The sequence below is a fragment of the Siniperca chuatsi genome, linkage group LG15, assembly GCF_020085105.1.
Source record: "Siniperca chuatsi isolate FFG_IHB_CAS linkage group LG15, ASM2008510v1, whole genome shotgun sequence".
Taxonomy (NCBI): Eukaryota; Metazoa; Chordata; class Actinopteri; order Centrarchiformes; family Sinipercidae; genus Siniperca; species Siniperca chuatsi.
Window position 1 is genome coordinate 23,733,003 of NC_058056.1, and position 272,675 is coordinate 24,005,677.

The 272,675-nt window shown below is 38.4% G+C and overlaps 17 protein-coding genes and 1 non-coding gene across 34 annotated transcripts; 11 read left to right on the forward strand and 7 right to left on the reverse strand.

The window, feature by feature from the left end:
* Positions 1–1,500: 1,500 nt before the first annotated feature.
* galnt16 (UDP-N-acetyl-alpha-D-galactosamine:polypeptide N-acetylgalactosaminyltransferase 16) lies at positions 1,501–42,378 on the reverse strand. Its single transcript, XM_044166775.1, is given in 16 exon segments — positions 1,501–2,390; positions 6,217–6,333; positions 7,266–7,392; positions 8,647–8,730; positions 9,693–9,785; positions 10,873–10,999; positions 11,928–12,031; positions 12,987–13,071; positions 13,478–13,565; positions 20,018–20,139; positions 25,460–25,525; positions 29,564–29,631; positions 29,723–29,821; positions 31,089–31,209; positions 31,212–31,269; positions 41,986–42,378. Coding segments are annotated over 16 exon segments (1,704 nt in total). The 5' UTR covers positions 42,187–42,378; the 3' UTR covers positions 1,501–2,246.
* An 11,095-nt stretch (positions 42,379–53,473) lies between these two features.
* Positions 53,474–83,108, reverse strand: vps39 (VPS39 subunit of HOPS complex). Of its 2 annotated transcripts, none has more exons than XM_044166552.1 (24): positions 82,468–83,108; positions 82,124–82,189; positions 81,933–81,997; positions 81,357–81,399; positions 81,066–81,160; positions 79,741–79,839; positions 79,535–79,627; positions 78,531–78,714; positions 75,809–75,929; positions 74,850–74,970; positions 74,404–74,530; positions 73,646–73,788; positions 73,291–73,431; positions 71,901–72,042; positions 68,747–68,833; positions 67,022–67,095; positions 66,502–66,718; positions 64,793–64,921; positions 64,305–64,407; positions 63,875–63,920; positions 62,656–62,805; positions 59,213–59,347; positions 57,194–57,285; positions 53,474–56,933 (listed from the first exon to the last, which is right to left on the reverse strand). In XM_044166552.1, exons 1-24 carry the CDS (start codon positions 82,538–82,540, stop codon positions 56,852–56,854), a joined length of 2,628 nt encoding a protein of 875 aa, XP_044022487.1. In that variant the 5' UTR covers positions 82,541–83,108; the 3' UTR covers positions 53,474–56,851. The 2 variants fall into 2 exon arrangements, with proteins under 2 accessions (XP_044022487.1, XP_044022486.1); XM_044166551.1 differs by having other exon boundaries at positions 74,404–74,533.
* A 651-nt stretch (positions 83,109–83,759) lies between these two features.
* On the reverse strand, positions 83,760–98,572 carry LOC122861779 (transmembrane protein 87A-like). The gene is made up of 20 exons (XM_044166656.1): positions 98,413–98,572; positions 96,437–96,494; positions 95,612–95,709; positions 94,242–94,358; positions 94,014–94,061; positions 93,844–93,885; positions 92,586–92,712; positions 92,365–92,426; positions 91,992–92,175; positions 91,781–91,880; positions 91,478–91,571; positions 90,042–90,113; positions 89,803–89,911; positions 88,304–88,362; positions 88,029–88,132; positions 87,846–87,922; positions 86,596–86,660; positions 86,440–86,492; positions 86,054–86,084; positions 83,760–85,902 (listed from the first exon to the last, which is right to left on the reverse strand). The coding sequence occupies exons 1-20, from the start codon at positions 98,521–98,523 to the stop codon at positions 85,861–85,863; spliced, it is 1,653 nt and encodes a 550-aa protein (XP_044022591.1). The 5' UTR covers positions 98,524–98,572; the 3' UTR covers positions 83,760–85,860.
* A 23-nt stretch (positions 98,573–98,595) lies between these two features.
* Positions 98,596–111,087, forward strand: ganc (glucosidase, alpha; neutral C). 8 transcript variants are annotated; one of them, XM_044166647.1, is made up of 25 exons: positions 98,596–98,668; positions 100,371–100,433; positions 100,604–100,706; positions 101,183–101,310; positions 101,686–101,862; positions 101,956–101,977; positions 102,084–102,153; positions 102,974–103,070; positions 103,226–103,409; positions 103,782–103,926; positions 104,344–104,579; positions 104,679–104,805; positions 105,107–105,186; positions 106,218–106,361; positions 106,486–106,582; positions 106,670–106,771; positions 107,027–107,210; positions 107,721–107,789; positions 108,068–108,132; positions 108,224–108,300; positions 108,395–108,469; positions 108,713–108,826; positions 109,471–109,583; positions 109,774–109,877; positions 110,389–111,087. In XM_044166647.1, the coding sequence occupies exons 3-25, from the start codon at positions 100,626–100,628 to the stop codon at positions 110,496–110,498; spliced, it is 2,601 nt and encodes an 866-aa protein (XP_044022582.1). In that variant the 5' UTR covers positions 98,596–98,668; positions 100,371–100,433; positions 100,604–100,625; the 3' UTR covers positions 110,499–111,087. The 8 variants fall into 8 exon arrangements, 6 of the variants coding, with proteins under 6 accessions (XP_044022582.1, XP_044022579.1, XP_044022580.1 ...); XM_044166644.1 differs by lacking the exon at positions 98,596–98,668 and adding an exon at positions 99,779–99,989; XM_044166645.1 differs by lacking the exon at positions 98,596–98,668 and adding an exon at positions 99,779–99,989 and having other exon boundaries at positions 107,027–107,201.
* Positions 111,088–111,918: 831 nt separating this feature from the next.
* Positions 111,919–127,810, forward strand: capn3a (calpain 3a, (p94)). 4 transcript variants are annotated; one of them, XM_044166650.1, is made up of 21 exons: positions 111,919–112,811; positions 113,261–113,330; positions 114,542–114,660; positions 114,914–115,047; positions 115,619–115,787; positions 116,213–116,296; positions 117,119–117,213; positions 117,420–117,497; positions 117,901–118,061; positions 118,691–118,860; positions 119,241–119,252; positions 119,424–119,632; positions 121,255–121,291; positions 121,784–121,861; positions 122,009–122,066; positions 123,095–123,168; positions 123,666–123,734; positions 123,933–124,011; positions 124,765–124,905; positions 125,706–125,764; positions 126,729–127,810. In XM_044166650.1, exons 1-21 carry the CDS (start codon positions 112,560–112,562, stop codon positions 126,753–126,755), a joined length of 2,175 nt encoding a protein of 724 aa, XP_044022585.1. In that variant the 5' UTR covers positions 111,919–112,559; the 3' UTR covers positions 126,756–127,810. The 4 variants fall into 4 exon arrangements, with proteins under 4 accessions (XP_044022585.1, XP_044022586.1, XP_044022587.1 ...); XM_044166651.1 differs by having other exon boundaries at positions 111,928–112,811; positions 123,095–123,159; XM_044166652.1 differs by having other exon boundaries at positions 111,932–112,811; positions 124,789–124,905.
* A 160-nt stretch (positions 127,811–127,970) lies between these two features.
* On the reverse strand, positions 127,971–147,988 carry znf106a (zinc finger protein 106a). 2 transcript variants are annotated; one of them, XM_044166642.1, is made up of 22 exons: positions 147,860–147,988; positions 145,472–145,554; positions 144,835–144,896; positions 143,056–143,250; positions 140,046–141,959; positions 139,474–139,945; positions 138,788–138,857; positions 138,472–138,626; positions 138,021–138,081; positions 137,416–137,730; positions 136,110–136,941; positions 135,479–135,528; positions 134,148–134,293; positions 133,887–134,021; positions 133,361–133,477; positions 132,594–132,785; positions 132,016–132,078; positions 131,698–131,817; positions 131,458–131,529; positions 131,041–131,112; positions 129,725–129,871; positions 127,971–129,608 (listed from the first exon to the last, which is right to left on the reverse strand). In XM_044166642.1, the coding sequence occupies exons 2-22, from the start codon at positions 145,523–145,525 to the stop codon at positions 129,552–129,554; spliced, it is 5,301 nt and encodes a 1,766-aa protein (XP_044022577.1). In that variant the 5' UTR covers positions 145,526–145,554; positions 147,860–147,988; the 3' UTR covers positions 127,971–129,551. The 2 variants fall into 2 exon arrangements, with proteins under 2 accessions (XP_044022577.1, XP_044022578.1); XM_044166643.1 differs by having other exon boundaries at positions 145,472–145,525; positions 147,860–147,957.
* Positions 147,989–148,368: 380 nt separating this feature from the next.
* pacc1 (proton activated chloride channel 1) lies at positions 148,369–155,840 on the reverse strand. Its single transcript, XM_044166658.1, has 8 exons — positions 155,417–155,840; positions 152,897–153,002; positions 152,362–152,571; positions 150,902–151,056; positions 150,559–150,701; positions 150,082–150,223; positions 149,445–149,552; positions 148,369–149,352 (listed from the first exon to the last, which is right to left on the reverse strand). The coding sequence occupies exons 1-8, from the start codon at positions 155,450–155,452 to the stop codon at positions 149,191–149,193; spliced, it is 1,062 nt and encodes a 353-aa protein (XP_044022593.1). The 5' UTR covers positions 155,453–155,840; the 3' UTR covers positions 148,369–149,190.
* Positions 155,841–157,432: 1,592 nt separating this feature from the next.
* On the forward strand, positions 157,433–160,699 carry nenf (neudesin neurotrophic factor). The gene is made up of 5 exons (XM_044166659.1): positions 157,433–157,739; positions 157,851–158,148; positions 158,287–158,347; positions 158,630–158,733; positions 159,924–160,699. Exons 2-5 carry the CDS (start codon positions 158,008–158,010, stop codon positions 160,098–160,100), a joined length of 483 nt encoding a protein of 160 aa, XP_044022594.1. The 5' UTR covers positions 157,433–157,739; positions 157,851–158,007; the 3' UTR covers positions 160,101–160,699.
* Positions 160,700–160,836: 137 nt separating this feature from the next.
* ezra (ezrin a) lies at positions 160,837–177,152 on the forward strand. Its single transcript, XM_044166654.1, has 13 exons — positions 160,837–161,185; positions 163,020–163,103; positions 164,896–164,991; positions 165,986–166,260; positions 168,049–168,132; positions 169,260–169,406; positions 169,777–169,873; positions 170,523–170,686; positions 170,834–170,964; positions 172,414–172,574; positions 173,147–173,239; positions 174,217–174,471; positions 175,513–177,152. Exons 1-13 carry the CDS (start codon positions 161,174–161,176, stop codon positions 175,675–175,677), a joined length of 1,764 nt encoding a protein of 587 aa, XP_044022589.1. The 5' UTR covers positions 160,837–161,173; the 3' UTR covers positions 175,678–177,152.
* Positions 177,153–177,269: 117 nt separating this feature from the next.
* Positions 177,270–186,822, forward strand: kcnk3b (potassium channel, subfamily K, member 3b). The gene is made up of 2 exons (XM_044166657.1): positions 177,270–178,061; positions 179,732–186,822. The coding sequence occupies exons 1-2, from the start codon at positions 177,779–177,781 to the stop codon at positions 180,622–180,624; spliced, it is 1,176 nt and encodes a 391-aa protein (XP_044022592.1). The 5' UTR covers positions 177,270–177,778; the 3' UTR covers positions 180,625–186,822.
* Positions 186,823–189,539: 2,717 nt separating this feature from the next.
* Positions 189,540–195,349, forward strand: marc1 (mitochondrial amidoxime reducing component 1). 2 transcript variants are annotated; one of them, XM_044166665.1, is made up of 7 exons: positions 189,540–190,086; positions 191,584–191,754; positions 192,569–192,731; positions 193,027–193,167; positions 193,511–193,572; positions 193,839–193,910; positions 194,711–195,349. In XM_044166665.1, the coding sequence occupies exons 1-7, from the start codon at positions 189,806–189,808 to the stop codon at positions 194,835–194,837; spliced, it is 1,017 nt and encodes a 338-aa protein (XP_044022600.1). In that variant the 5' UTR covers positions 189,540–189,805; the 3' UTR covers positions 194,838–195,349. The 2 variants fall into 2 exon arrangements, with proteins under 2 accessions (XP_044022600.1, XP_044022599.1); XM_044166664.1 differs by having other exon boundaries at positions 189,545–190,086; positions 193,024–193,167.
* A 3,461-nt stretch (positions 195,350–198,810) lies between these two features.
* hhipl2 (HHIP-like 2) lies at positions 198,811–209,486 on the reverse strand. The gene is made up of 9 exons (XM_044166660.1): positions 207,269–209,486; positions 205,778–206,430; positions 204,308–204,451; positions 203,342–203,673; positions 203,050–203,176; positions 202,008–202,153; positions 201,848–201,929; positions 200,421–200,503; positions 198,811–199,848 (listed from the first exon to the last, which is right to left on the reverse strand). Exons 1-9 carry the CDS (start codon positions 207,626–207,628, stop codon positions 199,265–199,267), a joined length of 2,511 nt encoding a protein of 836 aa, XP_044022595.1. The 5' UTR covers positions 207,629–209,486; the 3' UTR covers positions 198,811–199,264.
* Positions 209,487–209,660: 174 nt separating this feature from the next.
* On the forward strand, positions 209,661–219,733 carry wdr32 (WD repeat domain 32). The gene is made up of 7 exons (XM_044166663.1): positions 209,661–210,331; positions 211,839–211,952; positions 212,247–212,444; positions 212,966–213,168; positions 213,699–213,779; positions 213,888–214,033; positions 215,297–219,733. The coding sequence occupies exons 1-7, from the start codon at positions 209,865–209,867 to the stop codon at positions 215,666–215,668; spliced, it is 1,581 nt and encodes a 526-aa protein (XP_044022598.1). The 5' UTR covers positions 209,661–209,864; the 3' UTR covers positions 215,669–219,733.
* Positions 219,734–221,120: 1,387 nt separating this feature from the next.
* On the reverse strand, positions 221,121–233,774 carry cpxm1a (carboxypeptidase X (M14 family), member 1a). The gene is made up of 13 exons (XM_044166661.1): positions 233,427–233,774; positions 231,741–231,850; positions 230,256–230,395; positions 229,877–229,961; positions 228,552–228,702; positions 228,260–228,348; positions 227,963–228,086; positions 226,916–227,112; positions 225,824–226,003; positions 223,804–224,098; positions 222,998–223,137; positions 222,711–222,813; positions 221,121–222,179 (listed from the first exon to the last, which is right to left on the reverse strand). Exons 1-13 carry the CDS (start codon positions 233,728–233,730, stop codon positions 221,842–221,844), a joined length of 2,256 nt encoding a protein of 751 aa, XP_044022596.1. The 5' UTR covers positions 233,731–233,774; the 3' UTR covers positions 221,121–221,841.
* trnae-uuc lies at positions 231,290–231,361 on the forward strand. Its single transcript has one exon. It is a non-coding gene; the product is annotated as a tRNA-Glu (tRNA).
* A 3,617-nt stretch (positions 233,775–237,391) lies between the features above and the next one.
* On the forward strand, positions 237,392–250,102 carry zmp:0000000662 (RING finger protein 145). Its single transcript, XM_044166832.1, has 11 exons — positions 237,392–237,685; positions 237,884–238,157; positions 239,536–239,644; positions 240,339–240,430; positions 241,022–241,263; positions 242,138–242,313; positions 242,431–242,571; positions 244,053–244,235; positions 244,383–244,530; positions 245,850–246,206; positions 247,605–250,102. The coding sequence occupies exons 2-11, from the start codon at positions 237,989–237,991 to the stop codon at positions 248,433–248,435; spliced, it is 2,448 nt and encodes an 815-aa protein (XP_044022767.1). The 5' UTR covers positions 237,392–237,685; positions 237,884–237,988; the 3' UTR covers positions 248,436–250,102.
* Positions 250,103–250,418: 316 nt separating this feature from the next.
* Positions 250,419–257,095, forward strand: LOC122861848 (ubiquitin-conjugating enzyme E2 D2-like). Of its 2 annotated transcripts, XM_044166834.1 has the most exons (8): positions 250,419–250,890; positions 252,050–252,113; positions 252,756–252,787; positions 252,997–253,074; positions 253,544–253,649; positions 254,271–254,364; positions 254,584–254,633; positions 255,977–256,065. In XM_044166834.1, the coding sequence occupies exons 1-7, from the start codon at positions 250,867–250,869 to the stop codon at positions 254,630–254,632; spliced, it is 447 nt and encodes a 148-aa protein (XP_044022769.1). In that variant the 5' UTR covers positions 250,419–250,866; the 3' UTR covers position 254,633; positions 255,977–256,065. The 2 variants fall into 2 exon arrangements, with proteins under 2 accessions (XP_044022769.1, XP_044022770.1); XM_044166835.1 differs by lacking the exon at positions 254,584–254,633 and having other exon boundaries at positions 255,977–257,095.
* A 1,052-nt stretch (positions 257,096–258,147) lies between these two features.
* Positions 258,148–271,817, forward strand: manba (mannosidase, beta A, lysosomal). Of its 3 annotated transcripts, none has more exons than XM_044166829.1 (17): positions 258,148–258,537; positions 260,547–260,641; positions 260,719–260,824; positions 260,935–261,108; positions 261,769–261,892; positions 262,580–262,749; positions 263,080–263,190; positions 263,858–264,009; positions 264,244–264,361; positions 265,246–265,332; positions 265,935–266,102; positions 266,281–266,499; positions 266,827–266,991; positions 268,103–268,247; positions 268,454–268,596; positions 269,586–269,873; positions 270,317–271,817. In XM_044166829.1, exons 1-17 carry the CDS (start codon positions 258,322–258,324, stop codon positions 270,539–270,541), a joined length of 2,706 nt encoding a protein of 901 aa, XP_044022764.1. In that variant the 5' UTR covers positions 258,148–258,321; the 3' UTR covers positions 270,542–271,817. The 3 variants fall into 3 exon arrangements, with proteins under 3 accessions (XP_044022764.1, XP_044022765.1, XP_044022766.1); XM_044166830.1 differs by having other exon boundaries at positions 269,589–269,873; XM_044166831.1 differs by having other exon boundaries at positions 258,150–258,537; positions 269,616–269,873.
* Positions 271,818–272,675: the final 858 nt, after the last annotated feature.

Below are 272,675 nucleotides of genomic sequence, written 5' to 3' on the forward strand. Positions count from 1 at the left end.
GCCCCCTTGTGGGCGCCATGTGTAACTTCAGTAACGTGCCCTTACACACACACACCGGTGTTTTCACTTACTGTGCTTAATTAGACTTCATCACGTTTCCACTTCTTCACTGATTTTGTCACTTCATCATATGTTCCTCTGCTTTCATGTGACATGTTTGAAATTGTCAGTGGTGGAAGAAGTAGTTCTACTTAAGTAATAGTACCAACACAACAATGTAGAAATATCCATTACAAGTAAGAGTCCTGTATTCAAAATTATACTTGAGTAGAAGAAAAGTATGAACAAAATGTACTTCATGTAGCAAAATCAAAAGTATTCATTATGCAGAATGACCCATTTAAGAATAATATATATTATATAACTGGATTGCGTAAGCATCACTTTAATGTTGCAGCTGGTAAAGGTGGAGCTAATTTTAACTACTTTATATACTGCTGGGTAGCTTAATCTATAACAAACACATCAGAATGGATCTGTTGATTCTATTTTGCATTGATAACTTGAATCTGCAAAGTAACTAAATAAATGTAGTGGATAAGATTAATAAAGCAGCATAAAATGGAAATACTCAAGTGAAGTACACGTACCTAAAAATTGTACTTAAGTGCAGTACTTGAGTAAATGTACTTACTTAATATTTAGTATGCTAACATGTTTACACTTAGTATGTTGTCTAGCATGCTAACATGCCCACACTAGGAAGTCGAAGAGATGATGGCTGATACATTAACTAAATTAATGGGAATGGGCCGGTATATATACTGCAAGGCTAATGAGGACGTGGCAACAGGTGTGCAGGTGGGCAGGGCAGGTCAGGTGACGAAATGGAGGGAACACAGGGGTTACTGCAGGGCAGCAGGGAGTGGCAGGATCTGAAATGACTGGAGAGTTAGTATTTGGCAAGAGAGGAGAGCAGATAGAAAATGTGGAACTAGAATCAGGTTGACGTTGTGACAATTAAAAAGTACTGTGGAACCTAACAGGTTTAGTAACTGGTTTTAGAGTTATCCTGCCATGAACTTAAGTTTAGGACAACTGAAAATTTTGACTTGTTGGTAGCACTGAATGAAAAGTCAGCGAATAACCAAATCATTAGGATTCATCCTCTGCAGACCTTCAACGTTTGTGCCAAATTTCACGGCAGTTCATTTAATAGATGTTGAAATTTTTCACTCTGGCCCCAAGTGTAGGACCAACAGACAAACCTACTGGCACTACCAGCAAACATAACATTTGCTTTATTACATGTTTGAAATACTTATTGAAGCTGTGTCATATCTATAATGAATTATAAATTCAGGACATTTCTACTGTCAACACATATTTGCAATATAAAATGACACAAATGTCAAAAGTATCTTTTGTTGTTTAAAATGAAGTTTGATGCTCAGATGATACTGTGTTGTAGAAAGACTCCTCTTTGCTATATTATTGTAGCTCAAACAAGACCAAACAGCACAATATTCCAACTTATTTTGCAAATAACTACAGCAATAATTCCTTTGTTACCACATTTTATTTTTCAAACAACATATAGAGTACTTTACACAAAAACCAAGCCATTATCTGCTTCAAATATTTACATAAAATCTATTGTAGAGAGACAGAAAAAAAAAAACATTCTTTGGGTGTGACCATGCAAAACAATAAATAATGTTCCTGATGGCGCTTTGCATGGTGCTTTCAAGACTGCTATTCATCAATAAAAAAAATCTCAGATTTTAGTTGGCTATACATGAAGCTGTCCTGGTCCGTCATCAGAAACACCTCAACCTAATACTAGCCAACAAGACAGGCAGTGACTTTTACTCAGAGTAGGTCAGGTGCACCTCAACACATTTGCTACAGTACAGTATGCATTCATTTGTTTTTAGGCAATCCTCACTACTCCAATTTTAAGCAAACTGTTGACCAGGATAGATACAGAAATTAAAAAGTGAGATGTGCAACAGTTTTCAGTGAAAAGCTTAGATTATGTAGAAGAATGGCAGCATCCTCGAGGGATGAAGCACTGTACACAAAAGACCTCAGATGTTTTGCTCAACAAGGCCTTAAAATGTTTTCAGCGACGCTGTTGTCACCAAGACACAATGATAAGGAGCTTGAAGTTCACATCACAAAAGTACAGTTCTCACTCCTTTCATCCCTCAACAGACAGTGTGACAGATGTGATCCCCTGAGTCCTTCTGCAGGCCGGGTCTAGAATCTGCTCCTCTCCTCCCTCTCCCCCCGTCTGCTGTGGCTCAGGTGATAATTTGTGGCTCCCAGGACTGGCTGGCCATCTGGGGGCGACACTGTGTGATGACCGGAGGGCCTGTCGGGGTCTGACTGTCCAGGCAGAGGCCACTGACCATGTGCTGCAGAGCCGTGCCTTTTGGCTTCCACTTCTGCAGAGAGAGAAAAAACTAAAGATGAAAAGACCTGATTTCATCTCTGCCAATTACTTTTATAGAAAGCGTAGATGTCCTTCGACATTCTCTGGTTTGTATTACTCTGCTACTCATAAATTATGTGTATCAGCACAGAAGGTTCAAGTTAGTAGTGAGTAATGGACTGAGTCAGACCTGGATTAACAGTAATCACATGAATGATTGACTTGCTGAACTCAGCGGAAAAATCATAGTATAGCCAGCTGTAGTGCACAGCAGCCTGCCATCCCACAAGAGAAAAAACAATTTGTTTTAGCTGATTAAATGTTCTATACACCATTTGTTACTGAGTTTACTTTACTTTTCCTTTTCATACTCCTTTATACTTCACCTCCACTACATTTCAGAGGGAAATATTGTACTTTTTACTCCACTACATTTATTTGACAGTTTTAGTTATTAGTGACTTTACAAAGTAAGAAGATTAATTTTAGATACAAAAGTTTAGTTGAGTTTATAAAAAATGATGCACTAAACTACCCAACAGTATATAAAATAGTTAAAATTAGAGCCACCTCGACCAACTTACACATTATCATCAGTAGTAATTATCAAATAATATAATACATAACACTCACAGAGGCTTTATGTGTACCTTCACTTTTTACTTTTACTTTTAATTTGTGTATGTAGGTGTAAGTGTGTCTGTATTATAGCCGACTGATACTCAAATCAGTTTGGCATTTCTGTACTGCAAATTCTTGTTACTTATTGGCCTACATATACACACTGATACTAATATATCTGTAATAAGCTAATATATAATATCCAAAATATCAGCCTGGCCTATTTATCAGCCTAGCTGTATTTTGTATATATGTATGTAAATATTTGTGTGAACATATCATTATATCTTATATAATAGTTTTATTTGTAATATGCAAACAAATAATTTAATTAATTATTACTTATTTTTACACTCTTTATTAGGTACAGCTAAGTAAAACTAATGTAGCCTAATGCAACAGCCATGAAATAAATCCTGCATGAAGGTTAATATATTTTAGAGAGATGCTGATTCAACTTTATGATCATTTTGGCTGTAGATTGTGCTGCTGTTAAATTGTATTGCATTATACAGAGAGGTGTTTCTGTTTTTTACTCTACCCTCACTGATATAAATTGGTTGGACATAATGTTAGAAACACTTCTCAGTATGATGCAACATAATTCAACAGCACCACAAACTGCAGCCTCCAAAATGACCATAAAGTTGAATCCTCTCTAAAACGGGTCCAAACAACAATGGAACATTATAACCTTCATGGAAGTAGGATTTATTTCAGGACTGCTCTTTAACTTTTAGCTAAATGTATCTAATAAACTGGCAACTGAGTGTATATTGCAGTATAATTACTTGTACGGTAACAATGTACAGAGGTACATTTGACTGTAGGCTAAAGCTTAGAGGAGACAGCTCATTACCAAAAGGCCACAGGCTCATATCATCACCCAAGCTGGAAAAAATGGTGTTGTATTTCTTTTTTATTGCTGTACTTTCTCCTAATATTTATTTATGGTTATCATTAAATCACTTAACACTCCTTCGCCCTTTCCACAAATCACTCACAGGATACTCTGATGGGAGGAATTCAAATGTAAAGTTCATTAAGGGAGCCAGATTAACTCCAATTCTTACTTACAAATACGTCATGTTGTAATTTTGTATTGTAACATGATTTCCACTGAGTAACAAGTCAGCTGGATTTCTTCGCTATAAATCTAATATTCTTTTCAACAGAGAGACTCCCCAGGGTCCAGTCTAGCATACCTGTTCTTGTTATTTGCAGCCTCTTTTGTTTATTATTCATTTGATTGCTTTCTTTTAATCGTGCAATATTTGCAGTATTTGTTTCAATTTGCCTTTTGTTTCTTCACTTTATTGTAACACACTTTGAACTACACCCCCTGTATGAAAGGTGCTATATAAACATACTTTTATTATTATTATTATTATTATTATTATTATTATTATTATTATTATTATTATCATCATAGTCACTAAGTGCCGGAGCAATTTCAACAAGAAACTTGAGACTGAAGTAAAGAGGTTGAGAAAGTGTGTTCCCCTTAAACAGGCTGTCTATAAATCACCAGGTCTAAGTGGTTTGTTTATTAGCTTGTTGATTAAATAGTTAGAGCTGAACTTCAGGCAACAGCAGAGAATGAGAGTGCCAAGCACAGATTTTTCTGGGGCCATGTGGAGGCTTATCAAAGTCTGGAGGTGAATAGGGGGTTTAATCTTAAAATCCCAGAGGAGGGAGAGTAGGTCTGTGTATACCTATGTGTGTCACATATTGTAAGCATGTTGTACTGTTACATGTGCCTGCCCTGTGCGTGTTTGTGAAACAAAGAAAAGGATGAAATGAAATGTCAGAGTGAAAACATCAACAGTTTAGTAACAATGATTAGTACATTGAGTGTGTTTAACTACAGTTTACATTTTTTTAATGCAGATATAGACACCAACATATTTGTGATACAGTTTCTAAAACCCAACATTTTGAGCCAGTTTTCTGTGTCTTGAAAGTTGCCTAATTCATGCCAAAAGATCTTGGAGTATTTCATTAAATTTATTTTTATTGGACAAGCTTCTAAAGCAGCCTTTAGACCAGCATTGGACATAATCTCTCCAGTGAAACCCAAACTAATGAAATTCTTTCAGGATTAAATGTACGAATTTATACATAAAAAAAACTGAAATTTTCAATAAAACTTTAATGCTGAGAAAATAAAATGGTGCAAAATTGTTCCAGACCATTTTTATGCAGCAGTGATCAGGGAAACGCCTCTGTCATATTGGTGATGGATGACATGACTGAAAAATATCCAATAATGAATAACAGCCCAGGATCAGACATATCAGTCAGTAAACTCACAACATCATTCTAACCCAAGTTCTGCTTTAATGTCGAAATATGCCTACATATTTACATTATTAAATAAGGTGCCACTATCACTTGTTGCTCCAGGAGTTAATCACTTCAATACTCTTTCATTTAGAGAGCAAAGTAATGTTTTCCTTTCTCTAAGAATAAACACTCAGGACAAAGAGGCCAAATGTCTCCCACAAAACTGGTTGCTTGTTGATGGGCAGGCTCCCAAAGAACTCTCAAAGGATTGTGATGGACCTACAGAGAGATGAGAGGATGGCCTGGCAAGAGTCCCGCACACTCATACACATGGTTCCAGTTAATGACTCCCTCTTGGATGTCATGAATCAACCGTGCAGCCAACGAGAGTCCACATGGGATGTGAGTGCTCAACATTCACAAAGGGGAGAACTAGGAAGGAACAGGGTGGGGTCTGAAGTTATGGGAGCGCTTGTTCTACTGCATCTATAAAATCAACTGCTCTGCCTTTGGCATGAGCTGCATCAGTGCATTAAGGCCACTCAGATCGTCTGAGCCTCCTGGCATCATCAGCAGACGGGCTGCGTAGCATCTGTTCTGGAACCACCTCTTAGCTCAAAATCTTTCATGTCTGAGTTCACCAATGTGAGTGGCACATTAAGGACAAACGAGCAGCTTGATTCCAAAATGAGATATCCATTTGGAAAAACTGAGACCTACTTTTAAAATGACTGATAGTGCAAGATTAAAGCAAATTCCAAGTTTCTTTTGTTAACCCTTAGTTAACACAATAACTTAGCAGAATAGCTTGTTTATAAAAGAAATTAAATTAGACTTTTTATGGCACTCTTTAAATGTATTGTGGAAAAAATGTTCAAAATGTAACTGAAATGTACTGTATTTTGAAAGGCTAATGAACAATTTCTTCTTACCTGTCTGGGCTCTTTTGTACTGCAGGGCTCCATCTTGACCTTTGACCCTGCTGTGAAGGCTGAAATGGCCAGGCAGAGGTCCTGCTGCCGGATCAGTGGCTCTATTAGTTCCCATCTCTGCAAAACACAGAAAAACTGTGGTGGCTGCTATCGTCTCAGTGAAAAACATAGAGTTTGGGTTCATGTGATTTACAGGAACCTTTGGTTTAATTTATTCTTTTATAATGTACAAGTTTCCATCTATATGCTACTAATTCAAAAGGTTACAACTGTGCACAAGGCATTTAACCTTATTGAAACCTGGTTTAAAGAGATGCAGTGTGAAATCAAGGAACTTGGGCTGGGTTTACTTCCTGAAAAGGGAAAAACTGTTCCAAGTTTTTCTCACATTTACTGGCTTGAACCACATTTCCTTGTCGGCAACATAACCACAGGTTGCACAGGATACAAACATTACACACAATAATAACTGTGATGTCCAGCTGAGTTGGTATGCATCATGATAAATATAATGGTAAAATCGTAACAGTGATTAGTGTGACTAAACTTAAATTAAGGCTTGGCATGTAGTTCCTCATGTGATGATTGATAACATGAGTTTATCAGCTCTGTAACCAGGCAACAACAATGTTTTTTTATTTAGGCTACAGAACAGGAGACTGAAGGATCTTGGCATTAACATGTTAATATATGTAAGTTTTACAAAATGAAGGTAAGAGCCATTTATGTCACCATACTTTATGATAATTTGTCAGCTAAATCACAGAATACATTTTTACTATATTATATAAGTCATACAGTCATTAAATTTTGTACACATCCAAGCATCTATGTAATTGTTCACATTTGACATCATCACTATTGCTTGGGCCCTTTGCACAGAATCTGAGCTCTTACGTAGTCCATGTGCCTGCTATATACTCAAACCAGTGCATTAATTATTAATATGCCCTTACACCAGTGTCATCAGGTCAAATTCCTGCACATTTTCATATTTTCTGGTAATAATTCAGACTTCAGAAGTCTCCCCCTAGTGGCAGAGTCCTAACCTGCGACTGCGGCCTGATGGCGCCGATGCCCCTGCACTCTGCCAGGCCAAGGGTGTCTGTCCCACGGGTCTCCAGACACAAACCGCCTTGTTTCAGCACACTGGACACAGCTTCCTGCTCAGGGACCCTGAGGGAACCATTGACAGAGAGAAGTGGGGCCAATGAAAGGTCTTATTACAACAATGAAGAACAGATGGATTGAATTGACTGGTCGCCCTCCTGAGTAGAATCGCACCACAAGTAATGCGCCTTTTTACAACACATATTCATAAAAATATACAATTACTATTCGAGAGACCACTGTTATTTGGAAGCATGACATAAAGCAGATAAGCCAGAGAGGTGGGGGCTGAGCTTTAAGAAACAAGCTAGTGGGATACACACTGTGACCCCACTCAGAGTTTCCCATCCAAATCAGATATATTTAGATCATTGGCTCTGAACTTCGGGGTCATGACATCCCAAGGAGTTGCAAGATTATTAAGAGCTTAGGAAAAAGAAATTCCTACTGCATTCATTATTGTGTCTTTTCTTTCTCTAAACATGCTTTTTTTCTTTTGAAATGAAATCACGACTGAAAATCATTTCTGCCTCACTGCAGCCTCTTGGCCTCCTTAAATAATCAATCAAAAGAAACACAGGAAAACACATTTTTCACATGAAATATTTTCCATTTGTTGGTTTTTAATGGTGTTTGGAAGGAAGGTTTGGCCCTCTTTGGTGTTGCATAACAGACAGCACAACATGAATTTTAACAATTTTATAATGGCCACAGGTCAGGCATAAAAGTCATCCAAAAATTTCAGGATAACATGCATACAAACCGTATACCTTGCAATCGAAAATGTGTTTTGCTTATTGTTACTTCACTTAGATTTTTGACCTTCACTGTGCAGAGTTTGACACTAGAAGGATGTTTCTACATTCATCTGCACACCTTAAATCTCAGTTTAAGACGCGTACGTATGAGCGTGATTTTGTGAATTTGTAAACCAATCGTGGTTCAGTATGCAGCCTACATAAGTGTGATGTGGAAACTTGAAGCCTCCAGGTCACATACACTGAGAATGGACGTTATAGTGACGTAGGAGACATCTTGTGTCCAGCAGTTAAACTTTTGAAATGAAAAATATTTGCATATTCACAAATTCTGGATTTTTCAATGGGAATTTTTAACAAGATAATTAAACTTATGTTGTGGAAAAAACATATCAGACACAACTAATTATTATACATTTATTATTAGTAATATTATTTATTATCTATGTATTTTATATATCTTAAAATATGTCTGCAGGGGAAGCTTTGTAAGATAGTATGAATTAAACTGAGCTGCTATCACTATCATTCATGTTTAACAGGTTGTGTGTGAGTGTCGCACCTCAGCTCAGGATAGACGTTCTCCATATACCAGCGGAAAGGTTTGCAGTTCAACTTCCGCCGCAGTGTCAGACGGTCTGCAATGCTACAAAAAGAAAACACATAAGGATGTAGGGACACAGAGAGATCAAGTAGAGAGGAGAAAATAGAAAAGGGAAGGAGGAGAGGAGAATGAGAGACACAGTAAGAGAGATCAGTGAGCATCTTGCTGATCTTGATGCAAAGAACTCAGCTGACCCTACAGACTCAACTAATGGGGATCTTATTAATAGTGTTGAACCAGCAATAACTCTTTTCTGCTAATACCAGAGAGGGCTTTCTGTTATAATCTACAAACACAGCACTGAGTGCTCTCTTGTGTTTCTCTGGCGCTGGGCCTCTTATACAAATAGAGATGAAACTATTAGTCCGATAATTGATGAGTCAATCAACATAAAATTCATTGGCAACAATTTTGCTAATCAGTTTATAATTTCAGTAATTTTTTCAAATAAAAATGTCAATCCTTCTCTGGTTCCAGCTTCTCAAATGTGAGGTTTTGCTGCTTTTCTTTTGTTATATATGATAGTAAACTGAATATCTTTGGGTTTTGGACTGATGATTGGATAAAACAAGGAATTGAAGATGCCCCCTTGGGCTCTCGGAAGTTATAATAGGCATTTCTCACAAGTTTCTGATATTTTATAGACAAAACGATGAACTGATTAATCAAGAATGTGTCCTTAAAGAGAGTGCACATAAGAAAATGGTGAAATAAAGAGATCTCGCTTACTAGCTCTATTATTTATATTAAGAGTTTGTACGGGAACCAATTGTTTGTTATTAAAATTCTAAGCATGGTTAGAACGACTCTTTTACCACATTGATTGCTTGACTGAAGCATTAAAGACTGTGCATAAAAGATGGTATCTGAGATTTACAATAAAAACATTGAGAAGAGACAAAATCAGTGAATCTCTAACCTGAATGAAACATAACCAAACCTGTATGTGAGCTGCTGTCTGTACTGTACGGTGAGAGAAGAGCGTGACAGTGTAATGGACATACCTGCCAAAGGCCTTGCCCTGGGCTGACGGCCTTGCAGAGTAGTAGTACTGTTTATACTCGTCCATCCACACCTCAGCAGCCCGGCGGGTGTTCCTGCATGGACACAGACACAACACCTGCTCAGACGCAGTAATGACAGTGCTGCTGGCATCCTAATGACAGTGTCCCACGCAGGAGCATTCAGACACAAACATCTCCATCAGGAATTTCATCTTCCTTAAATTCTCTGTGTATTTGCAAGTGAAGACAAATTGGGACAGTTTGGGACCAGTCCGACTTGTTTAAGGAATTCAGCAGCAGTATCTTTTAGACAAGATATTTATACAAAACTACAGCTGTATTTCCAGCTTTAGTTGCTGATATGTACAGTATACTGGTGGTAAATCTTGTCTGTGTTTAGGAAGTGATGAAATAAAGGCCCTAATGCAGAGGTTCCCAACATCGTTTACACTGTTTTTATTACAATTATATTGTTGGGGAGCAGCCAAAAAACAGAAATTTAACATCATTTGCTGGTTACTTATTAAATTAGAATACAAATAGACCTCTAAGAAACACTTGGGTAGTGTTGGCCTGACACAGATCTCATATACTGCTGAATGCTGAAAGGTGCTGGTTGCCTTGCATACTAACAACCAACTGTAAAAATAAGTATACTGTTCTTGGGGGCAAAAACTAAATCTCAGATTACAACTTCAAAGAAATTACAGCAAAAATAGCCTATAAAGTTTCATTATTATTCAGTTTTTGTTGCTTAATCATATTGTTTCCTTGCAGCATGGTAGAAAAGGTCCAGGCCCAAGAGTTGGAAATCTCTGCTTTAGTCTATCCAGAGAAAGCTGGATCCTGGTCACTAAGAACAACTTCAAGATGAGAATTGAGTAGTTCACTATTTTTATGTTATGTGATGTCTGGGTGAAGACGTTGTGCAAACTTTTTAAAAATTCAGTTTCTTGCTTACTCATCTCTCACTGCCACTTGAGTCGAAACATGTGAAAAGTGTGAAGTTTGCCTGGTGAAGCACTTAACGTCACACTGAACTGTGCTGAATCATGTGACACTTAAGATTTTAAGGCCGACTAAAAGATTAACCTTCTAGCAAGTTGGTAATTTGTTTTGCAGTGTAATAATACTGTGCAGCAGACAGGATCTCAGGCTTCTAACAGATCAACGCACTCACTTAATGTAGGTGAGAGCATTGCCTTCTGGGAAGTCGTACGGGTGTCGTTTCCTGAACACATGACCCACGCGGCTGCAGGGAAGAATCTCCAGGCTTCCTCCGCACATCCACACCCGGAAAGAAAGCTCTGCAGGAGTACAGACACAGAGGATGAGGTCAAGTTGTCTCAAGTGGTGTCTGTCTGTCTGTCTGTCTGTCTATCCATCTATAAATTACACTGCTGTGCTGCATCATCCAAATATTGGCCTGGCCATTTTCACCTGCTACATTCTTTATGCAGCAGATTGCTATAAGCTGTAAATCAGCAGAATGAAAGCTGTTGTAGTGGACAATTTAATGCCCTGCTGCCTTGCAAATTCCAAGGACACAATTGACATTTCGGAGAGCGGGCTGCTGGACTTGTGCAGCACCCAAAAGCATCTGCGTTTGTCCAGAGCCAATATATACAAAAAAAAATTAAGACATTAAAACGTCCCGTTGCATCACTTGAATTTGAATTTTTCATTGTTATTTATGTGTTTAGTTTCCAAATAAACACAACAGTCAGTAAGAAGAATAAACGTTCTTTTCTTCATTCATTTTTGTTCCAAACTAGTGATATTTATCCAAGGTAAAATCCATTATACCTCATTGATTTACCTTTTAAAATCAGTGACTTGTTGGATGTTTAAGTTCAGCTAAATATACTGTAGGGATTTGGTTTAATAATTAAATTCAGTATGCTTTTTATTTTGTAAAGTAAGTGCATAATCTCCTATCCACCTACTTCTCCTCTTCTGGAAACCTCTAGGAAAGTCCACATATCAAAATGTAAACATCTTTTAGAAAAGGAAAGTTTAAGAAAATGAAATGAAATCCTACTTTCTGGCTCTTTTAGGAACATTTACTGTAAATCAGCTTATTGAACATACATAGAGTAGAAGTATTGCCAGTAGGGCAGTAAAGCTTGGTTTTGTGCATTTAAAGGCATTCTGAGTAGGATACATGTGGAGGATGATTAATAAAAAGTCATTATTCTGATTCAAGTAAACGTTACAAATCATCAGTGAGCTCACCAAAGTTCTCCCCTCCCCAGATGTCCATGTGGGTGTCATACTGGCCCAGGTGGTTGAACCAGCTCTTGTCCATGACAAAAATCCCACCAGCAATGACGGGAGTCCTGCAGAGTAGGGAGGAAAGGAGTCACTTACATTTTCTACACTTACTGTAACTCACACTCTTATTCAGAAAGACTCACTAATGGGGGGAGATCTTCAATCCCAAAAATTGTCAAACTAATTTCAGATTGGCCATTTTTAGAGTTTGGAAAGGTTTTAGAAGCCTGGAGATGGAATTATGATGATGATTTCTAATTCTGCAGAGAAGATTGTCATACTTCAATATAAATGCAACAGCAAGAGAAATAGTGAGTTAGGCAAGGGTGCAACTCCACAGGCCGGCGACAGGCCTTCTATGTGTTCACTGTTTTGTGCTAATTTAATTGAACATTTGTTTGTGAAAATCTACTAAAGCACACTACCAACTGACAAAATAAAGGCCTTAAGGTGGGTCCTGCTTTATTGCCTGATCTTGAGGTTTTGTAGAGGGTCTTTGTGTCAAAATTCAGTTTTAGACCTTAATATTTCAGTTTTGTGCTAACATGTAGTGTATTCCTAAATTAATTTGTATTTAACCACTCTGCAAACTGGGAACCAGGTAATAGTTCAGCGTAGCAAAAACAAACATAGTGCCCCTGTGGCACTCTAGCAGGTTAATCCTGCCATGGGCAAGAAATATCACAAATGTTCCTACAAGACAGAAAATAAGAGATGGCAGAAAAGGTTTTATATTGTTAAACGAGAAGTACTCCTATAACTAACTTTAGTGAGAGCATAATTTGAACTTTTTGTAGTCTAGGATCTAGTGAAGAATATCTAGGAAGATGAATATCTTTTTTGTATTTTAGCATGTGTCAGTATGTTTTTGCTTACATCCTTTGTACTTTGATATTAATGCATATCCATAATATTTCATACATATAAATAATATATGTTTATGATGAATTATTCAGGTTAGGAATCAATACTATGGCGCTATGGATCCCTACACTATGATAACAAGCTTTGTAGACACACCTGATTGCCTGTGTGGGGTCGCTCCTCGCCATTTTCTGCTCGATGGGAATCTGCTCCCATTTGAAGTGGAGACTCCAGTCAAATCCTAAAGTGAAAGAGTGCAAAAATTGAGACTAAAAGTCAGTCCAGCAGTTAAATTTACAACCACTTTGTCTAGACATCAGTTCTAAAGCAGCCAAGAAGACAGATAGTATCCTGCTCATTTTGGCTGAACTAACTTTCATGATTTCACCTTCTAAATGGGCCGACTCTTCATACCGATCATAGCATCAAGTCCTTGCAGCAAATATTTTTAAAAACTCACTTCTGTTGAATGAAAACTTTGTATCGTCACAAACTTTACTTCCAGATGAACTCTAATCCATTTAGGAATTTCTATCATGGATTTTGAATTGGCCTGGCTGGGATTGTGAGGTCATATAATGAGGGTTTTGCGAAACAGGGGTTTTCCTTGACTGCAGCTGTGTGTTATCAGCTGTTACTGTGCAGACCTCCTCTCAAGTCAGCCGAGGCAGCCAAGTAGGCAAAGTTATCCAGGCTGATGACGTCAATGATGGGGCTGACCACTCGCGTATGGTCCTGCATGGGAGGAGAAGGACAGACAGACAAATCATCATTGAGACAATAATTAGAAGTGATTGAACATTTTATACTTGAACTCTTTAACAATATTTATATGCCGTTTTTAACTGCTCTGCAATGATGGGAGTCACAACAGGTTTAAGTCAGTGTCTTTAAATATGTTTTACACATTATAATCCTTTAAGTCACAGAGGTGATGTGGTGGAAAGATTGTTAACAACAAACAGTCACATTTATCTAAGATAGCAGTTCCAGCTACAGTAATTATTTTTATGTTAACCAGATTGTCGGTTAAATAGCTCGACAGCTTTGTGTTTCTGAATCATTGGGATGGTAACTTAAAGCTCTTTTTAATAACAGATAAATTGCAGAGTAGGGATTTCTGCCACAACTTCAATTACTACCAAGGTGCATGGAGAGGGGAAATAGTCTAAAGAGGTCAAAACTCTTTTATAAGAGGAATGAACTAATCCTGTGGCAAGACATTTCAGTGAAATGAAGCATCGCATTTCATCTTTGTTTCTCTGAGGCATACAAGTGATTAAGCGCTGCCAAGGAAATGTCTATTTTCCCAGAAAAAAAGAGAGAAGTATTTTGGATTATTTTTATCTCAGAAGATTATTCCCAAGAGGCATGAAAATGGAGATCTCAATTGAACAGTGTTTTATGAGTTCTCAAATGTTTATCCGTAACACATCCGTAATTTAGCCCCCCTAATGAGCATTAATAAGCAATATGTAAACACTTAAGACGTGTTGATGACACATTATAATGTAGTTGTAAAGAAATGCAAAGGCATTTATGACTAACTGTCAACAACTGTAACTCCTCTTATGATGCATCTGCAACTGGTGTTTAAACAGATTATTTGATATCACAACATAACATAGTTTGTAGTTTGTACAAATCTGTTTATACACAGTTACTGATGCTTCATAAGTTAGAAAACATTAACCAAGAGTTTATATACTGCTTATCAATGCCAAACTGGGGGGGGGTTAAAATAAAAAGTTACTGTACCTATTTATCTGCTTAAGTTATTAATTTTGTGTGCTTTGATTATGTTTCTCAGTGCTTGGTTCTCTTTTTATCTCTTTGTAATGAGCTGTATGATGACCCTGATGAAGGCCACAAACTGAAACTCGTTGGTCTCACAATAAAGTTGTTCTTAATACTACAAGTGTTGCTGGAGTTTTGACTTCTTCCCAATAACAGATCAATCAACCCAACATTCTAGAAATCTTATTCAGTCAGTGTAGCCTTAAAAAAGTGCAATATCACATACTCAGTCCTCCTGCTGTTTTTGCATTGGATGAGGATGATAATAAATTGGAATTTCTGACCTCATCAAAAGATGTTAGAAAAGGTGCCACAGGCTGTCTAAAGTCTGTGCAACTGAAGCTTTTTCTTGAACAATGTCTCAATCAGACAAGAATCTTCCTCAGAATCAAGTGAAAGTTCAGCAAAGTAATTATCGATTAATCGATATATATCACTGTAATGAATATCAAATATCAGATCGTGCTCTGGGGGCAGTGAATTAGTCGCCCACTGGAATATGTGACTAAAGGCAGTTTAATAATTATTTAATTGCCTGCTTTTTGATTAGAAGTGAACTAGAACAGTACACTGTACAAATACATGTATGCTCAAAGTGGACCTTAACTCGTCCCTTTTTTTGAGTTTGTAAGTTTATAGTGTTATATTATGGAAAATTAGAATAAAAACTGAAAACCAGCCATTTAATGCTTAGATTGTTCAGCACATAAGCACCTCTGAATGTGCCAAACCTCCCCATTCTTCCCACAGTTCATAGTGAACATGAATTCATGACAAATAAACTCTGAACCGTTAAACTACTTCCTGATGGAGAAGTAACATGAACCATAAAGTAAACACGGTGGAGAAGAGAACTGTTGATTGTGTGTGTGTTTGTATGCGAGTGTCGTTTGCATCTGTCTGAGAATGCGTGTCTGTGCCAACACTGCTGTTTGCCCATAAGGCATCTATGTGTGTGTGTGTGTGTGTGTGTGTTCATGTAGTCGAACAGTTTAGCATCGGGACAATCCAAAGGACTGTTTCTAATTAGAGCTGTCCCCCTCTTTGCTCAGAGATTGAACCCATCGTTAACTTTGTGTTCATTGCACCAAAGAGTGTGGGGGAAGAGCAAGTGTGAAATGCCACTCTGCCAGAGAGCAATTTGGAAAGTGATGCTCTCAACAGCTTTAAGCAATAGACATTTATTGGGCTTTTAATGAGCCTCTGTGATTTGGTAATGCATGAAGAGGCTGCACTTCCAAAATGGATGTCACTGATCTCTCAATATCGCTACCCTCTTTTCCTCTTTTTGTTCTCTCTTTCTGTGTCTGAATTTATTATGGTGTCAGAGTGCTGTGATTTTGTCTCTTACATCTGGCTGCTTTTAATGTAGCTGATACAGGTATTTAAGCTTATTCGTGTGCTACTGTCTGTCAATTTGTGGAAAAGTGGATTGATTTACATGATGAAGTGAAAAAAGAGAAAACAGAGAACTGAAAAACGAACTTTAGAATAGAATAAAAAGCTCTATCCTCCATAACTGGAGATGTGTTTTGTGCACGCTGAATTTCACAGTTTCCAAATGCCATTTGACGTGTGGTGATCTCTATTCCTTCGCTTTATCGCACAGAAAACACACTGTCCAGCTTGGGTTAAAGATCAAGAGCCAGACTTACAGGTACATGCTTATTGCTCATACACAGTGTGGAGATATTTTGTTGTTTGTGATACAGATTTGACTTTTTACTTAACAGAAACATGGCAGAAGTATTCTCTGTGTTTATATCTAAATGCATATTATCTTGAGTGATTAAGAATGAAATCTGGTCAAACAATACAATAAATTTAAAATGTAACTGCAAGTGATAAGCCTACTAACTAGCGTAGCTATAGGCATTGGCATTAGTACAATTTTGAGGTATTTGTACTATACTCTGGTAGTACTACTCTACTTTATATTTCTACTTCACTACATTTCAGGGTGAAATACATTATCTGACAACTGTAGTTACTAGTTACTTTAAAGATTGATATTTTACTATATTTACACAATATAAGAAAAGCTCATAAATATGATGTTTTGCTTTGTATATAAAGTAGTTGAATTTAGCTCCACCTCGACCAGAGACAACATTAGAATACTGCTTATACTTATATAATAATAATGATTTAATAATATAATATAACAGTGACAGGGGCCATTGTGCCATCATAATGAGTAAAAATTTTTAATGCAGATATTTTACTTGTAACAGAATAGTTACATTGTGGTACTGCTACTTTAACTTAAGTAAATGATCTGAATACTTCTTCCACCACTAACCAGCTAACCTAGAAAATGTCATGGCTATGGTTGATTTTTTTTCATTGGATTTCATACTAATGTCACTCTAAATAACATTTTGGCACCAGCTTTCACTTTATCAATAAGACAGTTTCCGCCTCAAGAGCAGTTGTGCTTCTGAGAAACGTCTCTTAGCTAAAATGCTAATTGTTCATGGTCTATTAGACAAATGGTTCCCATCCTGGGGTCAGGTCCCAAGATAAATATGAGGGGGCTGCAGGGTTGCACAAAGATTAACAGGACGGGAAAGAAGAAAAAAACATATTTTCTGCTACACAAAGTTAGGTTTATTTTTTTTAACAGTTTTTTTAACTTAATTTTTTTAACTGGCAGTTGGTGAAGTAGCTTCAATTTATGGAGTCACAAGCCAAAAAGGTCGGGGGCCACTGCATTAGTTATGGTCAGTGAATACAAACAAGGAAAAAAAGGGATAGGGGCATCATACAACCAGTGATGATAGATTATGAGCTACTTGTTAAGTGTATAACTGCTGTATCAAAAGTCCTTCAGCACATTATAATTATTCTCCATGGTCTAAAAAAGATAATGACTTTTAAGAAATTAAGTCACCCAAGAGGTATGAAATGTCACGACCAACCTGGTCAGAAAATGAACGCGCTGGAGAGAGTGCATGTGAAAGGTTATACCTTTCACTGAAATTATATCTCTCTAATCCCCCATCATTTGTGAGTGGAGAGCTCATTATTGGTACTTCATCACTAATTAAATTTAAGCAGTTTCAATTACTGCTCTAAATTATCAAATGAAAAGCGTAGTTATGTTGCATTAAAGGACATACTAGACGGTGATCCTTCATCAGTATTCCAGCTCTCAGAGGCCTTTATGAACCCGGGACTGTGGTCTCAGGGAGACTAATGAATCCAGGACGGGGTGTAGCTGGACCGAGGAACTGGTGAATTATTGCTGAGCCCGGCGCTCTCATGAATGCCAGACTAAAAGATTGTAATGCAAGCTGGATGAGTCACAGCTGCCCGGAGCCAAGGATGAGTGTACGGAAACACAAACACGATGTGCATGCACTCACAATGTGTAGAGTCTTCTGAATAAAACATTGAGGGGTTTTGTAAGAGATTTGAATATGAGTTTTGTTGCATGCAGAGTTTTTGAATTAATGTGTTTTAGTTTGGTTATTGTCTGGTGTACTTTCTGAACAAACATCAGATGTTTGTCCTTCTGCAAAGAATTGTTTACTTTTTCTGCAGTAAATAGACACTTAATCTTCTTTAAAATAGGAATTGTTCAACATTTTTTTGAGCTATACTGGCTTTCTTTGTGAGAGTTAGATGAGGAGATCGTTACCACTATCACGTCTGTACGGTAAATATGAAGCTAGTCAGGAGACAGTTAGCTTAGCTTAGCATAAAGACCGGAAACTAGGGGAAACAGCTAGCCTGGCTCTGTTCAAGAGTAACAAAATAGAGCAGCACATCCAGAGCTTACTAATTAACATCTCATTATTTTTGCACTTCAGCTTTTGTACAGATGAAACACCTGAGATATAATGTATTAACTTGTGAGCTTTAAAGGTGCTGGTAGGGGGATTTTGTTACCCTCAGACAGAGTCAGGCTAGCTGTTTCCCCATGCTTCTTCAAACATGAGTGGTATCAATCTTCTCATCTAACTCACGGCATGAAAGTGAATAAACGTATTTCCCAAAATGTCGAACTATTCTTTTATTTAAATGTTGTGTCTAGTATTTTCCGTGCATTGACAGGACTGGAGAAGCATTTGGAGGAAGAGAGGAGAAAAATTAGATAAGATTAGATAATGTGCTTGTTAATAAAGTTGTTTTTGTAATAGAGTCTTATGAATAAATAGCATAGTGAGTCGAGGTCGTTGAGACAGATGCAGCACTTCTTTAAAACCAATGGAGTGGATGAAAAAATGAGGCACACTAAAGGCAGCTCTGTCTGATTGTCAGACTTTAGTGGGAGCACACATGAAAGGAGAAGTAATTACTGAGAAAAATCTGAAATGAAACAGCTCCTCCTGCAGAGTCAGTGGGAATGTTTGCCTGTGATTGGGGATGACAGCAGATTTGGGGAGCAGCTGTGCTGGTTAGAGCCCAGTCACAGGTTCGTAATGTCAGGGGAGGGAGGAGACAGTCAGCAAACAGCCTATTACTCATTAGTGAGGGATAAAGGTCTCTTTCCACAGTTACACCTCTCCTTATCATAATACCAGACTCTCATGTCTCAGTAAGTGCACACGCTCATCTCAGACTCTTACGTGTCTCTAAATCACATATTTACATGCTGAGCGCACTTTGCTTGCATGACTTTGTGAAACTGATACAGAAAAGCAGACTTGGACAGAAACAGTGAGGGCTCAAAGCCAAAAGGTTCACATGTAAATGCCAGTGAAATTAAAAATGACAGAGCAAAAATTCCCTTGATAATGAAGAGTGGCTGGTTTTGCATTTCATCCTGTTCACATTTTCGTTTTGAATTGCGAAACATTCATGTGTGGATGTGATGGTAGTGTCCCTGGTGGGCTGCATAATTTAATTTGTAGGATGCGTTGAATGGGAAGAATCTTCCCACTGCATTGAAAGAAGACTGTTTTTGATCAGAAAAGAACCCAGCATGCAGCCTGAAGCAAGAGCAAATGCTATGCTGTCACCATGCACAACACAAACCACTGCAGCAACACAAAACAGATCAACTAATATGATGAAACACTTGAGAATCAAGTGGAAAACGGATTGGTTGGGAAAATGGCCCCATACGCTTTCCAGCAGAAACAAAGTGGAGTGTGACATCTATCTGGTGTAGTATGACCTTAATCTTAGCCGAACAAATTAAGTGTTTATTTAACAATATGCAATGCCAACTTATTACATCACAGCCAATAAAATCTAATCTGAAAAGGAGCAAAATCCCCTGAAGCGTTACATCACAGAGGCAAAAAAAAGTTGCACCTCCAAAATGCATGTGTATGATCGTGTGTGTGTGTGTACGTGTGCGTGCGTGTGTGAGCTGCATGTATTAAGTGTCTAATTGGAGAGTGCGAATGACGGCAGACTGTGAGCCTGTGGGTCTGTACCTCCTTGACTCTCTGGATCATCGGCTGCAGCCAATCAGCGTTGACCTCGCAGTGGCTGTCCAAGAAGGTCAAGATGGAGGCAGAGGCCGTGTTGGCTCCTCGCACACGTGATCGGATCAGACCTGAGGGAGGCACAGGGAAGAAATGACACTGAAGTCTGAAACCGTTCAAATATCTACACTTTGATTAAATTGGATGCTGCTTCACTGCAAGTAGGGATGTTGTAAAGGGACTGCTCGCATTAAACTAAAGCACATTGTGGGTCACTATTCAAGATGCACTCCACTGATTTAACATGTTGTAGTCAATTTACTTGTCACAATGAATACTCCTCTGCCTGTTAACAGTAGTATCATATCTTCTGTGGCTCTGTAGGAGCTTTGAATTTGAGAAAATCACTGACTGTCTTAAACTGAGATGGAGATGATCATTCACTCTTTTATTTCATTTCGTCTATTGCAACTCCCTCTTCACCTGCCTTAGCAAAACACTGTACTGCTTACATATGGTCCAAAATGCTGCAGCTACTCTACTGACCAAGTCCTCTAAGGTCTCATGTGACACAGATGCAGACCGGCTCCTCATCAAATTCAAAATTCAATTCAAGGTTCTTGTGATTATTTATCGAGCTCTGCATGGTGAGGCAAATGAATCCCTTATTGAATCTTTAATTCACAATCTCTATTGAATAGTCTCTTTCTGACACTACAGGCATCTGCAAAGACAGAAATGTTCTAAAAGTATGGATACACCAAAGTCAACAAAACAACTGCCAGATGCAACATTAGCGGGAGGGAACTCACAACAAGTCCATCGTGTTAAAGTAAGAACTTGAGGCATTTTTGATAACTCAAGTGCTACCACCGGTGTTACCGCCTATATCAGTGCAACAACCATTTCGCCTTCAGGCAATGTTAAGTTCATTGTGCATGCAGAGAAATCTGCAATTTATTTAGTTGATAATTGCTGAATGATAAAGTAGAATAAATATTATTTCCACTGTGTTGTTTTAACTGCTGTAGCTCATCCCCCCAGTGGGGGTCAGCAAAAGGAAAAATGAGTCAGGACAGGGTTAATGAACATCTCAGAGCAGTGACAAAATACCGTATGTGGTGAAGCCCTCCACCCTTTCAGCACAGTATCACATCTAAACAAAAAACAGGACATATTTCTTTAACAAAGCGATGTCTTCATTCCCCACCAAACAGACTACTTAATGTAATAAGATTCAATAAGAGATTCAAAAGGATTCTGATTCGATTAGTCGATTCAGAACTGGATTCAGATTCAATAAAAAAGTTATTTCTGATGTTCTGCTCTTGAAAGGTGCTATATAAATAAACGTACGGCTCAATTGACATTGCTTGAATTATCTCATCTTCGGCACAGAGACCTCAAATTTATAACAGAAACCCTTTTTACAAAGTAGTTGCAAGAGTTTGAAAATCAAAAAGTCAGGGAGGGTCAAACAAAAGATTGACGTTATCATTAATGTAGGATGTTTTTTAGTATTTGGCTCATATTAGGAACTACAATTTGGAATATTTCAACCTCTGCTGCATCAATTATTGACCATTCTTTTTATAAACTGTTCCTTGTAATTCCCCAACTTTATGGAAGTCCAATACTAAATGACTGGAGTCTGCTTTAAAGGAAAAAAACACTCCTACCAAGTGTTGATTAATGCACCCACTCTCCCTGCCTTGCCTTGTCTACTTTATTTTAATTTTATTTGTTGTTATGTTGTTTTCTAACAATGACTTGCAACAGCTACAAGTGAACAGGTGTGAACTTCAGGTATGGATTGCAGGTGGAGAGAATGATTGCAAAAGGGAAAAGAGTTTTTCCAGATGGCTGCATTGCATTCTGGTCTACTGAGGCAACTAGTGACAGAAAAATGTGTCTCTCTGCCTCTACAATGGATTTCTCCATATTTTATTATTGAATATCATTGCAAAACAGAAAGAATATGTTGATCTTTGATTACAAGTGATTCACAGCATGTTTACAAGTGATGTTTTTAAATGGCTAAAGGCTTTTCTGCTGTCAAACTCCATTTAAACTGCATCCAAAAGGTCTTCACAGGTCACATTGTCTCTGTTTCATCAGCTATCTGCCTGCAAGAATTAGAAACAAACAAACAGCACAGTAGTACATCTCCAGTTTTTTTAAACAGTATCAATTTTCCTTTTAAGTTCTGAACAATTTGAAGACCTTTGCTCATTAAATAGTTGTTTTTTTTCTTCAGGAGGGAATTGTCTGTGTTTCTGAGATATTTACATTTGACTTTTAGGTGGAAAAGCTTCTACGGAAAAAACAGCCTTTTGAAATGAAACCGGTTAATTGGATTGGTCTGAAGTAGTTACCAGAATGTGTCTCGCCTTTTGCCCAGTTTTTAACAGTTTTAAATTGCTTGTAAAAAAAAAAAAAAAGGTGTTAAATTGGAGCTGAGAGTAAAATCAATTTTAAAGGACACCTTGCTAAGAACAGAATTGCTACAGGCAAGAGAGGAATGGGAATGAAGGTGTCGTTCTCATCAAAAGCGTGTCTGCAATCACAGTAATTTGCATTTAACACAGGGAACTGTGGTGGAGGTTAATTGTCTTCTACAGTTAATTAAACAGATGCATCTCATCATCTGAAGAGTTTTATTCTAAAGTCTAAGATCATTAAAATAACAGAAACTTGTGAAATAGTTTGAAAAGATAATTGTGCTTTTTAAAAAGAGTACAAAAAGCAGTCCTGGAGTCTAACATTCAGCTGATTATTTGTAGCTGTTAAATTAATCTATATTAAACTTGATGCTTGATGAGGAAGTTATATTTCTCAGAATAATTTAAAGGATTCATTTAGCCCCCCCTCCCCTCACTTGAACATCTCACAGCATCAGCAGGGATGAAAAGGAAAGATTTATTTGTGCTGTATAGAAGTCATAGGGAAGGAGAGATTATTGTCTACGTCTTTTTTAAAACAAATTCCTCAGAGATGCACTTTGTAACGAGGCAGTTCTGTCTCAGGAGCCTTAAATAACAAGCACATGCAGTACGAAGCTGAACAGAATAAATAGGATTCAACAGAAACTGGTATGAAGAAGCTTGGCTCAGTGCTGCTCAGTGCAGTTTGGTAGTACATTGTTTTTACAAACAGACTACTAAAACATTTGCCAAAGTGCCTTTTTCTGAACCTTTACTTAAAGGATGAGGCATTGCAACATTAAACATTTTTTGTTATTGGCAAAAAATCCCATGAAAAGACCAAAACCAACAATGTGTTAGTCTGTCTCACAATACTTTCTCACTTTCCTGCCGTATCTGTGGCTCTCAGCTCCAAGCCCATTGATTCTTACTGAATATAAATCTTTAAAAACAGGCCAGGAATACAGAGTTTTATTTTAAGAAAAGACTCAGCAATCTCCCAAAACAACTGGGAACTGTAGTTTTTAGCAAATGTTACTCATCACGGAGAAAATAGGGCATTTGTTAGAGCTGCAGATTTGGTTCGCTAGCGACTATTTAAAAACATTTAGAAGACTTTAGAGATTGCCAACAAACATATTAAAATACAATTATTTGAGAATAACTAATCTTTTAAAACTAAAATTAACAATTTAATTTAAAAAAAAAGCAAAAAAAAATCATTTAAATACCAGGATACACCAGGGCAAGATTAAAAAGGTGAGCTGCAAGCTGTTTCTTAGAGGAGTTTACAGATGTCGCATGTCCGATTTTTATTGGCGGTCTATACCACACTTCTCATCTATAACAAGAAAAGCCTAATCATGCTTGTTTGTTGTAACTGTGGATACATTTAATGCTCCAGTGCTTGATGACCTCAGGCGAGGAGAAAGTCAATGATGCCTGAAGGTGTGAAACCATTAAGAGCTGTGTAGTAGGAATGAAATCTTAAAATCAATTCTTAATATCACAGGGACAAGGACTGTTCTCTTTTACAGTAAGTGTGTTGATAAAATCTCTGTATTTCTTGGGTCATCCAGTTAAAACAATATTAATTATTGTTCATTTTTACCTCACAAAAGCTAACAGAAAGATTTAGATTACTTTCATGGTTTATTCTGTGACATGGATTTGGAGACTCTTTTAAAGTAAACTTGAGCTCACTCTGGCTCGCGTACCTCGGATGCCAGTTGGGAACTGCTGGCCTAAATCCAATATGCTTATGTTTTGTCAGCATGTGGTTCGTAAACCCAAACAAAGTATTTCGGCTCCAGTGAGAGCAGCAACACAGGCAGCAATCTGAGTACGAGGGATTACTGTTAGACATCCAAACAAATCAGTAACACAGGTTCTTGACTTGGCTTGGTTTTTTGTTTGGCTGAACTTTCTTGTTTTGTAGGTTGAGGATTTAATCTAATTCAGGGATTAATTTAATTAAATTCAGAAACTTGTGGGTGATGACTCAAACAATGCAAAACATTTTGTGTTTTTGCATACGAGGAAGAAATGGAAAAAAAAAATGTCACATACTTTGTAGAGTTGATATCCAAATTTATTTCTCATGTCAGGTTTGTGCACCTGTCCACAGGAAGTGACAAATCCAAATGTACTATATCGCTACTGTACTTCTACTATACTTGATAGAAATACATACCAGCCGCTTTTTGGATTGTATGCATTTCTATCTTTGTTTTTTCTCATTTTCTTTGGTGGGAGCTGTACCTCTGTGTCAGTAATGTAGACTTTGGTTGTTTTGTGTTGATTAAGTCTTTGATATATCAGCTACAGTCTGGCTAAGTTATTTTTTCTCACTGGTTGTGCTGAAAATATTAGACAACTGATTGACTGACAGAAAAATTAATCTATTAACTATTTTGGTAATCGATTTTATAGTCATTTATCTGGTTATCTCTGGTTCCACCTTGTGTGACGATTTGCTGCTTTTCTCTTTTTTATTTTATTGAAAATTTAATATTTTGGGGTTTGTTCAGACAGAATGGGTAATTTGAAGATGTTACCTTGGGCTCTTAGAACTTGTGATGGGTATTTTTAAACTATTTTATTCACATTTTACTGAGTAAACTATTAATTGATCAAGTGATTGTTAGTTACAGCCCAGTTTTCTTTGGTAACTGCACTGTATTCTGTATTACTTTGTCTATTTTTTGGGTCTATTTTTATTTTACTTTAATTGATCTAATTAATGATTGATTTTATTTTCCTCCTCATTGTGTTTTTAAATGTAGTTCTAATGCATTATGTATTGTAAAGCGGTTTGAGTTGCCTCTGTGTTTAAAAGGTGCTGTACTAATAAACTTGTTTATTAACTTGTTCATTTTTCTTTATTTAAGATACTATGAGTAGCAGTTATGCTTTCATGCTGGATTGCTTAGAAAACAAACAACACACAGCACCTTTTAGCCCAGTCTCTTTTCCATTAAACCAATTTGCATCCACCCCACCTTCCCCCCCGTCCCTCCACGCTCACCCTCTCTCCTGTCGTTCCTCAGGCAGCGCACTTTGGGGATCTGAGAGAGCAGCTGGCAGTCCTCAGCTGGAGGAGGAAAGCAGAGGAGATTGGATGTTATGGTGGAAGCAGAACACACACAGAGAAAAACATTCACACTCTGTCATTCACACACCCACAAACACACACATACATGGATTTTTAGTGCACTTAAGCACACACAAACACAGTCACACAAGGAGATGGTTACACAGATGCACACCCTCAGTAAAGGCCACTTTTACCACAGTATGACGTAAACACATCACATTCAAACACTACATCTGTCAGTGCTCCATCACATTCCTGCAAATAATCAGAAACACCAAAAGCACACAGTTCAAAGTGACTGAGTGTGCAAACAAAACAGCTTCATTTCGCTGGATAATTCAATTCAAAATCCTTTTTCCATAAACAAATCGAGCGAGCAGCTCATTCCCATCATCCACTCCCTTTATATACATGAGCAATCTCTGGCGCAGACTTTTTGTTGATGCCTACGAACGGACATCATTACAAACACAGGTATGTACACACACACACACACACACTTGAGAGGATTAGCATTAGCAGCAGAGAGTGAGTGTGATCTTGCTAAGGGGTTGTGGGTAGATCATGCAGACCCCCTCCCCAGCAGCAACACAGCCTTATGCTGACAGAAACAAACATGACAAGTTGTAATCCTCCTTGATTAAATTTGCTATGTGTACAAAACTGTTTGTTTGCATTTAAGCGTCAAAGTGTCATATCACAGGAGATGTGTGTGTAAGAGTAATACTGTATTAGTGCTTTAGTTTTGCTCGTAAGGAAGAGAAAGCTGGTGTGTGTGTGTTTGTGTGTGTACTTGTACTTGCTACATAGTGAGGACTGAAACACGTTTTCTACCTGCAGAGTGAGGACATTTTTGGAAAGTGAGGACATTTTGGCCGATCCTCACAACTTCAAAGGGGTGTTTGAAGGTTAAGACTTGGTTTTAAGGGTTAGGTTAGAATTAGACTATGGTTAGGGTAAGGGTTAGGGTTAGGCATTTAGTTGTGATGGTTAAGGTTAGGGTAAGGGGCTAGAGAATGCATTATGTCAATGACGGTCCTCACAAAGATAGAAGTACAAGGATGTGTGTGTGTGTGGAGTGAAGAGGAGGGGGGCTTTAACCACTGAAGAAGGGCAGAAAGTCACAGATCACACCCACGGAACAGATGTTGTACACTTTTAGCCAGATTGTGTGCGTGTGCATGTGTGTGTATGTGTGTGCGCACTTACGTGCATTATACAGTTACATGCACACAACTGCGTACTCTGCTCCACTTGTATCCATGTTTTGAATATGGCCACGCAGGACTAAATGAAGTATAATTTAAAATGCCAGACTACATACATTAATTTACAAATTTAAGTTTTTTGTCGATGGGAGCTCCTGTCCCATAATGCAGTGCACAATGGAAATAAAAGAGCTTCTTATTGAAATAGAAAATTAGCATTAGTGATCTAAAGTTGGAGTTTGACTGATGTAATCCGTGCCACAACGTGCATGATTTCCTGTCAGTACAACACCGCAAAGGCCTTTAATTTATTGTACGCTAACTGCCAAAATAGTGCACGGTTAACAACAGCACAAAGTGTTTACTGGGGGTGTTTTCTTGTCTCGACATTATTGGAGTCACATGCTGTCGTCTGGACTCGCAGTAAAGATCACTGTCCTTGATTGAGGACGGCGTCCTTATGATTAAGGCAAGTCTTAATAGGATTACACTCAGGCAGGATGATCCCTCCCCCTGCTGCTGAACGACATCATCTTCCACCACCTCCTCCACCCGTCTGCCTGCCAGGTCACATCTACTGACCTATCAGCTCACACTCTCACTGCCTCAGCTGACTGCCTGTCTAAGTCCCTGGCTTAAATATATTTATTTATTTAACTATTTTGTCTTGCTAGTTATTTGAAAACAATAAAATAGTTGGGTGAATATGTCTGAATATACATGAATATTCTAAAAATGCGGGCACTTCAAAAGAGGATAACAGAAAACAAATACATTACAAAATCTATTGTATTAGGCTGGTCTAAAAATTCAGACATTGCAAAACATGAGCAAATACAAAAGTTCAGTGAGAAAATACATGTTTGTTTTTGTAATTTGGGTGAACTGACCCTTTTAGTTTCTCAACACTAAGATGTGCTGGATGTGAGTGTCTGTGATTGTTGCTCATACAGAAGAAGACGTATGCTAAAAAAAGCTGAAAGATAGAAGTTGAGAGTGGGAAACACATTCCTGACCTTTGTACAAAAACAAAGACACCTGTGTGTTTAAGTGTTTGTCTGCTCTGACAGTATTGCAGTATCGTAAAATAAGTAAGGTCGTAAAATCAATGATTTACTGTGAAAATAAGCCATATTAAAAATCAGACTTTGAAATGATTTATAAAGAATTTAATTTTGTGTGGGTGGTATCTGTTTCTGTATCTTTATATACAATCCATTGATTAGTCACATTACTTAAAAGTAGAGCTTGTACCTCAGTGTGTGTGCGATCTGAAAGAAAAAAAATCCATGTTCATTTAACATCATGTAGTGATTTGGGGTTTTAGAGAAAATGCTCAACCCCCTGCCTTTAAACCACAACTTAAATGGCAGTTTTACTTTGCTTTTCTTAGTGGGGATTACTGAGACTTTTAACAAAACACAGCATTAGAAAGTGGCAACACATGGAGACCACAGAGAAGAGCTGGAGGAAATATAACAGTCGCCTAATGGGAGGCTTATTGGTTCACAGGCAGACTCAGTCAAAAGTAAAAGCCACAAACCAGAACCAAAGTGTGTTTGTAACGGTTTCACATCATAATTAATGCTAAAAATTTTAATCCAAAACAGGGAGGAGGTTATAAGTCTTGCTCAAGGACAACAGAAAGTTATGAGACTGTTTCCGCTCTGACCCCATGGTACTGCCAGTTTAATGTGGGTGCAGGTAGACTGGCTGCAGCAGAGGGAGAATAAACAAGGCATTAGTAAGCTAATAGAGCTCCCGCTGCTACTGCCGCTGAGACACTACTGTTTAGATGTCTGGCCAGCTCTGACACCTCTGAGTGTGTCTCCGTGTGTGTGTGTGTGTGTGTGTACAGAGCGCATGTGTGCAGTGAGTACACAGTGAATGTAGGTCGCTGTGCTGTTCCCACAGAGAGAAGATGCATGTGGTGGTAATTACTGTGGACAGTGTGAAGCATGAGCTCATTTAATTTTTCTACCTAATGCTGACATGGGGGAATAATTACTGGTTATCCTCTAATTCTACAGTCCTGGTCAGCTACATAAAAACATAACCTGCAGTTTCTAGTGCTATTAGCTGATTTGTTTTCTAAATGTCAAGGTCATTTAAAATTTTGCTTTTACATAAAAACTAAGCAGTTTCTCACGATGGTAGCAGCTCCTGCTCATTTCTGCTATTGCTGTGTTGTTAATGTATTTTTATCCCTCAGCAGCATCACTGATCAGTTACATAAAAAGTGAGCAAATCCTCAGGATGCTCTCACCCACGATTCAATTTCTGATTTTCTGTGATATCAGACGCCAGTGTGACACATGTTCAAAGCCACTCCTGTCTCTTGACATTAACCTGCCACCTACATTTTCCTTTTATTTGGCTTACTCGTTTGCTGGAACATTCCTTTGACATTTGCATCACACATTTTCATAGCAGATGGCAGAATGAAAAGAGCTTAACACCTTGCACCCATGGCTGCAGCCAGGATTTTAAAAATACAGAAGTCATGGGTCCAGATTCCCTCAGTGCCCCAACTCCTGAGGGAAATATCTGGATCTTTATCTGCTAAATGCTCCACTATGTTCACCTGCTAGTCTCTAACTTTCTCTGTTTGCTGTTCAGTGCTAAGCAGGTTGTGTACTGTGGGTTTTTCTTAAGCATTTTTTTCGCTGAAAACATGATTGTGCTTGTATTTTAACTGTGAATAAACTGAAACTGAAACTCTTCCTCAAATTCCCAGAAACAATGCAGATGACAAAACCTTAGTGTGCTCAATGGCAGCTCCACCATAACCATATCTTTCATCAGCAATTAAAAAGCAGAAACTCACGGTCAGAGCTGAAGTCGTCTATCAAGATTATTTCTTGAATCAGAGGTGGAGGACTTCGCATCAGGACACTGGGAGGAGAAAAAGAGAGATGGAGATCAGAAAGCAAAACTCAATGTCATTTTCCTGTCTCATCGGGCCATTTGTGTCCGACCTCATTACCTTTTGATGGTGCGAAGGAGAGTGGAGCGAGCCTCATTGTGGAAAGTGATGATGATACTCGTGGAGGGAAGGTCTGTGTCATAATTCAGAGATGCACACCTACAGAAAGAAGAGTTTATTACACAGTAAAAGCAAGTTTAACTTCTTTCTCTTTAGAAATTGCTTTCTTTTGAATTGCCTCAGATATTTGGCACACAGTGAAAGAAATATCCTGTCCTTGAACACACACATATACTGGGCAGCATTTTGGGCAGCTGTGATTAGCAGCGGTGCCCTGTGGAGTCGCCTCAGCATTGTTGCCGTAGTGACATGGAAATATCTGGTTGCCAGGCAACAATTGCATCCTTTAACATGCAACCTGTTGGAAGCTTTAAGCCCAGGTCAGAAGACATGAAGATGAAATATCACACACTACTGATTCTGTTACTGTAAACCAATTCACTGTTTGTTTACAGCAACAAAATAACAAAAGAATTGTTTATTTGTTTCTTGCTTCATAGAAGAAAAGTTAAGGCTACAAAAAATAAACACAGAGGAATCATTATCACAAGGTGACACAGATGAAGTTTGTATGAAGCCTCCATTTGCTTACTTTATAACTGCATACTGTATGTAGATTCATCAAGACCTGTTGCCATTTTATATTAGATTCATTTGTGTAAATAATGAATAAAATCCAACAGCAGCTTATCAAAAGAAGAGAAACTGGAATTGGGGATCTTAGTGATGCAGCATACAAGATCTAGACAAAATAATGTTTTTGAAACATCTATGTGTGCAGTTTTTATGTGATTGGAGCATCTTTCAAATCATTCTGTTGGCATAAGTTTTTGTTTATAGAAGGATTAGGCAGTACTGGTGAAAACTGGTCACAATAGCAAACAGTATCATTATAACTGCCTGTAACTGCTTTAATTGAGTTTTTACATTGTTTTTTTGTCTATTATTCTGTTTTGCTTATGACTCCCTGATATTATTATTTTATTTCTCAGTATTAACTCTAAAAGAGCATGCACACTCAGCCAATCTATCCTGCCTTTATAAATACAGTAAGTAGCAGTGCTTGCAATAAATCACTTAAGTCACTTAAAGCAAACAATAATAGTCACTTAAAAATTGTAAATCTTTGTAAGTTTATCAGGTAGTGTTTTTTAATCATATATGGTTATCATAATATGAAATTATTTGGAGCAACTCCATCCACTAAGGAAGCCCACAAGATGTAGTTGAAAGCTTCGGAAACAACAACAAAGTAACCTCCAACCTCCAGCAACTTCCAATCCATGTGCAGCTCAAGCAAGAGTACTCTATTAGTAATTGGTAATCTACTTGTGCAGATCAAAGCAGAGGCGTTAACACTGCTCACCTGTAATGTCGGGTGTCTCTGATGGCTCGCTCGCTGCCCAGTCGGTCGCTCTCCTGCAGGTTGAAGGCGTGGTCTCTGTACGGGTCGTCTCCCGGCTTCAGCTGCTTCCCGGCCAGGTAGGCTTCTCATCGAGGCCGCCCAGCAGCTGGTTCTGCTGCTCTGCCCGCGGGGGCTGGGTCACCTGCAGAGGACACGACAAGGTGTGTTTACATGTTCACATCAGCCAGAAAAACAAGGATAAACTTTAAATCAACATCTAAGTAAAATAAAATCAAGTCAAATATGTTGTTCATAAAAATAGACAGCATTTCATTTTCTAAATTCCACTGAAGGTTTTGAATAAATTTCACAGACCTTTTGGCCAAAAATCTTTCTCAGTATATAAACGACAAACTAAACCTTTGACTGAGGTAGAAGCAGAAATATTGTTCAAACATGATGTTTGATGAAACTGTTGTGCTACATGTTTGCTACATGTAGCTACGGCCTATGCTTGAGACTGAAAGTTCATTTTTGATTTTGGAAACAGCAGTTGACGAAACAATCTCACCACAAGGTCCCTGTAGTAGCTGTTCTGGAGTTTTTGATCACATCCCATGATCTTCCTCAGCAAATGGAGTTTGCCCACTTGTCATGAAATTGTAAGTCTTCAAATTTCCATTTTTCTGAACACAACAGGAAATTCTCATCCATGTTGGCTTAAAAATTGAGATTGAGGCTTATACTGTATATTTTAATAGGACTGCATCTAATGATTATTTTCATCATTGATTAATCTCTTGATTTTTTTTTTATGAAACGTTTGGGCTATAAAAAGTCAGAAAATAGTGAGAAATGCCCATCAGATTTTCCAAGAGCCCAAGGTGACGTCTTCAAAGTGCTTGTTTTGTTTGACTAACAATCCAAAACCTAAAGAACTGCAGACTGTGAGATGTGGTTGAAAGCCCTGGAAAAAGATAGTAAGTGGACCTTGAGTTAAGATTTTTTTTGCCAAACTGCTGAAGCTGAAACAATTAATTGATTAGTCAATTGAGCAAAAATTAATCTGCAACTATGATAATTGATTAATCTTTCAAGTCATTTTTAAAGTAAAAATGTAATACACTCTCTGGTTCCAGCTTCTCAAACAGGATATTTAGTTGCTTTTCTTTGTTTTATACTTTCTTATTCTTTGGGGGGGTTGGACGTTTTATTGGACCAAACAAGCAATGTGAAGATGTCACCTTCGACTCTGGGAACTTGTGATGGGCATTGTCACTATTTTCTGACAATTTGGGGTTCAGTGTCTTGTCCAACGACATTTTAACATGTGGACAGGAGGAGCTGGGAATCGAAAAAACCAACCTTGAGAATAATGGACGACTCGCTCTACCTTCTGCAGCAACAGCAGATTAACCAATAAACTGTTCCACCTCTTTATTCAGGCAATGTCTGAAAAGTCTGTGGTGCTGTATTGCAATCCTGCTGCAACGCTGCTCATCTGAGAATTAAACCTTGCTCTTATATTGCACTCACTTTTACGCAAGTCTGAAGAAAAGTATCAGCCAAATGATTAAAATGTAAATGTTACTTTCTTATTCAGGTCACCATGTCAGTGCTAACACTGCACGATGGGAGGTCACTCATCAAATCAGAATACACAGTCTATAAATCCTCAGTAATTAATGGGTTTCCCCTCGCAAAGAGCTTTGACATTCGCTGGAACAGGTGAGTCGGAGGTTTAAACAGCCAATGAATACATAAAAGCAGATGAGGAAATAGCCCTCATTACAGAGAAGCAACAGCTGGACAGATGGGAAAGAGAAAATTAAAAGAAAGGTTGAAGCTTTGTCCTGTGCTGCTTTATTAAAGGTTGGTGTAGCTGGAGGATTTAGAAAAAGCTCCTGACAAGGTTCAGGCGAGAGTGACCTCATTTTCTGTCTCTCCAGAGAGGCAGCCAGAAAGTTTCAAGGATTCACACACAAACATGTCCGCAGTACAAAGCTACAGAGAAAGTACTGTAGATGAATTTTGATACCATTGTGTTATCTTCACAGACTAAAGCTCTAAAAACCCACTGCACACAACAAAAACAACAGACAAACAAAGCTAGCGTCTGGAAGGTGGACCAGGTGGAGCGTTTAGCAGGTAAAGAGTCAGATGTTTCCCTCAGAAGTTGGCAGTGGTGGAATGTAACTAAGTACATTTAGTCAAGTACAAATTTGAGGTACTTGTACTTTACGTGACTATTTTTCTTACATTTCATGGTTCAAGCTTCACAAATGTGAAGATTTGCTGCTTTTCCTTTTAATTATTTTAATTTATTTTTAATAATATTGAGGTTTGGACTGTTGGTTGAACAAAACAAGCATTGTGAAGGTTGGGCTCTGGGAAATCATGATGCCATTTCTCATTATTTTCAGAATTTTTACAAACTAAACAATCGATTAATTGAGAAAATAATCAGCAGATTAATCCATAGTGAAAATAATCATTAGTTGCAGTCCTATACAAAATAGTTAATACTTTATACATTTTCCTGATTATACTTATATCGTTTTACTTAGTGTGGTATTACTTTCAAGTACTTTTACTTAAGTAAAGGATCTGAATATTTCCTCTACCACTGGGGGTTGGTGGAGTGCAAAACAGAGCTAAAAGAGAGTGAATATTGGACTTGATTTAATCAGGTAGCCAGAAACACAACTCCAAATGAATGCTAATGTTACTCTGTGTCTGTTAGATGCTTGGAGTGGCCCAGAAATCAGTTTACATTGGCCTGGTGAGTAGCTGACAACAAACATTTACTGTCTATTTCTGCGGTGAGGAGGTTAAGAGATGCTTTTGTTCATGAACAAAAAGGCTATTTTATCTCAGTGTTAGCAAACGTAAAACACAAGCTAGTAACGTTAACGTTAGATACATTAGCTCCTGCACTTTAACCTGAGCTCTTTGGGCTCATTAACACAAACTTCCTACCAAGATGGCGACGACCAATTTCTCACAGCTGGGCAGAAACAATGGACTTAGGTTGTAAAAGGTATGGCCAAACGTAAGCTAATATATATTGTTCATACCTTATATATAATATAACAGGTATAAACGAGATAGCCTAACAACGGCATAGCAACAGACTACCCATAATGCAACACTTTCTTAATGTGACAGGCACACAAAGCCCACCTGTATTGACCATGCCCCCTTTTTTCTTGGTCCTCTCTAGATGGTAACCCTGGAAACTCTGGTGAAATTTAGGTTTAGACAATAAAACTACTTTTTTTAGGTTTAGGAATGTGCTGTGTGTAATAGTGAAACTAACAATATATTATATATTGAAATCTTTAAACATAAACTTAAAACCTACCTCTTCAGCCTGGCTTTTGATTAGGAATGGTTTATAGACATTATTTATTTTATTCACTTGTTTTATTGTATTTATGCTGTAAAATGTTATTCTATTTTATTTTATCTGCTATGTTATTATTAATAATATTATGTTTTTTATCCCTCTTATCGATTGTATTTGTTTTTATTTTGTTTTGTCTTTTTAATATATTTTATCTAGTTTTTAGTTAGCTTTTATCTAATTATTTTATTATTGTAGCTTTTAAATCTATTTTATTGTATTTCATTGTCATTATTTTTATCTTTGTTTTGTCTGTGAAGCACTCTGAACTGCACTAACCTGCTATACAAATAAAGTTTGATCGATTGATTGATATAAGAAATATTGTATTAGCACAAGTTTTGAATGGCCCCACTCACGCAACTTCTGTTATGATATCATATTGTTATAAACACATAATAAAACACAAATACCAACACATCCAGACCGGTCACCATGACTAATATAACAGTAACATGGCCAGTTGATCCCAGTGCTGTGTGGGAGAACTGATCTAATTAGTGCCGCTATGTAAATAGCGATCGATGTTTGTCAGACTGCTGTAGAAGAAAGTCTCTCATTTTTTCCAGCTCTGACAGTCCTTCATGCTGTATGTTATATTATAAAACTGGTCAGATATTTGCTAAAATTCTTATTGTACTGTATGATAGGTGCTAGAGAAATAAAATTAACATACTTACTCACCAACACCCTGCGCCAACCGTTTTAACAGCAGCTGCTTGTTCTAACGTTTAAGGTCTGAATATGAATTGGGAATATAACATATGAAGAAGAACTACACTGTCACAATTCAATTCAATGCACTTTTAAAATAAGGCTTTTTATCTGGTTATTTTATGCTGCATTGTAAAGCACTTTTTAATCTTGTTTTGGAATGTGCACATATAAAGTTTATTATAAACACAATTATATAATTATTATTTTACTGTATTTACTTAACTTTATTTAAAATAAAAAAGGGAACTGTATAAATAGAGTTGCTACAGTTCCTGTGCGGCTTTGGTTGAATTAACCAACGGATCAATTATACTGTTCTCTACCTCATCTAATATAACATGCATTTATACATAAGGTTGGCACAAACATCTTCATGGCGTCATTCTATGTGTCTGTAAGTCTCTGCATACTGCCTACAGTTAAACCCAAAGAGAAAGGCTAAGACATCAGTTGAGAGCATGTGAAGTCATCTAAGCGTGTTTCCCTGAGTATATAATTTTCAACATTGTCGACGCACTTCTCTGTTGTCCATCAAATCATCTGTAAAATGATGACCAAGATGTTACTTACTTCAAGAGCATCTCCACTTAAGTACAATTAAGAAATACAATCCTCTCTACATCTAATTACTAATTAGATGAGAGAGATGTCTAACTACTCTTCCGCATGCAAAAATTGCTTAATTATAATGTTTAATTACCAAAAACACAACTCACTCACAGCAGAACTCTACATTAGTTAGTTACATCGGTTACATGAAAAGAATGAGATACAGCTCCTCCGAATCTAACTTATGTGTATGTATATCACACGTATGGTGTGAAAGGCAATACCCCAGTTTTCTGAGCTGATTTTCAGGCACTCCTCTAACACTCATTCAGTTTCAAGAAACACACAAACATGTTGGAATTAAGACTATAACTATGATTTCTTTTAGAGCAGAGATGCACATTTCTGTGCTCCTTTTAAAGCCATTTTCATTATCATATGTGAAGATCAACCATTAACTTGTTTATTAGCATTTTCCAAATCAGCTACAGGCCTATATTTATATTTATATTACTGCTATGCATTTAAGCAGTTTTTTCTGACAGGAACCAAGAGCACTAAGATGACAGAGTCCGGCCATTAAGTAGAAAGCCTTTAACACAAGTGGCAAGAAGAGGAAGTGTTTGATAAGTATATGTGATTAGTTCCTCTCATCTAGCTTCACATCATCGTCAACAGTAAACACAGTGAAACAAGTCATTTCTTCCACCATAACCTAAATTTCATTGGAGCCACTCACACCAGCAATATTAGATGGCAAAGAGGTTTTACTGTTATTCATAGTTAAGACCTCTTTCCAAACACTTGTATCTTACATCCCTTGGTAATCCGCAAGTATCATCATAGCTAAATATTAAAAGCTACAAAAATGGTACTCTGAGGATAATAAGACAAAAATAACAGAAGGCACTTCGAGGCTCGGTCCACTGAATTAAATATGAAGCTCGTCTGGAAGATGAACATGTCTGCTGTCTCTTTCAAGCCGAGTTATAAGACTCAGCAAATCACATACAAGTCAAATCTGCCTGATGGGCTTAAGATGAAGCGCTGCTGTGGCTCTGAGTCTGTGATCACAGATGACGGTGTCCCACAGAGGACACGCAGCATATTGATCATGTTGTGGTGATGAGTTGGGTTTGAGTCCTATTCATGATCTATTTACATGTCATCCAAGCAAGGAACTACTTTGTTCTTCTTCATCAATCCAGCTGGTTATTGTTTTTCCTAAAAACATGTTTTTGCTAATTTACCAGCCACAAATGTACAGACTTAATATGTCATGCCATAGTTACTGTATTACTGTTTGCAAGGTTTTCAATGTTCTGTTTTTTTGTTTGGCAAACCAAAAGCTAACAGGGATTCATATGACACAAACGCGTAAACAAGTTAAATTATAAAACTGTATTACATGTAGGCCTATGTTGTATGTTATGGTAACAGTACATTTCAAAAGTATTGAAACTTCAAAAATATTGACGAACACTCCTCAACAGCTCAAAACTGAAATTATATATTTTTAGGATTCTCTTTTACAACAAACTAAACTTCAAACCATTTTGTTTCAGTGGTTCCAAACCATTTTTGCTTGTGACTCCTTATTACAAGGCCATGCCTACTTGTGACCTCCCATCACAGTTCAATCAAAGGGTGATTTTCTTTTCTCAGACTGTTTCATTTGAATATTTTTTATGGGCCTGAAGAAATAAAACATTCCAGCATTTCACAATAAAAAGGCAAAGATTAGAGAGCAGAAATTCAGCAGAAATGATCTGGCTACAACTTAGATTCATCTCAGGTCCCCTTGTGGAGGTCCCGCCGCCCTGGTTGGGAACCATGGTTTTATCTGACTATCAACAAGTTATCTCAAAAACTTTTGAACATATTTTCTTGGAATTTGGCAGACAGTTAAGCTATGAGCTAAAGATTACTAGATGTTGGTAGTGATCTGGATGAAGATTTCCATTGAAGAATATTACTTTATCTATATTCAGCGGTGAAAAGAAAGTATTGTGCAATTGTGAAGAATGTGTACTTTCCTTTAGTATTTCTATTTGATGCTACTTTACTTCTACTTTTACACTATTTCTTTTTTATTCTACTACATTTATGTGACATCTGTTGTTACTGGTTACATGTGAAATATAGGATCACTTTATAAAATATGATGAATTGTTATAAATTTAACTACCCAACAGTATTTACAGTTAAACATAGCTCCCCCTTGACCAGCGTTAAAACACGGCTCACACGTTAATGCATTAATTATGATAATATGTAACAGTATATCACTCTAAAGGGGCCATTCTAAGATATATAAAGCTAGATAAACAAAGATGAACTTAGATATGAGTAGTTTAAGAACATTTTGATGACAATACTTTGTGAGTACTTGTTTATAACTTGCACTGTCATTTTTATTTCCCTGTTTTATCTGTTTTATTCTATTTTCACTTATTTTTATATTCTATTTTATTTTACTCTTTTAAATCCTATTTGAATGTGTTTTTTTATGTTGTCTTGAGTTTCTTTTCTTAATGCATAATGTATGTAAAGCACTACTTGTTGAAAGGTGTTATACAAAAAAATTGCCTAAATGCAGGACTTTCTGGAGTATGTTTACATTGTGATATTGCTACTTGTACTTATGTTAAAGGATATGAATAATTCTTCCACCACTTATTCTATTTTCCAAACTAATGGACATGGAGGCTTGATGCCAAAGAAATATTATTTATATATATTATTATTATATTATATTATTTATTTATATTATTATTATTTATTATAATATATTTGAAGATGAAAAACAAAATGTAAAAACAGACTTAAATCAAAGCTTAAATGACAAAAAGGGATGATGTCTTTGGGTACCAGAACCTTCCCAAACTGTGCAGATTTAATGGAGTTTTAATACCTTCAAGTTTTGTATGTATTACTGTAATGGAAAATGTAGCTAATCCTAGTTCAGGCAAGATTGTTAACAGCACATTTAACCCAGTTCTCTTGTGAAGTGTTTATATGGTCGCATGTCAAATCAAAAAATTGTTGCCGAGTTAGTCAGAAAAAAGTACCAAATGGTCTAAAGTCTGAGCACTTAAACCAGCAGTCACAGCCTACGATCTGAGTACTGACAACTACTTAATATAAAATAATAGATAAGTTGTATAACCTTTATGGTAAGTTGTATTTGTGCTGGAAAAACTTGACCACACATATGAAAACACGTGGGAGTGGTAACATCAAGTAAAAGCTGAGGATAATGACAAACTGATTAGCTGGATGTGGATCTGAGGTCAGATGTTTACAACATGTCCAGTGCTGATGCTGAGAGCCATGACAGCAGATGTGCAGGTCAGAGAGACTGCTGATTACTGCGAATGTTACAATAAAGAGTTAGACTGACAACAGTGTTCACACACACTCATGTTACTGTAGAAAGAGACTGAAAAGTGGTGCTGGGAAATTAGACCACTCAGCAGAGGAAATGAAGAGAAAAAAGTGGAGCCAGTGCAAACAGATTTCACAGATGATGTCATTAGTGAATCAAATGCTGCTAATGAACGGGTTTAGGAGAAAAGAGAAGAGCAAGAGAGGGGGGAGAAAATGGGGAGGGAGGAAAGGATATAAGGAAAGCAATGAATGAAAAAATAAAAAGAGAGAGAAGGGAGGGAGGGAGGGACAAAACAATAAAAGAAAGAAAGTAAGCAATGATGTAAGAAAGAAAGAAAAGGAAATAATGAAGGAAGGGACAAAGGAGGGAAAGAAAGACAGAAATAAGAAGGGAGGACAGAAGGAAAAAGAAGAAAGAATAAAGGAAAGACAGAATGATGAAATAAAGAAAGAGAAAATGAGGAAAGAGAGAAGGATTGACAGAATGAAAAATGGAAAAAGAATATTAATAGAAGGAAGGAGAGAACGACAGAGGATAGAGGATAAAATAAAGACAAAAAGGAGGGAAGGAAGGAAGAAGAGAATAAAAGAAAGGGAAAGAATGAGGGAAGGACAGTAAGAACGAATGAAGGAAAGAAAGACCCCTTCAGTGGAGCCCTTCTTTCTGTACCAGCCTCCTCTTGTTGAACTGTAGGACCCTGTGATGCCGAGCTGGCAGCCTGTGAGCTCCAGGTCAGATTACCAGAACAAACTACAGGAACTGAGGAAATCTCAGTTTGGTGAGAAAGGTGAACGACCCTGCCGGGCAACTCCAAAGTGTACAGTTCAAAGAACGATCTGATTAGAAGTTTGTGGTTCATCAGCAGTTTACAGCATCGGCCTGTAAACAGTTCTGGAGAGATGATATATGTCTCTTTTTACTACAATCAGATACTCCGATTATTCAAAGTGCTTCCATATTTGTTTGCAGGCATCTTCTGATCATCACCATATTCTTGGCCTGCATTCATACACTGATGCAAACCACAGTTTCCTCTTTTTTTATACATGAGGAGACTGCTTAAAAACGCGTGCAAGCATGAATGCCACAACAGCTCCACTGTTTGGCATTTGCCCTTAAATGATTAAATCTTGTGAACAGGGTTTTAATGATTCTGCTGCTGCCGGAGTGAAACATCCTGACATGTTGGCACACATCCTCGGCCACAGCTGAGACAATTTTATTGGGTTAGTAAATTGTGAAAGAGGCTCCAGTGTGCTGTATTTCCTCAACAGCCCCTGTCTCCTAAAAATACAATTGGATATACATGTTTAATTGATTTGTCTGTCAGCTTGGTTGTGGAGAGGTGGATCGCAGTAATTCAGCAAAGAACTGATTTATGTTTTCACCCTAAAAATCTCATTTTCTCATAGAACTGTAACTGGAGTTACACTTTTACATTCAATGAATCTCTCTGTCTCACAGATTATGAATATGAGGATTTGATGCTTTGTTTGTCACATATGACAACAAACTTATCATACATTTCAGTTTTGTACCAATGGATGAATAAAACAAGCACATTGCCTTGACCTGTGGGACCTTATAACAGGCTTTTTTCACTATTTTCTGACATTTCATAGACAAAATGATTAATTGATGAATCAAGAAAATGATCAGCAGATGAATTGTTAATCAAATATAATCATTAGTTGCAGCCGTAGTTTATGCTAAGGCTCCAACTAACTATTATTTTCATTATCAGTTATTCTGTTAATACAGTCAATTTACCGTTTAGATTCATTTCGTTTCCAAAGCCTGAGTGACATCTTCATATTGCTTGTTTTGTCCGACCAACTGTCCAAAACTCAAACATATTCACTGACAGTGATATAAAACAGCTGAAAAGCAGCTGGAAACACACCAAAAATGGCATTCTTGCTTGTTAAAGGCCTTTAATTACTGTTGATCAATTGTTTGCCTATAGACAAATCAATTATGTGCAGCATTAGAGTCATATTCACGTTGTCCCTGGTTAAAGGACTAAAAGCACAAGCTACAGGTCTTGTATGTTTTTACACTTAATGCATCAGTAAACCCTGCAGCCAAGTAGACGAGATCTCCTAATCTGAGCTGGCATGGACCCAGCTACAGTCCCAGCATACACTGTTCAGACTGTGTTGCAACCTGGAGAGGTTACTGCACGCCAAGCCTGACGACCACCACACCTTCAGTTACAGTATTTACCAGAGGTTATTTTCTCTTCTCCGCCCTGGCGCAGGCAACAGCAGGCGAATACAGACCTGACCTGACTGAAATAGGCATTGAATGACAGACTTAAGTGCAGGGCCGATAGAGCAAAAGATGCCTCCTCTTGTGCCCTGTCCGAGCTGAAAGCCCTTGTTTTTCACCTCACATGTACAATCCAAGAAAGGTCTCAGCATAATATGGTTTACGGGGCGTTTGCGCACGACGCACAGGACTTATGGAAAGCCTCTTACGTGTACTTGAGATTCTCTCAGGCTCGGGGAATTCACGGAAAACATCGACAAACATTGGCAGGCAGCTGATTCTACAGTCTGTAGAATAATGCTAATGGTATGGCTGCACGGGAGGAGGTTGGAGATGGTTATGATGCGTGTTAAAGCCACACATGTCCGTCAAAGCAACATATTCCTGCTGTGACACCCAGCTGTGCATTGTCACCACCACCTCCACCACCACCATCCTCATCACCCCAGGTTTCACACACACACATGCACATCAACATGCAGCACACACTCTCCTGCAGCTCGGCGCCTCCAGCGACAGCGCCGTGCGCAGCGCCGCTCTCCTTTCCCCTTTCTCTTTACCCCCCCACAGCCGCGCTCACTCACTATCAGCGGGATGGTCCTGTCGTCCCGGTGGATCTCCAGTCGACCGGAGACCACCTTCTGCCCATGGCCCCTGCCGCGGGTCTGCGATGCCGACGACGACGGCGACGACTGGGGCTTGTTGTCCTGCCACAGGTAATAAAACGTCCCCAAGATCCACGCAACGGTCAGAATCGCGATGGCGTTGGCCCGTATCCTGCGCATGGTGAGCCCATATGGAGGGCTCCGGAGGCGAGCCCGGCTGGTTCAGGACCGTCCTCGGCAGAAGGTGCAGCCTCCCCGCTGGTGATGGGTTGAGTCGCAGCAGACAGACAGTCTCTATCTCTCCTCGAACAGGCTCTTCGCTGCCTCTCTGCTGGGATTTGCGCACTGAAAGAGCCACGGTCCTAGCGCCGAGTCATATCACCCCCTACACACACACACACACACACACAAATTTACACACTTACACATCATCCATCCACTGGCTACAATGAGGAGAGGAGGTCCAAGCTGCATCTAGCAGCTGAGGGCCTAATTTCAGCCACATATAGATGCAGATCGAGGGGGAGGACTGTCGAAACCACCAAATTTTAGGAATTTTTACTTGTAAAATCATTGAATCGATCATCAGCATAGTTCATTTTCTGTCATCGACTTATCAATTATTAGACTAATTGTTGCAGCTGTAGAACAGAGGTTCCCATATACCAATGGATATGTGTGATTTGTTGTTTTTTAAAGGGTCCGTTCACATAAATTACAAAAAATCTTGTTTCTCACTTACTTGAAGTACTGTCGTATCCAAGCACATATTTTTGGTTTGGTTTTATTTGCCCGGTTTTTGACATATCTGTTTCTGAGATTTCTGCTTCCACTTCATTACAATGGAAGTGAATGGAATTTAATTTGTGGGGCTCAACGTTTTCAAAAATGACATGTAAAAATTCAACAGCAGCATCTTCCACCAGAAACAGTGTTACCCTGGACAATCCTCGGGCCTCAATTTTAATAGGAACTATTTCATTTGTATATAGTAGTTTCAAAGAAAACTGAAATTAAACTCTGGAAAAATTTAACTAAATCAACCTGCATGGCTAGATATCACTATAGGTAAATGAGAAAATATGTTAATTTCAGTGAACTGACCATTTAATTTCTTCCATACTGCTCCCCCTCCAGCCAGAATCAAAATGAGATCTGCACCTTTACTGCAACATATTTATCCCCACTGTATAAGAAGACTCATTATTCTGCCTATGCATTTTAAATTATACATTTAAATGAAGAGCCTGCAGCTCACACAGAGCAAATTAAGCAATGCAGCTGAATTGATCATGATGGAAAAAGAGGCGATTGCAGTCTTTGAACACCAGCATCATGAATATTCAACTCCTCCTGAGTTAATTCTGGATTTGCACAGATGACCTCGGCACCTATGACTTATTCAGTGTACGAATAAATCAGTAGTGTAAAAAAAAAAGTCAGAATACATTACACTGAGAGGACCCCTCTCCAAAATCCATAACGGCCTTTAAACCGCTGCACAAACCAGCAATGAAACCAGAGCAGAGCAATAATACCCCAGAGGCATAACAGAGCTGAGGAGGCTGAAATATTTTCATCTTATTCCTTCTCTGTTAGAAGAAACATAAAAACAGCCCACAGTATGAGCTCATCCAACCCCACCTTACAGCAATATATTGTGTGTGTGCAAGGCATCCACACAGCTGGGCCCACCACCACAACATCAGGATTTAGGAATGCCAAGTTTTCCCTCATCAGAAACATAAGCATAAAGAAACCTAATGCAGAGTCAGCGGGGGAGAGGCAACACTGAGTACAATGAAATCAATAGATGAAGCGAAAATCCATCTGCAGCTGTACGCTGTTATGTCATTCGTCTGTGATGCATTCAAGCAATTATTTTGTGATGAAACATGGTAACTTTAATTGGTTTCTATGTAAGTTTGCATTTAAATTGCCTTGTGCTTTTATTTCTCCTACATTTAGGTTTTTCTAACAGAAAACCACTCCTTGCTGGGCCTTGCGGTCCTGTTCAGTGCTATTTCCTAACCAGGCAGTGATGTTCCCTGTCAGGACGCTCTCGATGGTGACGTTCAGGAGTAGGTTGTTGTCCTGACACCACCGGGTCAGGTCCTCTACTTCCTTCAGGTAGACCTTTTCATTGTTATCTGGCCCACCACGGCTGTGTCGTCAGCAAACTTGAAAACTTACAGCAGGGGGCTCAAGACGCAGCCCTGGGGTGCTCCAGAGGTGTGCCCTTGACTTCCTGACGGGCAGGTGGTGAGGGTGGGTGGACGGACATAAATATGTATTCTTTGTGTTTGAATGTGTATGGTATATTGTATTGTGTTTTGTATTTTGTATTGTTTCACCCTGGTAGAGCTGTGTTTTCGTATTCACTTTGTATTTGTTAAAACAGTTTTAATAAATAAAAATGTATTGTGGCTGCTTTCCATGTTGAAATTGTTCTCTATGTTTCTTCTATGATTAATTATTGAATGTTGGTGCAAAAGGTTGATTAGACAGAAGCTTTGTCTCTTTGATTCAGACAGTTGCTTGTAAAATAAAAGGAGAAATTTAGCCAAAAGAAAACGTGGAAGAAAATCAAAAAGTATGTACAGTACAATGTAGTAAGCTGTAGAATGTAAGTAGTAGTTGAAAATGTGGCTATGGGACAATGGATGTGAGATATGTAGTAATAAGGGACATGATAATAATGCAGAACAAAATGTGAATATGGACATTGTAAAGGACAATAGGATAAAAAAAATATCCTCAGATATATGGAGGTGACGTGTACAATAGAAAAACTGACATTTACTATTGATGTTTTAGACTGCTGAAAATTTCCTTTTATATCAAACTCCCTGGTTGCTAAAAACATTGATGTGATATTTTGTTGCCCATATTACACCAGTTATCTTCAGGAATAAGAATAACACAACAGCAAGCTACAGAAATGAAGGGTGCATCACCAATAACAATGTTGAATTATTGCAGGCTGGATTTTATATCAAACAAATCTGTCAAGTCATCTGTTTGTGCCTCTTTTCTTCTTCAGTTAATTTAATTGCCACATATAAATGCACTTAGTAAAAATCAAAGAGTCTAACAAGCTGCAGGAAGAGGTCTATCTGTGGTCTATACTGTGCCTGCTGTCTCTCTGAAGCCTTGCACTTGGAGGTTAATCTCATTATACATGTAAGCTACTATTCCCTCTCTTCCATCCCGTCATGGAGAGACCCGTCAGCATACGAGATCTGCCCTACATCCAGCTTGTGTATATGGAGAGGGAAGGTCACAGGGGTCAGAGCCACATCTGGCTCAAGGCTGGGTGATATTTGTCTTCATTCGTACGGACAGGGCTGCGCCTCTCACGGCGCTGCTGTCACTATTATCTTTGGGAAAGACAATGATGCCCCAAAGCAGGGAGGAAAAGCCTCTGCACATTCAGACAAGGGAAGGATAAAAGCACACAGCAGTTATGGTGAGGTGTTGGTACTGGCAGCTCTGTGGGGAATACTGCACTCTCACAGCCTGTGGACCTGACAACCCAGCCCTTTGGTGGTTTGGTTATGTCAAGATTACTGGGTGCAGAGAGGAAACAAGGGCTGCATGTAGAGTTTCCAGCAGGGTCAGTAAGCCACTCATGTCAACAATCCCTCTCCTAAGACTCATGGAAAGACAAAGCTCCACATTCCCATGTCGGCAGTGAAAAAAAGGAAAAAATGGGAGACTTTCCAAAGTCAAATATACTGGGTGGGAACTAGGACTAAAAAGTTGGCCTGTTTTTTAACCAAAAATCAGCACACTAATCACACACACACAAAACAAAAAATAGAATTAAGGCTGAAAAAACGGAGTAATAAGATTATTTAATTTTCTTGAAGAAATTGACATATTTAGCTTTAAAATACGCCCCCCTTTTATAAAGAGGAACTAATGCATCTGTTAATGTTAATAAATCATTAACTACTTCTTTACAGATCAATTATTAGAACAAGTTATAAATTATAAGATCAAGAATAAGAACAACTTTTGAGTTGCCAGGTTGTAAAAAAAATTCTCAGACTGTTGAGTCATTAATAGTCTGTTGGCTTATTAGAAAGTTATCACAAAGTTATTGTATATGTTATTAAGTAATTAATAAAGAGTACTAAACATCAAGTCTGCAGTTGTAAATGTTAATAAGTTGTAGATAGCATGTTCTCAATGATAATGCTAACATGCTGATGTTTACTATGTTCGCCATCTTAGTTTAGCATGTTGGCATGCTAACATTTGCTAATTAGCAGTAAGCAGAGCTGCGATAATAAATAAACCAAAGTACTGGTTTATTTAAAAATTATGACCTGATGATTGCGTTAGATGAAAAGTTAAAGTATCCCCAGAGTTGTTAACAATTCATCCGGATGGGGACCAAATGTCATGGCAATCCATCCAGTAGTTGTGGAGAGGTTTCACCTAAATCCTCAAATGTCAACCTCATGGTGGCGCTAGATGAAAAGTCATACGATCACCAAAGACAGTAGGGTTCATCCTCTGGGAACCATGGATGTCTGTATAAAATTTAATGGCAATGCATTTAATAGTTGTTGAGATATTTCATTCAGGACTAAAGTGGTAGACTGACCGACAGACCAACATTGCTATTCCTAGAGCTACTCCACTAGCATAGCTAAAAATTAGATGACAAGTAGGTCTCAATTCTCCTATCAAATGTATAAAAACTTAAAGAAGAAAAATTAAACCATGAAAATAAAGGTATTAAAGCCAAAGAAGGACTCAACCACAAACTACAGATACTACTAATTGCCCATTTTTAAAAGCAGGATTTACGTATTTGCACATAAATGGACACTCTATGTAACTGGTCAAACAGTTATCAGGAGTGTGTGGGGGTGTGTGAACTCTCTCTTGCATCCTTGAACAAAAATCTCAACCAGCTCAAGGGTTTCTGTTCTGATCAGGACTTTTGTCCTTTTTGTCTTTGAGGATGTCAAAGGATAAGAGAATTTTCCTACAGGAATTTACACAAGTGTTGTGTTATGATTGTGTAAAAGCACAAATCCTGAAGCAGAAAGTAAGATGGTATTTTCTTGTGTGTGTATGTGTGTGTGTGTGTGTGTGTGTGTGTGTGTGTGTGTGTGTGTGTGTGTGTGTTTTCTGCAGCCTTTTAGTTCCGGCGAGAATCACTGCTGGCATTTCAGACAACTATGCCAAAATGGTGAATCCAGAAAAAGCAAACAAAGACACACACAGAAATTCCAGTATCCACACACACACACACACACACACACACACACACACAAAACATGCACTTTCTTGCTTCCAAAAAGACCAAAACAGATAGATTATTATCACCAGTGATTATGCATGTTTGCACAAAGATCTTCCAGAAAGATGAGAAGAAAAACACACAGAGGTCTTGTGTGTAAATGCACACACACACACACACACACACACACACAATCCCGTAAGCCTCTATGGAATTCCACTACGATAATAGTGGAAACTCAGCCAATCGCCTTTCGGCTGTAACCAGTGATCATCAAGCTCTGCAATGTGCAAGTTCAGTCTTGTGTGTGTGTTGCGTGTGTGTGCGACGTGTTATGCAAACATCGAGTGTCAGAGAGCAGACACACACAGCGAGCAGGAATTTATCCGAGCTTCTGTCGTGATGTGGAGGTAACGAGCGCAGGTTTCCCATGCTGCTTCACTGCAGGCCAGAGTGGACTGTAGCTTTAGTGAGTCAACTCTGGATAACTTAAGTCTTTTTACATCAGACCATGTTCCAGATTTAAAGTCACACTTCATCCAGAATCTATCTTTTGAGTATGAAGCACTCCCTGTAGGCTTGAGAAGGGGCTGTAAAACTTTGTAGTTCTCTCACTGACAAGAGATTGTAAACTTACAGTGGATTCGATGATGAAAAGTTTTCACTGCAGGAAAAAAAGAATCCATAGAAACTTCACAAACCACTCTTTTCCACTATCCATCTGTATGCTCAGTTTGTTGCAAACAAACACAGCTGTGGGGCAAGTCACAAGTCTTCATAAGCAAACTGCAAGTTAAGATGTATTTCTTTTATATCTCTGAATGCTGACCATTAAAATGGCACAGCATCTACTGTGTGCTACGTGTTTGAATAATTGAATATTCATGGTTTGGGGCTTTGCAAGGTCTGCTTTGTGCTGTCTTGTTTGTTAGTTATTTTTCCATGGATTTTACTCAAAGGCATATATATCCTCAGGTCAAAACATGACCTGAGGATATTTGCATTCAAGTCTCAAGGCAAGTCGAGTCTTAAAGGAATAGTTTGACATTTTGGGAAACACGCTTATTTGCTCTCTTATTTGCTGAGAAAATCAATACCTCTCTCTTATCTGTTGGTTAAATATGAAGCTACAGCTAGGCGTTTCTTAGCTTAGCTTAGCATAAAGACTGGAAACAGGGCGATACAGCTAGCCTGGCTCTGTCCAAAGGTAATAACCTACCAGCATCTCTAAAGCTCGTTAGTTTAATCTGTACAAAAACCGAAGTGTAAAAACCAGAGTTATGGTTTTACAGGGGGGTTATGTGCCAGAATATTTCATGGACGGGCGCAATATGTCCTGCTAATAAGTAAGCTTTAGAGGTGCTGTTACTCCCAATTTGCAGTCTTTATGCTAAGCTAGGCTAATTAGCTGATGGCTTCATATTTAAGGGACAGTGGTATCGATCTTCTCATCTTACTTGTCAAGAAAGAAAAAAGGCGCATTTCCAAAAATGTCAAACTGTTCCTTCTGGCTCGAGCCCAGGTCTCCTTGGTCCAATGCTCATAGTTTGACAAAAGCTCATAAAATGTTTTATGATTCATAGATATGTCTGAAAAAGATCTATAAATTGTCAACTTTTTAAGAGGCTTGCAGAAACAGACTTGTTTCAGCTTAATTAAAATCCTTTGTAGCTACACTAGCAGCATGGCTCTAGGGATGGCGATGTTGGTTTGTCGGTTCCACCACTTTAGTCCTGATGGAAATATCTCCACAATTATTGGATGGATTCATCGTAGAAAAAGTTTCAGTCGTAGTTGTAATCTGGACACTGTTTTCCATCCGGAAGTCATTCTCAATTGTAAAAAATGGTCTGAGAACTTAGAATTTAAGCTACTCTGTGTTGCTTAAGCCCTGCCCTCAGGGAAGAGTCTTCCTGAGTGTCTGTTGTTTACCCTACCCTTATCCTTTGTTTCCATGATGGCCCAGTAATCAGGCCTATTGTTTTCTGGCTGCACCTCCCTCAACACTGTTAAGTCCCTGATTAGCATATGATTGGCTTGACCATGGTGATAATACACTGTGGTAGATCGTTGGCAAGTTGAATCTCAGACCACCATTTCTATTTAAAGAGGGGTTTTCTTTTTTCACAAACAATGGCTTCTTTGACTCCTCTTTCAAACCAACTCTTCTCTCTACTTAGAATCTTCACCTCACTGTCTTCAAATGAGCTTTTAGATGCAAATGCACGGCGCTCTACAATCCAGAGTTAGCGTGTCGTCTGTGCTGATAGTCTTTTGCAAAGTGGTTGTTTAGTCTCACCTATGTACCGTTCTTTGCAGTTTTCCTCACTGCATTGAATTGAATAAACTACATTGCTCTGTTTTTGTGTGGGCATCTTGTCCTTAGGATGAACGAGTTTAGTCTTAAAGTGTTGGTGCCTGGTTTAAAGAAAACAGGAACATCATGCTGTCTAAAGATCCTTTGTAGTTTTTCAGACAGTCCAGATACATAAGGGATGGAGACACCGTTCCTTCTTGGTTCTGTTTCCCTTTTGTCCTGTTTTTTGGCTCTTTTAACTTTGTTGAGAGCCCAAGTAGGATAACCACAGGCTGAGAGAGCATTCTGGACATTCCTGTACTCTTTCTTCTTACCCTCTGGGCCGGTGGGTACTTCTTGGGCTCTATGTTACTCTTCCCTGAGGGCAGGGCTTAAGCACACAGAGTAGCTTAAATTTCTGAGTTCTCAGACCTTTTCCACAATTGAGAATGACTTCCGGATGGGAGCCGAAACGTCTTGATTCTGAAAACAGTGTCCAGATGACTACGACTGAAACCTTTTCTACAATGGAACAATCCTGGACGAATGAGGGACTACACCGTCTTATTGGATGGATTACCATGACATTTTGTACAGACATTCGTGGTCCCCAGAGGATGAATCCTACTGACATTGATGATCCCATGACTTTTCCTCTAGTTCCAGTATGAGGTTGATATTTGTAATTTTGAGTGAAATGTTTCAGCAACTATATTAATCCATCCAATTATAATAATATTGGATGGATTGGCATTAAATTTGATACAGACATTCATGTCTCCCTCAGGATGAATTGTAATAACTTTGGTGATCCTCTGACTTTCCATCTAGTGCCATCATCAGGTCGAAATATTAATTTGTCCAATACTTTTAATGACAAAATACCTGCAAAACTAATGACATTCCCATCAAACTCAGCTGTACTTTGGGTTTAGTGCTAATAAGCAAATGTTAGCAGGCTAACATTTTAGTTTAGTGGAGTGGAGATAACAATAGATGGAAGCTGGTTTGTTGAGGCTATTGGGGCTTAGAAAATTGGCATCTTTGTCTCTTCTATTATAGATTTGATCTCTGTGTGATTGTTGAACGTTGGTGTTTGTGAAAGAAGTTTTTGGTTGTTAATTCTGAGGAACTTAAATCTGACATATAGCCTCTATGTTGCGGATCTTTGATACCAAACAGTGTATCTGTGCTGGAAATAACTCAATATAACCTTCCATCTTCTACTGCTGGTCAGTTACCAGCAAGAAAAAATAAAAAAAATCACGCTTAACACAAATAGACCCATGAAAACTTAAACCACTTCACTCCCAGTTTTTTGTCTTAGGCTGGGTTCTCTCTTTAAGTTCCCATACCACCTACTATCCTTAAATAAGTACAACTGTTTTCTTAATCAGTCATTTTGTAAGAGCAGCTTACAGCTTTTTTCCAAGTGATGTCTGATGGAACAAAGCATCATTTGTGGTTTGTTTTATGCAAGTCATACCAGATGGGTGGAGCAACAGGATACAGACACTAGTGAGCAGGAAAGTACACTAACCTGATGTGCAGATATTGTCAAACTCTGCCACTAACTCTTGTGTCCTGTTTCAAACCCCACTTATCACTCACCGGAGCTGACACACACAAACCAACAAATGAAAGAACAAATATTTAGATTTTTTGATTCTCTTTGTAACACACAGGAGTGTGTTACAAAGAGGTGTGTGCTCTCACCTCTCAGCCTTCTCTGTCAAGATGGAGACAAAGCTGAAGGTTCACAATACAAGGTAGATTGTTGTCGCCAAAAGGGACAACACATCCGCCGCCAGACTGCCAGAGGTGAGCCGACAGGGCCAATTAGCAGCCACCGAAGACCATGTTGTCACAAGGCACATGAGGGATTAGGAGAGAAGAAAAGAGGCAGCTACAGTGTTTACACACATACTAAACACATATCTCTAAAATAATAAAATGCTGGGAAGATAATCACATCTTGGTAAGATAAGATACAAAATGCACGTGAAGACATTTTTCATAATCTGATGACAAATGAGAGAAATAGATTCCTGGGGAATATATATTTTTTTATGACTCAAAGCTCTTACTTTCTATGAAATGGGTATTAATACCCCACTTCTACCCCTGCTGTGCCTTGGCAGGCAGCAGCTGTGAGTGTGTGTGTGTTTTATAATAAGTCTGTGATTGTATAAGCCACAGTCAGCAAAGAATATGTTTCTAAAATCCACAAATTGTGAAAATCAGTGTTGAGACTGCACGCTAGCATCTCTGTGAAGCTGCACTTAGGCACAGTGGTGCTTTAATATATCTGCAACATGATAACATGTTGATATTTAGCAGTTATAATGTTTACTAAGTTCATCATCTTAGTTTAGTGTTACCCTGACAACATTTCCTAAGCTCACAGTACAGCTGTGTCTAATGGGTATGTCCATTTTGTGTTTGGTGTATGTAAGGTCATTTTTATGTATTATTTAGAGCTATTTCCAGTGCAGCTACACTGGAGTTTAATATCAGAGATGTACAACATCTAGTGTAAATGTCAAGTTTGGTCATAAAACAAAGTATTGGACAAACTGAAAATTTGACTTGATGATGGCACTAGATGAAAGTCAGGGGGATAAAAAAAGTGATTAACATTCATCCTGAGGGGTGCATGAATGTCTGAATCAAATTTTGTGCCAATCCATCCAGTAGATGTTGAGATATTTCAACTCAAAGCCACAAATGTGAACCTCATGTTGGAGCCAGAGGAAAAGACAGCAGATCACCAAAGTTGTTAGGATTCATCGTCTGGGAACTATGACTGTCTGGACCATATTTTGTGCCAATCAATCCAGAGATATTTCACTTGAATAGTGAAAACGTTTACCTGCTGGTGGCACTAGAGGAAAAGTCAGGGGATCGCCAAAGTCATTAGGATTCATCCTTTGGGAACAATGAATGTCTGTACAAAATTTCATGGCATAGTTGTTGAGATGTTTCAGTCTGGACCAGTGTGGTGAACCAACAGACCAACATTGCTATCCATGGAGCCAGGCCTCTAGCATAGCCAAAAAACAAACAAAACAAAAACAGATGGAAGTTTCAGCGTCTTAAAATCACCGTCATCATCATCGTCATAATTTGCTCAGTATTTACACAAAGGAGTTTTCCACAAAAACTGAGGAGGTATTTTCTGCCAGCTTTGCAGAACATAAAGCTGAGGTGGGCTGGGTTGAACTGGGCAAACTGCTGGCCTCACAGCTTCCAACTGGAACATCTTTTCCATTTGCACACTGGTGCACCATTCCAAGACATTACAGCATCCCAGTAAAACACACACACACTCATTCACACACACATTCAAATAAATAGAGCTACAATAATTTGGAGCATGATGAATTATTCAGTGTTTCTCTCAGTCTCATGGACACTGCTTTTTCAAAGTCACAGGGGACCTTCTTACGATCACGTTGGAGCTCTCCATATGCTCCAGTGATGCGTCTACCAGCCAAACATATTCTGCTGGTTTGGGCTGATTTCTCAGGCTGGGTCCTGTCTCCCTGCCCAGACAAGGGAGTCATCAGGATCCATCCGAAGCCCCGATGTAGAAAGTAGTTGGCAGACTTCACAATGAGGGTGTGTGACTAAATGCGTTGCTGAGCAGTCGGGCTGTTGTGATTCTGTTACTCCAGCTGGCTCGGCTCAGTTTAGGAAGTCCAGGACAAGTAACAGTGTGGGTATTCTATGGTGCCTCAGCCCCCGAGGATAATGGGCCTATATGGGAAAAGGACTTCCAGATGAGAGATGGGGATGCTGACTGTCCATGAATATATACTGTAAGTGACGTATAGCCACTCTTCTTCATGTCTGGGAAGAGGAAGAGGAAGTGCTTTAATCTAAAATGTCACACACATATAACAAAAAAATATTGCTCAATACCTTTAATACCTTTAATGCACAGCCTTTAAAGATACCTGTAAGGTGTATTTTATTTCTGACAGTGTGTATTGCTTTAATTGGCTCATTTATATAAAAATAAAAATCGAAGAAGAAATAGAAAGAATAAAACAAATAGTCAAAATTATGATGCTAAGTCAAAACTGTTAGTAAGTCAGCAGTAAAATGGTAGTAGCAGTAATAGTAGTAGTAAAAAGTTGTAACATTTTGACCAAGACAAAATAAAGATAAAATTAGGAGACTATACAAAATGTTGCATATGTTAAAATTATTAGTAAGTAATGTTTACTTACTAGTAAAAAATAATTGCTTTAAAATGTAGATACTGTCACTTTTATAATACTCTTTTTAATTTACAATTTCATCATTATCATAATTTTGACTTAAACAATCATGACTTAGTATAGTAGTATACTTATAAATGTATACACTAAGTCACAGTTGTGAGATATTAAATCAAAATTTGGATTAAAGGTCATGTGGCATCTAGCGGTGAAGTTGCACTTTGCAACCATTTGAATACCGCTCACATCAACCTCCCCTTCCAAGCGTGTAGGAGAAACTACGATTCTTATTTTTAGGCGATTATACACTAATTAAAACATACCTATAAATATTATATTCCATTTCTGCCAACAGCTCCTCCTAAATGTTACACACTGGACCTTTAAGTCGAAATTAGGATATTCTAAATCATGAGAATATCTTGTGAAATAAAAATTTTGATTTACCTGAGTCAATATTTTTAAATAACTAATGAATAATTAATATTTCATAGATATGAATTATCATTAACTAATTTTACTTAATCATAATTTTGACTTAAATTCTTTATTTGTATTTAGCATTTATAATATATTTGTGTTAGTATTACATCATTTGACTTAGTGTCTCATTATTTTGACTTTTTGTATTTTTGATTAACAATCTCACAATTTTGACATATCTTTCGATTGACTTTATTTATTTACTAATTTTTCACCTGGCGTTGATGGACTTTGGTACATTTTTCCGTACAATTATTTTAGAAATTTCAATGTATATTTTCACACTGCCCACATTATTTTTGGGGTTTCATGAATGTTCAACTTAAAGAGGAATCACACTGGCATCAATTAAATTAAAATGTAAGCAGGAATAAGATATTAACACCTAACCAGTAAATACCAGCAGCACCAGTGTGAACATCCGCTACACAGTGTGGTATCACACAGACAAACATGAGTGGAAATGTTTGATTATTACTTATTAAAGCCAGACAAACAGATCGGTCGCTGCTCAGAATCAAATAACTTCAATGAGAATTGTGTCATTAACACTCAGTCTTTATACAGTATACACAGTGGTACAAATGCTCCCACTAAAAAAAAAAAAAAAAAAACAACAACAACCCAAAAACGTCAGAAACAGTCTTAGCAGAGAATGTGTGCAAACCTTTAAGAGCAGAAGAGGATGAGTGGGTATTTAAAGGAGCAGAAGATGCAGATAATGCTACAACTTGTGAAAGTTCACTTAAAAAAACCTAGACTTAGTGGTTAAAAAGTTCGAGTCATGTAAGACAACTGTCCAGAGTGTCACTGAGCAATAACACTATGGACCTCAACTCATTCTAAAAACATACATTCATTGCTTGTATTTAATTTTCAATAAACTGTGAGTCCTGCTTCTAGAATTACCTCCCAGGCGGACGGTAAACAGACACATTTTATAACAATATTGCTAGAAAATGCACAGATCAATCATACTTTCCAAGTCAATCACATTACTTCCAGTTCTTATCATGCAGACGTGTTATTTGACAATAAATTAACAGGACATCCATCCACTTTTAAAGTGCTGTACTTTTGTGATCTGTCTTAGAGCGAGACAATATAACTTTTGAAAGAAGCATTTTGCTGCTACAGCCTGAATTGATCTGGTATGACCAGTAGCTTATGGTGGCTAACGTTAGCAAACCTGACTTGCTACTGTAACACTCCTTGTGACAGTGATGTAGGGCTGCAACTAATGATGATGTTCATTATCAATTAATCTGCTGTTTATTTTCTATATTAATCGTTTAGTCTATAAAATGTTAAAAACAATAGCGAAAAAGGCCATTTACAATTTCTCCAAGCCCACAGTGATGTCTTCAATTTGCCTGTTTTATCCAATCAACAGTCCAAAACCCAAAGGGATTCAATTTACTGTCATATATGACAAAGAAAAGCAGCAAATCCTCACATTTGAGAAGCTAGATAGCTATAGAGAAACCAGTGAATTTGGGCATTTTTGCTTGAAAAAGTACTGAAACGATGAATTGACTATCAAAATAGTTGCACACTTGGCTGCTGTTCAAAAGTTGCATAGTCTCACTTTAAATGAGTTCTACTTCATAAACTTTTAATGTCTGGGAAAGAAAAAACTAAAAATGAATACAAAGAAGACAGACGACAACTTCAAAAAATACATTAAAGAGAGGATGTCTGGTAGCAATCATTCACAAACTGTAAAGACAGTAAATAAGGAAAAGAACATAGCGATGAATAATGTTAGTTGGAGAAGCCGCCTCAAATGTTTAAATAAAATACAAAAATGTCAAACACACAGTGAGATGAATACTATTTTGCTTAGTCAGTACCAGCACATGCTAACAAAAAATCATGACAGACATCTGACCTCTCTGTAAATACAATCTTCAGAGTCACAAAAGGCATTTAACAGTACTCCTGCAGAGCGTATATGGCATATGAAGCAGTGTTTGAGGCTTAGACAGTGTTACAGGAAGGGTGGGAGACAGTGAGAGGCAAGAAGAGAGAGAAAAGATGAAAAAAAAACGCTGACCAAAGCTTGTAATCACCTCCTGGTGAGAACGAGCACTAACTTCTGTTGTTACAGCTCCTCTTCCGCTTGGCGTCTGTCAGTAGCGCCCATTTCTTCCGAGGCAACATGTAGGGCTGTGAATCCCTTCTAGGGTTACAGTGACACATGCTTTTCAAATGTCAGAGTCTACCTCCCTCTTTCTCTTCATTTCTCCCCTCCTGTTCAGCGACCCCGGACATTCCTCCTGGTACTTCATGCACAGAGAGAAAGAAAGTCGTAAGCCTTTCGAGAGGACGTCCTGTTCTGCTCAGCGGGTAAAGCATGACAACAACTGTGCCCAAGGTTAACTCAGGTTAAAAAATGTCTGCACTTGTAGTTCTGTAAGGTGCTTTGGATACAAGCATCCAATTCTACAGCCTGGCAATTCAATCGAGCACTTCCAACCTTCTGATGCATTTCTAGGTCAAAGATGTCCGAGCATTGAAATCCACAGAGAGGGAGGGGGGGATTATTTATTAGTAAACAGTCGTTTTCAGGTGCAGCTGTTACTGCTCAGTGGGACACACGTTTCGGTCTTTGCAGCAGAAATAATGCACAACCACGCCGTTGGGATACCTGGCAAACGCACTGAAAGAGAAAAACAAACAAATAGAGAATGTTTTACTGTTGGTGGGATTATTACTCACTGCATCATAGCAGATAAACAAGAGTTGAATTTAAATTTATAAGAGCAAACTAAAAATGAACAGGGTATGAAATGAACAGCCACTCAGGGCATTAAATTGTGTTTAAGTTAATAAAACTGCAACTGCAGACACACAATAAAAAGCTGATAAAAAGAGATAAGATAAAAGATAGATATAAATCCTACACTGAGAGACAGTTACCTGTTTCCTATTTTCTTCTTGCAGACTCTGCAGGTCTTTTCTTCGGTAATGACACATTTAACCTGCTGGTGGAAGATGCGCTCCTCCTGCACCTGAAAAACAGAGAACATGCTAGATGAGCAGAGGCAGACAGCTCAGTAAATCAGCTTTAACATCTTGTTTCTGAGGCAGAGTTACCGCTATGCTTATAGATTATAAGGTACAAAACCTAAACCTAAAACTCTTTGTCAACCCTCACTTCAACACAAACATTCAAAAATACATCATGACAAGCTGAGGACAAAATATCGTGAAACTCCCTCCTCATTAGTTCTAAGCAGTCACTGCGTTTCTGCACTGTCAGAGTCACCTGTTAATCAAACACTGTGGGCTCTAGACCGGTACTTCCCAACCTGGGGGTCTGAGCCCCCACAATGGAGTCTCAAAATGACTCTAAGGGGTTGAGAGATTATTCCAGGAAAAGAAAATAAGAAAAAACCTGCTGCAACACAAACATTGTTTATTTTTGGGACTTTCCTCCAATATTTGCTTTTTTTTCTTGCAAAATACTGCATACATTTACCTCTACAGGCCAAGCCCAACTGAAAGTAATCTTAATTTAGTCATTCTAAAAATATGTGTTTTTTTTATTGTTAATAGTTTTATATTATTAAAAAGGAAAGAAAAAGGGTCTTTGGGGAAATATCAGAAATACTCATTAAGAAAAACTAAACAACCGGAGCCAAATGACATTTGCAGGTACATTTATATGCTGTTCAATGTGCTGCAGCTGAGCAGCTAATTAGCTATCTAACCTGCAAACTGACATTAGCAGTGCAGTTTTCCCCCGGTGAATGTTTGTTTGGTCGGTCGCTTGTTCAACAAGCTAAGATGCAGAACAAGACGTGTGTTCATGTTTGTAAGTTAGATTAGAAGGAGACTTTAGCAGGAAATCTAAAGTAGGTTGTTGTTCAAAGTCTATGGCTCTTGTGTTGTGTAGCTGGCTGCTGTCTGGCTGTTAGTCAGTGGGACTGTCTGCCTGTGATAGAACATTGACGTTACTGCAAATTACTTATGCAAAGGTTTTATTGGCTGCATGGAAACAAGTTCTCCATCTACGTAGACAAAGAACTAACAGTTTCTGATTTTCTTTCTCAAAGGAGAACAGAGGACATGTGATTCACAGAGCAGTTATGTATGCTGAAGCAGATAATTTAATTTCAGTAGGAATCAAATAAAATAATCCGACAAGGAAAAATCAATCTTCAATTGAACTGCTCTCAACTAATAGACATGCAACCTGTGACCAGGGGCAGTAAAGTAGACACTACTGCTTTGTATTAAAGGTGTCACCCCTGCACTCGGCAACTGCGACAACATCTTTGATTTTCTGTCGATGAGTTTATGTAAATGGTGCTCTTTTATCTGTTCTGCAAAGGTGGCTGTCACTGAGATAGAACAACTCATCAGATGGGTACAGGTAGAACCACTACTGTGCTACATTACCTGGAAATTACGTGACATACAGCACATTTAACATAATACAGTATGTATAAGACATGAGTTACAAACTTTGACTTGACCTGAATTTATCCACATTGTTCCAGGTTCAAATCTTCAACTTCTTCTCTAATTGTTGACATTTGAATGGCCATATGGTTCTAAAAATTTGTCCTTCAACATGAGGACTTTGGTTTAAGCTCCGTGTGTCACACATGCACACATCTATCATGCTTGAAGTGTCCTTGAAAAATAACTGAATCTCTCTCTCTCAGATGAAGGGAAGCAGTTTTGTAGCTGACCCTGCTCTCTGACCTCACCAGAGGGAAGCCTATAAACATACTATTACTCTGTGGGGACCAATATGGTATCACATTATTTTTTAAGAAAGAGGACAGGGGCCCTGATTCCTTGTCAAAAGAAAATAATCAATTCTCACCAATCCCACATGAAACCACATTTTCTTAAGGAAGGGTTTTTCTTTGACTTTAGATGTTACAACTGAAATTTTAATCTAATTTACTCTTCTCCAGGACTCACCCTGAGGAACTCAGCCTGCAGCAGACTCTTCAGCACCTGGTTGCAGCGTTTCCTCTGCGCCTTCTCCTCCAGGACGCTCTCCAGGAAGACCCGGATCTCTCTGATCTGGGTGTTTGCTGGGAGCAGATTCATGGCCTGAGAAAGACAAAAACATTGGCTTGTTAAACACTGGTGACCAGACATTATTAGTTTAAAAAAAAACATTACAACTCATTCATTAAGAGAGGGAACACTGTGGATTGGATGGAGTAAATGTCTCCTTTCAGAAGTAAATTACACTAATTTTAAAAGTATAATTGATCAAAATGAGCATCTTCTCTAGCAGTGGTGGTAATCTTCATGTTGTGGTAAAACAATTGCTGAACTGAATTCAGAGGGAACAGTGATAAAGACTACTAATTTCCACATTCATTAGACTTATAATTCAAAAAATAAACACAACTCATTAATCATTCCAAAGTGATAATATTAAATTAAATTGCTCCCTCTAGGAAAAAGAATTTGCTGTACGACTTCTTAGACTGCTGTTATATGACATCCTGAACTTTGTCAACTGCATCTTCTTCTTTACCTTTAGAAATCAAAATATCTCTATATGTCTAGTGTGTGTGTTTCTCTGTGAGACTAAATATTAAAATATTAAAAACTATTTAAAAACAAAAATGTACTTAAAAGACAAGTTATAGCAATAGGCAGTTTGTGTAATACGCCGAATAATATGCATTAGTTAGATTTTGTGACAGCCTACCATATCACCACCAGCAGTTACTATTTTCCTTTTTGAGAGCACCAACAATGTCTATACTACATCAAGATAAAAACATCTGTAAGCCTTCAGTCATGTTTTGTGGAGGTTTAGCAGAACAAGTAGCAGGATCAACCTGCAGCAACCTCGCTTTGTTACTGGAAGGCTTCAAAGATTCGTCTGTTGGGGAAATTTATAAAATTCCTCTTCATCAATATCTATTGTGCTGAAGTGCTGTTGAACAAGGAGCTTGACCTTGTTGCTCATGTGGGGGCCTCTCAGTAGCCAACAGAAAAAAACTGAGGTAGTGCTGGGCACCTGCTACCTACTTTGGAGGTCCCACTTGTTCCAAACTCCTTGTAAACTAACTTACTTTTGAGACAAGAATTTGTGCTGAAACGATTAGTCAATCAACAGAAAAGTAATTGGCAACAATTTTGATAATTAAAGAATGATTTAAGCCATTTATCAAGCATACATTAGCTGTTTCCAGGTTCTCAAATGTAATGCTGCTTTTCCCTGTTTATCATTAAAATATGGAATATCTTTGGGTGTTGGACTGTCAGTCAGACAAACCAACAATGTGAAGAATATCACCCTGAGCTCTGGAAACTTGTGTTTTTCACTATTTTCATACATTCTATAAACTAAATGATTAATTGATTATTCAAGAAAATATATTGTCTAACTGATATGGAAAATAATCTTAAATCGCAGCTCTAGACAAGAAATTGTTCAAAAAAGCATACAAAAAAAACTGCATCATGTTGAAAGTCTTGTCAGCCTTATGCTCTCTTGGCGAGGCAGAGTCTGGGAGCAAGGCCAGGGGAAATTAAAGCAGGGTGCCATTAGAGTCAGTGAGGGAGCGCAGGGAGGCACAATGGCACAGAAAGACAAGATGGAGAGCTCCTGGATTTGGGATCTAAACCTAAACATTCATATAAACCTGCAGTGTTCCCCTTGAGAGACTCTTAATATGACATGTCTGTGGTCGGACACAGACCAGTGGTGCCTTTCACACACAATCACATCCTTTTTAAATCACAGATACAACAGAGTCTGTTATGGTGCATTTTACAACGAGAATATAACTCAGAATAGAACTTGCTCGTTTTTTTTGCAGTGGTGAAAGAAGTACTCAGATCTTTTACTTAAGTAAAAGTAGCAATAACCACAGTGTAGAAATACAAAGTACAGAAGTATTAGCATCAAAATATACTTAAAATACCAAAAGTAAAAGTAAACATTATGCAGTATGGCCCATTTCAGAATAATGTGTATTATATTATTAGAATATAATTAGTGACGCATTCATATGTAAGAATCTTTAATGTTGCAGCTAGTAAAGGTGGAGCAAATTTTAAGTACTTTATATACGTATATCTATAATGATACATCATAATTTATTAGTTTATTGTATATTTTGTATTAATCTGAATCTGCACAGTAAGTAGAAACTATAGCTGTCAGTTGAATGTAGTGCAGTAAAAAGTACAATATTTGCCTCCCAATTGTAGTGGAGTAGAAGTATAAAGTAGCATAAAATGGAAATACTCAAGTAAAGTACAAGTACCTCAAAATTGTACTTAAGCACAGGACTTGAGAAAATGTACTTTGTTACATTCCACCACTGTTTTTTTGTATTAAAATATTTCAGTGACACAGTGGAGGCGTTTCAAAGACTGGGCCTCTGTTCATTTGTGATAAGATATGGAAAGAAAGAATATACAATCTGCTGAGTGAATGTTTTCTCCTCGACGTGGACTGTGTGGAAAGATTTTTTGCAGCTGGAGTTGGATTGTTTCGAAAAATACCGAACCAAACATCTTTATAAAGAATTCTTTTAAGGAATATCGTCTTTACTAGACAGCAGTCGGTGGATTGTGACATAAAGATTTGACAAGCAAAATAGGTCATGAGCTAGTTTTGAACATAACAGCTTTTATTCAATTAACTCTTTGCTATTTTGGTTCTGTGTTCAGGTATATGAAAGGAATTTCATCAAAGATATTCCCATTGCAACGCAGACACCTCTCAAGGGAGATCAGCACCCTGGTGGAAATCTTTTTTTGGTTCGCTGGATCTTTTCTATCACAAAGGCGGCAGCTTGATCACCCCCGACAGTGCAAACCCCTCTCATCTCGCTCTAAAAACAAACTAAATCAAATCTTTAAACGAGCTGTGTTCAGTTCAGTTGCTGCTTTAATTTCACACCAAATGCCAAATGACTAATTTTGTGTGAGCGCGTCATTGTTAATCATGTTATTCTATCTCATTTTAATCCAGCCTAAACAAACCGACTCTTATCAGTTTCACTTTCGCGGCCACGTCTTGTGTGTCTGAATTAGCAATGATCACTAAATCTGTGAGATGGCAAGGAGTCAATTTATAATAATAAAGCCCTGGGTTGAATTGGAAGCTAATTCTTGCTTTCTGATTTAATGAGCAGTTTGAAGTATCAGATGGAGTTTGCCACGTAGGAAAGTTTAATTTAAGTGCATGAATTTTATGCACGTCAGAAGTACTTTTCTGTGACTGACAGCTTACTTGACATTGATACAGTCTTAATGCAGTAAACATAGGTTATACTCCAAGGAGATAAAAATAGAATTATTTGTGAGTATCACCAGATTGGAGATTGTTCTTAAGTCATCCTGGTGAGGAATGTGAATGAGAGTGCTACTCTGTCGTTGTTTACCTTGGTGGTGTTGAGTTTGCTGTGGTGCAGCTCCAGGACATGTAGGGCCGCCTGGAGGTTGGCCTGAGGCTCTGACAGCTCCATCTTGATGGGCCCCAGGCAGTGGACGTCAGGAGGTGACAGGTACATTCGTAGCAAAGACAGATAAACCTGAAGGGAAGAAAGACAGCTGTTAATATTTTGCTTAGTCCACATTTGATCTGAATAAAAAATTTGTCACTGAGATACACAGGGCTGCAAAATATCATGTATAAAACTATAAGGTCCTTCACAGAATAAAAAAACAGGTTTAATGAATTAAAACAGTAAGTAAGATAAAATAAGATATAATATTTGCCATGTTATGGCAAGAAATTGGTTTCATTAAAATATATGAAGAATATAAAAGAAGTTAGAGAAAGCTACGTGACTAAAAACATGCAGAAATAGTGTGACATTATAGATTATAGATCAAAAAAACAAGATATAACATGTTAATAACTGAACTTTAAGTATGCTAGTAGGTTGATTTTGTTACCTTCGGACAGAGCCGGGCTAGCTATTTCCAGTCTTTGTGCTAAGCTAAGCTAAGCGTCTGCTGGCTGTAGCTTCATACTTAATGTGCAGATATGAGAGTGACATAAGTCTTCTCATCAAAAAAGCGATTAAGCTTATTTCCTAAAATGTCAAACTATTCCTTTAAAATCAGCCTATAATAATGGGTTTAATATTGACTGTAGACTTTACACACAGGCATCCAATATTTAGTGTCCAAACAGGGACCTTATTTCTTTCTGATCTTTACAGGAACACCAATGATTTCATTGGGTTTCCCCTCCAATCCAATGCTTATTCATTCATTTTCAGTACTTTAATATTGGTCTTGTTTGGTCGCAGAGTCAAGCAACATTGTATTCACATAACAGACAATGTCAGCTGTCATTTCTGAGATATTAGGTTTTTTGTAGAACTGGCAATGTGCCTGTCAGAGGGTGCTTGAGCCATAAATAATCCATTATATTTGTATAGCAATTTCTGCAGACACAAAAGCACTTAACAGAAGGCAGCAGAGCGTACAAAATGAAAAAAGTGGTCATAAAAAAAACAAACAAACACAACACAGCTATAAGAAAATCCAAGTGGACACAACAGGACAAGGCAAAGAAACATTTTTTTTCTGAAAAATTAACAAATCGGGAACAAGACATATCAAAATGAAATTACATTAAAAGCTACTTACATCTTTATTCCCTTCGACCAAACTGTTGTAATGCCCGTGACAGTATCTGTAGAGCACACAGAGAAAATAATGAGCAAAGATAAAACGTGAAAATTCTGCTTATTTCTATGATGTTGACCAATTGACCTTATTTGAACAACATGCTCACAGCACTGTAACAAGATAATCAGGATGGCACAATTAAGTCACATGATCGGTTTCAGTTGTTTTTAAATCAAATTATCCTTGCAGAACAAGCTTGCACTTAAATATGATTTCAGGGCAGAAACCAACTTACTACTTTCACATATTTATATGTTTTAGACTCCTTTACAGTCAGACGTTAATTGCTCATCATTAGTCAAATTAGCTACTGGAGTTAGCAAACATTAGGCTGATGGCTGGAGTTAATTTCCCACCCAGTTATGTAGGTGTCTGCAGGAGTACTCACTCTTCAGCCATGCGGGTGTCTTTCAGGATGTGCACATAGATGAAAAGCGCCTGCTCGTGTTTACCCATCCGACCCAGAAGCAGAGCCCGTTCCTCCAGCAGGCCTTGGAGATGGAAAACAAGGTCAGAAGGTGCAAGTTTCACCCTTCAGCTTAAACATATATAACTTCGCCAAAACATTCCTCTACAGCTGAGAACATATGTAAATGAGGTAATGGGAAATATTCAAAATACTATATTTTTCTTAGGCACATGTTACGTATATCCTGATATTAAAATCTGTGGTTTACTTTAAATTTCTGAGATGTATCAAAAACAACTAATTTCCATCCATACCCAAGGTATATATGCTGAAGACATTATTTTCACATTATCACAAAGGAAGTGGAATGTCAGCTTCTTTAGAAACAAAACCCACATCCTTGTTTGTATTTGTCAAGCAACCAGAAGTGATGTCTTGTTTGTCCACTGTGTAAACCCAGTTCTTACCATCAAAGGGGAAGTCACTGATCAGTCTGGCTGGTTCATAGCTGGTAGAAATATCCAGGAAAGACAGCAGCTTGTTCCTGAACTCTCCCAGATCACCTTCCTCCTTCCCCGCAGCAACAGCTGGAACTCCTACAACAGCACAGAGGTTTTAATTATAGAGTCTAGAGCTGCAAAGATTGGTCGATGAATTAATTAGTTGATCGACAGAACATTCATCTGCAAAAATTTTGATAATCAACTATTGATCAGCCAAAATAAGCAAAATCACCTTTGACTATGGGAAATTATGAAGGGCATTTTTCACAATTTTCTGACATTTTATAGACCAAACGTTTAATCAAGTAATTGAGAATGTGATTGGCAGATAACTTGATAATGGAAATAATCTAGGTTACAACCCTAATAGTATCAATGATCAAGTACATCCAGTGTTTCAAACTTTCATCCTTGATTTAAAAGGTACCCTAAGGAGTTTTGAACCAAGAGTAGCGCTATGGATGAATGTTTTTATCCTGTTTTGTCTGTATTTGTTCACATTCTGCCAATGGTTTCACACTATTCCACTGATTGACAGTTCGTGGTGGTAACACGCCAACAAAGGCAGTGAAGAAGACGACTGCTGGAAGGCAAATATGGATGTAAACATTGCAGGTTTTCAGATATTTATTTTGCAAATGTTTTATGAGGAAGAAAATGCACTCAGCACGTTTGTTAGACCTCAAGGATACACACAATGGGTTTAGGTAAGAAACACTGAATGTAAACATAACTTTTTAGTTTTTCTTTTTGCAAGAAAGCTCCAGAAGAAAACTCAACAGGGCACATTTGAGGTGAACCTGAAAATAGTTAACATTTTTATTGATACAGTAATTATAAATAATGTATATAAAACTGTAAACTGTACAGTTGCTGTTGAAACAGGCTTGGACCGGATGCTATAATGCTGAACGAATCCCAATAATCTCAGTGAAACAATATCTTAATATTACAGGCTGTGTCCTGCAATATGCTTCAAAACAATGAAGCTATAGGCTGCCACGAGGACCGATTTATTTATTTTATTAGTTTATTTCTCAGACAGAGTGCACATTAATGAGCATCCCTGCAAGTGTAGTCATGTTGGCTGAGAGGTTCATTTCAATACACGGTCCCTAGATGATCATTAAAAGGCACAAACAGAGAGAGATGGATGGACTTCATAATAAGTCCTGACACAAGCTTTATTTGCAAAGCAATGAGAGAAAACTATCTGGATGATTAACAAAGGCAAACTTAACCCATATGCAGTGATGCAATCACATGCAAATCCTATGAATTAGAATTACGTTCTTTTGGCATTAAGTTAATTTTCAGAAATGAGGGTTTTGTTAAGAAGATATTAAAGCCCAAGGGCCACGTTGCCCTGCAGCTCTGACACAACAATTACACATTTCCATTTAAAGCATTCCCTTTACTTTCTAGCTTTGCTTGAGGTAGAAATCACTGAATGTTAAGTATCTGTCAGTATTTTTATTTACATATCTTTATCAGGATGAAAATAAAAAATAAGCCCTTAATTTTTTGTTGAAACATCTAAAAACATTACTTCCATCATTTTCATAGTTTTTAAAGTGGTAAAAATGAGTTACTGTAAAACTTTTCATGACTTTTTAAAGGGCCCACAGATACTGTGAAATTAAATTAACCTTCAAGTTTTCTCTTGCTCGTACCTTCTGGCAGTGTGCTGAGGTACTTTTTCATGAGGCCTTGAACCCTCTCCAGGTAGAGCTGGATCAGCACATTGTGAAACTCCGGGCCCTTATCGTCCCAGACATAAATGATGTGCTCCAAATATGGGATGGCGAGCTCCTTAAAGCCCTCCTTCAGGAAGTTCAGCACCTTGTCTCTGGGCAAAGTCTCCACCTCTGTCAGGTCCTCGGTGAATATCTGGACAGGAGGAGAGATTTTTAATCCTACAGAGAGCTTTCTTCATGGCAAGTGGACATAAAATATAGTTAGACTTTATAAAGAAAGGTGTATTGTCATTTTTCTGCTCTTAGTGCTGACTGTCATTATGATAAATGGAGGTTTTGTGAATTAAAAAGGTACAAAAAAAAAAAAAAGAATGAGCATCCATCTACAACCAAACAGCAATAAATACAAAAAAGTAAAACAATTTACAACATTCATGTGCATATAGAATAAAACAAATAACTGAACCCTTATTTAACTGAAATCGCTGTGTCCCACCTTCAGGCCATCATCAGGACAGATCTTCAACACCCAGGGAGAAAACTCAAAGATTATTCCCAAATTCTCCACTCCTGTGTGTGGGGGATTACAATAGATAAGTAAGTTTAACTTCACCAAGGAAGCTCAGAGAAAAACAAGTCAGGACGGAAACACAGCACATGATCAAGCCCATAATCAGCCATCAGTTCCAGAAAACGCCCTTTCAAGGTGATACATGCAGCACTTTATGATCAATAACTGATTACAACAATGATTTAGAGTTATTGGCACAGCTAGTGCTGGGGAATATGGCTGAATCCATATTCATATCTTGCAATTGCAATATTTATCACAATGCATTATTTGCTTCTTGCGGTAAACGCTTATTTTTCTGAAACACAAAAGAGACCAATGCGGTAGAGCTGCAACAACTATTAACAACTATTTTGATAATATTTTATATCAATAATTAATAAGTCATTTTTTCAGGGAAAAAAAAGTCAGACAAAAAAGACAAAAGATGTCATCTTGGACTCTGGGAAACTGTCATTTTTTTCAGACAGCATCAAACGATAAATTCAAATTCAAAATTATGAAAATAATCAGTAAATTAATTTTTAATGAAAATATGTGTTAGTTGCAGCCCTACAAAGCAGTGTAGTGTATAGCAGTGTAGTAGTGTATAAATATAGTGGTAGATCAACATTTAAATTAAACAAACAGAATATTCCAAAATATAACAAGCAAGAACGTGTTGTTGTCGTCCTCGACCTGAAAAAAAGACCCGGTGTTGTCCACATGTTGAAAACGTATTTGTGGTAGATCTGCCAAAAACAGACTCTTAAGGGTTGTTTGTACTGTTATTCCACAACCATTATTTCAGTTATAATGGCATTTTTTATAATTTTTTTGATGTGTCATTGGTTGTAGTTGGTAGAAAGCAGCAAAATTGTGCTGTGCCATCAAACAGATGATTTTGTTAGTCACTGCCCCCAAAAAAATGAGATAATTGTTGTAATTACTTTACTGCCCACCGCCAAGCATTGCTACCATTACCAAACTAAACCGCTGCCAAGGAGGTTGAAAGCCTCCACACAGCGTTTGATATTTTTTGCCACTAGGGTTTTATTTTCAATTTTCTGAGTTGTTCTTGAGTTTAACCACATTTTGGGAAACAGGTGAAAGGCTGATGGGAAGAAACAAAAGCAAAATCACTCCCAACATGTTTTTCCTTCAATTTAAAAAAATAACATCCTCTTTGTGACCAAATGCAACGCTTTTTAGGAAAAGTGGATAAAACTATAACAAAACATAGGCACTAACAATACAACTGGTATCAAAAAATCATCTCCATCATGGGCTACAAGAGAGAGTGTAATTACCTAATTATTATACCACAGTGTCACAATTAATATAAAACGGATACATTTAACAAAAACACAAAAAGCACCTTTAACTGCCAAGTACACCAGCAAGTACAGGAATTTTTCTTGGCATCACTGATACACAGATATAAACGAGTTACACAGTAAATACTGACACACATGGTACAAAAACCTCTCATTTAGTCGGTGCCAGACATTTGAAAGACTGCAGACCATACATTTCATCCAACATCCACAATCAATCAGGGTGAATGTTTTCTCAGAGGCTTTCCCAAAATCACTCCAACAAATTAAACATATAAAGCAGAGATGACAACTTCTAAGCTAAAACAGACTTGAGTTGTCCGGTGATCCTTACCCAGTCTTTGGAGGTACTGCACTGTTCGTTCGTGGCCCTTCAGTGGAGAGTTGGCCTTGGTGGACTGGTCCAGCAGCACCTGCAGAGCTGCGAGAGGGCAGACGGAGTGAAGAAAAGTGAAGGGAGGCGAGTGAGAGGGGAGCAAAAGCAAATGTGAGATTAGTCTGAGTGATGGCAGGTAGCAAGCTGTCATCTACTCGGTGTGCACTGCATTACATAATTCCTCTGTCAAACAGAAACTGGATGAAGCACATGTGGTGTTAATTGGTGGACGGGAGCAGCTGGTTTGAATTGGCAGAAATAAAGAGGGGCAGACTTGAACAGCATGACATCACAATCGCAAATTTCAGCAGACCGATTAAAACCAGCCGCGCTCACAGCGAGAACAGCCCAGAATCTGCCGCAGAACACTGCCAGAAACCAAATGACATTAAGACAGCTCTGATCTACAAAGATGACGAGTCGACCACATGCAGGAAACCTCCTCTGAGATAAACTGTGTAGCCTGACAGAGCTGTGCCCAGAATACAGCTTTGATACAAGCACATAACTGGTATCTATTGAATTTAAACATAATGGAACAATTCAGCTTACAATGGCTCTTGCATTTGAACTGGGAGGTAATGAGGAGGCTGCTGACAAAGGCCGACGTAGGTCTGGCATCAAGTGATCCATTATTTAAATACGAAACCCCAAATTCAAGTGAAAGTGGGAACAGATGTTTCATTGTGTTTTACTGTTATGTATTCAGTTGTCATACTGAGGTCTGCAACAAATAAACCACATTCTGACAAATTAAACTGAACTCTGATATCAGTCATTATCTGGTTGATTGACTTATCTGTTGTCTGTGGCTTGATAATAAATTTCCCACTTCAAAAGAACTAATTATCACATCAGAAATTTCCTTGTAAAGTGATCCTCCAAATTGAATTTGCCTATATCATATTATTAAATATGATTGCTGATGCATTAACATGTATGCAGCATATCAATGTCTTAGCTACTCCATATGTATATATTTAATATTATTTATATTAATGCATCATATGTTATAAGTTGATCATATCTTTAAATGTAAAAACTTAGTTTGAAAAGTAACTAGTAACTGCAGCTGTCATGTAATAAATGTAGTGGAGTAAAAAGTACAATATTTCTCTCTGAAATGTAGTGGAGTAGAAGTATGAAGTAGCATAAAATTGAAATACTCAAGTTAAGTACAAGTACCTCAATATTGTACTTAAGTACAGCAGTTGAGTTTATGTACTTTCTACCGCTGACCAATTCTTTTAAACATGATTTAACATTTTGATATTTAGAGAGACAAGACCTCGCTTTAACCAAGAGAACAAAATTCATACAGAGAAAAATGCACTTGTATCTAGCATTGTACATACTAAATACTAAATGTTACATGACACTGATTTGACTTTCCTCACAGAGGGACTTCAACAAGCCATTGTTCAAGCTTTGTTTCTTGATTAAAAACAATATTGAGAATTCATTAGAAAACTCAAGAATAAACCTGTTTTCTATTCCCAGCATTTTGAAAAGAATATGTTTGTTTACCAATGAGTTAAAATAATTAGAGGGAAACCTTGCAGCATTTCAGCTTTTTATTGCAGAATAAATCTGCTCTAATTCAAGCAACAAGGCAGTGATCACTATTAGGCTTTTCACTAATAAGAAAACCACCACTGATATTCCTTTCCTCGCATACTGAATAAGATTACATTAATAAGGGTTTATTAGTGTATGTTGGAGTTTACCAGGTTGGTCAGTTTGGATCTGTGTTCAATTAAAGTCAGTGCAGATTTCTTTAGAATAATCTCAGATTTCAGTTAACTCGTCCAAATGAAAGAGTAAACTGAAAGAAACTCAGAGAGAAAAAATCTGTTTAATGACACCCCTGTGAACCCAGTTTACAGTGTATGTACATACATGTCTCGACGTGACTCACGAAATGTATATTAGATATTTAGAAATTCTTGTGCATATAATACATACATGCTTTTATGTATGATAAATTTACCATTTGACTAATTTATGTTATTGAATGTTAACTTATACTGTGGGTTTATCCACTTCTGTTTAATGTATGTTCTTGTTACTCACTCTCTGGCTTGTGCAGCTAAAAATGGCTATTACCCATTCATGCAAAAAACAAAAAAAAGCATTTGTGAACTTGCACTTGATCTCAACAGAGCGAAATATCTGCCAGTTTTCCAGGGGAGCCATCAACAGCTGAAGGAGGTGTATAAATCCCCACCATTTCAAATGAATTATTACGCCCCAAATCAGACATAATAATACAGAATTCAAACTGTTTTTGCAGAGAAGCACAGCTCAGTATAAATAAACAAATATGGAATTGGAATTAATACCATGCTTTTGAGACAGAGCTGGATGAAAAGTAAAAATCACTTTGTAAATAAACTGTCCTCTTGAAGTAAGGCAGATCACTTATTTTGTTTGTGTCAAGAAAATGCACGAAATATGCACCTAATATTTTGATTAGCATTAAATACAAATAGCATACAAACTGCAAAAAAACTATTTTACAATACAGACGCAAATGTTGATATAAAAACATCAACAGTTTTCAGATCATTATCTTTAGCTCACAGGACCTGCCAAAAAACTATAAGGTTTAACATTTTTAGATACTGCTGCAAATCACTGGCTATTTAGGAATGAAAAGAGTAATGCCTGCGCAATGACTCCAAACCACAATCTAAATAGCATAAAATGAAAACGTGCTAAAAAAAACATTAATCCCAAAGAGTAGGAGAGGAGTTCAGAGATGAAAATACATGAAATATATTAAAAATATATAAATAACACAGTTGTAAAGTTGTAAGTTCGACCTGACGAAGATCCGGCTGGGATCAATACGTTGTCCATTTCAATAAATCTGTGGTTTGAAGTCACTGTGTGGGCGTTACTCTTTTCATCGATGTAATTTACCAATAGCCCTGCATCTACATGTCATGTGCATATAATTAAACTCTGATTCCCATAATTATACACAGCTCCATTCTGCAGATGAGACTTAAAGATTTATCAGGATTTACGATGAAATACTACATAAAACATCGTGATCAGATCATCAGGTTTGCAGAACAGGTGACTGACCAAGTAAGCAGACCCTCACCTTTCTGGTGCAGGCCCTTCTTCTCATAGAGAATAATGAGCTCGCTGTACTTATGGGCCTTCTTCAGGACGTACTCGCTCTCCTCGATGTGGCAGTGGTTGTTTTCCAGACGAAGGAGGGGGGACACCATGGCCACGTTGGTCTAAACGGGGGATAAGAGCAGACAAAACATGAACACCACACATTTCTAAACTTTAATTCATTCACCCCTTTAAAGCTCAGGTTGTGTTTCACCCAAAGACTACAAGCAGGTAACTTCACTGATTAGTTCAACCTCTCTGCTTCACAGTGTGTTTATCATTTAAGTAATCTGGTGCAGATGCATGGCACTCCAAAGCTCACAGTTGTCTTAGAGGATCTCCAGTCACCTGTAGGTTATCCCTCCAGCGTGATCTGGGTCTGCCCTAGGAGTTCCTCTGATTAAATACTGCTTATTATACCTCCAAAGTGAAGCACCTGGTGGCATTTTTCCTGGATGCCCACATAATCTGGCTTGTCTAAACGATGACGAGCAGCAGAAAGACTTTGAAGTCGAACTAGACTGTTTTGCTTCTCACACAAAGCCTGCCTTCCTGTGGAGAAACTTACTTTGGCTGCATATATCTGTGATCTCATTCCAACACAAGTTCCTTTTTTTTTCCCTCTCTCTTTTTTTTAAACCATAGATGAGGTTTGACTGGTAAATCGAAGGTTTTGCTTTTGCTTACTTCCCTGAATCAAATTCTAGACCCACATAACTGAAGCTACTACACCAAGATGAGAGTCAAACTCACACAACTTTTAGCTGTGGCTCAGTTTTTGTTACTTCAAAGTCAATCTACCAATGAGCTACATAACACAGAACCCATTTGGCTACATGTGAGGTAATGTTAACTGCCTAGTGTTGCTGCCAATTTCTATGAGTGTTTGGAATTACTTTCTTGTGATATCATACTGTTTGGCTGTAAGTGGACGGTAAGAGCTGATATAATTTTCATCATGAAATATAAACATTTGAATTTGGTTCACTGACAACTGCAGGGTGGTTGTTAATCAAAATGTATGACATTAGTGACATTAAGGAAAAGAGAAAGAAACAGCTTAAGATTCAAAAAAGTCTGTTTGTTCTAATAAAATGTGTTTCATTTCAAAATTAAAAATCCATTGTATGGAACAAAGGTGACACACACTGACAAAATGACAGCATAAAAGAAAAACAGGACAGTAGATCACTTTTGGTTGACTAAAGAGCGGCACACTGTACAGAGTGTATGCTGAATATTCTGTTGCACATTGTTATCAATATCAAGTAATAATTAATGTTCAAAAGTGGCAGTTTGGACTGAAAATACACCATTTGCTGAATCACAACATGCATGAAAAAAGAAAAGGAAGATAGTCTGGGCCTTACATGTAGGTAACATTTCAGCAGGGTGGTATCAATGATCTGCAGGAGTTTTTTGCGGCTTTTAATAGTAGGCGTGCCCTCCATGAGTGGAGACGTTGTAGAAGGGTCAGAGTCATTCAGCTGTTTTACAAGGTGGCTGCGTTTCTGTGAGGACAATAAAAAAAGAAGATTTACACCAATTATCTTAAACCTCACCCTTAACAGGCTTTTATTATTATATGACCCTGGGGTTTTGTTAATTCTCCTCTAAGTAGATCCTCAGTCAAAGCTTAAATCCTTTACAAAGTAGGGTGTGACAAAATGTATCACTTCCATGGATTTTTCTAATTATCTCTGTGTTGTAAGGACACACACACACCTGGGTAAGGTAATCGATGAGAGCGAGATGAGCTTTCTCCAGCTCTGCCCCGGACAGAGTAGGCAGAGGGTTGGGATAGTGCAGCTGTTTGCGGTAGTCTAACGGGAGCAGGTCTGGGTACAGCCCAATCACATGGGTGGGATCTGCAGAGCACAGGAGGGGAAATTTGTCGTACTTTATTCCACGTATGATACTTGAGGTTGTTTATTAGCCTTTGATTAAAGGGGAAAGTGACTTAAGAACAGAGTTCTTAATGCAAACAAAAAATTACCATAACATATACCATAAAAGAATAATCTTTAGTTGGCCAGACATGATGTGACATCATTACATGTGAAAGTCATATGTGAATAAAAATATTTCCATCAATATACACAATAAGCAACAGATGTCTAATGAGTTCAAGAAAAGAGAAAGAAAAAATAGCAGGCAGAATAAATGTGATAGAATTATGACCAGATTCACCTTAATTAGGCTGCAACACATAAACATAGATTGTGAAAGTAAAATGGGTGATGTTTACCACACTGGGACAAATCTGATCAAAGTATACAAAAGTACAAAATATTTACTTTAAACATGTCTAAGCTATGAGCACTTATTGTGGAGTCCTATGTAGTGAATAGTAACCATGTGTTATAGGTTAAAACAAATTAATATTGCAACACATACAATTTTATCCAAATCTGACTATACTTTACAAATTTAGCCTGAACAGACAGAAATCACATGTCGGCTGGGAGGGAGGAACGCCTTACCTGTGCCGAGTTTGGCAAACACCTGCATGGAGTCATCAAATCTCTTCTGGCAAAACAGATTGAAGGCATAGAGATTCTGGATGTGATGTATCTGCTGCTTCTTATCACCATCTGAATCATCCTTCATCTTCTGGCAGAAAGAAAAAGAAAAGCAAACAAATTCATTAGGCTACAGAAAAATGGCTACAGCTTATTTATGCTAGCTTCCAAGAATGTGAAAAGCACATGAATGGCATTTTTTATTCTTGGAAATGCGCCTGGAAAGCTAGATTGCTAGATAGGCTGACCATAACGTACAAAGCTGTGAGCATTTTACTGTTTCAACATACAGCTCCTAATCAAGATAAGTGATTTTAATGTTCCGTCCTCTGAGCTGAAGCACAAATTGAATCTTGAGTAATTTAACAACAAGGTTTAATAGTGAAGTGAGTGGTTCTGCTGCTCACCGCCAGCTGGAGAGCCAGCTCAAACTGCTTGTCCTGAAGAAGCTGCCGGATCTGGCTGGCTATTGACACGGGCACCAGGCGCCACACAAAGTGGTTGCTGGCAACATACACAATATTTGGCCTGAGAAAGAAAGAGGAGAAAACAAGATTAGAGAGAATAGGTTGAAACACAAGTGTTTTCTTTGTAAGGAAGATCATGAGAACCAGAAAGCAGGATAACTGATGAAAGAGGCAAAACATGCAAGATGTTCTTTTAAGGATGTTATGCATAGGAACCAGAGTGGTAGCCATCAAAAAAAGCCACCATTCATTATCAAATCTGAAACTTTAAGCTGGGAGTCTTGCAATAGCCACTGCAGGCTTTTTTTTATCTCAAAATACTGCAGTGCTGCACCATACTGGCACCACCATGACAAAAAATATTTGCTCATTTTCTTGTTATAACGTGAAAGATTTCTCATTTTGACAAGATCCTTTTCACATTATAACAAAGTATGTTATTATGACACATTTTCTTGTTATTACTACATACCAAATGATTCGGTTCAAGAACCTTTTGTTGTTATAACAGCAAATCATCTTACCTTTTTATATCAAGAAACTTTCTCATTATGACACAAAATCAACGTATCTTATTAAAACAAGAAACGTTTCTCATTATAACATGATAAGATGTTATGATAGTGGTATAAGTTTGTATGTTGTTATAACAAGAGAACTCATTAATCTTTCAATTTATTACCAATTTTAAAAAGAAAAAGGTGCAACAATGCAGCTAGCATGATGTAAAAGGTCAGACATATATAAAAAGTAAACAGCTAATTTCCACAAAATCTGTTTGTGCTATAGTTCAGTCAGAATTAGGTATAATAACTGCAATTTGCAAGTGTTGCCAGAAAATCTTAAACATATTACAGTTTACTAATGAGACAACAAAACTTCACAGAGGACTGCCTCACCCTGCTGAAGTGATGAAGCGAGGTCTCTGAAGCTCCACACTCTGCACCAGCAGCCTCGGCTCAAAGGTCCGGATCTCCACGTACCGAGGGAGAACAGCTATGATGTATGGAGGCTGGTGCTCTGAGAACATATGAAAAGACGCAAGAGTGTAAAATTTGTGTGCACATCAACCAAAACCAAACTGTCACAACTGGGTTTGTGACATAAAAATTTCACATATCTTTGGCAAGTCATCACATATCTGTGGCCTTAGATACCGTAGCTGTTGTTTAAGTTAATACATGGGTCTGACAAAATGAATAAAAATAATACAACAAAACCTAAACAAAGGGTTCACCTTTTTGAGGGAGAACAGGTAACTAAAGTTCCTGGAAATAAAATAACACTTTTATAAAATGGATAATATATGTAGTATTTTGCCTACAATACATTTTTTTTTAATTTTTTGCTTTATTCAACAGTTGACAGAAGAGGAAGACAGGAAACCAGGGGAGACAGTGGTGAGACATGCAACAAAGATCCTCAGCTGGAAACAAACCAGGGAAGTTGTAGTGAGGGTTAGCTTAGGTTGCAGCACATGCCACATGTGCTGTAACCATTTGTCTACCAGGGCGCTCCTACAATATATTTTGAGATTGAGAAAACAAAGGGCTATTTGAGCTAACTTTTACCTTATCTTACCTAATCTACCGTGTATTTTCTCGATTAATCGTTTAGTCTATAACATGTAAAAGAATATATTGAAAAATGCCCTCTATAACTTCTCAGAAGCCAGGGTGAAGTCTTCAAGTCGCTTGTTTTGTTTTGTCCGACCAACAGTATTTATTTTACAATGATATAAAACGTTAGATGTATTTAAACTGACCAGCTCTCATCCTTAGCCAATGCACGCCAAAGCCACAATACTGACTATATCAAAACAAGGAAATTGCAAACTGTAAGAAACCACTGCTTGGAGGCTTCATTTCCCCTTCATATTGTTCCTTTCTGCATTCCAATGAGCACAAAAGAGAGGAGCCGTTGAAACAATGTGAGAGTTTATCGGCATCACTTCTGTCACAAAGCTCATTAGTAACCCAGACCTGTAGTGTCTTAGTGACGGGATAAAAAAGCTAATCTAAAATTATGTTTCCTCTTCTGACATGTGGACAACAGCAGCACAGCTCAGAGTGGAAATAAAGACTTTGCACAGGGTAAGGAAAGCTCTAGGAAGAGAAAAGAAAAGACAGACAGCAGATGGATGACAACATCTGACAAAACAATGGGAATATTTACACCAAAAGCTTCATCAGGTGTTTGTTTTAATATCCAGTTACAAACCTGCTCAATCAGTGTGACAAGAAGAGAATAAACTGTACTGTTACAGGCACAGGCATAGTCAACATACATAACATTTCTTAACCAGTCGGTGAAATCAAATAGCAACATACTGAACACTTTAAACAGATGCCGTAAAAGCTGCATATCATTCAACAGCTTACTATTAACAGAAGAGAAACCAAAACTTCTTTCAAATGATGGAAACTTCCAAAGAGGAAGGAGATCAATCTCAGATTATGCTCATGCTGAAAAAGTTCCAATTAGATGCTGACTATGTTTTACACATACACTTACCTGCACTACTTATGTTTTCATATACCAATACATATTTATACTACTGTCCATTCTGTATATATTTGCCCTATAGGGTATTCATATTTATACTACTGTTTATACTGTACATATCTGACCTATAGTGTATACACAGTATTAATATCCAGCTGTTTATTATGTATATGTCTACTACTACCATTACTCATACTTACACCTGCACTATATATTTACACTTATAACTACAATGCCCACTGTAACTGCTGGACATGGTGTATATATCTTAGTGTTTTCATTTAACTGTGTTCATACTGTTAATATTGTTCATACTGTATATATCTCAGCGTATTCATTATCTGTTATTTATATGCTACCTCTATACATATGCACAATACTCACTGCACTTAACTGCTTTTTGCATTTCTGGTTAAATGCTTTCGTTGTCTCAGTACTTGTACTCTGTGCAATGACAAAGTTGAATCTAATCTAAGCTTTTCTAATCTGCGTGTGAAACAAAAAACCTGCATGTGACCTAGAAAAAGGTAAATTTTACACCAGTCTAATAATTTATAGTAGGCATTGTCCTTGGCAAAATCAATGGATGCTTACTTTTGAGATACCAAAAATATTCTATTGAAATATAATATCCGTTTATTAAAACATGGATACGTTTTAAGGGTTTACTGTTTATAAAGAGTGATAAGAAAACAAAGAAATTAAGATGATTTTGTTCCCGAGTGAAATTGACTGCCTGGGGTGACGCATTTTGGCAAAACACCTTCTGTGTTATCTGGAAGACTAACCCACATAGAGAGCTGGGGGGGGATTTCTGGCTCTTGTTACTCAGCCTGTGTGTGTACTTTTGACTTTGCTATCAGTTCCAATCGATACTGAATACAAGTTAACACTAGTGAACACATGAAGAGTCATAAAAGGATAGAAACAGTGATTTGGACTGGGTATGTAGTAGCTTGTTTTCCATATAAGCAGGAATATGATACCCACTAAGAATTTAATGTCTACAAACAGGTCGCATAAAAGGGACACAGCTAAAAAATAACTATAGTAAGTGCAGAAACAGATGAATATGAAAATGTCTTCATAGTATTAGTTGCTGTGCCTCTTTCTTACCCATTGCTATAGGGATGTCTGTCCAGTTCAGGGCACACTTCTGGGTGCAAACGCCCTCTTCATTTAGCACTACAGTTAGGTCATCCTGACCAACAGCCACCTTCCCATCAGCCAGTGGGGTAACCAGAGGTTCCAACTGTTTCCCAGTGGGGAAGAGCTCCTTGATGGAGCCACGGCCATCCATCTGGTTGACAGGAGAGTTAGCACGAGTGAGTCAGAATATAAAGAACCTATTAATAACATCTTACAAACGTCATCTGTAAGGTAAATTATAAAGTGCTTTAGACAAACAATTAAGCAACATTAAAGAGAAGCTGATTATACTAGCAATAACACTACCAAACATTAGTTGAAGAATAACAAGAAAAAGAAATATTAAGGAAGAAGCCCAAAATAAACACAAAAAATTCAAGGACAACAAAACAGACAGGAACTAATTATATAAACAGCCTGCTTCTAAACTTCAGAAAATGTATAAAAAGATCATTTTAAAGTGATACTCCTTCCAAAACCTGTCCATGAAACACACACTGTAGACTTGAAAGGCACCTGCGAAATGTTTGTAGTTTGCCCCTTCACAGAGAATAAAAGATTCAAGCTAGTTCATATAAGAGTCATGATGTGGTCCAACCCAGTCCACAAGGTTGCACATTAAATCGCTGAACACTGAGACTTATGCTGTGTTTTTAACAAATGAGCATGACACTAAAGAAGTGAATTCTGCTACAGGAGTGGTTTAAGTGGTTTCTACGGGTGTTTCGATACTTCACTGTCACTATTGGAATCCATTTTAAATGCCATGAATCCAAACTGACTACAGCCTCGCTTCTCCATTAAGGAACACACTACAAGCCTTTTACAGCCTTCTTGCAAGTCTACAAGGGATGAGCTTTTCATATTCAAAAGATAGATTATGGGTGGGAAATCACTTAAGTTGTAAGTAGCTACAGATAAGTAAAGCTGAGTCTATAAAGCTTAATGTTATCCTTTTCTGTAGCACATACCCGAATGAGGTAATAGTCTCGTTTGAAACCAACACATATGGAGTTTTCACACCAAGCCATGGACTTTGGAATATCTGGAGCACCGAAGTCCCCCTGACAGACAAAAAGAAAACATTAGGGTGTCTAAATGTGTCAAAGGGTTGGAAAAAAAACCTTCTAAATCTGATCATACTGCAGTGAGTCACATCTCAAATATATATTTTTACCTGCAGCTCGTGGAACTCTCTATCCTTCCAGTAATACAGCTGGAGTTTCTTTTTCACTGCGACACACATTCTCAACCTTTCCTCTCCTGAGCTGGTTTGCTGAGAACAAAAGACAAAATATACAAATCATGACTTCAAATCAGGGAAAATATGAGTATAACACAGTTACAGTTATGACTGTCTTTGACTGTGTCATAAAATTGTAAGGGAATCACACCAGTTTTTTGTATGTTTTGGCCCATTTACTGCAAATTGAGTGTATCTTACATTACTGCTGAACATTTTTAAAACATACTGTTGTATAGATTTCTAAATGTGTTTTCCTGTCTCTACGGCAGCCACCGTTACAAACACCGTACAAACTGATTTCAATACAACTTGACAAATGCTTGAGCTTGGTAATCCATAACTACATCCATCACATCATATTGCTTTCTATTCTTGTCAAGAATATATTGGCAAACTCTGAAATAGGGGGCTGATTTAAAAAGTATAAATCGGTGTGGTGTGTTTATGTGCTGGTTGGAGGCAGCAGTATGAGATGTGCTGATTCGACCTAATAAAAAGCAATGAACTTGACATGCACTGCAAATATGCATATAGGATTATTATTATTATTATTATTATTATTATTATTCGGCTCTTTATTTGCTTTTGTTAATTCAAGCGTTACTAAACCATTACTAAAAATTTTAATATGATGGATTACCTATCTTAATCCTTTAAGTCTCTTTTTTTTCTTACCTCACGGAAATTAATTGCAAAAAAGAAAAAAGGCTGCCTGGAACGTAGAAAACACATTCAAAAGGCTGAAAGACAATGGTGAGCTCCAGGAAACAGTGAGCAGTAATGTAAATTATACTGTACATGAATTGCAGTAAATAATAATGGCTAATTTAACATCTGGACAAGGGACAACAGTTGAAAATGTGCCTTTTGGCTAACAATGGCAGATTAGCAGTGATGTTGATCAATGTGCATTGACCCTGAAAATAAATAAATAAATCTGGTCTAGACATGTAACAACAATGGTTATGACCCACATGAAGCCTAATTTGATAAAACTGAACAAACCAGTTCACTCAAAGCTCCCTGGTCATAAAAAAGCTTCCCATTAAGACACTGACTCATCTGCCTTTTCTCTTAACCAGTCCACTAACTTATAACTGTATGATTGCAGTACTGTACATACTGAACAAGTGAAAATTGTCTCACTAGAAATATTTAGAATGGGAAGCAATACAAATGCATGAATAGTACTGTACAGTAACAATGGAATAATGCCTGAAATCCTAAACTGCAACCACAAAGGGACAGTAACCGACCTGCAAGTCACAGGCGAAGAGCGTGGCTCCTTTGGCTTTGGACAACACAGTGATCTGCTGGAAGGTCAGGAGGTCATGGACGTGGATGTTGTTCTCTGCAGGAGAAAACAGATTACTGACTATCTGTTAAGAGAATGAAGATGAATGCTATGCTTTGTGTCAATACACAAAAAGATTGTAGTTTTAAGGCTGAAAAGGTTTGACAATAAACACATGAAGACTAATCAGCATTAACTCTTAAATTAAAAAAAAATATATATATATATTCATATTTTAGGGAGAGAAACTTACCAAGAAGACTGACAAGAATTTTGTACTGCGAGACAACGTAGAGCTGTAGAAAGAGTAAGAAACACAATTAGAGGTTTGAACCAAATGAATCCAAGATCAACCAGTCATCCTTGTGGACATTAACAGTACATCACACCTGGGCTGAGAACACACTAGAGCTCAGATGTTTAACCCACTTTGCCTGGGGCTCCTGCCTCTATCTGTAAGCATGAGAAGTCTTAACTACATTGTTCAATTTGAAGGTTGATCTGAGCCATGCTAATCACATCAATCATCTTTGGTATTCTAATCTAAGTTGGCATATGGATGTGTCTTGAGATGTGTGGGATTCTCAGATTCATTCCAAGAGAGGGAGTTGGCCATTGGCAATTAAGAACCAAATTTAGAGTGAAGCTTATGTTTACGATCAGACGGTCCTATTATCAATAATAACAGGACAACAAAGTATGTAGTCCTAGAAATCTGAAGTATTTGAGTTGTGACTTCCCTCACCAGACTTCTTCCCCACAGAGTTTTTTAATTAATGCAGAAATTAGTCTGTGGTTATTCTAAATCTCATCCCACAGTTTTATCTACCTGCTGAATCTTCTTGGAGAAGTTCTTATTGGATTTTTCCAGTGTCACCTCAAACCGGTTGGTGCCTAACGGGAAAAGAGACTAGTCATTAAAAATAACTTTTTGAAATGAAATTTTGACGCAGGCAACAGTAAGTTGAGAAGGTCTGCAAAGGAATCAGTTGCTTCCTTCATCCCCTTGGCTCTTCCTACCTGCATCCTTCTTTATTCGGTAGAGAAGAAGATGCCCTGGCTTTGTTCCCACAAGAAGCCAGTCCTCTGTGGGAAGAAAAACTCAAGAATCAGGGTCTGACAGTTCAAAGGATTTTGTCATTTCAGACATATTATGCAATCAAAGACAACCATTTTCAGTCAAATTCTGAGCTGTCCTTGCAGGAAAATCATTCATGTCTGTGGTGACGCAATTCATCACCTCTAGACAAGTGGGACACCTGAGACTGCAGTTCAATAGGCGACTAGAGGGACCACTTCAATGTCAAAGAATAAAAAAAGTAGCACTGACATATCTCACTATACAAAAAGTATAAACAACTTACCCCAGGCCGCAAGACAGTCAATCTGAAGAGGAAGCTTTTCCAAAATAGGCACTGATTCATACGCGTCATGCATCTTGAAGCAATATTGTTGATTCAATTACAAACCGCTCTGATGGATCAATCCCACACGGAGTTGACGTCTGCCGTTCAACAGCTGACTGACTGACCGCTGATAAGTCTGTCAGGGTGGTACGCCTTTATGTGTCGCCATTAACCGACTGAGCAGTTCAGTGTTTCAACAAGCAATGAGGAAATCTGGTCTAGTAAACCTGGTATCGCAGACTTCTGCAACGCTATGCAGTTTAGCTTGTTAGCCAGCTATCTCTCCGACCAAAACAACAGCTGATCGTTAGCCTGCTAGCTTAGAAGTTAGCAAGCAACGGCTACTGCTCCTAAACAGTGTTCCCTCTCACTCCATGCCAAGTGAAACCCGAACAAAGATAGTTACTGTGTCGATAAAGACAAACACAGCCTTTAGTTAACTTAATACAAATAGTAAACACTGTATTGGCTATAACGGTTAGTTTTCGTTAGCCAGGTTAGCTTCTTTCCACTTCCTCAGTTGTGTTGACGACGGCTGCGCGAGAGAATAGGGTTTGACAGCCACGTGACAGAAGTCAGCGCACTCACGAGGAACGCATTAAAGGTGCAATGACTAAATTTGTAGTCATAGCTAAATGGTGCTGTGCAATTCTCGCGAGACATTATGGAGGTTTAAAAACAATAGTTTTTAAAAAAATTTATTGTATTTTTAGTTTGGGGGGCAATTGGATAATAAGGATAAATGCTGCTGTACAGTCTGTGTCATAGTGCACGCACTAGAGATTTCTTCCGTTATTTAAATTAATAAAATTTTAAGAAAGCACTATAATGCATAAAAGAATACTTAACAAAAAATACTTGTTTCAGTTCCTGATTTGACCTCATTCTTTAATTTTTGTTGTTTGTTTCGTTATCATTATTTTAGTTGGGGTTTTTTTTGTTTTTGGATACATGTCTTGCTATTTTACATTTTTTGATCAATTTAATGTTGCAGCTAATTTGTTTTGTAATGGTTATGCTGTTTTTAGGATAAATGTATATTGCCATGAACTGCTGTACAGTAAAGGGTTAATAAAAGAATGGAATTATGTCATAATTCACAACATTCTAAGCCACTCTTGTGCAAAACCAACATTCCTTTTTGGAATGCGTAGCAAAGAGCATTCTAAAAGTCATACAGCATACTCAATAATAGGCAGCTACGTATCAAAAAGATTTGTCCTAAATGCACACAAAACTGACATTGTAACCATGTTTCAATATAAATTTTATTTGCAGGACATACGCAAAAAGCCATACAATATCATCAGCTTCACATTACAATGCAGACTTACATCCAGAAATTGGGCTTTAGTGTCTCTCTAAAATAAAATATCCTCAACAAGACTTGGACAAATATAAAAATCATAAATGAAGGAATTTAGAATATCCGCACATACTGCAGTAGATTGCACAAGGACGGGGATATAATTCTGCCAGATAAGGCAAGATTATTTTGCAGTGTGAATGGGATAGGCTCAAAGGAATCTGTAATTGTGGTGAAATGAAGATTATTTATTTAGTGTGTACAGTACAAGTTTTTTATTTTTTTTTTTAACTACCCTGTGCTATTGAATTTGGGTGAGGAACCTTAACAAAACTCTGGCCCAGTTAGTGGAGGAGGAGTGAGAAAGGATTACATACATACAGCAAATTTCCTCTATTTTCGAATTTAGGCACACACCACATCCGTGAGGCTTATTAATGGGTTCAGAGATTCAGTAGCTAAAAAATAAAGTTTCACTCTGGTGACAACAACACAAAGTGGACCTAAATCACTGCTGTTATGTGAAAAGCTACAAAATGTTACTTTTTATAGAAATGAAAATAAACATCCATCAAGTTTAGACTTATGACTACTTCTGCTTGAAAACAGGTCTGGAATTTTCTTTATGAGGGTCATACAGGTTCCCCACTCACTAAGGACCAAGCAGTCTTTCACTTGTCAGTAAAAGCTTGAAAATCGCCAATATTAGAGTCATATTTTCAGTTGCTTGAACTGTTCTGTGTAAAGAATGACATCTCAGAGAAGTGATCTGGTGTAACGCTCGTGTGTACAAAATGGATACTTCTGATTCTGTGTTTACGAAAGTATTTACTTGGCTTTGAAAGAGTTTCATGACCAAGAGGGCCATTACATTCTCCCAGCCCAGAAAACAGTGGGTTTCAACACAAGAATCACCCAAACACAGATGTAGCATGTTTTACCCTGACTGCGATATGCTTCAAGTATCAATATTCACTGATGCAGCCGTGTTTACATAGAATTATCAGGATTACTCAGTTAGCCAGACAACAAAGTGTTAGTTATGTGGTAACAATAATATGTACATATATAATTTGTTGGTGCAGATACAAGAAATGAGCCCAGGTAATCTTCACTGGTTAGGTAAAAGCATTAAAACATTGTTATTTTTTGTTTTAGTTATCTGGCTAAATGGTTAATCATACCATACAGTTGCTCGCTCATTTCAATATTAAATATACGTCATCATGTGACCTATTAAATATGTAATGCAATAAAACACATGTTGAAAACAGCCTGTTTTTTTACATTTAGGTTAGGGCACAGCACATCTCTGAAGATAACCTAAAGTCGCTGTGTTGGCTTAAATATAATCTTATTATGCACAATAACATGGGGTTTTCAGCATGTGTTTTCCATCATCTGACTTCTTGGTTGAGACAACTGCCAAGCGTCATGATTTGTACCTGAATAGATTCGAAATCAGTCCTCACAGTCCTACAAATTTCACCAATCAGACACTGACTGGGGTCACTTCTGCAATTTGAAGTGGGTGGGGAAACTTTTCAAATGTTTTTATCTTGCACCCCAGTGCTCAAGAAACCACACGCCCCATTAAATACTGTATTAGTCTAAAACTGATAAATTCGATAAATATCCTATTTTCCACAAGGACACTGTGGAAAATGCCCAGTTTCTGCTCGATTTTGGCCAAGATTATGACACTGAAGAAACATCTTTGAAACAAATAAAATATTAATCAAAATGCTCTGCTGGGTAATTGCTTCACTTTCACCCCCCTCCCAGAATGCTGATCTTGACATTAACAGCCAACCCATCCAACTACAGGTTGCACAGTACCCCTTAATATAAACACACTATTAATGCATCTCTGAGCTTATTATAGTGTTACACAATTCCTGTGAAATAAAAATATAAATGTAAAGTGTCTGGAGAGAACAGTTAGCTTTGCCCACATTTTTTGTAATCACTCAGAATGCATTCATTGCTGCCTCAGTGAAATTGCCTTTTTTTCCCATTCCCGCATCATCTTCTCGCATTTACTTCTATTCCATTTTGGATCTCTCCATCTTGGTTTTCAGGATTTCCTGGAAAAAGAGAGCACAGAATAATGCATGTACAGTAATGCGGTTGTGGAATCACAGCACAGTAAAGCTCATAACCACAAGCATTTTAAATAGACAAAAATGTGATTGGAAATCATGGGACTAGCAGAGGGAAAGTAAAAGGACCCTTTACCTCTTCCTCATCTAGCATTACAGGGAGAGCTCTGTATGGAGAGAAAAAAAGCAGAGAAGGAGGCAGTGAATGCATTCACACAGTCCAGGCCTGGGTCAAACAACATTTTAAGATACTCTCTATAGCTTGTTTGTGCTTCCAAAGCATTGCTATTTGAGTATCAACATTATATCTTTCTAGTCTGAGCTGTCCTTGATCAGGTACTGTAAGTTACATTCATACAATTACATAAGCAGAGACAATATGACATATTAAAAAGGATTACTGTTTTAAGCTGATACCTTATTCTCACAAATTCCAGCTTGCTTAATACTATATGTTTTTAGGAAGCCTTGAGCATGCAGAGACTGGTCCTAAGAGTGCCAGCTCAAATTTACTTTACTTACACATCAGCAACAGTTGTAGGGATGTTCTCCTCAACCCATTTTAGGTCTTCATCCTGGCAATAGCAGAGTTTAGAAATACAACATTATTAAATTATGTGTGAAAAAACAATAAATGGATGAAAGAAGAGAGATGTTGACAGAAGACAGTTGACCAACCTCTTTACTCAACAGTTTCTGGGAGCCATTAGAATCAGGCTTTGAGCCTCTCATCTTCATTCCCTCTAAAAAAAATAAATAAAATAAGCCCAATGAAATCACATAAAAGTCCCATTTCCAATAATATGATTATAAGATGAACATTTCTAAAAGAATCTGTTCTCCACATATGTGCGTGAACAGATTTAGATCATGGCCTCACTATCACCGGGTTATATAACACAACACCCCAGTTGACATGGTCGTCTTATTGGATCTGAGGTAAAATGTGAGCAGATTATTTGCATTTGTCACAGAGTACAAAAATGGATCCATCAGAACAGAACAGGAAAAAATAGTCATCAGAAAAGACTGTGTTTCCACATTTAGTGTGTTGATGTGACAAACATCAAACTGTCTTGTCTTCATCCCTGCAGCCCTTATGGCCCTGGGATCTACACTACGCTATTTAAGTATGAGTTGTAGATCAAAAAGCATCCATTCATTTCACCTGAAACAAAACCTAGCTTTTGGCCTTCAAATTAATTTAGACAAGCAGCTGATATCTAGTATATTTATATACAAAAATCACCTCTATTAATGCTAGCTTTTACTGTGTACTTTAGCTAACATGCATATCAGATATGTTTACAAGACAATACTGGTTAGCTGGCTGGATAGAGTTGCTTGATAGCAAACACTGACATTGAAATACATTAAACAAACCGTACATCAGTCATAATTATCAGAGACAAAAGGATTACTCTTCAGTCAAAAACAGCACAGGAATGGGGCATCCTGGTAGAAGAGTGGTTAAGACATATAACCACATGCATGTTGCATAACCCCCTCTCTCCCCACTGTTCCTGTCTATTTCTACACACAATTATTATTGAAAAAAGACAAAAATGCCCCCAAAAAAAATCTACTTACAAAAAGAGCACATAAATGAACCGTGCCTGTTTTAATTGTATAAAAAGGAGGCCAAGTTCTACAATGCAGTTGTAAAATGTGTTCAAGTGTTGATAGCAACTGATGCCCATGAGGACCTCCAATATGGCTGCCAGGGAGGGTATTAGTTGTCACACTCAGCTGCTATAGCCCAAGATTTAGATACTGACAGAATGTATCTGAACTGTACTAAAGCAACAGCCCACCCCACATATTTCTATTCTAAACACTATCTGATGAGGGTGTCCTCAATAATAAGCAATTATTGGATAACCCTTGGCTGGTCTTGTGATGGAAAGCAGGAGAACGATAAGTCTCACCAAAAGCCTCATTCAGCATGGGCTCCTTGGCCTCTTCCTCTTCATCATCTTCATCAATCAGAGGAGAATGGGAGAACCTGAGAGAAAACCAGAACCAAAAATGAAATATAAGTACTGGCAACTTTAAATGACAGAAATGGTTTTGGGTTCCAGGATCAGCCCCAGCTCCAGATTGACTCTGACCTCTGGCTGTTAGCAGAGGGCCGCAGCAGCACCATGATAACCAGCAGAATGGTGGAGAACAGGAGACGCCAGAAGGCATCGTCTACCCACAAGTCCCTCCAACCCTGTGGAAAAGATAAAAACAGAAAACAGTGAACACAACAGTGAGATGATTGTTATCAGGTTTGAAGACAAGTTCACTTTTCATCTCTGTATAAACAAGAAAGGTAAACCAAATGAAGGAAGAGGACCGGAACACAATACAATCATCAATCGATGACGGAAAACAAACTGACCGTCTGGCAGTCTACCAGCTTGAAGACTTTGGTGGTCCAGATGATGAATATGATTGAAGCTGTGGACACAAAGTAAACACTGGTCTCACTTTGATGTCTGTAAACAAGATGCAAATGCTCAGAAACAGCACATGAAAACTCCCACCAGTGGAACCAAAATTAGAAAAGGTTATCCCTGCCAAAGGTTTGGCAAATACACAAATGCATTTACCTACTTAAATACATGAAAAGCATATATTTATTCAGTATAGGACATGTGTTAAAGAATAGTTTGCATGCTTATTCGCTTTCTTGCTGAGAGTTAGATGAGGAGATCAATACCACTCTTACGTCTGAACAGTAAATATGTAGCAGGAGCCAGCAGCCAGTTAGCTTAGCTTAGCATAAAGAATGGAAACAGGCAGTAGGCGATTTAACCGGCGCAGCTTTTCTAGCCTTCACGGCACTTCTGTAGCGAGTCGAGTCAGTGAGTGAGGTACACACGCACACACAGGGTAGAGACAAGATGAGTCGGAGAAATAATTTCAGATGGCGTGCTCTGAAAAGAGTAAAGTAGACAGCCGAAACAGAGCTTTAAATCAAGAATGGACAGACTCTTACATGTTCAATCTTCCCACAGGCAGTTCAAAACCAGTATGTCTCATGTTCCAAGATCATGCCGATTATTAAAAGCGGCAATGTGAAGCACCACTACGAGACAAAGCACAGAGCATCTTTTGAGCAGGTTAAAAAGGGGGACGGATTTTGGTAATTTGGTAAAAAGGGGGATGGCATCCCCCCCTCAAATCTCCTACTGGAAACAGGGGGCAACAGTTAGCCTGGCTCTGTCCAAAGGCAACAAAATCCACCTAAAAGCACCTCTAAAGCTCACTAATTAATACATTATATCTCCTTTGTTTAATCCGTACAGAAAAATAGAAACTGAAATATGTATTACTTCAGTTTCAGATGCTGACCTTGCTAAAAGAGTACTCCACCAATTCAGCATTGCACTCCTGTAACATTATCAGACTCAAGATGGACAGTTAAAAAACAAAAACAAATGAACAACAACAACAACAACCGTGCAGCAGTCTTTTTAATTCCACACATTTTTCTTCCCTGTCAAAACCTGGTGCCTACATTACCCATAATGCAACTCAAACGGTGACAGTTCTGTCAGAGATTGGGGTGTGTTATGCACATAGCGGCTAACGTAGCCTCAAGCCACTAGCCTTAAGTAGAGATGAAGAGCGGGCCACAGAGGTCTGGTAAGCTCACTCATGTTTCCATTTTCAAACTGATGTTGCCTCAATATAATCTATCAGCTCCCTCTGGAGCCACACAAGGCTTTAATACAACTTTTTTCATATATGCAGTAGAACTCTCCAACACCTGTAAAAAGACATTGATGTGTGAAATCGGTGGAGTTCCCCTTAAACTGATCATAATGAAGCAGCTGTTTCTGAACTAAGGTACAGCTCTAAGAGGCAATCCATCTCAGAGCAGTTGCTACTCACCGACAACAGTGAAGATGAGAGTGTTGGTAAAGTGCTGATACAAAGAGAGTTTCACTACATTTCTGCGGAGTTTCAGGAGACGAGTGGTTTGTGACAGACTGATGAAAATGTAGATGCAAATTAAGGAGAACAAACTGTATAGACATTAAAATAATCAGAATCAAAGGTTAAATCTGCAACAAAAATGCAAATCCTGATTAGCCCCGAGTAGCCGTTTTGGCTGGTTGGGTAAAGGATATCCACCACATGACACAGGAGTCAATAAGGGAGAGGCTGAGATTAGCCACCAGGGCAACGGTCCCATAGAAACCCTGGAAAAAGAAGAAAAGAGTTGGATTTTACCAACGAGACAAAAGACGAGCCTAGAGGACAGCAAGTGTGTGTATATAAACATGACTGAGAGAGAGAATAATTACTTAATCACGAGGGAAGTGCTTTTTTAAACATAAGATAAGCTTGTGTTAAGATCTGGTGAAGATTCAAGTTTCACATCTTGACGAAACACATCTGCTCACCAAACTACCCAACCTCTCTCCATTCTTCTTTCTGTCTTTCTTATCTTATATTTGTTTGTGTAACTTTGTGTTTTCATGACTTTTTGAACTTGAACTTGAAAATCACTCTTAGAACAAATTCGTCATTCCCTATTATCATCACTTGTCTGCCTCCCAGAGACTGAATCCCTGCGTAACCTTCTCTCTCTATCGTCTCCTCTGCTCAAATCAAATTTATTTATACAGAGTGCCTTGAAAGCTGAGCCAGGCAAGAGTTTTATGTAAAAATACACCACCACTATCAGCTTCAATCAGCCTGTGGGGGCTGCAACAGATAATGTCCTATCTGCACTAGTTGAAATGCAGTGGGTTCATTATATTTGCCTGGATGAAATTAATCTGTGGCCACAGAAAATGATGAATTAAGTGAAATAGAAATGGTCTCCTAAACAGCAGCAAGAGAGTGTGCCTCCCAGAGAAAGTTAGACTCAGTGTTAAATCTTTTTCCTTTCTCATCCATTTGGTATATTTTGGGATACATTAAATCTTCACTGGGTGGTTTGATTGATATAGATTAGTGTGTCCTGTGCAGTCTATTTATGCCACCTAACAGGATCTCTGTTTCAAAAAAAGTTACCTCTCGCTGCCATCTGAAGCTAACAAGTTTAAACTGTGCAGAGTGCTGCGTTTAAGTTGTGAGCTGTTGATACTAATTATGGTCAGCATTTTTTTTCCAGCAATAGGCATTTAATGTACTTACATTCTATAATAACTGCTCTATATAGTAATTTTCATTTTTAGTGGCGGAGTCCGCCACTCGCATGCGGGATTTCAATTTCCTCTACACACACGAGAGATTCACAGGAAAAGATGCAGCAATATAAATCCATCGTCACTGTTTTGAAATTTATCTCACTGATATCAGCCTCACTGTTTACTGTTCACTCTTTAGTCACTGCTAATACAAACCAAATACTTGACGAGTGGAGTTACAACCAGGACAATTTAGACGGTTAGAGGATAGTTACCTTTTATGTATTTGTGTGAATTATCTGAAACTGTCATTGTGTCCTACATGGCATCTGCCACTCCAAATAGGCTAAAATAAAATTTAAGAATGACAGCTATTGAGTGGTGACCAAGCGAGAAGCTGGTGGAGTATATTAATAGTCGATACTTACACCGGTCACTCTTAGCACACCTTCCACAGAGGAGAAAAGCAGGTAGAGAAGCCCAACAGCTACCAGCCGGTGCACTGTGGTACCCAACCTGGGCCTACACAAGTGAGGGGGAAAACTGTTCAGTTATACTGACAAATAATTGAAATGGGAGTAAAAGCAGCAAGTCCCTCACTGTTTTTTAATTTGTAAAGAATACAGGATAAATATTTAAAAACAACAACTGTGCCTTGAAACGATCTTAAAATGTTAAAGTATTGAGACATGACATGAGGCAAAAGGTCTGTTTTAAAAGAGTAAACTTACCTGACTATGCCATAGCCAAGACTGACAATGAGGACCAGGATTCGGGCTAAAGATCTTTTGAGTGCAGAGAGCAGCTCAGCAAAAATCACAGCACCTTGAACTGTGAAGAGAAAAACACACAAACAAAATTACTATTATAAGCAGACTGGAGTAAAGAGAAAAGAGAAAAAACATTATTCCACGAACAAGCAAATAAATTAAATCAACCAACCGTAGTCTCCTTTGTAACGGATGCTCTGGTATTCTGAGTAAAACACAGCTTTTTCCAGCATGCCGAGAATGATGACAGCGCCGATCCAGAACTGGATCCGCAATAGATCCCTCCAATAGCAGGCACACCAGAAGAGCCAGAGAGCCCCGAACAGCACATACACAATGCACATGATCATGAAGAACTGTGATGGACAGGAGAGAGAGAGACAAGTATAATATACAATGTATATATATATTATATTGTCTGTTGTCCCCAGACTGTGATGTCATTTATTCATACAATTTCTGTTTCTGATTTAGTCATAACGATTTTTAAGACATTTTTTTTTTTTTAAAAAAAACCCTCCATTTCTATAATTTATAGTACATACCATCATCAGGGGCCAGTCTGCTGGAGAAGAGTAGTCATGTGGTCCCTTCATCTCAACTTTCACTGGGGAGCGAAAAATAAAAAAGTCACTTCTGCTGACACAAAAGTGCCACTTCTTAAAATTCTCAATACTTAGATTTTTTATTCCTCTTTACCAATGTATCTACTGAGTAAATATGAGACATTCTGAAGTTTCTGAATTGAAATGGTGTTGTTTCTCACTTGTGAAAGCAAAGTTGAGCTGCTCTGCCCCGATGTCTTCTTCCTCAACTCCGCGGAACACAGGCTGAACCTTCACTATGAACAGATATGGACTGTCCTCCCAGGCTTTGGCCACTGCACTGATGTCCTGCAAAAAGATGTTTATGAGCAAAGAATCATAAGGGTTGTGATTTTTATTTATTTATAGTTTTTACATAGACCCACTAAAACCATAAACAAAGAAATGTTAAGACCAACAGTATTTGCAATGACCTCAATACCTGAAAAGTGTCAGACAGAACTGAAAGTTTCCAAGGTCTTGGTTTGACACTGCAGTACGGAGCCCCTGAATGGTCACAGTAGGATTGTTTTTTCTGAATTACCTTACAATAAATTTGGCATTACTTCGAATTAAATTTGGGTTACCTCACAATACAAGGCTAGAGTGAGCGCACCCTCAGCTGAAGCTGCCTCAGTCTGTATCATAGCAGCTAATGTTAAGATAACTAGTTCTCTAACGACGCTAGCCACAGTATGGCTATTGCTTTGGCTGCTGCTGTTGCTGTGATTATGGCTGTAGTCTTGGCTGTGGCTTTTGATTGTTATGATGACCAAGGCAGTGACATTTTAGTTTTTAATGGGTGTAACTATGCAGGGGATGTGTGTGTGTGTGTGTGTGTGTGTGTGTGTGTGTGTGTGTGTGTGTGTGCAGTCAGGTGACATGGCTGTGCTGAGCGGGTGAACCTATTCCTGAAATCCTGTCATATCTGATAGAAGCACCAGCTTCAAATCCTGGCTTTACAATGCTTTCTCAGCTAATGTTAGTAGGAGCAGTAAAGAGTAGTCACAGTACAGCTACCGTAGCCATATCCAAAGCATCACAGAAACAACTACAACTGCAGCTTTAGCCCTAGCAATGACCATGTCCACAGCAACAGCTCAGCCCACAGCCAGGCAGAGTAGATGTAGTCACAGCCAGTGGATGTAAAGCTTACTGTCGGAGCTCTGCCTTTTTAAAAGGAGTAATGAACGATAAATGCATAATGTAAAGTGTCAGATCATTGCTCCTGTCTGTAGTATATGCAGGGCATTACTCTAAACGGGCAGTGTATTATATCTGGACCAACACACAAACTGTTCCACAGGGAACGCAAAAGTAGTTCAGAAAAAAAAAAAAAATTCCCACTGTGACCTTTCAGGGGCTCCGTAGGACATGAGCTCTGATAAAAACATATATTTAAAAGACATTTCCATTAAACGTAATAACAACATGTCTTACCGGCTTGTCCGGCCAAATAAGGCTCTGATTCGATGGGTCACTCTAAACAACATAGTGAACATAGTGTTAAGGTGAACTGACAATACAAACAATACAATATAAATTTAAAAAACAATGCTTCACAGAGTTTTTAGATATTATGGTCAATCCATCCATGATCCGTGACTCACATTTGGGCTAGTGAGGGGCTGATATGGGTTGAAGTCTGCATAATACACCTAGGTGAGAGGATAGAGTAAAGACATTTTTATGAAGTTACATGAAATAGCCAGACATTAGATAACTGCCGCACTAACAAACACTGAGGTTAAACTTATGTATATAGTGATGATTAATTGGGCAACCCTTTGTTTATGTGCTATCCATTGTAAGAAAACACCTCTGTCTTAGTCACAAACCTTCGGTAAGAAGAGGGAGGAGCAGTTGTCGAAGTACATGTAACCCTGACTGTAGAAGCCACTCCAGCCGTCCTTCAACATGTGGTCCATACCAAACATGTTCATCGCTTTGTTGTCCTACAATGACAGTGAGGGGAAATCAATTACACTATGCAGTCAGTTAATTCTCTAAAAACTATACTGATGTTGCAACATTATGTCAAATGAATGGAGAACAGTGTCGACTGAACAGGCAGAAAAACTGCATTTACGATCCAACAGTGGTTGAATGACAAAAGTTGTCATTCAACCACTGATGGAGGTAAAGTCTTACACTGTTACAACAAAAACAAGGAGATGTAAATATTTAAGGTTACGCGCAGGGATGGGAGGTATGCCTAACTTTAGTGTACATCAGAATTAATTCATGCAATTCATACTGAATATTAAAAACTGCATGTGGCAGTAGTTTATTTCATACATATCTAGTTTATACTTTATATAGACTTGTGACCCCCACCAAAACCACACATGCATATTTCAAACTAAAAGTGTGGAGTAGTAATGAAATCAGAATAAACAGTTAAAGTTAGAGAGTATGTCAGCTTGTTGACTAACAACTTATTATTTGGATAATTTTAGATTACTTTTAGGTATTTAATTTATTATAATCTATTAAAATTTTAAAAAATATTGTAAATTGTATTTCTGTATCTTCTTTTTTGGAGGAAAGTGTCCATGATTTCTTCACTACTTTCTTGTCAGCTGCCAGAAAGTGAAGAACAAAGAAGAAAACACTGTGAGCTGCTCTCATCTTGCTTGAAGTCAGTCTTCTATCTGTTTTAGGAGAATGTTTTGAGGATGACAGAAGAAGACACTGACATTTCAAAACACATCTGAATGAAATATGTCCTGACCAGGCTATAGGTAACCTCGATATATATCCTTGCAACGGCGACGGGGTGAAGCACATCAAAGCCGAAGCAGCAGCTGAGTTTGAGACACTTCTGGACAAAGAGCCAGCGCTGGCACAAAGACAGAAGCAGAGCCCAAGGCCACGAAAACACTTTCAGATAGGACACACCAGCTGCTCTGACTGACAGATTGTTGATGCTGAATGTGAAGCCAAAACCCCTGAACTGGAGAAAAGTCCATGAAGAGAACTTTCTGAGAGTGACAAAAAGTGCTTAAAAGCTTGAAGATGTAGTAAACTTGTCTTTCTTGCACAAAATCCATGAAGCAAGTAGACGATTGATTTGATTTTGAGTGCTATTGATTTTCAAAACCCAATTTCTAGCTACCATGTCTGCAGTACCTGTGTGTGATATTAACATTCATGGCAAAACAAATAGTTGAGACTCAGACATCAACAGACAAAAGTCAATACTCACTGGTGTGTTAAAGACCTCATTGTAGCAAACAGAGGAGCGCAGGTACCAGCTGATGTTGAAGGGTAGATTTCTATCACATGATGCTGTGTCACCCTGGACTGCAGAGAGATAAAAGACAACCAGTTACTCAAAGGGTAGCGCTAGAGGGCATGTTGCTGCATTGCATCCTGGTCTATTTTCTGCTACCATGAGAGTAGAAATCAGTATCCCTCCCTCATTTACAGTATGTGTTATATTTTAAACTAAAAAAAACAACTTGAGGTATACTGTAACTGGGTCAAAACTACGAGATGTGAAGCCAAATCATCCTCCAGGCACTGCATAAAATTTCAGACGAAGGAGAGGCAGAGGACACAAAGGGCCTTTCTGCGCATAACAACTCATTTGCCTGTACTCTTGTATTGCTGTGTCACAACACTGACTTGGGTCAAATGCAACCGATACATTTTGACTGTGGTTTTGTTTTAGCTTTTGAATTTAGGTGCCTGATGGGTGGAATTTGCCACTTCGCAAAAGACAACAAGTGCCAGAGAAAACACCAACAACAAAAAGAAGGATGTACTGTACCTGAGTGTTACCTTCCTGTGTCTCACAACTTGCCAGGCAGTACATTAATTAATGTCGTGTTATTTTAAATATTCCACTTATCAGACAAATGATCTTTGTACTTTGTATCTTAATATTTATAATAAGGTGGATACAGATGCAGGAAGTAGCGATGGGGAAAATGGTACCCTCATTGTTGGCATTAATTATCGAATGCCCCAATCCTGTTTTAGCGAAGTAAAAAAAAACATTGCATGATGAGGAGGTCAGACTACTTACACTTCATGAAGATGGTGGTGTTGGCGTACAGCGTCTTTCGAAACACAGCATCCTGTGTCTGAAAACACAACAGACAAATTCTGTTCTTATCTAATAACTCTAGTTTAGCGGCATGACATGTTAATATCAACACTCCTGTCTGGAGCCACTTCAGGCCACAGCAACATATCATCAAGGAGCAGGATACATTTTCAGGAGAAGCAAAAGATGATACTGACTGAATACAACAAGATTTTATTTTGTGAGATGAATCATGAACGCTTAAACTGAGGATAGTAATCAGCCATTGACAGATTAAAACTGCATTTAAAACTACAAATGTACAAATCTGGCAAAACCTGTTAATGGATCCACAAAATGCATGCCATATCTGTAAGAATGTGCTGCTAGGAATATCTGTGTTTTCACAGTTGAAAAAAAAAAAACTCAGTTGTTCCTGTCAACTACTTTGTAAGTGTGCATCAGCTTTTACATGAGCTATGTGCAAACTATAAGGGGTGGACACTCGACACAATCAAATGTACTAACATTTTTGTATTTTTTCATATGAGGAACCTCAAGCTTCTGGATAAAAGACCATGCTATTAGCCAAAATAAATCAGTTTTTTGGTGCAGTGCAACATCAGCTACAGATGACAGCTGAAGACGGTGTGAAATGCAAGTTAAAAAAAATAAAAGTGTCTATAAAAGTGGTTGCTTTTTAAATGAACTATATTCTAGTCCAACATCAATGAATTTACTTTGTTGAGCCATATTTGTAGGTAGCTAATTCTTATAAATATTAACAACCGAGGGTGTTAATTACCCTTGTTATAACAACATGAATGCAGACAGTAGCACATTCTGATGTCCTGCGAGGATATACTACCCTGGCTCCAATAACAATAACAAGTAATGCATTCAAATGTTTTACTTAAGTAAAAGTACAAAAGTATTGGCATCAAAATGTACTTTAAGTACCAAAAGTACTCATTATGCAGAAAGGCCCATTTCAGAATAATGTATATTATATTAGTGGATAATAATTTTTTATGCATTAATTTGTATCACTCATCAAAAGCTGATAAAGGTGGAGCTCATTTTTACTACTTAATGTACTTTATCTGCTGGCTAGCTTGCATTCACAAGGGGATCAATAAAGTTTTATCTTAATCTATAATATTACATCATCATTTATTTGTTAATTATATTTTGTATTATTAATCTGAACATACAAAATAACTAGTAACTTAAGTTGTTAAATAAATGTAGTGGAGTAAAAAGTACAATATTTGCCTCCGAAATGTAGTGGACTAGAAGTATAAAGAAGCAGAAAATGGAAATGCTCAAGTAAAATACAAGTACCTCAAAATTGTACTTAGATACAGACAGTACTTGAGTGAGTGTACTTAGTTACCTTTCACCACTAGTTAGTAGTTTATTCTGATACATGTTTCCCTTTCTCTCAAGACTAACTACAACACTTTTAACAGTAGCCCCTTCTGTCATGCACTGAAGTAATAACCGGTTGAGCTACCCTCTATGGTTGCTCTATGACAGGGTTATGTTTTCTAACAGAATGGCCTTCCTTTCTTTTAATTACACATCTATTTGTACAGGTACATTCTCTTCTCCTCTGTGACACACTTGCAAATAACATTATGTCCTGACAGATGCCTTTACTAACTTACACTGGTAGTATTAAGATGTGCACTGCTATCTAGCAGGGGGAAATACCATTATTGACAGCCAGAGTTATGAGTTTAAATTAGTGTAATGTAAGATAGCTCATTCCGATTGAGAGGCTCATCTTGTCAGGCTAGCTAATCCAGGACTGTTAAAACAGAGTAGTGTGTCTAAAAGGTGGAACATTCAGCGGAATGAAGGGTTGCTCTGGGGCTAGTTAGCTATCCTGCCTAACAGCTGCTATGGAAGATTTAACACGACAGACTATGCAATAACCGTACAAATGCACATGTTGAAGGTGTAACACCCACCGAGTTGATATCCACCTTCCATACGGAGACCTCGGACGCTGTTCCGAGACGGAAAACTAATGCAAAAATGAGCAAACATAACCGATGAGCCTGAGCATCTGGCATCTTCATTTGAGCATCTACTACAGGTCAGACTCATATCCGCCTCCAGTTCCGGGTTCTTCTTGTTGTAGTTCACGCTGTCACCACAAGATGGCGACAGAACACTCGGAAGGCAGTTAACTTAATAACGGCAATTTGAGGCTGCTAATGTCATGTAAGCTAAGATCTACTACCCCTTATTAAATGTATTCCTTACTTCTTTTCTCATACTATGTATAGCTTTGAACCAAAAGTAGTCTCATTAAGGCAATTTAAAAAAAAATATTTTGTTAAAGCAAAAGTGTATTTTCCTAAAATGTGTAGCTCACGTTAGCTATAGCTAGCTAATGGTAGCATGTTGGACGTTAAGATATCACTCTCTGCAAACCCCCACCCAAACTATTAGCTGAGAAAGACAATTTTGAAACACAAATTGGAAATAAAAATAGAAGAAGCTCTAAAATCCAATATGAAGAGCCATGTTTCTTAGTTTGTCCAGTGTAGTAATAATTTCTGGTATTGATTTGGAGTCACATTAATGTTAAATGGAAGGTATTTTTTTTAAAAAGCCATTATTTTATCTTAAAATATTTATGTAAACTAAATGAATTACACATTAGCAATCAAAATAGTATGCTACATGAGACCAATTTAGTTTTTTTAAACCTTTATTTAACCAGGAAAGTCCCATTGAGATTAAGAATCTCAGTTTCAATAAAGACCTAGTATATTTTTAATCCAAATTTTCACTAATATGGGCAAGTCAGCAGCATGAAGGTATTGGTAAAAAACATAGGTATTGTGTCATTAAAACAATAATTTATTTATGGGCATGGGCAACCCCCAGCTTTAAGGCCTGGGCTGGGAGGAGAAGGTGAGCTAACTGTCCTACTGGGGAAAACTGATTAAGACGCAGACAAGTCGTCTGACTGTCGAATATAATAATATATATAATATATAATATAAAACTAACTTCATCCCGGTGCGGAAAGTTATCTCTGCCAAATTAGTTTAGTTTTGTGTAACGTTGACGTTTTTGTTGTGCTTATCAGCAGGCTAGCTAAACTTAGCATAAACACATTTCAATAAAGTTTTGTGGAAAGTTCGGCTGTGTGCCGTGGAACAAGTGGAAAAAATACAGAATTATTTTAAATGGCACCGTAACGTTTCAATAAAGAACAATTTTGCACGTTTTCGCTTTTTGCTCATGAACTAGCGCACCAAAAAGCTGGGTGCGCTTCAGTGGGAAGTTTAGTTTGAAAGTTCACACCGGAAGTCTGGTTGGTGGTGTATTGGTGGACTTGACGCATTCAATATCCTCTCTGTGTGATCGGTTTCTTGTTCTGTCAGCGTCAAAGAGAGCCTACAAGTTTACACAGAAAAGTAATGTAGTTAATGCTCTTACCAGAAGACCACAACCGACTGTTAACGGCTGATGTTTTCTGTCTGTCTGTCTGTCTGCTCGAAATGGCGGAAGTGAGCCAAGCCGTTGTTAGGTATAAACAACAAGCTGTTTTCAGCCACTCTGCAGCAGGGGCAAGTTTTATTATTGACCTTTTGTAAAGACAGCCACTTGAAGTACTTCGGTCCCCTGCGGCGCACAATGTCATACAGTGTGTTGATAATGTCTAATGTCTGATAATGTGCGTGTTTACATTGCACAAAACTCACTTGCGTGTTGTGGGCAGATGTGTGTGGATTTTGTCTATTCATAGTTACTCTGCCAGCTAATCCATTATTTGAGGGTTTTTACACTAAACAATCTACATGGTTTCTGTATAAAAGTCATTTTGGACAGCCAGGGAAATAAGTTTGTTTCCCACCCTGCTCCTGGTATATGATATGTATATTTATTTTTCTCTCTGCTTGGTCCTCAGTGTTGTCCCGGATGATGAAGGGAAAGAAAAGTTCAAGAAAAGTGACCATGTTGCTTTTTACAGGTATGTTGGGCATTTAATATGAATTTTATAATACACATTTAACTCTTTAATCGCCCACAATTAAATATATTTTGCAGAACATAACCTCTTCTGTACCTTGCTGTACAGGATCACTCTGAAATGTTTAATGCATTGTAATGTTGACGTTTATTGTCACATTTTATTTTTAGGCGACAGATCCAGGCCCCAAACATGCAGCACCAAGCCCTTTTGGACACCATGGTGCTCACAGAGAAGGGGGCTCGTTTTGAACTGTTGGAGCCTGACACACAGGTCTGAATACCAGTATTATTGTAAATCAAAACCAAGGATGATCTAATTGTTGATTCACATTTTACACAGTTTGATCATTGCCGTAAAAACAAAAGTTGCTAGTATTTTTCTGCTGTGTTAGTGCATGTCCGTGAAGAGATATTTTTTATAGAATATATTTTGTTTTAATTTAGGTAGTAAATTTAAATTCACTGAATTGTGCATAGAAGCCAAACCCTACATCAATGAAATCCCCTACAGGTAACTATAACCTAAGCTAGCTAATTGTGTAGCAGTTGTGTAATATAATTATCTCAGACAACCTTCTCTAGCATTGTTAAAAATGCAAATTAAATCTGCCCCCAGTATCTCCATAATAAAAACAGTCATACAAGTGCAGAACTAATTTTATAATAAATCACATTGGCTCGTTATAATATCTGAACTTCCCTTTTTAATTCTATATCGAAAAAACTCTGACTTTGCTTTTTTCACAGACTAAACTGCTTCTCTCTGTGTCACCTTGCAAAAATGACACTGTGAGGATATTAATAGATGAACTCCAGCCCATTAAAGCACGCTACCGAGTTCCAGATGTGCTAACGGGGGAACCGCAGTGTGAACAGTAAGAGCTGCATCAGCATCATCCTTCTATCCACTCCAAAATCCACTCCTCCCCTCTTTGGCCTTTCTCTGATACACAAAAAGCTTTGTGTCTGTGTTGCACATCTGTAATTCTCATTTGGAAATTATTTATTGTTGAAATCAATTTAGGCTGTTCAGGGAGTGGTAGTTCTTCCCGGTCTGTTGTTTTTGTTCATAATTCAAAAGTTCAACGTCTTAAATAGGCTTTTAAGTTAAAATTTAAGGGTGCAGTTTCCAACCCCAAATGTTACAAAACTTTTTCAAATGGTGGTGGAATTGTTTTAACTATGTCTAGATTTGTGTGACTGCTGCAGTACTCGGACAGTGGTTGACCTTTCCCTTCATCTTCTGGCAGGCTGAGAGTGGAGAGACAGTCTAAGGACTCGGTCACCCTTTCTTGGTCTTCAGGACGTCACCAGGTTTGTGTGTGGCGTTTCCCTTTCCGACTGGAGGTCCTGTGCGAAGATGAAGTGATGGTTACATTCAACTCTAAAGGCAAACTGTGGTTCGAGACGCTGCAGGTTCCACCCAGGTGAGGATCTCAGAGAAAGGTTGTGTACTGGGAACAAATCAACACATGAAGAAGTGAATTAAATTACATTTTCTTTGTCCCTTTCTCCCCCAGGGCCACATCTCATGTTAATGAGGTAAGAGAATACCAACACTGTTCAAATTCCAGTAATATTACTCCTATTTGAAGCCTAATCCGGTCTATAAATGCCTTTGTTCTTTTTCGTTTTGTTCCACTGACAGCTTCAAGAGGACCACACAAGCTTATTATGGAAAGAGACTTTCAGGCAGTTTGTGGATGTCAAAGCTAATGGTAACAGCACCTTTCCTAACAAGTATATCGAGAGGAATTTGTAAAAGTTAAAAAGACGACAGCCAGTAAATATCTTCTGTACATTGTGGCTCCATTAATAATAATATAATAATAATAATTTATTTATTTATATAGCAGTTATCAAAACAAAGCTACAAAGTGCTTCACATAGCAAGCAAAGAACACATAAAGCATAAAATAAAAACAAATAAAACAGCAGTAATAGAATAAAAATATTAAACGAACCATAATAAATAATAAAAACTAAAATCAGATGAAATCAGGGAAGGCGGTGCGATAAAAGTACATTTTAAGCGTAGATTTTAAAAAAAGCCACTGACTCAGCCTGACGTATTTATTTCAAAAGCTCTGTCCCCCTTAGTCTTCAGCCGAGAGTCTGGAACAGATAAAAGCCAGAGGATGCCAGAGGATCTCAAGGTGCAAGCAAGGTCGTACAGGGACTGTGGCTTAGTGGTAGAGCGGGTCGTCCACCAATCGGAAGGTCGGCAGTTCGATCTCGGCGGTTCGATCCCGGCTTCCCACAGACCACATGCAAGACACTGAACCCCAAATTGCTCCTGAATTGCTGTGCCTTCGGTGTGTGAATGGGGTGAATGAGATATGTAGTAGAAGCGCTTTGAGTAGTCAGAAAGACTAGAAAGGCACTATATAAGTACAGTCCATTTACCATTTTACCATAAAAGATCTGAGATATACTGAGGAGTCAGGCCATTAAGTGACTTGAATTAAGGCTCATTTAGAGAAAAAAAAATACAGAAATACATAAATAAAACAAAAAATACTTCTTGTTCATCTCCAGGTCCCAGTAGCATTGGGTCAGACCTCTGTATTCATGGGTTCAGTCATGTGTACGGTCTACCAGAGCACGCTGACGGCCTCCAGCTCAGAGACACCAGGTACACACATGGATTTTAACAAAATGCAAGTAGCAGAGGAGGAAGTTAATGCAATAAAGACATATCCATTGGTATTTATTTGCATTTCCCCAACTAAAGCTTTAAATTTTCATAATCAGTTGGTAATCATGTCCTTAATTAATTTCATTTCACAGAGATGGTGAACCTTATCGGCTGTATAACTTGGATGTCTTTGCCTATGACTTGTACAGCCGCCTCGGCCTGTATGGGTCTGTGCCGCTGTTGGTGGCCCACAAGCCCGACAGGACTTTGGGATTATTTTGGCTGAATGCGTCCGAAACTTTTGTGAACGTTCATTACAGCCCATCTGAGCACGAGGTAACCCTTGTTCCAGTGCTGTTCTCATACAGTATCTGCCTAGCTGTCTGTCAAAGCTTAGTTTTTCAGGGCTTCTTGTTTATTCCCAAAAGTCAGAGAGGCAGAAGTTTTGGATCGAACCACCAGGCTGGGTAAAAGATTTTGGTGGGGAAACTGAAACAGCAACGCTACCTGATAACAACCACTGTCTTAGAGTAAGAAGTCCAGTCCTGCAGACTTTTGGTGTTGCTTTTGCAAGTCCTTCTGGTTGCAAACAGACAAAAACAAGTTTATTTAACTTTATTAAAATCATGATGGTCCTAGAAACCATTTCCAAGCTAAAGCATTTTAGAAGACATGCATAACCACATAATAACCCCTTACTTTACCCAGGATGACCAAACACCCCCAGTGAAGAGGAGGCGGATGCAGCCTCAGACTGATGTCCACTGGCTGTCAGAAAGTGGTGTGATTGACTGCGTGGTTCTGCTCGGGCCTAGTCCACAGCAGCTCTTCGCCCAGTACGCTCAGCTGACAGGTGTGTTTGCAGCACTGAATGTATTTTATTGTGTTTATTAGCACAAAGCATGACCTGAAAAAAGCTTTAAGATTTTATGCAGATTATTATGGATGTTTTTACCTTACGATGTCGGATTTATTTGTAATTTCCGTGTACAATTAAACCGCAGTTATTCTTTTAACAAATAACATGAATTTTCTATGTTTGTCATGTGCTTCGTTTTATCCTTAACCGCTCTATGTTGACATGGAAAATGGAATGAAAACTAAGCAAGAAGAGAAATTAATTAGAAGGAAAACTAATACTATATTGTATAATTTCAGTCTTATTTTGTTGACTGCTTTTAATTTTATCCTCTGGATGTTAAATCCCATGTGATGCTGGCAATGTGCCCATACATTATCCATCAAAACTATGCTTCACTCTGTCTGTCAGGATATCAAGCCCTACCCCCTTTGTTTGCACTCGGGTACCACCAGTGCCGCTGGAACTACGACGATGAAGCTGACGTGAACGCCGTAGATGCTGGATTTGATCGACATGACATCCCATACGACGTTATCTGGCTGGATATTGAGCACACGGACGGGAAGCGTTATTTTACCTGGGACTCTGCTCTTTTCCCTGAACCAGCCGGCCTGCAGCGCCACCTAGAGAAGAAGAATCGGAAGGTCAGTTTTAGGATGCACCATATATTTTTACTGCTTTTTTCGGTTGTCATATGTCACAAATTTAGGTTATTTATCGTGCATATGTTTCTTATCTTTCAGTTGGTTGTTATAAGTGATCCCCACATCAAGGTTGATCCTGATTGGTCCCTGTACTGTGAGGCCAGAGACGGAGGGCATTTTGTCAAGGACAGAGAGGGGCAGATCTATCAGGGCTCATGCTGGCCTGGTAATGTTTTTCTTACTATAATAATTTAATTCTAAAATGACATAAGGAAATCTTAACAAATGGGACACCTACTATGAAAAGCCTCTGCTGACATAAAAATAATTTCTGAATATTATTGTAGTCAGTTTATTGCTTGTATCATTTGGTTGTTAGAAACATTTCTCAGGATGTTATCATTATGACTATTATGACTTTGAGACATTTTGGAGCTCCTCCGCATACAGTTAAGACATGAAAATAATTTTCTTGCTACCTGCTTTTTGTTCTTCCTAATTGGAATTTTTATTAACCTCGCTCATAGGTAAGTCCTCTTACCTTGACTTCAGCAGTCCCGACACTCGAGCGTGGTACTCCGGATGTTTCAGCCTGGATAAGTACAAAGTAAGTGTGAAAATAATCCACAAGAATTGATAAGGTTTAATCTTGTTTAAAACAGAATGAGTATACTGATCCCTGATGAAGGTCAAAACATTTAAAAATTTGCACTTAGTTTTATTGTAGGCTACTTTATATGATAACCTATTTGCACCTTTGTAAGAATACAAAGCAAAAATCCTGAATTATTTTGGTTTGATGAAAATGAGAAGTTGTCTGAGTGGCAAAGTAAGGGCTAGTTTTATTTCTAAAGCTCGGAAAATTAGGCGAACTACACTAAATAATACATGCATACAATATGAGGTCAGTTATTTTGATGCATGTCAAGTATGAAGGCACACAGAATATACTATTAATGTTTTCCTATAATTTGTATATTTGGTCTCACACCTATGTACATGGAAATTGATAGTCTGCCTGCTTTGTTGTTGGACATAATTTAGTGTCAATATATTTTAGCACTATTTAGTTGTACATATTTTCCAGTATAACGTTATGATGGTCAATTTGAAACTGTATCAACAGTCAGGTAAAAGTCATTTGAAAATCTGCAGGGAAGGCTAGTCGCAGTTGCAGCCGTGCCAGCAGTTCAAGGAGCAAAAATCTAAGCATATTTTCACTGATCACAGAAAAGCCCCATCTCTGTTTGAAGTTACAATTCAGCGTGAGCTCTCCTGTAGGTTTAATATTGGGGTTAAGGCAAAGATTAGGTTAATAAACAACTTTTTAGGTTACGGTTTTACTGGCTTATCCAAAAAGTGACAAGACGACCCAAAGCAAGCCGACAGGAACGCGCATCAGGCACACAACACTCTTTGTTACGCAGGACGCAAGGTACACCGCCCAGTATGAAATACCAAGTTTTTAGGGAGTCCTATTTTTCCTTTCCTTCCTTAGGCTAGGAAAAATGGTTCCTCCTCAATGTCGTATAATAATGTTTTATATATATATCATATTCTCACTCACTGAGTAGTTTTACAGCCATGAACTCGCAGCAAGCAGTTTTGCTGTTGTTGAAGTGTTTATGCCTGATGCAGGGGTCAACGCCATCATTATTTGTGTGGAATGACATGAATGAACCGTCTGTGTTCGACGGGCCAGAGCAGACAATGCCAAAGGACGCAGTACATTATGGGGGCTGGGAGCACCGGGAATTACACAACCTGTACGGCTTCTACCAGGTGAGCGGGCTCATTTAACTTTAACAGTATTTTTTGGATTAAAGCTGTTGTATCGTTTTTCCACCTGTGTAATTTTAACATTGTCTATGCATTACTGCCTTACGATTTCTTTGTTTTCTCACAGCACATGGCCACAGTGGAGGGTCTGATAACTCGCTCCGGTGGCTTAGAGAGACCTTTTGTCCTTTCACGCTCCTTCTTTGCTGGGTCACAGAGACTTGGTACATTCTTGAAATGAAAAATAAACTCAATCCCCTGCAATATATTCATGGTTGTACCCTTAACTGCACTGTTTGTTTGGGATGCAGGAGCGATATGGACAGGTGACAACGTTGCCAGTTGGGAGTATCTGAAGATCTCGATTCCAATGCTTTTGTCTCTAAGCGTGGCAGGCATAGTATTTTGTGGAGGTGAGCTCAGTACTGTAGCCTACATGGTCGACTGATTTCTTTAAATAATAAAATCACAACTAGAATTGTTATTGACAGGTTTGAGTGACAGAAATACTGGACTGTATTTGGTACAGAGACATTAACAAGGCACATACTGTTAAAAATGTAGTTTCGACCGTAAAACTAGACTCACAATACTGTAACTTTCTGCTTTTCTGCTATTTATTTTCTTAACACTGTTAAGTTGCGGGCTCTCACATCCTTTTCCCTCAGCCGATGTCGGTGGGTTTGTTCAGGATCCGGAGCCGGAGTTGCTGGTGCGCTGGTACCAGGCAGCCGCCCTGCAGCCATTTTTCCGAGGCCACTCTGCAAAAGAGACAAAGCGTCGGGAGCCCTGGCTGTTTGGAGAGGACGTCACCGCTGCAATCCGCACTGTGATCCAACAGAGGTGCTTTATGTGAGGTGTCAGCCAAATGAGTTTCAAACAATTCAATTCAATTTTATTTATATAGCGCCAATCCATAACAGAAGTTATCTCATTGCACTTTTCCTATAGAGCAGGTCTAGACCGTACTCTTTATAATATTATTTACAGAGACCCAACAAATCCTACCATGAGCAAGCATTTGGCGACAGTGGCAAGAAAAAACTTCCTTTAAGAGGGCAGAAACCTTGGACAGAACCAGACTCAATGGTGGGCGGCCATCCGCCGCTGCCGTGTTAGGAGAGAGAGAGAAAAGAAGAGAGAGAGACAGAGGGAAAGAAACAATGGGAGCTGTTGTCTTTTTTTGTTAGTACACATTACACATAATTTTTCGTGTCCAAATTAACCAGTGTTTGGTGGTAGTCAAATGTAACATCCTCTGTTTTCTGTTGATTTGCTGATTTTGCTTGGAAAGAAATTTGAAATGATCGATAGTTAGTGGGTTAGTGGGGTTTGTTACAGTCTTGTCTCTTTTGTACTCAGGTACTGTTTGCTGCCCTACTGGTACACTCTGTTCCACCAGGCTCACACCTCTGGTCTGCCTCCACTCAGGTTGGTGCCGCCTCCATCTGCTGCTCAGTGAAAGTACTGCAGGCCCCTCGCTTTTATCATTAAAGCCTCTGTAGCATTACCTTAGAGTTTTTTTTTTTCAGGCACTAGAGGTCAATGTCTCTCATGTTTTGATGATGTAATGTTGGCAAGCATGAATTTAACTCTAAATGGATGGATTGATGGATGACCGATAGATAGATAGAAAGATAGATTTTTAAAGAAAATTAAAAGCTGTACAAAATGTTATAGAAATGCTCATTTTATTTAAAACTCCACAGACCTCTGTGGGTGGAGTTCCCGGGAGAAAAGAGCACCTTCACTGTGGACAACCAGTATATGATTGGTGATAAATACCTTGTTATTGTTGCATTATTACACACTGGAATTATTGCACATTTGTTTTTCTTAGTTTAACTGTTTTTGATTTCATGTAGGAGGAGCACTGCTGGCCTGTCCTGTGACCGAAGCAGGTGTTCAAGAAGTCAAAGTCTTACTTCCTGGATCTGGTGAGGTAAATCAACCACCAGGTAACATATTTATATGTGATAATGTATTTGTGATACACCTTAGTGTGGATGTTATGTTAAGGCTTGTTTCTGTTTTAGGTTTGGTATGATGTCCACTCTGCAAAGGTGTATAAAGGAGGCAGGACTCTGAGTCTTCCCGTCACCCTGGACACAGTTAGTGTTTGTCTTGATTCACACAGCTGTGGTAGGACTGTAATGTACACTGTCAGTAGTTTTCATACTTCAGATCAGATTAATTAATGGGTTTGTTTTGCTTCTAGTGCAGATTATAGCACTGTACTTTTTGTAAATGATTACTTCATATATAATAAAATGCCAATTCTAAACTGAAATAAAGCCAAATATTATATTATGGAGGAAAGCTGATTTTAATTTTCTGGTGTTTCCTTTGTTCAGGTTCCTGTGTTCCAGCGAGGCGGCTCGGTGGTCTGCAGGTCAGCAGGAAGTGGCTCCTGTACAGCCGAACTCCAGCAGCTTCCCCTCTCCATCACTGTGGCCCTCAACTCTCAGGTGAGCTCCAAAGGATGTGGGAACCTGGTGTCTGTTCTGACCATGATCCTGACTTGAAGAAATATAGTGATACAAACTGATATACCAGACAAATAGGAATACCTCTACAATCTAATGCATTTCAGTACTGCAGCCCTTCTAATATTTTGTCCACCTCTATTTACATAATTAGTGATGGCTAAAATATTAGAAACAACTTTGATAGTACATTGTGGTGCCAAGTTTTTACTTACTATTAATTGAACATGATTGTGCTAAAGTTTTAGCATCCATTGTAACAGTAGATGTTGGTCATACAGAGGTGATTTAGCTACAAATGTTCTGTTTGATGCAATTTGTAACACAGTATGGTGCCTTCAAGATCATGTTCACAATATTTCTAAATTTGTTCCAGTGCATGCTAAAGGATTTTTGCAGACCATGTTACAAACTAATAATTATTGGTAAGACAGAGATGTAATTGCTAAAAGTGTTTTATCAAGTTTAATACTTTATTAATTTAAAAATTATGCCTTTTAAGGCTGAGCCAAAGTTCATTCGTACCTTGCAAAAACTGTTTAGTAATGAAACTCTATATTAGTTAAGACTTGTGACGTGTATAATTTAATTAGTAAAATCCTGACTGCAGTCCCTTCTCTCTGCAGGGCGTCGCTGATGGTGAGTTGTACCTGGACGACGGCCACTCCTTCAGCTACCGTGACAAAAAGGCCTTCTGCCTGCGCAGGTTCAATATGCTGTCAGGCCATCTGCTCTGCCGGTGAGTCATAACTCACACCTCCACTTTTAGACCACACGTGAAAGTAGCTAAAAATAAACATTTCTATTTCTTTGGTTGTACAAGTGACTGACATGAAAGCTAAGGGCTGAAGTGAACCTCAAACTGTTAGTATTTTTGAAGTAAAACACTTCACACATGATGATTTGATATCTGTTGTTGCGTCTTGCAGTCCTGCTAGTGAAGAAGGAACATTTGACTGTGATACTGTCGTACAGTCAGTCACCATCCTGGGGGTGAAGAGCAAACCGTCCGCAGTGGTTGTGCATATGTCAGGTGAGGAGCTGTGCTATTATAGTTACATATATTCACAGCTGGACTGTAACAACTGACATTCACAAGTATAGTAACTCATATGCACAAACGTTGGTCCCAGGACAAGCAAAGTCACATCCATCACAACCAACATTAAGTGTGAGACACTGAACACTGGTGGGGTCCAACTGGAAAAAGATTTATAGGAAAAACCCACCCTAAAACACTAGCATGTTCAAGTCTATGTCATTGTTTGATGGTATGTGGCCAAAATGGCGAAACATAGACAAAATCTCTCAAAATCAAAGATCAAAAACATCTTTCTTGATGCATTATTTTGTACTGTTCAACAATGATAAAAGAAGAAATCCATGTTAAAGAGGCAGGGAAAAACAATTTCTCCTGTAGGAAATAATCAAATGAAGCAGTTACAGGTGAAGGGGGAAAAAAAGCAAATTACAACAATTTGTTACAAACAATCTTGGAAATTGAGCCCAAGGCAAAGCATAACATCTTTTTTTTTTATCACCAGGTGCTAAACACACCTCTGCTGCATTTCAGTACATGGAGACATGCTGCATGCTGACAGTGAGCAACCTGAACCTTAGAGTGGCGATGGACTGGGAGATACAGATAGGTTAACTGTGAATGTGTCAGTCACTGATTTACCCTCCTCTGGATTTATTATTCATGTGAGAAGAATGTCAGATAAACCTTGTCAGAATATTTTTTATTAGCAAAGTACAACACTGGACTGAATATATTTGAAATGAAATGGAGACTTTTTTACGCTGTTTACACAAAAGTGGAGTTCACAGCACAAACTGGCACATGTGTAGCTAAGAAATAAGTCTAAAAAAAGTGCTAAAGAGATTACATGCACCACTGCACAATTACATTTTAATTATTTTACTTGTATTGAACTTCAGATTTACTTTTACTATTGGCAAATCCCTCCACTGACTTCTGTTTCATCGAGTACTGTACTTCTTTTAAATGAAGGTTGACTAAAACCTGAGTTTGCTTCTGAATCTGGGTCTGTAGTCATAAACACCAAGAGAACAAATGAAACATATTTTAATCTGTCAACGATGACATTATTTCTTCTTGAATTATCAAGATAATTGACTGATTATTAATAATAATCAATGAGAAATTACATGTGGTTTTAAAGTTGTGGAGTGAATGTTTACTTAATAAAGGGCGAACTGATGTGCAGCTTCCAGTGTTACTCGTTGTAACAGACCTCTTATTCTTAACATCTTGTCATGCTAAGCTAATACTTGGTGACAAAGCATATATTTTGTTCAACAACATTGTGTTGTGTTGGTGTTATGTGTGACCTGACCTCTTCCTAACCCAACTGTTTGCATACTTAAGAATGACACAAAATAGCACAATAGGAAATGCTGGAATAAGCTGAATTCCTATATGAGACATTACATAATAGCAGCGAGCGTAAGATTCAGAGTCAAAACACCCTGACATTGTAACATATCCTTGTAATGTACCTTTATTTTCCTGGAATGATTATGTTTGATAGAAAGGTGCTATGAGAGTTATTATAAAAGAGAGTATAAAAGAGACTGATGTTTGGTTTAGTTTTATAGCTGTCTGTTGCTAAATGTTGAAGCTTCCTAGTTTAATACCATATTAGACTATCAAGCAGATACACTTTAGTGATGTAGTAACTGCTGTATAGGAGGAAGAAAAGAAAAAGAGGGAGACAGAAGAGACAATATATAAATCAAGTAGAAATAAGTGTATAACCCACAAAGAAAAAGCAAATGGGTTTTAAGATGTGTTATGCACTGATTTGGATTCTCTGATTCCCTTTGCGGGAGGCTGTTCCAGAGCTGAGGAGCAACAATAGTAATAGGACCAGATATCAATCCTCTGTGCAAATATTCTGTACTTTTTTATGCTTATTCTATTTTCATCCCAGAAATTGTTAGGTATTTGCATTTTTCCGCCAGAATGTCATTCATATCTGAAAGGAAAAACCACCTCTGATGCAACAGGTAGACCATCATGTCAGACTGAATGTTGTGATCATTTAACTGTTAACCGCTCCTTAAGACAGGCTGATCCACTGTATACACATACAGTATACATTGGCAGTCTATTGGTGATCATCTATACCCAAAACATTGGCTTGAATTTGGACTTTTCCGACCAGTGCTAAAAATGGATGATACTCCTCTTGATAGCATTAGCCTGCTCTAGTTATGCTGAGACTGCTCAATGCTGAGCTCCATTGAGAATAGGTTTAAAGGGGTTGAATGCCTTCTGCTGAGGCAGGGCATCTACTGACCACTCTTTACATGCCCTCTGGCGCAGCCCGCTGGCCTTTGTGTTACCCAACAATGATGGCACTGGAGCACCACAGCCAGGGAGAGATCATTGTCCAGTTCAGCCAATGGGAAAGCAACAAATAGACGTTTATGTGATGTGTGAGTTGTTTCTGTGCATATGTGTGTGTGTATGTGCATGGTAATGCAAAGGTGAATGCATGTGGAGTGAATGTGTCTTTCACATCAAGCTTTTGCTACTCTGTGACGAAGGGGAGGGGGACGTCACACAAAGAAAGAGCCAATCAGACTTTAGCTGTTTGGATTTATGCCAGGGTTTTTAGGCTTGTAAGACTTTAGTACAAGTGGCAAAAGCCAGTTTTTAAAAAAAAAAAAAGTCAGCTGAGACGAGATGCCCTATACACCGTCTGGCTTTTTCTGTGACCGGTTGATCCGGGAACGAGAGAGGAGAGACGGGGAAGGGACTCTGAACAAGCCCCTCCGCTTTAACGGCCAGGACTACAACGCCCTGAGACAGGAGTGCCTTCAGAGGAAGACCCTGTTTGAGGATGAGTCTTTCCCGGCCACTGTGGAGTCTTTGGGCTTCAAGGAGCTCGGACACAAGTCCAACAAGGTCAAGAACATCGTCTGGAAGAGGCCCAAGGTAGGAGGGTGGTTATACCGGGTCACGTTGATCGCAAAGTTAAATAAAGAGGGGATGAATCACACATGTGGGAGGTGGGACATTATTTTTGATGCACAGCAACATCAAACCTGCATGGAAAACTAACAGCTGCTGCAGGATTTCACCTGGAGATGCAGATAGGATCAAAATACTCCCCACCAGTCTTACATGGATGGATTGGAATTAAGATACTGTATATATATTACTGTATATGTTTTTTGGCTTAATGGCTCTAATATAATGGACATTTTACTACTTATCTATTTAGAGACCGCTGTAATTTAGCCCCAGTCAGTATTTGCCAAAATCACAAGCATACGGCACCCTCAATCCTTAGACTAACAAAATCAGATGCATAGCTGATATGGGATTGATTATTGGTCCTTTTTGCGCTGAAGTTAACCCCTTTTGTTTATTATTGTCTACAGGAAATCTGTGAGAACCCTCAGTTCATTGTTGGAGGAGCCAGTAGGACAGACATCTGCCAGGGAGATCTTGGTAAATTATGCCTCTTCTAACACTCTACGCACAGCAATAACATCATGGTGTCAACTGACATTGACATTTTCTTTTGTGAAGTGAAAGTTTCATTGAGAATGGTAGGAGGGATTTCATTTGGATTTGAAACATCTGAGAAGGAAAGTTTCAATGATGACTGACTTTACAATGGACTAAAATCAAGCCCAGCGTAATGTTAATGAGTTAAAATAACAAGAACAACACATCTGTGTAATGACAGAAGGAAGAAATACGTGTTTAAACACCTTAAGGACTTAAGGACTCCTGTCCTTTCATTGTTTGGCGTCGTATTAACTGTTTCTAGGTATTGTTGAAACTCACTGACAGAAGCAAAAATGCACAAGGCAGGTAGGGGAAAAAGTGGTTACAACACATACAGTGTGACTGGACTGTGTACATACTGTATGGAACCACTCTCAGTGAATTCAACATTCAGTCACAGTCTGTATTCAGGCAGCGTGGGGGGTGACAGGGTAGCAAACATCCCATCGATCCCCCGCACACGGCCTCTCTGCCTGCAACGGCCTCCCCATATTGTGCTTACTCTTTTGGAAGGGAATCCAACTAGCAGCACTTCTCATTGTTGTTCAGTTCAGACTGCAAATAAAGGGGACCAAAGGGACAAAGGTCCTGGCAGACACTGTCAACCATTCCCTGTTGAAAAACTTACATTGTTTCCAGCCCGGCAGCTAACACCCTGTCACACACCTGGACAATCAGAAAACACAAACGTCAGCACTCAGCGGCAATCTTTTCCCCCAGCAAAACAAAATACGTCCAGCAGAGAATTTCCTGTCAGTCTTTGTTTTTGATGTCCGTGAAATCACAATCGCCAAGGTACATGTCCTTTAGCGTGGCAGCTATTTTCTTGTTGAATGAAGGAAAGGCGATACATTTCCAACTAAATCCATACAGTAGGAATTGGGAAAAGGCAGAATTTTAGATATCGCAACAAATGTCAATCAGAATCTGTGTTTAAACAGTTCCCATCCTGATCTGTTGAACACATTTGTCTCGAACTCCATTAGTACATTTTAAAATAATTTTATAAGCCCAAGAGTTCATGAAATCACCCTGTGGTTACTATTTGTTGTGTATGATATGTGACTGTCATGAAAATTGCTCTGCTGCAGTAACAGTCATTAAATTTGTATTTAGGTGAATTAAATGAAATGATTTTCTGTGTTCAGGTGACTGCTGGTTGCTGGCTGCCATCGCCTGTCTCACCTTGAATGAGAAGCTTCTCTACCGTGTTGTTCCCCAGGAGCAAAGCTACTCAGAGGGCTATGGTGGCATCTTCCACTTCCAGGTCAGAAACATCTGTCTAATTTCCAAGTATTCCCACATAGTCTCCATCCTAATATTCAGTCTTTAACATCTTAAAATCAAGTTTACTGAAACAGCATTCATTATATGAATATAATATAAATAATCCTGATGAAGGTCCTTTGATTCAAGTGTTTAAAGTTTGTAGAAGTTGAAGGAATGTCAATGGCTTCTCCTCCTTTTAACACTTGACACTCAGTATTGTTTCTCCTCCCTCACCTCCAACTGTCCTTCAGTTCTGGCGTTATGGCGACTGGGTTGATGTCGTCATTGACGACCGCATCCCAACCTTCAACAACCAGCTGGTCTTCACTAAGTCCGCTGAGAGGAACGAGTTCTGGAGCGCCCTACTTGAGAAGGCCTATGCTAAGTGAGTACTCTGAATGTTTACCTGTGGCTGAATACTTACATGGAAGAACAGGGCTCATCTACAGTTAGGAAGTAAACACGGCGCTTTTTTGTTTTATTGGATTGCAGATTTATGATTTAGAATAACTGTTTTGTAACTACATACATTAGCTACTACATATCTGCAACTAAATATATTAGCAGTTTTTACAATTTTTCCAAACATTGGAAATGCTTTTTTGTTCCAAGCTGAGTTTGGGTGCTGCAGTTTTGTGTAATCAGTCTTTGTCTCATATAATACGTCATTCTTGGCCTACGAAAACACTACTATTCAGGTTAGGGCTAAATAATAGGAAGAATGAAAATAACTTTATTTAACCAGGAAAAGTATCTCACTAAGACTAAACATGAAGGCCAAGATAACAGCAGCACATATAACGACACAATATAACACAGAAGTAAAAAAAAAAAAAGAAAAAAAAAAGGAAAGTAACACAGACTAATAATACATTTACAATAAAATTAATTCATGGATATGTCTAAATGAATGAATTGAAAATGTACATGTAACATCTGTGCTCATCCCTGTCCAGGCTGCACGGCTCCTACGAGGCCTTGAAGGGCGGAAACACCACTGAGGCCATGGAGGATTTCACTGGTGGGGTCACTGAGTTCTATGAGTTGAAGGAAGCTCCCAAAGAGCTCTATAAGATCATGAAGAAAGCTCTGGAGAGAGGCTCCCTCATGGGCTGCTCCATTGATGTGAGTGAGACATTTTTATGTAACTGCGATACAGAGGATGAACACTATGATTCCAAACTGACAAGCATTGTCTCACTGACCTCTTCTGGTTGACAAGTCTGTTGCATCTGTAAAAAGGGATGTCATTGTGCATTGAGCACACTTTGCATGGAAGCAATATCAGAACTTCAACCACTGGATGTCAGTCAGCAAAAAAGATTTTCAAATAGTGTTAAATTACACATTAAGGGTTTTTGTTATGCAAATTGCATCAGTCAAAATATGTCATGTGCATATAATTTTTATTTGTTAATGAAGAGCTTTACTTTGCATAAAATGCTGGTTGTGTTTACAGCATTTCTCTCTTCAAATGTTTTCTCCTTGTTTTTGTTCTAAATGGGTACAATATATATAACATAAATACAACGTATTTTGTGTATCTGCAGTCCCTGGTTCCTGCTCGCTTTGAGACTCGTACCGTGACGGGACTTGTGAAGGGTCACGCCTACTCTGTGACGGCAGTGGAGGAGGTAAAGCTGGTCACTGACAAACAAAACAGTATTGTGTTTAATGTACTGGGATTGTTCCAACTCTGTGGTTCTGCAGAGCTGCACAGCAAATGGCTGAGCGCAGGACAACACAGTAACAATGCCAGCGTTAGTTTGGGGTCACTAATGCTGCATTTAATTGTTTAAAAACAGCAAATTAAGCAGTGGTGGAAGAAATATTTAGATCTTTTACTTAAGTAAAAGTAACAATACTGCTCCGTAAAAATACCCTGTTACAAGTCCTACATTCAAGTTTTCACTTAAGTAAAAGTACAAAATATTAACAGCAAAATGTGCTTAAAGTACTAAAGTAAAAGTACTTGTTGGGCAGAGTGGTCCCTTTCAGAGAGTTATATTATTATATATATCATATTATTGGAATATTATTACTGATGCTTTAACATGTAAGCAGCATTTTAATATTACAGCTGCTGGAGGTGGAGCACATTTTAACTACTTTATATGTTGCTGGATAGTTTCAGCTATAGCACAGTATCATATTTTATAAATTGATATGTTTTGTTTGTAAAATCTGTAAAGTAATTCGTAGCTGTCAGATAAATGTAAATGGAGTAAAAAGTAAAATATTTTCCCTCTGAAATGTTGTGAACTAGAAATATAAAGTAGCATAAAACTGAAATACTTAAGTAAAGTAAAAGTAGTTAAAAATTGTACTTACAGTACAGCAAGTACAGTACTTGAGTAAATGTACTTAGTTACTTTCCACCAATGAAATTAGGTAAAGACGGTATCAGTAAGTATGAGTTTAAATGTGAGAATCTCCACTGTTTTCAACTTCAACAGTGTAAATCGTCTCAGCACAAGGACACTAAAGTTCGTCTGGTGCGTCTCAGGAACCCGTGGGGTCAAGTGGAATGGAACGGCCCCTGGAGTGACAAGTGAGGAGTTTTTAACCATCTTTACTCATAATTAAATCTTTTATTTTAGCCCTATTTTTTTGTCACTGTGGAGCTAGAGTTTGATGAAGGTACAATTGTGATGTCTTAATATTTCTATTTATTTATTACAACATTAAGCTCAATTTTTTAGTTAAATGTATCGTAGCTTTGGCAAATTTCATTATTTTTCACCTTCTCTCCGACAGCTCTAAGGAGTGGGCTACACTCTCTAAGACTGAAAAAGAGAAGCTGCAGCACCAGAGTGCCGAGGATGGAGAGTTCTGGTAAGTTTTCCTGCAGCTGTGAGGTGGGGATTTAATTAACAGGATCTGTTTATCTGCTAAGTAATGTGAATTTTTTATTTCGTTTATAGGGAATTAAAACAGAAGACAAATTGCATATACAAATAATTCATGTAACGAAAAAGACAATTATTTTAACACAGCTTTGAGTTTTTCTAAGCTGGTATCATTATCAATTCCAACCAACGCAAACTACTGATTACCACCAGTGTGGGTGTGTTGCCAAAGTAATACTATGAGGAAAGCACTTTCCTCATAGTTTTATTGGTATTTAGAGGGCGTCAGGAACTATACTGTGCTGAAGTGTGATCAGATCAGAAATCAGAATCAGATGCCTCATGTAGAGATACTAGCCAGATGTCCGATCTCTTCTCTGCCCATCTAGGATGTCATTTGAGGACTTCAAGAAGAACTACACTAAGATTGAGATCTGTAACCTCACCCCTGACGCCCTGGAAGACGATAAGATTCACAAGTGGACGGTTTCTGTGAACGAGGGTCGCTGGGTGAGAGGCTGCTCTGCTGGGGGCTGCAGGAACTACCCAGGTACCTCAATCTACAGAAGAACATAACAATTTACTCCTTTTAACCCCACAAACAGAAGAGCTTGATCACTAAGGCTGGTCTCGGTTTTTCACTCAATGTATCAACGTATTTATCGAATCAGAATCAGAAACAGGTTTATTGCCAAGTAGGTTTTCACATACAAGGAGTTTCCCTTGTTATTTTGGTGAATAGTAAGAGAAAAGAAAAAAATAAGTACTGCAAAAGTCAAGAATCATAAATATAAAGTAGAAATATATGTTTTTATCTGTATTTATATAAAATATATTTGTTTTATGTATGTATGTCTTATATAGAGAATCAAGTCTGAAAAAGACACCACTCTAGTATAGAAGTCGGAAAAAGCATTTTGTCAGTTGAAGAATTACGCTTCTTTCTGTCAATGAAAATGTACCCTAATTATATTGAAAGAGCCTGAATGTGTTAAATGGTGGATATGTTGTTTTGGATATCTACTCTTTTTATCAATGCTTATTAAGAGATATCATCATGTATTGAAGAACAGAACAATTAAGAATAATGCGGGAAAACATTTCAAAAAATAGAAATGAAAACTGATTTAAAAAAGCCAAATATTACACCTGTGAAAATACTTTTAAAATGTCCTGCAGACACTTTCTGGACCAACCCTCAGTACCGCCTTCGTTTGATGGAGGAGGATGATGATCCCGAGGACAACGAAGTGTGCTGCACCTTCGTGGTGGCTCTGATGCAGAAGAACAGGCGGAAAGAGCGCAAGATGGGAGCCAACCTCTTCACCATCGGATTCGCCATTTATGAGGTGTCCTGTTCTTATTCACGATTAAGAGATTGGGTTACTTTGACAGACAGCCAAACATTTGCACAGAATCTTCAACATCTGTGAAAACTTACTGAGAACATACAGGGTTTTTTTTTTTTTTACATCAAGATGTAAATATTAAATATTGTAATGTTAATAAGATTTTATAGCATTTTTCTTTGAGGCACGTTTCCTAATTCAGCACCAAACTATGATGAAATGATGACTAAAAGTTATTTAAATTGCTATTTGTTCTTATGCACATATGTAATAATTGTTTTGAATGTTTCCCATTCAACACCATAAGAAAAATTAGCTTTTGGTTTTAATTTGCATCCTTAAATGACACAAACACTGATGTTGCTTCTGTCTCTCTACAGGTGCCAAAGGAGGTAAGGAAACGAAACTCTCACAGTGGAGCAGCAGTTTGCAAGTTAATTACATCTTACGCTGTTTGTTTTCAAATCCCTGTTTCCAATTTGTCACCAGTGTTTGTTTGTTTTTGTTTTGAGTGTTTCCATTCAACATTTCCTACCCTTGCCATGGTGACTTTCCCCTTGCAGATGCATGGGAACAAGCAGCACATGCAGAAGGACTTCTTCCTGTTCACCTCCTCCAAAGCTCGTTGCAAGTCCTACATTAACCTGCGCGAGGTGACCCAGCGTTTCCGCCTGACCCCTGGGGAGTACGTCATCGTTCCCTCAACGTACGAGCCGCACCAGGAGGGAGAGTTCATTCTGCGAGTCTTCTCTGAAAAGAAGAATACCTCAGAGTGAGTGGGTGAGGGCAATCAGGGTGGCCTGCAGGGGGGTAAGAGGAAGGAATGGGTAGATAGTTTTCCCCCAGTTAGAATAATATAGTTACAGTTAGATATGTTTGTTAATAGATGCTTATTTCACTCAATTGATGTTGATTCTATGTTTCTTAGTAGGGCTGGGTATTAAAATACAATATATATTTCAGCCCTAACACTGTTAAATGCTCCCGATAATCTTCTATTTTATTACATGTGCAAAAGTACCGAACCCAAATGGCTCTTTGTCAGGTGTAGAGGAATCAAATCAAAACTAGTTTGAACCACACTGTTTGGATTCCTGTTTGAATCAAAGCAGTTTTAATTCCTCTGCATAGTTTGGGCTCTAAATGCTACTTTTTCTCATATAAAAATAGAAATCTTAGAAGAAGTGTTCAACAATGTTGCTAGTCTTTGTGAGGCAGAAATCACCGGAGGTATTTGGACTCGGCACGTGGACGAGAAAGATGTCTGTGTGCTTTACGCACTGAAAAACCAAGTCTCAAATGTTATTTTTGTAGATAATGAAATGTACATTTTGTTAAGTTCTGTAAGTATCAAATATAGCCACTGTAGATAAATTGTAGATAGATACCCAGCCCTACTTATTAATATTTAAAGAAGCAGCAGCAGGTTTGATTTAGCCTAGAAAATACCAAGTTTAATGGTGATTTATCCACCTTCCATGTGCATTTTACAGTGGGGGTGTGTGTGTTTGTTAATGAGGGTGGGGTTTTATCAGGGTGCTTGGTGGGTGGGACACAAACCAGCAAGAACAAACAATTTTAACGGCAATTTGATTTGTAGAACTGGAAGAAATCGGCCCCAGTTCGAAGCTGTTATGGAATCTTTTTTAGGACAAGCGACTTCAGATTTGGGCATGATCCGGTAAACTTTCAAAATATTCAGTACTGCATACTCAAGGCTCAACAAACTCCCCCCACCCCACCCCCACCCCCACCCGCCCGGGAGGACCAGACAGCATGCAGAGCCTGCCTGCACTCTGATGGACCAGGACCTGGCTGTGAATCAGGCTGTGGGATGGATGTGCACAGCAAACAGCTCACTGTGATGGGCTTTAGATTTCACATGGGTCATTTTTAGCAAATGATATAATAGTAATACCATTAGTTTTAACCTACTTGAATACCAGAAGGGTGTGTGTTATCACTTAGTAATTTATTAATTGACAAACTTACGCAAACCCCATCTAATTCAAAATGGAAAATAAAGAAGACGACGCCTTCTACAACCACGATTGTCCAAAATAAGAAAAATCAAGAGAAAATACTCGACTGGAAGAAGCAACAGGTGGTACTAAACTAACACATTTTATTCACAGCTTCATTAAGTGTTTGTGGAATAATTTTGCCCTTTTAGTCCAACGTGAGTATGGGACTATAAGCCTTTAGAAATGGTGTAATGAATCAGCTGAATGCCTGTTTAAGTCTTGACTCAGGATTTCAGACTTATTTAACTGTTTGTGTAACGTGATGAGAATAACATGATTGGCTGTAGTAAACAGATGAGTGCACAGGCTTGTGGTCCTGATGAGATGTTGTTGTCATCATCGTGACTGCTGTTTGTTCGTCTTCACCCAGGGAGATAGAGAACAGGATCGAGGCCGATCATCCAGTGGTAAGTGACGTTCTTTTTTTGTTTCCTGACTTTGCAGAATTAGGATATTAGATTTTACAACAGTTCTCCAAGACAGGCTGACTTCTTCTTGTTGTTTTCTTTAATTGATTGAAAACCAGCTACAGCATGACAGAGCTCTCTTCTTCAACACCTTTAGTTTTCTGTTTTTAATTCATTCAAACCAACAAGCATACAGCTCCCCATTTTCATCCAAGCAATTCAAAGCTATTCTTGCAGTGCAGTGTTGTTCTGTGTCCTAGATAACCTAGTCACATTAAAACATATATTGAAACTATTCCTTCAGTATGTTCACAACGCATCATTAATCCTAATAATATAAACGAAATTCCTAATACATGAAGGCAGTTATGCACTGTATGTGAGATCAAAAAGGGAGTTTTCCGCAAATTTGATCTCCACATTTTTTCTTTTCACATCCTCTCCCTCTTGTCTCTTTATCTCCTTCTACTTTGTGGCTCCATGACGCCTCAGCCGGCGCCGGCCTCAGCGGGGGAAGAGAGCGAGGAGGACCAGCAGTTCAGGACTATTTTTCAGGAGATAGCCGGCGATGTGAGTACAATGAGTAGACAAGAGAAGAGGAACTGTTGAGTTTGACTTGAAATATGTGTATTGCAGAGTTATGATTTAAGTCAAATTTTAATGGTTGTCTCCTCTCTTGTTCTACTGTTTTCCTCTCCCATCTGGTCTCTCTCGCAGGACATGGAAATCACAGCCAACGAATTGAAAAACGTTCTCAACAGAGTGATCACCAAACGTGAGTCCAGTTAGATCAACTGAACTGTTTCACAGTGTTATTGCCATGTTAACACTCAGTTTAGGCTGCTCTCCATTATTTTAAAAGATAAAGTGCTGCAATTGGCACAAACTTTACAAGTCATCTACCTCATGTCCAGAGATGGACAGCAGAGGCATGGCGTGCTGAGGCGGCTCTGGCCTCCATTTCAGCCCTGTTTGTTTAATCTTAATCTCTCTATTACTGTCTCTCCATGGATTACAATCATTACAACTCTCTGATTTACGGGACATAATGGGACGTTACGTACAATATCGTGGACATAATCATTGAACATTTTGAATTAACCATGTACACTTACTCGTACTTCAGATTTGATATTGTAAAAAAACTGTATGTAGCTATATGCAACTCATCAAGAAGCAATGTTACCGTTAACCTGTTTATATTTTTGGCATTGTGTGTATTTTGTATTTGCACCTTATTGATATTTTACATTTGCACTCTTTCCTACTTTGTACTGCAACTGCTGTACAACAATTTCCCTCTGGATGAACAAAGTCTTAATCTTATCTTAAAGTGAAGGAAGGGAATTGTGTCAGAAACCAGAGTGGAGCAGTTAATCCCCACATCACATCATAATACACAATTACATCAATAGTGAAGCAAAATTTAAACCTCTAGACTGAGCAATGAGCATTAAAACTAAAAATGCATTATGTGGAAGTTATTCTACAACATTCGTGTTGATTGCTGGAACCAGCTGAAACACCTGTCACTCAAGGAGATTTTTAGTCTAAATATTTCCTTAATGGAACAATATTTTTCCGAATTGCCTCTGATATTAGAAGTGAAATTAACTTCTGAGAAACTTACTTAAGGGGGAAAATTCATCCTACTGGAAGAGTCATTTCGAAACATTTTATAGGTTGAAAAGTGAGTTTTAAAAGCCTACAATCACTCCAAGCAGCTCCCTGTAGATATAATATGGTAATTCTGTCTTTATTTATTGCCCTCTGAATCTCTTGCACTGCCGTGTCTCCCTCCAGATAAGGACCTGAACACTGAGGGCTTCAGCCTGGAGAGCTGCAGGAGCATGATTGCTCTGATGGACGTATCCTTTGTATCGAGTGCATCGGGCTGGCTGTGTTGTCTGTAGGAGGCACAACCTGCCGAGACCCATGGCAGGGTCTGTGATGAACGCTCACAGGGCCTAGGCCTCATTTCACTACACAAACACAGCGAAATTTTCACTTAAAGGATCAATATTTCCATCTGTCATTATTCAGTATGCTTTTGACCTCTGACCTCTGAGTATTGACTCCTGCTGACATTTTGCCACTCTGGGACATGATGACACGATGGAGAACGTGCAAAATTATTACACAGTCCACTTACAGTAGCTGATGCAGTATGTTAGAGATGTAATTCCAACACACACAAAACAAAAGTTGCAATCACTGATGTTGTTTTACTGCTCAAACGTAACACTGAAATTATGTTTTTAACTGAAATGTCAGTTTTAGGCTCATAGAGCAATACTGGAATATGAAGCCAGTTGTTTTGTGAGGGGAAACTGACTCATGTTACACGATTTTGGTCTTAACTGCTTCTGTTTAGATGGATGGGACAGGTAGACTCAATCTTAAGGAGTTCAGACATCTGTGGAATAAGATCAAACAGTGGCAGGTGGGAATGCAGGTTTCCCTCTCTCTCATTTTATATTATAGCAGTTACACTCCATATCTCTCTCTTGTCTTTTTTACACTTTACAGTGTTTCCCTCTTTTATTCCCTCTTTTATTTACTCAGAGTTTAATTTAGTCTGCAAAGATGAACTTCTTCCAGCAGGATGATCTACATCAAATTCACACTTTCTGTCTTTCAGGGAATCTTTAAGCACTATGATGCTGACCAGTCCGGTATCATCAACAGTTACGAGATGAGGAATGCTGTCAACGATGCAGGTAATAACGCCGACAGACAAATGAGAAGTTGTTTCAGTTCATCCACATTACAAAAAGACATTACAAATTTTTGGCACCTATTAAAAATATCCATGCAGATATTTTGGTCTTTTTTTGCCCAGAATTTGAGAAATTTGTGTCATGATTGTTCTGCTGCTGTGCCAATACAATGGAGGTGAATGGAATTTAGTTTGTTGTGCTCGCAGCTTTGAAACAATAAACATTATCCAGAGTAACCACGACTTTCAGAGGCAGATATCTCAAAACCTCAGCAAATAAAACCACAACTATCTGAACAGCCATATAGTACCGGGGATTTTTGTAATTTTGGTGAACTGATCCTTTAAGGTTGTTGTTTACAATGCTCATATATTGAACACTTGAAAAAGTACTTTAAGTGGTTTTCAAAAACTGGTACACATTTTGCAAATTTATTTAAAGTTGCTGAAAAATGTTTTTTAATGCTCTATTTTATATTTATATTTTAACAAACCAACATAGTCTGATCCTGATCCCTAAAATATTAAAAATGGTCTCTGAGAGCAGTAGGGGTTTATCAGTCATGGGCTTATGTTACCTCATGACCTTTTAAAAGCTAATTTGTTTGATGTTTTGCCATATGCTATTTTGAAATCATCATATTTTCTGGTTTATGATGTAAGCATTTGTAGACAGTAGGATTAATTCAGTCTGTGCTGCAGATGAACTTGAACAGCTTGAACTCATCCTCTAAATGTTCTTGTCACTGTACAGCCATGTGTCTTGTGTCCCGCTCAGGCTTCCGTCTCAACAACCAGCTGTACGACATCATCACCCTGCGCTACGCAAACGAGAACATGAACATCGACTTCGACAGCTTCATCAGCTGTCTGGTTCGGCTCGAAGCCATGTTCAGTAAGTCAGTGCCTCACCCACAAAGCCATTGTGTTAAATTACTGACTGTAGTTGATGTTGCTGATAAGCTGCAATAGATAACATTTTGAAAACACTCTTTCAAGCCTTGCACCAGTATTTTACTTAGTGTGTCTGTTAAAAACATGTTTTTCTATTTCTTTTTCCATGAAGTATGAATTTGAGTTCAGTTAAACGTGGTTTGGCACTTCACTTGGCAAGATTTTAATGTGAAAATACACTCTTATCAACCTTATTCACAAAGTGGGGCTGCCACATCCCGTCTAATTTACAGCTTGTAGATTCATTAGTCTACACAAATTCTAGTGTCAGGTACAGATGTTTCTCTAACCAGAGGCTGGGAAAAATATAAACCTAAGAGAGGAAATACAGCCATCAAGTACGTTCATAGAAAGACATGTTCCTTTTTGCCAAAACCCTTTTAACTAGGATAGCAGGGTATTTGGCAAGTTGAGAAAGGAGCCTGTATTTTCTATTTCTGAACAATTACTTCAACTACAGCCGCTATCAGGGGTGCACAAGAGAGGAAAACAAGGTCCCCTGTGTCTAGTATAATTTTATGGATGGTTCCTTCTACCATCCTGAAATAAATCCTGCTAACCCCCGCAGTGTTGTTTTGTATAAAGCATCACCCACCGGGTTGGTAATCATGACTGTGTTGTCATTTTGAGCCCTCAAACAATGTGTAACTTTAAGTAGTTCAGTATCCTTAATGGGCTCTTGGATGAAGTGGATAACACTTATGTTGAATCAAGCATTAAGTGTTATGTTTTTCTCTCCAGGGGTGTTCCAGGCCTTTGATCAGGATGGAGATGGTACAATCAGACTCAGTGTCCTGGAGGTAAGCGCTACGACGACATGTTAGCTGTAAACTCGCTCCACAACCCTTGAATAAGATGTTCTTCCACTCCACAGACAGACATACATTTATTCCTTTGGGTAGCTCTCTCGCTAAGCCCATTACTGCTGAAGTGCATCTAAAGAAGCATCAACCTGCAGCAAAAGAAATGTTATTCTAAACTAGCTAGGTAATAGGATATACTGTAACTCAACAGGCAATTGGCTCTAATATGACATCACAGACAGAAGGGCTTTTTAAAGTTTATTTAGACAATATGAAACCGAAATCTCCCAGTAAAACCAACACAAGTCAAATAGATGGCCTTCACACCTACAGTATGTAGTAGCTCAACGTCTGAACATTGTCTCAGGGGTTTTGTTCGACAAGATCTTGTGTAAAGGAACATCTAATGCAGTGGTTGGGACCCCCACAAGAGATCGCAAGATGATTACGGCAGAAGGAAATAAGAAAAAACAACCTTCAGCAACACAAAACTGTTAATTTTTCAGACTTTTCTATAATCTTCTCCTTCAGGCATCAAACAAATATTCAAATAAAACAGTCTGAGAAGAGAGAATACCTCTTTAATTGAACTGCTTACAACTTACAAACATGCACAAATGTGTCTTATAAGTTGTAAGCAAAAAATGTTGTGAACCACTGCTCTTATCTCTATTACTGAAATCTATCACACTCAGAAGGATTAGCATATAAATAAAACTATATTTACTTGTGACTATTTTTTAGTTAAAAAATGAAGCTGTTGCTCCCAAGGAATCACTCTAATTTTAAAGGGTAATATATCAAATGTTAATTGTACAAATGTGGATCTTGGTACACAAAAGTGGAACTTAACTGAGCTGAATTTGCCTTTCTGTGTAGTGTAAATTAAGTAAAAAAATTGCCACCGTGAGAAGGTGTATGAACCAGATTTAGTGAATCTTTTCCTTCTCTCCATCTGCAGTGGCTCCAGTTGACCATGTACGCCTAGAAAGGCCTATCTTCTCCCAGGTGAGCTCCACTCCACACAAGGACCAGACCTGCCAGCCTTTACCTCAATATTCAGTGTGCCCGATCGTCGTTAGCTCTCATCCACCTCACCTCCAGCCTTCCCTCCCTCGGTCCCAGCAGCTCTGCTCTTTCTACTCCGAAATGTTCAACATGCTTCTTCCATTTTATCTTTTCAATTTTTCTTCCTCTTCCTAGTTCCCTCTATCTAGGTCTCAGGACTTTTGCATTTCTCTCTGCTTTTGTCCTTTAATTATCATCGAAATATCAGTATCTCCTTTCAGCCATTAGCCTTCTTTTTTTTTTTTTTTTTTTAAAGACACCCTTATGTAAAACTTGTACGGTACTTTTCTCAGGCATCAAACACACACAACCTCTTTTTTTCTGTCACAATACCTCACAGAGCTCCTTCTACCACACCCTGTGTTATCTTCATCTTTTATCAAACTGAGCAGCAAGGGCATTCTTCCTGTGTTCATTCCAGTGAACTGGGCTCTCTGGTGGACAGTGAATAAACTTGTGAATCACTTCTACACCTGTTATTTTTCTGATAATACAACCAACACTTTCTATAGGATTTCCAGGCCTCCTGAAGAAATATCCCTCTGCCCCAACCGGTTTTTAATTATTTATTTTATTTATTTTTGTGAATAAAACTATCCTGCTGGAATTTTTGTGGGCCTCAAGGATCAGTCCCATTTCACTCCACTAGCAACTGTGCTGGGTACAAGCTCCAGTCTTATGGACAGCGCTCCCTGGTGGACAGACTCAGGCTTCTTTTGTTCATCTCAGCTCCAGCAAACAGGAATTAACCCCCCCAACAACTGTCCAGTCTTTCAGCTCTTCATGTGGATGGATGAGATTCAAGAACAAAACTGTGGAGCTGACGAGTTTTTACTTAAACACCGACGTTCGAGGTTCAAATATGGATTTGAAAGAATATGGCTAATGGTTTTTGTGATTTTCCTATTAAGGCTTTGGTCAAATGAGTGTACTGCATTTTTAACCATTTTAACCAAATAAATAAATAAATGTGTAGTTATTGGTTTGACTGCGTTAACAGTAGATTTGATGTGAAATTGGTGTTTTTGACCTTAAAATGTGTTTTATTGTTCATATCGGCTATTTTGACACATAAGATTCACTTTAAATCATCATATAAATCAAAAGCACCATATAGAAGACAAAAAAAATTTTATGATGTTGCAACATTATTTTATTATTATTATTAACAATGTATTAGATTGCACTTTCTTAAAAAATATGTTTTCACAACTTTGATAACAACTGAAAAAATTGAAGAAACTCAGGAATGCCAGGTAAGAGGTGAACTGCATGCTTTCCTCAGTCATAAATAACGAGCGGGTGAGGCGAGTTTGGAAGATGGCAGCTGTGAGAACGTAGGGTTAACTTGGCTGAGAACTAATCCTCAAAAAAGGACACAACCAAGAGAGCTGTAACCACACCAAAGTATTCCAAAGAGCATCGGCTGGGCTTTCATATTGGTTAAAACTGGTTGAATATGCCTTTAAAAAAGTAGCTTTGTTACCAACTTGCCTGTTTTTAGGGGGTGAGGTATGGCATGGGAGATGAATCCTAATTCTTCCCTTCAAGCTCTTCCATTGAACACCTCCTCGAAATATCCTTCACCTCCACACTTCATTAGAAAACTATTTTCACTGTGGAAAATACAGCTCCAGCGCCTTCTGCTCGATGCTCCAAATATAAAATAAATTCCCCAAAACATCTCCAAGGAGGAACTTGTGTCATAAAAACAGTACTGCACACTCACTCATGGAAAACAGGGTTCACCAAACGGAGTTAAACCACTCTCGACGTTTAGGAAGAATAAACCCATACAGATAAACACATGTAGGAACACAAACACGACACCATCACCATGTCTTGGTTTGTTATCACTGCAAATGTAAATTCTCTAATGGCAACCTCAAGTCACACAACACTGCACCAACGTCCCTCACTGAGCAACAAAAAAAACCCCAAAATGAATGTAATCCTAAGCCGCTAACAAAACAAAGAGAGATTGTTAGAAACTGTGTTTTTCAGAAAACAAAATAAAAACCAAACAGAAAATAAACTGTGTCACTTCAATGAAACTCCTTCAAAACAAATACTCACACCGTTGAACTAAAACACGGCCTGAGAGTCTACACCATGAATTTCTGAAAACTTTAAATCACTCATTATTGTCTTAAATATAAGGTTACTTTGAGTGAATTATGGCAACTTAATAAAAGAAAAGAAAAAAAAACTACAGGTTGCTCAACATGACACATCACAACTGCACCACAACAATAAAAACATCTCTTAACCCATGCCATATTGTAGCCAACCAATCCGGAAGATGACTATTGGTTTCTGTTGCAGTTTCAACAGAAAAGCATAAGTCCCTCTGATACTGGCAACACTGAAGTTTCTTCAATAAACAAAAGTCACGTGTTTCTTTCTCTTACTTTGGTCAGTGAAAAGAGGAACTGCAGTGGTCAGACAGAGAGAGGAAGGCGTGTTTTGTAGAACGTAAAAAAAACAACAACAGCACAGCCAACCCTCCTTTCATGATTGTATTATGGTTGGATTCCAACACCGAACATAAAGGATGGAGTCGTCAGACGCCACTCATCAGGCTCGACAGGAGCGCTGCTAAGTTAAGTGGGTCCCAAGAACATCCCCCCCAATATGGGAGGTTAACGGGGGGGGGGTAAAGATAGCGGGAAAGGGAAGAGGGCTCAGGGAGAAACAATGTTCCCACCACCAGCCCTTAAGGCTCCAATTCAGTCTCCTCCTCAGCATGTTTCTGCATGTGCACCAGCATCCCCTGCAACAGACAAAGAAATAAAGTTATAATAAATCAAGTTCTAAACCCTAAATGTACTCCTCTATATACTAAAAAGACAATAAAATGGTGTAAATAGAATAAAAACATCTTTATACCTGCTTGGAGCTGTTGCGTGCACAGAAAAACTCTTCACAGTTTTTCCAGCGACACTTGAGCGTCTGGAAGTTGGCACTGGTGTGGTCATTGATCAGGTGCTGCTGCAGATGCTCCATCATCCCAAACACCAGCGAACAGCCGTGCCACTGTCAACACAAGACAGCTTTAAATCACTAATTTGTTACAAAAAGCAGGTGAAACAGGAAACAGCGCGAGTAGGGTTGGCTAGTGGGCTAACAAACAGCAATCCACAAAGTTGTAAAATATACAGCAACACTTTACTGTCATTAACCTCTGTCACTGTCCTTGCACTGACTGCAGCCCAACAGCATCACTCCTCTGCTGCTTCTTTTATTTCACCATACAGTTATAAAAAAAGAAACGTTAAATCAGTTTGAACTCTGCGCAAAGCGAAAGAGGTGAGGTCAAAACGCGACCGTAAGCAAATATGTCCTGCCCCGTTCCTCAGACAAATGATTGTGGAGCTAAATCCAGTCTGCCCGCATTTCCCGAAGGAAAAAGAGCAGCAATCGCTGATAATGGAGTTAAGGTAGACCGAAACCTAGTAGACTTGCAACTTGGGGCTCAGGACCATGATAAATCTGAGGGGTGGAAAGATGATTAACAGGATAGGAAAGCAGGAAAAAACATATTTCTACTATACAATGTTATGATTATTTGTATACCGGCATGTTCCTCTAGTGTTTGCTATTTTTACATGAATTACTGGATAATATTACCTAAAAAAAGTCACTCTTTGGTTAAACTATTCACATCTTATGGATTTTGCAAGAGGTGACAATGTGTCCCGAGCAGACATTGCTTCGTTGGTAGGGGCCACAAGCTTAAAAGGTCGGGAACCAGCGTACCACAGGGATGCTTACACTGACAAATTATAAAGAAAGTCCACCTTAAAACTCCTTTAATATTGTTATAAACACAAGACGGCTGCTGGGTGCATTTTGATTGTATTTTTTATTTTTGTTTTTTAGAAAACTTCACTTCATCACAGGACAAACAGATGACACGACTACATGTCAACATTTCCAGGCCTGCGACAATGAAGTTTGGCGGCAGCAAAAATGTTTAACAATCGATAACATCAATGTCATCAAAGTCCCTCAGAAGCCCTAAATCAATTCTAAAGAGGCAGATGTCTCCTAAATTTTCTTGATTTCTTCTATTACAGTAGCCTAAATAGCCTACACCAAAATGAAATCCAGCCACATGACATGTTGCGTAAGTGACTCATAAACTCTCCATTGACCTGTCAGCTCTGCTCCCTATCTGTAATACACTATATCTCTTATCTTACCCAGCAACGGTAGTTCTGCATCAGGTTCATCTTGACGACCTGCACACTGCCATCGTAACAACCTGTGTAGATCTGAAACACAGAATTAACACAAATAACGGGTTAAGATCTGATCTTTAAGCGTATGTTGTCCAAATATTTGCAACATAACGTGTTTGCTTACATTAATATATTCATCACTGAAAACATGTATAGATCATACATTACAGAAAAACACATCAGCTGGTTATAATCTAATCTAAACATGTTTTAATGTGACAGAAAACATAATTGTGTTTGAGAGCCAATATAATTAGTTTATTCTTTAACGAGTTAGTTAGGAATGGATGGATGATGTCTGTACTGTCCTTAATATATTTCCTCGTTTAATTTCACAATTTTCCTAGCATATAGCACTGGAATAAGCCGGTTTCTCACCATGTTCTTGTGGACAGCCATACACATCACCATGTCCCTGTGTCCACCATAGACCTGCAGCTGATCATGAGACTGTGGAGAGAATGACAGGTTGAAATCCTTTCAGATTTTATTGTGTGAAGACATGAAAATGTGCACAAAATTGCTTTCACACCCAAATTTAAATGAGCAAATTGCTCAGTAGGCAGAGTGTCTAAAAGACAAATATTAATTAAAGACAGATGGTTTAAGGGTGCAGACCTGTAGATCGTAGACACGGACAAGTTTGTCCAGACAAGCGGTCACCATCACCTTCCCCAGGACGGCCACTACAGTGACAGCGTGACTGTGGCCCTTATAGACCCGGACCAGCTCTCCTGTCTGTTCAAGTGGCACAGTGTTGAGTAGTGTGATGTACAGATATTAATACGTTTCTAAAACATTATAACTTGTGATTCAACTGAACTGTGCATATGGCTTCACTTACGTTTTTTTATTTTCAAGAACTAGAATTATAAACATGTAAAATTGTGTCATCAAAGCCTTATCGTGCATAAATAGATAAACAAGACGACTCACATGGATGTTGTGTGCGTAGACACATTGATCACTGGATCCACTAAATACCAGGTCATTGACCACCTGAGGAAACAAGGAGGAATTAAACTCGCTCTAAACAAACGAATTCTCGGCACCTAGAAAATGTAAAACATGACAGAATCATGACTTGAAATAGGAAAACATATTCAATTATTATCACAGATAATACACAAATCTTCTTAACACAATCTTAGCATAGTTCTCTGAACAAATGACGTAAGTTGTTTACTGTTCCTGTCTTTCAAATGCTTACATCAGCATGATAACAACCACACTATATATACAGATAGATAGATTAATTGATTGAATATGTGCATTATGCGTGCAGCCAGGATATAGATATATACAGCATAGATACATTTGTACAGTTCATACACTCCATCACTACAAAGCATCACAAGTTTAAACTATGCCACACAAAATGTCTGTTTTTGTAAATTCCTGTGCTCGTTCCTTTGCTTTTCTGTGCGTTCAAAATCTTTTTATGTCTTAAATGAAATTTACACCAACAGTAATGGAGTCACACTGTTGAAGCTCAGAGTTCAGACTCGACCTACCTTCATGCAGAGTACAGTTTTGGTGTGCCCCTCCAGTGTGCGCAGTAGCAGTCCGTTCTTGGCGTCTCTCACACTGATGGTGCTGTCGTAGGAGCCGACCAGCAGGATCCTCCGGGCTCCCTCCTGTGTTGATGCCAGACAGCTCACGGCTCGCGGGCCGTGGCACTCAAACACATCCATCTGCTTGTTTGTCTGAAACAAATAATTGCAAAATAAAAATGAAAGCCTCTGGATAGAGACACTTGTTTCCACCTTTTTTTCCTAAAGCTAGCTAAATACATTTTCTGACGTGATGCATTTAAAACTGTGGCAAAATGTAACTGTGTGAAAATATTAACTTCAAGACAGTTTATGACAATATCTAATTTATCACTTTTTGTGTTCATAACTACTGCAACATTTCATCTTGGAAAACTGAAAAAAATGTACAGCCTGCCAGTTAGTGGATGTTGACATTTTTTTCTGTGACACAGCCCAACTTCTTGATTTTAGGATGCCACATACATAATACATCTTTTTATATAACTACTGTATGTCACAGGTTTAAAGTGCTAGAGCTACTTGAAACTTCCTTCCTTCTGTCAAAGGCACCTGGATCAATGAACAACACATTTAAGGAAAGAAGATGAATACATTTCCAAATAGTTTGTTCCTCATCAGCACCAATCTGGAGCCCAGAATTTACTGCCTTAAATTTACAGTAATAACAGTATTACTGTAGACTTGTTGGCTACTTAATGCACATTGCGGTACACTGCATCTCTCACCTTGAGGTTAAAGGTCACCACTGTGCCGTTTGCCAGACCAGCGTACAAAATCTTCCAGCGACTGTGAAGGCAAAGGACTCGGTCTGACAGGGAGAACTGCTGCTCCAGTTCTCGTGTCTGTGGACATGAAAGAACATCAATTGAGCGTCCAGAAATCCAGAAATGAATTGACTTAAGGTGAAAGTTTGATCCCAATTACACGTTTCTAAAAGTAGAGTGAAGAATAGCACCTCGTGGCACTCTTCTTCCATTTCCCATGATGTTGACAGTAAGAAATTTTGACTCAACGTGCTTTACAAACATGGCTATCATCAATCACGGTCATTAAAAGAGCCCAAATCAACCAACAGCCAACACAATAAAGACAAGCATAAGTAACAATAAAAGAAATATTTAAAACATTTAAAAAACAGTCTAGTTATTAATCAGCGACAAGTCCTATAATGTGTATCTGACCAGATTGAGCAGTGCAAAGATAATCAATTATTAATCTGATTAATCAGTAAATGAAGATACATGTTTTTACCCTGAGACTGTAGCAGCGGATGGTCTGGTCACTGGAACCAGAATAAAGGCGATGATGCAGGCCTGGAGCCGCGGACACCAACAGGCAGCTTACTTTGGAGCTGTGACCCTCAAACACACCCACACATTTATGACTCTGCAACAAGAACGACAAGTTTATTCGGTTGTTGCATTCACAGAAAAATAGGAATTAATGCAGTTGTGGGTCCAACACAACCGCTGACATCCTGACAAACAGCAGCAGAAATTCTTTAACACCCACCACCAGGTCGAAGGCTTTGACAGTCCGGTCTCCTGAGCATGTGTACAGCAGCCCGCTGTGGATCTGCATGGCGTTCACCGCCTCCTGGTGACCCTCGAACACACCCTCAGTGGGCAAATCATCCTCACCGTGGTCAGATGATGCATCTGGGAAACACGAAATACACAAAAATACATACATGAGCACAAAGATAACGAGCATTTTGTATAAATGTTCAGTTTAAAAAGAATAATTATTATCTTCATAGCTTAAATGACAACAACATATCCACAGCTGTTGGTCACTACAAATAAACAGGTGCAGAGGTTTGTAGTTCTCTAAACTCTCTCCAGGTTGTAATCTGTTTTAAACGTAGAAAGAAAGAAATTTTTCCTTAACTTCCTTGGTAAAAAACTAAAATATTCAGGATCTAGTTTATATAAGTGTCATTTTGGTCATCAAAGTACCTAATTTAACAAATGTTCTACCAATTATTTTCTAAATGTAGGTTTCGTATGTTTTTCTGTAGATGCTGGTCAGAGTATAAACAATTAAATGAGGGGTAGTCCAGCGATCAGTATGCTGCAGGTTAAATATACACATTCTCAGAAAGTTGTGTCCGTTCATCACTGCACTCATCATGTTGTACAGCGTCACTGAAAGTCAACTAACAGCTCTATGAATATCCTGCCCATAAAAAGTAATTTGGGCACTCCAGAGTCTATTTTAACCTGCTCAAGGAGTCTGAAATTTCTAATTCTGGCTGCTCAGAACGTGGTATGATTTTATGTTTGGTTATGTGTTCAAACATCAAGACTAGTGGGGGCCAATTTCTCTTTACTGTGCTTAGTGATGGTGTGCTACCCTCACTGCAAAATTTCCTTCATTCCTGAGAAAAATGCAAAATAAAAAATGACGGGACGATAAAAACAAACGTATTTACATTTTTTTTAAATACTACTACTTTATTTATAATAAAGTATACAAGAAAGACACTTTAAGATATATAAGATTACCCACCAGTGCACAAATAACTTAAGCTGCCAGCATACTCCAGAAAAACTGCTTGTCTAATGGTCAATAGCTTCGGAAACCCCCTACCCCGACACCTTTCCAACGTCGGATTGGGGGGGGCTGTCCGACAATTTCTGTACCTTTCCGAAACAGACAATCTGACATTCACACCCACTTCACGCCGTGATTCACCAGATGTGCAGAGGTGAAAAGGCTGGGTTTATCAACTATAAATACTTTGATTTCCAATGTGGTCGGACAGCACGTCGTACAAACTAGTTCTGTTCGAGCATAACTAGACCTGTATAACATGAGCACCTCCCCAGAGATGAACATACCTGATGAGATCTTCGTTATCTTGGGCAATGTGATGGTAATCTGCACGTCACTGTGGGGAGAAAAGGTGGAAATGATGAGTGATTTGCTTTTTGTCTGCCAAAGTTTCATCTAAAATGATCTGTGATTAGACTCCATACAAAGATCATCACTGGTTTTTAGCACTGGCAGAAGACAAACAAAAATGTGAGGTTCTGGCAGAAAGTTAGCTATCATGACCTCTGACCTCTCTAAAATGCAGCTCTGGCATCTTATAATTTTGGATTATACATGAAATTTAGTTTTCTTATGTTTGTTATTAGTGGGTATTGGCTTGGTGCTTCTGCAAGAGCACATGAGTAACCTAGGTAGTTGTAGAGTATAATTTCGACATAAGTTTATGGCATTATAAAGTTAGCTTTAAAATTACATTTATTGTATACTCTACATATATTTACTGTTGATATCACTCGATATCACTCGATAATCTTTTTTGTGCACTGGAGTTGCATTATAAGCAACTCCAGTGTGAAACGATTGAAAACTCCAGAACAAGCGAATAGGTCGACCTTTAGTTGATATTGTTTTGTCAACGGCTGTTGAACAATGAACTGTCAGGGTTAAAAAAAAAAGAATGTGTGGGTCAAGTCTCACCTCTCAGAGGATTTACACACATCCATGTCACTGGTGGAGGTGACCTCGTTGCAGGCCAAGCTCTGTGGTTCAGGTCTGGAGGAATCTGGGACCTGGACTGGAGGGGGAGTTGGAATTGGGGCATCCATGTGGGGCTGCTGGCAGGCTGCGGTGACCTCCATGCTTTCTTCTGAATCTAAGTTCACTGTAAGTTCTGCGGGGGCCACCTGGGGAAGCTCCACCATGTTTTTGGGTAACTTGAATTCTACTTTCTCAGGTTTGATTTTTGGATTCAGCACCCTTGAGGCCTCCTCACCCCCCTCCATGTTCATGTCACCTTCTCTATCTTCTGAAGGCTGAGTGGAGGTACTGACCTGAGAGCTTCCACTGGGTCTCCTGCGTGGTCGAAGCCACCTCGGTCTCAAGGCCTCTCCATCTATTTCTGTGTCACTGCTCTCAGGCTGCTCTGTCCCTTGGGCCTTCTTCAACACCTTTCTCTTCTTCAGCTTCCTTACACGCTTTCCGCTCCTCAGTTCAGATGGAGAGGCAGGCAGATTAAGGACTGAGGGGACTGAGGGGGGCTCAAAGGACTGTGTGGCTGCACAGTCAACAACACTCCCCACCTCAGAGCCCCTCCTGCTGGCTGAGAGAAGCTTTACGGAAGTTTTAGAGTCAGGCAAAGAGGTGAGACAGTTCCTCGTTGCCTGTATGGCCTTTTCCGTTGTCTCAACCAGTCCTGACAGGCTCTCTTTGCAGTCTGCAGGCTCTCCAAAGTTCTCCCAATTATGTTCTGTGTTAGTTTGGTACAGCTCAGGCTTTCTTTCAGGAGATGGCTGGAAATTAAGGGCAGGATCTGCAAGAGTTTCATATGCGCATGGATTAGTACACTGCAAATTTAATTACATTTTTGAGCATTTTCTCTATTTTCCTTTGAGTTACTGCACTTATCTAAATGTAAAAAAATCTGGCAGGCAAAACCCATGACTGTCTATGTCACATTACTACATTACTATGTGTATTAAATGCAGACTAAACATTTCTGAAATGTTCTATGATTTAGGACCAGGCAGTCTTGGCAGAGGTATATGCTTTTAGGTTAAAGGTTACATATCTAGTTGAGCACATGGTCATCAACACGGGAAATGGCAAGAAATGTTGTGATAACAACAGGAACAGTGATCAATTAGCACACCATGTCAATTAAACTAATAAAATTAATTAATAAATAAACAATAAAGAAGACATTGGTGGCACTGCTATCAAATCAATGTACTTGTCTGGCACTGTGAACACTGATATACTCTAATTGTGCATTGAATGATGTTACCTGGTGGAGAGGCTGCAGCAGGAGCGATAGGCAGCTCTGGAGTGGTGCTGTGAGCATAGTGGGTTATATTATCCACAGGGTCCAGCTCTGAGCTGACATGGACAGGAGACTGAGGCTCCTGTTTGATAACTACAGACATGAAGGGAAGGCTGGAAGAGGGAGGGGAGGCACACTCGGCAAGAGGACTAGGACTGGGGGCAGCAGCAGTGTCCGTAACAGAGGAAAGTGTAATGGAGAAGGGCATGTGTGGCTCAGCTTCTACTGAATCCATCTTTTCTTCTTTCAACTTTACCTGAGGTGCTTCCTCCATACTACCTGAATAAAAATTGCACAAAAAAACTTAATTCCATTGTTTATTTCAGTTTCAGTTATGTTTACTGCACTCATCATAGGTCGCTCTAGAAAATGTAATGTACTGTATGTGTTAGGGTCAAATTGTTCTGATATGAATTGGCTTCTATAGTCAGTTTCAGTTGTAGTGGCATGTGAATTCTGTCCCATTTCACATTAAACCTCAAATGTATTCACTGGCAGTAAAAGTTACTATTTAATGCATTTAATAAAACCTAATTTCAGGTATTTCATACTAAGACAGCATCCCTTACCTTGCATCCCTTTTAGTAACTCGATGCGCTTGTTTCTCAGTGTGCTCATCTCTCCAGTCATCTGAGCAAGACAAAATCATACAAGAGCAATCAGAAAGTGAAAATTTCTGCTTGAAAGTGGGTAATATTATTACTGGCTTAGTTTGGACAGCCTTCACTACCTCAACAGTAGAAATAATCATGTGGCTGGCAAGACAACAAATACTCGCTAAGCTCAGCATACTGTGGACATCTGCTTCAACTGCACTGGCCCCAAGACTAGGCAACTCTCCAGGAGAGAATGAGCCACTCAGAGGGGAACTCTAACACTCTTTCTTACACTCAGAAACCAAAACATAAGCGTATATAATCACTTACACACCACTTTGTATGTGTTGATTTTGTGGAATCACAATTAAAAGTGAAGGTTGGGCATGTAGTTGCTTGAAATGATTGAGAACTCTTTTTTTACCTGCTGTTTAACCACCATGAGACGCTGCACCTCCATGTAGGCGGCCTCCAGTGTAGCCCGGGCCTGGATCAGGCTGGTATCCACAGTCTGCAGCGAGCGACTCAGCTCTTCCTCCCGCAGAGACACAGCCAGCAGCTGGTCAATCTGTAAACGCTCTGCACAGAGCCCAAGAGATACTTATGATACTTATGTAAATGATGACTGAACCTGTTAAATTATGTCAAATCACTCCCAAATAGTGTCAGTAAAACAATACAGCATATATATATATATCACAAATGACTTCATTAATACAGCTGAACTTATAGATACTTACCTTTTTTGGATTTGACCTTCCTTCTTTTGTTATTGTGTTCCAAGCAAGAAGTCTCTACACTCGGAACATCCTACAAGGGAGAAAGAAAATGTTCACATTCTGTTTGTTTGTATTAAAGTAGACACAAATAAAAGCGATTGGTCACACAGACCTTCTTTAACAGAGCACTGGCATTGCACTACTAAAACATTGTCAGACTCACAATAGTTGTTTTTTAGTATCAAAGTATCAAAATTGATGCAGCAGAACCAGAGATACTGTCTCTTTTATTCCATGCATTCCTCTTTCTTGTCAAAACCTTGCACCTACATTACCCACAATGCATCTCAACAGCCGACAAGTAAAAATGGAGATTCAGATGTTATGCTAGTAGCAGCTAACGTAGCCTCGAGCCAATAGCCTCAAGCAGAGATGAGGAGCGAGCAACTGAGGTGTGGTAAGCTCACTTCTTTCTAACTCCACACCACGAGATGTTTTTATCTTCAAACTTGTAGTCTTCAGCCCCAACTAACGCTGACTCAGGTGACATCACTTGAGGACATTTTTCAGATTTTGTGTAGCGCCCTCTGGCTATAGAGGTACAACAACTTTTTTCACATATGCAGTAGTACTCCCCAAGACCTGTAAACAGACTTTGAAGTGTAAAATCGGTGGGGTTCCCCTTTAACTTGGTTTCCTTTACTCACCCCAGCTGCTCTTCGCCTCTTTCCTGTTCCCTGGCCGTCATACTGCTCCGTCCCCGAACTGCTGTCCCCGAGCACTGAATCAGACCGCTGGAGGGCCTTCACTGTTGCAGACGTTAGTTTGTCTGGCTGCTTCTGTGTTTTAGCCTCAAACTGACCAAGTATCTGCTCTACCTCTTGCTGACGCTGACTGTCTTTGTTCCCTTGAGCGAATATGGGACTAGGAGAAACGGAGGATCCCTGCTGCTCTGAGATGTGGCCTTCTCTTTGTGCTGTCTCCTTTGACATCAGGGATGTAAACAGGGAGTGAGTGGATGCAGGGGCAAGGCTGCTCTCTGATAAGGAACGTTTTCGGGAGACGCCCGAGGCAGAGATGTCCATCAGCGACTCCCACTGGAAACCCTCTAGCAGGGGAATGTCATCTTCCTCCTGGCTCTGGTCCTCCTGTTCATATGGCACCATCTCTATCCCAAACCTGGAGGACAGTAGACAGACAGGACATAACATGAGCTTGAAGTAACTGAAATCAAAAATAACATTGACTGCAAACTCTAAATGAAAGATCAATATTTCACCTTGGCATGCCTTTTCCTTTGTCTTGCTTCTTCCTGACCTCCTGATACACCTGTTCCCAGTTCACATTGCGTCGAGACCCAGAGGAGCTGATGAGCTGCCGTACAGTTGGTTTGAGCCCTGAGTCCTTTTCTGTGTCACTTCTCCGTGACTCACTTAGGTTTCGCACCCGTCTGGCAATGTTCAGGTTGGGCTCGTGGCTACCTGTTTTGCTCTTGGAGCTGATGTGTTTGGTCAGGTCACGTTTTAACACAGGAGGCAGGTCAAGTTTGGACAGACTTGATGTGTTTGACCCTGAGACCGTCTGTGCTTCACCACTTCTGGAGGTGTCACTCTCTGAGCTCTGCCCTGCTTCAACAGCCTGCATGGCTTCATCTGGGGCTACTGGGCATGATACCTTCTCCCCTTTCTTCCTGTTCTCCTCATCTTCCCTGCTTGAGGCTGCAGGCTCGGAGCTCTCCATGGTAGAGGTACTAACTTGCAATGATTGGAGAAACTGGCTGCTGTCTGAAGACTGCAATGCAGGCTTTTCTGGCCTGAGTGAGTCAGGTAAATTTGGTTTAGCTGGATTCTGCCTACAGCTGTTTTCTTTGTTCACTCCAATCTGACTCTGTACATGATCCCTCTGCTGCTCCTCCACAATGTGCAGTGTCATTTCCATCCTGTGGTCTCTAGAGCTATCCAAAGAGCTCCTCTTTTCTAACACAATCTGTCTGGCTTTCTTGAACGTTTCTGGGAGCTGCCGTTCTTGCCTTGATTGAAGGGGCCCAATAGGTGGAGCCTGGTAACTGAATCCACTCTGCTTTGCAGTTGATTTTGATTGTGCATGACTGGAGTCCTTGCTGAGTTGAGCTCCACAGTTGAGACCAAAAACTGAGGACTTCTTCCGATCTTTATGTAGCAATGGCTTATTTACGTTCTGATTGGAAGGACCAGATGTGGAGTTCTGGTGGCCATCTCCCTGAGCACTGTTGCTTCTACTGCTGCTGCTACTCCTTTCTCTGGGTTTGGTTTTGGGGTTTGTTTTATGCCTCCGTTTGTCTTCCACACTTTGTCCACTCGAGGTCAACTGCCCTGGTTTCTGTTCAGGTCGGGACTGCCTGTTAAAGGCACAGGTTTCTGGTGCCTTGTCTTGTTTCTGGGATTTGGGGACTTTGGGGTACTTCTCTGATGAGTTTGGGTTGGTATCCTTGTGGGGTACAGATTCAAAACCCTTTGTGACTGGATAGGGTGACCAGCGACAGGCTTTGTCCAGCTTTGGATTGCTACCAAAGGTCTTAGAGCTCTTACTGCTGTTGTGGTCAGGTTCTGCTGTTTGACCCTCCCCATTCTGAAGCCCATCACCCTGCTGACCTCCCTGGTCACTTCCTGTATTTTGAAACTGGTTAAGAGCCTGAGCAAAAAAACTGGGTGGGGGTGGATACATAGGAGGAGGCCCGAAAAGGCTCAGGGGCCGCCCCCTTTGTGGGTTCTGGGAAATATTGTTTCGACCATAGACCCCGTTACTACTGCCACCGTTGCTGAGCCAAGGCAGTCGACTTCGTTGATTGCTAGAAAATGCCCCCTGATCGCACTGCTTGTTACCCAAACCCTCCTGGCTATACAAGCTTCCACCAGCAAACTCTCCAGATGCCCATTTCTGATAGTTGGGAGGCTCCTGAGCATGCCAGGTGGCGCTCTTTCCCTGTTTACTGTGGTGCCAGGGTCGTGCCTCCCCTGATCTGGCATTATATCGGTTGCTCCTGTACCAAGAACTGTGTTGACTGGATCCACTGAACCCCTGTGATGGCTGCTGCCAGGAACACTGCAGCCGGTAACACTCTTTGGCTTCCTTTAACTTCTGCTGAAACTCCTCTTTTCTCCTTCGATCCTCTTCTTCTTTTGCCAGCTTTGCAGCAGCAGCCTCTTTCTCTTTTCTGCAAAAAATAAATATATATATATATATATATATATATATATATATATATATCTTACATGTATTACATTAACTTCCATTCATAATGTCAGGCACGTAGCCGGTATTCAGAGTCAAACAATAAGTGCACATGGTAACTTTAAGAAAAGCTCATTGGTCAGTAGTGAGGATAGCAAATGAGAAAAATGTGACAGGCTGACACCTGAATTCCAGCTTTTGCCTTCAACAGTCAAAGGTTTCCAGTAAGACAGTGAGGTCAAGATTGTGTGTTAAGCCAAACATGCACACAAAAGGCGTTTTGAAGAGGTGGTCTTGCAGGACAATTAATTTGAAGTTTGTGTTTTTACAATCCTAAAACCACAATTATATATCAAAGGAAAGTAATTTATTCCAGAATTCAGAGATTCACAGGGTTGGAGTGAAGGTTTTTGGTTGGGTTTTACCATTTCTAGAGGGCAGTAAACTTAAGTCAGCATGTGTCTGAACTTTGTACGTGCGGTCATTCTTTTTTTTAGGCTGCAGTCCTGACATACGACTCCAGCCGCAGCTCAACTTGAAACAGCAGCTAAAACAGGCCTGTGCGCACCACTGAGCAAAATGTGACTATACATGGCGTATGTACACACAAACGAGGGCTAAGGGGGTTACAATTACATTTGTGGTTAAATCATAAAAACATTATAAGCAGACTAGTGTTGAACAGTTAAATCAAAGAAGTATTGTAATGGAAATATTGCCCACTGAAATTGAGTTTTATAAACTGCCATATTTATAGGCCCCGGTCCAGTGATCAAATGCCATGTTGACATATATAAATATGCATTTGGTTTTAAATATTTTTAAAAAACTGAATATTTCTCATATTCGAAACACAATTTAATAAACTATTATAAGCACTGAAAAGAAAATAATTTTTGAGCCGTTTATCAATAAATAAGCATTAGACATTTTCTTTGTAATTTACAAAAAATGACTTTTTGTAAATACTACAACTTTTTTTGTTGTTGTTTTAAAGCAACACTACTAACTATTATTCCCCGAGCAGCTCAAAAGCTAATAACATCAAAAACATGCGTTCAGCAGCATGACTGTCTTACCTGATCTGTTCTTTTCTCTTCTCAATCAGGTCCACCAAAGCCTGATCGAAGTAGTTCTCGTCATGGTCGTTCCCAGCATGCTTTTGTTCTGCAGCCTCCACATTCTGCTTGTGCGTGGGACTGGAAATGTGGCTGGCATAGTCAGTTAGGCTCACCACCGTTACCTTGCACACTCTGCAATCATGTCCGCAGTCCCTGGGGAGGGAAGGCGAGAGCGGGCGTTCAATCGTTCCTTCAGGCATTGTTGTGATCTAGTCTGGTTTGGTTTTCTTGCCTGCAGAGCCGGCAACAATGTACTCTGGCTCTACTTTCTGTTACTTCAAAGTCAAAATAAAATCAGGAAAGGAGAATACTCAACAATCCTTAGAAAATAACTTGTCCGAATTCTCTAGCCGTCATAGATCAGGAGGTAGCTAACTTATAATTTTCCTCTTGTTAAAAAAAAGTTAAAATCTTTATCGTCCTGATCTTGTTTTTCCTTTCTTGTGCAGGCCTTAGGTGGCAGGGTGAGGGCAGGAGGAGCAGCCAGGCTGGACCCAGGCAGCATGCTAATCTAGCTGTTTATGTCCAGCCATGCAGCACAGCACTGGGATGCGAGGAGGGGAGAGAGGCACGGCGCCCTCAGCCTAGTGCACTTTCATGATGGTGTCCGCTGCACTCTGAGACTCTACAGAAGGCAATGTCTGTATTTGACCTCACACTTCTCTCTGAGAGCCAGGACCCAGCCCCCCTACAGGCCATCATGTGTTATTAGAGCAGGCCTGTGCATCCTGCTGACCAATCCCAAGCAAAGCCCATGTAACTGGAGCTTTGTGCAGCTGCTCATAGCCTCCACTTCAAAACCTCTCCCAAGTATGTCATCCCCTGATTCTGATAGGGGCAGTGACTTTGTTGGCTCCTTCTCAATTTCTTTTTCAAATCTGTGTCATGGCATGCTGCCATTTTCTGACCTCTCGTGGAGGTCTTTATTAATGAGATAGGGTTACTTTTTCTTTTTGATACATTATTTCTCAGATGCAGTTGTGGGGTAAATATAACCTGAATTAGTAATGATGAATTCCTTTGCTGGAATTGCAATTCATAAGTCAGCACGGACCTCACATAGACGTGTATTGAGCTGTATCTAACATCAAGCGTCAGCCATCCCATGTCAATGTTTTGCTTTGTTTTGTTTTTTTACAAATTTAACTGACCATCAAATAAAAAAAAGCCATATTTGCATATCAATGTTTATATGAAATCCCAGTAACTTAGCAACAACTCAGGCCCTTAATCAGTATTTGCTCCACTCCAGATTCTTCCATCTCAGCGACAGGCCACATACTTTTAGTAATCTACATGGGAGTCACAAGATAACCAGTTGCCTTCCATCTGTCATGCCTGTTGTTCCGGAGAGATTGTGTCTAAATATATGTGCTACGGTTGAGACAGCTGCCCATATATCCACTTGCCCGATAACTGTGATGAACACGTGCCCGTGTGCACACGTGCCTCATGACCCAAATATATTTGGATAAAACTCTTAAAACAAAGTCAAAGCTTTTATATTAACATTACTAGTTCATTTAAAAATTGTGTATTGAATAAGATGCAATTCCATTCAAACTCCAAATAGTCCAAATTATAATACTAAATATTTTATATATTTTTATATAGTTTCTATCTTACTAATTTCTACAAAAATCTATGTGAAATTTAAAGTCATGCTAATATTAATTACATGATATATGTGCATGCTGTTTATTTTTGGAGAAATGCAAATAACAATCACTAACTCACCGGCCTTTGAGCTTCTCCAGCTCACGGTGGTGCAGCATACTTCTCATGTGCTCATCCATCTCCTGCAGATACACATTGAAAATAAAGCTCTTCTTTTAGGCATCCATAAACAAGTTTCCTTGTTTAGTTAGGTGGTAGATAACACTTTACTGATCCACGAAAGGGGGAATTTACACATCCCAGCAGTGCAGAACACAGGTGATTGAGACAGATACGTCGCTTTACAAAGAAAAACATGTATCTCCAAATTTGGTGATTTTAAATTTTTCTGATACACCGAACGATAAAAATGTTGCTTAAAATTAGCTGAAAAACCGAACTGTCACAAAGATGAAAACAGAGCTGTTCTTTTCAGCTCATGAAAAGTTGACATTTGGGAGATGAATGATTTTCTATAGACAGCAATTTACGAATGACATGGTATAACATGGGTATAATAAACTTACATTAAAGTACATAAACACAAAATCTATTCTATATATTGCTGCATTGATAATTTGTCAAACCCTTAATATTTATTTTGTCAAACCCCTTGTGTAACTCCAGTGTCAGTGTAGGCTGAGCTCCTGAATGTATCAAATTAAATCCTACAGTATTTACACATTTATAGTGTAAATCATGTTTGAGGGTGAATTACCTGCTTGGAGACGTGGACGGTTTCACAGAGGATGCACTTTCTGTCTCTCGCCATCTTGAACACAAGTGGAAATCAGCCCATTACTGTCAAGAGAGATAATTTGATAAAGTAAAAGAACTCACCAATCACAGCTTACAAAGGACAAAACAATAAAGTTCTGTAAAACCATCCTGAATTATAAATATATGTGGTGTGGTGACTGTGGTTTAACCTTAGTTGGATGTTGTACTTGTACTTGGTATTGATACTTAGTATAGCTCTCAGGAACAACTCAGACTCATCAAAGCAACACAGCAGAGGGAGCTCAAGGCTAATACTCTCTAAACAACCACACCTAGCTATTCAACAACATGCCTCGGTACCACAGCCCAAATGCCAGCACAGCGCACAGAGTTCAACCTGGACACTGGTCTAATTCCAGTCTGCTGATTGAGCAACTCTGTGGCCAGGATGTAGAAGAGCCATGGCAGCATCAGGGCTATGTCTGGACTTGTTTAATGTTCACAAACAGGGTGGGAATCTAACGCCAGCCACGAGTCAAAGGCTGGTGAAGTTACGCTTGTGGCTCTTAGCTTTTTCTACACTAACATCATCTTCTCAAGATGCAACTGACCCTGTTCTATTATTAGGCTGGTTTATACATTCTGGCAATAAATAAAAGGTTTGAAAGCACTCTGTCTTCTTCGTAATAGCTTTCGTGCCGTCTAAAACAAAACCATAACAAAAAAAAAAAAGAAAAGAAGTTTTGGGAACGTCAAAATGTTTGGTTCAAGTGAAGGATGAAGTAAAATCAGTTCATGAAGAGGAAAGATATCTGCACACTGAAAGTAGCTCCAGTAATTGATTTATTTATCTCCGCAATGTTTTGGCCACATAAACCTTCTTCAAGCAACAATCTAATTGGCACTTGGAGAACATAATGTTATTAAAGTGTACTTTTTCTAACTCAAATCTGGCACTCTAACCTTCCTACAGCCAACATCCTACAAGGCTCTGATGGGGATATTGATTGGCTAAGAACAAGAAAGGATATGCAACACTTGGCCTGGTAGAAAATGATCAAAATGCTATTATGATAAAGACTGACATTTTGGCAAGGTTGGCCTTCACTGGGTAAAAAAACACAAAAATCAGGATTCTTGTACATAACTGTGTATGAAGATAAAGCCTGGGTTTTATGTCTATTTTACCTGGTGAAAGCTAACCTAGCCAAAATATTATGCAAAATATATTTTCTTCACATGGTTTTCTTCTTATAATTTAAGGCAGTGCCTTGCTGAGTGACTAATCAGTCAAACAGCAAAGTTGAATAGAGAATAAGTCTAATAATGACCATGGGTAAAGGTCTGGAGATCACATTGTCCTCATTAGTTAGGCCTATATTCTGTTTGACATTATGAAATGCCACACAATACCTCCATCACCATTTCTTTTCACTCTCAAAGCACCAGAGGGCAACTATTTATAATAATAATATGATCCATAGGTCAGATTCCCTCTCAGCCACTGAATCTCTAGGGGGCAGTAGGCAAGACAGTGCAATATATCAAATCAATCTCTAAACACTGATGTTAACTACTGATGGAACTATGCCAAAAATGTTTGAAAACAGACAGGAGACAGATGAAGATGTTTGATGTAGGATTAATTCAGAAAATGTTTAATCACCACAAAGCTTTCCTCTGCACGCCTCGTGCATAAACTGAGAAGGACAGTTGTCTTTGAAGTTAAGATCAACACAAAATGTAACTTACGGTTCTAAGCTAATTAGCATTGAATTGTGCTGAATCAGAAAGTGACAATAAAAGCACTTCTGCCCAAAGTACTTTAACAACAGTGGCTTGTTAAGTTAGCTTGCTAACGCTTGGCTATCTGGTTGCATAACATGTAAACATCTGGAGTTTCGAAAACAATTATGTTATTGACATTATAAAGCAAGCAAAGTTAGCCAGCTGCTACAACAACTCTTACTTTACATCTGTATTAGTCAAAGACTACCTTATGACTAACTGGGTCAGCTAGCAAAGGGTTGTATCCTTGTTTGTTGTTAGCCTAGCTGTAGCTAGCTGCTCAATTCTACAGAGTGCAGATATTCGTGTCTCCATAATAATTGGGTCGAAAAAGCAAACAAGAAGATCAGCAGACCTAGGAACAATGATTTGAAACAGAATTAACGTCATTTGAACTGTTAAGTAAGAGCTATAACCTAGTTAGCTAATAGGTTAGCAAGCTAGCAGCAAAATGCTAGCTAGCCAGCGACACCAACGTTAACTAACGTTACACCACTAATGTAGTTCACTGATTTACTAATTATAAACGCGTGAGGGAGCACAGCTAAGATATAATGTTTTTATACATTACAAACACTGAGAAATGACTGTTGGCTACCTTTATAACATCCAAATGTGTGTGGGACTACTGCATTTTCTCATCCACCGCTGAAGCTAACAATAACATCCTCCTTGCCCCCCAGGATGCGTTCAAGAACATCGCTGTTCAGGAAAACCGCACACCAGGTTCAGTGTTAGCTAAAATGTTTAATTTAATTGTGCAGTTTTTATAATTGTTATACAGGTAACGCGGGACAGTAGATAATTTTACTTTTGGAGCAGTTTTATTAAGATAATCCTCACTTATGTGCCCTTGAAGACAAAAGTCCACATTTAACGTTACTGCGCTCACAACTGATGTGCGTACTTTCCTGGCTGCATGTTAGTTGTTTATTGTTCCATTAAATGGCTAAAAATGACATGAAACTCACTCCTATAGTTAACAACGTTAAGTCCACTTTATTTATCTATCTATACCTTGTCAAATTGGGCAGCTTCAAGCAGGATGTGAGTAAATCAAATTTTCAGATCTTGGGTTGTTCTTCAACACAAAGTAACATTCAGGCATAAAAATAAAATATATTTTTATTTTCAAAAATTTCTAAAAACATAACGTGTGAGATACATATTGAACAACAACACAATTAAGACATTAATTCAAGTAAATTTGGACAACAATGAACACAGTGATCATTTGTTTTTACATTATGTTAAAAATCAAATAATAACAACAGTAGTAAGACAAAGTTCGGCCAGGACAGATTTAGCTTAAATCTACAAAAAAAAAAAAATACAGCAGATCATGCTGTAGTAGTAGTCCATGGCAATCCCTTTAGTTCAGTATAATTATAATGCTTTTTGACATGAATGTGATATTTTCTGAAATTGTTTTTTTATTTCCCTTTAGAATAAGGTTATACAAATGAGAAACAATCTATTTTGACCAAAGTTCACATTTTCTCAGTTTTACACCTGAAACAGCCATACATCTAAACATCCTTTGAAAAGCTCTCAAACCATAAGAAACATTTTAAGTGTCTCATCTTTAAGCAACATTTTCTTTTACGTGCATACAAAAACAGAATTTCCAGGAATGTTTAAAACAATATTTATGAAATACCTCTTATTTTGAAATGCAACAACAAATAAAAATCCACAAACATTTTGCCAAACTGACCATTTTTAGGAAATAATTAATTGAGCAGTAATATTTGGTTAGAACATATCACTTTCTGTTATGTTATGGAACAGCATTCTTTAGTGTTGATAATCCTTATCAATGATGACAAAATGGTCCAAGTAGAGACCTCAAAAATAAAACTTAGATCAATCACATGGATGATTTGGATGTTGTCAGATTGTGTCATCAGTGCCTTCCTGCAAAGCGTTTCAGTTTACTCGGTTCAGTTCCCGTACTTTATTCCTCAGATGCCTCTTACGCATCCTGATTATCCACTGAATGGTGAGTTTGGCAAAATTTGCAGCCTTGAAGAGAGCCATGAAGACGCCACAGAGGATGGCTACAGAGCTCCAGGGATTTGCAGTCACTATCTGTTTGGAAGTAAGAAAGGTTGTGTTACAGACTGATACGCTGATATGGACAGATCAATGCTAATGAGGATAAAATGTCTGGGGGAACTTACCAGTCTGATTTCTTGCATGAACGGATCCCGCCATTCAAAGACAGCAAAGAACAGCTGATTGGTTTTCTCTGATTCAGGCCTTTTGTCGTTGAATTTCACCACAGCGGACTAGAAGATCCAACATAAATGATGAGATGAATGCTTTTAAAAACAATTTTCATCATGTATTTAAGTGTCACATTCTGCCTCTCTGTCCCTCCCTCCAGCCACATTTCCACTTCCCCGCACTCCTTCATTGCCATTCTCTACCTGTCCACCAGATGCCCTCAGACTGTTCCACCCGTCCCACTCACCTGACTCCCACATCCAGCTGCTCACCTGTTTCCACTTTTCCTCATCAGCCCTGCAGTATTTATACTAGCCCTTCTCCACTTGCTCCTTGCCAGATTGTCAGTGTTTCTTATGCCTTTGCTTTCCAGCCATGGGAACCTGAACCTGCTTTCTAGTTACCTGTTCCTGTATTTTGACCCTGCAACCTGAGCCCTTTATCCTTGAACCTGTATCTGCCTGCCTGCAAGCTTATGCCTGTTCATGTGGTTATTAAATCGCTGAACCCTTCCTTTCTGCCTGGACTGTCTGCTTTTTGGTCCTTCCCCCTGTGACTGTAAGTATGTGTACACTGGTTGGATATAAATACCTCTTGCCGAAACTCGACAGCTTCGTTGCTTTTCCCAGACGTCCTCACTGAAGACATCTTGACCCAGGTTCTGAATCCTCCAGAGAAAGTCCACATGGAGTAATTCCTCTCACAATCCCTCATAAACTCAGATTTATTTGCACTAGTCACAAAATACAAAAGCAAACACACATGCTACTATCAGACTGGGTCAAATAGTTTTTTAAAATCACTTTGTTTCATAAAAAGTGTGACATAGCAGAATGGCATTTCAGATAAGTTGTCAGTCCTAACAGTTTACTTAATCAACGTTTAAATTACATACTTTCCTTTGGAAACTTTCAAGCAGTCTGTGTATTATCTGTGTTGTGAGCCTCTTCCTCTCCAGGGTTTAAGCAAAACAACACACACCAGAAACGGTATCTGCAAATCATGTATGACCTACTTCAGCTATCACACCAGTCAGACATCACAGGATCAATACTTGTTTGCAGTTACCTGTCAGTCAAGTCACTAAACTTAGCAAAAAGCATGTAAGTGATGGCGCTGAAGTCCTCTTCTGTTTCATTATGACTGAACTGTAGGAAGACCAACTCTTTGTTTCTGACATCAGATGGGCCACGGACCACCAGAGCTCTTTTCTGTGATAACAAAGTTGAGAATTAGTATAATCTTTCTTTAAAACAAAAAGTGGATCACTTTCACAAGAATGCAAGATCTATCTTGATGGACAACTAGTCGTTCAAAGAAGTTCAGGACGACCATTAAATTCTACATACATGATTTTTTTTGTATTGCTGTAATTCTGTGAAATCACCAGCTGAATGTTTTTATAACTGACCTCTGTTTGATTATTAAATGGCCCAAAGTAAGTCACTTCTTTAATCAAACAGTCTCCTTCTTGAGGCTTGCCTGGGTCCACTAAAGGAGGGATGTAGTCATGGTAGTGATGTTTGCAGCTCAACAGCTGAGCTTTGCCGGGGTACAAAGCGATACCTGCGCAAAGAAGGGGGAAAAAAACAACACAATTAATAATAAGACATTATGTACTGATACTTAAATACAGCAGAAAGCTCTTGGCTGTCCAACCGCTTTAGATTGATATGATTTATGATGTTCAAACTGCCCCCAAACTTTCACTGTATATCGTAGCACGGTTTAACTTCATAACACTGTACACTTGAGTCCTGCTTTCAAAAAATGTTGCAGGAACAACTACAATATAAAATGCACTGTGCACAAATATATTGTGTTTTTCTAACCTCAAACATTCCCAAGTGTGTTTTATTAAGTCTGGAGGAACGTAGAGACGCACCACTCTCTGTAATGATACCCGGTTTATTAAAGCATTCAGATGATGTAACACACCCTCTGGTGGTCATATTGGAAGTACTGTTTTCCACTTATACAATTTAATCTTCACAGTATTCAATAAACTGACATGTTTTATAGTGATGTTATGGTTTTATTACTTAAAATTCTGATAAATTTTACATCTAGAAATTGTTAGCTTGTTAGCTAGCTAACTAACCATGGTATCTAGACAGCTAGCTTTCACTTTCAATTTGTTGTAGGCACATTTGATTTGTACAGTAGGCAGCATAACCTAATTTTTAGCTCAAAGATATATGCTAACATTAGCCTCACACTGTTTAATTACAGTGGTTTAGCTATTAAAAAAGCAGTTTGTTCATATTAACTAAGTTGACTTTTGCCAAGTTTAGAGTAAAAAAGCTTTAAAGACAGGACAGCTATAATATATTTTTCTATTCTGTCTGTGTATATTACTTAGCAGCAGCTGTGGAAAGTATAAGTACATTTACTCAAGTACTGTACTTACAGTAAGTACAGTTTTGATGTATTTCTTGAGTATTTCCATTTTCTGCTAGTTCATACATGTAATCCACAACATTTCAGAGACAAATACTGTAGTTTGTAATCCACTACATTTATTTGACAGCTATAGTTACTACTTACTTTGTGTAATAAGATTTTAAATACAAAACATATATCAGTTAACAAAATATGATTAAATAATCTTGATTAAACAACCCAGGCTGGCTCCACTTGTAAAATGCTGCTTACATGTTAAGTATCAAAAGTAAAAGTTCTGATGCATTAAGTTAATTTCCATGTATAATATTTCTGCACCTTGTAATGGAGCATTTTTACAGTGTGTCATTAATACTTTTCTTTAAACAAAAGATCTGAATATTTCTCCACCACATTGGCTGTTACCTCCCAAAGTATGGTCCCAAAGTATCCTCCAAATTCCCTGCCCTATGTTTTACTTATACAAACCTGGGGGTGAAAACGAGTCAACTTCTTTGTAGGTGACAGACATAATAGGGTGGTTGAGTTTCTCCAAAAAGTCAGAGATGGTCTGGTAGGCCAGGAACACTGCCACCGCAGTCAGCAGCAGGTAGATGAAGATGAGCACGACTGTGAAGAAATTCTTCAGGCAGGCTTTACTGAATCTCACCGACGGACTGCTTTCCCTGATGTCCTCCTCTGTGATGAAAGAAGAGGGGAAATGTGCAGGAGGGAGGTCAGTCTCACTCTCAAGGCTCAAGAGATTACTTTTATGGCTGTATTAGGAGTCAAATTACTTAATTAAAATGTAATAACTATATATAGGCAGTAGTGCTAAATCATGTTCAGCTTCTACGACAGCATTTGGACCTTCATGGGACACTAAAATCCAGTAAAATTCTCCTGAGGTTAGCAGCTCATTAAAGCAGAGTGACCAATTAAAAATGTATGAACTTGTGAGGCCGTGAGATGTTTTAGATGAGTGTCCACCATATTGGCACAGAGGAACTTCACTGGTTATCACCTTGTGAGATGCTGCCGTTCGGCTCCTCGTGCTCCAGGTCTTTAGTGGCATCGTCAAAAAAGCCTGGAGACTGTGTGTCGCCTTCATCGTCGTCGTCGTCATTGAACTGTGAGGTTAAGAAAAGGACATTCGGAGTGCAGTAACAAGTGTCGCAACAAAGAAAGATTATGCTTAGTCCATTATGGATATGCAATAGTGGAGAAAGAACACAAAACCGTTTAAAGTGGCAATAACACAATAAAAAAAAAAACATTGCCCTGCATTTAACATTATACTCGTGTGTAAAATTAGAAGCAGTAAAAAGTGTTTTAGTAAGGGTAAAGTTCTTGAAACAACCTGTAACCATGTTGTCGAAGGTTTAACTACTCTATATGCTGTTGGTTTGTCCCTCATACGTTGTCCCTTAACCCTATTCTGGAAAGGAACTATGAGGTAAGTGTAGTTGAGTAATTTAGGGAAGTAAAAGTATAAAATCTCTTTTTTTAAAATGGGAATCTTCAAGTGCCAGTAGTTAAAACGCTTCTCTCAGATAAAAATGTATTTAACAGTATTCAGAACCGAATTATTCATATTTATTATGACGGTGAACAGAAGTCAGTGATCAAATTAATCCATTATATCTTGCTGTGATGAAGTTTAAAATATTATAAAATTATTAATTACATTACATAAAGCTATCGGACCAGATCACGAAGATGGAGATCTGTCTCCAGAGTCTGTTCTGCAGACACAAAGATCTCGGCACCCTGGGCTTTGTTTACATTCAGATTATGTTATAATATATAATTGTTTTAAATAGTAAAGGTCTCTCCTTTATGTCTCTTAGTTCCTATGATATGTGCTCTTTGGTACAAAAAGATAATGTATCTCAAGAGACTTCCTGGTTAAATAAAAGTTAAAATAAATACAGTAGATTTCGCTTGTTTACTGACATTTTGACAAGTCACAGGTATCAAGAAGAATTAATAAATACTGATTACAACAATAAAAACAACCAATATTACTTGATCAATATCAATGTATTGACTGTTAATGTTACTAGTTTGTTCAGACTATCATTTGATCTGAGTGATTAATTCTTCAAGCGTTTCAAAAATATCACTTTATTTTTCATATAATTAGTTTACATTACATTTTATATTACTTTAATCACACGGTGAACTTTGCTTCACTATATTACAAACAAACATTACTACATTTCAGCGGTGGAATGTAACTAAGTACATTTACTCAAATACTGTACTTAAGTACAAATTTGAGGTACTTATTTGTCTTTTCTTTTCATGCCACCACCTTCTACTTCAACTCCACGACATCTCAGGGGGAAATATTGTACTTTTTACTTCTACAATTATTTGGCAGCTGTAGTTACGCGTTACTGTACAATTTGAGATTATTGCACACAAAACATATAAAGATCTTCTAAAATATGATGTTTTGTTATAACTTACTAACTACCCAACAGTATATACAAGTGAAACGATTAGTTGATTAATCGATTAGGGGATTGACAGAAAATTAATTGACAACTATTTTGATAATGGTTTAAGTCATTTCATGGTTCATTTCATGTGAGGATTTGCTGCTTTTACGTTTATTTATTTTAATTATTTCGAACTGTGTACTTTTGGTTGGACAAAACAAGCATTGTGAAGGTGCTCGGGGTAATTCTGACTCACTATTTTCAGAATTTTTACAATCCAAACAATCAATCGATTAATGGAGAAAATAATCAGCAGATGAATCCATAATGAAAATAATCATTAGTTGCAGTCCGATACAAAAATAGTTAGCTCCACGTCAACCAACTACAACAGAAAAACCTGCTTTTACATTAATGTTTGAGTAATAATAATGTAATGATATAATATATATAATAGTATAACAGTCACATGGGACATTTTCTTTTACCTTTTTTCTGATTAAACTTAAGTAACATTTTCAATGCAGGACTTTTACTTACAGTGAGGTATTAGTACTAATACTTCCTCCACCACTGCTACATTTGTATTGTATTACAATCAAATATTACAAACAAGTAGATGTACTACAACAAAATTCATCATTTGTACTATACAGTACTAACAGTAGTAAAAAAAAAAAAGGCTTATAGGGTATCAGTTATAGTGTTTTTAACATTTATTGCATTACTTATTTTTATCATGGCAATAGTCCTCCAAAATGACAATACTCCTACAGTGACTTCCAGTGTTGTTGGAATAACCCAGCGACATTTTTTAAAGATTATTTTAGAGCAGACTTCATGTTTGGCTTTAAAATAACAAGGTGAAACTTAATTACCAGGCAGACTCAAAAGAAAGCGTGAAGTCAGCTTATTTCATGTCGCTGCCTGCAACAGCAGCCATCAGCTGTAGCTGTTACCGTCACGTGATGTCAAGTGAGCTGGGCAGATTGTGGACCCTTCGTGTCGCGAGGAAGTTAACGAAAAGTTTGAGACAAACATCAAAGGCGACATGTACACACAAAAGAGACACAAAGGAGGCTGTAGCGTTGTCTTACCTCTTGGTATGACCGGGAGTTTTCTTTAGCGAGCATTCCTCTTGCACTTTTCAAAACTATCTCTGCTCTTCAAGGGGAACTGTTGGGCTATTTGTGCGAAGTCTGAAAACTAGTTTTAATAAATAAAAGATGCATTTTTAAGAAATGTAATCCCCCCCGCCCCCATGGCCCGTGCTTAGGTCCCTGTTTTTCGCTCTGCAACGTAAGACACACCGCACAAGCCCATGGAGATCTTGGCGACGACGATAAAGGCCACTCCAATGATAATGAGGCACCTACAGCTCGCGCTCCGATAGTAAGCCTCGTGTCCTTGACGTTTCCTTGTTTCCTTCCTCCTTCCCTCAGGTTGAACCCTACTGCTGCCTTCAGGTGCGGCTCGTAAAAGTCTACGCTCCAAGCTCAAAGGTGACAAACAGAGCTAAAAAAAGTGAATTGGCCGCAAATACCCAGTGGTGGGGGAAGTATTCAGATCCTTTACGGAAGTGAAAGTACTAATACCACACTGTAAAAAATACTCTGTTACAAGTAAAAGTCCTGCATTGAAAATGTTACCAGTGTAAAAGTATGTTTAAAAAAAGAAGTATGAAAAGTAAAAGAAAATGTTCCCTGTGACTGTTAAACTATTATATATTAAATCATTAGATTATTATTATTATTACTCGTGCATTAATGTAAAAGCAGGATTTTACTGCTGTAGTTGGTGGAGGTGGAGCTATTTTTTTTTAAACTATTTTGTATCAGACTGCAACTAATGATTATTTTCATTATGGATTAATCTGCTGATCATTTTCTCCATTAATCGATTGATTGTTTGGTTTGTAAAAATTCTGAAAATATGCTGTCAGAATTACAGAGAGCCCAAAGTGACACCTTCACAATGCTTGTTTTGTCCAACCAACAGTCTGAACCCCAAAATTGTTTAAAAAATATATTACAATTATTAATATAATTTAAATTAAAGCAAATCCTCACATTTGTGACGCTGGAACCATGAAATGCTTTTGAAAAATTATTAAAAGATTTTTTTAAATAGTTGCCATCCATTTTGTGTCAATCTATTAATCGACTAATAGAATTCAGATCTTCTTGTACTGTTGGGTACAAGTACCTCAAATTTGTACAGTAGGCTACTTGATTAAATTTACTAAGTTGCAAATACCCCATCACATTTCAGTAACCATGAACACACATTATATTAACACACATTTTTGCAAATATCTAGGTTTTTATTTTCACACATTGCACATAATCTTTTTTTCTTTAGACTTTTTTTTTAACATATATTAAATGTAAATTTTATATTTATGACTCTTGACGTTTACAGTGGCCTACTTATTTTCTTTTCTCTTAGCCTACTTTGTTTATTTTGAGTGTTATGCACCACAACACCAAGGCAAATTCCTTGTAGGTGAAAACCTACTTGGCAATAAACCTGATTCTGTAAATTTCCTTTAAGGAGCTTTAGGATTTAAACCAACCTGTTGAGTGATGGGGGCTGACTAAAAGTCAGCTGTAATGATCATTTTTGCAGTTTAATTTTTGTAGTTTAGTTTTTACATTCACCTAAAAGCCCATTTCCCTCTTTCATATTGCAGCTAAGGTGAAATGTCGGCTACTTTAAACAAATTAAAATTAAGGGGGGGGAATTTAATTTGATCCATGAAGACTAAAGTTTTTGTGCTTGTCAGTCTGCTCTTAAAGAATAACTTAATTTACGGTTCATTTACTTAATATGCCTGCCCTCTCTTACAAATGATGTGAAATTCAAGTCAATAAATACACAGATTTAAGGGATTTAATGAAATGTTTTTCATTATAACTACTTTCTGTGAAATTGAATGGAAAATTTTAGAAATAGAAATTACCAAAAATGAAATTATGGTTTTGTGTGCTGAAGTTAAAGTGCAAAAACCACAATTAGCCGTTTGACTGTTTATTTGCGGTTGTAACGTTAACTTCCTGCCGTTTCCGCTGGTTGCCTAGCAACTGCTCCCGGTCAAAATGGCGAATTGTCAAAGAAGATATATAACATGTAAAATAGTGAGCTTTAAATATGCTGGTAGATGGATTTTGTTACGGACAGAGCCAGGCTAGCTCCAGTCCAGCTAACGCTAACTACATATTTTAAACTAACCTAGCTATTGTAACGTTATTAATCTTCTCATCTAGCTAACGTTAATTATCTGCAAGAAAGCGAACAAGCATATATGAAAGAAAGTTTATTCTTGACCTAGAAAACAGTAAGTTAGTTTGACAAAAGAATCCCAACTCAAGTGCAGTCACTTGCTAGCTTTTTCCGAAGCAGGTCTTCACAGTTTTCACGGTAAGATAATTAACTTTCATGCACCTTTTTGTTAAGTTTTCAGTTTTTCCCCTTAAGAGTGATTGTTATTGTAACTGACCAATAATTGCTGCTGTGCACATCCGGCATAAGGCCCTGTTGCAGCCCGACGTATGCTATGTTTCAGACAGTCGCCCGACCGTTATCCCTCAAATTTCCGACGGCATTAAACGCAGCATCAACTCCATAGGGCAGCGACAGAGAAGTAAGAGAGTTTCCGCATCAAACTCGTCCAAACAACGATCCTACCATGGCAACAGCACGAATTTGTGTCCTGTTTGTTGTCCTTTCTACGACTTTAGCGGAAGACGTTAAATTAAAATATAAACCAGCCACCAAACCTGTCCGATTATTCACCGAGGAGGAGCTGAAGAGATACGACGGCAGCGAGGTAAACTTGATATGTAAGCCATAATCCCAGGTGTGTTTTTGTGTGTGCCTACGTGCGTATGTATCCATGCAAGTATATATGATAACGGTTTATCTTTTTTTTATCTTTTCTCCGTTGTTTTTTGCCTCCCTGTTTTAGGAGGCACAGCCTATTTACATGGCAGTAAAGGGGGTGGTGTTTGATGTCACCAAGGGAAAAGGTAAATAATACCCACCACTCAACCCCTGGAAATTAGGCTATAATGATTTACAAGATAAAAAACGATTGTCTGGGAACTTTGTTGTGCTTTATTCATTCAAACAAAACTGTGAAATGAACATGAATGAAAATAAAATTGATGCTCACTAGAAAGCTTTCCAGTCCCATTAGTGCTCCAGTCCCAAATCTAAAAACCCAGAGAGTTATCCACCTAGAACCAACTGACTCTGATGTTGCGTTCATTGCACTGTTTTGAATTGATGTTTTATTTTACACATTGCAGAGTTTTATGGAAAAGATGCACCATACAATGCCATGGTTGGTAAGGACTCCACTCGGGCTGTGGCTAAGATGTCCCTGGACCCAGCAGACCTGACATCAGATACTGTACGTTTAGTGTGAACACCCACAAGCTATTTTTTATTTATTTATTTTTTTGTCCTCACACCATTTCAACCAGCTATTGTCAGTGTTTAATGTATTTGTTGTGGTTAACTCCCATGGGTGGGGATCACCGACATCTGACACCTGAGTGTCAGCTACATAATTATACCGAAACTTTAAAGTTTCGTATGAATGCACCATGCTTGCAGGCTTTTCAAACATTCTGCGCTTACATCAGTATTTTTACACACTGTAGACTTTTGAAAGAAAGAAATAATAAACACAAAAACAAAATAATGTATTTGGAGAGCCTAAACAAAATTCTGCATATGGGAAACACTGGGTCTGGACAGGTAAAAGCAAATTCCTGCAACACTTTAATCACTATAGACATTATATATTTCCTCTGTATTCCACTTCTTACCTATTCACATTTTTCACACCAAGATGCACCTGATTCAGGGGGTAAATGGAGTCTCCTTAATATTACAGGATCTCTGAGGGACTTTAAAGTTCCACTTCTGATATTTTAATAATGCTTGTGTGTGTTTGAAGACTGCTTTGTGTGACTATTCTTATTCTAAGTATGTTGTGTTGTAAATATGTGTTTTTGTTCTCAGGTCTCTCTTGCAAAAGAGATTTTGATCTCAACGAGACTCCTTGAATAAATGAAGCTTAACTATAATACACTCAATATTAAGAATAATCTGAGGAAAAAGTGCAGAATGTACTCCCTAAAATGGATCCTGAAATTAATCGGCAACTCAAATGTGGGGGGAAAAAACTTACCTGAAAGCAACCAGCCATTTTAAAGTCGTTTCTGGAAAAACAATGATTTATTGGTAAAAACTAATGTGTTTCAGCTCTTTAGCACTTGGATTTTTGCAAACAAATTAGTAATAACGTTGTTTTCACTACTGCAAGTGTTAGAAGACTTTCTTCTCTCCCAGACTTGGTAAAAACAAAACATTGACGCAAGTGCCTCTTCCTGTTCTTTTCTTCTTTGGCTTCCAGAGTGTGCTTTTCATTTTAAATATTAAAATAAAGTTAAATGTAATAGTCAAGTCAACTGTCTTTATATAGCCCAAAATTACAAAGGGCTTTACTGTACAACATATAACACCATCTTTTCTTCGATGCTCAATGCGGATAAGAACCTCGAAAGTTATTGTTTTCCATCTTTCCATCCACAGACGGGCCTCACTGAAGAGCAGCTGAAGTCTCTGGATAGTATATTTGAAGGCACGTACAAAAAAAAGTATCCCATTGTGGGTTACACAGCGTCACGCATCCTCACCGAGGATGGAAGTCCCAACAAAGACTTCAAACCAGAGGACCAGCCTCATTTTCAAATCAAAGATGAGTTTTAATCTCATTTTACCTTTTTTATAAAATGTAGTGGTGAAAAAGGTTTTTTTTTGTTAGCTTTATGAATACTTTCTCTTTACTTGACCAGAATCAAACCTAATTTACTTGAACTAAAGGTTTACATGATCCTTTATTATCTGTGAGAGCTTTAATGTGCACAGTCCCCAAGAAACCATTTCAATACTTATTGTACCTTTTTTTTTTTAAAATGCATTATGTCAAGATTAAAATAAGGCTGTTTAAATAAACATCAGGGAATACAGAGTAAATTGATCCAGATTTAATGATCCCATCCAGACATGTTTTAAGACACATAAAAAATACTGTTTCCGTTTCGAGTTCAATTACCTTGGTAAAAATTCTTAAAATTACATCTACATCATCTCTTAATAAATGCCAATTAATTTTCTGTCAATTGACTATTCCATTAATTGTTTCAGCTCTAGATTTTTGTATACAATGTTGTCATTAAATGCATTATCCATTAGAATATTTATGTAATTAAAAAACACTGAATGCGTACATGATCAGAATCAGTCCATTTGTTTTCTGCCTGATTTTGTTTTTGTACAATTACCATTAAAGTCTGTAAATCTCAAAACTTCTTAGAGTTTGTTTCTCTTGAGTTTTACCACAGGAACATTCTGCCATCAGGACGTTATCTTGATACGGTCTCTTTATGACAGCCCATGATTCACTCATGTCACCTTCAAACAGGCAACGTAAATAGTATGTCCGGGCCTATATAGCCTTGCATGTTCCGATCAAAGGTCACAGCAGTTCAGGCGCTGAGACAGGTGATTGTCTTTAGGTGAAGCTGTCTTGCCCTGCCAGGTGGTCACAGTGGATGCAAGTCTGTCAGTTTGTATGATAGTAACCAAGTTGAATCTCCTACGTCACTGTGAGTGATCTGCAGCCCAGTTCAAAGGACACAAGCCCTGCCCTTGAGTCTGCCTGCGAGAGTAGAGTGCGTTCTTTATCAGGTGGAGGTTCTGCTGGGAGTCGGTCACTGCAGCCTCGATCAGCCTGGGAAACACTTTCTTCTGCTGGAGCTCGCCCACCAACCAGAGCCAAGATGCCCAAAACGGTAAGACCCTCGTGATTTTCTTGACAAGATCATTGAATGTGTCACTAAAATGTCTCTTCCTGGTCCAAGTTTGAAAGGGGGATGGTGGGTTTATAGATTCACCTGTTATGGTTGTTGAAATATTTATGCCTAAATACTTGTGTAGAAAGACCATAAAACAAATTTAAGGGTCAATCATGTATATTTTGATAGTTTTAGTCACTTTTAGTCTTTTTTTCTATGTTGAAGCTTGTGCCATATTTCCAAGAGGCACCTATCCTTCTTGGTATTTACTCATTAACCAAATGTAGAGTTTGACCCATGTTGCACACATTCCTGGCAGAAAGAAATGCTACTAAAATGCTAATTCTTGGCTAGAGATGGGCCGTATGTTGTAGTGTGGTCGTGCATAACTGATAATAATCGTGGTAATTACCTTTGGTGACATTGGAGTGATTTGTAAATGTCAAGAGTGACTTTCACCAACAACTCATGACTGTATGGTTCAGTGGCTTTATTCTTCCACTTTGATTTTGTAAGTCAGTCAGCAATAATCGATCTTCCATCCAAAACAAAAGGAACCCTTGTGTTTTATTAGCTGTAAGTCCTAAATGCCCCCAGTTAGAGTTAGTTAAGTATTCAGCATCAGTCTGTTGGAAAACTGATAAGAAAAGCCTGCCTCTGCATTACGATTGCAACTCTGTGCTTATATTGACACTCCAAGGAGAAAGCCTCTCTTAAGAGGTCATGCTGACGTTAAACTAACTTGAAATCAAACAAAGTTATGAGTCATAGTAGCAGGTATTGCTTGTGTTGTTATGGAAAATGCTGAAAATGTGATTTATGAGTTGAATTCTGGCTTAAATTTGAACAGTTAAACAGGAAAGTAAGAGTTTTGTAGAGTCCAAAAAATACAATCCAAGTATAAAAAAAATAAAAACTCTAAAGTTCAATGCAGCAACATACTGATTGATTGTAATGGATTGCTGCTCGCATAATGCTGATTTTCACAGTCAATGATTTGAGAAGAGGTTGGCTAGCAGTGAGGAATGCAACAGTCGGAAGTTATCTTACACGTGATTATGGAAAGTGGAAACAGTTGAGAAACATGTCGGAGGTTTCATAAATGGATGTTCCAGTTTTAGTTGCCCAAGTTTCAGTGGGTTTATCTTTATGACACCTGGGGTGTGCTCTAGTGTAACTTCATAAAATGATTGTGTAACTGCTCCAAGCCCAACCTGGCCTGCAGGCCGGAGTCATGTAGTTGTCATATGTTTGTCATGCTTTTATGGAAAATATTGAGAATAACCCTTTTTTTTTCATCTGGGAAAGTCATTCTAGAAAAACTTGAAAGTTAGATTTATGCGGCAGTTTAATTGCCTTTTGTTATAAAAGATCTTACTAACAATGGTAAAGTCTGAAGGGAACTTGGCAAACAGAGGGTATTTTGATATTTGAATCTGTGTATGTGCAACCTTGTGGCACCTCGCAAGGGTAGTCCAAAGTCTATTGAGATAGTCAGCAATTATAGTTTATGAACAATCCACTTCACAGCTCCACATTAAAGGCATCCTTCACACAACTGGCTGTATTATTTGTGTTTTTTTACAATGAAAAAACTTGTGTTTCATGATGTAACCATCAAAAGCAAATGTGCCCAAATTAAAAAGCAATATTTCTACAAAATTAAAGATGTGATCTTACAGAAAACTGCACAAATATGAGAAATGCAGGACTGATGGATTCAGATTTATATCAGGGAACACATCTAAATGGAATGGAAAATAAGAGGGTTTATGTGTATCCAAACAGAAAATCTATGTCATCATGTGACTGAATGACCTTTTTGCTGCAGGTCAATGTTCGCGTCACCACCATGGACGCGGAGCTGGAGTTTTCCTTCCACCCCAACACCACAGGGAAGCAGCTCTTTGACCAGGTCTGTATGTTACAGTAGGAAAAGCACTAGAAGAGTTTACACAGATTTATAGGATCAGAGTTGTCTTAGCTAGGGCTTTGGGAACTTCAGTCTCAGTGGTTTCAGCTGATAAAGTTCTGTTCATGTCTAACCATACACTTTACTGGTATCTGACTGTTGTAAGTCAGTCAGTAAACCCTACCTGATGCTGTCAGTGGTGGAAGAAGTATTCAGATCTTTTACTTAAGTAAAAGTAGCAATACAAAATCCTGCATTCAAAATCTTATTTAAGTAAAAGTACAGAAGGTTTGTGAGAAAAACACACTTAAAGTATAGAAAGTATTTGTTATGCAGACAAATGGCCTCATGTAATTGTTATACTGTTATTATATTATTGGATTATTGCTACTGCTGCATTAATATGAAAGTAGCATTTTAATGTTGTAGATGGTCAAACTGGAACCGATTGTATCTACATTATGTAAATTTGTGTGGTTTAATCTATAACAGTGTGTCTTTTATAACCTGTTTACATGTTTTGAATGTAAAATCTTCATCAGCAAAGTAACTGGTAACTACAGCTGTCAAATAAATGTAGTGGAGTAAAAAAGTAAAATATTTCCTGAATTGTAGAGGAATAAGTATAAAGTAGCATAAAATGAAAACACTCAAATAAGTACCTCAAAATTGTACTTAAGTACAGTACGTGAGTAAATGTACTTAGTTACTTTCCACCACTAGTGGTATTATATCAAAGAGCAATTTTTAAAATCAGAGTAGTAGCATTCCCAGCTATTTCCAGACACTCCAAGTACTTGAATTATTTATTGATTATATCTACATTTATCCTGGTGGTAAAAATCATATTGTATCATACCATAGTTGAAACAAGTTAAATAAAATGCATTTTACCTGTAGAAAAGTGTACAGTACGTGCAACTAATTAGGGGTTCCATACCTGAAGGGGCATAGCACAAATCAGACTATAAATCAGGCATTGTTTGTCCAGTCATCACAAAACTTCCAGGATATGTCCAGGATATAAGAACCTGAAAGTTTCCTTCAAATCGACTGCTAGGGGGCGCTACAAGGGCAAAAAATGTGCATAGAATAACACGAATCAGACTATGAATCAGAAATTGTTTGTTTTCTTCATTCTGTTTGTGAAAATGCAAAAAAAAAGGGAGATTTCACTGCTTTTGTCACGTCTAGGCCACATTTGATCAGGTCCAGATCAAAAGCTTTAAACGTCTAACGGTCTGTGTTGGCTTGAAACCTGGAACTGCCACTTGCGGATATATTTGCACATTTCTGTTAAGTGAAAACTGCAAAACTCTTCTTGCTTCATACGGTCAAAGTTGTTAAAAGTTGTTTTTAACTTACGCCGTCTGTCTCATGTAACCCTGTTAGAAAAACTCAAAAATGCACAAACAATGAAAAGTTTACATATTAATACATTCACCCAAATGTAACTTGTACTGAAAGGTGACATCACCACCCAACAGTATGACGCCCTCTTTCCCTGGAGCCTACTGTAGAGTGTATAATTACCTAAACCTTTGTACATGACAGGAAGGCAGCGCCATGATAAAGTATATTCACCACCTCAGCTACTGTTGCAGTTGTTCAGAGTGAGACTGATGTACACATCAATCTACAGTCTTTGCATAATCCTGCTTTGTGCTGTAAATTACATTTTGTCCAAAGGTTGTTTCTTAAGGGGGCAGAATATTAGAAGCGTGATGAATGAAGAAGTAGAAGTGAAGGAGATCCCCTGTCATCATGTCTCCGTTCTTTTCTCTCTGTGTCTCAGGTTGCCAGGACCATTGGACTGCGTGAGAATTGGTACTTTGGGCTGCAGTTTGTTGACGCCAAAGGATTCATCACATGGCTGAACTCTGAAAAGAAGGTAAATCTGTGGTTTCAGATGAGTGAGTGTGATGCTAACTGACATGTTTTGTTCTTGTTCATCATCCTGTTCTGTTTACCTGTTGTGTTTCTCTACTCAAATCTACTCTAATGTTACTTGATGGACTTAATATCTTACACTATTTACTCTACTGTATCCTTCTCTTCTTAACTGTACTACATTCTACTCAACACTATATTACTCTAATATATTATTCAACTTTATCTTGTTAGCTGATCCACTGTACTTAACTCTGTCCTAAAATATTCTAATATACGTTAATGAACTGAATCTTACTTTGTTCTTTTAACTCTTTTAACTATACTCTATTTTACATTTACTTCACAAACTATCAAACCGCAGCATGTTCTGTTCAGGTGCTACAACTGACTCAGGTTGGTGGGATGTGTGTCCTGTGCAGTCAGCTTGCTGTAGCTGGTAGTTTAGTGGTTATTATGAAAATAAACATATTATAGATCAGCCTTACACCAATTTGTAATCCTATTTGTGTGTTTTTCCCCCCTAAACACAAATATGTGGATTTACATATATACTTTAGCTACTCTCCAATCTTTCCGAGTAACTCTTGGCAACTCCTACTAGTACCCCATGGCTGGGAATAACTGCTCTACTCTATTTTAGGTCCAAGATATTCTTTCTATCTTAATGTATACTGGCTCCTACTGTACTAAATTCTACTCTAATATATTTTAATATAAGTTAATAAACTTTGTCTTACTCTCTTCTGTCAAAATGTCCCTATTTAACTCTACTCTATCCTGCTTCCCTCTACTTAACTGTACCATGTTCTTCTGTACCTTATTACACACCATTGTACTCTATTCTATTCTATATTATCATACGCCTGTACTACGCCATACTGTAATGGAATACTGACATTTCACGTTTTTCTTCTCTACTCATACTTTATTTAAATCTGCTCTGTCTACCATACCTTACCGTAGTCTTTTATCATCATATCTGCTCTGCTCAGGTGATGTCCCAGGATGTGAAGAAGGAGACTACCCTGCAGTTCAAGCTGAGGGCCAAGTTTTACCCCGAGGACGTGTCTGAGGAGCTGATCCAGGACGTCACCCGGAAGCTTTTCTTCCTGCAGGTGAAGGAGGACATTCTGGGAGATGATGTCTACTGCCCTCCAGAGTCCGCTGTGCTGCTGGCCTCTTATGCCGTCCAGGCCAAGTATGGAGACTACGACAAGTCAGGGCATCATCCAGGTTACCTGTGCTCCGAGCGCCTGCTGCCCAAGAGGTGAGTGTGGGTTGGACAATGTATGAGCTCAGTTAAAGCTGGTGGTCATTTCTCTTATATTTTACTTTCTGCACTGCACTTACCAGAGACCCAGATCAACAAATACACATAGAAGAAAGAAACTTGCACAGCTAAACACAATCAAAGGCTATAAGCTTAAAAAAAGTATATGTGGAATTAGTAATAAATATATTATTAAATTGATATGTAATGAAGCCGTACAATAGCATAAAAAATGACCCATGAAGAGGTGAGAAGATGGATAGATGGATCGGACTGTCAATAAAAGACTGATAAAAACGATTAAGAAAAAGTGAACTTGTACCCAGAAGAACACGATTTTCTTTCCATTACCATGCTAAAAGACTGATTGCACTGTTTTGGAAAAAGACTTAAAAGACCAATATTAAACAATGGGTGATGCAGATTATTTGGCTATTAAGTCCTCTGAAAAGGTTACTTGTATATAAAAGGGCAAACAGGATATGTTTGATATGTTTATTGCTTTTGTTGATGAAGAGGAGGAATGAATGCTCCTTGGTGTAAACCCTGCAGAATATTTTTTATGAGCTCTCCAGACAGTTACTATGTGAAATTAATTGATTAAATATTATGTGATAATTTACTTTTAATTTAGATTTGTTCAATTAGGGAGTACAAATGTATGAACAGAATGTTTTATGTCTGCTGCTTTATGTGTTGTAAGTGCCTAAATATGTGCTTTGCTTTGATTTATGTGTTGTGTATGTATGTATTTATGTAAAAAGCATTGAACTGAACTGACTTAAAATCAGTGTTGGCAGTGCTGCAACTTCTTTTTCTTTAGCTTTTCAGATAATGAAGCTTAATCTTCAGTAGGTGACAGCGTCACCTGGTGACTATTGCAGCTCTTTAGGCCACAACTGTGTTATATTGCTTTGTGACTGAAAGTAGCAAAATGGACATTATTAATATGAAATGTTATCAAGGTGCAGTGATTTCTCTCTGCAACTTTTTGAAATTAGACAAAAACATGTGAGTTGGTCAGTGGCTTAAAAAGAAAAGTGCGTTCCAGCTTTCGCATGGCAACTACAGCAGTAGTTCCCAACCTTTTTGGCTTGTAACCCCTTAATTATATAAAATAAAGCAATGTCTACTGGTGACCTATCATCAACGCTTGCATATACCTGTGGGTTATGACCAGGTCAACCAAGGAATGATTTCTTACCGTGTTTTATTTTATAAAATAATTTTTAGAGGCCTAAAATTTTACAGGAACATCTGAAAAAATAGATATAACTTGGGGTGGTAATGGTATAAATGTTTTTTTTCTGCTTTCCTTTACTGTTAATCATCTTGTAACCCCTCAAATTCATCTTGCACTAAAGCCTAAACTACTGTCTGAATAAAACAGCACTAAAACGTCTCCTGGACTGGAAGCCAGTCAAATCCACAGTTAAAAAGATCAGAGATATTCGGATAAGGAAAGAAATCCCAACAAAGCAGAAGAACTTTACCATTTACTGATCTCTCTGGAGGCAGGGCCTGTGTGTATCAAGAAAGGTTACTTTCCATAAACTGGAAAATAAAAAAATCTGAATCCCGTTAAACTGGAAATCACCCAGCCGAATAGCTCCCTCAGTGAATTATGAACCTATGTCCTATTACGTACTCACAATTGGCAGCATAAGATGTAACAGGATAGGAAAGACATAACAATGCAGCATGTGTTTGATTTAGCTCTGTAGGTATACACAGACTGTTTACATTTTCACCAGTGGGTTGCTAATAACTCATCTTTCTCCTCAGAGTGCTGGAGCAACACAAGCTGTCCAAGGAGCAGTGGGAAGAGAGAATCCAGGTTTGGCACGAAGAGCACAGATCGATGCTGAAGTAAGTGATAAATACTCTGATGTAAATCTCCTCCTGAAGAATGACTGTATTGGCAACTCTACCGTGTATCTATCTTCATTTTAAACCAAGACTATGTGACTTTTTAATGAATAAATAACACAATCTTCCTCTTACAAGTGAAAAGTTAAATTCATAAGCAATAAAACACACTCTTACTCAATTCACTATACTCAGGGGTTTTACTGCTGCAGCCTTACTTGGTCTGGTATGACCAGTAGCTGTGTTTGCTAACTTGTGTTTCACAGATAAACATTTATTTGATTTGATCTCAAAAGTAAAACAAAAAGTAAACGCATGATTCAGTGTGTCCTGTAATTGCCACTTGTGGCCACATGGGCCGCTGCTGCACAAAAGTTAAATCAGCACCTCCATGTTTTTGCTCAGGATCAAGGTTGGATAACATTTTACAGAATTTATTGCACCAGATAAAGCTAAATGTACATTTTCATCTGCAGTCCATGGGTGGAGGCAAACAGTGATGTGCAGGCTGACATAATAAATTTAACAATAACAGACAATTTGGTGAATTAACACTTTGCAAGTTGAAATTCAGTATTGAATCTACTTACTGAATGTGAATCTTTGTCAATCCGTTGATTAATCTATTTAGGTTTAGCTTTAGACATTTGTAAATATCAAAAAATTAATATTAAATATAAATTCAAAGACGGGCATGCAGAGAACTAAAAATCTAAAATTCCCACACGTGTTAAGTATTTGCTATTTAACTAAATGACTACATACAATACAAGTGTTGTAAATTGCCTAAAATTAAAAGAGAAGATGAAGGCTTCACTAATACATTTGTTAACACATTTGTGTATTTTACCAACTTGGAACCAGATCTAAATGGAGCTGGCTATGGGAAGCCAACCCTACTTAAGGTCTTAGTCTTAAGTTTAAACCTAGTTTCTGAGGTCACACACATCCTGGTGTAGTTGGAACTAACCATTTTCTCTCACCTATTTGAGTAAAGATAAATAAATTAATTGAATAGGAAATTATATCATAAACTGTAAGATCATTTACGCTCATGCAGTTTGTGTATCTGTGTGTGTTCTTCCATGTTTCTGTCTACCGTCTAACCGCCTGTTTAACCTGAACAGGGAAGAGGCCATGATTGAGTACCTGAAGATTGCGCAGGACCTGGAAATGTACGGCGTCAACTACTTTGAGATCAAGAACAAGAAGGGGACAGACCTGTGGCTGGGAGTCGACGCTCTGGGACTTAACATCTATGAGAAGCAGGACAGGTAAGTCAATGTATCAGTGACTGCAGTACAGTACTTACTTATTACCGTCTCTCCTAACATCATAGGTGAAGCGTGTATTTATTTGATGACATACAGTGGTAGACAGGAGGGCAACACATGAGCAGTCATTGACCTCTGCTACCTTCCCTTCCAGTCGGTCAAGTTTTAAATATCATGTTTGGCTGCATGGCTGTTGTTTTGAAGAGGCCATTGACCTAGTTCTCTTGATTCTACCACAACATGAACATACAAGGTCTCACTGGCCTGTTGCTCTGATAGCTCATGTGTCAATATATTCAGTGAAACGATTTTTTTTTTTTTAACATGCTGTTGAATTTGTGTGATCACCTCTTTTTTCTCCGTCCTCCAGGCTGTCCCCAAAGATTGGATTCCCCTGGAGTGAAATTAGAAACATTTCTTTCAGTGATAAGAAATTCATCATCAAGCCCATAGATAAGAAAGCTAATGTAAGTGTTTTATGAGTCTTACAATCCTAAGTAGCATCTCAAGTGTCTGTAAATGTGTTAGAAAGAAGATAAGTTAGATGGGAATGCAGACTTGCACCACGAAGCACCATTAATGTTTGATTTTAGTTAATGGCAGAATAAGTAGGATTTGTCGGTTGCTGTTTGTAAACACATGATTCAAAGTTGGCCCCTTGGGCCCCCCCAGCTCAGAGCGAGAGAGAGAGCTAATGAAGAGAAGGAGCAGCGTTAGTGAGAAAAAAGCAGTGAATCAGAGAAATAAAATGCTATTTTCTGATTTATTCATGGCGGTTATGTTCTGAAGCACAAATAAAATCACCCACACCTCCGCACAACCCTGCGGGAAGGAGCCAGCTTCATCCTGTTCGCTGCTCTCTGCTCTGCGTGTAGCTCAGACCTGACCTATCTCCACACTTTCATAATCATATCCTTGATATAAAGAAAATTGAACATAAACTTTTAGGAAGCTTCTTTGTCAAATAAATGTGGAATAAATTTTGATTTAAAAGGTTAGAGGTTTAGAGACGATCTTTGGATGTAGCCTAAGCAGCTCAGTGCTGTTTGGACATATATGAAACGAAACCAAACTGCCCCTGACATGATGTTTTCTTTTCTTTTTTTTCTTTCCAAGGATTTCATATTCTATGCCCCACGACTGCGAGTCAACAAGCGCATCCTGCAGCTGTGCATGGGCAACCATGAGCTGTACATGCGCCGCCGCAAGCCTGACACCATCGAGGTTCAACAGATGAAGGCTCAGGCCAAAGAGGAGAGGCTGCAGAAAAAGATGGAGAGGTAGGGGAAGGGTTATCAAGTTGAAGCAGAATACTAATCAATTTACAAAGTCACATGTGTTACTTTAATGGCCTTAGACAGACTAAGCATTTGAATTTGAATTCAGGCTGTGATTAAAATGTATAATCAGTCTTTTGTGTTCTGCAGGGATCAGCTGGAGGCTGAGAAGAAGAAGAGGGAGGCCATCGAGAAAGAGAAGGAGAATATGGAGAGAGAAAAGCAGGAGCTGATGATGAAGCTTCACCAGTTTGAAGAGACAACCAAGAGAGCAGAGAGAGGTGAGACAGAGACCCTTTGAATTTGGTATTCTCATCATTACAGACCATATTGGTCATATTATGCTGCAGAAAAAAACAACTGTGGACAACATAAGTAAGTCAACAGTATAATTTATGCTGTATTATAGATTTCAAACTTAGACATGTAACATGACTTTACTGCCCTCTTCTGTTTATTTGCTTGAAAGTTAAGAAAGAGTTACTTAAGGGCACATGTTTGTATTTGCTTGCAAATACTCGAGGTCACTACCACAATACTTTGCCAGGGTCAGAAATGAACAGTGCTGTCAAGTCTTAATCTGCATCAAATGGCTTTTAAACACGTTTTTGTATTCAAGGATGATTGTAGCCAGAACTGCCGCCCCATGCGAAAGTGAAAGAGTGAGTGAAAGGGGGTGCAGTCTTTAAATAGGGAGTGATCAGGCAAACTCAATCAGGAAAATGAGAGGTGAAAACAAGAGCCAATTAGTGACGAGGAAGGGAAGTGAGGTAAAGGATGTGAGGTAGGTGAAGAAAGGAAGACAAGAATAAAAGAATATTGGGATCTTTAATACAGGGTCCATACGCCAAAAAGGTCAGGAACCACTGCCTTAAGTAATTAAATTTAGGAATTTGGCTTGACAGCAGACTATCTATCATTCAAGATTCACATTCAACAACTTAAAAAAGCAAACTAGGTTTCTTGTATAGAATTAAAGGATATCTGTCTTCTCCCAACCGTAAAACTATTGTGCAGTCAGCCTTCATGTCTGTCCTTGACTATGGAGATATTCTGTATTGTCACGCTGCCCCATCAACACTTCAGCAGTTAAATCCTGTGTATCACAGTGCATTACGCTTTATCACAAATGACAAATTTCGTACTCATCATTGTTCTCTGTATCACACGGTTGGATGGACGTCCTTACAGTCAAGAAGAAATAGCCATCTCATGTTATTCATCTATAAAGCTTCCAAACCACCTCACATCTCTTCTCTCGTCTAAATCTAGTAACTACAGTACACGATCCAGTAACTACCTGACCTTAGATATCCCTCATGTATGCACTAATGTTGGCAGAACTGGGTTCAGGTACTATGCACCTTTTTAAATGGAATGAACTGCAAACTGCCCTCAAACTACAGTCTTACATTCCCCTTGGAGATTTTAAAACCTTATTATCTGAATTCTTCAATGATTCTTGTAAATGTTTTAATTAATTATCTTGTTTATTGTGTAGTTGTAGTGATTCTGTTTTTGTTTGTGTTCTTTTGAATGTTCTTGTTCTCAGTTCTCTGTATATATAAGATATCTTAATCTTAGTGAGACTGCCTGATTAATAAAGATTAAATAAAAAATAAATTGTCCCAGAAAAGCACCATAATGCAGCAAAAATCAGAGTGATTCATTTTTCACCCTGTACAATACATGATAGATTTTTCCTGTGTTTCACTGACTTTGTCCTATAGAGCTTCAGGAGCAGCTGGACAGGGCCATGAGACTGGAGGAGGAGAGGAGGAGGGTGGAGCAGGAGGCGGCCCGGCTGGAGGCTGAGAGGATGGAGGCCATAATAGCCAAGGAGGAGCTGGCCAGGCAAGCTGAGGACCAGATAAAGAGCCAGGAGCAGCTGGTGAGTACACGGTGCAAGAAATACTGAAATCCTTCACGTGAGAAAAAGTCGTGATAGAAAAACACTCATTACAAACAAAGCTCCTATATTCAGGATAAACACAAATTAACTGCTTTAACTGCAGGTTGAACTAATACATCCTTGTTTGGGGGATTTTCCTGGGATTACATTTCTCTTACAGCTTGAGAAAATTCTGTAAGACTCTTTCTCACTTTAAAACTCTTTAGAAAACGTCACATATTCATTATGTCATTGAGCTAAAACAAGGCTATTTTTATGTTTTTGTGATATTTTATGAGCTTATCGGAAGTTAAATGTGAAATCTGTAAAGCAAGAAGTAAGTACAGCTTTCAGGTAAATGCACTGGAATTAAAAGTACTATATTTATTCACTTTACATTTAAACTATTATTAAATAAATGTTGAATTCCAGTCATAAGTGTTTGATCGCCTTCAGTTTTTTTGTCCGTCCATTCATAAAATGTCACCTGTTCCGGATAATTCAGGTTGCTGAGGTAAACAGGTGTCTATTCTTGGGCTTTTTGACGACACGGTTTGTGCCTCCTCCCGCAGGCTGCAGAGCTGGCTGAGTACAGCAGCAAGATCGCTGTGCTAGAGGAGGCCAAGAGAGTCAAGGAGGAAGAGGCTGAGTCATGGCACAGCAAGGTGAGTTTCCAACACCCGATCAAAGGATGTACATCCTCCTTGAAGTCACAGGGATTACCTGGAAAATGTCAGAACACGCCATTTCCTACTTGGAGGGGGGGAGCAACTTTAGTTCCCCTATTTAGGATTCATAAGCAGTATATAAATACTTAATAAATGATTGTATGCAGATTAAATGTCTGTATATAGCTTATAATTGCTAAAAAGCGGGACTTAGTACTGTGTAAAAGTACTGTGTAAAGATCAACAGATATCTCATCATCTAGCTCAGTAATACATGAATACTGACCATCCATGAATAAAGGTTTGAGGCTCCTCACATTCTAAAGGGAAAGTCCCTTTAAGTGCTTGTAGTAATGGAAGAAAAATATATATCCATATCAAAATCTGTTGCATTGCCGTGCACATTTCATATTTGCAATTGTGACATATGTACATTTTACTTTTTCACATATATTTATAATTTTTTTATATTCAATTTTACACCTTTTATATTTCTTTTTTCTAATCCTTATTTTTCACACTAGTCTGTGACAAATAAAGCTTACAATCCTTGAATAAATGACCCAATATATTTATAGGAATACATCAAGCCAACAAGTCGTCATAAAACAGTTTTTCAAAAGAGAAATTAAGACCTGAGATCAGAGTCCGGCTCTGCTTGCTAGTTTCATTTGTCCATAAACTGGTCACAGTCAAACTGATACTTAACAAATGTCAAAACTTACAGTATGTATGTTTAGATCATATGTTGTATGGTGTTAACTATCAGCAAGTCAAACTACAACACAGTGAATGACCCTGATATCCATCACAACCTATTTTTCTATTTTTGGGTACCTCTTTAACATCTGGCCAGGGACAACCGAGGAAAATTAGCTTTTTAGGCTAACTCTGGTTCATTTAAAGTTTTTTGTCCTGTTGATTAATGAGCACTGTCCCTGTCAAATAAACTAAACCTCTCCTCTTCGTCCCAGGCTAAGGAAGTGGAGGAGAGTCTGATTAGGACGAAGGAAGAGCTGCACAGTGTGATGAGCTCTACTAATTCAGCTCCTGCTGCCGCTCCTGCTTCCTCCTCCTCCTCTTCGGACAGCGAGAGCGACCACGAGCACAGCGAAGAGAACAGCACCTACAGCGCTGAACTGCAGACACAGGGCATCAACGACCACTACCAGGAGGAGGAGCGACTCACCGAGGCAGAGAAGAACGAGCGCCTGCAGAAGCAGCTAAAGGTGAGTTCAGGGAGTTCAGTATAGGATTTTGACAGTACTGCTTTAGCCCTAAAATCTTTTCATGGTCAACCACAGTTTAGGTAAATTGTCATTTTTACCTGCTCTGATTTGAATACACAGTAGAAACTTATATTACACATGTTTGCGTTGGATTTCATTTGATTTGTGAAATTTAAAAGTACATGATAATGATAAAAAAATAATCCATGTAACAGTCCACCCCAAAGAAAAGAAAACATTTATTTCAATATTCTCCCTAGATGGAAGATAAAATAACTATTTCAGTCCTGGTCAGTTCTCAGTTTGGACCAAAGAGTGATGATATTAGAGGAGCAAATTGATTGTCAAGATGCACATAGAGCTGCTATAATTGGGGATTATTTAGGTTTTACAGCTTGAAGCTTAGTTTAGAGATCCCCTCCAGACATGTTATGTCATGCTGTGTCAATACTCTGCTTTGAATAATGTGGAATAATTTGTGTCTAGAGAAATCTACAGGAAAAACAATTGCTCAGTAGCTTCAAATTTTTCACCTACCTAAGGCCTGATGGGAAACTTCAGGACGTCCCAATCAAAGAGAAAAGGTCTCCATCTGGCCTCAGCATTTTGCACTGATACTCAACAATCATACAAAGAGAAATTCATCATAGACTTACTGTCAATCCACCAGAATGTACTGCAGCCACCAGACAGGTCGTGTTTTGATAACACGAGCCTCAATTCTTCTTAACTGCTAAACCTCACATGTGACCTACAGCTGAGTAACAAGCATAGAGTTATAGAGCAAGCTTATTCAATGTAAAACTGAGATCATTCATCATTCTGAAAAAATCATTCTGGGACATTTGAGCAAATCACTAACTGATGAAGTAGTTAAAGTAAATGGCAGCACTCAAGAAGTCTTGTAAGCACCAAACATTTCCACACAAGTGGAAAGAATGTACCAATGTGAGAATATCTAAACTTGGAATTTTTTTAGTGTAAACATCTGTGAGGAGTATCTCCTTGTGGTTTAATAACCAGAGTTTCTTCCCTCCACAGGCCCTGAGTTCAGAGCTGGAACAAGCCAGAGACGACAACAAGAAGACCCAGAACGATCTGCTCCACGCCGAGAATGTCCGAGCCGGCCGCGACAAGTACAAGACCCTGCGTCAGATCCGTCAGGGCAACACCAAGCAGAGGGTTGATGAGTTTGAGGCCTTGTAGAAAACTCAGAGACCTGAAGATCTCTCCCAAATACCTCCACGAAGGCTCTGATCAGCAATGTTTTTAGTTTAAGTGTGATGTAATTGCAGTAACACCTGATTTTAAAGACCCAGAAAAGCATGGAGCTGATCTGTGTAAAAGTTTATTTTATCGGTTTAACTTTTGCTTGAAAGCACTGTTTTGTTTTGCCTTGTTTTTCTTTGTAGCACTCAAACATCTCCAATGTGCTTTTTTGTCCCATTAAAACATTAAAACATAGCAGCTGATATACTGCATGAACAAAGCTGGTATGTGAGGTGTTCTGTAGAAATGATGTGTTATGATAAACGATCAAAAAAGTGCAATTTGGCTTTGCAGTTTTATATTATACCAAACTGAAGTGGCCATATTTAGATTTATTTAATGAATGTCCCATATTGCAATCACTGCCTTTTAGAACTGCAACTAACGATTATTTTTATTATTGATTAATGTATTGATTTTGTATGCATTGAACCCAAACATATTACATTTATAACAATATAAAATAGACAAACAGCAAATTCTCAGATTTGAGAAGCTGAAACCAGAGAATGTTTGGCATCTTTGCTTGATAAATGACTTAAAACGATTAATCGATTACTAAAATTTTCTGTTGATCAACTAATCGATTAATCTATTATGTCCAAATAACATTGCAATTCATTTAACTGGCTTTAATATGCTTCACTTGATAAGTCTTTACATCAGCGTTACAAGATGAATATTTTAGATATTTCTGATGGGAGTTCACCACACAGGAACCTTTTGGACCCTTATGTTATTTAAATTACTTTTTCTGCTTTAAGTGTTACATTCTTAATTTAAAGGATATTAGCCTCCTGTTTATGTAGTGTTATATATTTTAGGTAAAATCTAGATAATCTAATTTACTCTTAAAGAGGCCATTTAGTTTTTTTTAAAGAATGGCCAAAATTGAAGCCGCAGAGCCTGAGATATCCCGAATTTGTAGTCTCTAGTATGGGTCAAACTCCAACAACACTGGATCCTACATTTCCCATAATGCAATAGACCCAACCGGACTCTTAAAACGCCCACGACTTTCATTCACCACACCTGCACTTTGTAACACAGACTTTCTGTTCTGTTTTAAATAAATGTGTAGTCTCAAATCCAAACCCAGGTAACTCTGATGACATCACTGTGACATCATCAGGGTCATTTTATTTTTCAACCTTTGAAAAGCTCCTTCAGAGCCACAGAAGATATTATAGCTGATATGAATTTGTTTTCACAGGCTGAGGAGTGCTCCTTGTTATGACTGAACTGTGGAATGATCCTTTAAACCAGCATTAACAGACTTTACATTGCAGCTTTACATTCAGGCAGGAGAGCAAATAAAGACAGTGGTAACTCTCTGATGTCAAACTTGTATGTATGATATCATAAATATTGTCCTCTTCCATGCCATAAAATAATAAAAGCATACATTGTCATTCTTTTTTTTTTTATATAATCATACAGTGTGACACAAGTTGTGTTTAAAGAATCCTGCAGCCTGCTCACCCTGAAAAGGATGTGGCTTTTAAATATTTACTCAAGGAAAAGGATGGTTATCATTAGGTTGCTAGACAACTTGTGAAGCCAGTAGAGGTGGCCTGTTTAAATAGCCACTAGGTAAATATTTTATCTGTGAATGAACACGTGAATTGTACAGCAAGTCATATTTGACAAGGATATGGACTAGGCTACTTGTTGGAGGCTGAACCGCCTCTGCTGCAGAAATGTTTATTTTGGCCTCTGGGAAGAAAGCTGCATGTGCGTGTGCGCGCGCAAAAGCTCCGGAAAGGTGAGCGCTTGATTCGACTACTCCAAGAAGCCGCCTCTGACAGTCTGTGGGATTGCCCTGTGTTTCTTTTCTGCAGAATCTAAATATAAGTCGATGACAAATCGTCCAAATACAGTAGCAACCCAACTGCGATGTGGGGGTGGTGCTGAGAGAACAGCTCCGTCTCCAAAGTCCCCCCTCTGTTGGATCCGGAGTCCGCCAGGAGAAGGTCGCAGAGAGTCTCAGCTCCCACCTGCACTTTGATGATTTTTTTTTGTTGTTGTCTTTATTATCATGAAGAGACAAAACGCCAGGACTCTCGCCCTCATCATCAGCATCCTCACCTACCTGGTGGTCGGAGCGGCCGTCTTCGAGACCCTGGAGTCGAAACAGGAGAAGAGTCACAAGAGGAAGCTCGACGCCAGAAAGTACGAACTCATGCGCAAATACAACTTGACCAAAGAGAACTTCGAGGAGCTGGAGCACGTCGTCTTACAGCTCAAACCTCACAAAGCAGGGGTGCAGTGGAAATTTGCTGGGTCCTTTTACTTCGCCATCACTGTGATTACGACAATAGGTGAGCAGCATTTACTTCATTAACACAAAAGGATGTAGTTAAAGCCATTTCATGGAAAGATGCTGTGTGCAGGGCCGTAGCCAGGGTTTTAGAGCCCCCTTTGCCCCAGTGTGTGCCTCTCATTAGGATTACACTTGAGTGACAGAGCTAAGCTTCAGCTTTTTCCCTAAAGAAATAAACCCCTGGTGATCTTTGACAGGTTGTTAAACACATACTGCTGTTCTGAAAGTAGGCTTGTTTACTTATAACCCTCTAGATGAGAAATTATTGCTTGCTTGAAAACAGTGGCCCAACTTGAGAAACAGGTTAAAAATATTTTAACCCGTTTCTCAAGTTGGGCCACTGTTTTCTAACCCAAACAAAAATAGGCGTAAATGACATATGTCTTTGCTCAATGTGTAGCCTACAACCTAAACCAAATTTAAAGAATTTTACCATTGCTTAGATTTGTCCATATTAACACATATTAACATTTTGTCAGACTGTGGTTTAAATGAGGAATTTGAATGAAACCCTTCTTATAAAAACAAGGAATACATAAGGTCATTTCCTTTATACCAGTGGTGGAAGAAGTACTCAGATCTTTAAGTAAAAGTAGTAATAGCATAATGTGTTCATCACTTTAATGATGCAGCTGGTAAAGGTGGAGCTAATTCTAACTACTTTATATAAGGCTAGCTTGTGAATTCCCCCCATCTTAGCTTATCTTAACCTATAATAATACATATTATTTTATTTGTTGGTTATATTTTGTATTATTAATCTGAATTAAAGTCACTAAGTAACTAAAGTCATCAAATAAATGTATTGGAGTAAAAAGTAGAATATTTCCCTATGAATTATAGAGGAGTAGAAGTATAAATTAGCAGAAATTCATGATTTTATAATCACATTGCTTTTTAATTCTGATTTTGTGGCATATTTTGTGTTACCTGTCTTATGTAGTTTGTCTCTAAGTCATTGCTTTTGCTGCCTCTTTTGCCAGGACACCTTTGAAAAAGACATTATTAAAAAACTGTATCTTAATGAGTCTTATAAAGGTTAAATAAATAATTAAATAAAATGCCAGGAATATAATTTTGGTTGGACAAAAACTAAATTCCTTCATTTCTTTTTCTTTTCTTTTTTTGTGGCTTAAAACAGTCAAATCTAAGAAAAGTCTTAGATTCAAGAAAATATCAGAATCAGCCTAAAAAACACCAAGTGTAATTTGTGTATACTTGTAAAATGGAAACACCTTCTCAAGTCATTAAAACCAGCACTTTACCTAAACAACATGTCTACACATGTCTCGGCCCTGGCTCAGTATCTGTTATTATGATTAGGCCACTTCAGGGTAATTTAGGTGGAGAAAGTGTTGTCTTTCTGATTTATTTCCAGTGTTTAAAATGTCTCAGCGGACAACAACGTGGGAGTTATAAATAAATAGCTGTTAATTCACAACATTGAAGTCAAGCTGAATAGTGTGATTGGGTTTTCCATTAATGGGAGGATTTAGTGAGAGTGTGTGTTGGTTTCCTGCAGATTTAAAGCAACAACTTTAAATCATTTTATTATAGGAGCTTGAGGAGTTTCACCACAACACAAAACCACATCATAGCTTCTTAGATAACATATAACACCATGTGCACAGTGTCTGAGGTGTAAAACTGTCACGTCTTCTCATTCAGGTTACGGCCATGCAGCGCCCAGCTCCGACTCAGGGAAAGTGTTTTGCATGTTCTACGCCCTCCTGGGGATCCCGCTCACCCTGGTCATGTTCCAGAGCCTGGGTGAGCGGATCAATACGTTCGTCAGGTACCTGCTGCACCAAGCCAAGAAGTGCCTGGGAATGCGTCAGACTGAGGTCTCCATGGCAAACATGGTGACCGTGGGCTTCTTCTCTTGCATGAGCACCCTGTGCGTAGGGGCCGTGGCGTTCTCCCACTGCGAGGGATGGAGCTTCCTCCACGCCTTTTACTATTGCTTCATTACGCTCACCACTATCGGGTTTGGAGACTATGTGGCTCTGCAGAGGGATGACGCGCTGCAGAATGACCCTCGGTATGTGGCTTTCTGCTTTGTCTACATCCTGATGGGCCTGACTGTGATCGGAGCGTTCCTAAACCTGGTCGTGCTTCGCTTCCTGACCATGAACACCGAGGATGAGCGGAGGGACGCCAAGCAGAGGGCCTTGATGTCCGTCACTAAGCCCAGAGGAGAGGTGGCTCGCCTAATACCAATCTCAGCCTCAACCTCTTCCACACCTGTAGCAGACGACACTACAAAGGCTAAAGATTTAAAAGGTGTCTACACTGAGGTGCTGCATTTCCAGACTATATGCTCCTGCTTGTGGTACCGGAGCAAGGAGAAACTGCAGGGCTCCATACCCACTATGATCCCTCAGGAGCTGACGTTCTCGGATGCCTACTTGCAGCAGAACACTAACTGTCCTCACTACATGGAGCCTGGATCAACAGGCTGCGTTTGCAGTCCACGTCAGTGTTCAAGCATAAGCTCCATAACAACAGGCCTACACATTCTCTCTCCGTTCAGGGTGTTTAAGAGACGCAGCTCCGTCTAGCCTTGCAATACAGCAGATTTCAGTACAGCACAATGCATCTACTGCCAAGTGGACAACAGATACTTGGCAGTCCTCACAGCAAAGACATGACTGCAAGTAGATGTTTGTGGTGCTATAATCCCAGTAAACCAACAGTAGAACTCGCAAAAGGTAAAAGCACATAAAATACTGTAAACAGCAAAGTCTTACTCAAATACGGATTTGAGAAAGCACAGCATGCAATGTTTTGACTTGAGGTCTTATTCAGGGGCGTCCCGTGTGCTTTGACAAATCATGTAGGAAGTCATCTGGGTCACTACACATGAACACATGAACACGCTGCAGTACATGTGGTGTACACAACGCAGAACAGCTGCTGCAGGAGGCGGTTCAGGTTGAGTCAACTGAGCAACGGCACAATAAAATAACTGAAACCTCTTAGACAACAGCTCTGCAGTAAATTCCAATGTTGTGTTTTTGTTGATAATCTCAGAGGTGCTGATTCAGCTCAGGGGTTATTGCTTAAAGTTGTAGTTTGTAATGTTGTTTGTTTGTTGTTTTCCTATGTTAGACACATGTCTTGATGATTTTTTAGACATTTCCCATCATAGCAAATGTGACCGATGCAGCACCAATTTAGACAACGACTTTATGGCGTCATATAAGTTGTCTTGTGTTGTCCTAAAAACGTATCTAAACAAATCGTGATTGTCAGAACTTTATTAAAGCTGCCACACACTGATAACTCAATATGACTCATTCCCTGTGTAGCTGCCTCTATTGTGATTTTCAGTGCTCTCTGCCCAAATTGCTGGTGCATCAGTCACAAACACTGCAAAATTATATAACGTCACAAGTGGTGAAGTTCAAAAAATCACGATGACATATCCCAAACACTGTAAAACTGCATTAGGAAAGAAGTACAGTAATCATAAGTAGCCACTCATCAGCACTGACTGAAACACACTTAACTGGATTTGTTCAACAACACTACAAACCACTGCTTTAAAAACCATCAATCATCGGGCTAAATCAACAACTCTGACAGTCTTAACAAAAACTGAACATGATTAGCTTTACCAACCTGGTATTCCCTGCAGGGTTACTGTATTGCAAGGTGTTTCCGTTACTTTGTCCACCCCTGTAGCTGATGGTTGGTTACATTAGTGGCTATTTGGCACTGCTGGGTCCAGAAGTCAGTCTAGAGCAGGTCTGCTTCATGGGGTTTCCATTGTCATGCTTTTACTACAGTAAATACACACCAAACACCCAGGTACTTGTGAGGTACAGTTGTTGCACTATTAAAGAAATAATAAACATTTTGGGAAATAAATAATAATAATAATTTGCAGAGAGTTAGATGAGAAGATCGATATGAGTGTCATGTCTGTGCATTAAGTATGGAGCTGGAGCTAGGAAGTGATTAGTTTAGCTTAGAATAACAACTGGAAGCAGGGAAAACAGCTAGCCTGGCGCTGGCCAAAGTTCCAAAATACCTCTACCAACACCTCTAAAACTTTGTTTGTTTAAAGGAATAGTTCAATGTTTTGGGAAATACGCGCTTATACGCTGTCCTGCCAGATGAGAAGATCAATCCCACTGTCACGTTTGAACGCTAAATATGAAGCTAAAGCCGAGAGTTAGATGAGAAGATTGATACTACTCTGACTTTGTATATAAATATGTAACTTGTTAGCTAGTTACCTGGAGCCAGCCAGGAGCCGGTTATTTTAGCATAAACACTGGAAAAAGGGGGAAACACCTAGCCTGGCTCTAACATGTTATATCTTGTTTGTTTAATCTGTACAAAAAGTGCAAAACGATGATATGGTTTAACACAGGGTTATATGCAAACTATTCCTTCAGTGCCAACAAGACTCCAGGATGTTAATGCGCCAGGCCAAGAAATAATCCGGCACATAACCTCCTGGAAAACCAAAAATGTTGTGTGTTTTTGTACGGATTCAACAAACAAGGTATATTGTGTTAATTAGTGAGCTTTAGAGGTGCTGGTAGATGGATTTTGTTACCTTAGGACAGAGCCAGGCTAGCTGTTTCCCCCTGCTTCCAGTCAATGCTACGCTAAGCTAATCGGGGACTGGCTCCAGGTTCATATTTAGCATACAGACAGCACTGGCCCGCTCTATCGGCTGAATATGCAATTGTGTAGGCTCCCGCGAATCCTTTTTTTTAATAAAAAATGTTGAGACCCTCTCAATGGGACTGTATTTCACCAGCAGAGTAAACATGAGGATTGCTGAATTGCCCCCGACATTGTGCACAAATGAAGAGATCAAAAATTCCACCTGCTTTCATGTTGCATTCTGTCAGGTCAACAGGCACTGCCATCAACAAACAGCAGGGGTCATGCAAGTATGCTAAATAAATATCAAAACCCATCAAAATGTAGGCCTACTGAATTGAAAAATATATTTATAGATTACATTACAGTAATCTACAGTTATATTTGCGGCATCTATAATACCGCAAATTCAATTAACGCCAAATATAAATGAACCATTCAGATTATTAGTGCAAGAATGATTTCATTTTTTTTCGAGATTATTTTGAATTGTATGACTGCTGGTGAGTGTTGGCTGGGTTGTATTGTTTTTCTGCCAACATGCCTGTCGTCAAGTTGTATCACCCTCATTTTTCGTTGACAGTTTAGAAAGACTTTTTGCCTTGAGGATGTTGCTGAGACCTCTGATTTAAGGTCTGAGGGCATAATTCTTAATGTACATCTATTGAATGAAGGCATGCTAACTACAAATGTGTATGATTATGCCCACTTTACAGATTACAGCAATGTTCTTGCCACAGTGCGGTAGTACACTATCAAAGGGTATATATATATATATTATAGTTAAACTATATATATAGTTTTATTTCAAAGTTCTCGGCTCCAGGCAAAGTAAGGAGGGCCCCCACAGAAAATGTTGCCTAGGGCCCCCTGTTGTCTAGAGCCGGGCCTGCGTACAGACATGAGAGTGCTATCGATCTTCTTATCTAACTCTTAACAAAAAAACAAGCATATTTCCCCAAAATGTTGAACTATTCCTTTAATCAATATTCAAAGTGAAATATGTGTCAAAACGACAATTTGTGATTTTTTTTAGGGGGAGTTTTGTGTTGTAACTATTTCTTGGGTAACAACAGCCGGAAACTGCCAGCAACGTTGCAACCAGCAGAGAAACTGCACAGATGTTCTGGGTGAATGGATAAAAATGTTGTTTGTCAAAGAGATAGTTCTAGCAAACTCCCTCTAAAGCCACAGATTGTAATCTTTCGATTTCTGTTTGTGTGCTGATTTAATATAAATAGAGTAGCAGGCAGGTGGAATTTTTGAAGTTTGGACAGAGCCAAGCTAGCCGTTTCCCCCTGCTTCCAGTCTTTATGCTAAGCTAGGCTAACCTAGCTTCCTGGCTCTATACTTAACACACAAACATGACAGTGGTATTCATTTTCTTATCTAATGCTTGGCAAGAAAACAAATGAGTGTATTCCCAAAATAGTTGAAATATTCTTTTAAAGCCAACTGTCAATCCCTCTGAACGCTAGCCTACTGTTCAAAAACCTGTCACATCTTAACATGTTGTTCCTTGTCAACAGCAGCATTAAACACAGAACAACTGAAATGATGAATTATGAAAAGAAATTACAGATTAAACCCGTAAACATGGATCATGATTATCTATCAAAGTACATGTTTGGGGTGTAAATCTACTATATTTCTCTCCACTCCACTCTTTTGACCTGAAGGACCATGAGGAACTCACATCAACATTCAGATACGAAGTGTGCAGAGCTGCCCAAACCACATCTGGATCAAACTGGAGATGCAAGCTATTTTTAGCAGCAGTTTACAGTGGCAGATGGGAGGGGGTCGTCTGTGTTTGGACAATGGATAATAAACTGGTTGTCAGTCACCGCCAATTATGCCACAACAGACTTAGCCTCTCTGATTGATGGAAAAGGAAAAGAAATCCACCCTCAGATACTTTTCCTTGTATTTCTGGGCCTATTTTGTGTGGTGGTGTATTTTTTCTGTAGGCGACATGGTGTGACATCACGTTAAGTTTATTTCTGGCAGCTGTAAATGAGATTCGGGGATCTGATTAATTTTGAAACTACAGTTCAACAATCATACAGTGAGAAATCCATCATAGATGATGCAGAGAAACACCAGCAGTAGCCTCAACAGAATGCAATGCAGCCACAATATATCTGTTTTGTTGAGCACACAAGTCTCACATCTGTTATTGCTTTGTCCACCGCTTATAACCAACAACTGATGCAGCAAATTTTTACCTGTTCTCTTTGAATTGTTGAAAGGCATTTTGGAAATTGTAGATAATCACCTCTCAGTGGGGAAAGAAGTACTCATAGTAAAGGTGTCAGTATAACAATGTGCTTCATTACAAGTAAAAGTCCTGCATTCAAAATCTTACTTAGGTAAAAGTATTATCAGTAAAATGTACTTAAAGTATCAAAAGTGGTCCCTGTGAGTGTTATATTATTTTATATTACAATATGAGATTGTTATGACTGATGCATTCATTTATAAGCAGCATTTTACTGTTGAAGCAGGTCGTGGTGGAGCTAGTTTTAATTACTTTATATACAGTTTGTCCAGTGGTTCCAACCAACGGGTCAGGCCCCCCCAAAGGGGTCACAAGATAAATCTGAGGGACCCCCAAAAAATGAATGACAAGATTTAATTTAGACATCACTCTTGAAATAAATCGAACATCACAGATTGATGATATTCTGAATATCTGAAGGTGGATTTTTTTTTTCCTTTTTACTGTCTGGCATTTATTGTTTTGCCTTGTTGGGTGAAATACCACCCATGTGACACACAATGTACAAAAAAATTGCTAAAAATGACTTGCAAATACTATTTGATCCAGGTCTGGTGTCTATTGAGAAACTGATCTCATCTATGTTAGGGAAACGGACCTGTTGTGTTGGACTGTATTGTCCCTTACTGAAATACATGAGTACTATTTGCACATGATAATGGAAGAAAAATGATGATTATGATGTGTTTTGCTTTTGACTTGCTTTTAACAATAAGTGACCAAGAAAACAACAGCGTACTGTATATTTCATGCAAGTACTGTATTAGTTTTAAAGTAGAACTACATCAGGTTGCACTAGCGTAAACAGGTTTCTCTGTTTTTTGCTTGGAAAATAAAATGTTTTTTAAAACGATGACGGGGGCAAAATAGTACTTGAACACACAAGAAGTACTTGAAATAATTGTAAGAACATTTTTATCTTAACTTGCCAAGGGATGTGTGCACAGTTGAGACTATTACAAGATAAATCATGTGCATCACATCTAGTCCAAAACTTTACTGTACTATTTTGCCCAAGTATAGAAAAGAACTTCCACAGAAAACATTAAAAACATGGATATTTTATCTAAAAAACTGCCTGTTACTGTTGCTTTACTGGATGTCCTGATCACCGGATAACCACCTTAAATTAATTTTAATTTAAAGAGAAGATTTATGAAATAAATTTCTGTATACAATATAAGTACTGTATAAGATGTAGCCATGTGATGTTACCATCTCCATGCTGTTTCTTAACATGTGCTGTGTGAGAAACGCCTGCTGAATGTATAGAAATGACCGTTTGGTCCAGATGGTTTCCCCCTGGGAATTCTGACCTAAGTCCAGTTCCGGACAATCTACAGCAGGTTAGTCACGAGCGGAAAGTATGGCGGTGTATCATTATGTCATCGTTTGTGGCAGTATGTATATTTGTTATATCCAACTCATCATCATGTCGTACTGAAAGCAGGGGGTGGACAAAATAACAGAAACCCTTCACATTAAAGCAGCAAATACTGTTTTGGAAAAGGTGTTAATGTTGCGTTTTTAATTAGGCCACCAGAACAGAGGTGCCACAGGTGTTGATTCAGCCAATTTATTTGGTCAAGTCCATAATATCTAAATCATTTCCTAAACATTTTCAATATTTTTCCTGGAAAGAACAATGTAATTTTGTTCTAATTATTGAGAAAATGAAAAATGGTACACTTCCACTTAATGAATTCCAGTTCATTTCTAGTGTAACCTAGAGCCTTTTAGTCAGTGCACTTATAAACATGCATAAATGTTAAATTTGTTTACAAGCAAACATACAATTCAACATAAATGAAGAATAAAAGTTTACGATATTAAATAAATAATGAATGGAGATTTACTTGAGTTTAAATTGAGCTTTTCTCACAAGAAAATAGTTATTTTCTCCATAATTATTACCATATTACAAAGTTATTTACAGGAAACTTTCTACATACCTATAAAATACTCTATTGTTATATATATGTCTTCTGTGCTTTACTAGGGAGTTATATTTACTTGAATATGAATTAGCAATATGTATAAGCTTTAAATGAGGTCTTTTATGAGTGAGTTTTAGAGGTACAAAGGGACCAGACACTGGTCGCCTGACTTGCTGAGACCTCAGTAGCAAACACTGCAAAATGATGAAATGTCTCAATGGAAAAAGTCTCAATAATCATAATAACGTGCCAAACTCAGGAACACTGTATTAGCAAGCAACAACGGTCACAAGAAACCACTGAGCTGAATCCACACCATCAAAACTAAACATTATTTATCTTAAACAAATTTGTATTTACAACAAGGATACTGTACTGCTTTGTAACTGTGTTTCTTCTATTTTGTCCACCCCTGTGTAACATGTCTGTCCTTCCATTTTTTACTCTGTACCATTAAGACTGAGTCCTTAATGCAGCGGCATGGGTTTGATTCCAACCCGAGGCCCTTTGCTGCATGTCATCTCCTCTGTCTCTCTCTGCAGCTGTCACTGTCCAATAAAGGCAAAATGCCCTAAAAAAAAGGTCTGGCTTTGTTTGCCTTGTAAGTTTGATTTCTGTCGTGAGTAATGCAAGGTTTGTTGTTTTCTGTGGAATAATTTCACTAACTAGTTATTAAAGGCCAATTAGTCTCTCAGATGATCAGTCCAAAGGAATAAAATACTGTTATGCTCCATATCAGGGGTTCCCAACCATTTTGGCCATTGTGTGACCCCTCAAAATGAAGCAATGTCTACTTGTGAACCCTCATCACTGGTTGCATATGTCTACGGGTTGAGAAGAGGTTGACTAGGTTGGGAACCACCGCTCTATATGACTATATGAAAGTAGTGCGGCAATGATGCAGGAAAGGGCATCAATAAAGTGAATGATGAGCCCAAGATCAGGAAAAAAAAATTTAAATCAAGTCCTATGAAGCTATGAATGCATAAAACCACAAATCCAATTGTTGTATGCACCAAGAACAGAATTATAATCAAAGTCTCAGTTGCTGAGAATAGAGCAATTAGGACTGTATCTCGTTATCGAAATGCAACATCAAACCAGCTTGTAAGGCCTGGCCCTGTGCCTATGAATCTGCCTTCAGCCATTAGATGTGCACAGAAAAGCAACAGAAGGAGTATCCATTCGACAAATCCCTGTATTGACCCCCTGTGGCTGGAGCATCTGCTGTTTTCTACTTTGGCCATAGACCTGAGTATCTATGTCAAAGACAAAAATAGTTCCACTGAGAAGGTCAACTATGGCATTACGTCACTTGGTTTCTTCTCTGTTTTTAGAAAAATTCTGGACAGGTTAAAACTGAAGGTGTCACATATTTATGCCAATTTGAAGTGTTGAAGTGTCAATTTTGAGTGTTAAAGTGTACTTGTGAATTTACTTTTTTTTAAATCTTTTCCACCACTATATTTGATTAATTTTACTAAATTAAGCATAGTTAATTACCTATATGCCTGTTTAAGTTTTCCAACATCTGGCAAGGCAAATTTCTTCGATAAAGGCCCGAGCAGACCTTCATTCATCACATCTATGTTTAAGGTTTGACATTTTGGAAAATGTTGAATTTCTTGTTGAGAGTTAGGTGAGAAGGTTGATACCACTCTCATGCCTGTATAATAAATATAAAGCTACAGCTAGTAGCCAGTTAGCTTAGCACAAAGACTGGAAACAGCTAGCCTGGCTCTGTTGGAAGGTGACATCTGCCTACCAGCGCCTCCAAAGATCACTAATTAACACTTTATATCAGGTTCGCTTAATCCGTACCAATGTGTGTGTGAACAGGGGTTTATCCCAGGGATAGCCCTGGGCTAAGAAAATGCAGAGTGAAAAGCCTCTTTGAGTGATTTAACTGTGACACACTGTGCACAGGTGCTTGCAAATGTTAATAATATCTCTTAAATGAAAATTAAGAAAATCAAATCCTCAGTTGGGCCCCAAAAAGGCTTGTTCTGCCTGTCTGGGGGGTTCAAAACTGGACAAAATAGAAACAACGGTGGCAACAACGTTGGGATAACGCAACAAAAGCACGACATCTACACCCAATACAGGGAAACAGGGAAAGTAGAGGCCAGTGTAAAAAGTAGATTAGAGTGTGGATACAGTGTGTCTGTAATCCTTCCTCTGAGCAGCAGCAGAGTTTCTTTTTTTTTATCTGGAGCATCAGAAACTTTTCTTGGACACTTAGGTTTTACTCCTAGTTGCTGTAGCCATTGCTATGGTTGCTCCAGAGCCATGTAGAGCCATGTTCAATTCAAGTAGCTTTATTGGCATGGCTGCATACAATGCAACGTTGCAACGTTGCAACGCATATTAACACAAACTATACAATCATAATAAATAAAATAAACAATTAACAAATGCTCAATAATAAACATTCTCTCCAATGGACCTTTTGTTTTGGTTTTGGTTTTTTTTACAGCAATGGCAGATCATGGAGCTCTCTACTTAGCTCTGGGTTGCTCCCCCTTACCTCTGGCAAACCAAATCAAATCAAATCCAAACCAATCAATGCTGGTTGGCATAAAAGCATCATTACCTGTGCGCCTGCGCGGGAATGTCGCCACAGACACCAGATTTAAAAACTCTGTATACTGCAAAATATTGAATGTTGTGGTCCCGAACTCTAGCTTTAAGTTATCATAGCCTGAGTTTAATTTACCTCTGTTATGGGCCCTGAACTTTTGTTGCACATTTTGTAATTTGTTTCTTTAATTTTTTGGGTGAAGAAGAAGAAAAATAGTACAATTAGCAGCCTATCAAACCGAAGCCCGGAGGCGAGTTGCTGTTGATCGAGCGCCAGTGAACGTTGCACATGGAGTTTCCTGTGTCTTTAACGAAAGTTCAATGTCCAAGAAAAGTCTGTTAGGCTCCAAAATGGAGCTGAGGGACCTGGCTGTGAATGCGGTGGCACAGAATAAGAAAGCCGTTCTTCTGATCGGCGGAGCTGGCGTTGCTGTTTTGGGTCTTGCTCTTGGTTATAAATACCTGCGAAAGCCAGAAAAAGTTGTTCGTGTAGGCGTAGTGTCGCAGCTCCTCATTCACCCTCTCAAGTCTGGCAAAGCTGTGTCTGTGGCTCTCGCAGAATGCCAGAAAATAGGCTTTAAGTTTGGAGAACTGCAGGATCGGTGAGTGTTGAGCACAAAAGATTTAAAGTTTGTCATGTTCAGGTGTTTACCGACTAGTTCAGACAAAAACAATCAATGCAACTAAAGTAAATAGTCACACTCTGTTCACTGTTGAGCATTGGTGTAAAGTATATTTACTCAAGCAGCCTACTGTACAAACTTGAGGTACTTGTAGGCCTACTTAACTTGAATATTTGTGCTACTTTATGCTTCTGCTCCACTATATTTAATGTGGAAATATTGTACTTTTTACATCACTACATTTATTTGACAGCTATAGTAACTTTGATTTTACATGCTCAACATATGATCAACTTATAAAACATGATGCATTATTATAGATTGAAAGCCCTTCACACCCACACAGGTGTTTGCAGTTGTTGTGGCTGGTTAGACCTGAAAGGAGGTCTAATCGCGCAATATAAATAAAAAATACCTGTGGTGTGCAGAGGCCTTGAACTACCCAACAGCTTTTAAAATAGTCAAAATTATCTCCACCTTAACCTGCTATATTAAAATGCAGCTTACATTTGAACTCATCAATAATAATCCACTAATGTAGCTTAATATATTTAATATGGAGCCACAAATGTCAACAAAATATATAATTTTTTATTTTGTTGCACATGATAAACTATATAACTTTTGAGCACGTTTAAAAAATAAAATCATCTTTTGGGACTTCGATAATTTAAAACTCTGAAAGGGACCTTCCTGCTTAATGAATATTTTAACTTTTGATACTTTGAGTATATTTTGCAAATAAAACGTTTACTAAAGCAACATTTTGAATGCAGGACTTCTGCTTTTATACTGTGGTATTTTTCCCTTTTTACTTAAGTAAAGAATCTGAATCCAACACTGTTATTTAGCTTCCGCCAGGACAAAAGATGAAATTATAGGAATTTCAAAAAATATTGTATATTAAATAAACATGTAAATAAACATTGTTTGGATTTGACTTTAAAAGTTACAGTTATGATTTAGTATCTCATAATTTTGACTTGCTAACTTGTAATTCTGACATATAAAGTATAAATTTTGACTCTGTATCTCATAAATCTGACTTAGTATCACATAGTTTTAACTTGTCATGACCATTTTTATTTTTATCACAGTTTGTAAGAAATGACTAGTAAGTCTAGTAAGAAATTAGTTGAAAACTGGAATAAATAGTTCACGAAAATCTATAAAATTTTATATCGCCAGTGCAGTCTTTGTTTTGTATATGATTCCCAGATCAATTTCTAACCAGTGGATAAAAATAAAATTTAAATCTGGGATTTATGGATGAGTCAGCAGCACTGCTGTATCCATGGCAACATGTGATGTCATCAGTCCTGTCTTGTTTTCTTTTATACCCTCTCCTGTAACTTTTGCTTCAAATCTGTGAGAGCTCAGTGTGCAGGTTTAGTGCCTGGACATTGGAATCAAACAAGGGATGCCAAACGGTGCAGATGACGGGAAAAACCACAGCTCTGTTTGTTTTGATTGCAGACACTGGCTGGTGGTCACGGAAGACGGTCACATGGTGACGGGCAGACAGGAGCCTCGTCTGGTGTTGGTGTCTCTGACATGCGAGGGAGGTCATGTATGTCTGAACGGCCCAAACATGGAGGAGCTGCGATTCCCCGTCAAACAGTCCGACAACCCCGTCATCGACTGCAGGTTTTACATCAGAGTTAAATTTTGGCACCACAGTCTTCTGACTGAATCCATAACTGTTTATTTTACTTTTTTATTTGGCATTTTTTTGCCTTTTATCTGACAGTCGCTTGTGTAGAGAGATGTGGAAGTATACTGACGAAAAAAGATTTGAGAGCACAAAACAAATTCTAGCACTACTCAGTGTGCAATTTAATTATTTTTCAGTAACTACTTGACCGGAAGCTCGTTAGTTATTTTTAAAAATATTAAAAAGATACAGACAGTTACAGTCTGCTAGGTCTGCAACTACCAATTATTTGAATCATTAAATAATCTGTAGATTATTTTCTCGGTTAATCGATTAATCACAAAAAAGGCAGGAAACAGTTGCCCCGTTATAATTTCCCACAGTTCAAGGTGACTAAATGTCTTGTTTTGTCCTACCAACCGTCCAAAAACCCAAAAATATTCAGTTTACGATCAAATAAAACAGAGAAGCAGCAAATCCTAAAATCAGAGAAGCCTGAACCAGTAGATTTTCGTCATTTTCGCTTGAAAAATAACTAAAGCTGTTAATTGATGATCAGAATAGTCGGAGATTAATTTTGCTGCTCCAATATCTGCTATTTTTGTCATCTAAGGACTTTGTATATCCTATTATTCACAAAACAGGGACATAATAGATACTGAGATATTGTTGATAACACTTGTTTCAAATGATAAATATCAAATTTTAGAATAAGTTTACACTGTTAATTTGTCCTTTGCAATATTAACTTTTGTTCCAACTGTTTTCAGACTTGTATAAATGCTTCTTGTTGTTTTTGTGTTGCAGAGTGTTTGGAGCTGACATTCAGGGACGGGATTGCGGCGACGAAGCGTCTCGCTGGCTCACTCGTTATCTGGGGGCAGAGAAAACCTTTCGCTTGGTGCACTTTGAACCCGGGATGAGGGCCAGGAAGCCAGCGGAGATTGAGCCTCTTTTCCCACAATATGAGGTAAATATGACTATGTGCTGGAGTCTGTGTTGCTTTTTTATTCCCAGATTTTAAGGCTCTAACTGAATGCCTCCACTTAAGACCGATATTTTTGTCCTTTAGGTCAGCTTTAATTCTCTCTTAATTGAAATACCAAAACATTTTACTACATTTGTAAAACCTTTTGAGAAAAAACCATAAAATCAAAACCAGATTTGTCTTTTCCAAGTATTACCAGAAACAACCTGTTGCATACAGGAGAACAGGATATCCATTTGTGATTTGTATTCCTGGTGTTTACCCATTTATTCAGCAGGTTGCCTACCCAGATTGCGGACCTGTGATGCTGCTGTCCGAGTCCTCTGTCAAGGATCTCAGCAGCAAGTTAGAGAAGGATGTCACAGTGGAGCGTTTCCGCCCAAACATTGTCATAAGTGACTGTGAAGCATTCGATGAGGTGTGTTGCCAACAAGAAGCGCATCTGCAAATACTGCTTTGATTTCTTTCCCCTGCTGATTCCTCTGTTTGGCTACAAGATGAGAAATCTTGGCTACATAAACAAAGAAAAATATATCAGACAGTCATGTAAAGATTAGATTATAACCACAAAAGGTCTTAAAAATAACAGATCCTATGTGTCTCTACACTACAACCCATGAGGTTTTGTTTTCTTTTTCCCTCCTGTTTGGAAAAATTATCATTTGGTCTTCTACTTCTGACTAATACCTTGCCCTTTTCAGTGTGAGCAGCGTGGACTAATTTTAACTCCAACTCAAAAACCAACTGCTTTGCTTTTTCAGGATTCATGGGAAGAGATCCAGATTGGCAGCGTGAGACTGCAGCGTGTAATGTCATGTGGACGGTAACACAGTTGATGCTTCACACAGTTGATGCTTCACACAGATTTTAATCAGAGACAGAATCACTTCATTTATCAACTGAAATCAAAACTGCAGTGCAGTCACTGCTGGGATTTTGGGTTTGATTCCCTGGATACACATTAAATTCACCACTGATTGTGAATTGATGTCTCTGTTTGATGTTAAAATGCATGAATTTGTCTTTTTAACTGTAGAGATTCAGGGTTAACAGGATGGTTGCAAACTCACCTGTAACGTTTGTTTCCAGATGCATTTTCACCACTGTGGACCCTGAAACAGGTATAATCACCCGAAAAGAGCCTCTGGAAACACTGAAAAGGTAAAGTTTTAACTTCATATTGTTTAGAGAAGGTTGATATTTTACATTTTGGTGGTAATTAGTGTTGATACATACAACTTTTTTTCACCTACGCAGTATCACTTCCCAAGACCTGTAAACAGACTTTAATGTGTAAAATTGGTGGAGTTCCCCTTTAATGGAACAGTGTCCAAGAGACTTGGTGGAGATCATTTTCAATATACTAACCGTGGCTTTGGGTTTGCTTAAATGTATAGCTTATAGCTTGTTTTCCCTTTTGCACTCATATTCAGCCACAGAAAAGAACAAAGCTGCTTGTGTATGTGTTTGAACAAAATATCAGCATCAGCAGCATCCCACTTCTGCCTAAAAAAGCCTAATTATTATTTCCTGCATGCAAGTGTTGGACAGACAAAAACCTCTCTCCAATTCAAAGCTACTTTTATGACAATTAGGCAGATTCAAGGCTCTAACTGGGCTTTTTAATGTCAGTAAACCTGGCAACCCTGGTGTTGATAAGAGTCAGCATGACATCCTTTTTTACAAATTCATATGTAGCTTCATTGAGTTATGTATTATTTTTGAAGTATCTAGACTGGTAATTGTACTTTTTCTGTGTGCATTCTGAGTTTTTCTAATTTATCTATAATTACAAACAGTTTCCCTGTTTTTTAGTTCATTTAAATGCGATTTCTATCTTGTCAATGAGATGAGAAGTCTAATTTTAAGAACTGAAAAATAACATGAATCTTGTACTCATAGTGGCCTTTGTTCACACCTAAATGCCTTTTGAACTTTTTCTGATGAAAATTCTTTCACAGCTACCGTCTGTGCAAACCATCTGAGAAGCACATCTACAAAGCGTCTCCATTGTTTGGACAGCTGCACACTGTGAAGAAGACGGGGATCCTGCAGGTCGGCGATGTGGTGTACAAGATCATCCGTTGATTGAGGGAGTCAGAAAGGGAAAAACATGCCGACAAACATTTAGTCACTTTTTTATGCTAGTCCGCATGAAAGAAATCACTTAAATAGATGTAGTACACATAAATAATGAACGAATAGCACAAACATGTAACAAAGACTGAAATTAAATGCAGTTAATAATATAACAATAATACATTTTTTATAGTGGATTGTATTAATTGTCATGCCATTGGGCTGCATCTGCGTCAGAAGGGTTGTTGTGTAACGCTAATGGTGCTTGAATTAAACAAATTTCTACATATTGAGTTCACTGGTAATTAAATCAAAGAGAGAAATTAAACTGCCTAAAGCCTTTGTAATATAATACTTTATAGGTGTAATTATTCCTGCAATAAACAGGGCAGAGAAACACTGCTGGGCAACAACAGCGTCTGGTATTAAAACATAGCAGAACATTTGGGATGTCATCCGTCTCACTGCTGATAAATCTTTCATTCACATGAATAAACTTTCCTTCCATATAATACTGTTAACATGTAAGGCATGTGTTGGTTATTTAAAAAAAGGAAAAGCCTAATTTCAAATGGACTGGTAGCACAAAATGACAGTAGTTTAGATTTTTGAAAATTCTATATGACTATGTAACATCATCAATGAAAAAAGTAGTATTTTGGAAATGAATGGCTTGTATTTGAAATTCCTGTTGTGAATGTTTAAACCTGATACCTGAGAACTGACCCTGTTCTGTATCACTCGTCAGGGTAAATATTTTTCAGCCTCCTTGTTTGTCATGTACTTGACACTTTTATTTAGTAAAACCTACAAACTTTTACCAGCAGAGGGTCAGTGGGTCAGTGACACTTGAACATGACAAACACGCTGAAGCATCTGATGGAAACAAAGATCAAACCTGTGACCTTTCAGTTAATCTGCAATCTGTGCTTCCCTGTCAGCATTTTAGACCTATTGCCATGACCAGAGTGCCATGAGTGTGAACAGTTTTAGCATTGGAGATCCCAGTGAGACCCCGTTTTAGTTACATACAATGGCCAGTAGGGAGCAATATGCCTTTACTTAACCACTACAGGAGCCTGTAGAGGAGAGGAAGATATTTCTGGATATTTTTACTTTGCTACTCTTGTAAAATATTTCAGTTCATTTCAGCTTTTAAATGTGTTGTTTTAAGCAACCAGTAGATTTGTATATTGCAGCAGTGACAGTCGCTTGAGTTGAGAAGGTCAGCATGAGTGGACTAAGAAGTGTCAGCTACAGAAACTTTGCAAAATCAAAAAATGCAAAAATAATTGCATGCAGTAATTCTGATCCAACAGCCTGATCCAACATAAGTCCAACATTTCATTCAAATTCCTCTTTGAGGTTTTCTTACAAAATATGGAACACGTTTGTAAGGCATGTTTGGACCACAATCCCTTATATAGTTACTGTGTTTTACTTCTAAATCAAAATAGACCCAAACAGACAACTGTTGTTGTTTTTTTGCAGTCAGTCACAGATCATCATTTCTACACTGAGAGTAAGTTGTGGAATGGTGCTACATTTCTCACAGAGCTGAGAGAGGTCTTCACTAGTGTTGATGTTACAGCAAGGGCACAGGTTTCATTTTAAAGTGGATCTGTTTCTGAGAGGGTCAACCACTTACTGTACCTGCTCTGCATAAGTAATAGAATAAGTTTAGTGTGTCAGCATGCTAACATTTGCTATAAGCACTAAACAAAGTACAGCTGAGGCTGATGGGAATGTCATTAGTTTTGCAGGTATTTGGTCATCAACCAAAGTATTGGATGAATTAAAATTTTGACCTGATGGCCACTAAATGAAAAGTCTGGGTCACCAATATTATTTGGATACATCGTCTGGGGACCATGAATGTCTGTACAAAATTTTGTGACAATCCATTCACTAGAAGTTTAGATATTTTACTGGATGAGCGAAAACTTGACCTGCTGGTGGTGCTGGAGAAAACGTCAGGAACTCATCCTCTGGCCACCATGAATGAGGGCACAAAATATCGTGGCAATCCATCCAATATTTGTTTTGATATTTTAGTCTGAGTCTGGCCAGACCAACAGACATTGTCGTACTTGCTAGCGTGGCTTATCAAAAAAATCACATTTTACCACAGAAAAAGAGCTCAATCAACAAGCAACAAAGTTACACACTACCTTCTGTAGTTTCACTACAGAAGGGTTGGCACCTCTAACATGGGCACAGGGTAGAGTCAAAGGTCCAAGAAGCCGAGCTGTGTTTTCTAAATTGGTGACGTTTTAGCACACATAGTTATGTAGGTCTGTAATTTGTAGGGGTCCTGGTTTCAAAGAACTTACATATACCATATTGAAAACACATGGTAGACTTGAGTGCAACCCTTTATATTTTCAGACCTACAAATATAGACCCACCATCACTTTAAATGACTCTTATGCTTCTTTTTCTAATCAGTGTAATTTACGTTTTGCATTGCATTTGCAGGAGGTGAGGTGCTAGATGTGCGGCATTATGAGTACTTGGGGTCCTGTAATATGGCAGGGCCCCTAAAGTTTCCAGACTTGCATTGCTTTAGTTGTCCAGAGGAGTATAAATAAACAAATAATACACTTTTATTTCATACTGATTTGGATTTGGGCTTGACTGAAATCTTCCAAACATCCTGTAAATTGTCCGGACAGAGTGGAACAAGCAGGAATAAAATGTGACTGTGAAGGAGAGCTGATGAAAGCACAAGCACATGAGGATTTGTCAAGGGAAGATGTATTGTTTATGTATGTGACCGCTGTTGTCCTTTATATTTCTATATTTCAGCAGCAGCACTTTTTTCTTTTCTTTCTTCATTGAGGGTTTATAGTTTGTATCCTCATATCATGTTGTGGTATATGTGGTTAATGTCATCTTGTCTCGTCATTTCATATGTTGTGTTATGGTACGGTGTGGTGAGTTTTTGTCATGTCATGGAATGGGACTAATGATTATTTTCATTGTCGATTGTTTTCTCGATTAATCAATAAGTTGTTTGGTCTATGAAATGTCAGAAAATGTTGAAAAATGTCGATCAGTGTTTCCCAAGGCCCAAGATGATGTACTCAAATGTCTTGCTTTGTCCACAACCCAAAGATATTCAGTTTATTGTCATAGAGGAGTAAAGAAACCAGAAAATATTCACATTTAAGAAGCTGGAATCAGAGAATTTAAACTTTTTTTTCTCTTAAATAATTACTCAAACTGATTTATCGATTATCAAAATAGTTGGCGATAAATTTAATAACTAATAACAACTAATCGATTAATCGTTGCACCTCTAAAGGTAAGTTTACATTGTGTCTTGTTAAGTCATGTCATGGTATGGTATGATATAGTAATGTCATGTCATGGCATGCCCTCATGTCATGTTACAAAATATATGTTTTATAAGTTATGTCATGTTATGATAAATGGTTTAACTTTGGATGTTTGAAATCATAATGTTGAATGTTAAACAAATAAGTTATCATGCCGTATGTTAACTGTGTGTCACGTCCATCAAACAAAAAGCTATGTTGTACCTTAAAATATGACATGTCATGGTACAGAAAGATTATGTCATTTCATAGTATAGGATGGCATGTTTGTGTCATGTCATACTATAGTATGATTGTTATGTCATGTTATACAAAAGCAGGCACGGTAGTAGTTGACTCGAAGGTACATAACCTTTGGTAACCTTTCTATCACCAGAATCAGAACAACAGAGTTTTAAAAAATATGTAAATTCTGCATCTTTTAGTAATTACAAAATACATACTGTGGGTCTCAAGATTGGCAGCAGAGAAAACGCTAAATTGTGAGATTCATGTAACCTCAACTGCACAACTGCACGCCACAGTCAGGACGGCTTTACATTTACAGCAGTCGTTATGCAACCCACGGCCACAGTAGTTTCAGTTATGATCAGTGTTGTGGAGTTTAATTACAGAGAGCGTCTGAGAGACACACACACAGACACGTTCTAATGTTTATTTTCAACACTTGCACGTGTTGTAAGATTAGAGCAATTTAACAACACTGGGCTTTGGTATGGTTATATGTTTTTTTCTGTTTGCTGCTTATTTCTACTTCAAACCTGTTTGATATGTTTTAAATACAGACAGGGTGGTTCCACCAATGATTTTATGACAGTCAAAAATAAAATGTAAAGGAAACAGTGTCATTACATGCATAATAAACAGTTGTGTGCGTTGTATTTTAAAGGAATAGTTCAACATTTAAGGAAATACGCTTATTCACGTTCTTGCCGAGCATTATATAACTCTTGGCAAGAAAACTAATAAGCACATTTGCCAAAATGTCAAACTATTCTTTTAAATTGTGACAGTCGACACTGATTGTTTGACAAACAAAAATATACAAAATAATGACTGAAAAATAATGTTTTAAAGTTATTTGGCATCTTTTGCTCACTTGCTCTTTAGCTGAAGTTTGTTTTGCATTGTTCTGTTCCTTTTCACTTTCAAGTTTGTCTTAGTTTTATTCATGAAGGCATGATATTCTTTTGCAGATTGTTTCAACTTTATTCTGTTTTTCTCGTGTCTGATTTGGTACTCTGCACCTTTCTTTGGGGGAATCTTCCTTGTGTGGATTGGGTTTCGTTTCAGGCTGTTCGGGGTTTGTAGAGCGTTGCCTTTTAAATCAGCTGTGGCAGTTTGATTGGTCTTTAGTTTTACTTTGTCACCCACAGGCTTTATCACAGTGGTCTTTTTTGATTGTTCTTTGGATTTCTGTCTCAAAGTAATCTTCTTAATTTGTGCGTTAGCTGCCTGCTTGTTCAGCACTTTGTTTTTCCTCCATGGTTTCAGCTTGTTTTTCTTCCTCACTTTCTTATCAGATGATTTCCATTTCGGCTTTACAGCAGCGCTCTTCGTCGTCACGCTGGCTGCAGACGTAGGTTTGACCTGGCTGCTTGTCACCGGTGGTTTGGTGGTGAGTTTGAATTTTCTTGGTGGTGGTCTCGTAGGTTTTTCATTTGTGTCCATCACAGTCACTGAAATGGCACAGATGTCAGTAAGTACCCATTTTAAAAGTTTTACTTGTTCAACTCTGAAGCCACATATGTTGCATTTTATAAGGCTGGATTGAATATTTGGCTCCAAAAACAGGCCTAAATGTTTGAAATGCTTTCCTCTTTTATCTGTTTATGTTTGATGTAAAATGGGAGACTGCTTTTTATAGTTTTATATATGACCTCAATGCGATTATACAATTTGGCAGTATATAGACATAAATGAGGAGGAAAAAAGCAGTTTGGACAAGCATACCATAGAGTAAACAGTGACTGTATTTCTTGGCTTGCCAGAACAGACGACTTCTTAAACTAACCCCTAACATCAATTCAATTGACTTGATAATATGTTGTGTATATGTTGTTCATATTTAGTGCATCTTGACTGAACCTAGTCTAAAAAATGAAAAACACTTTGGTTCCACTTTGTCAGACAAAACAATTCCCTTTCAAATGGCTTCTTCAACAAGTCTGGTATGCACACGCCATAAAAAGTAGACATGAAGTTGTGAGCAGAAGTGATAAAAATGCAAAGGTAAACTGAGGTGACATACATTCTCTGGGCACAAAAGGAAGCTTTTTCCCCCTCACTTTGACAGGCAGTGGCTTCTGCTTACATTTCCCTGGAGGAGCTCTCCTGCAAAAGTTAAAGGGGAAGTAGTTTTTCAAAAGTTCAAATAGGGTAACGTTATGTTAATAAATTGCTCTTTATTAGTTTCAGGACAAAACATGATACACATTATATAAGACATTATTAGCGCCAATACTGACTATTTAATGTTAATGCAAGTTTTTGATCTGGGCGAGTCTCATGTTGTAGTGCTTTTTCACATGCCTTGAAAGTCCTTGAAAGTATAATTGATGAGAACAATATAAAAAGGCCTTTAAATGTATTGTTGGCCCGGAATGTACTGATTTATTTAAATATTAAATAAACTCTAGCACCAAAATAATCATTACACCTGCTGAAAACTCTGTAATGGATATTTGTGATGGCAAAGCAGCACATACAAAATGACTAATTTTATTCAGATTCTGGTTGACGAGTCTGTTGCTGTCCAATCTGTTACGTTCAGTTCAGTACAAAACTAGCCTATACAAGCACTGTACATAAGGTTAATAGCTCAGCATAATTTTTTACGACAAGAGTCATCATATTAAAATTGTTTCTGTGGCTTTCGCTGTCTTTTAATAGGATTTTAACGAGGAAGCAACTACTACTACTGTGAATCACAGCTAAGCTGGCAACGGCGCTCTCAGTCACCAGTTAGGGGAGCTCCACTGATAAAAGCTACTGATTCAGTCAGTGACAATGGTGATTCAGTCAGTTAACTTCGTTGATAAAGATTTGTTCGTACATGTACTGAACACCTCTAGTGGAAGAGCGCCGCTCATTGTTGCCCCCTGTGCAGCCTTTACAGCGATGTGTTCCTTTCAGGTTTATTTGGCTGCAGGGATTTATTCTAATATTCTCCAATTTCTTGTATGATTTAGAAGAAAGACAATTTGAGAAATGTGTCTGTGTCCTTGACTCGCTGCTCCAAGCAGGCATGTTTGTCCAACACAGGTGTGCATTTGAGAAGAAAAAGGGATCACTATTCTTAAAGGTCTCTAATAGAAGTACTGAACCTTGACTCAAATATTACTTAAATAGAAGTAAGATTACTTGGGTTGATAACTGCAAATGTAGCTGTTTTCAAGACTATTCCATCAGTTTCATTACAATGTGGCATCCTGAAAGTAAGTACTTCAATATGAATACGCTTGAATTACTCGTCATGTTGGCAGTCCGGTTCATGATGCCACAACAGGTGAAATCAGAGCCTACAGACCACAAAATTACAACATATCCTACCTATCACCATATATGATAGATGATATGAATGTTGTTTTCCCAGCTGGCAACGTGTTTTTATGGTAAATCAAATCTATGATGATGGTTAAAAGCACATCACATGGTTTAATGTGCCTGATACTGCACCTGGAGGGGTCCATGAATTTGAAAACAGTTCCAAAAGGAGACATGGCACTGGGGTACGCAGTGGCCAAAAAATATAGCTCCCCTAAAAGACAGAAACAGCTCATGAGTACTGTTAAATTGGTGCATATCTAAATGCTGTGAGAGACTGAATGAATGTTACCTGCTTCATCTTCAGCAAAGGAGATGATGAACTTGTGGTGATGATTGATGAGTCCAGGAAAAGAGCACGTCTTTGTGTCACCCATACACACACCCCTCTCCTTCCAGTTTCCTGTTGTCTTGTCTTCCTCTAACGCCATAATTCGACTGCAAGATTGACAGGAATCACTTATTTGTTATAACCAAACACCATGGGTTTATCATTATATTTAAGGCAGGAATTAATAGTTCTCTCTCTCAACTTTCTTTTAGTCTTTTAGTCCAGTCTTTATGCTAAGCTAAGCAGTTAGCAGGTAGTTAACCTGCTGGCTCCAACTTCATATTTAGCATACAGACATGCGAGTGGTATCAATCTTCACATCTCAACATAAAAGCAAATGAGACAATTTCCCAAAATCTCAAACTGTTCCTTTAAATGACATATAGCTGGTGACTAGTGACTACTACTTAGTGACTTCAAATGCTTTTTAAATTTGTTCACATTTTGTCAAACTGTGCCAGTGAAAGACTAGACTGGAATTAGTTTTAACCTACTTGCAGAACCACATGGGTGTAGTTTCTCTCAGCTCTTCAAGTCAGATGAAAGTGAATGGAAAGTACAACAATTTGCTGATACATATTCTTTCCTCAGATTGTCTAACCAAGCTTTGCTTGAGTGCTAAATCAGTCTCAGTCTTAAGTCTGTAAGCATAAAACACCACGTCAAACCTCAAGTCTAAAAGTATGAAATAAAGTTAATAAATCGGAACAAATTTGAGCCCAAACTAAATATTTATAGTGTGCTTAAATACCAGTGGATCAATACCGATGCTAGAACCCATGACAAATTTTATCAGCCTGGAGACTTAGGTGATGTGACTTGAATTCATTCAAAAATGCATGGATTTTTCAATATATTCAGAAATGCACAACAGCTGAGCAAACAAGCTAAGAAAACTAGTCTGTTTTAACTTCACTCCTGAAAAGTTGATTTATTTATAAAGAAGATTTATTTTACCCGACAGTTGGAGTAAACTATTTGGCTCAGATCAACACAGTCTTACCCACTCATAAAGTCTCCAAAAATGTACAGGCCGTTCAGATTGGGTGATTCACATCCTCTGTACACATATCCCCCTGTCACAGACTTCCCAACATGATGGCTGTATGCAAATATAGGGAGGATGTCATCTGTTGTGGCAGGGAAAGATGCACTGAATTTAACAAAAATCTGAAGCATCAAAATTAGATAGAAAACAGGGCATTATGGTGGAAATAACAGGTGGTGAAAGTATGAGATAGAAAATAGTTCTTGATTTTTATCAGAAAAGTTTCACATGAACAGAAAATACTAACTCAAGGAGGAGTTGTGGCACAGTTTCATATCGTAGCACTCAAAGCCCTCTTTGGCTCTCCATCCATAGTTTCCTCCCTTCACAATAATGTCAATTTCCTCATAGCGGTTTTGACCCACATCTCCGCAGAATATCCTGCCCCGGCCATAGCGGCTGACCAGGTCTCCACGATCCACAGAACACCGCCACATGTTTCTAACCCCATATGCATACACCTCTGGCCGGGCATCTGGGTCACCGAGGAATGGGTTATCAGGAGGGAACCGGTACTGCTTCCCACTGGAGTCACTTCCGTCTACATCAATGCGGAGTACTTTTCCCAACAGAGCACTCCTGGGTGGAAAAAATGGGATTTAGCAACAGTTGAGAGGCCTTCTAGCACAGCGATTCCCAACCAGGGGTGTACTTGTATCACAGGGGGTACTTTTGCAGTTGCAAGGGAGTATGTGGAAAGACTGGGGAGTAGCTCCACAGAAAAAAACTGAAATAATGATTTGATGAAAAACAAAATCAGCATATTGAGTCAGCTGTAATACCAGAACACTACATGTTGCAACTGATAGTGCATGAAAATTAGATACCAAGCAAGGAGATTAGTCTAAACAGTTAGCTAAAAGCAATGGTGGTTGAAATAAATAACTAAAAGTAAATAGTTAGCTAAAAGTGATGGATAAATTGTTAATATAGATATCTAGAATAATGGTAATGGTTGAAATAGCTAAAAGTAATGGATACATTATAGTAATAGTTATAGGTTGGGTAAATATTTGAAATATTTAGCTAAAAGTAATGGATAAATATTTGAAATATTTAGGTAAAAGTAATGGATAAATATTTGAAATAGCTAAAAGTAATGGATAAATGGTTGAAACAGACAAAAAAGGTCAGGAACCACAGTTGTAGTGGAACATCTTTCTGCTTCATTCCTCACTCTTCCTAACACTTGAAGAAACCTGAAGCACCTTACTTGTTTTGTGCGTTGCCATACTTCCCAAATGGATCCCCAGCTTTTCCACCATCTCCAGTGAAGATGTACAAATATCCATCGAGACCAAACAGCAACTGGCCTCCATTGTGGTTTGCGGCTGGCTCCTCGATCTCTAGAATGATGCTGAATGTAAAAAGGATGCAGATCAGTACAAAAACATCTACTAGAGGTAATATTCTTGTTTTTCAGACATAAATATCTGGTTGCCTTGATTCTTAAGTATGACTTCAGGTCATGATTCGTTCAGCCTTTATGCAGTAATTATTTTTGTAACAGAGCAGGCCTCAGGCGTTAAAGCGTCGGTTCACCCAAATTACAGAAGAACTGATTTTCTCACCTACCTCTAGCAATATCTGGGGGAGGGTTTGCTCAGGTTTTAGGATAACCACCTCTGAGATTTCTGTTACCACACCAAAACAATGAAGGTGAATATTTGTGGGAAATATGATTATTCCCCTTCTGGCAGAGAGTTAGCTGTTCAGATTGATACCACTCTCATGCCTGTTAGATTTGAAGCTAAAGCCAGCAGCCGCTTAGCTTAGGATAAAAACTGAAAACATCTAGCCTGGTTCTGTCCAAAGGTAACAAAATCCGCCTACAAGCACCAATTAACATTTTATATCTTGTTTGTTTAATCTGTCCCTTGGAGAGAGTCAGGCTAGCTGTTTCCCCTGCTTCCAGTCTTTATCCTAAGCTAGGCTAACCAACCACTGGTGGCAACTTCATGTTTACCGCACAGACATGAGAGTGGTATTGATCTTCCCATCTAATTCTTGGCAAAACATCAAATAAGCTTATTTCCCAAAATGCCAAAATATTCCTTTAAGCAAAGGAAACAGCTGCTGAATACCTCTCATTCACCTGGGGGACCCTAAACAAACCAAAAATGCGAATTCTCTTTAGGCTCCTCTGTTAAAGTTATTTTTTTGTCATATAACTAAGATTATGGATTATACCAAATTACAAATTTTGTAGGTGCTGTACCCTATTTTGGATAGCAGTCGTTTGGGGATTATGAGAAATAAATATTCAGGTGCTATACCTCATTTTGGGATTTCAGGTGGCTATAACAAAGTCAGTGACTGTGTCTTAAATTCATACTATCTTATGGGGAGGGGGTTGTACTTTTTATATGTGCTTTCTCCTTTTTTAAAATTGAGTTATTTTAACTGTTGCACATTGCAAAGTTGAGTGTAACTCTTTCCTTAAAAAAAGAATATTTAAATTGTGCTCAGGGCCCCAGAAAAGTTTGGGCCGACCGTGAAGTGACTTACTGTAGCTCAGAACATGTTAATGCAAGCTTTGGTGCAATTACAGCCAAGGGGGTGTATGACACTATAGTCCTATATTTCTTTCAATGGGTAATTGCAGTATAGGTACAGATCTACACATCATCATCCAAACTTTGATGCTATAAAAAGAGCTAAAGGAAAACTTCCCTCTGGGTACCTCTCTGAGTAAGGATCAGCCATGTTCATATCGTGGGCAGACACCTTCATTTCACTGACTCTGACTTTCTCCAGCTTACTGTTGACCTGGATAGAGTAGTAGATGAAGAAGCGTCCATTGTCCCGGTACTTGGGGTGGAAGGCCATGCCCAGCAAGCCCCTCTCATCCCCCAGCCAGGGCGTGGTCATCACCTCCCCGCTCATGTCCAGGAAGGGCTGCTCTAACCGGCTGCCGTCACGCAGGTAAACCCACACAAAGCCCACCTGCTCGGCGATGAACATGCGATGTGTGTCGTCGCCGCTGTGTAGCATCAACACTGGGTTCCTGAGATTGTTGGCCACCTCTGTCAGGCACACCTGAAGACACCCTCTGGGGTCCTCTGCTACCTCTCCCAGGTTGCTGTAGAGGTCAGGGCTCTTCAAAACGTTGGGGTAGCAGTAGTCCTGGTCGGACAAGTCGACTATGCTGCAGAACGTGGACACATCTCGCTCAGAGGTGTCCCGCAGCAGCTGGTTCTCAGTTAGATATTTAACCACATAGTGACATTTGCCATGAAACTCAGAGCAGTAGCCAAAGCAAAGGCCAGGTAGTTCTCTGACAGGTGTGTGGGGGTCTTCAGCATCAAAGAGGTGGGCGGCATATGGAGAGCACTCCTGCATGGGGTAAACACGAGAGACATTACAGTGTACCGATTATCACAGAGACATTTCAGGGCACTGGTAAGGCAGGAGGGGACCAGACATTAGATCAAAGTTAAAGTGTGGAAGTGTCCCTTATAGGACAAAGACATATTCTGTTTTTCAAAAAATTGCACGTCAGCATTCAGCAAGTTGCCCCCCTCCCCTCCCCTATGCACACCACTATTTTAGGAATATCGAAATATTTCATAGTAATATTCATCTGTCAAGATGTTGACCTTCCAGACCTTAATATTGGTTGCTAGAAGTGTTGGTAAATGGGAATGTAAGATTATTTTTCTTTTTAAATCAGTCTAAACACTCTGGATTGAAGCCCGTAATAGATTTTACCTAATAAAGGTAACCTACATAGTTTTGTGAAATGCTTATTTAAAGAAGAAAATCACAGGTCTCCATCAAAATATCACTTCCTCTAAACTGAGTTCTCCCCAACTGCTTTTTAAAAATTTTGATTAAATTAGATTAAAGAACGGGAGTACTGTATGTTAATTCAATTATAAAAAATTAAATCAAAGTTGCATGATGCCTAAATTTTGATCTCTTTACAATTGTAGGTCTTAGATAAGCTTAATGATGGCTTTAATTAGACAAAACTGAAAGTAATTCAAAAGTTGATAGAGAGTTGTAGATTATGATAGACAGTTTAGACTGTGCTTCAGGATGTTAAATTATAAACATAGTTCTACTGTATATAGATTATATAGATTAGACAAAGTTTCTGCAGAGGTGAAGAGACTGCTGTAGCACCCTCAAAAGCACACAACCCAACCTTTAGAGAAGAAAATATATTTACCTGGCACATGATTTCCTTTAACGTGTCTGCACAGAGCTCATAACCCGCCACTTCCAACTGGTCAATAATGTCCCAGTATCTCTCCGCGATCATGTTGTCGGTTTTCTGGTCGCAGCAGCCAAACTGCTCGTACTGCGTGCAAAACTCCAGGTGCCACGGAGGTTTGAAAGGAGGCTCGAAGTCCAGACACTGAGGATGAGCTGATGCTGGCGGGATCGGGCCGAGCAACATCACTGATATGATCAGGATAAACTCAGGAAGGCTCTGGGTCTTTCTGGATGAGCTCGGACCTGCCACCGTGCGTAAAACCACGCAACCGGCTCCGCTTGGATGGAGCGCAGCATCCCGCGTACTTGTCATTTTTGCCGTCTGCCCCCGAAAGAGTTCAGCTGTTTGCTCTCCTTTATGTTTGAGCCAGCGTGTAAGTGTGCGCGCGTGCACGTGAATGCTTGTGTTACGCGTGCGCAAAAGTATGTAGCTGGATGTGCCTAATTTGCCCTCCGTGTCTCGCCACCTGCTCAAGCCAAAAATGCACCTTGTCGCCAGTTCTGTCTCCCATCAGGCAAATTAGCAGCAATTAAAACAAAACAGATTTGTAATGGCGGTCAAGTTAATTGGATTTATACTCCACCAACCACAGTGGTTTTCTACACCGCAGCGACGTTGGCAGAGTAATATGCACGCTCTCAAGTGTACACAAAGCAGGGCACATTGTCGAGGCATTGTCGAGGCATGCAAACATCAACATAACTGTAATTTTGTCTCACATTCATGTAAAAGCACCTCCAGGAAACTCGGCTGCTGTGCTTCATCTTATAGATCTACTGTCCCGGCATGTCAACATTTGGAAATACAGTCAAAGGAGTCTGTTATCACGGTGGTGCCAAGGGAAAAAGGAGAATGGCAGAGACATCTTCATCAAACCCATGTGCTTACATAATAAACCACACATGTAATCAAGACCAACAACAGTCTAACGACATACTGTTTAGCGCTATATGCTTTTTTGAAGGGACATTGAATATTAGCCGATAATAAATAAGAACTGTGTAATCTAGGAATTATTAAGGTTGCTTTAAGTGCACTGCAATTTGGATAAATATCGTACTTTCATTTGATACTGCACAGCCAAGAAAATCTCATTTTGTTTGTTTAAAAACTTAATTAACTTTAAGATAAAATAGTAGGCCTACATGACAGTGAATTGTTTAGCACAGGGGGTAAACCGCCCAGCACCTGACGCATTTAATTTCTTCTATTGATCAATCTTTAGATAACAGTCTTAACAAAATAGCCACACTAAATAAATGTATGGCATTTGAAAAGTGACAAAGCACCTTCGCTATTTGTCCCTGAAGGCAACGCCAGATTACCAACTGGGTAACTGCCTGGGTCACACAAGCACCAGTCTTACTGTGTGTCAGCTGGTTTGTGCTGATTTAAATACACATTTGTTTAGAAATATGCACCACTAGAAGACAAGTGAGATGATAATACCTTAAGGTGGTTGCTTTAGTACCTGATCTTGAGACCCTGTCTGGAAGAGTGTCCATGTGTTAAATTCCAGTTTCAAGACCTTCATTATTTCGGTTTTATGCTTATATGTTGCATACTCCTAAATTAATTTGTGGTTATTTAATACCACACAGCAGACTGGGGGCCAGGTAGTATTCCATCTTAGAAAATGTGTTCAAATGCACAGAGTGGGTGAAATGTGGGTGTTAATAGGGGCCCAGCAGATTATTCACAGACCTGGGTGCGAGCCCTTTCATGTAAGATATATCGGTAGAAAGAAAATAGTTCCTACATGAAACTTCTCACAACAAATCTGTGGATTATCTTGAGTAACCGGGTCATGATTTCTGGAAAGAGACATTGCTGTTGAGTTTTTAAAATGTAGTTTTTTGGCGCTTTGAGCACCACAAACCGAGTGCCATATACTCACATACTTATAACTACTTATAAAGTTGATTCTGAAAAGGTAATACGCTAAAGAACTTGCAGTATGTATCCAGCAGATGGCAGCAACCAAATTACACGAATGCGCCTCAAAGTGGACAAGGAAGCGGAAGTTCGTCATTTCTTCTTATTTTGCGTTTGTTTTGGTGAAAAGAAAAGTGTCAAGTTAGTTAGAATAAAAACATAAAACTTCCGCCTTGACGTTTCAGCTTAAAATATTTATTGATGAAAATGGATTTGTTGATACGTAATTTAATTCGTAAAAACGGCAAAAAAATAAATAAAGATGCGATTTAAAACGAATAAGTAATCATTCTGATGTGTTTTGCTTTTATGTAACACGCACGCGTAGTATTTGTTCTGAAAAACTAATTCCCACTTTTATTTTGAAGGCTAAATCTGTACTCTTCCGGTCGCATTTTAGCTAACCGTGTTTGGACTGACTCCGCGGCGATAAGGCGCTGCCAAGTCTGACAACAAAATTTTAATTTCCCCAACGTAACCTATGCAGCTGGACTCCACTACAATGGCATATTAAAGGGGTGGAGGAAGACACGGTTTCATGCTCGGTAGGTGACCGGAGTCAGTCAACTTTTCGCCGTTGAGCAGAGACGCTGCGCGGCTGGGAGAAGCTACAATGAGCTCGGAGCACCAGAGCGACAGCGAGGACGCCGACGAGTCGCAGGACAGGCCCAACAGCGGCAGCGTCTCCGACAAAGAGGAAGACCCTGACATCGACGACTCGGACGTGGAAGATGAAATCGCTCCGGTGGTGTCTCCTTCACCCCCGGGGAGCAGCGGGGACAGGCCGGAGCGGAGTGCGAGGTCTCCGGCATCGGAGGCGCGAGATCCGGGCTGCCAACCGGCCGCCGCGCCGGAGACAGGGAGCGGCGGGGACTCCAGCATCGATAGCCGCAGGGGGAATAGCCTGTTTTCCTGGCTGCAGAGCAGGACAATAAGACGAGGGGTGTTTGTGGACCCAGCTAGGGATAACTTCAGGACAATGACCAGTTTATACTGCTCTATGAATCCGGCTGTGGAGTCTATCAACCTGAGCACTCAGACCCATGGAGCGGTCTTCAACCTGGAGTACTCCCCGGACGGGTAAGACAACATTTCGGGCCTTTCACCCTTGAGTTCATGTTCACAGGGAGGGTTGCCTGGGAAATCTTTGTAAAACAGCGCACGGGTTTGAAGAAGATTGGGTAAATTGCCTGGGAAGTGCTTGAATTGCATAATCAAATTCACCCTCACGTGCTTCATCTCCCTGGACTCCTTACCATCCAAGGACCACTTCACATGCCTAGGAAAGCCCACTGATTGGTATTTATGTTGAAACAGCAGTAGTTTAACAACTTCAACATGATTTCTTGACTTGTAAAGATTTTGTTATAAACTGACAATTTGACAATCTTAACTGACAACCAAAACATGAAAACTTAAAGTTCTTGAATTCCTCTAAACAAAACTGAGAAGGTCTTGCAAAAGCCACTCACAGTAAGAACAACTAAACTAAAGAGTACGCCCAGGATTTAAGCCTCAGTGACAGACAGCAGATTTAGGAAGTAAATCCTGCCATCAAACAAGGTCAAGCGGTGTCCAGTCTGGGTCAAATTTGTTTTTGTGCTCATGTGACAGCAGGACAAAACGCACGTTTTTCCTGCACAAAGAAGTGTTTTTGTGGAAAATGCATTTGAACCTGCTCAGCCTTGGACCTCTACATCTTGGGGCCTAAAAGATAAAATTGATCTCATCTTATGGCACAGTTTTAATAATCTTTATCACAGTATTACTACTGTTAGCACAGGGACACCCTTCATGATGCTTTTGCATCAGTTAGGAGTGTAAGTCAGTTTAGTGGAGTGTAAGTCAGTTTCAGTTTATTAACTTAATTTCTTTTGCCAGCAGACTTGATCTCTAGCTGAGAAATCAGCAGTTTTCTGAAAAGCATTTTTTCTGCTGATCAGTTTGCTGCATTTCCTTATTGGGGATTGTTTTGTCGTCGGATGATCACTGATCAGGGTGTAATTTTATTAATTTATCTTTTCATTTACCTCTGCATCTATGTTCTTGATTCATACAGTGTCATAAATCCAAGAATGGTGTCCAGAAATTGAAAAGGGAAGTTAAATTTCTTCTGTTGCTTTAAATTAATATTAAAGGCTCATCAAAGAAGGCTGTTAAGTGTTTTTATATTTGCTGGCCGGGATAATATATTGCTCAGATGGATTGATATTACACCACCTACAAATGTGAGGTGGCATGCGCTGATATTTGACCAATACCAATGGAATATCTAATAATATCTAACATGCATATTTAAAGTAAATGTAAAATATTTTTATTACTATTTATTTTCCCTCGTTTCTCTCCAGATGTGTGTGTGTGTGTGTGTGTGTGTGTGTGCGTGTGCATCATATATCTTGGATCTAAGTCAGATGTTTAGTTCTTGTATCCACTGTGTGTTGTTATTGTTGGAGCTGTCTGTGTTTGTGTTTGTGTTGAAAAGCATAATTTAAAAAATTCTTCTGCAACACGGCCAAAGAGATCAACTCTCTCCTGCTCTGTTATGTTTAGGAGCTTCTCTGATTTGTGTGTCTGCTCTGCTTAGGTCTGTGCTGACTGTGGCCTGTGAGCAGACTGAGGTCCTGCTGTTTGATCCCATCTCATCCAGACACATCAAAACCCTGACCGAGGCCCACGAGGACTGCGTCAACAACATAAGGTGCATTTTTCTAATCTTAAAACATCCAGTGAGCGTTTATAAGTGTACAGCATCCTGCATCCACACCAGGGAAAGGACCAAGGGAAGCTCAAAGCAGTGAAACATAAAAAGATTCAGGATGGCAACATGACTCCTTAAATCGTTTTTATTGGTCAAAGTACATCAGATTAAGCTCCTTGTCAGGATATCAAGTACAGAGGCCAATAAAAACTACTAAAGGGACCAAGCTGCTGTCTAGATTCATGTCTGCAGACGGTAAATGAAAAATTTCCCCTGACTATCTGTGCCCTGCAGGTTTTTGGACAATCGTTTGTTTGCCACCTGCTCCGACGACACCACAATTGCATTATGGGATCTCCGTAAGCTGAATTCAAAGGTTTGCTCGTTGCACGGCCACGCCAGCTGGGTGAAGAATATCGAGTACGACACCAACACTCGTCTCCTCGTCACGTCTGGCTTCGACGGCAACGTCATCACGTGGGACACTAACAGGTTTGTGTGTGTAGATGTGTGAGCATCACAGTATGAAGGGTTTACATTTTCAAAATGAAAATTATGACTATTTAAAGGTGAATGTGGTGATTGTGTGAGGTGACCGGACACATGCTTTAAAATGTTTGCATATATACTGCGTACATTACACAAGGTAATTTATTTATCATTGTACAACACAAATTTGTTCAACTAAATTAAATTTGCAGTCCCTTCATGTTCATGTTTGCGATTCATTATGTTGCCTTTATGATATCACAACCACTATATATCACCTCCGGTCTGTCACATAATGAGATATAAATAAATTACTTCAATTGTTGTAATTCAACCCTGAAAACCAAATGTTTTTCTATTGGAGAACTACCCAAAGGTGATGATTGTAACGTTTCTGTAACTCTAGACAAGCTGTTTCACCGTGGATTGTTTGCAAACCCTTTTAACTAGAATTACATCGAATTATTTACGAAAACGGCATCAAACTGCCGCTTAAGTGTTCTGTAATTGTCCTTCCCCTGCAGGTTTACAGAGGACGGCTGCCCGCACAAAAAGTTCTTCCATACCCGCTACCTAATGAGGATGCGCCTGACACCCGACTGTTCCAAGATGCTCATCTCCACTTCCTCAGGGTACCTGCTCATCCTCCACGACCTGGACCTCACCCAGTCCCTCGAGGTGGGCAGCTACCGCATGCTGCGAGCGCGACGCACACCCCTCAGTTCAGGTCAGAACACTGAACACTTAAAAAAAAAAAAAAAACAATCTGCCCATATTTCATGCAATTATTTCACAGTTTTTTTTTTTTACCTTTTTTCACTGAAAAAACTGTGTTTCCATTTCTCTCCATATTATTATTTATTTTTAAGATTTTTCACAGTTTTGATTCCTTTCTGTGAAGCTAACACCTACTTAGTGCCAATCAATTTGGTTGTTTAGTTGATAAAGACATAATTAACAAGCTGTAATTCTGATGGTTGAGTAATTGTTTTTAGTCCTTTATCAGGTAAAAATATTAAATATTTCAGTACAGATTCATAAATTCAAAGAGTTACTTGGTTATCTCCATTTGATGTCATTTCAGATGTAATACTTTAAATTTTTTTAGCCATTGCACAAATTAATTAAGCAGTTTTCACTTACGATGGGCATTTGTCATTATTACTGACATTTTGTTGACTAAACAGTTAAGTAATTAAAACGTTCCTGTTTCTAGATTAAAGAAAATTATTTTTGATTGTGATTGTGATTCTGTAGATGGAGGCACATCAGCGTCCAGGTCAGCTGGAACTCCTCGCCAGGGAAACGACTCCAGCAAGATCCACCCTCATAGAGAAGGTCAGAGACAATCATGGTGTAAAACTGAATAACGGATGTCAGCCGAGGTTTTCTTCTGCCAAAGTAATAAAAGATGGACTATAAAGTTCTCACACTTTGTTCTCGCAGGTCTTTCTCCCAGGAACAGCCTGGAGGTTTTGACTCCAGAGATCCCCGGAGAGAGAGACCGAGGGAACTGCATCACCTCCCTGCAGCTCCATCCTAAAGGCTGGGCCACGCTCATCCGATGCTCCAGCAACATGGACGACCAGGAGGTGAGAAACATTTAGCTGCAGATACACCTGTTGTCTTGAAGCTGTTTTTCTAAGATATTATCCTAATTTTTTTTTATTAAGTCGCCTCGCTGCATGTCTCCATCTTCATGTTTTTATAGATATGAAAGCAAAGTGAGATATATTTTATGCATCTCGATCTATTAAGTCATTTATGATCTCTGTTGACCCTTTGTGAGTGTACTATAGGAACTGCATCATCATCGTCACTTGGAACAATCAATCCAAGTACAGTAGTTCTTTGTGGTGGTTTGAGAAGTTTGTGTACACAAGCCCCTGTAAAACCCCCCCTTCAAACCGTCCTGTACTTTTGATCTTGCCCTTGATATACAGTGGCCTGTAAGATAAGATAAGATAAGCCTTTATTGATCCCCAGAGGGGAAATTCGGTTTGTTGCAACAGCCCAAAGACAGAAATAAGTACAGATAATTAGACAAGTTAAAAAAAATGTTTTTATAATAATAAGAGGTATATAAAACTAAGTAAGAAAAGAAGTAAAAACTTTACAATGGCAAATTAAAGACAAAATTACAAGGCAAAAGTGACGTGATGTGATGGAATTAGTAGCAGCAAAGTCTAGTATATGTAAACAGCATACACCTGAATAATATATGATTTAAGTAATAATACTTAGTGTACAAGCATCCATCAGAACTTTGCCTTAATAAATTGCAATCTAATATTGGCAACATTTTAATTTTAAATCAGAGAAGTGTTTGATAAAAGATTATTATGATTTCAGTTGGTATCAAAAGTATTGAGGTTTGATATCCTCCCCTACTCACACAAAGATCAGGTGCAGAAATGTATTGCCAATGTTTTGCAAGACAAAGCTGCCTTTATCACGTTTACTTCAAGCAGTTCATTCTGTCAAAACATCATTTATATTTAAATTGTTTTGCATTGGATCCTAGGCCTGGTGTCAGTTTGTCATACTGCTGTACCTTGTATGTCCAAATTCATTCTCAAATAACACCACCAGGAACAAAATATAAGAACTTTTTTTAATACAATTTATTTACAGTTTGCCTTCAGTGCAGTTCTACTGTTGTATGATTATGTGAACTGGTGTCTTATCACAAGCAAAAAACCACTAATGGTTGGTTGGTGTCACTGTGGGGCCCGGACCAACGTCAAGTGTCTTTCCAGTGACGACACCAACATAATTAATAGTTTCAGGCCCCAGTATGTGACATTGACTACATCTAACCCTGCGTGTCCACCTTTCTTCTTGTCTCTCTCCAGTGGACGTGTGTGTACGAGTTCCAGGAGGGAGCACCCACCCGCCCGCTGGTCTCCCCCCGCTGCTCCCTCCGCCTCACCCACTACATCGAGGAGGCCAACGTCGGCAGGGGCTACATCAAAGAGCTGTGTTTCAGCCCGGACGGACGACTCATCTGCTCCCCGTATGGCTACGGCGTCCGCCTGCTGGCCTTCGACGAGAACTGTGGCGAGCTGGCCGACTGCCTGCCCGTTCAGACCAGCTGCCTCAGGGAGATCCGCTCCATCTACTCGCACAGCGACGTGGTGCTCACCACCAAGTTCTCCCCAACACACTGCCAGCTGGCCTCGGGCTGCCTCAGTGGACGCGTTGCCCTTTACCAGCCCAAGTTTTAGCAACCCAATGCTATCAAAGAACGATGCACTGCAGACCTGGGTAAAGAAGTTCTCATCAGGGCCTCAAAATGCCCAGAATACTTTTCGTACGACTACATATTTTTGATTTTAGACTCCTATCAGCTAATATATGCAGATTTTTGTTGTGCTAAGACTATATCTACATAGTAATATGGCCTTCTTGGCACCCTTTGGTATAAATTATATCAAAACCATCAAAGGAAATTAAAATTTTCAAAAATTCAGAATCTTTAAGTACCCCGAATCACATTTCCTAGCATTTGTTTTAAAGTGCTGAAGTGGTACAGATGGGTGGGATTTACTATATGCCGATATTTCAGATAGTCTGACGCATGGCATAACTGGAATATTGGGATTTTTCTGGACTCTCTGCCAGACAAATCTGTAGCGAAGACTCCACCCATCTGGTACCTAAAAGGGATAAAGCAAAGATTTTAAGTACTTCTAGACCCAGGTCTGCAGCCGTGAAGCAGAGTTTGTTGGGGTGTGAACCGCTGACGGCCACTGACCTGAATTAAAAAAATTGAAGGATAAGACTTAAGCTGTGGCCACTTGACCAGGGTGCAGTAGTGGATGAAAACTTTCAGCCTCTCTGACCCTGAACTTTAAGAACAAAAATGGAAAAAATAACACTTTGAGGCACCAAAACAAAAAACTGCAAACTTAACTCCCATCTAGACTGAGGAGAGGAAGTCCAAACCTTGACGCTCTTGATCATTAAATCAAGAGATGCAACATGGCATCAGTCAAAAACAAACTCTGCAGTTTGTCTGTGGCTCTTTTTCATGCTAAAGATTAATTTTGGTCTCTATAGCAGTAGAAAACTTTGACTTATTTTGAGACTCGGCACAACCAGATGTTGCTGTCTCGGGACAAAAACACTAAGGATGCAGACAAACAGTCACATATTAATTCATTAATTCTAACGAGACAAACAAGAAACAGGCGCTTGTGTTTGTCATCTGCGCTGTCGTTGATCGTCTTGACACGGCGTCCTCTGCTGCAGATCGTGTCGCTCTCAGCTGCTCCGCTCTGCTCATGCCTTTTCTACAGGTGCTGCTTCTCTGCTCATACAATCTGAACTATGACCCCCGACTTCAAGGACCTCATCATCAACGCCTTTCCGCTTTACCTACCTTTTTGTTTTCCATCTCCACCCTGTTTCCGCCTTCATAGTCTTTACTGGTTTGGTTTTTAGTGGTTTTATTGGTGTATTAATGTTGGCACTACTTGTTCACGGTGTTTGATTCATTTGATTCTGTTTGCCATCGTTGAGGCCGCTTGAGGCACTTCTCATTTCCCTTCACAGTTTGCGTGGTTTTATTTTGAACCTGTGAATGGAAACTTGCTGTCTGGACAATAGAAAAGTCCAGCTCCTGTCAGTATCTCAGTTTTCAAAGTATCCCACCCTGACATTTTCCAGACCCACTTTCTCTACAAACCACTCTTACAAGATTTTCATACTTTTGCGAAGGAAATACTAATTTATTTCACATATTTCTTCCCTAAAAGACAAGGTTGGTCTGTGTTTTTTACATAGAGCACGGTAGTCCTTCTCTGAATACTTTCTGACTTCCCTATCTTGTCTGTGCACTCAGCCCAAGCCTAGTTCCTATTGAAGACATAAATCTTTACTAACAGCTCACAAATACATAGTTTAAAGGCTCGGTAATTTCCTGAAACAGGTGGTCACTGTAGTTTGTAGCAAACATTACTCAAACAGGAGTAAATAGGGAAATTGTTGGGGACTACTTTCAGCCGCGGAGTAATACACAATTAGTGTTCTAGTGAGTATTACGGCAGCAGGACAGCGTATATGGGATAGATACAACAAAAAACTACAGTGGCACAGAGGAATAAGATATATCAGTATTTGGCCACACAGACAATACTAGTTAGTAGAATCAATTCATTGCTGGTTTTGGTCTTTTCATGGGATTTGTTGAATATTACCAGCCTCACCCTTTAATCAGCTTTTTGACTCTTTGCAGAAGAAGTTGCCTCAGCATCATCATTAACCTTTGAAGGATGAAATTGTTGCCAAGAAACATTTGACTCGTATTTTTGACCTTGTACCTCATTTTGTTGGTTTTTGAAGAGAGTTTTGATCCACATCAGTGTTTCTTCCACCCCCGCACTCCCCCATCACATCCAGTTTGTCATTTTTACAATGTTGTCATAAAAGTGACCAGTCGGGTTTTTTCCTCTGTAAGGACCGAATGGATTGCTTTGACTGTTCTAGTATCGGCAATGCTTTTGTGTTTTCAACTAGTGTAGTATAGCTGCTGTAAGAGCCAAGCACATGCGTGGATGTTACACTTTAATGTAAACTGGTTAGAGTACACACTGACTGACTGCAGTATAGATATAACATAAACAAAAGATAGACATTAGCTTATACTACTATGCATACCAGCCTTCATGAAGATTCTCCTTTCTTATTTATGCGAGGGTGATGCTCTGTGTGGAGCTGTCCGATGCCAAAATATGTTTTGCTTGGACAAGGCAGTGCTTCTCCTCTGTAGTGGAACTGTGAGCTGAGAACTAAAGGTGAACATCTGCTATTATGGATTTTTTTTTTTAAAGTTCTTTACATGTGGCAAAAACTTAAATTTTAAAAGAATTTATTGAAATTTTTGGAAATACGCTTTCTTGCCAAAAGTTAGATGAGCAGATCGATACTTGTCTCACACTTGTCCGTTGAATATAAGGCTACAGCAAGCAGTCGGTTAGCTTAGCTTAGCATAAAGTCTGGAAACAGGGGTAACGGCTATCCTGGCTCAGCCCAACAGTCACAAAATCTACCTATCAGCACCTTTTTAAGATCACTAATTAACATATTATATCTTGTTTGTTTAATCTGTATTAAAACAGAAGTGTAAAACAGAAAATTTGCCGTTTTATGGGTGGTTATGTACCTGACTATTTCCTGGCTGGGACCAGTAACTGTCTGGAGTCTCCGCTGGTTGCCTGGCAACCAAACAATAAAGAAATAGTCCAGAAAATTACCCCCTTAGAACGACAACTTGTCGTTTTTCCACTTCAGTTTTTATACAGATAAAACAAACGAAGTATGTGTTAATTAATGAGCTTTATAGGTGCTGGTAGGTGGGTTTGTTGCTGTTTTACAGAGCCAGGCTAACTGTTTCCCGCTGTTTCCACTTTGCGCTAAGCTAAGCTAACCGGCTGCTCGCAGTAGCTTCATATTAACCGTTTACACATAAGAGTGGTATCAATCTTCTCATCTAACCCACTTCCAGAAAGTGTAATAAGTGTATTCCCCAAAATGTTTGAAAACAAAAATGACATGATTGAGACATTTCATTTAAATTTGAGGAGAAAAGATGAAGTTGTCTGAACACAGATGTGATTTCATAATTCCCAGCTCACAACATGGTCCTGTATGTACTGACAAAGGATGCTTTCAACACTTTGTACCTCAGTTAACCGCTCAAAATGTGCGTATTTCACAAATGGCGTCCATTTCTCTTTCAGTTCAGTCAATTCAGGGACTTTTTCCCCCTCTGGAATAACTCATTTCCCAAGTTACAGACATTAAAAAATACTCAAATGATTTCACTGGTTAACTGTTAAATTTATAGTTTGTTTTTTTTTAAATTGACTGAGCTGAAGGTTAAAGGACCTGCCATGCTGTATATTCAATGCTGCTTTTATTTTACTTATATTCACAAGCTCTTCGGAGAGAAGTGTCTTATCTGCCATTTTCACTTCAGGTATACAAACTAAAAAACCGGGTTCATTTTTATGAATTTGTTCTTTATGTTGTTGTTTTTTTTGGTCAGTCCTGTTCTAGGTTTTAACCTGTATTCTGTTGTGGATTAATTGAATGTTCTTAGTAGTTCTGGTGTTACCTGCACACTGTCACCTCAACTGGTCACAGATGGAGGAGGGGTGGACAAGAGATGAAAACATGTTGAATTGCTCACACTGTTTCCTAAATTGCTATACACAGCAAGTAATCCCAACAATAATACTAAAATGGTACTTATTATCACTGAAATAAAAAGGTTAGCTTCTTTTGCACTCCTGACTGTTTGGTGTTTGAGTCCAATGTTTCTATTCTTCAGGGTTTTTTTTAAATTACAGTGTTAAAACTCCGCACATGAAGTGTTGAAAATCAGCCACGAGATGGCAGTCAATCACATTGGCAACAAAGCCTGCAATGTAAACTCTAAGCCAGTGGTTCCCAAACTACGGGTCACAAGATGATTAGCAAGTTAAGAAGGAAGAAATATGTCGCTTCTTCAGCCAATATGAGAAGGAAGAATCACGTACTGGTTGAACTTGGTCATAACTTGTAGACAAATACAACCTGTGATAAGGGGTCGCAAGTAGGTATAGCTGTGTTTTAGGAGGTCACAAGCCAAAGAAGGTTGGGAACGATTTCCCTAACACACTGGTTTGCAACTTTATTTTGGCTTATGACTCTTTATAGCCACGCAATGGCTTCTAACAACCCTTTGTCACAGGTTGCATGTACCCATGAGCTGTGAGCAGTTTAACTAAAGGAGTGATGTTCCCTGCTTAGATTGTTTCATTTGAACACTTTTAAAGTCATGAACAAGCAAAACTCTCCCGTATTTCACCAGGTAAAAAAGCAAATCAGATTTAAAAAAGGAAGTAATGTTTGTAGCCATGCTCTATAGGAGATGTCTGTTGGTCAGTCGGTCCTCCACTTTGGTCCAGACTGAAATATCTCAACAACTACTGGATGGATTGTCATGAAATTTGGTACAGATATTCATGGTGACCAGAGGATGTATCCAACTGAATTTTAATCTAGCGCCACCAGCAGGTCAAAGTTATCACATATCCAGTGAAATATCTCTGGATCATCTACAGGAGGGATTGGAATAAAATGTTGTACCGACGTTCATGGTTTCCGGACGATGAACCCTAAAGACTTTGGTTATTTCCTGACCTTTTCTTGTAGCACCACCATGAGGTTCTCATTTGTGCCTTTGCCATGAAATTTGGTACCGACATTCACGTTACCCTCCGGATGAATTGTAAAAACTTGGGGTTCCTCTGACTTTTCATCTAGCGCCACCATCAGGTAGAAATTTTAATTTGTTGAATACTTTGGTTCATGACCAAAGACCTGTAAAACGAACGACATCACAACTGTACTTTTACTGTTTAGTGCAAATTAGCAAATTTTAGCATGCTAACACTACACTAAGATGGTGAATGTGGAAAACATTATACCTGCTTAACATTAGCATGGTCCTAAGTAAAGCCTCACAGAGGCACTAGCATGGCTGTAGACTTTGTTTTGTTTCCTTTTCTTTCCAATTTTGTCGATCATCTCATGGCCCCTCATTTTTATTTTGTGACCCCTTGGGGTTGGGAAGTGCTCTAGCAGTTTCTTTCAGTTCCGGGTTCTTTGGTTAAGATTTAGACACTAGAATATAGACACAAATAAGTAATATTTATTTGAGATTTTATGGTCCTGTTGGACTTTGGTCAAACAAAAAAAAACTGTTAGAAAAAACATGTCACATATCAGACCAGCTGACAGTTAAATCCTCAACTCAGTCGTCTTACAGATAAGCAACAAACATTACAGCATCATCAGCTATTATGTAGAATAAAACAGTTAATATCCAAAACAAAAAACTAGTAAAATGAATGCCTGTCTGTAAATGTATAGATGTCCATTATCCTCTTAAAAAGTTCCATAACTTGTTTATGGAACTTTTTTAGAAGTGATTCAGTTTGTGTCCTTGTTTTTGTATAAAAACCCTGGTTGGTATCCTGTCAACGTCTGTAAGAGTTTGTGTGACTGTCATGGTTTAATCTGCCTTAAAGGGTCAGCACACCCAAATACGTCACTTTTGAATTTTTGAATTTAATATATTAAAGCTGTGATCGCCACATTGGTGGAAGCAGAAATCTCAGAGAAAGATATTTTAAAACCTCCCCACATAAAACTGTCTGCATGTCTTGATTTCACTGGGGCTATGTAGAAAAATTGGGTGAACTGACCCTTAAATAGTTTCCTCTCAGTAATTACTCGCAGGAACATGTCACTATTCCCAGAGGTCAATTTTCACCATTTGAACTGAGCTTCTTCAATCTATAATCCAGCTCCTCTCTGATGCTTCTTCAGCCCCTCGTCCTGTCTGCTCTCATGCTCTCCGGGCTCCGGTGGACCGAGCTCTCCTCTCCTGCAACAGCTGCTCCCGCTGACTCTCCCTGCGGCGATTGATGGCCTTGGTGCTCGCGCGAAGCTTGCGGAGCCTCAGAGCACGAAGACGCAGCTGAAGATCCTGGGGGATCTTCCCTCCTTTGGCCCGGATCTCCTTCAGCCTCTGAATGGGTGTTTTGGTCAGGGTGAAGTCACAGATGGTGGGATGTGGCTCCATTCCAACATGGCACCGACGCATGGATGGGAAGTAACCCTCAGCCCAAACCACCACCTTATACTCGCCTGGGTTCAGCAGACGCCAGTAGTCCCCGTCAGCAGCTAAGGAAATAAAAATGAGGTGGAGACGAAAACAAAGATTGATGTTGATGTCTCCAAATTTAAACTTCATGTTCCTAACAGTTACATTTCTATGGTTTAGTGGATAATGCACCTTCCGAATGTCACATTCATCACCTTTAAATAACTTTGCTATACAGTCAAATGCAAGTTAATGACTTACCTACCTACATTTCCCAGAATGCCTATCAAGAAAACAGTGGTGAGCTTGTTGGATTCATGTTTAGCGCAGCGGTTCCCAGACCTTTTTAGCTTGTGATACCTTAAAACGAAGCAATGTCTACTTGTGACCCCATATAAGCCTTTAACTTAAACTTTAAACTCATCTTTTCATTTCAAAATTGCTTTTTTCTAGAACGTTTTACTATATTTTAAACTCACCTACAGTAGCCTTTTAATTGTCATTTCATCTACGATTCATTTCATTCATTTTCAAAATTGCTGTCATCCTTACAGTTACACATTTTCTGCCCACTGGTCAAGCTGACAGACAAATAAAATCGAGTGGCTGACCTGATCGGATGTCATGGTCGTGGTCCTCCACCTTGATCATAGCATCTGCTATTCCTTTTTTGGTCAGCTTGTCCCTGACTACACCCTTGATGCCTCTGTGGACCTGAGAGAAGAGGAAATGTTGCACTGTGAGGCCCCAAAGAGGGAATTAAGGCAGAAATGACAACAACAAAAAAAAAGATCCAAAAATTGATCAAAGCTGCTGCTCGGGACGTAGCAGCTTTGAAATCCTGCTGATGACTTGTGTCATTTCTTTGTACAGATGGATGCTGTAGCTGCAGACTGACCTGCTCCATGTAAACCAGCAGAGACTCCTTGTTGTTCTCCCACTCGATGGGAAGCTCACTGGCATGAGGGAACTTATCACAGGACAACTCCACTGTCACCTCAAAGCAGTTGGTGTGCATGTAACTGAAGTCATTCATACCTGCAGAAAACACATGCAAGTTTACAATGTGCATAAGAAAGTCAGGCAAAAAAAGGTGTTTCAGGAGATGAACCTTTTAATTTATTAGTTTTATTTTTGCAAAGATGCAAAGGTGAGCTTTAATAAAAATAATAAAAAATAAAAATACAGTCGCAGGGAGGGATGTAAATGATAAAATTTGAAGAATTTTATGTATCTGTCTTGATGACCTATTTTAGATTTAAAACATATTAAACTATTTCAATAAATGTAACATTCACAGACAGATTGCCATTGCTGTAAAAGTGAACTTTTGTTCACTAGGGGAAAACATCCCTAAATTGTAGACTTTAAAACACCCTCAAGTATTTCAGTATTAAGATTATGGTGAAATGTTCATAGAATTAGTCAATTTAAAGGGTAAAACAATTAAATTTGATTATTAATAGAGAAAAATTACACCCATAAAAGGTGGTTAATCTCATCAGTCAGCACATACATTAGTGATTAAGGGTTTAACCACTTAATTTAAGGTAGTAAAGAAAAACTAAAGCATTAAATCAGAGATTAAAGGGACCCTAGTTTAAATTAAGAGTGATGTGTTTTGAAAGGATGTCCACCGGTAGTAACATTTTTTTCAAGTTACTACCTGCTGGCTTTCATCATTCGCTCACTGAGGTGACTCACTGCCAGGGACGGTGTGCCAGGCTCCGCCGTTGATGATGTTGTTGTGTGACTGGAAGTCTTCATAGTGGCAGATGCGGCGGTTGGGGTTGGCCATCACCAGGTTAGTCGAGGCGTAGACTGTGGCCAGCCAGCGGAAGAAAGCATTGTCCGCCGTCGGGGTGTCCTCCTGGGGGGCCCAGTCACGGGTGCAGTCGAAGGGATACGTGACCACCAGTTCTCCCCCGTGGAGGTTCGCACTGAGCACGAAGGGAATATCCTGCATCCAGTTGATGACGGCACGGGTCTCTGGTGCAACCTGGGAGGGATGGACAAGCTGGATTAGCTGGCGTTATGTCACTTTTTAGACAGAAAGAAATTATCATAATTTAACTCATACAATGATCTTCATTCTTCTTACATGCAGCAAAATAAATATTTGCTTTATAAAGTTAAGTTACAGTTTATTTATTTGGAATAAGGAATAAAAAAGGAGTGTGCAGGTGACTTCATTGCTATTTGGACTTTGTTGTGATGGTTTTGGCTTCCCAGACTTCATTTGTTAATCAAACAGCACAGGCATTAGCAGCATTGGAAATTCTTTACTTGGATTTTCTGCTGATGACATTTTAATTTCTGTGGTGCTCTTTTCTTTGTCTCTTCAGTCATTGTAATGATCTCTGTCTAAGCTACCTTCTTCTATGAATAGACCTACAGGTACAGGTAACTTTTGTGACATATCACTCAGCAGAAACCAATATAAAGTAACACTTTTAAAGGGAATATTTTAAAATTTGGTGAACTTTTTACTGTATATCTGGAGGCAGAGTTTCAACATGTGTTCACCTTTAACAAAGAAACTGTTACCAAACACTGAGTGACAATGTTCAGGCTTCCAGGAAAACCTCAGTTCTCTTGGCCTTGAACTTATTTCCTGATCTGGGGCTTGCATGCCACTAAAGTGGAAAAATTATTTTCCTCTTCTCAAACTGTCTACACACTACCCTCAAAAACTGCTTTTTAGTTTGACCTACATTTATGCACCAATACAATGGAAATCTAAGAACTATTACATGTCACCCTTTTTTATGTGGCAGAGTTAGGTCCTTTGGTAAAGGCATCTTTGGTGCAGTAATCTGTATTTCATTAAAATCTCTTCTCTGAAATGTATACAGTATATTCATTAATTGCTAATATTTGCGGCATCAGGGTATTACTCTTTTGTCAGACAGTGAAGTGTGTTTTCAAAGTCCCCTTTCTTCATTTCATACAAGAAAGTTAACAGTTGAATTTTTATGTGATTGTAGTTTCTTCACTGGCATGCGTTTCTGTCTCCCACAGTGTCATTCTTAATGATACCACCAGATGGCGCCAAAGTAAGGAATTTTTCAAATCTTACACATAGTGGCTCTAACTAAATTCCTAAACTTGCTCAGCAATGCCTATTGATTATTGATTATGGTACATTGGTACATACTGCAGTGGTAGAATGTAACTGAGTACATTTACTCAAGTACTGTACTTAACTACAAATCCAAGGTACTTGTACTTTACTTGAGTATTTCCATTTTATGCAACTTTATACTTGTATTCCACGACATCTCAGAGCCAAATATTGTACGTTTTACTTCACTGCATTTGTCTGACAGCTTTAGTTACTTTACAGATTACCATTTTTCATACCCCTCCTGTCCAGTGAAAACCATGTATCTCCACATTTGGTGATTTTGAATTCGAATTTTTCTGATAAATTGAAGGATTAGACATCCACAGCAGTAAAATGCAACACACACATTAATGCAGCAGTAATATTAATCCAAAAACATCATATATAATAGTAAAACGTACTTTTACTTTTGATACTTTAAGTACATTTTGCTGATAATGCTTACATACTTTAACTTAAGTAAGGTTTTGAATGCAGGACTTTCACTTGTAGTTGAGTATTTTCACAGTGTGATATTAGTACTTTTACTTAAGTAAAGGATTTGAATACTTCCTCCACCACTGCATTGTTGTTTACAAGAGAGCTACATGTCCTTACCATCGCGTCTTCTTTAGTGTAGTACTCTGGGATGGGGATGTAGTGGTTGGAGACTTTAGATTTATCTGCTGCCGTCTCTTGGGCGTCCCACATGATGTTGTTCAGGTCTGGAAAGTTATGATTCAGGTCGATTCCTTCATAGCTGTATCGTCCGTCAGCCCAGCCGGCCAGTTCTGACCCCTGCAGCATATCAGTAGACCAGAAACAGAATTAGTAGGTACAATGGATGGGTGGATTAATATGAATGCATGCTACATACCAGCACAAATGGCACATTGGAATAATAACATCTAGTACAAAATGCTACTGGGTACCACTTGCATTCTTCCTGTAGCCTCAATAAAGAAATGTGTAAACGTGCCGTTGGTTATTGGGTGTAGCAGCATCTTCTGTTGTGAAAAGTGAAATTTAGATTTTTGATTTGACTGCAGCTATCCCATCAGACTATCACTGTAGTTATGGTAAAGACTCTATGAAATGTGGATTTCCTGGAAAACAGAACGTAAACAAGAAACTCCTTCAGAGGGATCCCTCCCTTCTGCCTCTCCTATGCAATTTAACTGCCTTTTCTCCTTAACTGTCCATTGGTTTACTGGATTAGAATGATCCTACCCTGTGCTTTCTTTTTCAACAGTATATACAGGAATTAAAGTTGTAAAGAACTGCTACAACAGTGTGTTAAAATTGGTAACTCCGCCAGATTTGTCATGCCTGAGTTATTGCATGTGAGTTTAAATTTCTAACCATTAAATATTAGATCATATTTTACAGAGTAGGAATCAGGGCTGTTCAAAGTCTTTTAAAATCTTAATCTTTTTATTTCATCATCCCCATTAAACTAATCTTTGAATTAGTTTGAAATGCCAGAAAAATTATACCAATCTTATTTTTCCACCATCCCTCCAAATCTGAGCAAAATTTGACATTTGACCAAACCCAAACCCAGCAGTCCAACCCTGCCACTTTTATCATCAAGTGATGGACAGAAAATACAAAGGAAGCAGATCTGCTCTCTCTCCTTTAACACATCTTGGGCAAAATACAAGAAACGTGTCTATTAATTCTACACAAAGTCACTTTAAATTCACCCACCTTCTCATATGCTGCTTCGTATCCATCGGGGTTCATAGAGGGCAGGAGGTGGATTCGCGTCTCCGTCACCAGCCGAACGATGCGTTGGTTGCCTTTCTTGTATTCTCTGCACAAGTACTGCATGAGGTTGAGGACGAGCTCTCGGCCAAGAGCCTCGTTCCCGTGCATCCCCGCCACGTAGCGAAACTCCGGCTCACCTGCCAAGAGGACAATTTAGAGAGTCACTTTAGTTGCCAAGCAATAAATGTGGAGGCATTTGTCTGCGTCAACATCAACTCATAGTAACAGATCACACTAAACAAGAAGCACCTGAAATTATAAGTTTGATTTTATTCAGTAGGTCAAAGTTAAAGCCCAGAGGCACATCAGGAACACATTCAATCTCTCTGATAAAACTTTCAACTTTGTATTGTGTTAGGCAACAGTGTGACAGCACTTTGCCAGTAATCATACATGGATTGGCCAGACTTGATGGCAGACATTCCTAAAGCTAAAACTCAAAAGACCCCAAATCTGCACTTACATCAGCACTTCTTGTAACTCAAAAATAAGAAATGTGCAACGCCTGCCCCTCTTCTTGGATTTGGCACCAGTGTTCACTTAACCATGACACCACTGAAATTTAAATCAGCTGATGACACTTAAATAACCTAAATTCCCATTATTACCCCTTTGGAGTGAAGCAATTTTAAAATGTGTTTATGCCATTTGTCAGAGAAGAAGAAAGAAAGAAAAGCCGTACTCTTTATTTGAACTTTTTGGCAGATGTACAGTTGTTGCAAAACCCTGCATCTGAAGACAAGATCACAAAGAAATCTGTCTTGTTTGGTGGAGAGTGCTGTGTCCAATTTCAAACTGTTATCAGTTTGTTTACACAAGAGAGGCCTTCTCTACAAGACACCCCAGCCTCCCTGTGTGGTGCTGCTGCAATGAAAAGCCTCTGTAAACAATGGAGGATGTTGAACTGGGCCCCTGAGAAACATGAACATGAACTCAGGCTTTAAGGTTTCATCTCAACTCATAGAAGAAGAGTTGAAACGCTCTTACCTAGTTCATGTTTGCCGGGGTTATCTGAGATCTCCATGACGTACAATTTGAGGCCCATGTAGCTCTTCCCGATGGTGTAGATGTGGGTGATGTCCGGGCACTCCTCGGTCACAGACTTCATGAGCTTCAGGGTTAAGAAGACAAGTTGAACTAAAAGTCTTCAAAGGGTTAAATCTGAACTCTGGGGAAATCTGCAAACTGTTAAGAGTCTGAGTAAAAACCCTGGCATTAGCTTTAGGGGAACCAAAGTTACTCATCATGCAAGTGTGGCCTTGCAGCCATTTCTCACGCTCTAACCTTTCTCATCTCCTTGTAGTTGTGGTGTCTGAAGTCCAGAGCGTCCTTTGATCCTGGTTCTTGCTCTGAAGAGTAGATGTCCATTGGATCTATGAGGAAAGAGCACATTAACTTCCTTTTGTTGACTGACAGACTGAAAGACCACTTAGCCTTTAAAAATAGCCAAAACCTTAATGTATTTTGACATATTAGTCACTGAGAGCATCTTGTTCTGAAAGCAAAACGTTCAACTGAATCATTATTAGTACCAGTTACACACTCTATAGCTGTACACTGCAGCATTTTAGCCTACCATCAACACGACAGCCGAGTATCTCAGCCCTGAGACAGATGGTGCCGTTGGGGTACCAGGTCTGCGGGTTGATGCGGATGAAACGGGCAACGGTGGGAACAGGGAGGAGTCCGAGCACCGGAGTCTCTGGACCTTGGTTTCCTTCAAAGATCTGTGCAATTCAATGTGACGCCACATAGTTTTGACACATTAACACTTAAAACTAAAAATCCACCACCATTGCTGCACAATCCTCTAAATAGAGAGAATAAGAATTAGACATTTTCAGCGACACTATGTGGGTTGGTTGGTCCACCACTTTGGTTCGGACTGAAATATCTCAACAACTGTTGGATGGATTGCCTTGAAATTTTATACAGACATTCGTGATCCCCAGAGGATTAATTTTTCCAATACTTTGGTTCATGACCAAATACCTGCAAAAATAATCTAATTCCCATCAGCCTCTGCTGTACTTTGTGTTTACTGATAATTAGCAAGTGTTAGCATGCTAACAAGCTTAACTAAGATGGCGAACATGGTAACCATTAAACCTGCTAAACATCAGCATATTATCATTGTCACTGGAAACATGTTAGCATGCTAGTGTTAGCATTTAGCTCAAAGCGCCTCTGTGCCGAACTACAGCATCACAGAGCTGCAATCATGGCTGCAGACTCTTGTTAATCTGCTTCTGGATCTGGATTTACACCAAAATACATACACTGGGAGACAATCATGGGATATATTTGTTAGATGTTTTTCATTCAAATGCAGTAGCTCATAATAAAAGAGTACAAACTGCTCTGGATCTGCACCAAAAACTAACTTGTTTCTTGATCCTTGGACTTGCTTTGAACCAAGTCTGACTGAAATCTGTTAAAAGGTCTGTGAGATACTAACAGACAAAAAAACAGGACTGAAAACACAACCTCCTTGCCAGATGTGATAACCTTAAGATAAAAAACAGTACAAAGAATTTTGTGTTTCACCTCCAGCTGCTTGGAAAGAGTTTCAACTTTCCAAAAAACTGCCCAACACCCTGATGTGGTGTCGAACAATAAAGGCCTTTAGGTTGAGGTGCAGGTTTAGATCAAACCATACATTTCTTTGTACTTCCACCTGCATGATGCAGCCTTCATCAAGGTCTATTTTAGTTTGAATACTTTATTTGTTTTCATTTTGAGTCGTCTCTTCTTCTGTAGTAAGAGTAGCTCACTTTTTTGTTCACAGTACATATTTCACTTTGGCACAAACTCTTCAAAATCTGTTTTCTATCTGTACGAGGTCCATCAATCACGGTTGGTACATTCCTTATGTCAGAGAATACACAAAGTAGTCCTTACCGCTTCTTCTGTCCCATTCATGCAGGTTTCCCAGTTCACAGAGTCGTTACTCAGCTGGACTTTGTAGGTGTGGACCCAGTCCCAACTATAATGAAGACCAAGAAGGACAAGAAATACATTTTTAATAGACTTCAACGTAGTAAAAGAACATCGCGTTCTGTCTTCACTGAGCAGAACACTGAATTTAGACAACCTACAGTATATTAAAAGAAGAGCTAATTTCCAAAACGCTATAAACTAGTAAACATGCTGTCATCTTGTCAACAAGCGACTTCTGTAACCAGTTATTTCTTGTGTTGTCACTCATTTTTAGCAGCAGTTTTAAATGTTCCATTTTGGAACAAAAACTCTTCAGATTTTCATCCTGACACTACCTGACCTCCAGATGGAGTTTCGGCCCTGCAGGATGACTCCAGTGAACAGGGTGAAGTGGATGGCGTCCACCTCAAGCCACTGGTGCCGGTCCTCATACTCAGCACACCAGGCGCCATCATACAGATCCCCGTCCTCAATGCCAGACTAAAAACACATGTTACACAGAATTTTTTTGTCAACTGCAGAATCCTTTAAACTCTTGGCTCTGGTTCAATGTGAAGCATTGCATAAGATTTTGTTGACCCTGATTGTACAATAATTGCTTTCAGACTGCAGAACACGAGTGCGGGGATGTTTGTGATTTGAATAGCACTGCTGGCTCTGTATTTTACAGATTTCTTTATTTAATTTCCAAGAGACTGTTCATAGAAAAACTTGACAAGAACACTTTTTACTGCAAATACAGTCAGTGGAGTTTTATTATAATGGTAATTTTACATGCCAATAAAAGCAGAGAAAAAACAGTGATGGTGAGTGTGTGCTTTATTTTGTAGCCCATTAGTTTAAGAAATATGCAGCAGAAATTATGGACAGAAATAAAACATGATAATATGAAGTGAATGAGTAAGGACATTCTGCAAATAAGTTCAAATATTTTGTGTAATGTAGGAACCACTCATACTTTTACAGAGATTAAGACTCAGATATTTGACATTTGTATAAAAACCTATTAATTAAAGCCACTTCAATTAGAGTTGAAACAATTAGTCCATTAATCGATTTGTTGATCAAATCCATCACTTTGCTTGACTGAAATATCTCAACAACTATTGGATGGATTGCTATGAAATTTTGTACAGACATTTTGTACAGGATGAATCCTCTGGGGATCAAGACTTTGGTGATCCGCTGACTTTTCCTCTAGCGCCACCAGCAGATAGAAATTTTGAAATGTGTGTTTTTAAGTGAAATGTCTCGACAACTGTTGGATGGATTGCCATGAAAGTTGGTTCAGACATCCATGGTCTGCAATGCCAAAAATTTAATCAGTCTAACCTCTCAAATGTGAACATTTGCTTCTTTTGTTTGTTGTTGCAGTCCCATATGGTCTAGCGGTCAGGATTCCTGGTTTTCACCCAGGTGGCCCGGGTTCAACTCCCGGTATGGGAAGCAACATTTAGTACAACAAGAACTGATTTGACCTCTGTTTCAATTTAAATTGAAACAAGCTAACCATGGGGGTGGCATGGTTTGGGTCAACTTGGTCAAGTCCAGCACGGCACCAAACCTGATAATGCGTGTCTATAGCTCCTGTTTGTACACATGTGTGTATTTTGGGCCTGTGTGAGTAAATGAAATAACTGAAAAACGTAATTAATAAAGTAGTTCTTCTTCTTACATATCAGCCTCAGTATAATCAAGGGGAGTGATACTTCTACACTCTCCCTTTACGAGTTCCTGTTTCCTGCTCTTCTATCTCTTTGAATTTCTATGAGGCAGTTCTCTGTACTTGGTGTTTAAAGTGACTTTGATCCAGATCTAGACCCACCTGGATATTCAGCCTCCCCCTGTGAGGACCCAGACCCATCCGCTGGTAGGAAGAAGCTTGGATCTGGCTGTCATCAACCCGCAGGGACTCCAGGCCGAGGGGAGGACAGTCTGGAAGGAAAAGGAAAAGCAATCAGGAGATAAAATCTTCTTTGGGTTTGTGTCCGTGCTTGTCTGAATATGCTGGATATCCTTTGCAGAAACAGCTCCGCAGAAACAGACTGCTGAGGGGTTAAAAACTCTCTTTCTGGTTTCTCTGAGTAAGCAAACACACAGCTGATGTAATAAGCGGTACCAGTGGTTGTTGTCGAATATCCCTAATCATCCCAGGCCAGTTCAGTGGAACTCTGGAGGCCCTCTTCTAAGGAAACTGCAGAAAAGCGAATCCGTGGAGTGTTTGAATGTAATTTGAGACAAAGTTGAGGGCCAAGAGGAAGTAAAGTCAAACGCCTAGCAGAGCAGGGAGACGAAATCTACAGCTGCAGGGTATTTTATGGCTTTGGGAACAAGCAATAACAGTCCCATTAATCACAAAGATTACCAGTACTGGCAGTTCGAAATAGCTTTGTTGTTCTCTTTAGGTCAAGGGATGTTTTTTTTTAATAGCAATATCTTCAAAATTAAAGAAAAAGGAGCAAAATAAAGATATCTGTGTCAGGGAGGTTTACATTAGCACTTCACATGGACAAATCTCCTCTAATATCTGTAGAGCATTTATTAGTCGAATAATCAATCAGTGAACAAATTCATTAGTTCCAGCTTTTCTGTTTTCTGGCGTCAAGTAAATAATTTATAACAAAAGTAATTGTTTGTAAAGAAGCTCTAGTTTATCCTGGAATTACAGAATTATATAAACTAATATTCATTTTCACTATTATAAAGATTCTCAATGAACCCTCTTCATTTACAAAACCATGTGATGTTTTTATGTTTTACAGGTTGAGCTGAGCTGATGTACGTCAGGCAGTGGGGGGAAGTAACTCAGTACATTTACTCAAGTACTGTACTTAAGTACAGTTTTTGAGATGTTTGTACTTGGACTTGAGTCTTTCCGCTTTGTCACTTTATACTTCTACTCCACTACATTTCAGAGGTAAATATTGTACTTTTTACTCCACTACATTTATCTGACTGACTTTAGTTACTGGTTACTTTACAGATTCAGATTATTAATACAAAATATTATCAACAAATAAAATATGATGTATTATTATAGGTTAAGATACCCAGCTGAAAAAGTATATAAAGTAATCAAAATTAGCTCCACCTTCACCAGCTGCAACATTAAAGTGATATGTATATTAATGCATCAATGATTATAATCCAATAAAATAATATATATAATTCTGAAATGGGCCATTCTACAAAATTTTTACTTTAAATACATTGTGATGCTAATACTTTTGTACTTTTACTAAAGTAACATTTTGAATGCAGGACTTTTACTTGTACCAGAGTATTTCTACACTGTGGTATTACTACTTTTACTTAAGTAAAAGATCTGAGTACTTCTTCCACCACTGAAGTCAGGAGCTCAGTGGGTCCCTGAAGGCATCATTCATTAATTGCATTTAACAGCTTCCTTAATGAACCTTAATAACTGGGTTTAATCAGCTTGAAGTCTCCCTGGCAGCTCAACTGCTCTACTTGGCTGACGTTCAGATGTTAGATATTTTTTTTGTCCTACCCAGTTCTGATTTCTCATCTTCTGTCTTGCTGTCATCTTTTTCTTCTTCGCTGTCTTGGCTGATGCTTTTAGCGTCTAGATGTTTGTCTCTGCCAGCGGTGGTGGATAATTTTGTCTGTGCAGTTGTTGGAGTCGGTCGGTCTGTGCTGTGATCCTGTGGCTTCACAGTGACAGACTCGGCTGTAGTTGTGCTGTTTAATAATGAATAAGGCTCAGTCGTTTTATCGTCTGTCAGCGCTCCGACTGCATCTAAAAATCCTCCCAGAAAAATCACCGCAGCCAACATGCACAATGACTTTTCCATCTTCCTCTTTGTTTGCTGCTGCAGAGTGGGGGGAAAAAATCCCCGGCCAATTTATGTGGATTTGACATTTCCACACTCCTCCTCTTCCTCAATCCCACCTCCCCTTCCTCCCCAAATTCCAGCTAAAGTCCCGCTGCAAAAAAAAAAAAAAAAAGGATTGTAAAAACTTTGTATGATTGCAGTTTACATAATGTGGGTTATGTGTGCATCAGTGACCCACATATTCAACTGCCACATACAAATGAGTAAAACGTTTGAAAAGTTTACCTTTCTGTGCAATTTACACCACATTTGTTTCGTTTTCCACCTTCTCTCATGAAAGGAGGATGGCTATAATATGCAGTGGTGGAAAGTACATTCATCAATAATTATAATCCAATAATATATTATCCATTCAATATAATCAGTGTATTGTGATGCTAATTCTTCTGTACTCTTACTTTCGTAAAAATTTGAAAGCAGGACTTTAAATTGTAACAGAGTATTTCTACACTGTGGTTTTGCTACTTTGACTTAAGTAAAAGATCTAAGTACTTCTTCCACCTCTGGGAATGTACAAGAAAAAACTAATTGACCAAAGTGTTGTACAACTTAATAGTTAAATGAAGCATAAAGATTGCCCTAACTAATTTCCATATCTTAAACAAGATGGTAAATAGACATAACATCGAACAAGAGATGTTTCACCACAAAAAACAATGATGGCATCGGAGGAAATGCATCTTAGCAACTTAAGACATTACAATACATAGAGTAAATTAAACTACTGCATATAATACAGAGACTACAAAACAATTTGCATATTAAGTGACATCCTCGCTTCTATACCATATAAGCTCTTTCTGCACTAATAGTGCCATCCCAAATCCCTTAACATTTCATGTACTTGATGAAAAAAAGAGACCTCAGTACCACATTACCGCTCAGCGAAACCTTTTAAACTGACATATACAGTAATATAAGTCTTTCCTTACTATTTAGATGTTTGTGGGAGATCACACTTTAACATTTTGTTTGCTGCATGAAGGCAAAGACTGTCTGGCAGGTACATCCTGTTTCTGATTGTTTCAGCAAACTGTCATGTGTCAGTTATCAGTTTATATGATGGTTTCATCTGATATCAACCCCACTCAGGATATTGGTGATAGAGAGAAGAGACTTTTGTGTTACAGGTTATACAAATCTTCTCGCTCCAAACTGCGTTTGGACATTTCATTTTTCACCTCCCTCTGTTGCACTGACTTTCTGGGAAACTTCTTTTTAACTCTGTAACTCAGACAACTTTGTCTCCAGCTTGATATGTTCCCAAATCATGACCTGCAGATCCTGCTGGTGAATAACATTTCTTCAGAAGTCATGCCACATTATACAAAACATCTGAGGCAATGATAATGTTACAGCTAAACAACAATATGAAAACCACATAGTCACAATATCCTCAGTGACTGTTGAAACACTGGTATCAAGACCTACCAGCTTTAATGTGTGTCTTTGTGTTGTGTATCTATTAGACTGGATAGACAAGCTGAGATTTAAAAACTAAAACTAAAAAGCACAGATTATTTTGAATGTGACTAACACACTTACAGGGAACACACCATCCCCTGTTAACTGACCACTTCCATCTAAACCACATATTTTTAGATTGTCAGCAAACCATCACATCTGTGTTGTATATAAGTTGTACTATCGTGAACTCACTTGGCTGTCAGCATGTGGTAAAATTACTAATGTTGCAATGCAAGAGGACATTAAGAAAAACAAGGAGTCACTCTCTAAGCTGTGTATGACTTGTTCCCAGATGGTCTGTCTTATCAGTGAGGCTAACATTGTTTGTGTTTCCAGCATTTTAATGATCTTCTCTTCAGCCCTGAGTCTGTCCAACTATGAATTCGTCCACTACCATAAAGTTTACCTGTTTAATGTCAGTAATTATACCTCTAAAAATAACAGAGACAGTGAAAGCAATTCTAACTTCAATTCAGTGGTACAGGTACAGTGTGACAGGATGAGGCATTAAAATATTAACATGAAAGACATAAACACAATAAAAGATCCTGTACATCTTCACATATTAATAACACATGACCACTTTAAACAGAGTGTAAACATCTCATAATGTTGCACACTTATGCTCTTATTTAGTCTTATTTAGAGGTTACAGCTCTTGGAAAAGTCTTTGGCAAATAAATGATCTGCAAATACTGTTCGTGTCATGGTTTTTGGGATGAAAATATATTTTTTTCTACATGAGTTTTATTTTTAAGAATATCAATCCTTTACTATGGCCATTACATCATCCTGATCAACTACAGGAGGTATGGTACGAAGTGCCTGAGGTTTAAGAGTTTAAGTGTAAAATAGTGACTTTTAGGTGATGATGTCTAGACTAACTGACATGAGAAACAGCTTCTTTCTATATGCAGATAGATACTGAAAGTATAGAGCCAGGCAACATCTCACCCACACAATCAGGAAATGTATTTTCTTTATATTAGTCATCTTTTTTTCTGAGAAAGAGCATCTGCACTTTGTAGCCAAATGTCACAATCCTAAAAAGCAAGTCATGAGAGAGATTTCTACTGCTTGTTCTGGGAATTTAACTTCATAATTTCTTTGTTTGGATAGACAGGATTATATTATGTTTGAGAAAGCTTGTGTGGAGACAGCAGTTGTGCAGTGCTTTGGAGACTGAGAGAAATCAGACAAATGGATGATGGTAGGAAAAATGAATACACACAAAGGTACAACACACAACCAGATATTCCACATGTCAAAAACAGTCTTAATCCTTCTGAAATTTCAGAGATTCTAAAAGATGATGGACGCATGAATTTGGATTTTCTGTGGAACATCTTTCATCACAGCATGGCGCCTCGTGCTTTAGGAGGTTCAGGAAGTATATCTTCCTTTTCTGCTGATTATGAGAAAAGAAATTGTTTATATAAACATGTTTGTTCAATGTGTGAAATTATTAATCTGGTCCAGAAAGTAACATTGATAGTTGTGGTTTTAGTTTTCATCTGTTATTACTGCACTCTCCACAACTATATTAGACCAGTGGTTCCCGACCTTTTTTAGCTTTTGACACATTAAAACAAGTCAGTGTCTTGTTGTGACCCCTTCATAAATTACAGCCTTATATGAACATGAGCTGTGAGCAGTTTGACCTAAGAGTAATTTTTCCTTCTCAGATTGTTTCCTTTGAATGATTTTTAGAGGCCCAAAGAGGTGTTTGTGCCAAGTATTTCAAGCAAAAAAGCAAGAAGTAGAGAAAAGTCATAAAAAATGTAATTAATTTTGTGTAACACAAATATAATTTTTTCTTTCTTATACCTTTAATTACCCCTCATATTTAGCTTGGGACCCCAACCACTGCAAAAGAATAATATGTAGGCCTAAGAATAAGAATATATTATTCTATTTATATATCTAAACGGGAAAACATATGTAATGTTCTTTTATGGTATGTCATTTCTACTTTTAATTGACCTTTCTTTATTTTGTATACAAAAATGGCAAAAAAGAAAGTAGCATCATGTTGTTAAAAAGTGCAGTATAAAAATGCGTATTATTATTATTAGTGATAGTAGTAGTAAGAGCAGTAGTATCCTAAAATAGTCCTTTTATTTTGAAATCGAGAATACCTGAACCTGATTGGTGCGTTTCAACATGACGCATGTATAAGGGAAATGGCCACGCAAGCGAGCGGAATCATAACATTGCATTTGAAGTCTATTTACTCATCCTCATATCGTTTAATTTGAGCTATTTAATTTCGCTCTTTCCAATGCGGCTATTTCTAACTATAGTTAACAAGCGGAAGTTACAGAAAAACTAAAATATTTGGCGCGCATTGCTATGAAAACATGTTTCTGGTCGCTCTGAAAGCTAACCACCAGCAGCAACTAGCTAGCAAATGGCTGTTCGGCTGTGATGTCTTTCACTGTGGAAAGTAAGTGAACCACTGTCACTTTATACACACTAGCTACTTAAAAGCTTTGTGACTGTGATATCTTAATTCTGCTCTACTCTCGCGTTAATTAATGACTCGAATTTGACGCTAATGCAGGAATTCACAGCTAAATAACGGCTCTTTCTCAAAGAGGAGTCCTCTGATAAGCCTAACACGAGTTTATTTTGTGTTTTTCAGATGACAAGAAGACGAGCAAAACAGTAGTGAAGCGGCTAATTAAGCAGTTAGCTAACAGCATGTGACACACAAGCTCTCTGCACACCAAAAAGTTGGTATTAAAAGATGCCTCGTCTGGAAGAGTTGGCCAACGTTGCCCTCAGGGTGCCGAGCATACTGGTGCTGGACCTGCTGTATAAATGTGACATTGAAGGTTTAACGGAGCACCTCAAGGCCAAAAATGAAGACATGCTCTTCAAATACAAATATGTCATCTGGAACATGTACTACCTTGGTAAGTAAGTAAGTGTGCATTTGATAAAGTAATGAGCTCAGAGAACATTGTACCCAAATGCACAGTTTTAAACAGGAAACTGTGTTTTGACACTGTAAAGTTCATTCACTGCTGTTTTCTGCCAGTTCAGCTGCTTGATGTTTTAATTTGGACTTTTCTTAAATATCAGTCAGTGTTCCCTCTGATTTTTATGGTGATTCCTCCTTGACCACATCGCCACTGTGTGTTGAACGGCTGCAGTGAGATTTTTATTTCTCAATCTCAATCTTCTTTCACTCAATTGATCTAAATATCTTTGTAAATTAGTTTGTCTTGTGAACGCCTAAGAACCATTGCAAATGTTTTACACTGTGATGGTCTAAATGCTGTTTCTGAGGGGTTTCCAGGTCTTACCTCAGAAGGAATTACATCCTGAAAGAAAACAAAAAAGTATTTGTATGGGCTAATGAAAGAATAAGCCAAAACTTAGAACATATGGTTGAATCAAAACTGAGTTTAGTATTGATAATTATGTGGAATTTTAAAGGTTTCTTTGTGCCCAACTGAGTTGTGGTATCTTAACACTACATTTGCTAATTGGGCATTATGTTAAAAAGTAAAAATTTAGTTTTATACTGTCCTTCATTCAGTTTTCAACTAAAAATATTACTTTTGGAAGATGCTGAAATATTGAAAAGACTATTTTTGAAAAGACTTTTGCGTTGTTAGAGTATCTGGACAATTCATGGTCACTAGTAAAGAGAACTTGTTGTATAAGTAGCTTTTTATATCATGTTTCTGTGCAAAACAGGTTTTACTTTTCTGTGGTTTAGGAACCATGTACAGTATGTGGTCGATTAGTTGATTTGTTGATCGACAGAAAATTAATCAGCAACAATTTTGATAATTGATTCATCGTTTTAGCAAAAATGCCAAACATTTTCTGGTTATAACTTGTCGAATGTGAGGAGTTGCTGCTTTTCCCTTTTTTATTTAACTGTAACCTGAATTTCTTTGGGTTTTGGTCCGTTGGTTGAACAAGACAAGACATTTGAAGACGTGACCTTGGCCTGTGGGAAATTATAATGGGTATATTTACATTTTATTGACACAACGATTAATCAGAAAAGAGTCTGTAGATTAAGTAATAATGAAAATATTTCTTAGTTGAAGCCCTAGCCATTACCTTAAAAAACAAACTATTGAACACAGTGTCGTTGTGTAACTTTAGTGTTTTGGCAGCTAAGTCCGCCTGATAAGTAAAGTCAGCAGGTTGGATGTGAATCCACCTTGTGTGCCTTTGTAGTGTGTATCTTTTATACAAGAGTATCTACGATCTTCACTCTTGGCTTCATCAAACACAAAAAACATAAAATGAGCATTCCCATTTTCCTTCCAGGTCATCTGATAAACGTGGTGTTGTTGGTTCTGCCATTGAGACACATTGTGACGCTCTACCTCCACATCCTCGCTGCCCTTCTCCTATACATGGGGCATCAGATTTCCAAGTGAGATGCCCTACTACTTCTATTACTACTAGGCTTCCTTTCCCCCCCTTCTGATTTTATTGTGCCAGGATCAGTTTTTTCTCCTGACAAAGCTTGGCTGCACAGTGCCCCTCTTTCTGTGTATCCAGTGTCCTCCAGGCTGATATTTAATTTTAGGAGACAGAGTACTGTATCATGTAACGTGAGAACAACCAGTGGTTTTCTTAAAAGGCTTCAGACTTGTTACTATAAAAAGACCAAGCCTGACTTATTTGGACAGAAATAAATTAATTGAACTGAATTAATCAAATAAGAAATAAACAAACGCATGAATCAATAATGCCCACAAAAATTAAGAAAATAATTCCATAATGTGTAAATTGTATCTTTTACTGTCACCTCAGGAATTATTTTACTTTAGTAGGATGATATTTTCCTCTCAAATGTTTGTACATCCACTAACTTATTGCTCAATTTATTTATTTATTTCTCAGGTTATTTGAGCATTTCATTTATTTATTAATTTCATTAAATATATTTGGGTCCTCTGAATAAGGACAGATACTAACTCCAAAAAACAAGCTAACGTTAGCAAAATGCAAACGTAAGATAACTCAGACAATTATGTGTTGCTGTGTGTTCTTTTAATGGTATGTGTCTGCTAAAAACAAACATACAGTGTACATATAATTATTTTTTTCTGTTAATTTTTCAGGGATTATGTTCGTGAGGAGCTGCAGTACGGTTATGAAGGAGCAGTATACCTTGATTCGCTGGCGTTCAATAGATTTGTCTCTGCAATGACTAGTGAGTACCAAAACCAAACTTACATGGAAATACATAGCATTTAGTCTCATTTAGATTCATATTCATAGACTATTTTTGTTTGCCATTTTTCTAAAAAAAAAAAAAAAAAAGCCTTATGAAGGTTGCATTTCCTAGGGCTTCACAATGAATATGCTGTAATTTATCCCCCTAACATATAGTTTTACTCCTTTTTGTCCCCCAAAAAACATCTTACTCCACAATGTCTGACAGTAATAGATATTCTGTATTAGCCTGTTCCACTCTTGAAAATTATATGATGGGAAATATTCCATCCATCAAATTTTTCATTATTGTAACCATGGTTTTGAGTTTGCCTAATTATACTGATAAACACAGGCGACAGGACCGGTTATTTTTCTTCTTGGTTGTGGGTTCTAGGCTCTTTTGTCAGTCCAGTCTGGAAACTCTGTGCAGGATGCCTCTTCAAAAAGTGCTAAAATGTCATTAGTTGTAAAATAATCTAGTTATTGGTCATCAACTCTCATAAATACAATGTACGGTCATGATCACAGTATCTAGTAATTGAGTAGCCTAAGCTTTACAATTGTTGTAATGTTGTTTTCTGTCCAGGTCAGATTATTCTCAGCACGCTGTGTGCCTTCTTGATGAGCACCAGAAAGGTGTGGTTGTTCTCTGCTCACATGCTTCCCCTGCTGGCCAGACTCTGCGCTGCTCCTCACGCTACGCTGTTAACTGTCAACACTTTCTCCATGGGACTGACTGGAGCTGGAATCACCGTATTCCTCCTCTCACATCTCTTTCTACCATATCGTCTTGCAAGGGCTGCCTATTCAGAGCTGCTTCAGCTGGAGGTACTCTTATTCTGAAATGCTTTTTTCGTATGTTAAAACATTTTCACAATGCATCCTGTTTGTCTGAAGAGATTGTAGATTCCTTTGTCCTACATATGAGGATGGCTTGACTTAGCTTTTATGCAAGCAGTGTTTTTTCTTTTGAGAGTTTCCGAGATCAGTAAAACCACCTCAGTTGACAAAGTTATTAAGATATTTTGACTGTTTCAATGCAGGATTGTTCAGTCATTTTGCCATTTTATCAGTACCTGTTACTTATTTAGAAATTTTCCTCTTCATCTTACGGCACTTGTGGAAATATCTGCAGATATTTTCAATAATAAATAAATCAAAACTCAATTTATCATAGATTTTGTGGCTTTTCATGTGTAAATAAATTAAGTTTACATTGTTAGTTTTCTATGATTTTTATGTTTATTTATTACTCCAAATTTTATTTTGTTTTTATTATGTTTTAGTGTTGTCCGTTCGTATGTCCCATTCTCGTTAACGCGATATTTCAGGAACGCCTGGAAGGAATTTAATCAAATTTGGCACAAATGTCCACTTGGACACAAGGATGACCTTATTAGGGGCGCCCCAGTGGCTCACCTGGTGGGGCACATGCCAGTGGGGCTGGGTCCTTGCTGCAGTGGGGCCCTTTGCTGCATGTCGTCCTCTCTCTCTCCTCCCTTTTCCTTTGTCTACATCTGTCACTGTCCAATAAAGGCAAAATGCCCCTTAATGTGGTTGTCAAAGGTCAAGGTCACTGTTACCTCACAAAACACATTTTTGGCCGTAACTCAAGAATTGATGACTGTATTTCACAGTTGGTTGGACAATAAATTGGTGCCACTTTTCTTTTACATCACGTCACTGGTTTCCTGTCCCTCAGGTGATCGAGCTGTACAGACTTCTGGCTGTGGGAATCTCTCTGTGGAACCAGTTTGCCGTCCCAGTGCTCTTCAGTGTTTTCTGGTTTGTTCTGTTCATCGTCCAGCTGTGCTCAGACACCATGTCTGGCAGTGCCTCAGCAGGCCATCAGGGAATCATGTTCTTCCTGCTCACAAGGTGTGATGTGATTATGTGGATTAGTATTCCTTTGTGTAGGTTTGTACCTGACATTATACACATTGTATCTTGTTTATAATTTGGTGTTTTATTTGCTTCATTTATTGAACCCTACAGTGTCTCTGAATGTTGTGCCACACCATACTCTCTTCTGGGTCTGACCTTCGTGGTGTCCTATCTCGCTCTTGGACTGCTAAACCTATGCAAGTTCTACCTGGGAGGTTATGTAGCTGTTCAGAATGAGAACGTCATGCACAGGTGAGATGTTTATACTATCACCAATTAACTCCTTTTGGTCCACTTTCCACATTCAAACCTGCAATAACACCTGGCAAATGTAAGTCCAATATTCACTTTCTTTTAGTTCTGTTTTTGGTCTCTACCAACTCCTGAGGGAAATATCTAGCTCTTTAGCTGCTAAATGCTCCACTGTGTTCACCAGCTAGTCTCTTAACTGTGTCGGCTGTTTAGTGCTGAGCAGGTATTGCACAGTGGGTTTTTAGAACTTTTTCACTGAAAACAGCTGCCTGCTGCAACCCAAAACAACACTGTGAGAGCGGTGAGAGTGAACCAAAACAGTAAAGTTGCAGCCGGATGGATAAACAATGAGCTGAAACTTACTATAAAGCTCTGTAAACCTGAGGGGAGCTGCAGATTCAGGTGATTATTCTCTGTAGGTTCATCACTACAATTGACCCCTTTCACATTATCAAATTGTAATTTGATACATTTTTACTATAGAAATATAGATTATAGACGCTTTAAGTATATTTACGTCTGTTTGGTGGTTTCTTCAATATTTTTGTTTTATTGTCTTTGTTTAGAGACCCTGTGTGGAGAATGTTTGTGATTATAGCATCTTTCTGATAATATTAGTTACCACTGGGGGGCGCCCAAGTCACATAGTGGCAGCAAACATTGCAAGTCACTTCCAAGGACAAATTACTTGTAACCTTGCTCAGGAACAAGGCTACTTATATAATTCCCTCCCTTTATGCACAAACACTTTTGGTAGCATTATTGTCATTGTAATCATTAGGATGGCAACTGACAAATATTTTCATTATTGCTGATTATTTTATAGATTCATTGATTATTGTTTTGTTTATAAAATGTCATAAAATAATGAAAATGCCCCTCACAAGTTCCAAAATCCCATCTTCAAATTCTTTGTTTTGTTTAACTAACAGTCCAAAACTCAAAGATACTCAGTTTAATATCACATAAGACAAAGAAAAGAAGCAAATGCTCACAGTTGAGAAGCTGGACATAGTTGTGTTGGATATTTATGCTTAAAAATAACTTAAATAATTAATTGATTGTAAAAATAGTTGCTGATTAATTATGTCAGTTTAGAATATATAATATCATAAGAGATTAGATGAAACTTAATTGAGTAGCAAATGTTAAGTGATTCAGTAAAAAAAAGACAAATATAATGTTCAAGAGAGCAAAACAGTGTACAAAAGTAATAATAGGATTAAGTGGTGTAGCTGGTGCAAAGCGTGATGCAAACAAAAATTACAAAAAAGTTTGCAGGGGCTTTTTTTTGTTTTGTTTGTTGTTCATTGACTCATATGAAGGGAGTTTTGTTTTTAGTGGTGTATCGTTTCTTTGTGTTTTCTTCTAAAAATAAAAAATTTTAAAAAAAAACAGCTGAAATGACCAAGTCTAAAGTCAAAGTGTTACTTCTGCTCTATTGTGATTTAACCTCAATTCTTTACCCTCCTTGACCTCAGAGGTGTGACCGAGGGCGTCACGCTGCTCCTACTCGCTCTTCAGACGGGCCTGTTAGATATGCAGGCACTGCAGCGCACCTTCCTCCTCAGCATCATCCTCTTCATCGTGGTGACTTCAACCCTGCAGTCAATGATCGAAATAACAGATCCAGTTATTCTGGCCCTGGGTGCATCACGCAACAGGTAACAGCATCAACAGTGAATGTAATTTATTTTGGCAAGATGCAAGTGAAGCTTGCTGAGTTAAAAAGTTATATTCTAGTTATAAGTACAAAAGTTCAAAAGGATTTCGCATCGTTGCCTTCATTTCTGTTTCTTCTGCACTTCTAGGAGTCTGTGGAAACACTTTCGTGGCCTCAGCATGTGTCTGCTTTTGCTGATTTTCCCTGTGTATATGGCTTATAAAATCTCCCAGTTCTTCCACATGGACTTCTGGCTCCTTATACTGGTGTCTAGCTGCATGCTGACATCCCTTCAGGTAGGAAGAGTGACTTTGTCTTTCTTGTGAAATGTTGAAGACAGGAAGCTGGATTGCTCTTTGTAGCACGTGTTTGAAGAGTTAAAGAAATGAAACTTTGTTCGCTGAATAAAATGACATTAAATTAAACTTCCATGACAATTAAATTAAGTAAAATAACTAATAAACTGATAAAGTGACTCTGGTATTAAATACATTACAGTATTCACACGCTTAATGTTTTGAATTGCTGTCAGTTTTATTTTGACATCATTGACATTTTTATTAATTAATCTGCCTGTACTTTCATTTGCAACAACTTTTATCAGTTCAGGAGCACTTTACTGTAAACTGAGTAATAGGTCCCATTTGTCAGACATATCCCATTACCTATTCTTGACAACTTTCTTACAGTCTTCTCAATCAATGACAGCATCTTGAATGTGGGCAGTTTTGATTGACATACTTGTTTAATTTCTTTTTCTTTATACCCTCCATACCCTACACCAGGCCTATTCAATTGGCGGCCTGCGGGCCACACCCAGCCCAGAAGCAACCTCCTCCTATAAGACAAAATAAGTAAACTACATATATAGTGTATGGAAGTAGCTAACGAGTGAGCCATCTCGCTTCCTTCTCATCTCTGTTGAGAGTTGCACATGCGCAGTACCGATCGGGCACGATGTTTACTGATGTAGCAACACCGCCAATCATGTCTTTCACAAATCAACGTTTTCTCATGTGAGTTCCGACCGCGCTTAGTAGCTTTTCAAAACATCTGGCTATTGATAAGCACAAGTAGGGAAGTGCTCTACTGAAAATATGTCATCTGTAAATATGACCATGAAAACTGTCAGTTTAACCCTGCCTGGACTGGCAAGTATTTGTTTATTTTACCGCCATCTCCAAACGCCTGCTATTTTTTATTACATTCATTTGCATTTATTTAAAATTTGTCATTACCAAAAACTAAAGGTTTTATATAGGCTGCTGAAAATGTCTGGCCCATCTACATTTCCTGGTTTTTAAATCTGACCCAATTGAATTTGTAATCGAATAGCCGTGCCCTACACCCTTCATTTGTCATCACTGTGCAGCTCAGTGAATAACCATGGTACTAATACTACTGCAGTTATGCTTTATTTCTAATTCATGATAGGTAACAATGTGTGCAGTCATGATACTTTTTTGGATTAAGATATTATAATCACATAAAAATTCTACATATAGCACCTGTAAATTAAAGTAAAACAAAAAGAAAACATTGCAAGTCACATAATTTCTTCCATAAAGTCAATTATTTGTAATATTCTAAATAAAAATGCGTACTCTTTGTCCAGGTTACAGGCACTATGCTGATCTACTCCCTCTTTATGGTGGAGCTGTTTCGCAGTGACCCGATTGAGAGCCTGGACGAAGTGATCTACTGGGTGAATGCCGTCAGCAGGGTGCTGGAGTTTGTGGTGGCGCTCTGCGTAGTGGCGTACGGCACCTGGGAGTCGCTGTTTGGGGAGTGGAGCTGGATGGGCGCCTCTGTCATTATCATCCACTCTTACTTCAACGTTTGGCTCAGAGCTCAGTCCGGCTGGAGGAGCTTCCTGCTCAGACAGGAAGCAGCTAAGAAGATCAACTCCCTCCCCAGAGCCACGGCTCAACAGCTGCAGCAGCACAACGACGTCTGCTCCATCTGCTTCCAGGTTAGTCACACTGTCATGGGCAAGTCATTGAAGTGCTTATGGGGTGTATTTAAGGCTGGGAACAAACTACACAACATACCGTAAAATCGAAAGCCCCATCTTAACCCTGATTTGGCCATGATAACTGATTTTAAAGATCATGGAGTGTCTGCATTTATCAGCTCTGTAAATACCTGCAAACGTTTTACCATTGTCTGAGTCATCTAGTTGTTCTCCCCACTTTTATTTTCTATATGAGTTACAAAGTTATTGACTCTATCTGAATTAAAGCTCTATGCAATGATTTTTTCTTGCCAAAATATCAAACTTTAATTTTTTTCCAGTGTTGTTGACTCCTGCAGCACATAATGAAGCATTTAGTCTAATTTCTGACTAGCTTCCCGCTGTTTTCCCAAGTTAACCTGAGTTTTAATGTAGTGACAGAGATAGACAACTAAATTCAAACTGACATGGCCACCATTGTGACATTTTCTTAACTGGTGATGTAAGAATTAGTTAGACTAGGGTGAGTTTGTACCAAGAGGACAGTCAATCAATCAATCAATCAATCAATCAATCACACTTTATTTATATAGCACCTTTCAGACAAATCAAATGCAATTCAAAGTGCTTTACAAGGGATTGACAAAATTTTGATAAATGGAAAAAAAAGTCAATACCCTCTAAATGTTGTATGAAAATGCATATTCAAAAATGTATTCATACCCAAAATATCAAAACAATATCAACATTAGTATAGAGTTATACATTTTGTGATACTTGATAATTGACAGTATTGCCCTGCTCTACATGCAGGTTGCAGACTGTGACATACACTACTGTGTATGTAATACTTAACATTGTGTGTAACTTTAAGGCATGTTGTTCCTGTTTTTCCAGTTTAGCCCTACCTCTTCGTGTGCTGTTCAGGCACAATTCTTTGGCCTTCATCCATGGTTTTTATTAAAACCGGTTTATGTGTTTATTTCCCTGTCCTTGACAATGATGTCTAGTTTGTTGTCAAGAAAGCAGCTACAGAAAATCTTGCTAATATTACAGAGAACAGTTGCAGCGATGATGTTAGCCCTGCCATTTGGTGGTTTAAGAGCTTTTCAAGTGGCTTTTTAAAGAAAAGGATAAGATAATATAAGACTTTATTGATCCTAATGGAGAAATTCACATGTTACAGCAGCACAGACACACAACACAGAGGTAAGAAAACAGATAAAGAACTCTGTGATTAATGGAGAGAGGTTACATTAAAAAAAACAATATACAATATATACATTACAATACGAATATGAAGTATTATACTGTGTAATAGTATTATAGATATGTAACTACTTCTTATACTACTACATTAAGCCAAATACTGGTCTACAGGTATTGTTGTCAAGTCAAATATGTCTCTCCTCACAGGAAATGAGCTCTGCTGTGATCACATACTGCGGACATTTCTTCCATGGCAACTGCCTCCGCAAGTGGCTGTATGTGCAGGAGACCTGCCCCATGTGCCACCAAACGGTGCGACCCACCCCGCCAGGTCAGAGCCAGGCTTCAGGCGACGCTCCGGCAGCTCCAACTCAGAGAGACACAGGCCCAGATCCGGCTGCACAAGAGGGAGATCAGAACCAGGACAACGGCACGTCCCAAGAGACACAGAGCGATGCTGTAACTCCTGATCCCACCAAGCAGCAGGAGGAGACGGAAAGCTTTGAGGATGGGCATTGTGGGACAGAAGATAAAGGCCAACCAGCTGAACCTCACAGGGAAGCTGTCCAAGGTCTTCGTTTCAGTTCCAGTGGAGACTTTGTTGGATTTGTCAGCCCAGTGTCAAGCTGCTCTTCGGGGGGCATTTCTAGTTCTCATGTGCTACTGGGTAAAACTTCTCCTCCTAACAAGCACAACCAAGTTGAGGAGAGTGACAAGAACTTCCCACTGCCATTGACTCCTAATGCTGTGAATGAGAACACGGTGGAGGGCCAATCTGACTCAAAAAGAGCAGAACTTGAAGTTACATTCTGTCCTAGAGTGCCACAAAATGGCGATGGTAGATATGACAGCTGTGATGGGACACCTAAAACATGGAACAGCCTTGATTCACCTGAATCATCAAACAATCCTGAGAGAAATCTTGAGGCATCTGGTACAAGCCTTGTTGACAGCCAAACATCTGTCACATCATGTAACTCAGAACTCTTAGACTGCATTGACAATCCACAAAGTCATAAAGGTAACAGCACATTTTAAAACTTGCACCTGGACAGGCTCAGAGAGGCTGAAACTGTCCCACAGTTCCCCCGGCTGTCCCCCTCAGATGCCACCTGTGATTGACTGCCCTGCATCGGTGCCTTGAAGGGTGAAAAAGGGTGATTCTCCATAATGAACCAATAGAACCTTTTTTTATGTTTTACCAGACAGTGTACTGAATGTGCTTCCGTTGAGCAAATGCATCTGGATTTAATATAGAGACTAAATTGTGTTGGGTTAAAATAATACCCTTATTGTACAACTGTAAAGAAAAAAAATCTAATTCATAGAAATTATGTGTAAAGCAATTATCGTTTGTCAATATTTACCAAATTCTAGCAGGTGATGTTTACTTAGAGAAATTAAATGGCATTTTATTTATTTTCATTTAATTTTTTCCACTGTCCTGGTAGTTGTCATGTATAGATTTTTGTGAAAGCAATGTGGCAAAAAGAAAAGCTTCAGCAGTCAGTCTTTGTTATTCATGATTCAGCCTTTTGTACTGCAAAGATTCACTCTCTTCAGTATTAAATTACTGCTGTGAACTGTACCTTTTTTTTTATATATATATATATATATATACTAGTTTCTATATTAATAAAATTGTGACAGGTGCACAGTGAGGCTGGCATTATGTGAGAAGTCTAAACAGAACATTACTTCTGTAGCCTTAAGCTAAGAGAGTCCAGATTAAATGTTTGGCTGATATGTTGATTTGGGGATAATAAAGTATTTTACATCACTGTATAATTTCACAATCATTTACAGTAAAGTATCATAATCATCTTAAAATATATTTCTCTTGAAAATATTCTAGTTGTTGTAAGCCATTTCCTCAAAACAATTCTTTGCAGAACTTGGGTTGTATCGTTGATAGGCAAAACATTTTTGGCAGTGTCCTCCCTAACACACTGCTAGTAAAATACAGAAGATTTTCTTTTTAATATCTTCCCTGAATTTGTTTTTTAAATGTCAAATTTGAATGTGTAAATTGCATCAAACGTGAAATTAAGTTCGTTTTTTTTTCAGGTGACAGAAACTGAAATATTTACAAATAATGTGACCCGTATCTTTGCCAGACTATTAACTCCCATTACGCTCTCTTTCTGTGCATTGTGTACAGTCTTCCTATGTTAGGATGTTACATTGCTCCAGGTTTGCTGTGTAGTAATTTAATTAAACCTAAACTAATTTAGAAACATGCATCATATATTGGATGGTGTATTATCCACAATAAGTGCGATTAATAAAATGGACTAATGGGTTAAATGTCCATTGGAACAGTGACTAATGTTTATATTCTAGGATTCAACCGTTTCACAATCAGCGAATGTTGATTTGCATTTGTGCTTGAGAAATGACTATTGACTAATCATTGCAGCTCTAAGTAACATTGATGATGACTCTGGCCCATGTTATTGCCCCAGTTGGCCATGACAGTAAGCAAGCTGGCAACAACAGGAATCAGGAGCTGGAGCACTTGATGGGATGCAGACATCATTAATGTTATTAATTACATCTGTGCCTTTCCTGCTATTACATGTTAAAATTAATGCTGTGAAAATGGCCTATTACCACAAACCAACCCTGAGGTTCTGGGGCCATGGTGCTTTTACCAGTTGGTAAAATAATCATGTTGTGATTTAATAAAATGTTTTTACTGAGAATACTATTTTACATAATTATTATATTTTTTAAGTTAATAAATGTCATGGTACAGCGTATTTTTGAAGTTGTAAATGTGGTTCAATTTAAATGTTTACATGACAAAACCTTTGTATGTTTTTTTTTTTTTTTTAATACAATCTAGTGACAAAACACAGCATCCCAATTTAATTTAGGGCCCTTAACAATTAAACGCTGACACGTCCTGGCTGGTCTGTCACGCATGTTGTTTTTTTATTTTTATTTTTATTTTTTTCCAGCAGGCTTGTAACCAATCTGCCACCACATCCGCCCCGTCACTCAGCAGCCAACCGGACCGCCTTCTCGTCATAAAGCTTCAAATACGTGTAGACACCCGTTAGTTGGCTAACGGCATCGACCGAAACCGAAGAGAGTGGAGCCTTGTCGTCCGGGTTACTTCACCTGGCACACGCACTTATTCAGCCTCAACCGGGGAAACAAATAATCTATATAAGACGTTGAAACTACGCGGAAAGTGAGGGTTATCGAAAGGACTGTGTTACGTCTGTCGTTCGGCGAAAATAAGCTGGATAAGATCGCCAGCTAGCTAGCTTTGTTACCAACTCCGCGCATACGTAGTTTTAGCTCGCTAGCCAGCTAACTACGCTAGCTCGAGAAGAAAGGCCGTCGTGTTGACCCAGCGTCAATTATTAAACAGATAGCGAATCATCCTGGCATATTACGGTTGCCCCTCACTTGTTGGATCGGAAAACCTTCAAATTAAAGAGTACAACATCGAGAGAGGATGGCTCTGAAAAGGATCAACAAGGTAAGATCGCGTCTTTAGCTAGTTGTATTAGCTCGTCGCGCTAGCCTCCCACAATGTAACGTTAACGCTGTTCTTGATGCCGTATCCTGTGAAACATGGCGGTGAAACATATTCGCGGAAGTGTTAAGTCTGTGATTGTTCGTGTGTACAAGCATTTGGTGTGTTTAGGGTTGAGTGAATTGACGATAATTTATTTTATTTTTTTTACTGTTGGTACCGCTGGCAAACACGGACACTGCTCAACGTTTGAACACCATTCAGCTAGCTAGTTAACATTAGCAGTTTCAGTTACAGGTTCCGTGTGTTCGTCGAAGTGAGTGAGCAAAAAGAGGCCGCATAAATTGCCCAACACTTCATACCTTCACATGAACACACAAACGTTTGAATGCTGTCTGGTTATAGTACTAAGCCTTAACTGGAGCCTCACATTGATGTTGTGTGTCTTGGTAACTAGCTAATAGTTGAAACATTTCATAATATCGGCGATACTCAGTGTTACTAGAACCCATGACTCACATCACTCACCGAATCTGTGTTGGCAGTCAGAGCTGTGTTCATGATACATTTCCTTGGTATGTGAACGTATTGGCTGTGTCTGTGCACATCACAGGGTGTGTTCTAGCAGTTAAATGTTGGACGTTGGTGTAGAGTAACACCTATAGTACACCTAGGCTTCATTTCTTCACTCTGCTGTTGAGTAGAATCGTCATCCAAGGAAATCCATAAACTAACTTGTGAAATGGTGTGTGTGTGTGTGTGTGTGGCTGAATGCCGGGGTGGGGCTGCGGCTGCCACCTAACTCTAAAGTAGCTGTAGACCTAAAAATAACAGTAGTGTATATATGCTTCGGGCTCATCTTGCTGTTAACTGTGGAGTTGATAACAAGGTGGCCCCCTGCCCCTGAGCTGGTGCAGGGTTGAACTTGGAGGAGGGTAGCAGTAGATAACAACACAGGCGGGAGGGTGTTGTGAAATAAATGAAGCACACGACCTCTCATGTAGCATCTCCCTTCCCCAGTCCCCATGTTGGCATTTATACCCAGGATGTTAAGTGCTACTCAGTCTGGCACATTGATTTCAGATTGTATCTCCTCATTGTTTTGTCTCTGAAGATTACTGCGGTCTAATTGGTTATTGTTCTAAACCTCTTTTCATTACAGGAGCTTAACGACCTGGCTCGTGACCCTCCAGCACAGTGCTCAGCCGGCCCAGTGGGTGATGACAGTAAGTGTCCCAAAACTGGTCCAAAGTTTTTAGGGCTGCAACTAATGATTATTTTCATTATCAAATAATCTGCCAATTATTCTTTTATTATTAACCATTTTGTCTCCAAATTTTCAGAAAATAGTGAAAAATGTCAGTTTTTAACTTCACAAAAGGCCAAGGTGACATTTTCAAATGACTCACCAAGAGTCCAAAACCCAAAGATATTCAGTTTATCATGCATGACAAAGAAAAACATTAGGTCTTAACATTTGAGAAACTAGAAACAGCAAATGTGACAATGCATTTTAAAAAGCAAAACTGAAACTGAATGAGCTACATTTTGAAGATGAGGTGATAGGGTGAAAACCAACTTTTTACAATCTGAATTTTAGAGAACTTGTATTCCATGTTTAAGTTAACTCAAAGCACACAGATGGATGTATGGCCATGGCTGCAAAATAGTATTGAGTATGAAAATGATTTGATTAAATTATTTATAGAGAGCCAAATCTTAACAGAAGTTATCTCAGGGCACTTTTGATCTATAAAGGGAAATTGTTTCTTGGAAGCTGCAAAGATGATTTAGAAGCAGAGTTCCTGTCTGTTCACATACCTGTGACCTTCCCCTGTTTCCTAACATTTACTTTCTGTCCTCTGCAGTGTTTCACTGGCAAGCCACAATCATGGGACCTGTAAGTATATACTTTATGACATAATTGTTGCTCTCTTTGTACTTTAAAGCAGCATGATGTTGAAATTTGTTGCTGAGGTTGTGTTCTGGCTGCTTTAAATGTATTCATGAGATAAAGGTTGAAATTTGACTTGATAATGGGAAGCTGTGGACAGGAGGTTTATAGATAATCTTTTCTGAAATATATGTAAATGTCATTCCTGCTTTCAGAACGACAGTCCATATCAGGGAGGTGTTTTCTTCTTGACAATTCATTTTCCAACAGACTACCCATTCAAACCACCCAAGGTAAGCTCAATCACACCTGGGGGAGAAAAGGTTTTCCTTTTTTCTTGCTTTAATATTTTGTGGCAACTAAAGATATATTGTTGTTCATCTATCAAGCCACCCACCTTTTTTTAGTATTCCTCTTGCAACAGACACAAGTCTCGTTTGCGAATATATTCAGTGTTAGGAACTTTGGTCAAACATTGTATATGTGTAAACACTCATCATTTTATAAATGATATCTTTGTAAAAGTTAGAGAATCAACAAAGAAACACTTCTTGTAAATGAAACCAAACCCAGCAGTTTGGCATTATGAACACACTTTCTGTTGACAACCCTTACGAAGTAATACCGGTCATTCCAGAAGTTGATAGTCATGGACATCAAACGTCACTGCATGGTGTTAAGAAATTTGAATTGCATAACATTGACTTGGTTTGTGACTCAGCCTAATTTTACTTGTCCTCACTGTTATGTTTTTCTTTTCAGGTTGCATTTACAACAAGAATTTACCACCCAAATATTAACAGTAATGGCAGTATCTGTCTGGATATTCTCAGATCACAGTGGTCTCCTGCACTTACTATTTCTAAAGGTATGGATAATCACAAAAGGTCACCATGAGTACTTGACAATAAACTTGTCAATTGTTAGTTGACAGCAGTGTCTGAAATGAGCACCCATAAATTACCAAATACTGATAGAGGATCTTAATGGACAAATCAAGAAGGATACTGCTAGTAACAACATGGACGTTTCAAACTGGTCTCCTGTAGATTTAATTATGTTTTACTGCAATTTTAAATGTCAAAGTTTTAAATAAACACAGTACCTGATTCTGCGCACATAAAAGCATTTTAAAATGATCAGGATGAGAGCATTTAAATGTATAATGTTTTTGGAAGGTATTTTATTTTCTTAAATGTTTTTTATAATTTTCGACACTGCAAATAATACAATTTAACTTGATTAACACAGACTATGAGATGTCATCTTTTGTCAAATTTCTTACTTGCATTTAACAATGTGCACAGTTTTGGGGTTAGTTATTTGTAGACACCTTGATTTGAGACATTACAAGATAAGTTGAGCATTGAATCTATCCCAGAGTAAGGTTAAAGTAACTTGTGTAGAATGTGAAAAATAAGGATTGCAAACCATTTTTATTTGCTTATTAGAAAATTGTATTAAATTGGTTAATGTCTTTTTCTTGCAGTTCTTCTCTCCATTTGCTCACTCCTATGTGACCCAAACCCAGATGACCCACTAGTGCCAGAGATCGCACGAATCTACAAAACAGATAGTCAGAAGTAAGTATATAATCATATGTGTGGTAAACTAAACTATTCTCTAAACATGTGAAACACATTCTCCTTTTCCAAAAGGAAGAACATCCCTGTAGTACATTTTGTATGGTACATTATCCACAATAGGCCCTAATCCAACTTTCAAAGGCATAGTTAATTGAATTGATTCACCTGTACAAGTATCACCTGAGTCTAGTATGTAACCTAGTTCCACTCTGTCAGGTACAATAAACTAGCTCAGGAGTGGACAACAAAGTATGCCATGCTTTAGGGTAAGGCCAAGAGGCAGTGCTGCATCTTGGCTAGTGCTATGGGATTGGTTGGTTGTGATGCTCTGGTCTCACTGGCATAGCCAGAGGCTCAGATCTCTGTTATGATGTGTATATGACTGCAGTGTGGGATTTGACTGATTATACTAATCTCTGGCTGGCTGTACATAGAGTACTGCATTGGCCATATGCAGCTCAGATCTTGGGTTCAGCTTTTTACATGCACCTTGATACCCTGTAGATGGAGTCTGTTGCTGTAAATAAACAATCTAAATTAATATTTCTGCCAATCCAATGGTGTCCTGCCCACTGACAAAATGGTCTCTTGACAGTTGTGGGTTACTGCTAATACAGGCCAGAGAGATGAAGATCCAGTGGTAGTAATAACAAGTCTTCTGTTGCATGAAAAAATACTCTTAAGTAAGATTTCACAGATATGGTAGCAACATGGATTAATTAAGGTATTTTCCTGCCCTATAAACTTTGATATTTTAGACAAACATTTTCTTAAACCACACTTTAGTACAGATCACATATATTACATTATTGCTGACCACTTTCCAACACATCACACATACCATACGTTTTTATATTTTACACTTGTCGAATCAACTTCATAGGGGATCCCTCACAGTAAAAAATGGGTTGCCTTTATTTTTCAGTTGTTGTTGCCTGTTAAAGCAGTTGTCAGTAGGGACCATTCTGAAAAATGTTCTTGGTGGTGCATTCGAGGACACACCAACATTTGGCTGCCAAAAGAACTGCATTCATGAGCTATGATGTCTGAAACTGAAGCCTAGCAGACAAACAATAAGGATAATACGAGTTGGGTTTCTTGTATGAAAAGGTTGCGGTTATAATTATTGCATGTTGTAACAGTGTTTTTATAACGGCGGACCAACCCAAAATCAAATCTCTTGGGTAACAAATTTGGAAGCTGAATTTTCTGTGCATGTAAACGTAGTCACTAACTCCAGCATGAGACGGTTTGTTGTTTTTTAAAAAAAAAAAAAAAATTTAAAAAGTAGCCTTGTCATATTGGCATGTAAAGATGACATGTCAGAAATATTTCACTGTTTCAAATTTAAGAAGTTTTGTTTGTGCAAGGTGTCTTCTTTCTTTGTGTGTGTGTGTGCATATACTGACACATTTTGTTAGGATACTAACTTTGCTTGCGATGTTAAAAAGCAGTGTGCTCAATCGCATGTACCTATACAAATAGTTGCACAGTCGCCTTTTTGTCCAGGATTAACATCAAGAGTTTTTACGCCAAAAATTTGATGTGTTCAGTCAGTGATGTGTTTGCTTGAGATTTCCTAAAGTTTAATTTTTTTTTCTCTTTGCAGATACACCAAAACGGCGAAAGAATGGACAAACAAATATGCAATGTGATGGCATCGTTTGGAAAGCTGGAAAATGTCGTTGCTGATTCAAACAAAAAAAAATCTGGGATTCTGTTTTTCTTTTTCACTTCATTTTTTGTTTTTGTTTTTTGTTAATCAGAGCATTTTACCCCCTCCTTTTTCCAGCTGTGTGCTCATAAGAAGATAGTGTTTTCTCTCTAGGACACGTGCCAGTTTCTGTGAAGTTTCTACTCCCATTTTGTATGGAGTTCAAAAAAAAATAAAAATAAAAAAGTTGGTTCTGAACACTCGGCTTGAGCATGCACCAGTAGGAGTTTTTCAACCCAAAATTGGTGATGTTAGTCATTTACTCTGCACACACTTAGTAGAATCTGATGCGACTGGTCTCCTGACACTGAACACTGTATCAACCCCATGACGATCCAGTTGATTAACCGGCTGGATTCTGTGCGGCCGATATTAACTGGATTTCTCAGAGCACTTGTAGAGGAGCCTGTCTTTGCCATACACTTAAATTCTTAAAGTTTCAAATTGGCAAACATTGTGATGCATTTTATTTGAAAGTGGTAAAATCTGAAGGGGGTGGGTGCCAATTCTCTGAAAGATTTGGAAAACTGGTTAGTGGCTCCTGTATCTTCCTCCTGGACTGGTGTGACGTCAGTATGTTCCTCTGATCATTAGTATAGGAATCTATTACCTGAGGAAAGACTTGTATCTTATTCCACTATCAAAGTGTGTGTACAGAGAAGCACAGCAGTATATATCAATGTTAAGGAAACAAAGTATAAGAACTTCAATGTTGTATTTTATGCATGTTAATAAAGGTAGGCTATTATATCTGATATGTTTCTGCAAATTAAGTGGATTGTAAAGCTGGAAGTTGGAAAAATTTGGTTCCCCTCAAAGGCTTACTATTTCTTTTTCTTTTTTTTTTTTTTTTTGTTATTTAGAAGCCAGTAGATGAGCTATTAGTTCTATGCCCACTCAAACACTGTCTTCTTGTAGCCCTAAAATATTGATGCAAAGCTAATGGTTGATAATCAACTTGTGGCTCTGTTTCTTTTTACTTTTCCCTTCAATAAAGTTACTTAAACCATAAAATGAAACAGTGGTGCTTTTTTTTGTTTTTCATTCAAAGTGAACATGTAAACATTTGTTGACTACAGAAGTTCCATTGTTGACCGTGGAAGACTGATGCTAATGTGCATGTGTTTTTAAGTGTCTACAAAGTAGCAGCAAAGTCACATTTTTAGTCTTTGTATAGTTTATATGCCTGTTTCATCCTTTCATAAACCTCTTGTGCCTGTTAAACAAAGGGGAAGAATCATCAGCTGTCTTATTTAGTAAAGCCTTGAATGTTTTGGGGACATTTTTGTATTTGTAGAAAATGTCCTCAGATGTCAAGGCCTGTTAAAATATTTTTATTTGCTCTTAATAACTAAATAGACTTTTGACAAATAAAAGTATAATTTCAGTTTTTCCATGCAAAAAATTCTCACTGTGACTCTGTTATGAATGATTAAGAACTGACTGGTAAATGGGCCAAAGATACATCTATATATTGAATAAGTTGAATGTCCCATCAGTTGAAAATCAAATGCTATCATTAAACCAGTCTCTAGTGTTTTTATGACGAGCAATACTGATAGTTTTCAGTTACACTAGAGCAGTTTTAACTTTAAATATAGATAAATACCTTTTCTGCCAGGGTAATTAAATATGATGTTTATACAATATGAATCTCTAGGTTTTCCAAAACTGATGACCATATCAATAATTATGAACATGAAGTGTTTGTTCAATATTATCAAAACGGACCATTAAACCTGTTTTTGTTCAACAGTACAAAAAATTACATTATTTTTATCTTTAAAAATCTTAATCTTAACACGAAGTTGAGAAGCAGCACTTATTTTTCTGCACAATGAGTACTTTTGATACTTCAATTAAATTTTGCTGCTAATACTTACATACTTTTACTTAATTTGATTTTGAATGCAGGACTTTAACTTGTAGTGGAGTATTCTCTCAGTGCGGTATTAGTACTTTTACTTAAATAAAGGATGTGAATACTTCTTCCACTACTGGCTGTGCCATAATTATCTTTAAAGTTTAAAGACAGATCTTAAAACACATCCGAAAATGTGAAACCTTTCCGCGCCAAGACTTGTCCCTCGTGCAACAACTCTGATCAGCTGACTGCTACGAGGGGGGAGGGTCACATGACAAACAAGGAAGCGCCCGTTCAGTAAACACAACGAACCGCAGATAGTACACTTTTGAAGCGTATTCCCGTTAGTTACCATGCCTACAACAAACCAAAAACTATGACTCCGTGTGGAAACATTTACATTTGTGTTTTTGGTGTTTTGTTGTGTTTGTTTTTCGGGGTTTTATCCGGATTTTCTGCAGTGGCGGAGCAGCAACAAACTCTGAGTCTGAACGGTAAATGGAGTCTCTCAAACTCCAACGGGTCACTGTCGCTGCCTGCAGAGGTGCCTGGGTGTGTTCATTCAGCTCTGCAGCAACAGGGATACATCCAGGTGGGTACATTAGTGACTACCTGAATATAACTACACCTTAATGTCAGACCGAGGACACAGGGTGTTGTGTATGCTGCACAGACTGTAAAACCCCTTGAAGCAATTTGTGATATTGGGCTATATAAATAAAATTGACTTGAAATGAACTATTCCCTTTATTTTACTTTATTTTGAAGGTACAGCAGTCATTATTTATGCAGTAACCAGTGCTACATTTAGTTAAGTATTGTACTTGAATACAATTTTGGGGTACTTTTTTCTTAACTACATTTATTTGACAACTTTGGTTACTAGCTTATAGATTATAAAACGCAATGTAATGTTTTAGATTAATGCAGTGACCATGAGTTGTGTGCAGTTCCACCAAAGAGACATTTCCCCTCTAAACTCCAAAAACTGAAAACCCTCAGATTTATCTGGTGACCCTTTGGAGGGGTCCGACCCCTAGGTTGGGAACCTGAACTGGACTAAACTAGCTAACTGTATGTAAAGAAGTTAAAACTAGCTCCGCATCGAGCAGCTACAACAGTAAAATGCTACTTACACACTGATGCATCAGTATTAATAATCTAATGATAAAATATATAGTAAAATAACAGACACAGGGATCATTTTACTGTGGAACGAGTACTTTTACTTTTGATACTTTAAGTACATTTAGCAAATAATACTTATTTGATTTTGAATGCAGGACTTTTACTTGTAATGGAGTATTTTTACATTGTTGTATCGGTACTTTTACTTAAGTAAAAGATCTTAATACTTCTTCCACCTCTAGCAGTAAGTACTCTGAGTCAATGAAGTAAATTTTAGCCTGACTCCTGCTAGAGCGAATAGTGACCTGATGCTGGGTTTCAAGTACTGTACTTAAGTACAATTTTGAGGTACTTTACTTGACTATTTCCGTTTTATGTTACTGTATACTTACACGCATGCTACATTTCAGTGGGAAATGTCATGTATGTTTTGTTATAGATTAACACACCCAACAGTATGTAAAATAGGTAAAATTAACATATTCTTGAGCAGCTGCAACATCAAAATGCTGCTTATATGTTAAAGCATTAGAACTTATAATTTAATGATACAATATAACAATCTTATATAGGCCATTCTGAGCACTTTTACTTTTGATACTTTAAGTATATTTTGTCTCTAATACTTCTGCACATCTACTTCAATTAAAATTATGAATGTTGGACTTTCACCTTTGTGGTATTGATATCTTAAGGGACATATCTCAATACTTCTTGCACCACTTTGACTTTCATTAAAGTTAAATATTGACTAGGTGGCTGTGGTACTTTGTTTAAATTGGTTTGGTCAGTAAAGCTCTGGTTGTCTGTGGAAAAGTCCTTAACCAGACTCTGCTGTCAGGCAACATTTTGTTTTTGGTACCTGTTAATCGTCCTCTTGCCTGTGAAATAATGTCTTAATATATGAAACTAATACAGGTAGAGAGAAAAGAGAGAAAACCCCCGCATGTAACTGGCCTCACTGACTTTAAATGTCTACATATAACATACATGACAACATCTATCCAAGACTTTATTTTTTGCAAGGAATTTTTGTGTTTTTCTACAATACAATACAACAGGGACGTACATTTTTTTTTAACACTTGCTGGATATTTTATCAGGGTGATCCCAGTATTTTTTAGGCTGTATATTTAAATTTGATACTTTTAGGCCAAAAAAGGATTCAGTATTTCCACTATTAATTTTATTAAAATCTACAGGAAAAACAAAAATAATTTGTACATTTAACATTTTTTTTCGGTTTGTGGCCAAAGTTTTCTTGAGGTGTGGTGCAGACCTTGAACTTATGACCTCAGTATTTCCTAAATCCTGGCTACGCCCTTTTATTTGGCTTGACAATGTGAGCACATGCTACAGTATCTGCAGCAGATGTCAGTAAAAACCCATATTAAACTTTAAACACATTTTTACATCCATAATCTAAGAGAGGAATGAAAGTAAATTTACTAAAGTACTTTACTTTTCTTTCAGGATCCATATTTCAGGTTCAACGATGTGTCCTATCGGTGGGTTGCCCTTGACAACTGGACTTACACAACCACATTTATTGGGTTTACCCAGCTGAGGTCAGTATAATGATTTATATTATTTTTTACAGCATTTTCTGTATCCTGTTCCTGACTCACTTTCTCTGCATTAACAGGGCCAAACAGAAGGTGCTGCTTGTCTTTGACGGCATTGACACTGCAGCTTCGATTTGGCTCAATGGGATTATTGTCGGGAAGACGGACAACATGTTTCGTAGATATGTGTGTTCACTGGAAAATAAGCAGTTCACAATGCACTCTACACATTTTCTTCTACGTCAATGCATCATTTGTTTGCTTTCTTTGAAATACCATCTGTTCTCGGCGTGTAGGACTTCCCAGTCAGAGACTTGCTGAAGGACGAGGATAATGTGCTGAATGTTAGCTTGTTGTCTCCAGTTCTTTATGCGTCTGAGCAGCGGAAAGCTCACTCGGCCTACAGAGTTCCTCCTGAATGTCCTCCAGATGTCCAGAAGGGGGAATGTCATGTCAATTTCATCAGAAAAGTAAGCATGTCCTACCTTGTTTTACCTCTCCTCTGGAAACCTGAATGTAAAACAGTCTCAGTCAAAACAGAAACATTTTTATACACCAGATCCCAGTCTTTAGAAGCTATTCTGGTGACATCGGTAATAGGACTGGATTAAATTTAAAAGCCTGTTTTTCCCCAAACTGGTAAGGCAGGGAAGAGGATGGTTTTTATGCTAAAAATCAGGATGATCTCTGTCTGATTTGAAAGGTGACTTTATGGTGAACATATGTATGTACAGTCAGTAAAACATCATACTGAATGGATATTAGAATCTTGATTTATTTAGATACAAGTTTTACATGTTTTTCAGAACACTGAAAAAGTCTTGTAGTTTACAGTCTTTTTTTATTTTTGTACATCCGCCTTTAACTTAGGCGCCAATGTATTAATGATTTCGAGTTTCTTCTAGCAATTCTGATCCTTTCATTGTGCAGACGTTTTAGTCGTGCACCTTCACTAAACACTGACCTTCATCTCACCCCAACCAGCACTTTCTTCCTTATTTTCTGATGTTTACATTTTACTGAATTAACTAAATATGCAGAACAAAGTCTCACACCCTTAAGAGCACTTACATTTTAACAGTATTCATATCACTGTACATCTAAAGTTCAATATCTCTGTTTTGGTGAAGGAGCAAAGCTCTTTCAGTTGGGATTGGGGGCCTTCGTTCCCCACGATGGGACTGTGGAAGGGAGTGCAGCTGGAGGCGTTTGATGTCCTGCAGCTCATCCAGGTTTCCTCTGTTCCTCTATACAGTAAGTCCCATCTAATCTTTATCACCAACCGTTTGTTGGTTAAAACTACAAAAAATAAGGAATACTTTTAAACATAAACGGGGATGCTTTGAGGCAAAATTTGAAAAAAACAGGAGCTGCTCTCATCTGATAGAAAGTGTAAATTATTTATCTGTTGCATAAGAGCAGTAGCTCAACAAATAAAGTGGGTGGTTTGATTTATTCTGGAAGTGAGAGTTGCCTTGAAATTAAGTAAAATGTACTGCATTATCATTATTTATATATATATATATATATATGGGATGGACAAAATAATAGAATAGCATAACACAATAAAATTCAACAGCACCACAAACTGCAGCCTCCAAAATGACCACAAGGTTGAATCAACACCTTCCAAAACAGTTAAAAACTGAACATTATAACACGAAGGGAGGATTTATTGCAGGACTGTTGTATTAGACTGTAATAGATTTAGCAACTGAGTGTAGATGGGAATTTTATTTTACAAATATACAAATACAAATATTTGTATAGTTGTATAAAAGAGAAATAAGTATGACTTTGTTTTCCAGAATAAATTAAAAGTTGTTGCATCTTTCCATTTTCTTTTTCTGCCAGCATTACATTGTCTCACCCCACTCACCCTATGTGGAATAATTAAATGTGTTTTTATTTAAAATCTATATAATCTGTTTGTCTGTCTAGATTTGGACCTCTCTCAATGGAGAGTTCAGGTTCAGCTTCTTGTTGATGCGGTTCAGACAACAAATGGCCAAATCACGCTCTCCGTACCGGAGCTGGACTCAGAGCAGACCTTCCAGACACAGTTTCTGCCAGGAAAGACCACAAACAACTTCACCTTACACGTCAACACGGTACTCGATACAGTGCAGTCAAACTGTTGAAGTTTGAAGTTGGAAAGGAATTTTCACCTGTGTCAATCCGGTGCGAGCCAGAGAAGTTGTACAGTGAATTAAAGTTTTGAAAAGGCTGCCCTGTTAAAATGTTAGTTACCCTTCTTAAGAAATGTATGTTGTTGCAACTGTGTCAGCAACAGTCTTCCTAAACTGCATTGAAACATACCACACTGAGTGTGTTGTGACAGCAATGACTCTCCTCAGTATCTCTGAATTATGTTCAGCAGTAAAAAATCAGTTTGTAACCACTTGTGTTGAAGTTTTGAGAGCTTTTTCTTCTTCTTCCAGAGTAGCCAGGTGAAGCTATGGTGGCCCAACGGACACGGTGACCAACCCTTTTACCATCTCATTGTCAGAGGCTTTCAGGATGGATTTTTAATCCTGAATACAGAATCTAAGGTCAGTTCACTGCCTGTCAACACTTACATCTTCCTCATATTTTATTTAGGCATATTTAGCTGATGTATTTATCCATGACACTGTGCTTGTATTAGCTTAAATTCCTAGTTTGCTCTTCAAAAGCCCACATATCTCCACCTCTTCACTCTGAAAACGAGATAAAATGAGAAGGAACTTCTTTTTCATTTCTAGCTGCTTAATTTGACATCCAACAGGAGATTAGATTATACTCATGATACATAGAAGGTATTAAATACTGTCTAAGTTATAATACACAGACACCACAGCATACACCATATCTGTAAAGAGCCAATAAAACAGCAGAATTAATGATAATCCTGATTCAGTCTGAAGGATTAAATGTTTTTTCCGTCACCTATATTGTACTATGCTAAACACACTGATTGATTGAAGCTCTCCATTTAGGAAATCAAACTGAGGAATTTAAACTGTAAATTTGGTGTGAGCAGTTTACCAACATGTTTCTGGATGCTGAGGTTCAATTTTTTTTCTACTTGAAGAAAACATTTTCACATCCATTGCGCTTTACTGAAATTTCCTATCACTGTTGAGGTGCCACAGAGGTGAAAGTGAATTCATAGACGTCGGTGCTTTTTTGCCATTAAAGTTTTAGTGTTTCACTGTTTGATGAAAATGTCTCCTGCAGGTGTATTTTCGCACAGTAGAACTTGTCCAGGAGCCAGTTGTTGGGTCTCCAGGCTTGAGCTTTTATTTCCACATCAATGGGAAACCAATTTTCCTCAAAGGCTCCAACTGGATCCCAGCCCACTCCTTCCAGGACCAAGTCACCCCTGCTGTGTGAGTTTAGTTTGAAAAGCTGCTTTTTAAATTGTTGCACTTGAGTCCTGCCTGGTGAGGTGAATACTGATCACTAATTATGAGAATATTCTAAGGGAAACTATTCTCCTCCTGTTTTTCTTCTTTCTGTGTCTCTGTATGGTTTTTTTCTGACTTGAAATCACAGGACAGGAGTTTGATTCAGTTATAAATACATTAATAATGGAGCTACTATGCTCTCTGTTTGCCCTGCAGCTTAAGGAACTTGTTGCAGTCAGCCGTGGATGCGAGCATGAACGCCCTCAGGGTCTGGGGAGGAGGAGTGTATGAACAGGACCTTTTCTACAGCATCTGTGATGAGATGGGAATCATGGTAACTACCATTATCCTCTAGTGTTATCAATATTACTTATCAATATTAATATCACCACAAATGTAAAATTTAAAATAACAATATCATAATGTAGACAAATCTCTCAATGAGACAAAACACATTGCTAAATCTTTGTACTAGTAGTTACAGTTGCAAAATAAACCCTGAAATCATTTAGCCACATTTACTTTTTGACATTAGTTATAAAACAGGAGACTATCATCAGCATAAAAAGAAATTGAAAGCATGTGGAGGAATGGGGGAAGTCCACTGGGGTTTATGGGAAATGTGGTCTTAACACATTACAGGTCTTCTGCCTCAGTGTCATTTGTTTGTAGCAGGTTTCTGTTTGTTGATAAATTACATGTTTTAGCCTGTGAGATTTAATTTTATCTGATTATTCTAACAGACAACATAACTCTATAACACTGGACATCTGCTACAGTGAAAATGTCAGTGTTATAGCATTTGTTAAAGTTGCCTCTGAATGTGGGGAACTCTGTATATGCACTCAACATAACATGCATTTTAACAAAAATACATCTGCACTTCCTTATATTTGTTGAACCTCTTTGACTCATGACGTTTTATACAGAAAAGAAATTGTGATGTAAAGTATATTTGCTGCCAATGCTGCCTGCTCAACTGATCTATGTTTACTGTTTTATTGTGTAATGGGCTCATAGGCTTTGCACTATTGGGAGTCCTTGTGTTCCTGTACAGTACATGTTAGTATATCATTACTGAAAAAATGCAGGGCCATTTTAGAACAGATGACTATATTTCTATATGATTTTGATTGCATAACACCACTATGACTCATGAACATATTGTAGATGGAACAGATGGATGCTCAAAGTGTTTAGATAGATATGTGTCTTTAGATTTGGCAGGACTTCATGTTTGCCTGTGCCATGTATCCCACTGAGGAAGACTTCATACACACTGTAAGAGAAGAGGTCGTCCACCAGGTAAGATGTGATTTTATTTAATTTTATTTTCATTATTTTAGAAGATGTCATATCTGGAAACTATGTAGAACCACATGGAAAGATTAAGAAAAGTGGTACTTCACCTTCAGTGTTTCTGTCCAAAGTATGTTAAATCAAAACACATTTTTAGATGGTAAATTAACCAAACCAAAATATTCTTTTTTATTTTCATCCTATCATGACATCCACTGTGACTGTCTCTCCACTGAATGTAAAATAACGAGAGTTGCAGCTTAATGGCAGCTGTGGCTTAGTGGTAGAGCGGGTCATCCACTAATCGGAAAGTCGGCATGTCGAAGTATCCTTGGGCAAGATACTGAACCCCAAAATTGCTCCCGAGGGCTGTGCCTTTGGTGTGTGTGTGTGTGAGAATGATTAGTTTCTTTGGACTGATGACTAGTGTATGAATGTGTGTGAATGGGGTGAATGTGAAATGTATTGTGAAGTGCTTTGAGTGATCGGAAGACTAGAAAGGCGCTGTACAAGTACAGTTCATTTACCATTTAAGTTTCCCAAAAGTTGTTGTCGCATCCTGTACTGACCATAAATGTACTCACTTTTATTTTGTGTTTACTCATCAGGTTCAGCGCCTCAAGTCTCACCCTTCCATAATAATTTGGAGTGGGAACAATGAAAACGAAGCTGCTCTGGCGACAGACTGGTTCGGCATCCCAGTTTCCCAGAGGCCTACATACCTGAAAGATTATGTGACACTGTATGTGAACAACATAAAGGCGATAGTTCAAGAGGTGAGAGTCAAATCATATGTCATGTTTAAGAAAAGTTGTAAGGATTTATGTTTTAAACGGTTACAGATTACATGGTTAAAAGTGTAATATGCAGTCTGATGATTTATTGTTTTATAATTAATATAATAAGAAAATATATACAAAAGGCTAAGAAGTGAGCGTCTAATATGTCCTTCAGGAGGACCAGAGTCGCCCGTTCCTCGTCTCCAGTCCGACAAACGGGGCTGAATCGGAGCAGGAAGGATGGGTGGCAGTGAACCCCTACGACCCTCACTACGGGGACACACATTTCTACAGCTACATCCTGGACTGCTGGGATTGGCGGACTTTCCCTCGAACGCGCTTCGCCTCTGAATATGGCTTCCAGTCCTGGCCTTCCTTCTCCACCCTGCAGCCGGTGACTGAATAAACCTTCCATTCGTGTTTTGTTTTTCCTGATGAATTTACCAGAAGATTTGTATTTAAAATCTGAAAACAGGAAGAGATAAGAAAAGAAAAGAAAAGAAAAGAAAAGAAAAGAAAGCTACATCAGATAAAACAGTGACGAAAAAATTTAAAAGTTATTAAAGAGAAATTAAACATGGTGAAATAATTACAAAAAGACTAACCCTAAAAAAATAAAAAATAAATTGAAACAGGAGTTAAGAGGTAGAAGCCTTTAGTTTTATTGTTTTCTTTTTTTTTTAGGTGGTCTAAAGTTTTTGGCTATTTTCTGATGTTTCAGGTTTCCATAAAAGAAGACTGGAGCTACAACAGTAATTTCACTTCCCATCGTCAGCACCATGAGAGTGGGAACCAGCAGATGTTACTGCAGGCAGCTTTACATTTCAACCTGCCAAACTCCACAGATCCCTTGAAAAGATTTACAGATACTCTGTACATCACTCAGGTAAAACTGCATGGGGCAAGTTTGTGCACAGGTACAGTAGCTTCAGATGGTATTTAGAGTTAAGTCAAGTAATGTAAAAAATGTATATAGCCCATTTATGTCTACCAATCTGTGACCATTTAAGAAACAGTGAGTTTTCAGTTCTCTCTGGATGGAGTGTCACTCACTTCTGTAAAGCAGTAGGTTTTGCATTTTGCTATTTAAATATTTATTTTTGGTATCAAGCTCACACCTGTAGGCTTCATATCTGGCTGTTAAAATATAGTAGTTTCTTCAATGTGCTCCATCATGCCCTTTTCACATAAGACATTTTGACATCTCACACTAAGAAAAGCACAGGTGTTAACAATCACATTAATGACGGCTGAATTCCATTTAGCTGCTTCAGTTTCAGAGTCCTAGTATTGTGCATGCTGACTAACTGTCACACTGTCATATACTGGGACACTTAGAACAGAACCATCATTAATGTTATTAGTAACACCTGGGATTCCCCTTTATGATAAGTCAAAATGTCTGCTGTGGCTGAACAGGCATCAAAATGTCCATAGGAACTTTTCGGACCACTCCTGCAGCAGAAGCCACTTCTCTATGCCCAGTATGAGCCCAGTCATATTTTTGCCAAAATATAGCTCAGTACACAGTAAGCTAACTGCCAAGCTACCAACTTTTAGTAGCCTTCTTTCAAGCCTGTAGATGTGAATATTTGGTACTAAAAATATAGATTAGTTTGTGGAGTATTACTTTAGATGCAAATCTAACAGGCTAATGGCCTGAGATTGTTTTATTTAACCAAGCTTCGGAACATTTGCTTCTGGGCTGGGAGGGAACCATATGATTCAGCAAAAAATCTGGATAATATTCATAACTTTATAGGGTATTTTTGTGGTAATTTCCTTGAACTTGGTGCATATTTCCCCACCACTCACTCTCATGACCCCAACAACAAGTTTTTGTTCATGTACGCAAGATCAGTTTTTTGTTTTTTTTCTTGTAAATAATTTGACGATATTAAAATAGTCCGCTATGCAAAACTTGTTGTAAAACCTGTAAACCATCAAGCCAATTTAAACACTGTTAACATGTAGTAATGATCATATTTCATGTCCAGGTCATGCAGGCTCAGTGTGTAAAGACTCAGACAGAGTTTTATCGACGAAGTCAGAGTGAGATCATTGAGGGCAAAGGTCACACTATGGGCGCTCTCTACTGGCAGCTCAATGATATCTGGCAGGCGCCTTCCTGGTCGTCGATCGGTGAGTGAACGCCCACTCAGCAGATATATATTTTGGACTCCTGCATTCAACACTTGTAGAGATGTGGCAGTGAGAAAAGTATGTTATAATGGAAATATATTTATGATCAATATAAATAATTTGTTGTGTAATGAATGTACTTATTACTTGGGATTAGAGGTCACTGTTGCAAAATAATCACATATAATTTCCTGGTGCGTGTACAGAGTTTGGTGGGAAGTGGAAAATGCTGCATTATTTTGCACAGAACTTCTTTGCCGCCGTCCTGCCTGTCAGCTTTGAGGATGACGACACACTGTTCATCTACGCCGTCTCGGACCTGAGTCACGACCTGAAGCTCAGGGCTGTGGTATGTTTTCAATGGTAAACTGTATCTTTACATAACATTCATTTTGCAGGCGCTTTTGTCCAAACGACTTACAATAAGTGCATTCAAACTCTAAAGGAACAAGAGCTAGATGTCATAAAAAAAGTGCATCCCTCCTAAACAAACAACTGAAAGCGTGTTCAGTGAGGCAGTCCAGGGTCTTACAGTTTCTACGTAATGCTGTGCAGATAATAAAACTAGAATGCATTAACAGAAAACAGGATAAAAAAACAGGCATTTAATTAATTGTTTGCCTCAATGGTTAGAAATGATCAAAAGTTTGCAATACGTTTTTTTATCTGTTTCATTCATTACTTTTCACGTTTCCTCCTTGTGTAGTTCATACTATACTTACTTTTGAAATTTTCTGTGCAGAATTTCATTAAAATAAAAATAGAAACACAATTTCCAAAAGTAAATTTAACCCTAGAGTTTGAACAATATGGGTTTTGAAGACCAGTACTGTGTATTTTTGGATTTAAGCTGCTAACATGCGATAGTTTGCTTTAAGTTTAAATGAGACTGGTTACATGTTGACATTTCAAGGTTCAATTTTGGCAATAGAGGCTAAATTCATATCACAAAACACTAAATCTCAGCCCTTTGTTATCCATATCTCACATTATCCACTAATTGCTAAATAATGGCACAAAATCAAGTGTTGCACTGTATGGCAAAATAAAATGAAGATGGAGTACAACTGATAAAACTGTACTTATTGCCAAGTTTGTTTCAAATTTGTTTTTGTGAGAGTTTCTCATTAATAAAAAAAAGTGTATCACAATAGCACAGTGTCACTATCTCTATGACCACAGTATATTTCTAATAAAAGAAGAAATATTGCTCAGTCCTACATTCAATTCAAAAGCTCAAAAACTAATGCTAACAACAGTTTCTTGCTTAAATCATCCTCCATTTCAGTAATGTGTCTAATTTCATTTAAATGTGTGGTCATTGGTCTGCTACACCAGCAGAAACCGGTCTGTTGTTTTGTCGATCAGGTGATCGTGTACTCCTGGACTGATCTGGATCCAGTGTGCACACTGAAGTCGGAGCTGCTCCTGGTCCCTGGAGGCAGCGCTGTGGTCATTTTTAACCAGCCAGTCACCGCCCTGCTGGCAGGTTGTGGACGCTGCACCCGCTTCACCTGCCTGCTCACCTTTCACCTGGAGGACAGCAGCGGCCAGCAGGGTCCCACCAACCACCACTTCCTCTGCTCACCCAAAGACGCTCAGGAACTCCAGAGACCCAACATCACAGTAAGACACCTTGTTCCAAAGGACATTAACCATTGTTTTATTTATTTATACACAGATTTGAAATAATGCATGGAAGCAGTGAAGGAATAGTCCCTTAATCTTTTGGGGGGTTAGAATAGTAACACCATTTTATATTTTTAAAATCTAAACATCATCATAATAAATCTATAACTATTAGGGGCCGTCGTAGTTGGGGGGCCCAAGGCAGTTGCCTACCTTGCCTAATGGTGAAGTCTGCCCCTGAAAACGAGGCAGAAAATTGAGGGAAGCAAAGGGAAGATATGCAACAAAGGTATCAAGGCCACCACATTGTTGATCAGACTTTAAGATGACACTTTATTGGACTAAATTGGGCACTTCAAAATTTTGTTTACTTGCTACTGATTGTCTTACGTTTATTCTCATATTCACTCGTTACAAACACAGTGTGTCTTTCCCCGCAGGCGAAGGTGCAGGCGGATAAGACAGGATACTCTGTCACTCTCCACTCTGCCTCTGTGGCTCCTTTTGTGTGGCTCGATGTGGGAAACATCCCAGGACGCTTCAGCTCCAACGGCTTCCTGATGATTTCTAGAAACAGGACGGTCAGTTTTAACGCGTGGCGTCCCACCAGCGTTGCAGAACTCACCAGATCCCTCACCATCACATCTTTAAGGGACGTATACTGACCTGAGACCAGCCAGCCTCCATGTTGAGGTTAACCGTGCAGAGTCCACAGACGGGCAAAGTTACTGGCTGCTAATTATCTTTTTTAAAGTGTCTTTAAAGAGATACTATGGATGAGGTTTGGTCCTTGTGGAGATTTGAAGGCCAGACTGTTATTTTTAAACTGTAGCTGGTGAAGCTGATATTTTCCAAACTTGTTTACTTGCCAAATAAAGGAGAACCTTTTTTCCCCAGACATTTTTTTTTCTTCATATCAGAGCAGAAAAGCCTCGGAAAACGGCAGTTTGATCATCGTGGGACACTAAAACTCACCGATGAAAATTTCCAAACAAATGATTTTAGGTGGATAAACAGCTCTTAACAACTGAGTGACCCACTGTTCTCATTCACTAGAAGGGAAACTTTACATACAGCTTTAATTTAAACAAAACACCATCAAATAAATCTTTATTCTAGCTTTTACAGAACTTACCTGGGGTGCACAACATTTACTGGCCATTTTCTGAAATGTTTTGTTTTTAGATGATTTTTTTATTAGATAGCGACAGTGTCGATACAGACCGGAAACATGGGGAGAGAGAGAGAGAGGGTACGACATGCAACAAAGGAGGACATTGCACTTATATGGAATCTGTCTCGACCACCAGGCCACCGGAACAAAAGTAGGCAAACTGATTTTGAAGTTGGACTACAAGGTGGCGATTCCTGCACTGATCAGAAGTTTGCTGTTGCAGAGACAACATGTAATCAGACCTGGGTTTGACACGACAGATGATTGTATATTGTGCACTAAACCTTTTCATTTTGCATTTTGCACATCATAAATAAGACTTGAACTTTTGACATCTTGGAAGTATTGTATTACACACATTGCTTTCCAAAATCTGCTTTGTATTATTTTTCATTCATTCTTAATTCCGATCGGTTTTGTAGATTTGTTTTTGGCATTTAATAATAATAATAAACTTTATTTATGTAGCACTTTTCTTAACAGTGTTACAAAGTGCTTTACAAACAGAAATAAAACCAAACAAGTCAGATAAAATGAGAATAAGGCCAATGAACATGAGCGAAGAGGAAGTAAAGGCAATAAAATGAATAGGAATAAAAAGAGTAAAAACAAAAGGATTTAACTGTTAATCACTGTTTGTTCTATCTATCACTGCTCAATACATCAGTCGTGGGGTTGAATACTTTTTACAGGCGCTGTAAGTTAACGATTTGAGAAATATTTTTGGTAATACACACTTACTGCTCAAATAAACAACTTTAATTAGACATTTTTTGAGTGGTCTAAGGCATGCATAATATTATATACTTTTTACTGCACTACATTAATGTTAACAGCTATAGTTACTGTGCAGGTTAAGCTTTTACATCTAATCAGTTTATAAAATATGAAGCATTGTTATACCCAACAGTATATAAAGCAGTTAAAGTTAGTTCTATCTCAACCAAATGCAGCAGCAAAGCACAGGTTACGTTAATGCATTAATAATAATAATCCAATAATATACTGTAATAGTACAACACTGGCAGGGTCCAATCTGTAGAAAGAGTACTTTTACTTTTGTAAGTACATTTTGTTGCTAATACTTAATACTACTTAAGTAAAACTTTGAATGCAGGACTTTTACTTAGTATTTTTATAGTTTATTGATATTTTTAGTTAAGTAAATTATCTCAATACTTCTTCCACTACTGTAAACAAACGCTTACTGCTCAAAAAACAGCTTTAAATTAAAGTTTAGAGTGGATTTACACAGTATATTATTCAGTGTTGGAATGTAACTAAGTACATTTACTCAAGTACTGTACTTAAGTACAAATCCAAAGTACTTGTCCTTTACTTGAGTATTTCTGTTTTATGCAACTCTATACTTGTACTCCACGACATCTCAGAGGCAAATATTGTAATTTTTACTCCTCTACATTTGTCTGACAGCTTTAGTTACTTTTCAGATTACAATTTTCCATACCCCTCCTGTCCAGTGAAAACCATGTATCTCCACATTTGATGATTTGGAATAAAACATTTTCTGATGAAGTGAAGGATGAAGTGTTCCTTTGTGGGTTAAAAAAAATTCTCATACTTTTTAAACTAAATAAACTATTTAAAACACCCCAATCATGAAA

Excerpts from the sequence above, each read along its gene's own strand:
- wdr32 (XM_044166663.1), top strand. The coding sequence starts at position 209,865 with ATGAGCTCGGAGCACCAGAGCGACAGCGAGGACGCCGACGAGTCGCAG. Across the intron at positions 211,953-212,246 it reads GACTGCGTCAACAACATAAG|GTTTTTGGACAATCGTTTGT; the intron begins GTGCATTTTTCT and ends TGTGCCCTGCAG. Across the intron at positions 214,034-215,296 it reads GCAACATGGACGACCAGGAG|TGGACGTGTGTGTACGAGTT; the intron begins GTGAGAAACATT and ends GTCTCTCTCCAG.
- LOC122861779 (XM_044166656.1), bottom strand. The coding sequence starts at position 98,523 with ATGAAGATGCCAGATGCTCAGGCTCATCGGTTATGTTTGCTCATTTTT. Across the intron at positions 96,495-98,412 it reads GGAAGGTGGATATCAACTCG|ACACAGGATGCTGTGTTTCG; the intron begins GTGGGTGTTACA and ends TTGTGTTTTCAG. Across the intron at positions 95,710-96,436 it reads CACCACCATCTTCATGAAGT|TCCAGGGTGACACAGCATCA; the intron begins GTAAGTAGTCTG and ends ATCTCTCTGCAG.
- pacc1 (XM_044166658.1), bottom strand. The coding sequence starts at position 155,452 with ATGCTCGCTAAAGAAAACTCCCGGTCATACCAAGAG. Across the intron at positions 153,003-155,416 it reads ACTCCCGGTCATACCAAGAG|TTCAATGACGACGACGACGA; the intron begins GTAAGACAACGC and ends TTAACCTCACAG. Across the intron at positions 149,553-150,081 it reads CTGTCGAGTTTCGGCAAGAG|TCCGCTGTGGTGAAATTCAA; the intron begins GTATTTATATCC and ends TGGATCTTCTAG.
- ganc (XM_044166644.1), top strand. The coding sequence starts at position 99,889 with ATGCTCTTACCAGAAGACCACAACCGACTGTTAACGGCTGATGTTTTC. Across the intron at positions 105,187-106,217 it reads TCAGCCTGGATAAGTACAAA|GGGTCAACGCCATCATTATT; the intron begins GTAAGTGTGAAA and ends TGCCTGATGCAG. Across the intron at positions 109,584-109,773 it reads TCAGGCCATCTGCTCTGCCG|TCCTGCTAGTGAAGAAGGAA; the intron begins GTGAGTCATAAC and ends TGCGTCTTGCAG.
- hhipl2 (XM_044166660.1), bottom strand. The coding sequence starts at position 207,628 with ATGACAAGTACGCGGGATGCTGCGCTCCATCCAAGCGGAGCCGGTTGC. Across the intron at positions 204,452-205,777 it reads GCTGATCCTTACTCAGAGAG|CATCATTCTAGAGATCGAGG; the intron begins GTACCCAGAGGG and ends TTTTACATTCAG. Across the intron at positions 203,177-203,341 it reads GTGCCACAACTCCTCCTTGA|ATGACATCCTCCCTATATTT; the intron begins GTTAGTATTTTC and ends CTGCCACAACAG.
- cpxm1a (XM_044166661.1), bottom strand. The coding sequence starts at position 233,730 with ATGGAAAAGTCATTGTGCATGTTGGCTGCGGTGATTTTTCTGGGAGGA. Across the intron at positions 229,962-230,255 it reads GGCCGAAACTCCATCTGGAG|TTGGGACTGGGTCCACACCT; the intron begins GTCAGGTAGTGT and ends TCTTCATTATAG. Across the intron at positions 222,814-222,997 it reads TGCTGGTTTACATGGAGCAG|GTCCACAGAGGCATCAAGGG; the intron begins GTCAGTCTGCAG and ends CTCTTCTCTCAG.
- znf106a (XM_044166642.1), bottom strand. The coding sequence starts at position 145,525 with ATGGCGAGAGACAGAAAGTGCATCCTCTGTGAAACCGTCCACGTCTCC. Across the intron at positions 138,627-138,787 it reads GAAGGTCAAATCCAAAAAAG|AGCGTTTACAGATTGACCAG; the intron begins GTAAGTATCTAT and ends GGCTCTGTGCAG. Across the intron at positions 137,731-138,020 it reads GTTACTAAAAGGGATGCAAG|GTAGTATGGAGGAAGCACCT; the intron begins GTAAGGGATGCT and ends ATTTTTATTCAG.
- manba (XM_044166829.1), top strand. The coding sequence starts at position 258,322 with ATGACTCCGTGTGGAAACATTTACATTTGTGTTTTTGGTGTTTTGTTG. Across the intron at positions 261,893-262,579 it reads TTCCTCTGTTCCTCTATACA|ATTTGGACCTCTCTCAATGG; the intron begins GTAAGTCCCATC and ends TTGTCTGTCTAG. Across the intron at positions 265,333-265,934 it reads GAGAAGAGGTCGTCCACCAG|GTTCAGCGCCTCAAGTCTCA; the intron begins GTAAGATGTGAT and ends TTTACTCATCAG.
- kcnk3b (XM_044166657.1), top strand. The coding sequence starts at position 177,779 with ATGAAGAGACAAAACGCCAGGACTCTCGCCCTCATCATCAGCATCCTC. Across the intron at positions 178,062-179,731 it reads CACTGTGATTACGACAATAG|GTTACGGCCATGCAGCGCCC; the intron begins GTGAGCAGCATT and ends CTTCTCATTCAG.
- capn3a (XM_044166650.1), top strand. The coding sequence starts at position 112,560 with ATGCCCTATACACCGTCTGGCTTTTTCTGTGACCGGTTGATCCGGGAA. Across the intron at positions 119,633-121,254 it reads GAAAAGAAGAATACCTCAGA|GGAGATAGAGAACAGGATCG; the intron begins GTGAGTGGGTGA and ends GTCTTCACCCAG. Across the intron at positions 123,169-123,665 it reads CTCTGATGGACGTATCCTTT|ATGGATGGGACAGGTAGACT; the intron begins GTATCGAGTGCA and ends GCTTCTGTTTAG.
- vps39 (XM_044166551.1), bottom strand. The coding sequence starts at position 82,540 with ATGCATGACGCGTATGAATCAGTGCCTATTTTGGAAAAGCTTCCTCTT. Across the intron at positions 73,789-74,403 it reads GTTTGCCAAACTCGGCACAG|ATCCCACCCATGTGATTGGG; the intron begins GTAAGGCGTTCC and ends TGTGCTCTGCAG. Across the intron at positions 63,921-64,304 it reads GACACCCGCATGGCTGAAGA|ATACTGTCACGGGCATTACA; the intron begins GTGAGTACTCCT and ends TGTGCTCTACAG.
- nenf (XM_044166659.1), top strand. The coding sequence starts at position 158,008 with ATGGCAACAGCACGAATTTGTGTCCTGTTTGTTGTCCTTTCTACGACT. Across the intron at positions 158,348-158,629 it reads TGATGTCACCAAGGGAAAAG|AGTTTTATGGAAAAGATGCA; the intron begins GTAAATAATACC and ends TACACATTGCAG. Across the intron at positions 158,734-159,923 it reads CAGACCTGACATCAGATACT|ACGGGCCTCACTGAAGAGCA; the intron begins GTACGTTTAGTG and ends TTCCATCCACAG.
- zmp:0000000662 (XM_044166832.1), top strand. The coding sequence starts at position 237,989 with ATGCCTCGTCTGGAAGAGTTGGCCAACGTTGCCCTCAGGGTGCCGAGC. Across the intron at positions 240,431-241,021 it reads ATTTGTCTCTGCAATGACTA|GTCAGATTATTCTCAGCACG; the intron begins GTGAGTACCAAA and ends TTTTCTGTCCAG. Across the intron at positions 241,264-242,137 it reads CAGAGCTGCTTCAGCTGGAG|GTGATCGAGCTGTACAGACT; the intron begins GTACTCTTATTC and ends CCTGTCCCTCAG.
- ezra (XM_044166654.1), top strand. Across the intron at positions 164,992-165,985 it reads GGCTGAACTCTGAAAAGAAG|GTGATGTCCCAGGATGTGAA; the intron begins GTAAATCTGTGG and ends TGCTCTGCTCAG. Across the intron at positions 169,874-170,522 it reads CCATAGATAAGAAAGCTAAT|GATTTCATATTCTATGCCCC; the intron begins GTAAGTGTTTTA and ends TTTCTTTCCAAG.
- marc1 (XM_044166664.1), top strand. The coding sequence starts at position 189,806 with ATGTCCAAGAAAAGTCTGTTAGGCTCCAAAATGGAGCTGAGGGACCTG. Across the intron at positions 192,732-193,023 it reads CTCTTTTCCCACAATATGAG|CAGGTTGCCTACCCAGATTG; the intron begins GTAAATATGACT and ends CCATTTATTCAG. Across the intron at positions 193,168-193,510 it reads ACTGTGAAGCATTCGATGAG|GATTCATGGGAAGAGATCCA; the intron begins GTGTGTTGCCAA and ends TTGCTTTTTCAG.
- LOC122861848 (XM_044166834.1), top strand. The coding sequence starts at position 250,867 with ATGGCTCTGAAAAGGATCAACAAG. Across the intron at positions 250,891-252,049 it reads CTCTGAAAAGGATCAACAAG|GAGCTTAACGACCTGGCTCG; the intron begins GTAAGATCGCGT and ends TTTTCATTACAG. Across the intron at positions 253,650-254,270 it reads TGCACTTACTATTTCTAAAG|TTCTTCTCTCCATTTGCTCA; the intron begins GTATGGATAATC and ends TTTTTCTTGCAG.